This window comes from Equus przewalskii, chromosome 21, assembly GCF_037783145.1.
Source record: "Equus przewalskii isolate Varuska chromosome 21, EquPr2, whole genome shotgun sequence".
Classification (NCBI taxonomy): domain Eukaryota; kingdom Metazoa; phylum Chordata; class Mammalia; order Perissodactyla; family Equidae; genus Equus; species Equus przewalskii.
In genome coordinates, this window is record NC_091851.1 from 25,335,682 (window position 1) to 25,576,478 (window position 240,797).

The 240,797-nt window shown below is 41.2% G+C and overlaps 4 protein-coding genes and 1 long non-coding RNA gene across 74 annotated transcripts; 3 read left to right on the forward strand and 2 right to left on the reverse strand.

Annotated features, from left to right (window-relative positions):
- Positions 1-6,856: 6,856 nt before the first annotated feature.
- Positions 6,857-9,885, forward strand: MAP1LC3A (microtubule associated protein 1 light chain 3 alpha). Its single transcript, XM_070588161.1, has 5 exons — positions 6,857-8,554; positions 8,818-8,873; positions 8,964-9,070; positions 9,288-9,457; positions 9,719-9,885. Exons 1-4 carry the CDS (start codon positions 8,515-8,517, stop codon positions 9,448-9,450), a joined length of 366 nt encoding a protein of 121 aa, XP_070444262.1. The 5' UTR covers positions 6,857-8,514; the 3' UTR covers positions 9,451-9,457; positions 9,719-9,885.
- Positions 9,886-10,084: 199 nt separating this feature from the next.
- On the reverse strand, positions 10,085-124,895 carry PIGU (phosphatidylinositol glycan anchor biosynthesis class U). Of its 6 annotated transcripts, none has more exons than XM_070588121.1 (15): positions 124,583-124,870; positions 122,703-122,726; positions 104,855-104,919; positions 103,893-103,991; positions 89,474-89,538; positions 74,132-74,191; positions 73,194-73,256; positions 67,065-67,174; positions 64,749-64,849; positions 48,043-48,140; positions 33,855-34,009; positions 32,087-32,230; positions 29,218-29,342; positions 22,821-22,963; positions 10,085-10,520 (listed from the first exon to the last, which is right to left on the reverse strand). In XM_070588121.1, the coding sequence occupies exons 6-15, from the start codon at positions 74,132-74,134 to the stop codon at positions 10,407-10,409; spliced, it is 1,056 nt and encodes a 351-aa protein (XP_070444222.1). In that variant the 5' UTR covers positions 74,135-74,191; positions 89,474-89,538; positions 103,893-103,991; positions 104,855-104,919; positions 122,703-122,726; positions 124,583-124,870; the 3' UTR covers positions 10,085-10,406. The 6 variants fall into 6 exon arrangements, with proteins under 6 accessions (XP_070444222.1, XP_070444221.1, XP_070444223.1 ...); XM_070588120.1 differs by having other exon boundaries at positions 104,855-104,934; positions 124,583-124,868; XM_070588122.1 differs by lacking the exon at positions 122,703-122,726 and having other exon boundaries at positions 124,583-124,895.
- Positions 58,308-59,831, forward strand: LOC139078060 (uncharacterized). The gene is made up of 2 exons (XR_011530791.1): positions 58,308-58,584; positions 59,631-59,831. It is a non-coding gene; the product is annotated as an uncharacterized lncRNA (long non-coding RNA).
- Positions 99,127-128,120, forward strand: TP53INP2 (tumor protein p53 inducible nuclear protein 2). 33 transcript variants are annotated; one of them, XM_070588136.1, is made up of 9 exons: positions 99,149-99,289; positions 110,805-111,035; positions 115,583-115,670; positions 118,614-118,640; positions 119,319-119,525; positions 120,395-120,499; positions 123,372-123,546; positions 123,952-124,240; positions 124,735-128,120. In XM_070588136.1, exons 7-9 carry the CDS (start codon positions 123,423-123,425, stop codon positions 124,985-124,987), a joined length of 666 nt encoding a protein of 221 aa, XP_070444237.1. In that variant the 5' UTR covers positions 99,149-99,289; positions 110,805-111,035; positions 115,583-115,670; positions 118,614-118,640; positions 119,319-119,525; positions 120,395-120,499; positions 123,372-123,422; the 3' UTR covers positions 124,988-128,120. The 33 variants fall into 33 exon arrangements, with proteins under 33 accessions (XP_070444255.1, XP_070444237.1, XP_070444249.1 ...); XM_070588148.1 differs by lacking the exon at positions 118,614-118,640 and adding an exon at positions 121,460-121,544; XM_070588149.1 differs by lacking the exon at positions 118,614-118,640 and adding an exon at positions 121,463-121,544.
- Positions 128,121-129,262: 1,142 nt separating this feature from the next.
- On the reverse strand, positions 129,263-232,203 carry NCOA6 (nuclear receptor coactivator 6). Of its 33 annotated transcripts, none has more exons than XM_070588105.1 (18): positions 231,930-232,203; positions 214,981-215,054; positions 201,545-201,620; positions 195,041-195,146; positions 186,735-187,018; positions 183,371-183,526; positions 170,955-171,077; positions 163,720-163,848; positions 162,553-162,992; positions 162,120-162,252; positions 159,916-160,062; positions 156,279-157,395; positions 153,622-153,743; positions 147,818-150,805; positions 144,778-144,846; positions 141,746-141,782; positions 137,764-137,912; positions 129,263-129,834 (listed from the first exon to the last, which is right to left on the reverse strand). In XM_070588105.1, exons 5-18 carry the CDS (start codon positions 186,967-186,969, stop codon positions 129,791-129,793), a joined length of 5,889 nt encoding a protein of 1,962 aa, XP_070444206.1. In that variant the 5' UTR covers positions 186,970-187,018; positions 195,041-195,146; positions 201,545-201,620; positions 214,981-215,054; positions 231,930-232,203; the 3' UTR covers positions 129,263-129,790. The 33 variants fall into 33 exon arrangements, with proteins under 33 accessions (XP_070444206.1, XP_070444204.1, XP_070444179.1 ...); XM_070588103.1 differs by lacking the exon at positions 201,545-201,620 and adding an exon at positions 191,496-191,566 and having other exon boundaries at positions 231,930-232,067; XM_070588078.1 differs by adding an exon at positions 191,496-191,566 and having other exon boundaries at positions 162,120-162,992; positions 231,930-232,067.
- Between the last annotated feature and the right edge of the window lie 8,594 nt (positions 232,204-240,797).

The following is a 240,797-nucleotide window of genomic DNA, read 5'->3' on the forward strand; positions in this document are numbered from 1 at the left end:
AACAAACAGAGGCTCAGAGAAAGAACCTGCCATGGTCACACAGCAGTTGGTGGCTACCTAGGCCAGGGGTTGCTCCACCCTCATGTGACAGGCCACTCTCTGCCTTTTCTCAGGCCCACGAGTCCCAGTCAGAAGCCACAAACAGCAGGAATGCTGGGGTGGGGGTGGGGGGGCGGGTTGAGACGGGGGTGAGCTTGACCATGGGTGAGGCACTGCCCTGAGCTGACACTGTTTCCCCAACCACCCCAAACGGTCCTCTTGGATACCTTAGTGTCCAGCAGGAGTGCTTGGCCCAGACTCAGTCCCTGCACATGGTCCAGAGGGGAGACAGACCCTCAGATGGGCAGTGACCCAGAGAGATGACATCATGGGGGCCCAGAGGCAGGTCCTCATTAGATGAATATTTAACTGAGTACCTATCATGTGCTACACTGTAGATGCTGAGACACAGCAGGAACCAAACACATAGAAAATGCTGCCCTTAAGAGGCCTGCATGTTAGTGATAGCGAGAAATAAAATAAATGTTTAAAATTACTTGGCATATTAAATTTAAACCCACAATGAGATACCACTACACACCCACCAGAATAGGTAAAATTAAAACACCTGGCAATACCAAATGTTGGTAAGGATGCAGAGCAAGTGGAACTCCCATATACTGTTGATAGGAATCTAAAAATGGAACCACCACTTTGGAAAAACGTGGTAATTTCTTATAAAACTACACACACACCTACCCCATGACCCAGCAATTCCACTACTAGATATTTGTCCAAGTGAAACAAAATGAATATGTCTGTACAAAGACCTTTACAAGAATGTTCATAGCAGCTTTATTCACAATCCCCCAAAACTGGAAACAGTCCAGGTATCCATCAATAGACGAAGGATAATCAAACTGTGGTACATCCATCCAACAGAACCTACTCGGCAATGCAGAGAAATGGTCTACTGATAGCTGCCACAACACGGATGAACCTCAAAAACTGTGTTGAGGGAAAGAAGCCAGATGCAAAAGAATACGTACTGTATGATCCCATTTATAGGAAGTTCTGGACCAGGTCAGACTAATCTATGGTGACACACACAGAATCGTGGCTAACTCTGGAGGTGGGATGGAGATGCACTGGGAAGGGGCAGGAGGGAACTTTCAAAAGAGCTGAGAGTTATGTTCTGTATCTTGATAGGGGTTTAGGTTACACAGGTGTGTGTACTTATTGAAACTTATCAACTGCATACTTAAAATCTGTTTCATTATAGGTAACTTTTATCCCCTGAAAGACAAACAAACGAAAACAAATATTGATATAAATATTGTCAAGGGTTTAGGGATAAAGTGAACTTATGTCTGCAACTTACTAGGTTTCCCCCATTTTACTGATAGAATTGACATATAACATTATGTTAGCTTCAGGTGTACAACATAATGTTTCAATATTTGTACATATTGCAAAATGATCACAACACGTCTAGTTAACATCCATGACCATACATAGTTACAAATTTTTTTTTCTTGTTATGAGAACTTTTACAATCTACTCTTAGCAACTTTCAAATGTACACTATGGCATTATTAACCATAGTCACCATACTGCACATTATATCCCCATGACTTATTTTATAATTGGAAATTTGGCGTCCTTCATTTGGTCCACACACTACCCCCCAGCTCTAGCAACCACCAATCTGTTCTCTGTATCTCTGAGCTCAGTTTTGGGGGTTTTTTTAGATCCCATATGTAAATGGTCCATGGAGATCATGTTCCATCCCTGTTGTTTCAAATGGCAAGATTTCTTTCTTTTTTATGAACAAAGAATATTCATTCATGGAATAATATTCCATTGTTGAGATATATATATATATATAGATAGATAGATAGATAGATAGATAACACTTTCTTTATCTACTCATCTATCAACAGACACTTAGGTTGTTTCCATATCTTGGCTATTGTAAATAATGCTGCAATGAGCATGAGGGTGCATATATTTTTTTGAATTAGTGTTTTTATTTTCTTCAGATATATACCCAGAAGTGGAATTGCTGGATCATATGTTGGTTCTATTTTTAATTTTTTGAGGAACTCCATACTGTTTTCCATAGTGGCTGCATCAATTTACCTTCCCACCAACAGTGCACAAGGGTTTCCTTTTTCCACATCCTTGCCAACACTTTTTATTTCTTGTCTTTTCAACAAGAGCCATTCTAACAGGTGTGAGGTGATATTTCATTGTAGTTTTGATTTGCATTTCCCTGATGATTAGTGATGTTGAGCACCTTTTCATATACCTGTTGGCCATCTGTATGTTGTCTTTGGAAAAATGTCTATTTAGATCCTCTGCCCATTTTTTAATGAGATTGTTTAGTTTTTTGCTATTGAGTTGTATGGGCTCTTCATATATTTTGGAAATTAACCCCTTATCAGATATATGATTTGCAAATATTTTCTCCCATTCAGTAGGTTGCCTTTTCATTTTGTTAATGGTTTCCTTTGCTGTGCAGAAGCTTTTTAGTTTGATGTAGTCCCACTTGTGTATTTTTGCTTTCGTTGCCTTTGCTTTTGGTGTCAAATCCAAAAAATCATTGCCAAGACCGACTTCAATGTTTAAGGAGTTTCATGGTTTCAGGACTTATGTTCAAATCTTTAATCTATTTTGAGTTGATTTCTGTGTATGGTGTAACATAGTGGTCCGGTTTTATTCTTTTGCATGTGGCTGTCAGTTTTCCAAACACATTTACTGAAGAGATTCCTATCCCCATTATGTCTTCTTGGCTCCTTTGTTGTAAATTAGTTGACCATATACGTGTGGGTTTATTTCTGGGCTCTCTGTTCTGTTCCATTGATCTATGTGTCTGTTTATATGCCAATACCATACTGTTTTGATTACTATAGCTTTGTAACATAGTTTGAAATCAGGAAGTGTGATGACTCCAGCTTTGTTCTCCTTTCTCAAGATTGATTTGGATATTCACAGTCTTTTGTGGTTTCATACAAATTTTAGGATTGTTTGTTCTATTCTGTGAAAAATGCCATGGGAATTTTAACAAATTGCATTGAATCTGTAGATTGCTTTGGGTAGTATGGTCATTTTAACAATATTAATTCTTCCGATCCCTGAGCACAGAATAGCTTTCCATTTATTTGTGTCTTCTTCCATTTCTTTCATCAGTGTCTTATAGTTTTCAGTGTACAAGTCTTTCACCTCCTTTGTTAAATTTATTCATAAGTATTTTATTCTTATTGATGCAATTTTAAATGGAATTGTTTTCATAATTTCTCTTTCTGATAGTTATTATTGTTTAGAAATGCAACAGACTTTTGTATGTTGGCTTTGTATCCTGCAACTTTACTGAATTAGTTCTAAATTTTTTGGTGTAAGTCTTCAGGATTTTCTAAATATAATATCATGTCATCTGCAAACAGTGACAGTTTCACTTCTTCCTTTCCAATTTGAATGCCTTTTATTTCTTTCTCTTGTCTAATTGCTCTGGCTAGGACTGCCTATACTATGTTGAATAAAAGTGGCAAGAGTGGGCATCCTTGTCTTGTTCCTGATCCTAGAGGAAAAGCTTTCAGCTTTTCACCCTTGAGTATGATGCTAGCTGTGGGCTTGTCATATATGGCCTTTGTTATGTTGAGGTACGTTCCCTCTATACCCACTTTGTTGAGAGTTTTATCATAAATGGATGTTGGATTGCAACTTAGTCTGAAAAGCATCAAAAAGATAAAAATGATGGCTAGACAGATGGACAGATAGTGATCAAGCAAATGGAACAAGTGTTAAGTGTAGAATATAAACTGGTGGGTATATGGGTGGTCATTTCAAGCTTTCTGTATGCTTGAAAGTTTTCATAATAAAATGCTTAGAAAAATTATATAGCATATTAGAAGGTAATAACCGGTCTGGCAAAACATTAAGCAAGGCGTTGGGAGAGAGGATAGAGTGACTAGGGAGGGGGCTGCAATATTAAATAAGACCATACGGATGGCCTCCCTAAGGAGAACTTGGAAATGAGAGTGTGAGCCACGTAGAGATCTTGAGGAAGAATGTTCCAGACAAAGGAAACGGTAAGTACAGAAAGGCCCTGGGGCACAAGCATGTCTGGGATTCCCAGAATAGCAAGGAGACCAGTGTAGCTGAAGCTTAGGGGGCGAGGGTGAGTATAGATGAGGCCAGGGGAGCAGCTGGGAGCCAGACAGCCCAGGCCTCATGGGCCGCTGTTCAGTCTTTAACTTCTGCTTTGAATGAGTAGGGCGCAAGAATAGCATGACCCAACTCCTGTGTGCACAGGCTCGCGCGTCAGTTTAGTAGATCGAACTGAAGCAGGCAAGGCCAAAGCAAGATGATAGCAGTAGTCCAGCAAGAGATGGTGGTGGCTCTGGCCTGAGGGGCAGGGGTGGAAGTGGTAAGAAGTGGTCAGATTCTAGAGATATTTTGAATGTGGAACCAATAGGATTTGGTCATGGATTGGATGCGGGGGGTTGGGGGGGGGGAAGAAAGGAGTCAAAGATGATGGATGGGGGCAGGGAAGATTACAATTGCAGTACATTTTAGGGGAAGATCACGGGTTCATTTTAGGCAGGTCAAGTTTGAGATGTCTGCTGGACTTGAAGTTGAGACATGGAGTAGGCCAGGCCTTTGGAGTGACGGGGGAGAGGAGGAAGTAATGAGGAGATAAACCAGAGGACTAGAGGAGGAGTGTCAGCCCTGCTGACTGGTCAGGTAAAAGAAAGAGTGAGCACAGACTTTGGGATTGGGGGATGGGCCCCTCCCCCACTATAACCTCAGCACAGGGCTTAGTCTGACAAAAGAGAGGTGTAACCATTTCCCCAAGGCCAGGGCTGACCTGGTTCTTACAGCTGTTCTTAAAGGTTCTGATCACACTCAACCTCATGCCACTTTGTGAGATTTCTCCCTTTTGACACACACACAGCTCTAGATCAAGAGTCAGCAAACTAAGGCCCTCAGGCCAAATCTGTCTGTTTTGGCAAATAAAGTTTTACTAAGACTCAGCCATGTCCACTAGGGTTGTCTAAGGCTGCTTCCACCTAAGACAGAACTGAGTAATTGCCAGAGACCACATGGCCTGCAAAGTCGAAAACATTTACTATCTGGCCTTTTAAAGGGAAAGCTTGCCGACCCCTTCTCTCCCTCCTTCACTAGAACAGGTGCTGTTCTGTTATAGGAATACACAAAATATTTAATAAGACATTTAGGTGGGTCCCAATTTTTGGCTATTTTGAAAAGGCTCCAATAAACATATTTAACAGTGTTTCCTTGGGCTCATGTGCACACCCGCAAGTGAAATTCCTGGTTTGTAGGACACGGGCATCTTCAGTTTGGAGAGATTTTCCAAAATTGCTCTCCATTGTGGCTGAAATGATTTACACTCCCATTTGCACTATAAAGAGTTCCCCTTTTCCCATATTCCTCTAAAACTTGGTATCATGTACTATCAGACTATTAGTTAGCAATCTTTTATTGTTTGCAGATTTTTTTGGGTTTTCTGGCTGTGAAGGATAGTTTTGCTCCTTTCTTTTCCTTGTCTTGGTGCTCTGGCTGGAACCTCCAAACACTATTTCATTTTGTTTGATCACAAAATTCAAAATTTTGTTCCTGGCTTTAAAGGGAATCATGCTTAACATTTTACCCTATATTATATAAGTATGGTGTTTAACCATTAAGTATAATGTTTCCTGCGGGTTTGGGTTTTTTTATTTCGGGAGAACTCACCTAGAAAATCATCTGGCCTATTTGGTTTTTTGAGGTACATGGCTATTCAGTTTGTCTATTTTTTTTTAAATTAGTTTTGGCAAGTTGTCTTTTTCTAGAAAATTGTCCATTTCATCTAAGTTTTAAATTCAGTGGCATAAAGTTTATAATCTTATTTTTGTCATTTCTACATCTGTAATTATGTCTCTTTTGTACACTAACGTTTATTTTATTGGTCTTTTCAAAGATCCAACTTTGTTTTATGGTCCATACTAGTGTTTTTTTCTGTCATCAATATCTACTCTTCATTATTCTCTTCCTTCCGCTTTCTTTGGGTTTACAGTTATTTTAAAAATTCTTTTGACATTCAAATTTTCCATGTTTCTTCTTACTTAACTAAAAAGGCTGTAAATCTTTTTTTTTTTTAAGATTTTATTTTTCCTTTTTCTCCCCAAAGCCCTCTGGTACATAGTTGCATATATTTTTAGTTGTGGGTCCTTCTAGTTGTGGCATGTGGGGCGCAGCCTCAGCATGGCTGGATGAGCGGTGCCATGTCCACGCCCAGGATCCGAACTGGTAAAACACTGGGCCACTGAAGCGGAACAGTGAATTTAACCACTCGGCCACGGGACCAGCCCCAAGGCTATAAATCTTCTAAATGCTGCTTTAGTTGCCCCCCTCCCTGAGTTTTTATGTGTATTCTCATTTTCAGTTTGATCTAAATAGTCTTCATTTCCATATGATTTCATCTTTGAGTAAAATGTTTTTTACAAGTATGTTTAAATGTTCAAACATTTGGAGTTTACTTGGCTCTTGTCTGTGGTCAGAGAATATGGTCTGGATGAAATTGACTATTTGACATCTGTTGAGATTTGACTTGGGGTCTAGAAGGTCATTTTGTAAATGTTTCTTGTGTACCTGAAAGTAATGATATTAGGTTCAGGGTTCTATCAGGGTCCATTGATCAGGATTATTAACAGGATTAAAATCATCTATATCCTTTTTTGGGGGTGTTTGGTCTATAAGGTACTGAAAGAGGTCTTAAATCTCCCACTATGATGAAATATTTAGGCATTTCTCCTTGTACCCTTGTCACTTCTGCTTTATACATTTTCAGCCTTTTTTTTTTTTTTTTAGCCTCTAATATAGAAGTTATAGCTTCCTTTACCCCTAATAGTGTCTTCTGCCCTAAAGCCTATTTTGTCTGATTTTGCTATAGATATATCTTTTGGTTAGTTTTTCCCTAGTATATCTTTTTCTTTCTTTTTACTTTTGGTGCCCTTTGGTTTTAAAATGCCCTCTTGTAAACAGCATAGAGGTGCATTTTATTTTTCTTGGCCAATCTGATCATTTGTTTTAATAGGTGAACGTAAAGCACATTTTCTCCCTCTGGTTTTGTACCATTTATCTACTTCTTACTTTGCTTCCTTTTTCTCCTTTCCTGCCTTCTATTCTAATATCCTTTACTAACCTTTTCTCTTTCTTGCACTGGCAGTTATACTTTCTATTTGTAATCTTTTAATGATCCCTCTTAAGTCTTTGAAATACATACTTGACTTTACAAAGGCCAACAATTATCAATATCTTTATCCTCCCCTCAAGTAAACCAAGCTGCTTAGAACTGACTCCCCTCTCCAGTCTTACTGTTACTGTCTTCCAGGGGCCTGGTTTTGGACTCCACAAATCATCACTCTTCACGTTCCAATGAAGTGCCTGTTTAGATCTCCTTTTACGTTTATCAGTTTAGTTGCTCACCATTTTTCCATCTAATTTCTTCTTTTTGGAGTTCTGTAACTTTACTACAAAGTGCCTAGATACCGATTTTATTTTTATTTATCCTGCTCTGGATTTTATGAGAATCCTCGTCTTTAATCAATTTAGAAGCTCCTCAGGAACTGCCTCTCCCACAGTCTCTTCTCTCCTTCTGGAACTCTGATTGGCCCTGTGAGTTCTTTTCACTTTACCATTCCTGTCACTCCCTCTTTTATACGTTTCACCACCTTGTCACTCTGGTTAATTGCTTCTAATCTATCCTCCAGCTCAGTGATTTTCTCTTCTGCTGGGTCTAATCTGCTTCCTTGCCTTATCCTTTGAGACTTTAATTTCAATAGCTCTATTTTTCAATTCTAGAAATTCCCTTCTAAAACCTGTGTTCCTTTTTAGTGCCTTGCTCTTTCACGTTTTAATCCCCGCTACCCTACCTTCTTCCTTCTCTAACATAAGCTCCACGAAGGCGAGGAGGACTTTTGGTTCACTGCTGTCATCCCCAGTGCCTCCTACCGTCCCTGGAACAGACTCAGAGCGCGCGCTGTCAGATGAATTTAGTGACAGCGGGAACAGAAGGATGCTGAGCCGCAAGCTGGGTGGACTCTCCCCACCGCTGGAGCTGGGAGCCCGCTCGCCCAACGGCTCGCCGGCTTTCCAGCCTCCGCTCAGTCCCGGCCTGGGTAGAAGGGACGCGCAGGCCATGACGTCAAGGGACTGTGACGCCTGAAAGCCCCCGCCCCTCCGCGGCGCGGGGTCGGGAATCCAGGCTCTGCGCCCTGACATCACGGTCCGGGCGGGCGGGTTTTGCGTCGGCCCAATAGGAGCGGCGCGCCGGCCTCCCCTTTAAGGAATGTTGTGACCTGACGTCACCCGGGCTAGTTACCTCCCCGAGCCGCCGCCGCCGCCGGGCTCAGCGCGAGCCCAGAGCCCTTGAGTGCGAGGCGCGGAGCCCCCGGAGCCCCCGAACCGCAGCCACATCCCCGAGCCGCGCGCCCCGGAGCCCCGGCCTGCGCGCCCCGCCGGGCCGGCGCGATGCCCTCCGACCGGCCTTTCAAGCAACGGCGGAGCTTCGGTGAGGCCCGGAGGGCGATGTGCGAGCGCGGGGTGGGGGCGCTGGGGTGGTGGGGGAGGGCGACCGACCCGACTGCTGTAGGTGACGTCAGCCCCATGACGTCAGGCTCCGGCCGCCCCCTGGGCTGGGAGGCAGGGTCAGGCCTGGGCCCAGGCCTCCGCCTCCCAACCTGGTTCTGTGCCGGGGCTGGGGGGCCGACTGCCCGGGGGGCGGGGGCTGTGGGGAGGCGGGGCGGGGCCTCACCGCACGACCGCTGTCCGCAGCCGACCGCTGTAAGGAGGTGCAGCAGATCCGCGACCAGCACCCCAGCAAGATCCCGGTGAGTCCCACCGCCCCCTCCCATCCCTGCTCAGCCCCAGGCCCCGTGCCCCACCTCAGGCTGACGCGTCCCACCCCACCCTGCTCCCAGGTGATCATCGAGCGCTACAAGGGTGAGAAACAGCTGCCCGTTCTGGACAAGACCAAGTTCCTGGTCCCGGACCATGTCAACATGAGCGAGTTGGTCAAGATCATCCGGTGCGCGGGCAGCAGCTGTCAGAGGGGAACTTGGGTCCTGCTGGGGTCGGGCAGGGGGCTGGGTCCTTCTGAGAAGGTTGGGAAAGGTCAAGGTCAGGGCTGGGGTCAGCGTCAGGTAAGAGCCTCTAGAAGGGGCTGGGATGGCGAGGGGGGTCAGGGCTACACCGGCCTAGCAGCCAGGCCGCTCACAGTCGGCATGCCCTCCTGCCCACCTCAGGCGTCGCCTGCAGCTGAACCCCACGCAGGCCTTCTTCCTGCTGGTGAACCAGCACAGCATGGTGAGCGTGTCCACACCCATCGCCGACATCTATGAGCAGGAGAAGGATGATGACGGCTTCCTCTACATGGTCTACGCCTCCCAGGAAACCTTCGGCTTCTGAGCTCGCAGTAGGGGGGGTTGGCCTGGGAGTGGGGGGCCCTGTCAGGCTCTGCCCAGGTAGCACCTGGCTCCTGAAGCGAGCTGCCTCTGCCCCTGCTGGGCTGGGCAGGGATGCGCCTCCTAGCCAGGGGCACCAACCATGCCTACTCTGCCCCTGGGTGGATCCTGGGCTAGTCATGTTAGGATTGCTCCTCTGGGTGCTGGCTGGGATGGGGGAGGGTGGGGAGCAACCCCCAGCACCCCTGCTGTGTGGTTTGTCTTTTTTTTAGGCCCCTGCCTGTCTGCCCATCTGTCCCTCCCCAACCTGAGGCACTACCCCCTGCCTGGACCCGCCCACCCCTGAAGGACTGGCCCCTGGCTCACCCGTCTTGACATGGTGTATGGATCTGTGGTTATTGTCCCTCTGCAGAATAAAGATTGCTCAGGCCTGCCTGGCCCTTTGCCTCTGGTTGCGTGGGGACTGGGGAGGGCTGCTGATGGGGCTGTCCCACATCATTCTTAGCTCGCCAGTACACAGACTTGAGTTTTGTGGACTCAGGGCTCCTTCTGGAAACTGACACCAGTGTGTGGTGTACCACAGCCATATTAGGGGCCAAGTCTACCCTTCCAGAGTACAGTGTGGTCCCAGAGTAGACTTCTTCATAACAAAAAACATTTATTAAGTAGCCACAAGCTAACAAACCCTGCTCACCTGCTTCTTCCCCTTTCCTGCCTGGGAGGGGGCTCCTTGGTGTGCAGAGTCACAAAGAGGGGGTCCAAGTGGAAGTGCTCCTGGCTACTCCCCACAGGCCTTGATGCCAGCCTTGGCTCCCCTCTGGTGCCGGAGATTCATGACCCTGGACTTGAAGAAGCTCATCTGCCCGAGGACTCGCCTGATGGCAGCTCTGGCTGGAGGGCTTGGCCCAGCTTCGGGCCTTTCACCCCCTGAAGTCTGTGCAGCCCTGTGCCCAGCCAGGCCTACTTGAGCACAAGCATGGCCTCCGTGCCGTCCTTGGCTGTCAAGTAGAGACCATGTGTGAGGTAGTACTCCCGCCGCAGGAAGGCGTAGAAGTAATCGGAGATGAGCAGGATCTGGGCAGAGAGAGAGGGTATGAGAAGCTTTGAGGTACCTCTGCCTAAACCCTGGGTCCCTGAGGGGCAAGGCAGGTGTTGGGGAGAGCCTGCCCAGGGACCCGCACCTCAGAGCCACACTTGACCCTGCAAGGACTCACTAGCACTTGTACTGCCCTCCCTCCCCTACCATGGTCTACACCTCCAACCCAAGTCCTGCCCTCTGAACTCCAAACTGGTGCCCCTCCACCCCAACCAAGCCCCTTGTCAAACCTGCTTCTCCCACTGGAAACCTATGCCCCATTTTCTGTCCAGGTGTTCAGGCCACAGAATCAACTGACACTTCTTCCATACACAAAGCCACCACGTCCTGTCAGTTCTACCTCCTAAACTCTCAACTCCACTCATTTCTATCCATCCCCACAGCTACCACCATGGACAAAGCTACTGTCATCTGAACAACAGCAGTCTCTTCTCTGGGCTCCCTGCTCTCACCCCCCACCCCAGTGTTTTCCCTAGCAGCTGGAGAGCTTTTCAAACAAATCTGGTCCTGTTACTTCCCTGTTTAAAGTCCTCTAAAGGCTTCCTACGGCTCTTAGGGTGAAGATCCCTCCCTGAGACTCCCAGGCCTTGCACCTGGTCCCTGCCCATGGACGTGCACCACCCTCTCCCCTACTCCACCTCACTGGGCTCTAGCCACACTGGCCTTTTCCCTCCCGCTGCAGGATCTTTGCTGTTTCCTCTGCCTGGGATAGTCTCTCCCCTTTCATTTAGTCAACATTTGCTTGCCATTCAGGTCTCAGAAAGGATCATTTCCTGAGAGAAGCCCTCTCTTACCCCTCAGATTGGGTCTTGGCCCCATTAACCTCTATTTGGTAGCACAAACTCATCCAAATTGCAGTTTTACATTCATCTGTGTGACTGCCTGATGACTGTGGCTTCTCCCCTGGACTGGACAGGATCCCTGAGTGGTTCTGCCACCATGGTATCTATGCCCAGCTCAGTCTGTTTTTCCCATCTGGGCCACAGAATCCAAAGGACCCTAGCAGCCCAGCCCACCTTCCCTCTCACTGAGTTCCAGAGGGCAGCAGGGATTTGCCAAGGTCCCCCACATGATGGACCTGCAGTCTTACACTCCCATTCATCCCAAGCTCCCAAGACCTCCATCCAGTGCCTGGAGCAGGAAGGGTATGGCCCAGCCCCACTGAAGGATGAGGAGAGAGGGGCTCACCACTGCAGACACCACCAGCTCTCAGGCACTTAAAGGCCTCTCCGACTGTCATCACCAACACCTCTCGGCACAGATGGGGAGACAGAAGCCCAGAGCAGGGGGAGCACCTGGCTAGGGTCTTGGAGCAGACCAGAGGTTGAGCTGAGCCTGGGATCTCGACTCCCAGAACCCTGTCCTGGGCAGTCTCTCTCACACAGTCTTCCCTCTTTCAGAGGGAAGCCCCTAGCTGGTTTCAGGCTGGCTGAGACAACCTCTTCTGACCCTGAGGTTTTCCATTTGGGCTGGGAAGGAGAGCACAGAGTGGCCTGGAGGAGGAGCTCAGGACCAACACCAGTGATGGCCCCTTGACAAGGACACCACAAGAGTCCATCTGGAAGGCTTGATGATCCCCATCTTACAGATGAGGAAATTGAGGTTCAAGGAGTTCAGCACGTGGACTAAGGCTATATTGGGAGAACTGGACTAGTGGCCATGACCTTGCAAGGCCATGCACAGGGGGCCCAGTCTGCCAAAGGGCACAGAACTCGGCCACTGACAGTATCAGTAGAGCAGACCGAGACCAGGGAGCCCCTGAGGCATTGCCCCACAGCTGCCCGTGGGAGGCGGCTATCACAGCAAAGCCTGCAGCCCCTTTCTCACCCACGCCAAAGATGCCCAGTCTGGGGAGTGGGAGCCTGGAGCCATGGCTGAGCGGGTGGGGGCTCATCTCCGAGCCCGGTCAGATGAGGGGCAGGTGCAAAGTCACAATTCACAACAAAATAAAATGAGCCAACTCCCATGTAACACACAATCAGCTGGACAAGTAGTAGAAAGTCAAAATACTAGGTATTAGGTTGAACCATATGAAATTGCCATTTTTGTAGATCAAAAATGGTTGAGTATTGACAATTTCATATGGTTCAATCTAATATAAAATGGAAAAAAATACAAATAGTAGATTAGGCATGTTATTTAGAAGTACTAGAACAACAACTCTAAGACTTTAGGGAGATATTCTTTTTCTTTATAAGCCTTAACTTTGTAAATTATGTACATGTATTACATTGATTAAAAAATCCAATTAAAAACAATCAGCCAATAAATGATTGAATAAATAAATGGGGGAGAATTTCTTTTGGAATCCTTACAGAAGAATTCCAAATAATATATGTAGATAATCCCCTCCAGGAGGTGGAGCTTAATTCTTGCCTGCTCCCTACCTCCCGCCCACCCTGGGCTCGACTTAAGGGACTCACTTCCAAAGAACCAAGCAGAGAAAGAGAAAATCATAGCTCTACACTGGAGAAGCCCGGCAAACACTCTCTTAACCAGAGGATGAAGGGTAACATTAGCATGAACTCATGTGGCTAACTAGCATGTACTTCCTGAGCGTTCCAAAAACCCAAAACCCGGTCTCATGATGAGAAAAACATTAGACAAACCCAAAATGGGGACACTCTACAGGACACCTGGACAGGGCTCCTCCAGACTCTCCAGGCCATGAGAAATTAGAAAGACTGAGAAAGCAAGCAGAGGACACAGGGGAGACATGACAACTAAATGGAATGTGGTGCCCTGGACTGGATCCTGAAAGAGAAAGAAGACATTACAGGGAAAACTGGTGAAATCCACATCAAGTCTGGAGTTTATTTAATAGTAATGTGTCAGGGTCAGTTTCTTGGTTTTGACAAATGGTACCAAGGTAATATAAGATGTTAACAATGCAGGAAACTGGGTGTGGGGCATATGGGAACTCTGTACTATCTAAAATTATTCCAAAATTTAAAAGTTTTTAAAAAAGCAATGCACTCTTATTATATGCAACAACATGGATGAACCTCCAAAAGGTTTTGCTGAGTGAAAGGCGGCTTTGGGAAATGTACATGTAAGATTTGTGTTTTTCATTGCATGTAAATTTCACATAAGAAAAATATAAATAAGTATTGAGTTCTGGTTAATGATATACATGCTGAAATATTTAGCAGGAAATGTACTGATGTCTGCACTTCACTTTGAAATACATTAAAAAAATAAGATGGATTGAGGGATGGGTACTTTGTGATCACACAAGTACAGTAAAATGTTAACGGTAGAGTCTAGGTGGTAAGTATGTGGGTGTTCAATGTTAAATCTTTCAACTTTGCTGTCTGTGTGAAAATTTTCATAATAAAGTGTCAGGAGAGGGTGGCGTGGAGGGAAAGAGCCCTGTGTGCTGGCTTGGTCTGTTTGGAACCGAAGGTCACTAGTCCTCAGTGGTTGAACTGGTCCTGTCCCCAGGGAAACGGCATCTTGTGGATACCGGGCTGGCCCAGAGGCGTGGCTCTTTCAGAGGAAAGCCCCTAGCTGGTTCCAGGCTGGCTGAGACAAACTTTTCTGACCCTGAGGCTTTCCATTTGGGCTGAGGAGAGGGGATTTCCCAGAGGTCCTGGGATTTAACCAACACAGCAGCTGCAGACCCAGGGTCCTGTGCCCAGTCTGGGCAAGGGAAGTTGGACAAGGGGCAGTGGAAATAGCATAGGTGAGGTAGTGGCTGTGTGACCCTGTGTAAGTCACTTCCCCCTCCCTAAGCCACATTTTCCTTACCCATAAAATGAGTGGTAAACTCTAGTTTATTACTCACAATGGTGGCTCCCTTAGTCCCTGCTCTGTCCCTCTCTGCTTTCAGAGACCTGAAGAGCAGTGTGTTCTTTAAAGTTGCTCTCACTAACTGTGGCTGAGCCCCTCAGCCTCTCTCCTGTCATCGACCACCAAGTCCTGCCAATTCCCCTCCTCAGACGTCCCACTCAGAGGCCTCACTCATCCCTCCTGGCCCCCAGCAGTCAGTTATGTGACCTCTGAAGTGAAGTCATTTCCCGTTGGCCTACCAAATGGAGTGACATCTGCTCCAGCTCTGTGGCTCCAGACCCAGCACAGGGCTGGCGCTCTGAGTAGTTCGCCAGTCCCCACCCCCTTGGCACTGCCCCAGTGAGGGTTCAGTTGGACCACATTCCTCTCATTGGCAGCCAGAAGGCTCCAAGACTCCCCTTTTGGCCACAATGAAGATATAATGGAGCAGCTGATAAAAGGGTGGCCAGGGACAGAGAGGCATAGATCAGAAGTGGAATGAAACAGTCAGAATACGCTCCATTACAGGGTGGGATAGAAGAGACAGAGAAAACAACATCTGAGTATCTGCCCTGGGCCAGGCCCTTTAATGAAAAGCATATCATTGAGTCTTCACGACACCCTGGGGTAGGGTTTATAAGCCTCACTTAGAGATGAGCCAATGCAGAGGTTAAGAGTCCTGCCCAGGGTCACAAGAGAATAAGCGGAGCGTTGGGCTGCAGTGCCCATCCTGCCTGTCTGAGGCCCAAACCCCAGTCCTTCCTGTCACCCTACAACTCCTCTCAGTTAAAGATGCTGGGAGGTGGGGGTGCAAGGGGCTGCGTGCACACGTGCCGAGTTCTGCCACAGATCCATGCTAACGCTTTGTATACACTAACACTCCTGTCAAGGCTGTACTCCCCAGTTCACAGCTCTATCCCTTAGCCAAGATGAGAGAGAGTTTTGTGGGAAAAGGCAAAACAAGCATCTCAGATATCTGAGCCAGTGAAGGCCGTGAATTCAGTGCGTCTAGAAGCTGCGGGGCTCAGGACAGCAGACACAGCCAACACTGAGCTCTGGGCTGCAGATTTCTGGAGAAACAGATGCCGTCACCCCAGGCATGTCCTAGGTCCCCAGGTCTCTTGCTTGTGTTGGAGATGCTGACACTTGACAGCCAGCTCGCACTTGGGGGAACTCATGTGTAGTCACCATTGGCAAAGTACAGCGTCCTCTGCCCATGCTGCCTGGGGATCTAGGAAACTGGGAGCAAGAGGGACTGACAGCCGACTTGGGGAGCTGGACAGGGCTTTGGCGTGCCAAACTCACAGGCTGAATGGACACAGCACGGAGGAGACGGCTGAAGAACAGAGCTCCAGCCTCCAGCTCTAAAGAGGCAAAACAAGAGGCAAATCTCTGGAACTGCACCTCGGGGTCTGGACGGTCACAAGGCAAGATCAAAGCCAGCTATGACGGCAATTATCTATGTGGCTCTTTTCAATTCATAGACGTTTTCCTCACCCAACTCCATACCGAGTCCTTAGGATCACCCTGCTAAGGCTGAGGAAACCGAGGCTACCACCCCCTCTTGCCAGGTTTCAACAGCCTCCTCCCTGGCGCTCGAGATCCCAGCTCACAGCCCTCACCTCTTCCCTTCCTGGCAGAGGGAGGTTTCCAGAGCATGAATCTGATCACAGTTGTCCTCAGCTTAAAACCAAAAGCTCAGCCTGGTCCTCAGCATAACGAGGCCCATGCAGGCCATGTGGCTCTGACCATCACTGTCCTGAAATGGCCTCATTTCCTATCAGGTAGCATGTGCCAGTTCTACAGAATGACCTTCCACACTCGCTCACTCGCTTTCTCTCACCCCCAGGTCTCACTGAGAACCTGGTTAGATCCTACGTCCCTCTGGCTCCACTTACAGGCTGCCTCCCCCAGAGGCTTCTGCATTTACCCCATGCACAGCACCACCATGCTGCCTGGCCCTACCTGTTTCCTTCTCTCTTCCACAGAATGTGGGCTCCTTGGAAGCAGGGCTGTGTCTCATTGAGCCCTAGCAGAGTGCCTGGCACATAGCAGGCATCTAATTAATATTTGCAAATAAATAAATTAGGCTCAAGGAGTTATGTGACTTGCTTAAGGCCAGTGAGCCAGGACACATGGGACTGGGAGTCGCTGTGGAGTTCGGGTCTCCAAAGCCCAGGCCTTCCTGCTGGCCTTGTCCCCCTGTATTTAACCCGGCTTTTCTTGTCACTCTGGCTGTGGGGGGAGGAGAGGGGTGGAGAAGGGCCTATGAGAGACAAGCTTGGGATGCTGAGCACTGAGCTCAAGGTTTGAGGATAGGAGAGACAAAGGAGTGAACTAATAAGACCTTGACAAAATGCCACCGGTTAAGGAAAAGCAAAGGAAATATGTAAACCCAGTTGGACAAGGACAAGGGGTCCAACCTGGGTCACAGGCACCTCACTTCAGGAAAAACAAATCTTTCCACACACAGACCCACGACTTTGAAGCCAGGCCACAGACAACCCACGGAAATAAACCTGAAATGGGCCCCTATCTGTCCAGAAATGGGGGCTATAAACCTCTCCAGCACTGATGATCTGCCCAGCATGTCCCCAAATATTTCCTCACTAGTCCTATTCCCCAGAATGACACATCCGGCCAGTTGAGAGGCAATTTCAGGAGAGAAGACCGTGGTTTCATTAGTGCTGGAATGAAAAAGCAAGTCCTGAGCAGGACCCAACATGCCAGAGAGTTGGTGCCCAGAGCCCAGGGCTCCAGGCCTCCCTGGAGACAGAAAGCAGAATGGCCAAAGCAGGGCCAGCCCAGGATCTACAGTCTGCAGCATAAGGAGGGGAGTCAGGGCTGGCCTCCCACAGCGAAGAGGTAGCAGCTTGTGGAGTATTCCAGGCCCTGCTGGGGAGGGCAGACGGAGGGTCTCCAGGGAGTCCGTTTTGGACACAGACACAGAGGAGGAATGGGGCTCTCAGCACCAGCCACAGGGGTAGGAGGAGAAGGGGGCTCTGGCTCTGATCACATGGGAACCCAGCAGGACCTGCCACAGGCCCAGCTCTGACCAAAACAGACACTGGAACTGGGAGGTTAGGGTATACAAGGTTATGTGAAATCACTGCTCATAAAATGTGGTTTCTGATCCCAGCTCATTTCATTTATTCATCAATAGACAGTCGCTGAATATTCTTCTTGGTGCTGGGGACGGTCGTGAACAAAACAGACCTGGGGCTGCCCTAAGGGAACCCACAGTCTACTGCGAGGACGTGATAAACAAGGGCACGAACAAACAGACCACTGTACAGCTGTGTGACTTGCAAGCCTCAGCTTCCTCATTCTATCATGAGATGACAATAATAATGCCTCCATCAAAGGGCTGCCATGGGGATTAAGTGAATTCTTTATCATAATAAAAAAAATAGGCAAACATCTTAAAGGGCTGTCAGTAGCCCTTTCCATCAAGTGCGGTGAGCCCACACAGGTGGGACGCAATAAAGAGCTCGCTCTCTCACGTATGGACAAGGAAAGGTCACCAAGGTGTTTCATTAAAAGAAAAAAAGTCAGACTTTCATTGTGATGCCAACAATAAAACATACACACAAATAAAACTCTTTCTCCATGAGCATATGAGTAAATGTAAACGCGCAGGGAAAGGTCCAGAAGGCTGCACAAGCACATGATCCAGAAGATTAAAGGGATCATATGGGCCTGGTCCTTAGGAAGCTCTCTTTAAAAATGAGCCACTATTAATTATAATTTTAGGGAAATATTGCTGTATGTTCCCTGTTTTTAAGTTGAATGGGGGTGAGTAGGACATCTTACTATACTCTTTAAAAAAGCTAAATTTAAACCCAATCCTTTTTAATTATATGCAATCCTTGATGACCATTTTTCTTCTGCTGGTCACTGACTTGCAGAGGAAAAAAGGTTTAAAAAAAAAAGAGGAGTGGGATTGTTCTCTTTCCCTCGGTTTCCGGGACTGAATGTTTCCCTGGGAATTTGCTCTGGGTATTTGAACAGCGTGTTGCTCGTGCTTTTTCCCATGTCAACATCTGAATAACGGCAACAGGACCCACACATGACGTCCAACCCTCTCAACCCTCTGAGAGGTGGGGTTTTCATCCCCGTTTTCAAGAAAACTGCAACCCAGAGAAGTTCAATCACCTGCTGAAGGTCACACGGTGAGGAAGTGGAGGGGCCCTCAATAACCAATCTCAATCCTGCCTTCTCTCTCTCCAACGTGTGTGTGACACTCCCCCCCCCCCCCCCCATGCACCTATGGATGGTTTACTGTTGTCATTTCCTGGTTACTGACTCTGAGGCACAATTATAATTAGCAAATGATCCATGCCACATGTTGAAAAATACTTAATAGCCCCGGGGAAAGGATGAGGCCTAAGTCACTGGCTTACTTGCTGGTATAACTAATAATCTACCAATAATTTGTTCTATAATAAGGTATGGCACTGCCCAACTCAAACAGAGCAGGACTTAAAATCTACAGGTCAAGATGTTCTCTACATTCAGCTGATTTAGCAAGGATGGGCCCGGCTCTGGATACCTGCTGAAAAGCCATACTCATCTGGTGTCCAGGACAGCTCTGAGCTGTCTTGCCCAGGGATGGATGAATGAGGACCAAGTGGCTATAAAGCACCATCCCAGCTAGAAGAGCTGGCTGTGGGACTGAGAACACTTCCCAAATGCCACACATCTCAATGGCAGTGCGGACTATAGGTCAAAAAGAAGCAGGGGCTGGCTTGGGCTGTGGAGGACATGCGGGGTTTCACTGGCCACAGAGACCAGGTTCTAACAAAAGTTGGAGAAGGGTTGGGGACAGAACTGTCACTCACTGACCTTAGCCAGTAGGGGTGACTTGGCCCCCCATCCTGCCTACCTTCAAAACCATCTCCCTTCCCCTCTTACTCTCCAAGTCTGAAAGGCCCAGCTCCTACTCCTCATTCCCTAGGGCTTTTCCTGACCACTCACAAAAGGCAAGGTGACCTCATTCCCTCTAGATTCCTCCAGCGGTTACTCTCTGCACATCTGGCCGTTAGTCACATGATGTTCTCCCTGGCCATCTTTGGTCCATTCATTCATTCAACAAATATTTGCTAAACAACTGCTCTGTGCCAAGCACAGATCTGGTAGTTAGGGACCCTACAGCAGGTAGGACAGGCAGATCTCTGCCTTCATGAAGCACACAGGCTAGTGGGAGAAGTAAAGAGAGAAGTAAGTAAACAATCTAAAGTTACGAACTGGGTAAGTGCTATGAAGGAAACAAATAGAGGGCTAAGAAAGGGACAGTGAGGCAGGGGAATCTCATGGAAGACTTCTTTGAGGAGGTGACATTTAACTTCCTGAAATTCTAAATGTCTCATATTTGCACTCTGGCTCCCAACAGGTGTGAGGGCAGGGGCAGTATAACCCTCATGAGGGGGGACACTCTTCTGCTTCAGTCAATGCTCCAGCATAGTGATATGACTTGAGTGACTGCCTGGTGAGTAAATGCCCCCATCTGACACACCCCTTTAGTGATCTGGCAGTGACAGTCACAAAGCCCAAAGCCAGCAGTCCCAGGAAGCATTTGACCTGACAGAGTTGTCTCTGGCTCAGAGCCACAGAGTCCAGACCCGAGGAGGCCGATGACACAGGCGTGCTGGATGCCTGAACAAGCTGCCAGCTTATGGGCACTTGGACCACTGCTTGGAGGCCTGGAGGTTGGTATGACCTGTCGGAAGGGCAACTTGGCAATATCTGCCAAAATGTACAAGCAGAAAATCCCACCACCTGAAATGTATCCTAAGAAAATACTGGCATGTGTATACAAGAGCATATGGAGGGACACACAAGGCTCTTCCATTTATAACAGCAAAACAACCAGAAGCAACCTTAACGTCCATCAATAGGGGCTTGGCTAGTCAAATAAATTACAACACATCCTACGATGGGACATCAGAGCTATTAAACAAATGGTCTCAAGATGAGATCACTAAGTGAAAAACAGCAGAGTAGGATGTCTTCTTCTTCTTCTTTTTTTTTTTTGGTGAGGAAGATTGGCCCTGAGCTAACATCTGTTGCCAATCTTCCTCTTTTTGCTTGAGGAAGATTGTCATTGAGCTAGCATCAGTGCTAATCTTCCTCTATTTTTGTATGTGGGACACTGCCACAGCATGGCTTGATGAGTGGTATGTAGGTCCATGCTCAGGATCTGAACCTGCAAACCCTGGGCCGCCAAGCAGAGTGTGTGAACTTAACCACTAAGCCATCAGGCTGGCACTCGTTTTTTATAAAGGACTATTTTTGTTGTTGTTGTTGTTGAGGGAAGATTCGCCCTGAGCTAAGATCCATGCTGATTTTCCTCTATTTTTTAGTATACGGGCCGCCAGCACAGCATGGCCACTAACAGAAGGGTGTAGATCCACACCTGGGAACTGAACCCTGGCTGCTGAAGTGGAATGTGCCAAAGTTAACCACTAGGCCACGAGGGCTGGCCCTGTCATTTCTTTATATAAATAAAAAAGCTATTTATGAGTGCATATGTATTTAGAGCTGTCTGTAAATGCACAGAGGAAGTCTGCAAAGACACACACCAAACTGATCCCAACGACCACATCTGTACTAGGTGGGAAGGGATGGGGGCCTAAGTGGAGCTTTGATTTTCATTCCTTATGCTTCTATTTTGTTTGACTTCTTTTTCCTAGCAATAATGAATTCATGTGTTACTTGTATGACTAAAAATACATTTTAAAAAGAGATTCAGAAAAAAAGTAAAAGACAATGCCAACAGTTAGGCTACTTTTTCTCTATAGCTCAGCCACTAACACACTCCGTCTTCTCGGCCTTTGGTTCCCACTCCCAGCCCCATTCTCCTTTTCCAAACAATTCAGTTTCTCCTGCCTTAGATGGCACCTGACCATTTGCAAACATCTCCCATGCTGTTTACAGAGATCCTTTGCTCATAAAGGCAGCCATATAAAAAACCTGCTATCTGGCCAGTTCCATGAATGCTTCATAATCACTGCAATTGTACTCCTGACCCACACTTGACACTCATGGCCTGACAACAGGCTGTGGACTATTTCAGTGGGGCTCGCCAACCTCCTCAGAGGCCAAGGGCAAGCCCAATGCCTTCACATGCCAGTCACCACTTTCAAGGGAAAAGGGGATTTCAGCAATAGAGAACAATCTTTTGGACTCCTTCAAGATACTAAGTTGAATCCTGCAGGTTTCTGTTTGCATGGAACACAGGTAGGAGGTGCTGAGCATCCACCATCAATAACCCCTGTGTGGTCAGGGAATAGACCCTCTAGCTTGGTCCCACCCAGGTTACAGGGCCCTGCATCTCTCTTCCTGCTATTCACAAACCAAGATAAATAGCTGGACTGGACATTAATTGTCCAGAAATGTCCATGCAGGAAATACCAGACCCATCATTCATTGAAAAAGCCCTATCTCGCTGCTTCTTTCCCAGCAACTAACCCTGGAGGCAAGACTCTCCCTGGGGATTATGGCTGGCATCACTACTCTTTCCAGCTAGCCTTGCTTCCCATACAGTCCATTACGCACAGGAAATGCCAGGCTGTGCCAACAGCAATTGAAATGGTAAACAGGACAAGTGATTCTCATAAGACCTCGACAATGAGGACAGAGCTGACCTGAGAGAACGTAGCAGAGGGGACGAGGAAAGTCTGCTAGACCACCTGCAACAGAATCTCTGGGAGAGGAATCAGGGAATCTACTTTTTTTTTTTAAACAAAGTCATGTAATTTTAACAGTCACAACATTAACTACAGGATTTAAAACATATTAACAGGGAATCTGGATTTTTAACACCCTCCCCCTAGTGATTCTGATGCTGAGAACCAGTGCTCTATGGTACCAAGGGAGAGGTTCTCCCGGGGTCAGAGGAAGGTTGGAGCTCCTTGCAGGTACTTCTCATTCTGTGACCCCCTCCCCACATGCCAGCCTTCTCTCCACTACTCCCAGCTGTCTAATTTGCACTCCAGACTTACCCAAAGGCTAGACCAAACTATTTCTCATCTCCCTGCCTTTGCTCCTGCAGTGCAGTTGGCAGTGTCTCCTCCCCTTGCTGCCCTCCCCGCCGCCACAGGGTGCACTCACTCTAGGTGCCACACAGCCCAGACACTGTTCCAGAAAGAGGGTGGCCTCAGAAACTGAGCCTTCCCTGAATTTGGTTCTTGGTTTCTCCAATGACCTTGGGCAAGAGACAACCTCTGTGAACCTCGGTTCCCATTTGTAAAACATGGCTAACACTGTCTCACAAGCTTGCTGTGAGAATTCAGTGAGGTGATGGCTCAGTACGGTGCCCAATAAACTGTTAGCCAAATTCAGTTTTCCCCGCTGCTCTTACTTCTCTACCTGACTGAGAGCTACTTGAGTGGAGGAATTGTCCCTTTAGTCATGTTCGAACACCTATTTTGCAGAACCCAGGGCCTAAGTCGAAAGTCTGAGGCTACGAAAAGAATCCCTGTCTCCATGCTGTCCTTGACTCTTACCTGCCCAACGTTGAAGGTCAGTGTGATGGCATAAAAGAAATTGGAGTTGGCACTTCCTGCATAAATCCAGAGGTGCCACAGGACAGGGAAGAGCAGGGAGCAGACGATAATGATGCAGGCAAGGACAAAGATGTTTCGCAGAACTGCAAAAACAGATGGTCATAGTTAGCCCAATGCTGATTCTCTTTGAGACCCTTTCTTGCTGTGATGGCCCCACATGATGGAGAGGCCCAGGGAGAGCCTGGTGTAGCTCAAAGGCAGAGCCCCTACCCCCATACTCAGATGCACCAGGGTGTCAAGGGGAAAACCTGAGACCCTTGGCAATGGCTCCCCATGCCCAAAGCTAGTGGGAGGTCCTAGATTTGGACTCTGTATCTCCCACTGTGGCCTTGGCTGGCCAAAGATGGCAATGCTGTGAATGCCTCTGGGCACTGCAATGGGGGCATTTTAGCAAGACACTGCCCTCTACCCTCTAACCTCGGAGTGTCCAAGAGTAACTCCTCCCCTTTCCCCAAGCAGGGTGCTGCTTGGCCACCTCAGATCATGGATGGGAATGGCAGCATGAACTCACGCACATTAGGGCCCCCCAGTGAGTCTCTGCAGTGCCACAGCCCCAGGTCTGAGGAACAAGTTTTCCATTCTCCTTAATTCATGTCTGAGGTCCCCTGCCTTGCTCTTCAAATGTCCCTCACTCTTCCTTAGATGATTTAAAAATCTTTTTGACACCCTCCTTCTCTAATATCACTCCCCACTCACACAGGGAATGTGGAATCCCACCGGGGAGAAAGCTCTCCCTGAGGCCCCAGGGAGGACCTGCTACACAGCGTGGCCCACGGGCAGGCAGCCGGAGTGCAGCTGAGGGGAAGGCAGCACATGGTGGGGCACAGACGTGGCCTCAGAGAGACCCTGGTTAAAATCTCTACTGTGCCAGCAAGGTTCTCTGAGTCTCAGCTTCCCCATCTCTAAAATAGGGCTACAATGCCTATTTCATAGGAGTGTTACATGAATTAAACAAGATGTATGAAAAACCTCACACAGATGTATTACAGATGTGTGTTTTCAACTGCTGCTGTAACAAGTTACCACAAACTTAGTGGCTTAAACAATATAATTTATTATCTTACAGTTCTGGAGGTCAGAAGTCCAAAATGGGTCTCACATGCTAAAATCAAGGTATTTGCAGGGCTGCATCCCTCGGGAGGCCCTGCGGGAGAATCCGTTTGTTCACCTTTGCAGCATGTAGAGGCTGCCTGCATTCTTGACTCATGACCCCCTTCCATCTTCAACCAGCAATGTCAATTAGGTCCTTCTCACTCTGACCTCCTCTTTCACCTCCCTCTTCCACTTTCTTTTTTAAAGTAGACTCTAGTTTTTCGAGCAGTTTTAGGTTCACAGAAAAATTCAGCGGAAGGTACAGAGACTTCCCATAACCACCTGTCCCCACCTCTTCCACTTCTAAGGGCCTCTGCGATTACACTGGGCCCACTGGATAACCCAGGATAATCTCCCCACCTGAAGGTCATTTTGCCATGTAAGGTGATACTTCACAGGTTCTGGGCATTATGATGTGACCATCTTTGGGATGGCGAGGAGAGGCATTATTCCGCCTACCACATGGTGCTATTTTTTCCCCCTTTTAATTCAACAGCTTCTATCTGACAATAGGATTATCTGCTATTTTCATTTCTTTCTTTACACTTTATTGTATTTTTTTTAAGATTTAAAAAATTTTTCCTTTTTCTCCCCAAATCCCCCAGGTACATAGTTGTATATTTTTAGTTGTGGGTCCCTCTAGTTGTGGCATGTGGGATGCCCCCTCAGCATGGCTTGATGAGTGGTGCCATGTCCACGCCCAGGATCCAAACAGGTGAAACCCGGGGCCGCCGAAGCAGAGCGTGAAAACCACCACTTGGCCACAGGGCCAGCCCCTAAACTTTATTGTATTTTTAAATAAGCTAATAAATACTATTTAAAATACATTAATTAAAAGAATACCTTTTTAAGAAAAATTTAGCACTGGGTCTGGGTCCCAGCAGACACTTTATGAATAGAAGTTCCCTTCCTCCCTCTGATCCTGACCTTCAGGAAATCCCTTCTCCTATCAGAGTTTTGAGAGATTTAAGCGATGGGGAAACTCCCGGACCTTAAGGCCACTTGTCTCATTTGTACGACGACTTGGTTGAAATGCTATACAGGGGGCTCATGCATTGGAAGGAGGACTGCATCACACACACTATTCTCAATTCTGGTCGTAAAATAAAATCACTTGGGGAGCACCACCCAGACTAAGGAAATCGGAGTCTCTAGAGGTGGTGCCCAGGTGGCTACATGAGTTTCTAAAAGCTTCCCCAGTGATTCCAATAGGCAGCCAAGGGTACAACCCACTGGGTTACAGCTGTAGATCCTCGCCAAATAAGAGGCCAGACCAGTCTGCAACAGAGATTCCACTGGTCTTCAGAGTTCTTGTTAAAGCTGAATGTTTTCAACTTAAGATTCGTTCCTTTTTTTTTTAAAGATTGGCACCTGAGCTAACAACTGTTGCCAATCTTCTTCTTTTTTTTAATTCTTCTCCCCAGAGCCCCCCCAGTACACAGTTGTAGATTCTAGTTGTGAGTGCCTCTGGTTGTGCTGTGTGGCATGCTGCCTCAGCGTCACCCAATGAGCAGTCTGCACCCGGGATTTGAACCGGTGAAACCGTGGGCCACCGAAGCAGAGTACACGAACTTAACCACTCAACCACAGGGCCAGCCCCTAAGATTCATTCTCTATTGAGAAATGATAGGTGTCTTTTTGTTGCTGGTTGTTGTTAAAAAGTCCTTTCTTTTACAAAATGGGGACAAATGGCTGGTAGTTGATTGTTTCAATGTCTTCAGCAAAACAAAAAGTTTGGCAATTCTGCCACTAGAATTTTTTGAAATGCTAGTGGTCTAGGAAAGCCCACAATTTGGAAACACTGGGCTGGAGGGCTTGCAAGGTCCTCTTTTCCAATCTGAAATTTCCACGATTCTAGGTTTTCAAAGATGAGATTAAAACTCTGACTCAAGCCAGCCTGAGACCGATCTGGGAAGCCTTGTCCTTGCAAAAGGGATTTTGCACTGAGAATTATTATTATTAAATAATGTTACAACCTCAAGAAAAGAGAACAAATCTATTTCCCATTCCTCCACTCTAACATCACTATTTACATTTCTCAGTGGTTCTTTCTGATCCCCTGGAAATTATTTGCTGAAAAGAATATACACTATTCCTAAAATAAAACTCTTGCGCCTGACAGCCTAGGTTGGTCTTTGTTCCGTGCCTCTAGCCACTTTGGATTTCAGACCAGGTGATAAGAAGGTGAGCAAGTGCACAGAGACTGAGAGAGGCTCACAGCAGCTCCAGGGTGCAATCACGAAGAACGCAAAGATACATTCCCATGTGCCTGAGGAACGTCCCCAATGTCCAGTTGGCTTCTGGCCGGTGGTGACCTTTGCAGGACTTGAGAGCTGCTACTCACTCTTGCTGGCCGACAGGCCAGAGGATTAAAGCTATACGCCAGAACAGATGGAGCTAGGGAGCCGGGGCACAGGACAGCTTGTTCCAGGCACCAGGAGGTGTCAGAGATGTCAGAGATGACCAGGGCCTAATGAGACGAAAGGGTTCACCCTTCACCAGACTTGCTAGGCCAAATGGAATCAGATTCCCCACTATGTTCACTGGGTGGCTTACCCAATCTCTGGCTCCACTAACGACAAACTGAAACTTCAGGCAAGTCACCTTACCTCTCTGAGCCTCAGGCATTCAGAAATAAAATTCCAGTTGCAGAATTCAGTCTCATCGAGAGGGGCAGGGACACAGAGGGGATTTAGGGACTTCAAAGGTTGTGACAACGTTCCCTTTCTTAAACTAGGTGCTAGGTACATGGCAATTTATTGTATTATTATTCTTTAAAATGTATATATTTTTTTATCAATTTTTTAATCTTTATACAACAGTTAATAAAAGCAAAATAAAACACACAAAATCCAGCCCTTTGGTAACTGGCTCTTTCAGCTGGACCACTTCGGGTTGGCACCGGTTCTGCCAGCAGGCTGTTCCCTAACACCGCAATTGTGTGTCTGTATGACTCATCCTGGCCCCAAACACCACAGAGTCACGGCGTCTGGGGCCCTTACTCAGGGAAGGGCCCACGTGCCTCTTCCCATCCCCACTGAACAGGATAGGAAAACAAAAAGGTGAATGTGTGAGCAGGCATGTTATCACCAGTAACTAATGTTTAAACTGAATTCTTAACCCCATGAAAAGTCTGAATATATTCAACCCAGACTTAAATACTTCTAAAGAGTCTCTAGTCATAGGTCTACAGGACTAGGCTGAAGACGCTCCTGGCTGAATTAATGACTCACAGTTGTCATGTCCCAAATAAACACTCTGAGCATGAGTATTCCCTGCCACAGGAGCGGGGCATCACGGGGTGGCAGCCAATGCTCTGTGCAGGACCTTGAGACGAGCTGAGTTTGCCCAGCCAGCCGGCAACAGCACCTATTAAGTCATCCAGGTCTCTGGAAAGCCCAACCATACTTCTTGTGCCTCATCACCCCAGAGGGCATAAAATAGCTTAATAGCTTAAGTCTTGAAAAATATGTTTATTCTAATGACTCTGAACAACTCTGGCTACCAAGCCTGAAGCTTTCATCGTGACACCATGCAGGAGACCCCCTGCACAATTCTGACTGACAATAACTGCAGCGCTACTTACATTTATTCTCTCTCGCACTTAAAACACCCATGAAAGATATTCTCCCCATTTGAAAGATTAAAAAATAGGAGGCTCAGAAAGGTTAAATGATTTGCCTAAAAACCTGTGGCTAATAATGGGAAAGCCAGGGTTCAGACTCAGGTCAGTCTGGCTCCAGACTGTGTCCAGCAATATGGGATGAAGGATATTACCCGAGGGAGAGAGATGCCCTACGTGGGATAGACAGCTAAGAAAAAACAACTCTACCTTTCAGGAAAGATGGTCAATGTCCCCAAGACCCACCCTGCCACAAACTGGGGTATGTTCACATTTGGTGGCCTCGTGACTTGTCACTGCCACTCTGCCAAGGGGCCCCAAGCTGACTCTGAGCCTGCTGGACTGGGTGATTCTTGTCTGTGCAATGAGGATGTCACTTCCTCCTCCCAGTCAGGCTGGATTCATCACTGCCCTGCCAGGCCATCACCTGTAAGATTGGCCTGCCCACTCAGCTGTTTACCTTCACTCAGAGGCCCACTCCTACAGGTAGGTTTCTTTCTGGCAGCTGGTCAGTTTCACTTCCTGGTTGACACCCAGACAGCCCAAAACAACAACAAAGACTCATTCCTCTGAAGCCTGCCCTCCCTGAGTTCTTTCCTGACACCTTGCTGTGCACTCACTATAGGCGAGGAAAGTTCAACAGCTCCCTTCCCATTTTAGTGACAGAATCAAGTGGTGTTGGGCCACTGACATTGCCTCTTTATTAGGGAGGTTTAAAAAAACCCATCCACAAACATCTGCCGAGTTGTTCTGTGTGTCAGGTTTGATCCTGGTTGTTGGGGACACAAAGGCAAGTGAGTCATGAGCCTACCCTAAGGGAGCTCACAAACACTGCAAAGAACCCACAGAGAAGGCGAAGAGCCCAACCGAGGGAAACACTGGGGGCCTGGGAAGCACAGCTCGATCACCACCAGGCCGTCTTCTGAGGAGGGGATGGTTAGAGTGTGAAGGGTCTTCAGACAGGTCTGCAGGAGGTATAGTGTTGCCCCCCTGTCTTCTATGGACCTTTGGGTGCAGCACTGGGAACTGGGTTAAAGTCCAGGTCCAGCAGTGCACTGTCCAATACAGTAGCCTCTAGCCATGTGTGGCTTCCTAAATTTAAATTAATTTAAATCAAAAATTCAGCTTCTCAGTCACACTAATGGCTACTCTATTGGACTGTGCAGATATAGGACATTTCCATCATTACAGAGTCTTATCGGACAGCACTGGTAGAGGCTCACAGATCTGGATTCCAATACCAGCCCTTCCACCGACCAGTCAGGTGACCTTGAACACATGGCTCTACCTTTCTCTACCTCAGTTTTCTCATCTGTAAAATGGCATACTTTCCTCAAAGGCTGGTGTGAAGATACAATGAGCTAATGCATGTAGTGTTCTTAGAGCCACAGTGACCAGGTACGCAGTTAGTGCTCAATAAACGGTAGTTATTTTCATTATCATCACTAGCCCATAGCACCTAGGAGGCAGATATAATACCTCCTGTCACTGCCTCTCTCCTGGTGCTGCTAGCACCACAGGTGTCCAGCAAATGCCTATAAATTCCTTTTTCCCTAGCTGTTTCATCCAGGGGCCTGGCTGACACAAATCTGCCACCAGGGGGTTAGAGGCAAGAGTACTTACATCTGTAGAGATGGTTCCACACAGGGAAGAAGGCCATGTAGAGGGCCACATCCCCCACCGTCGGGTAGGACTTGAAGATAGAGATGATAGCAATCTGGATGAACATGAAGAAGATAGGGTGCTCCCTGTTGTAGGGCAGGGCAGACAGACAGACAGAGAAAGATCAGTCAGGAACCAGGCCCACCCCAGAGACTCCTGACCCCATCCCTCAAACCCAAAAATACTCTCCAGGGGACTTCAGGCTCTGCTGCCCATGAGACATGGGGCCAAGCCAAGTAGCAAAGCAGAAAACTATGGGGACCCAGCGATGCCCAGAGGTGGTAAGGAGGGCCCAGCAAACACAAGAGAAACAGCCCACAGAGACATTTCCCATCAACCCCCTCCTCTAGCTCCAGGCCTGCCCCCAGGAGCCACCGAGGAAGAAAACAAATGAAGTCAGCTTCTTTATGACTAGGCTTAAATGACTGCTTGTCAGAGTAATGAGGCAGCCTCCCTTGCCAGAGGCCCCTCTGACAACTGGACCCAGGACTTGAAGTGTCTCCTTGCTGATGTTTTTTTCTCTGACAATAGGGTCAGTGGGGTCTATGATGAGCTCCTTTCCAGAAAAACTGAGAGCTGCATGCAGCTTTTCAGCTCTTAAGGGCTGGAATTGGAATTCTTGTTACCTTAAACTAGTAACAGTGGCTACCATTTCCTGACCCTCACTCTGTCCTAGGTTCTGTGTTAGTCTCTCTTCTTGCATCATTGCATGAGATCCTCACTACACCCCAACTACCCCGCGAGGTAGGCAGTACTGTCATCTGCACTTTGCAGATGAGGCAATGAGGTTCAGAGAAGTGAGTTAGTAAGCAATGGAGTTGTTTGTCTCCAGAACTCCTAAGCACCGCCAATACTGTTCTGAGTGCCTAGCATGATCACAGCTCTGATCAGGGAGGCCGGACAGAGCTCAGTCTCCAGCGCTCCTCCGAGAGCGGACCAAGTGCTAAAGGGAAGCCAACAGGAAGAGGCCAGATCTACACCTTCCTCAGCTATACCTAAACAACATGCACGTGACCTACTTCTGCACAGTACCTGGATGCCCAACTCATGAAGGTTTTCTTCATAGGTTAACGGCATTGTCTTGCAGGTCAAAGGTCAGGGTGACTCAATGGGTATAAATCTGAGATGTGAGAAAAATAGGTACACACCCAAACACTCTAGCACTACTACACTGCAAACGCCTCAGAAATGCAGCATGGCAAAGGCACGCAGTCCTGTAGCCTCTAAGAAGGGTCCAGTTAACTAACTGAGCATCTTCCTAAAGACAATCTAAGTCATTTGCTTTGGGCTTTTCAGGTAGCTGGTAACAGCTGCAACACTTCTATGAAAAGGTCAGTGAAAACGAAGTGCCAATAAACATGGAGCCCAGAACCTCCTGCAACACTGCCTGGGGAGAGGTGGCCCAAAGGGCCGTGTTCCCACAAAGCTGGCACTGGAAGCAAACAGTGCAGGCACTGGAGAGTTAGAGGAACTTCATATCCAGGCACAGGAGGGAAGCAGAGGGGGAGGTCAGGTATCTTCATATCCTCTGTCCCCACAACTCTGAGGCCCTTGCCTGGGGTGGGAGGGGGTGTCACATGATGGTGGTGCTATTGTCTACACAGGAGCTATCTGTGGCCTTTCACATGCAGACACTGGAAACTGCTGGAAAGCTAGCTATACAGAGTGAGGAAAGATGCTGTGGGCTCCCTGCTTCTCTCAGCCCAGTGGCTAGGCCTGACCAGAACGAGGGCTGGGAATGTGGACCACAGACAGCCAGAGAGCTCAGCTGGGCAAGGCTGCCAAGGTTCTGGAGCCTGCCAGGCCAAGGAAAGATGATTTTCTGTCAGACGCCAGGCCAAGGCTGTGTCATCGGAAGAAAGCATCAGCTCCGAGCTTTTACAGAATGGGAACGAGGTGCACTGGTTCACTGGCCACAGAGAAAGGCAGAAAGGTTAGCGCAGAGAACTCGAGCTATTGAAATCTAAATCAAACTCTCTTCCAGCTTCCCTGGACCATCCAGGCATATCTGTACCTGTCAGGGCCTGTTTTCCCTTCTCAGAAGCAAGGATAATAGAACCATTTCCAGGGGCTACTACAAGTTATCTCTATCAGAAGCGTGGCATAGCGCAGAGGGCTAAGCATAGATTCTGGGGCCAGACAAACCTGGGTCTGAATCTCCACCTCCATTGCTTACTAGCTGTTTGACTTTGGGGAAATCATTCCACCTCTCTGAACATCAATTTCTTCAACTATAAAATGAGAGTGATGAGAGTAAAATAATGCCTACTGGAAGGGTTAGGTATGAATACATTTCAGGAAGCTTACAAAGTTGTCTGGGATGGAGCCAGGCTCAACACATGTTAGCTCTCTTATACTGCAGAAGAGAGCTCTACAGACAGCCCTTTTGAGGGAAATTGATCAGAAGATTAAACAGAGGGGCAGGTAGACAGCCTTCCAACTAACACATCCTGAGTCCCCTTGGGCAAACTGTCACTGGGCTGCTGACAGCGGACACCCAACAAGATCCACTTTTTCCAAAGACAGGCCCCAACTCCAACCGCTGCTCTTACCCAAAATAGTTTGAGTGGGCTCAGCAGCAGTGTGGGCACAAGTACCCCAAAGTGAGGCCAGGGGAAATATCAGCGTGCTCCAAAGCACCCTCCCTACAGCCTGCACTCATGTGTGACTCCGTTGCTGGCTATGGCCACTGGCACCTGAGGCAAGTGAGGGGCAGGGTTCCCTGGGCCAAGATGGCATAAACCTGACAGCAGATGCCCCCAGTTTGAAGGGCACCTGTAAAGCTACAAACGGCTCTGTGGACAAGGAAGCAGCAGGTCCAACCACTTACTTTAGCTTTATGGCTAAGGGGATGGTGTAGAAGAAGACGTTGATCTGAAACACACACACAAAGAAGAGGCTGAAGTGCTCAAACATCTCCGCAAAGAAGTACCAGAAAAGACCAATGTTTGGAGTGAGATCTGGAACAGAAAGTCTGGAATAAAGAAAACAAAAGGAGAGAAAAAAAGAGAGGGAAGTTATAAATCATCTGCTTTGATCTGATTTTCTCCCGAAGACTGTGGTCACTACGGGGCAGCCAAGGATGATCCCCCAGAGAGGCATGTGAGGGATGTGAGGGGCTCTCCAGTACCCTGGATACAGGTAACTAGCAAAAACAAGGGGAAGAGACACAGAGAATGGTAACCCATAATAAACATTAGCCGAGCCAAACTCTGACATGCCTCAAAGATCTGAAATGAGGCAGAGATTCACGCTAGAAATCAAAAGACCAGACCCTCTTTTACTGCCTAAGACATATACATTTAAAATTAGGAAATAGTACTGTAACAGGAAGAATGGGTTTAAATAAACAATATCTATTTGGGACTTTCCAAAGACTTGCCTCGAGGAACAAGCTCAAAGATTCTGCTCCTCCCCATTCTTGCTCCACATCCCCACAGCAAGAGCCAGAAGACTGAGCACCTGACACTGCAGTGAGACTTCTGGGGGCTTGAGGAACAAGCAGTAGGTTCTGGCTAGGATCTCAGACCTCATTTGAGAAAAAAGAGTTTAACTGGAAAACTTTTTGTCTAGCTGTATCAAATAAAGTTTGGCTACAATTCTGACATCTAAAAATTTACATTATTTTTTATTTAAAAAATATGGAGTTTAAACTGATGTCAATTCACAATTTAAAAAGGGAACAAACGGAGAAGGGAGAAACAGGCAATGGCTCATGGTCAGATTTCAGTGACCAATGCCTCCACCCAGGGCGAGTCTTTGCCTCCTGGTGTAACTACATTCCCTTTTCTGTGAAATGAAGTGAAGAACACAACCTATGGCCCAGCAGAAAACTAGGAAAAGCTTTTTACCAGACATTACGAACTCCTACCCAAGGCAGAGCATGAAGAGCTGAAAGTTACTTGGTCATTGTTATGCTCAGCCAAAATTTAACAGAAATTGGGGGTCCAGAATCAAAAAGGGGATCTGCCACTCCAGCTTCCTTCCCCACCCTGACAGGTCTGTCTATCACCCCACTGGGCTGTGAGTTCCCTGAGGCTTGCACAGTGACCATCCCCCTCAGCATACCACACAGAGAGCATCTAGAAATGTCTGCAGAATTCACACTGCAAACCCATTTCAATTTTCTCTAAAAGTTTGACACATGACAGGTGGCTTTATGTTAAAACTGTCAGAGACCCTCTTGCAGTAGAGGAATATATCCATTCCTGTTTGGGACTGAACCAAAACCTCTCAGGCAGCGGCTGGTAGGCACTTTGGATGTTCCTAGAGAGTGCTCTTTAATCTCACTAGTGCAAAGGTAGTCTCTAAACCAGTGGTTCTCAAAGTGTGTTCCCTGGACCAGCAGCATCAGCATCACCAGAAAACTTTTAGAAATGCAAATTCTTGGTCCGTACCCCACACTTTCTTAATCAAAAATTCAAGAGGTGGGGCCCAGCAATCTGGGTGTTAACAAGCCGTGCATGTGATTCTGATGCACACTAAAATTTGAGGACCACTGTGTCTAGATGCTTCCCTGTGGTCGCTGGCCCTGATTCCAGCTGGAGCTGTGAAAACAAAATTAGTTTCCAAAGTTTTCTAATGAGGTCATTACTTACATGAAGCCATATACTGCAGGGATGAAATCCCAGGAGCTAAGAAGGAAGAAGGAGAGGCAAACAATTACCACTAGGCTTCCCATGTACATCATGGCATACTCCCAAAAGAAGATCCAGAAGGCTTTGCTCTTCACTTTCACAGGTATGTACTGCCGCTAGGAGAGAAGGCAAAATGGTACATTTAGGGACGTCAAGATAGAGAGCAGTCATCAACTTAAACTTCAAGATCCCTCCTGCAAAACATAGGACGCAGAAAAGTTGAAAATCAAAGGACTGAAAAGATATGCTAGATAAACACTAACCAAAAGAAAACTAGTTTGGTTACACTGTTATCAGATAAAATAGAATTTAATGAAAAAAGTCTTGCAGAGATAAAGATGCTCCATAATGATAAAGAGTTCAATTCATCCAGAAGACATAACAGTTCTAAACTTGTATGTATCTAATAACACAGTCTCAAAATACATAAAACGAATATGAACAGAGCTACCAAGGAAAAAACAGACAAATCCATCATCTCTAGTAACTGACGGATCAAACAGGGAAAAATCAGCAACCAAGTAGGAAATACGAATAGCATACTTGATAAGTTTGATCTCATAAAATCTTATAAAACATAATATATGAAACAGTGCACCTAATAACTGGAGAATTCACATTCATTTTAAGTATTTTGGGGGCATTTATAAAAACTTACCACACATCTAAATCAGGTCATAAAGCAACATCAACAAACTTCAAGGAGTCTATATCATACAAACCCCATTCTCTGACCATAAGGCAATTTATCAAAATCACTAATAAAAAGATAACCTAAAAATACATTAAGAAAACTTTAAACCTTTTTCCAAATATGTCAGAAGCCTAATAAAAAATGATAATAGAAAATTTTGATGTTAGAAATTAATGGTTACAAAATACCTCATATCACTATTTGTGTAATGTAGATAAAAGAGTACTCTGAGGGAAAAATACAGCCTTATAAACTTATATTTGAAAAGAAGACTGAAAATAAATAAGCTAAACATCTGTTTTAAGATATTAGAACAACAGAATAAACCCCAAAAGAAGGAAGGAAATAATAAAAGAGGAGAATTTGTTGAAATGGAAAACAAAGTCACCATAACAGGAAGCAAAAAAGCCAAAAGCTGGCTCTTAGAAATGACTACAGAGATTGCTGAGTCTCTGAGAAGACTGGTCAAGAAAAAAGAGAAGGGGCCAGTCCCGTGGTGCAGTGGTTAAGGTCAGTGTGCTCTTCTTTGGTGGTCCGGTGTTCGTGGGTTCGGGTCCGGGGCACAGACCTACACCACTTGTCAGCCATACTGTGGCAGCCACCCACATGCAAAATAGAGGAAGACTGGCACAGATGTTAGCTCATGGCTAACCTTCCTCAAAGCCAAAAACAAGAGGAAGATTGGCAACAGACATTAGCTCAGGGTGACTCTTCCTCAGCAAAATAAGTAAGTAAGTAAATAAATAGAAAGAGAATAAATAATATTAAGAATATAAAAGGGGACATAACTAAGGAAGCATCAGGGTTAAGAAATACAATAAAAAACTTATGCCAATGTGTTTAAAAAACTGAGGTGAAATGGAAACATTCTATGAAAAATATAATTTAAATGATTCAATTAAAATGCCAGTGTCATAAAAAAAAACAGTAAAAGGTGGAGATCAAAGGAGATGACAATGAAATATAATACATGATCCTTGACTGGATCCTGAACCCCACCTCTCCCCTAAAATGCTATAAAGGTCATGTATATATTGGGGAATTTGCATTTGGAGTGTATACATTAGATAATATTAATCTATGAAAGTTAAACTTCTTGGGTGTGCATTAATAGTATTGTGGTTATGTGGAAAATGCTCTATTTCTTAAGAGTTACCTGCTGACTATTTATGGTTGATATGTCTTATTGTCTGTAACTTCCTTGCAAATGAGTCAGGAAAAAAAAGAAAAAAATCTATATATCTACATAGATATTGGGCCAGCCCTAGTGGCCTAGTGGTTAAGTTCGGCATGCTCTGCTTTGGCAGCCTGGGTGCAGACCTACACCACTCTGTTAGTGGCCATGCTGTGCTGGTGGCCCACATACTAAAAAGTAGAAGAACACTGGCATGGATTTTGGCTCAGGGCGAATCTTCCTTAGCAAAAAAAAAGGTATCATTATATTAGTTTCTAACTTGTCTGAAAGTATGAAATAAAAAGTTAGGGGGAAAAAACTAATTCAAGAAGAAATAGAAAATTTGAATGGTCCTGTAATCATTTAAGAAATCAAATTAGTAATGAAAACTTTTCCCATAAAGAAAAGAGCAGGCCCAGCCAGTTTTACAGGAAAGTTCTACCAACATTTAAGAAGCAGGTGAGTCTAATCTTACATTAACTCTTACACAGCAAATATTATAAGCTTGATACCAAAACCACTTACCAACACAAATACAAAAATGAAAAATGAAATATTATCTAATATAATTCAGCAACACAAGATCATGATAAAGTTGGGTTATGACCAGCTTGGGTTTATTCCAAAAATTCAAGGTTAGTTCAACATAAGAAAAGCTATTATATATGTATCATAAACAGCTTAAAGAAATCATTAGTTTCTAGATGTATGCAGCAACTAGTCATGATAAAAACAACAAACAATAAAAGAATTCAGTGAAGTAGCAGGATATAAAATTAATATACAAATAGTCTTCAGATGCACAAATAGGAAACAATTAGAGGACACAATGGTACAGAAAACCACACTGACAATAACACCAAGGAAAATAAAACTTAGAAGTAAATTTAACAGGAAATGTGTATAATCTATTAAAGGAAATTTTAAAACACTCCTGAAAGACACTAAAGTAGACTTGGACAAATGGATAGATATCCTCTGTTCTTGTTTAGGATGATTCAGCATTATACAGACGTCAGTTGCTAAATTAATTTATGAATTCAATGCAATAATGCAATCTAATTACAATGCAAGCTATTTTATGGAATTATACAAGATGACATTAAAGTTCATAAGGAAAAACAAAGCTGAAAGAATAGCTAGGAAAGCAGTGATAAGGAAAGATCATGAAGGGGAGACTGGCACTATCTGACGTTGAAATATACTATAAAACCCCTATAATTAGAACAATACAATACTGGCACATAAACAGACAAGTAGACTTCTGGAATAAAACAGAAAGTCCACCATTGGACCAGAATCCTTACGGAAATTTGGTGCATGACAAAGGTGGCACATCACTAGGCTAAAGAGGGCTTTTTAATAAATGGTGCCGGGCAGCTAGGTAACCATTTGGAAAAAGAAAAAATCAGATCTATGTCTCACACCATTCATAAGGAATTAAACCCCAAATGAATTAGAGATATAAATATTTTTTTAAATGAAACCATGAAGTACTAGAAAAAAAATAGTAAATTCCTCTTTAACTTTGAATGTAGGGAAAAGCTCAAAATCCAGAAGCATTAAAAGAAAAGACTGATTAAATTTGATTACATAAAAACAAAAAGTTTTGCATAACAAAAAACCTATAAATAAAACGAAAATATATGTCCACACAAAAACTTGTATGCAAATGTTCTCAGCAGCATTATTCATAATAACCAAAGAGCTGAAACAACCTAAATACCTATCAATTGGTGAAAGGATAAATGAAATATGGTATATCCATACAATGGAATATTATTTGGCAATAAAAAAGAATACAGTACTAACACATGCTACAACATGGATGAACCTTGAAAACATCATGCTAAGTGAAAGAAGCATGGGTATTATAACAATAAGCATACCTAACACCCTTGGTTTCTAAATAGCATTCTCCAATAAAAGGAACCAGGAGTCCTTGAAGAAGTATTTGATTCCCGGGATGGGGCATGGAAAATACAAGATGAGCCTGAAATATCTTGTGGTACCAGAAAGAAAGAAAAGGCTCAAAACAGATGGGGCTTGTCAAAAGAACACAGGAGCCAATCAGAAGGAGCTCCTAACGGTCAAAGCCATAAAAGTTTGAGTAATACGCTAATAATAACATGGGATTCTTTTTAGGTGAAATCCACATAACATATACTTAACTATTTTAAAGTGTGCAATTCAGTGAACCATTCTGGTCATGTATAACTCATAGGTTCTTTAACAGTTGTCTTGAAAGAAGTTTGAGGTAGATGACGGTTAGCGCCTCCAATACAATCTCGCCGCAAAGAAAGCAAGTTCCAGACCACATTCTGGCACACTTAGTGACGTTTATTAAACAAATATTCATCAGCAAGCAGCACAAAACAGTTCACACAAACTATTCTAGAGCTTGATTAAGTTCCAGCTCTCTCCTTTTAGCTGTTCCAGTCACTACTTGCAAGAAAGGTTCACTCAAGGGAGAAGTGACAATATCCGAAAGGCAATGTTCTCTTGCCCTTGGAGTCACGTCAGGCAACCAGAAATCCTCCTAACTGAAGGCTAGACCAAGGATCAGTTAGAAATTAAGCCTTAGGCACCATCTCCAAGGGAAAAAGTTACAGGCCTTCCTAGATTCTTATTTCCTCTTCATGAAGTATGGGAAGAGTCTCTAAACTATTTTAGTCAATTCCACTTCTTTTGGATACTTCAGTTTCACCAATGAGAGCCTACTTCTAATATTCATTTTGTCATAAGACGCTAATCTCACCAATAAAAATCCAATCTGCTTCTGACATTCACTATGCTAAACAGCAAAGGCATGGATCAAGCTATACAGAGCTGAAGCAGAGATGGTAGCCATCTATGGAGTATGGCCTTTCTGATATAAAGCTAGGTGACCACCATGGAGTGTGGCCACTTCATTACAGTACTCACTGCCCCTTGAGTTGAGGCTGAAACTAACTGACACATATATAATATCAGATAGTCTATGCAGAAGTATTTTAAAATAAATTATAGACATCATAACTCCCTGGTAAAGACTTTAAGGAGAATAGGTCAGTCAAGAGATTGAGATTAGAGATAACATTACTGCTAACAGATATGAGGGGAAAGGAACCTGATCAACCCTATGGCTCCTCTCTAAACTTGCACCCACATAGCTCTACTCTTACCTCTCTTTAAAACTGTGCTGTCCCCTAGCCACATGTGGCTATTTAAATTAATGGAAATTAATTAAAATACAAAATTCAGTTCCTCAGTCTCACTAGCACACTTCAAGTTCTCAATAGCCACATGTGGCTTGTGACTACTGTATTGATAATATACAGATATAGAACATTTCCATCAACACAAAAAGTTCTATTGACAATGCTGCTCTAAAAGAACAAAGTTTCAAGAGAATAGTACATTTCTGGGGATGGAAAATAATTCAACAAAGAGAAGGCACCCCACAGATAAATTCAAAGAGGAAGGCACTTAGGTTCTGAGTTCCCTTCTAGAGTTCTACCTGCCTTTGATCATGTTGATCTCTCCTTCCTGAAAAATACTGCCATCTAGCATGGAAGGAAGGGGGGGAGGGAGGGAGGGGAGGCAGGGAACCACAGCCTAGGGGAGGAGAAAGAAAAACCTTGAAAGTAACCAGTCTGTTTTGTTTTGTTTTCCCCTTCCTCCTGACTAATGATATTTAAAAAGAAACTCGGGGAGAAATGAAAAAGACAGGCATGAAGCACTGAATCAGGCCGACTGTTCAAAGCAGCTCTCTTAGGAGTGTCCTAAGCACACCAGGAGATGAGGCTTCACTCTTCCCAAATCACTTCAGCAGAGCCAGCCCGGTGGCCCACTGGTTAAGGTTCTGAGGGCTCCACTTCAGCAGCCCGCGTTTGCGGGTTCAGACAGATCCCGGGTGCAGACCTACTCCACTTGTCAGCCATGCTGTGGAGGCATCCCACATACAAAGTAGAGGAAGATTGGCAACGGACGTTAGTTCAGGGACAATCTTCCTCAAACACAGACACACACAAAATCCCATTAGCAGCCCCCAAGTTTTGGTTTGCTACCATGTTCTTGGAGCTTTATTGGACCAAAATAGTGTTTCTGTCAAAGTTTGAGTGGAAAATGACTTTTTCTTTTCCCTGGCAAATTTGTGGTTATAAAATGTGACTAAATTTTAGTATAATTTTTGTTTTTAAGAATTGGTCTTGGAGTCAGGTTTGCTTTTGGAAACAGAGCTCTGAAAATATAACGTGGAATATTTACTGAGTCTACCTATAAAAACCAGACTTGCACTGAATCTTTCAGGACTACTCCTGTTACATAAAGTGAGGCACGCTTGAAATTGTTAAAAAAAAAGAAACTCAAGCAATCCTTTGATGGCTTGTTTATTTACAAACCCTAGAGCCAAACTTAATCTAGAAGTCCATATTGCAAATTTCCCAGTGAACAGATAAGTATTCATTTTATCTACCTCTTTTACTCAATAGCAAATGCTGACTTAAAATTAAAAGTATGTAAGTAGAAGAGCTGGAAGAATGGTGCCTTAAACATTTTGATCAATTCTTTAAGCTTTTTTTTGTAAAATAAAATACAGAAAATGACATAAGACAAATATGTAGCTTAGTGAATGGTTATAAGGCAAATATCCTTATAATCACTACCTGGGACAAAAGAAAGGAATTTCCAGCAACTCCCCAAGTCTCTCTCTCTGCCCTATCCCAACCACAATCCCCTTTTCCCTCCAAAGTAACCATTTATCCTGGCTTTTATGGCAATCACTTCCTTGCATTTCTCCATGGTTTCCCACCTAAATGTGCAGCCCATTAGACCATAGTTTAAGTCTTGACAATTAAAAAAAAATTTGATTCAACTTTCTCCACCCTACCCTACTCCCACCCATCATGGCTTTTTTTCCCCTTACAATTAATCTGTTGAAGAACTCGACAGTATTTAACTTACAGAACCTCCCACAATCGGGTTTTGCTAATTATATCCTTTGTCTTCAATATTTCTTGCAAATTGGCAGTTGGATTCAGAGGCTGCAATTTTGGATTTGGTCCCTTTGGCAAAACTTTGGAGGCAGTGTGTTCTTTCATCAGGAGGCATGATTTTTGTTTGTTTTTGAAATTAGTTGCTATTAGTGCTCACTGCCTAGATCAACTGGGGTTGCAAAATGATGCTATCCTATCATTTTGTTTTCATTCGTAAACTGGAATAATTTTATAAAGAGATGCTTCCCCTCATCTACCATATGGTTATCTAGTGGTGCGGGAAAGGCAGGACAAATGCTTAATTTTTTCCTTTTATTTATCCAGTTTTCAAGATAACGAATTGGTTCCCTGTCAATTCTCGTAATTTGAACAATTACGTTTCTTTTTAAATATCATTATGAATGCTGAGACTTAAATATATTTATAGGTTTCAATCCACTGCAATTCTTACTCTAATGAAGCTCTAACTGTCCATCTTTGGTCAGTGGGAGCCTCTTCAAGTTGGATCCTGAGTCCTTTTGAGATGACCCTAGTAGCCTTTGATAACTTCCTTGTCATCTGGTGTCACAATGTTCCAGGATCATCCTATACATTTCCTGCCCTAAACCTAGCATCAGCCATTTCTCTAAGAAACCTCAGTTTCTTTCAATGGGTAAATGATATTTTAAGATCACAGCCTGGGCCCCAAGGATGCTCTCTGATACTGGGTTGGTCAAAGTTTCTAGATCTTTTAGTGGACATAAACAGAAACACACATACATACATATTCAAATACCTATAGGGGCCAGGCAGGTAACAAATGAGTAATGTGTGATAGAGATGAAGCACAGGGATTGTGGTAAACCGAAGAGGGTATGCCCTGTCTAAAGGAGCCAGATCTTCCAATTTTTCAAAAGAAGCCAGAAATATAAATTTTTAACATGAATTTTCAAACTGTTGACAACTAATTTAATAGAATTAAACACTAGGGTCAAATAAATCACATCTGTTGGCCAGATGTCGTCCATGGGCTATGTGTACTCTCAATTGGAAAAATTTAACCAGTAGTTTATAAACCTAAAGTCACATCATTGCTAATATACAAAAATATTTAGGGAAATAGAATTCTCAGACTGCTTCAGGAAAAGCCAAACTATAGTAAGGAAGGAGAGCAATGTATAATTATTTCCCTCCCCCCAACTCTCTAAAATACTAGGGAGAAAAGCATTTTCTATATAGAAACCATCTTCTTTCTAGGACAGGGTGTGAAAAGGAAAAAGTTATCAGAATAAACTCTTAAAGAAACTCTTTCAATAAAGGCTTAAAGAAAGAAACTCTCTCAATAAAGGGTTAAAGAAAGAAACTCTTAACAAAAGTTTTTATACCTAAGTTCTTGGAGTCTCAGGATGAGACCCATTGCAAATGCATATCATGCCCTTATCCTCATTTTTACCTGTTCTAAAATGAAAGGAAGCTAACAGCATTTCCGCCTCTGCCTTGGCCCCCTCCTGGAAACAGCAGAGACAACAGAATGCAGCTGGGGAAAGAAAAAGATGTGAAAATTCTAAATAAGGCCCCAAGGAAGGTGTGGGGAAGGCCCAGTTATCAAGAAAGACCGAGTTGGATTTGGCTCCTTTGGGGCAAGCTAGTATCATGTGACTTGCCCCAAGCTCCAGAAAGTATAGAAATTACAGGGTTAACCTTTTCAGTTCCAAGACAAGAGAAGGTCAGATTGGACCAAAACAAACACCAGAAGAGCACTAACAAGGTATTTTCCCCCGGTTTCTGTTACTGTCTTTCAAAGAAAATAAGGACCTCAAACCATCTAAAGGGCTCCAAGCCTTTAGGAATCCCAAGCAAAAGGAAGGAGGAAACTAGAAACTTCCCTGGCAGCACCACGAGCCTCCCTCCACCAGCCTCATAGCTTCAGCCTCAAGGTCCTGTGCACTTGGGGTATTCTTCACTGTAGCCTCATGGTCTTGTGCATGTTAGGGCTATTTTATTCTGCATGTTATCAGATCATAACATTTTAAGCTTCTTTCTAATTAAGAGTAAAGTTGGGGGAGGGGACCAGATGGGCTCAAACTACCGTTCTCATAAGTGACTCACCAGGGAGCCAGATGCAGCATGCCCTGCCTTTGATCCTGAAGCCTTCCTGTGTCTCATGTAGGAAAGAGAAAAACAGCTTTGCCTCTGGCACTGATCAGACAGTAGCTTGTCCACCACCTGCCTTTTATACCCTCTAGAAATTCCACCACAGGCAGGTTTGTAACGTCAGAGGAGGAAGTACGAACTAACTTTTAAGTTCCTCTGACTCTAGAAAATGAATTATTTTATTTTCCCCTCAAGACTCCACGTACCTCCAGACTTGTGACCATATCCTTTCTATGAATATTTGAATACTAACAACCACAGCTAGTATCTACTGAGCTCTTTTCATAGTCTGTTCTAAATACTTGACATATATTAACTCTTTGCAGTAGCTATTGTCTTATCCCCATTTTATTTATTTTTTTTTTGAGGAAGATTAGCCCTGAGCTAACATCTGCCAATCCTCCTCTTTTTCTGAGAAAGACTGGCCCTGAGCTAACATCTGTGCCTATCTTCCTCTACTTTTATATGTGGGACGCCTACCACAGCATGGCTTGCCACGTGGTGCCATGTCCGCACCCGGGATCCGAACCAGCGAATACCCTGGGCTGCCGAAGCAGAATATGTGCACTTAACCGCTAAACCACCAGGCCGTCCCCTCTTATCCCCATTTTAAAGATGAGGAAATTGAGGCATAGAGAAGTTAAGTAGTCATTTGCCCAGGGTCACAAAGCTAATAACTAGCCAAGCCAAGACAACTTCAGAGCCTATATTCTATTTCCTTTCTTTTTATTATAAAATTTTTCAAACACACAGAAAAGTTGAAAGAATAATACAATAATCAACCATAGATTTCTTGCCTAGAATAAATGTTAACACTTTCCCATATTTTTTATCTGTTTGTATAAATTTTCCTGTGTGCATAAACTTTCTACATATGATGACACTTCTCCCCAAAACACTTCCATGTGCAACAACTAAAAATAAAGACATTCTCCTATATACGATGATACTATTATCACATCCAAGAACTTAATTCTCTATCATCTTCTAATATGGAATCTATCTTCGAAACATTCTAAATCTCTCCTAAACATCCTTTATAGCTGTTTTTTCCAAACCAGAATCCAATCAAGCTTCACTCATTCCATTAGGTTATTATGTCTCTTTAGCTTAGAACAGTCCCTCCACTTTTTCTTTTTCATGACTTTTTAAAGAGAACCAGACCAGCTGTCATATAGACCGTCCTACCTCCTGGTTGTTTTATTGTTTCCTCATGGTGTCATTTATCTCGTTCCTTTGCTCCTGTACTTCCTAATAACTGGAAGTCAGACCCAAAGCTTAATTAAGGTCAACATTTTGGGTAAGATTACTCTGGAGTTGATGTGTACTTTGCACTGCGTCATCATCATGTCAGACTGCTCCACTGCAAGTTGTGCTGAGTTGGATTACTTGGTTAAGGTGGTGACTGCCAGAGCACTCCTTTGTAAAGACAGACTTTCCCGGGGCCGGCCTGGTGGTGCAGCAGTTAAGTTCGCAGGTTCTGCTTCTCGGCGGCCCGGGGTTTGCTGGTTGGGATCCCGGGTATGGACATGGCACCACTTGGCATGCCATGCTGTGGTAGCGTCCCACATATAAAAGTAGAGGAAGATGGGCACAGATGTTAGCTCAGGGCCAGGCTTACTCAGCAAAAAGAGGAGGACTGGCAGTAGGTAGCTCAGGGCTAATCTTCCTCAAAAAAAAAAAAGACAGACTTCCCTTTGCTATTAGCAAAGAATTTAGAGGTGGGAGGAGGGGTAATATTTTGGCACCATGCAAATGCAAATATCCTGTTCTTTCAAAACCTTTCACCTAATGATTTTAGCATCCATTCATGATCTTTGCTAGATATAATAATTTCACTGGTGATTTGCTATTCTGTCACTCCTTCTACATTTATAAGCTGGCATTTTTCTGTAAAAAAGAGCTTTCCTTCTTCACCTATGGAAGAAGTCTGGCTCCTTTTTAAAAGGCAGGGTGATAGCTTAGTTCTTTCCTTTTAATTATTGAGTTTTCAGAGTAAGAAATTGGTAACAAAGCCATCTAATGATAGCATATGTATTTTTTTTCTCTCCTCACCCCTTTTCTGAGCATCACTATGGACACATGGATTATTTATTCAGTGTTTTCTAATTACTTGTAGTCGTTATGCTTTTGATGCTCAGAATGTCCTCAATTTAGCCAACAGGGGCCCCTCTGGGCTGGTTCCATTGTTCTTTTGACATAGTACCATTAGTCTTCGAGGACTGCTTTGTTTCCATCTTAACAAGACATCCCGGTCAAGCCTGTGCTCTTCTGTACTGCACTATACAGCCTTTCCTAGAGGGAAGAATGTGCCCACGGAGGGCTCGAAAAAACTCTGAGGAAAATATAATGTCAAGAGCAGATGTATCACTTCCTTGTGGTTATCAAATCCATTTTGATTTAGGGGTTCAAAGGATTTTTAAGATTTTCAGGTCCAGCTACCTGTGCTGATGCTTACAGCTTTGCTAAGACTCCCCAACAAATGGCCATTCGGCCAGCAGGCTAAACAGTGTGAATCACAGGGAACTTACCTCACTCCCATGCTGTCACAGAACTGCCTTAGACTGAGCTGCTTGTATCTCCCACCACTAGTTCTCGCTTCTCTCCTTGGAGCCCACAGATCTCTGAGAAACTCAGCCCTAAAGGATAATTTCCTTTTCTGTTCCCTCTCTCATATTTACACAGGTGGGTTTATTTCCTGGATGGGACTAGACTGATTTTCCAAATGCCCTACCATGACTCACAAGACCCTACTGCCTTTCAGGCCACTTCATATACTTACATAAAAACACACAAATACAGTATGGGCTGGGATTTTAATTTCTTTTTTTTAAATTAAAAAAAAAATTTTTTTTTTATTTTTACCTTTTTGCTGAGGAAGATAAGCCCTGAACTAACATCTGCTGGCAATCGTCCTCTTTTTTTTTTTTCGCTCGAGGAAGATTAGCCCTGAGCTAACATCCATGTCCATCTTCCTCGACTTTATATGTGGGTCACCTGCCACAGTATGGCTGACGAGTGGTTTACGTCCGCACCTGGGATCTGAACCGGTGAACTCAGACTACTGAAGAAGAGCACGCCAAACTTAACCACTACTCCAGGGGGCCGGCCCTTGGGATTTTAATTTCTATATAAACAAGATCCTTAAGTTCATCTCGAACTCTTCCCAGTCCTGTTCCCCACATATAGATAACTGCCAAGCACAGCCTATTCTACCTCCTGGAATTCTGAATCTAGTCTCTCCTCTCTCCATTTCCCCTGACACTGGTTTGGGCTCCCACTCAACCCCTCTGACTCGATCTAATATGATGGTCTAACCTTTCCCCACCTTAGCTCCTCCTCACTCTGATCCACCCCACAGGCTGCCGCCAGAGCAGTCCTCCTGCTCAACAACCTTCAATTGCTTTACAGCTGCAGAGTCCAGCATGGTGCCAAGCACACTGGAGGTGCTCAGTAATTACTGGTAGAGGGAGGGACTGACTAAAACAACTGGCTAAGCTGCTTGATTTCATGACTCAGTTGTACTGCCCACTGTCATCAGGAGGAAATTTCTTGAGTTTTAAACAAAAGCTATTTTACAAAAAGCAGTATTTAGAAATGAGCTTCACAAAACATTTTTAAATTTGTGGTTACTTCATGTGTATCAATAAATATATTTTAATAGTATTTATTTGATAAATAACTGCACAAAACACTCTGGTTGCATACATTCTCCCTAGTGCTCAGACTTTCAAGGAATAAACTGTAAATATGAAGTAAGAAAGAAAAAACAAACAGCATATTGTTATGTGGAAAAATGCTTAGATTCATCAAGAATCTGGAAAGAAAATCAAAGCAAAATAACTTCACGGTATGATGATACATTTATTAAACAAGCAATCAGAAATCAAATTTGAAAAGCCAGTGTTGGCAGCCTGGGAGGAAGTTCACTTCGCTTTAGACACTGATGATGGCACTGCAAATTGGCTCAGGCTTCTGGTGAACAATCGGGTCTTGCATAACAACTATAAAACTTCTCACACCTTTGGGTTCAATGATTCACAAGGAGGAATATACCTTAAGGAAGTAACTCTTTAAAGAAAAACAAATTTCTACACTATTTATATTAGTGACAACTAGGGCATATCTCAAATACCCTAAATAGGAGAAAGACCAAGCTAACCATTTATTACTGTGTATATCAACACCAAGATATATTACAAAGTCACTGAAAATGACAAGCACGTGACCTATTTCAATAAATGGAGGTATACACTTGGTTTGAGCAACAGGGTCTATAATTAAGAACAAGAGCTCTGAAATCAGACATTTCTTGGTTTGAATCCTGGCACTGCCACCTGTACGCTGTCAAGAAATGTTTCTCTTCTAAGAATGGATTTACCACGTGGCAGTTTTTTGCTCTTGAAGAGATGTATGTATTTTTATTTGAGTAGAAAAGAGAGATGGTTAGAGACCAGGCTCTTGCATCAGACTGCCTGAGTTCAGATCTCAGCCCTGTCACTTGCTGGCCCTGTGACCTTCGGCAAGTGACTAAACCACTTAACATTCCAGCTGCAATTCATGTGTCTAAGATGGCTAATATTAGACTGATACATGGCTAATAATATGACCCACCCCATAAGGTTCTTATGAGGTTGAAATGAGGTGATGCCTGTAGAGTGCTTAGCATTGTGCCTGACATGTAGTAAGTTCTCAGTAAATGTCACCAATTTGTATCCTTCAATTAATATTTATTAATCACCCACTATGGTCCAAGCATTGTATCAGGTGCACCCAGGACATTTAATCCCTACAAGAATCTTACAAAGTGAATGTTATTATACAGAAAATTTAAAAAAATAGGCTCAGGGTTGGGGGAGGTGTCTATGTATATTAGGTGTGAAAAAGAGAATGCAAGATGGTTGGTAGTTCCCAACTACAAATATGTAAAATGAAATACACTTATACATTTGCAATGATATGCACAATTAGAACTTAACGATCATTAAGTCCATTTTGTTTAAAGTTAGTCAAGTTTCTTTGTTTGTGTTTTTAATTAGAAGCAAGCAAGTATGAGTTGGGGACCCAGTGCCATTGCTTTTATTAACCCGTGCCCTTCCTTCCCCCAAGCAGGGACCATGCCTGGTTTTAAATGTCACTTGAGTGCTGGCTTACCTGAGAGCAAGTGCTTACCTGGAGGAGATAGAGGAGTCCTGGGACAAACAAGGTGAGTGGGTACAGAGACTGGTATGTTGCTAAGGCAAGAAAAATAGCACTGAGGAAGGCACTACCTGTAAAAAGAAATAAATGTATGGAATAATCCAGCCTCATCAATCAGGATTAGACTCAGCAAGTCCCCAAAACAAGAAACTTTCCAGAACTGCTCAAACAATCACCTGCCAAATGTCTACCAGTACACAAGGTGCTAAGCAAATGCACACAGAGTGAGAGCTTCTTGGCTTGATTTCTAATGAAAGGAAAGCAAGGAAGTCAAAACCATTTACTTTTGGCAACCTGAGACACTCCAGGTATATTTCTTGAAAAACTTTCAGACATGGAAAGATTTTTCAAAACTTCAGCCCAAAGATGAATAAAGGGATCAAGTCTATTGGCATCCAGGCCTATTTAACTTATTAATTGATATAGCCTACAAGTTATTGCTTATGCTATTCAGAGCTGTGAAACTTATCCCTTTGCATGTTGCCACACTCCATCACTATTTTTATAACATTCCTTCCCTAGGTACTCTTTAGGTTATATATTTATTATTTTTTTCAAATTAAAGCATATTAATTTTTATTAATAATGCATGTCCCCATTCTTTATATAAAATTGACCACTACAGAATCATTAAACATGATGTTATAAAGAATTTGCAATGACGTTGAAAGATGCTTATAGCATCCTATTAAGTGAAGGTTATAAAAGACATATATACTATGATCCATTTAAAAATATATGCAAACACATTTCTTAAAAAAGACTAAAAGGTTAGGCCAGAAAATTCACAGTGGTTATCTCTGGGTGGTGAGATTATGGATGATTTTTCATTTTTGCTTCTCTGTATTTTCTAAACTTTCTATAGTGAACATGGTTTGTTTTCGTCATAAAAAAAAACCTGATTTATATTTTTTAAAAAATAGCCACTCCCCCAGAGCAATCAGGCAAGAAAAAGGAATAAAAGGAATCCAAATAGGGAGGGAAGAAGTGAAACTCTCGCTGTTTGCAGACGACATGATCTTATATATAGAAAACCCCAAAGAATCCATCGGAAAACTGTTAGAAGTAATCAACAACTACAGCAAAGTGGCAGGGTATAAAATCAACTTGCATAAATCAGTAGCATTTCTATACTCCAGTAATGAACCAACAGAAAAAGAACTCAAGAATACAATACCATTCACAATCACAACAAAAAGAATAAAATACCTTGGGGTAAATTTAACTAAGGAAGTGAAGGACCTATATAATGAAAATTACAAGGCCTTTCTGAGAGAATTGGATGATGACATAAGGAGATGGAAAGACATTCCATGTACATGGATTGGAAGAATAAACATAGTTAAAATGTCCATTCTACCTAAAGCAATCTACAGATTCAACGCCATCCCAATCAGAATCTCAATGACATTCTTTACAGAATTAGAACAAAGAATCCTAAAATTCATATGGGGCAACAAAAGACCCCGAATTGCTAAAGCAATCCTGAGAAAAAAGAACAAAACGGGAGGCATCACAATCCCTGACTTCAAAACATACTACAAAGCTACAGTAATCAAAACAGCATGGTACTGGTACAAAAACAGGTGCACAGATCAATGGAACAAAATTGAAAGCCCAGAAATAAAACCACACATCTATGGACAGCTTATCTTTGACAAAGGAGCTGAGGGCATACAATGGAGAAAAGAAAGTCTTTTCAACAAATGGTGCTGGGAAAACTGGAAAGCCACATGTAAAAGAATGAAAATTGACCATTCTTTTTCACCATTCACCAAAATAAACTCAAAATGGATTAAAGACCTAAAGGTGAGACCTGAAACCATAAGGCTTCTAGAAGAAAACGTAGGCAGTACACTCTTTGACATCAGTATTAAAAGGATCTTTTCGGACACCATGCCTTCTCAGAGAAGGGAAACAATAGAAAGAATAAACAAATGGGACTTCATCAGATTAAAGAGCTTTTTCAAGGCAAATGAAAACAGGATTGAAACAAAAAAACAACCCACTAACTGGGAAAAAATATTTGCAAGTCATATATCTGACAAAGGCTTAATATCCTTAATATATAAAGAACTCTCGCAACTCAATCACAAAACATCAAACAACCCAATCAAAAAATGGGCTGGAGACATGAACAGACATTTCTCCAAAGAAGATATACTGATGGCCAATAGGCACATGAAAAGATGCTCATCGTCGCTGATCATCAGGGAAATGCAAATCAAAACTACACTAAGATATCACCTTACACCCGTTAGAATGACAAAAATATCTAAAACTAATAGCAACAAATGTTGGAGAGGTTGCGGAGAAAAAGGAACCCTCATACACTGCTGGTGGGAATGCAAACTGGTGCAGCCACTATGGAAAACAGTATGGAGATTCCTCAAAAAACTAAAAATAGAACTACCATACGATCCAGCCATCCCACTACTGGGTATTTATCCAAAGAGCCTGAAGTCAGCAATCCCAAAAGTCCTGTGCACCCCAATGTTTATTGCAGCACTGTTTACAATAGCCAAGACGTGGAAGCAACCTAAGTGCCCATCAACAGATGAATGGATAAAGAAGATGTGGTACATATATACAATGGAATACTACTCAGCTGCAAAACAGAACAAAATCATTCCATTTGCAATAACATGGATGGACCTTGAGAGAATTATGTTAAGTGAAATAAGCCAGCAAGAGAAAGATAATCTGTGTATGACTCCACTCATATGAGGAATTTAAAACTATGGACCAAGAACAGTTTAGTGGATACCAGGCGAAAGGTGGGGTGGGGGGTGGGCACAAAGGGTGAAGTGGTGCACCTACAACATGACTGACAAACATTAATGTACAATTGAAATTTCACAAGATTGTAACCTATCAATAATTCAATAAAAAAAAAAACTGAAAAAAAAAAATAGCCACTCCCTTTCAAATGGCATAAGACAATGAAGTAACCTAAAAGCAAGTACCTTAAAAGCAAGGCTAGAGAACCCTAGTTTACAACAGAGGTTTCAAAGTGGCCCAGAATTAGGGTGCAATTGATGATCCAAGGCGGGTGTCTTACAACGGTAGTGTTTCATAAAATGGCAGTACCCATGGTCACTCTTATTAATGTGGGGTCAACTGTTTACCAAAAATAACAGACATCCTCTCAATAATGTTTCATAAAAGGAGGAACTAGTCACTCCACTCAGTCCAAGGAATTTTACCCTCTCCCAGCTCAGCTCCAGAGACAACAGAAGGAGATGTTCCATAGGATCACTTGCCCACCAAAATGGTCTATATACTTGAAACATCTAAGAGCCTTCTTAGAAGAAGGAGGGTCATGAATATGACTACTTCATAGGACATGGAGTGGAACGGAAAGAACTTTGAGTGTTCCATCCCTCAAACCAAGGAAACTCACCAGCTAGGAATAATTCATGGTTGAAAGAAAGTGGAAAGAAGGCAGAGAAAGGAGGAAGCTGGAAGTAAAAGACCAAGGACAGAATTCTATGGGGTGGGCTGTCTTGCCATGTTGATTACTACCAGGCATGATGTCCTATAGCCAGGGTACTTGTAAACATGACTGAGCAGGGACAGGGTCATGCCAAGCCAAGCTGATCCACCAGCAGAGGCCCCCACACACCTGCTGAGCTGCAGACACCTATAACCAGAACCAGGTCAACTCTGAGATAGGGAGATGGCAGTGGTGGGAAAGCAGCTGTTCTGGAGCCCAACAGCTAGGGTGGGCTCAGGAGTCCTTGACTTGGCCAAAAATCTGAATGACATTTTGTGGAAAACTGGCTAAGAGAGGTAAAAACTGCAAAGAATTTTTAAAGTTAACATGGCTTTCCACAGATACTGGGTGTGGGAGAGAAAGGAGGCCCATGTGTCTATTACCAGAGGAGGGAGGCTAATGTTCTGCCTCCATCCATTCTTAAAAATGTGGTGAAAACAAACACATGACTTTCACCTCTCTTCCCCAGGAGACACCAGGGAGTGAAATAAACATAGCCACCTTCTGCCCTAATTGCCTGAGATCAGCAATTACTCGTCAGGAGTAGCTGACTATTTATAAGGCCCAAGAGAGAAGAAAGGGCTCATTAGCCTAATAGAATGGACTTGTGAGTTTTAGAATACTTGTTCCCAAGATGAGGAAGAAGCAGTCTGCCTGCCTTGGATGGAATCATTAGGAAGGAAAAATTCCTTTCTGCTATTCTCTCTGTCAGTAAATGGCATTAATATGCCCCTGGACACCCCAGCTGTGCTTTCACCCTCTTCCTCCACACTCCTTACACCAGTCACATGCTCTGTTGATCCACCTCTGAAGCATTCGTCACTGCAGTTCTCACTCTCACCAAGAGTTTCAGCAGCCTCTTCCTTCTCCTCCTCAATGGTCTCCCCAAACCCCTCCCATCTAGTCCATTCTCCACAAAAGCACCAGAAGGATCCTTCTAAAACAGTTTAGATTGTGACAAGGTCCTCTTTAAAGACTTCTGATGGTTCTATTTCATCTATCAAATTAAGTCCAAACTCCAAAAGCAAACAAGACCCTTCACAATCTGGGTCTTTTTTCTCCAGCCTCACCTCTTACCACTCTGCTACACATACCCTGTCCCCCAGCTATATTGGATCATTCCCTCGTTTTTGAAAACATCATGCCCTTTCATTCTTCCATGTCTGTTCTCAGGCTATTCATCCTGTCTAAGCTGTCCTTCTCTGCCGGCTTTGTAGTAGAGACCCACCCTTCAGTGGCCAGGTCTCATGTCACTTCCTCCATGAGGCCTAAGCAGAGTTGATAACAATAGTGATTAGAGCTACATTTATCGATCACATACTAGGTACCAGGGACCTATCCTCTGTATCCTCTGCATCAAGAACAGTGCCTGACTCAAAAAAGGCCCCCATTAAATATCACAACAACCTCGTGAAAGCTCTATTCTTTACCCATTTTTATTCTATCCATTTTACAGATGAAGAAACCAAGGCACAGAAACAGAAAGGTTAAGTAATGTACCCAAACCCACTCTGCTGATTCCAGTGCCTATTCTCTTAACTCATTCAATACTGATACTGTCTTATAATAATTTGCTAATGTTTCTCTCTCTCCCCATTTGTCCATGAGTTTCTCAAGGGCAATAATCCTCTCTTAACTTTGAATCTCTACCACCTGGCATACGTGTGAATGAATGAATGAATATCATTCAGTGATACATATTAAATTCTTTAAAAAACGCAAGCATATTAAAGGAAACCAATGTTCTTTTTTTAATTGAGATATAATTGACATATAACATTATATTAGTTTAAGGTGCACAACATACTGATTTGATATTTGTATATACTGCTAAATGATCACCATAATAAGTCTAGTTGAAACCAATGTTACTGAGGAAGGAAAACTTATGAAGTATAAAACACAGGGTAATGAAACATGGGCAAAGCACAAAATAAATCTGACTCTTGAAAAAAACAGAACCTGCAGCATAGCAGCTGAGGACTTGTTATGGCAGGGGGCCGGGCACAGAGAATGCTCTCTGTGGAGTACACTATCCTCGGATGGCTGAGGCCTGCAGTCCGGGGGCAGAAACATAGTGCTCCAACAGTCAGGAGCCTGGTATGTGGGATGCTGGGGCAGGTGTGGATGGAGCACATGCACAGTCTGATCAAAAGTGAGGGGGAGTATGGAGGCACACAAGACACTCAGAGAGGGCTGAGATGTTTGGAAAAAAGCTAGAAGGGGCAAGAAGAATGGGTTAGGAAGGCAGAAGGAGGATGATATATGCTTGGGGCAGAGTCAGGGGAGATAAAGAAAAGTAAAAGGTGGCTTCAAATATTTTAGACAAACTGTTCAATAAGCAAACATTTCTGGAGTGCCCGCTCTATGCCAAGTCTGTGCTGGGTGCCAAGGAGACTGGTGACTCAGACAGTCTCTGTCCTCAGGGAGCTCCCGGTAAACAACGACAAAACACAGGAGGAAAGTACAAAGGAAGCATACCTGGCCCATTAGGGCAGGCTGACAGCTGAGTTATGAACAATGAGGAGGTAAGCCAGCAGTCCAAAGGAACAGCATGTACACAGGCAGGAAGGTGAGAGAGAGAATGGTGTGCTGGGGGTGGGGGGCTGGGAACTGTAATTAGCTCAACATGGCAAAAACAGGGTGAGAATTAGGAGGAATGACTAGAAGAGGGCACAGAAGGGGCTCTTGCGGATGTTGGTAACATTCTGTTTCGTTCTTTCTTTCTTTCTTTTTTGGTGAGGAAGATTCACTCTGAGCTAACATCTGTTGCCAATCTTCCTCTTTTTTTTTGCTTGAGTAAGATTAGCCCTAAGCTAACATCTGTGCCAATCTTCCTCTACTTTATATGTGGGTTGCTGCCACAGCATGGCTTGACAGTGGTGTAGGTCTCAGCCCAGGATCTGAACCCACAAACCTGGCCCACCAAAGCGGAGTGCAATGGACTTAACCTCTATGCCACAGGGCCAGCACCAGCATTGTGTTTCTTAATTTGTGTGCTGGTTACTCAAAACCAAACAAATGGTTTTGGTTACAAGACCAAAACAAATTAACATTTTGTGAAAATTCATTGGACTATCCACGAATGATTTGTGCATCTGTATATATGTTATACTTCAAATAAAAAGCAATCTACAGCTACACATAAAAGAATGAAACTACACTGCTATCTTACATCATACAAAAAATTAACTCAAAATAGTTTAAAGACTTAAATGTAAAACCTGAAACCATAAAACTTCTAAAAGAAAACATAGGCAGTACGATCTTTGACATTGATCCTAGCAATATCTTTTCGGATATGTCTCTTCAGGCGAGGAAACCAAAAGCAAAAATAAACAAATGGGACTACATCTAACTGAAAAGCTTCTGCACAACAAAGGAAATCGTAACAAAATGAAAAGACAACCTACCAAATGGGAGAAGATATTTGGAAATCATATATCTGATAAGGGGTTAACATCCAAAACAAAAAAAGAACTCATACAATTCAACGACAAAAAAACACAATTCAGTTAAAAGAAAGGCAGAGGATCTAAACAGACATTTTTCCAAAGAACACATAAAGATAGCCAACAGGCACACAAAAAGATGTTCAACACGACTAGTTATTGAGGAAACGCAAATCAAAACCACAATGAGATATCACCTCACACCTATTAGAATAACTATTATCAAAAAGAAAAGAAATAACAAGCGTAGAAAATGATGCGGAGAAAAGGGAATCCTCATACACCTTTGGTGGGAATGTAAATTGGTGTAGCCACTTTGGAAAACAGTATGGAGATTCCTCAAAAAATTAAGAATAGAACTACCATATGATCCAGTTATTCCACTTCTGGGTATTTACCCAAAGAATAGAAAACACTAATTCGAAAAGACATCTGCTCCCCTATTTCACTGCAGCATCATAAACAATAGCCAAGACATGGAAACAACCTAAGTGCCCCTTGACAGAAGAATGGATAAAGAAGATGTGGTGTATAGATATATACAATGGAATACTATTCGGCTATAAAAAAGATGAAATCTTGCCATTTGCAACAACGTAGCTGGACCTTGAGAGTACTACGCTAAGTGAAATAAGTCAGACAGAGGAAGATGAATACAGTATGACTTAACTCATATGTGGAATATAAAAAACAAAACAAAATAAAAACAAATGAACAAATTCATAGAAGCAGACAACAGACTGGTAGTTACCAGAGGGGTAGGGGGCTGGGAGTGGGCAAAATGGGTAAAGGGGGTCAACTGTATGGTGACGAATGGAAACTAGACTTTGGTGGTGAGCATGCTGTAGTATATACAGATGTCAAATTATAATATTGTACAACTGAAACTTACATAATGTTATAAACCAATGTTACCTCAAAAAAATTATAATCTAAAAAGTCTCTGCAAGCAGGTATGTAGGGGTCATATGATGGAGGGCTTAGCTTGCACAGTCATCCAAAAACATCTACCCACAGGCCTAGGTATGACATTTCAAATAATGCCTGAAATGGCAGCCTCATTTGGGCAAGAGGTAGAGCATACTCCTCATCTAACCAGGAGGAAGTATGCCAAGAGGACTCTGAGTTTTACCAAAAAAAGATGTAACCTACCTTTTATCTGCTAGTAGAGCCCAGATACTCACACGCTAAGTTTTCTGTACAAGCCCCAGTCTTCAGCCTTATCACGAGACCATTAAAGTAAATCAATCAAATGTATACATTCACTGGCTATAGTATCAGGGAATTTCATCATCTACCCAATCTAGCTTTGAATATGTTTTCCAACTGTCTATTTGTGTCAGGGTAGGGGCCAAAACAAGCCTAGGCAGGACCTGGGGTAACACTCTGCCTCCAGGGACTGCACCTTGAAGTGATCTGGGCCTGGGTGGGTGGCATAGCTACAGGATAGAGTAGGAATGCAGATGAGGTGGGGCCGTGAATGCTTGTTCAACATCTATATTTCAAGTGGAATGAGCAGAGGCTAGGTCATAGACAGTGACCTGTGCTGAGACAAGCAGTGGGACAGAGTGGAATGTGGTCAAAAGGACTCAGGTCCTAAAGGACACTCAGAAGAGAAAGTTGCGCTAGGGCCTGAGCAACAAGCAAGATTGCTGGGGAGGAGGAGATGATGCTGGGGCCTGGCCCAATGTACTACACTCCTTGCCAAGTGCTCTTTTAACAAGGCAGGCTCTCTCAGACTAGTCCATCCATATCAACGATAATGATGATAATTTACTGAGCACATTCTCTGTTCCAGCCAGGACTGCAAGCACTTTAGACATATTTAAGTCATTTAGTCCCTCCAATAACTCCATAAAGTGGGTACTATTACTATCCCCATTTTACAGATACGGAAACGGAAGGACAGAGAGTTTATTTGCATAGGGTCACAAAACCAGTGAATAACAGTAATAGGATGTGAACCCAGACAGTCTCATTCCAGACCCTGTACTCTTTTATCTGCATCACTACGCTACCTTCTTGATGTCAATCTTTGGCTGTGCCATAAAAATCACAATAAGCAGAGCGACTATTTGTTGAGCGGGTTCTGCTAAGGAAGCATACTAAGCATTTTATAGTTCTCATTTTCCTCCACTAATCCACGAGGTAGATATTATCTCTGTGATCAAACTGAAGCTCTTGAGGCTGTGTGATTTGCATGAGGCTACAGAACTGGTAACCTGAACTGGCAGGTTTTGAAGCTGGGTTGATCTAATGAAACCCCAGGCTGCTTGGTCCTAGTGTCCTTGGGTCCTTGTCCTCTACAACTCTCTTCAAGGGCAGGGCTTTACCCTAGAGGAACCCGATATGAAGTGATGGGCTCATCAGGCCTCAGGATCATCACTCTGACATTGCTCTTCTAGGACTGGGTGCCAAGAAGAAAACTTCTCATTCTAACCTTCTCCTAGTCGTCCCCAGACGGCTCAGGGAGACCCCATCAATCCTGAGGGATCTTTTAAAAAGGAGGATATTATTGAGAGTGACAAGCAGTACCACCATTTATTGAGCACTTAGTACATGACCCTACACCATGCTAAGTGTTTTACATGCACCATCTCATCCATTCTTTATATTCACCCTATGCAGCAGGGACTGTTTCAATCCTCATGTTACAGATAAGGAAACTGAGGCCCAGAACAGTTACGTGACTTGCTCAAGGTGATAGAGCCAGGAAATGGTGGAGCCGGGATTAGCTACCCGATCTGTCTGACATCAGAGCAGCCTGAGCTCTTAATCACTCTGGACTGCCTCTGATAGTACTGGGATCCTTCTTTTTCCATGGGAAGCAAGTCCTGTCACTCAGGCCTCTTTTGATGGAAGAAGAGGAGTTGGAAGGGTCCTTAGGTGGCAAAACTCAAAAATTCCTACTCTGGGACATCTCATTGTTGACAAACACCAACAGTGAACAAGCAGGAGTACCTATTAACATCTGTTTGTTTTCCTTTTTAAAGCCTAATGAAGACTACTTCACAGGGATGGAATATTTTAATTAGCTCACTGAAAGGCAGAGTACCCCTTGACCAAAGCACCAACCTTTGAAGTGAAACCCAAGCTACCCCACTAAACTAACATCAACCCTGCCCACAGACCTGTGTTTCCTGGCCAACACCCCAACAAGGACATTACAAAACAATGGCCTGGGCCTTGTCCTGGCATGCAGCTCTCAGTGTGTCCCAGGCAACCCTCGGCTGCCACAGAGGAAGCCAAGGGAGAGTAAGTAGAAGGAGTCAAGGGGACAAAGCAAACAAAGCCACTCCCTCCTGTGGGGCACCTGCTCCATGGAAGTCTGGGGAGAGAGTTGCCAGGTTTACTTCCGCTGTCCCTATCTTTTTATTAAGCAAGTTAATTTATTTTTAATTATGTGCTCATTGAAGAAAATTTGGGAAAAAAACAAATATGAAAAGGAAAGATGGGGCTGGCCCAGTGGCACAGCGGTTAAGTGCACACGTTCCACTTCAGTGGCCCGGGGTTCACAGGTTCGGATCCCGGATGAGGTCATGGCACCGCTTGGCAAGCCACGCTGTGGTATGTGTCCCACATATAAAGTAGAGGAAGATGGACACGGATGTTAGCTCAGGGCCAGTCTTCCTCAGCAAAAAGAGGAGGATTGGCAGCAGATGTTAGCTCAGGGCTAATCTTCCTCAAAAAGAAAAAAAAAATCGAAAAGGAAAGAAAAATCACTCATGAACTCACTCTACAGAAACAAGTATTACTCTTTTGGAATCTATTTTCTATCTAATTTTACTGTTTTAACATAGTTCAGACTACATTTTATTAAAATATACAATTTTGTATTCTGCTTTACAAATGTATTCTCACATAATTTACAATTATTTTTAAACATCATGTGCATGGGTAAACTGTATTTTATTTAACGACATGGGCAAACCATGTTTTACTTAGCCATTCCTCTCTCTATTTTGAAGTATTTTCCGATTTTTCTGGTCATTATAATAATCCTGCAATTAATGACTTTGCACCATAAAGTTTTGTCTGTATTTCTGCATTACTTTAGGATGAGTTCTCAAAAGTAGAATTAATCAAAAGTACAAACATTTTAAGACTACTGCCAAACTGCTTCCCAAGAGGACTGTACTCATTGATAAGTCGACTTGCCATGGGGGGAATACCTATTTGATAGAACCTTTGCCAGCACTGAGATTTATCTTCTAAAATCTTTGCCAATCTAACAGGGGGAAAAAAAAACCCATTTCTTTGTTATTTCAGTTTGCTTTTCTTTAATGATTATCTATGTAGTTGAATATTTTTTCATATATTTTAGTCATTTATATTCCTTCCTTTGTGAATTCTTCCAACTGTTTTCTTCTTTAAATAAAAAGTGAATTATTCCCTTATTAATTTTATTAAATATCTAATTATGTGGTACAAATGTCAAATGTAGAAATAGGACTTGCAGATTTCATAACTGAACTAACTTTACTGTATACACTATTAGTAGGGATTACTAATACACTCCAAGAGTTAGAGTAGTTCAGAGACCTAACTAAAACAGAATTCTTCAAATATTTTAATAGATTAGAAATGTAATTTGCGATGGTCTCTATTTACAGGTGTCAACAATGAAACATAACTTACATGTCCAGCAAAAGTGAAAGCCTGGGACCCCATGACAAATATACCTGAGGAATGGAAGTGGAGGTGGGGCAAGGTGATGAAAGACTTACTTCTCATTTTATATGTTTGAATTTCTTTCATTCTTACCAAGTACTTGAACTACTCCTAAAATTAAGAAAAATTAAATTTAGATTTAAAGAAACTGACAAATATGTGACCAATGTCATACATGATTCACATGAAATAAGTGATAAGAGTTCAACAAAATTGTGTGTATAACATTACAAAAATGTCTATGAATTTATTCGACAGAAATCTAGAATAATATAATAATAAAAACATTTGCCCTGTGGAACCAAAAACAACGTAGCTGCAAAAGAGATACACATAACTTCTTTACATGTTTTTCCCCTAAACAAAACCTCTCCATTGATTAAAGGGTTGTGCAAAAGATGTTTTTAAAATGGCACACTTCGTTTTTGTGTGAGATGCCTACTGCACACACCTTCAGAGGCCATGTCTTCAGTCTTTCTATCTTTGTGCCCAGCCGTTTTAAAGGTGACATTTCCAAAGGCCAATACTCATAGTTCCTCTGCCAGGCTGCAGCATATATTCCTTTATTTTAATAGACACCTTGATAAATCAGTCTACCTGAGCCTGCTACTCTGGAAATACAGACTGAGGCAGGGAGTATTCTCAGACGGCAAAGAGTCTTTACTATTTCAGAGTTGTTTCTGATGAAATGATCACAATCTTCAGAAAAAGACAATTCGGTTTATGCAATATCTAGTCATTTTAAGTAACCTGATAATAAGTTAAGCTAAAGGGTCTACAGAAAGACCACCCACAGCCACTCTAAGAGAAACAACGTCTAATGAAGACCTAAATCATTCCCATGTGCCACTCTAAACTGTAAGTAAAAGGTTCTATGTATAACTTTTGATTCTTTATTTCCCGAGTGTGCAAACTATTCAGCAACAATTTAGGGAAATAAGAACTTTCATACAACTTCTTACGGGAGTATAAATTGGTAAAACGCTTAAAGGCAATTTAGCAAAAAATTTCAGTAATCTTAAAGAAGGTGCACACCCAGTGTCACAATAATTCTATTTCTAGGACTTTACTGTAAGAAAATAACTGGGGGCCGGCCCCATGGCCAAGTGGTTAAGTTCACGCACTCCGCTGCAGTGGCCCAGGGTTTCGCTGGTTCGGATCCTGGGTGCGGACATGGCACCACTCATCAGGCCATGGTGAGGCGGTGTCCCACATGCCACAACTAGAAGGACCCACAACTAAAATATACAGCTATGTACTGGGGGGATTTGGGGAGAAAAAGCAGAAAAAATAAAATGAAGATTAGCAACCATTGTTAGCTCAGGTGCCAATCTTTAAAAACAAAAAAAAAAAGAAAAAAGAAAACTGAACATGGGTGCGAAAATTACTGTATATTACAAAATTAATTGTAGTATTATTTTAATAGCTTAAAACTGGAAAATTACCTAAATATTTAACAGTAGAAGTTGGTTAAAGAACTTCTCTACATTCATCCATACAACAGAATAGTATGCAACCATTTAAAATGATAGACTAGGGGCCGGCCTGGTGGCGTAGTGGTTGAGTTCACATGTTCCACTTCAGTGGCCTAGAGCTCACAGGTTCGGATCCCAGGCATGGACCCAGCACCGCTCATCAAGCAACACTGTGGCAGCATCCCACGTAACACAGAGGAAGATTGGTATAGATGTTAGCTCAGCAACAATCTTCCTCAAGCAAAAAGAGGAAGATTGGCAACAGATGTTAGTCCAGGGCCAATCTTCCTCACAAAAAAAAAAATAAATAAAATAAAATGACAAACTAGATGTTTACTGATATATGTGGTAGACTGTATTATTGGCCCCAATTCTCCACCCCTCCCTATGTCTACACCCTTTGCCATGTAACTTTGCAGTACCCTCCCATTGTGGACAGGATGGAAGTCTCCACCCCTGGCCTCAGCCATGTGTTATGTTTTGATCAGTGGGATTCTAGGACATGTGATGCAACCAGAAACTTCAAAAGCGCATGCCTGATTGGGCTTACTCAGAGTTGTACCTCTGCCATCGCTATGAGAAGAACATGGCTAAATTCGTCTCCTGGTCCAGGAGGATGACAGACTTGTGGAAAGGAGCCCACCCTAGATTAGCCAACTCCTGCCAGCCACTGTTGCATGAATGAGCCCCAATAAAACCAACAAGCTGCCTAGCCACCTAGATCAGCTGACTTACATAAGCCAAGTAAATGTTTATTGTTCTTTTAAGCCTCTAAGTTTTGGAGCGGTTTGTTAAATAACATTTTTGTGGCAATAGTTATTGATATAATATTTAAAAGCCTGAAAGAAAAATGGGGGGGGGGCGCAATCTGGAAATACATACCCCAAATGCTAATAAACTTCCAGTTAAAAATGGTAGATTAATCACATGTGTATCATCTCTTCCTCCAAAACCTCACTAAAATGACAATAAAGGAATAAAACTGGTCTTAAACCACAAAGAACAGGACAGGAGATTATAGCAAAATAAATTTTAACACAATAGTAGAAACATAAAGCAGATGGAAGAGGGGTAAATGACTTAGCAATATGGAAGAAATTACAGCTCAATGGCCTCCAGAAAGGAATACCAATAAAAATCAGGCCAACTCACCACAAAGAGCTTCTGAGAAATTTAGCACCTTGAAGGCATCAGGTACTGTGGAAGGTGGGGGTAAGGTACAGAGATGAAAAGCAAGCTACAAGTTTGTATTCAGACCAGTCAGAACCTCAGGTCTCATCTCAACCATGTGCAGCCAGGTGACTACCCCTGGATACCCCATCCTTACAACTTTCTACTCCATCCCCAGAGACTACAGTTTTGAAGAAAATTAAAGAGGCACAGGTCTAGGGGATACTAAGCCCAGTAATGGGCTGAAGAAAAGTGTGAGCTGAAAAGTAATGAGATTAAATAAATGTTAGTGCCTCACTCTTAAATAACAGACAGCCAAGGATCAGCACAAATAAGAGAAAAATCTTCCCATATAAAAGATAGAGCCCAAAACAAACAGGAAAAAAAAGCGGGGGGGAACCAGGAAGATAAAGAGACTATACTTAGAACAGATGGAAACTGAAAAAAAATACTCAGAGTAATAAGAAAGGACATTGTGGTAATAAAATAATAATAGGATGTATCAAAGAAACAACTGGAGACCCAGAAAGAACTTAAAAATATAATATAAAAGTAAAAAATTCAGGGGCCAGCCCAGTGGCACAGCAGTTAAGTGCACACGTTCCGCTGTGGTAGCCTGGGATTCACTGGTTCAGATCCCGGGTGCGGACATGGCACCACTCGGCAAGCCATGCTGTGGTATGCATCCCACATAAAAGGTGGAGGAAGATGGGCATGGATGTTAGCTCAGGACCAGGTTTCCTCGGCAGAAGGAGGAGAATTGGCAGCAGATGTTAGCTCAGGGCTAATCTTCCCCAAAAAAATAAAAATAAAGAAAACAAAAATAAAAAATTCAATGAAAGGGTTGGAAGATAAAAACAATGAAATATTCCAGAAAAAGTAAAAAAGATGGAAAAATAAATAGAAAATAAAATATGCAAATCAGATCAATCAAGAAAGTCCAATATCTAATGTATGTCCCAAACAAGAAGACAGAGAAAAGAGAATTTGAAAAATAGTACAGAAACACTTTCCAGAACTAAAGGACTCTAGTCTCTCTATTAAAAGTGCCTACCAAGTGTCCAGCATAATGAATGAAACAAAGACTCAGGTCAAGACACAGCATCACAAAATTTCAAAACACTGAGGATAAAAAAATCCTAAATCTTTCAGAGAGAAAAATTAGGTTACACATAATGGCATCAAACTGCTCAATAGCAACCAGGATGCTAGCAGACCATGAAGCACTGCCTTCAAAATTTTGAAGAAAATTTTGAAGAAAAAGTTTTTCCAGTCTAGAATTATATACCTTGCCCCAACTATTAATTTGGTGCTAAACGGGAACAAAGACTTTTTTCAGACCTGGAATGACTCATAATACATATCTCATACACATATCTAATGTATGTCCCAAACAAGAAGACAGAGAAAAGAGAATACACTCTTTCTTAGAAAACTACTAAAGTAAGTACTTTAGCAAAACAGAGGAAAGAAATGAATAAAGGAGAGAAGGAACCCAGGAAAGAAGGCATACAACACAGGAGAATTATAAACGGAAGTCCCAGCATGACAGCTTTGCACCAGGCCCAGACAACAACCAGCACAGACTGGGTCAGGAAGGAGGATGCGTGAGGGAGGTCTCCAGAAAAATAATGGAACTGATAGACTATTTGATGAATTTAAGCATTTGTTAAAAACTATTGTTAGGCAACTGACAGATCTACAGCAGAGCAACTGGGGGAAAAATACTGGTTGGTACAAAGCCTAAGAAAAAAACCAAACAAGCAAAATAAAAAAGACAATTATTAACCCTGGGAAAAATAAAAGGTTGTAGAAGAAAGAAAAAGTAATCATAGTTACTACTTTGCCCAGTAGTGAATAATACATACATAGTGTCATAAAATATAGGTACTGACTACTGATTTAATCAAAACCGTGACTTGACTTCTCTAGGAAACTTGGGTAAAGGGAAGTGAAGATATGGGTACAAAAGAGCTAAATCTTTATCTCCCGTAATGGAAATGCAATAGATAATGTTTAAAATTTATAATTCATGAAATAGCAATATGAAGTCTTATTTAGAAATATGGAAATAAATACTAGCAAAAGCCAGAAAGTAGTTCTTTTGGAGAAGTTGAACGAGGGCTGGGAAGACAGAGGCAGAAGGCTGCCATTCTCACTATAAGCCTTTGTTTGTTTGTTTGTTTGTTTGAACTATATTAATAGTGACTCTCTGAGTGGTAGAATTTCAGGATGTTTTAATTAATTTTTTTCTCTTGTCTTAGCTAAATTTCCTATAATAAACATATTACTACTGTAATTTTAAAAAATGTTTTTAAGTGTTACATTGGTTTTTTAAAAAATCTACAGCATAAAGTTTTACAAAACCCTACACAAATCAGGGACTGCGTTTTGTACCTTCCTTTGGGGCCTTACCTTTTATCGTAGTCAAAATGAAGAAAGCAATGAGGGTGTTGTTGATGGCACAGGTAGACTTGGCAACACAAGACAAGACCGTGTAGGGATTTAAGAGATAGCTGGGGAAAAACACACATATTTGTTATTAGTAATCCTGGTCAAAGGACCAGGGAGTCCAGGCCACCACAGTCAGGAAGTTCAAGAGATTTACTAGAAGCATACTCAAGGGAAGCCAACTTCTTAGAAATGAGTTCTCCTAAATAAAAGAGAATGGAGTTGGGTTGAGGCCAATGAGTAAAAGACACTGAACATTCACTGCCTACTCTGTGCTATGCATTTCATGAAAAACCGTCATATTTAATCATCACAGAGATCCTGTAAACTAGCAATAACATGATTCCTGTTCTGCAGATGAGGAAACTGCGACTCACTGGTTAAGGAATTTGCCAAGGTTTCACAAGTTAATAAATACATCCCAAATCAGGCTTTTCTGGCTTTAAAACCAATGTTCTTTCTACTACTAGAGACTTCAAAAATGATGAAAATTCTACCAATTCCCACAGAGTCATATATTTTAAGAATGGCTACAGTTGGCTCTGAAAACCAGGAAAGTGCTTTTTCCTCAATCAGGTTTCTAAACTCTGACAGAGGCTACTCCCATTCGAGAGGTCAGAGTAGCTTAGGTTTAGCCCTTTTGGTAGTCAAGCTGCATCTACCATGCCAGACCCCAAGGACAGAATAAGTACCTGCTGAATTCAGCAAGTTAGCTGCCATAGAACTTCACAGGACATCTTGAACTTCCACTGGGAATGAATGAAGCTGAAACACCTAGTCTTTTCCTCAAGTAGGAAGGAATTGACTGAGAAAATGAATTTGAAATGCTAAGTAGGAAAATCTTATATAGTCATAATGGATTATTATTTGTATTTATTTCTATCCTGCTTCCACAAAAGATGTGAGGCAGCTCAAATGAGAACAGATGAAAAATAACAGCAGAACAAAAAGAGAAATAAAGAATCTAGACCAGGGAAAACATAAATAAAAGGAAAAACTAAAGGCCACAGAAAGAAGACCAAATGGATCTTCCACAGCATTGTTATAATCAGCTTCAAATCTGGCTCTGAGTTTCCTGGCAGACAAAGTGAAAAGGGAAACCAGTTACATAATTCTGATTATCAGATAGGAAGAAATATACCAGTGTCTCAGGGAGAGATTATAATTATTATTCACAAAGAAAGACCTTAAATTCAATACCTCCCAGGGCTGTAAGATTAGCAGTTCTAAAGCCAAAGGCCCAGAAATTGTTGGTGTTTTCTTTTCAGCAATTACAGAAAGGCTTGTTACACAACCCTTTAAAGAAATGGCTGCTGCTATTACAAAACTACCCCCAAGAGACATATGAGTCCATAAGGGATTCATAATGTTGCTAACCCTCTGGTTCTATTATTTCCACCAATATTTCTGAAATACATAGATAGGAACTGATACCTCAAAATTGTTTGGTGAGAGGGGGAAAAAAGCTATTTGTAAATAGCAGGTGTTATTCAAGAAGCAGCTGCATAGCCACCTATCTGGAATACTGAATGGGAGATTCACACACAAAGCAGAGGGTTGAATAAACTGTCCTCATAAGCCTCCTTCTAATTCTGAAGTTCTAAAGTCATGTTTTTCCACAAGGAAACTTGTCTGTCCTGTTTACTGCATATCCCTAGAAATTAGTATATTATTAATATTTAATGACTATGAGTTGACCAAATAATTATTTACATTTACCTATCTGAGGAATACAAACAGGAATAACCTGAAAGAATTAAACTTACTGGCAGCACTGAGTATTCATAGGGAATTTTTTCATAGAGCCTCAACAAGTTTCAATCTCCCATACTGGTCACCTAGCTAGGATGGGTCTGTTTGGCACTTTACTTTAGTTTCTGAACCACAAAGGGGGACTAAATCATACAAAAAACATAGGAGCTGCTTGAAAGAACAGCCACATAAAGATCAGAATTTTATTCAATCCATATATCACAACTGAAGAACTTCTTTTTAGAAACGCTGGTTACAAGTAGGCTGGAGCCCAGATCAGCATCGAGGGAAAAAGCCTTTGTGAAGGGCTGATTGTGCATGTCCCTGTGTGGGGCTTTGTCCCAACAGAAACAGAATGGCTCTGTCTCTTTTGCTGGCCAGAACCCCAGTTGTGCAACAGAACTACAGCAAATACTTGATGACTAAGACTGCAAATCTCCAAAAATACAACAAACAACATGAGAAAGTCTCATCAGATTTTCCTCGCATTCGCTGGCACTGAGCCCTGTTTTGTCAGAGAATACTTACAACAGGGCCACTTTCAGAGGGATGTAACGCATTTCCATAGGGGTTCGGATGAGTTCGGCCACATCTGGGGCATACTGGTCTAGTTCTAGGAGGAGTTTCTGCTTTTTAAACTGGAAAAAAATGACAAAACACATGAAACAAATTACTTCCCATTGCTTTTAGAATGAAGACAAAGTCCTGCCAAGGCCCACGTGGCCAGACCTGGCCTGGCCCCACCTCTCCCAGCTCATCTCACACCCACTCTCCTCACTTCTCACTTTCTGGGTTCGAGCGCTACAAACATGCCGCGTCCCTCCTGCTCCCAGGACTTTGCGTCTAACCTGAAACAACCTCTTCTCTTTCCCTTGTTAACTCCCATATAGTCTTTAGATCTCAGTTACATCATCACTTCCCAGGAAGGCACACTCAGCCCCCACCCCTCCCCTGGGTAAAGTCTCCCCATAATATACATTCTTTCACAGCACTGTCCACAATTACAACTTTTTAACTTATTTATGTGACCAATACTTGTCTTCCTCACTAGACTATGACTTCCATGAGGACAGGGACCATGTTATTTGCTGATACCTGGCACAGTGAGCAAACAATAAATATTTGCTGGATAAGTGGCAAAGTTCTTAGCCATTTTGAAGAGTTATCATCAGGGGCCTAAGGACTCCAAAGTTCAATCAGCAAAGTGAAATATTTTCATGCAAAGTAGAATGATCCCCTGAATGTCATAGTACCCTGGGTTCTCTTCTGAGCTCTCGTTTCAAGCTTTTGACTTCCACAGAGGAAGTGGGCAATGGGCATGATAAGAAGGAAGGGGAGGGCTGGGTATGGCTGGACAGCTGGACAGTTAAGAGGGAGTGAGATGGGGTGGAAAGCTCTTGCCTTCCCCTGATTTGTCCTAACAAGTTCATGGGTGTGTTCCAGAATGAAAAAACGTTAGGCAATCCTATAAGCAAACATGGGTCAGAATATAGATGGGAAAAGCTTCTGAACCCAAAATGGGTAGCCCTGCTTATTTAATGATCAGAGAATCTTATTTAGACAGTATAAAATCAACACTGCGCCCTATTATAAAACAGAGTAATTCGGGGAAACCAAAGTAGCAAGTGCTTAACTATTTGTGTGTGATTAAAGATTTAATGATGAAAAAAGCAGATGACAACAGAACATATAGTGCATTGCACTATTTACATAAAGTTAAAAGCAAGCAAAATAATATTATATGTAATTTAGGGATATTTACAAATGTAGTAAAAGTTAAGGTCATGTGTGGGAATGATAAGCTGGTGAGAGGGGGAATAAGGAGATGAAACTGTCAGAGAGGCAACTATATGTGGAATGTTTTATTTTTTAAGCTGAAATAGGTTCACAGTATGTATTATTCTTTATATATTTTTGCATGTCTTAGGTATTGCAGAATTTTAAAAAAATTTAAATTAAAAAAAAAATTTTTAAAGAACCATCTTTCAGTTTCAAAGAAAATCAAGGAGTCATCACCAGAATACAGGTAACCCCAGATTTCTTGTATAGGTTTAGGTAGAGGCTTAATCAGAAAAGCTGAACAAACTTCAAAAACCTCCCTTTGAGCATCTCTGAGAGTCCAAGTGGTGGGAATTATCATCAGTGAGATTTATGCTGCCATTCACAGCTGGGATTGTTTAACTAAAAGGACAAAGTATAAACTAAGGTGCTTTTATCAGAGAGAAGGGGGCTAGCTCCGCAAACAAAGCACTTAGTGAGGACAGCTGCAGCAGCGGTAGAAGCATGGAGGCCCCACTAGCTAAGGGGTCTGGAGGGTGAGATCCACAAAGAAGGCTGCTAAAAGGAAACAGGGAGTTCATCCCCGAGCAGCCAGAGAGACAGGTGGGAATGCAGACTCAATCCCCAGGCTGGCAGCCAGCCAGCAGGACTACAGTAAGAGACGGAGGCAACTAAAGAGGGATGTGTAGACCCTGGGCAAAGGTGACACTGTGCCAGCAGTGAAAGAAAAGTACTTCCTCATAACCTCAATCTTCCAAAATACTTTAAATCAGAAAGATTTTATGAAAGGAGTGTCTCCAGGAGAGAAGGACAGTCAGGGCAACAATCTTGATTCTCTGCTACCTCTCTTTTTGTCTCCCCTAATCTCACCAGCACAGCTGCCATAATGCCCGGCCTCACAGGCTCAACACTGACTCAGCTCCCCTAAGCATAGGCAAAATCCCTTTAAAAATTCCCACTGCATCCAGTTAGAGACAGGAAAGTGGCTAAAAATCTGAGGAAAATTAAACACACGCAGGCACACATCAAGAAAATATTAGAAGTATAAAAATAAATGAGGTTAAGGAGTACAACTTAAAATCCAAAGACAAGTATTTCTAGATATATTCAGCAGCCTTGACAATGACGAGACTTAAAGCCATCACAGGAGAGCTTAAAAGTGACTTAAAGGGTAATTACTTGGATGTTACCTTTGTGATCGTTAATCAGCTTGTACACAGATGCTTATATGCTTTTCCATGTGTGCTATATTTCAGTAGAAATTTTTGAATTAAAAAAAGTCTCTGGAGTGGAGTTTTCCCTCCCTTTTATCCCCCCCCATGCAGCCCTTTCCTTATCCCTTGCAAGATTTGGTTTTTCAAGGACATAATTCTCCTACTTCAAATAAAGAGCTTTTTCTAATCACTGAAATTGTGTCTACACCCATTTGCATCCTCAAAACCTATGGTGCCAGGGTGAGGGTGGAGGGGGTGAACACTCCCCCACCTCCGCATCTCCAACTGTTAGCCTCAGCACTTGCCAAATTCAGGAGCCTATCCTCCAAATTCATAAACCTCTAATCACATTAAGGGGATACAGGTTTTTATCACTCCCAGTCAAACTACCTGCAGCTTTACAAGACGAATTCTGAATCCAAATAGGAAGCACAAACTCAGATAAGGACAGACTAGACTTGGTTGCTTTTGTCAAGTGAGGTACAGGTAAAATGTCCTGAGAATCAACAGGTCAAAATCAATCAGCATTCATATTCCACAGGCTAAGACCTGGAGAGGAGGTGGGGATGCAGTCTCCTCTCTGCACCATAGTTTTCCAGGATGTATTTGCGTGTAGACGCACTTTCACTACCAGGGATGAAAAGTCTCAAATGCCAGCAAGACTGACATGCTTCCAGACTATATGATATGGGCCCATTCTGACAAAGTGGGAAAGATTCTGAGGAAGATCTGCTGATATTCTGTTTAAATCAATAGTGGTGTATTAGCATCATCAAAATCTGCCATTTAGAAAGAGTTAGTTTTTGACACAGTGTAAATAAAACTCTTATTCTGACCAAGAAACCTTAGGTTCCAATAGGCTGAATTCTGAGGATGGAAAAACAAAACTATGCCAAATTTTAATTCAGTCTTAACAGAATTCAGTGATAACAGAATATTTTGGTATGCTAAAAAACAGAGTATTGACAACAGCTCATTTGGTTTTCTCTCGCTCTTTAAGTCACACAAAGAATAAAACAAAAATCTCTATGTTTCCATATAAACTCAGAAATAACTAAGAAATGAATTAAGATGATTGGTGCTGTAAATTAAAGGTATCTCTCCTATTGACACTGAAGCCTCACTTTGTTAGGAAACTAACTGAAACCTAGCTGCATTACGCCCTCATAAGCTTCCCCCACCATTAACAGTTGTTTTAACTGGAGTATATTTGTGATGTTTTTATGACAGTTGAACAGAAAAAAAAAATTGAGTACACACGAGGTTAGCATCTTTAATCAACTTTCATTAAAACACATTTCAGTTTTAAATCTTGGTCGAGAAGATCTGGCTGCTTGTGTTCTTAACAAAAGCTACCAATCCCCCTTAGATATTCACATATGCCATGTATATATACACACACATATATGTGCACCCCCACACACGCACACACACACATTAGTGGGTACAGACATGGATCTATTTTTTCCTCCAGTGTTTTATATTGAAAAATTTCAAACTACAGAGAAGTTAAAAGAACAATTCAATAAAACACCTAGATCCATCAATTGTTAACATTTTGCCACATTTTCTTTATCTCTACACACATACACAAACATGCACACTTTTCATTCTGAGCCATTTAAAAGTAAGCTGCAGATATCATAAAAATCACCCCAAAATATTTTAGCATACAACTTCAAAGAACAAAGATTGTGGTTTACATATACAATCTATCTTGGAGAAGAAAATAACCAATGCTAATTTATCTCTGAATTCCTTTGTTTATGAATCTCATGCCCAGTTATTTCATCTCTGGCCTTCTAGGGAATCCTGTTAAAGCATTTCACCTCAGCCCCTAAAATTCTCTTTTCTTTTCTCTTTCAGCTTTCTTGAAATATAATTGACATATAACATTGTGTAAGTTGAAAGTGTACAATGTGACGATTTGATATACATATATATTGCAAAATGGTTACCACAATAAGGTTAGTTAATGCATCCATCACCTTACGTAATTATCTTTTGTGCGTGTGTATGGTGAGAGCATTTACGATCTACTCTCTCAGCAACTTTCAAAGACACAATACAATATTATTAACTAGAGTCACTATGCTGTATATTAGATCGCTAGAACTTACTCATCTTAATAATTGGAAGTTTGTACCCTTGACCAACATCTCCCCATTTCCCCCACCCCCGGCCCCCGGCAATAATCAATCTACTCTGTGTTTCTATGAATTTGACTTTTTTAGAGTCCACATATAAGTTAGATCCTGCAGTATTTGTTTCTCTCTATCTGACTTATTTCACTACGCATAATGCCCTCAAGGTTCATCTTGTCACAAATGCTGCATTAGTTTAAGATGTATACTCCCTGGTCTTAGCAATACTAAATCTCTAAAATGTAGTTTTTAATCCTTTAGGGGATGAATCAAGGACTCTTTGAGCACTGATAACAACCATGGACTACTTGGAAAAAATGACATATGCACATACACATACAATTTTCTATACCATTTCAAGTTTTTATAGAACTGTTAAGGCTATAAATGGACCCCAAGCTAGTAACCCTCAGTCTAGATATTTTAAAAATCCTTTGGAGGTCTAAAATTCTAGAATTCACCTTTGTTTGAATTCAGTTTTATTTGTTACTGATGACCAGTGCCACAGAATGGCAGACTGCTATTTCTGGTTCTATTACTTGGTAACAGACGTGAAAATGAACTACAAACAGATAACATGAATAGGATGCAGCCTTCTCTCACCCCAGTCTAAATCCTCTCAGTGGCTCCCAGCCAGTCAAGTAGGACTGCAGCCAATTTTTTAAATAACATGGATAGTACACATGGTTAATCTATTAACTCTCTCAGAACCCAGGAAAATGAGAATGGCCCCACTATACAATTCCCTTTGGCTATTACGTATGGATTAAAACTAAAGTTTACATCAATACTTTCAACAGGCATTTAATACATGCCAAATTTTCCAGAGTGCTCTCTGCAGGGAAACAGAAACTACATTAGGAATCCAATTTTACTTCGGATAGGCATAACACAGTGAGTTAAAAGCTGTATTCTTTTCCCTTTGGAAAGAAAACTAGTGAAAGGAATGGAAGATTTTTAAGGGTGCTCATTAATATAGGTGTAGTTCAATGCCATTTGTTCTAGAAAGCCTGAACTTGCACAGTGAGTGGATATCAAGCTACATAGATTAAGCTGATCTTTTGCGTGTGTGTGTGTGAGGAAGATTGGCCCTGAGCTAACATCTGTTGCCAATCTTCCTCCTTTGTTTTTATTCCCCAAAGCCACAGTACATTGTTGTCTATCCTAGTTGCAAGTTATTCTGGTTCTTCTATGCGGGATGCTGCCATAGCATGGCCTGACAAATGGTGTGTAGGCCTGGGCCCAGGAACCCTGGGCAGCCAAAGCAGAGCACATGAACTTAACCACTTGGCCATGGGGCCAGCCCCTAAGCTGACCTTTCTGTATCTATTAGTAAAGCTGTCTTGCAGGTTTGGGTTTGGCCATTCCAGGGCTGGCTGAACAAGCCAGAAGTTTCACTCCCACTTCTTAGTATTTTAAAACAGTTGGATACTTAAGTCATGACCTTTGATTCTTTGTAACAACAGAGACCAGCAGGCTACCAAATTCCATCAGTTTTGTCCCACCCACTGGCTACTCACCACAACTTTATTGAAGTCCTGAATTGCAAAATACAGGGCAATGGCAGTGAGTGCATCAGTTATCTGTCAAGAGAAAGAGAAACAACAGGAAATGAAATGAACCTAATTAGTGTAGGAGTAATGGAATGCTGCCAGGGCCTGAAGTTTTTGGATGGTGACAGACTATCCAGTACTAAACTCTAACAGTCGGGCAGAACCTCAACCCTCACTTTGACTACCCAAAGATAAAGCCTTTTCAGGGAGGTCTGACTGGAAAACCCTGAGGATTAGGATTCATCTAGATTTACACCAGTTCGTCGTTCCACATCTGTTCTGTAAATTGCAGGTTACTTAAGTTTTCTGTAAAATGGGAATAATACTCACTGCTTTGGAGGCCTGACATATGTCAAGTGCCTCGCACACAGTAAATCCTCAATAAACAGCAGCCATTATAATTATTAAGGAAGGCCTCAGTGGACCTCCTACTTGACCTAGATTATGAACCCTAGATTATGCAAGTGTTTCAAATTACTACGTCCTCAAAACAGCCCTGTCATCTCAATTTTGAAGGTTCTTGCCCCTGAAAGTCTCATCAGGCCCAAGTCCTCTTCACAGAATCTCTTGGCAGAATGCTTAGAAAATTCAGGATGCCCTCTCCACTGGCACCACAATTAAAGTCACTCATAGAATCCTGGAGCTAGAAAATTCAACACTACACAGTCTATACATCAAAACTTAAAAGTATAAGGAACTGGAGCTGCTCAGATGTCAGAGACTACTCCTCACACTTCTATAATGCTATCACAGTTCCATGAATTCAAATTAAAGATAAGTTTTTGCTTTTATAGTCTGAGAAACTCCTGAGCGTCTAAAATAGATTTTATTCTTAAAAACAAAAAGATAAAAGACTGTAACATTAAGAATATATACATATTGATTTTATGTGGGAGGTTACTTACCATAAATACCAATTCCGCATAGTCAATCAGGAAATGAAAGAGGTATATTATTAATGGAGTCTGTGGGAAAAAAGGGAAACAAACAAATTAAGTTAAATCTTATCATTACCAGTTCCCAGATGAGGGATGGAGAGGAGGCTAGTCCGTTAGCAAAAGTCTCTTTCTTTCCTAGAATACCATTCTCTGCTAGTTGGACAGGGTGTGTAGGAGGGAGAATAATTTAGTATCGCTGGATCACTTTGTTTCACTGCACTATCTGCTGAATTAAGTAAACAGAATAAACAAAATCAGATATGCATTAAATATCTGTTGAAGAACCGTTAACGCACTCAAGGTCTGAGATGAATTTTAGTCCTATGACAGACATAATAGTCAAGGGGAACTCCATAGTGGACCAAGATTGCTGAACTCATAAAATAAACTGGGAAATGTTTCCCCTTCTTCTGTTTTCTGAGACATTTTATACGATGAATGTCATTTCTTCCTCAAAGAGTTGGGAAAATTCATTCACTGTGAAGCCCTCTCAGCCTGGGTTTTCTTTGAGAGAAGATTTTTTATTACAGATTCAATTTCTTTCACTATTCAGATTTGCTATTTTTTCTTTGCCAGTTTAGGTAAGTTGTGGTTTTCTAGAAATTTATTCATTTCCTATAAAGTTTCAAATTTTTTAGCACAAATTTGTTTATAATATTTTATTTTTTAGTGTCTGTAGGAACTATAGTGATGTTCCCTTTCATTCCCAATATTGGTAATTTGTACCTTCCCTTTTTTTATCTTGACAAATTTTGCCAGAGATTTCTTAATTTTATTACTCTTTCAAAGAACCAACTTTGAGCTTTGCTGATTATTATACTTTTGTTTTCTTTTTTTTTAAGATTTTACTTTTTTCCCTTTTTCTCCCCAAAGCCCCCCAGTACATAGTTGTATATTCTTCGTTGTGGGTCCTTCTAGTTGTGGCACGTGGGACGCTGCCTCAGCGTGGTTTGATGAGCAGTGCCATGTCCGTGCCCAGGATTCGAACCAAGGAAACACTGGGCCGCCTGCAGCGGAGCGCATGAACCCAACCACTCGGCCACGGGGCCAGCCCCTATACTTTTGTTTTCTATTTCATTAATTTCTGAACTTTACAATACAATATACAATTCTTCTTTCAACCTTTTCTGGGGATAATTGTTTTTTCTTTTTCTAATCATACCTAAATCAGTGATTTTCAGTCTTTCTTCTTTCCAAATATATTCACTTAAGACAATTATTTTTCCTCTGAGTATGGTTTTAGCTGCATCACACAAGTTTTGATATGTTGTTTCTTCAAAATCACTCAGTTCATTTATTTTATTTATTTATTTATTTATTCTGAGGAAGATTAGCCCTGAGCTAACTACTGCCAGTCCTCTTCTTTTTGCTGAGGAAGACTGGCCCTGAGCTAACATCTGTGCCCATCTTCCTCTACTTTCTATGTGGGACGCTACCACAGCATGGCGTGCCAAGCGGTGCCATGTCAGCACCCGCGATCCGAGCTGGTGAACCCCGGGCTGCTGGGAAGTGGAACATGTGAACTTAACCACTGCACCACCAGGCCGGCCCCCATCAGGTTCAAGATATTACATTTCCACTGAGATTTCTTCTTTAATTAAGACTACTTTAAAATGTAGTGTTTAATTTCCAATTATTTGTAAGTTTTCTTTTTATTTTTTCTATTTATTTGTAAATTTTTATTTATTTGTAAGTTTTATTTCTGTAATTTATTTCTAGCTTAACTCTACTGTGGTCATAGAAAATACTCGGTATGATTTCAATCATTTAAAATGTGGGGAGACATGGGGCCGGCCCTATGGCCAAGTGGTTAAGTTCACACACTCTGCTGTGGCGGCCCAGGGTTTCACTGGTTCGGATCCTGTGTGCAGACATGGCAGCACTCATCAGGCCACGCTGAGGCAGCATCCCACATGTCACAACTAGAAGGACCCACAACTAAAAATATACAACTATGTACTGGGGGCCTTTGGGGAGAAAAAGGAAAAATAAAATCTTTAAAAAAATAAAAAACAAAATAAAATGTGTTGAGACTTGCTTTATGGGCCATCATATGGTCAGTTTTGGTAAATGCTCCATGTACACTTAAAAAGAATGTGCATACTACAACAACATGGATGGACCTTGAGGGTATTATGTTGAGTGAAATAAGCCAGACAGAGAAAGACGACCTCTGTATGACTCCACTCATAGGTGGTAGTTAACATATAGACAAAGAGAACTGATCGGTGGTTACCAGGGGAAAGTGGGGGGGTGGGGGGAGGGCACAAAGGGTGAAGTGGTGCACCTACAACATGACTAATAAAAATGTACAACTGTAATTTCACAAGGTTGTTAACTATCATAATCTTAATTTAAAAAAAGAATGTGCATACTAACATTTACGGGTGTAACATTCTATATATGACATTTACATTAAGTATGTTAATGATTTATTCAAATCTATACCCTTATTGATTTTTTGGTCTGTTAGTTGTATCAGTGACTGAAAACGGTTTGTTAAAAACCTCCCTCTATGACTGTGGATTTGTCTCTTTTTCCTTTTAGTTATCTCATTTTGGCTTTATATATTTTAAAGCTATGTAGTTAGATGCATTTATATGTAGAATTACTATATCTTCACAGTTAATTGATGTATTATCATCATAAAATAATCCTCTTTACCTCAAGTAAAATTTGTTACCTTAAAGTCTTCTTTACCTATTGTTAGTATAGCTACACCAGCTTCTTTGGATTAATGTTTGCATGATATATCTTTTCCTATATTTTTTCTTTCTACTTTTTTTGTGTTCTTGTATGTAAGATGTGTTTCTTAAAAGCAACATATAATTATTTTTCTTTAACCCAATCTGACAATTGTTATCTTTTATTTGGATTTTTAGTCTATTTACAGTTAATATAATTACTGACACATTTGTGTTTAAGTTTATGATCTTACTATTTCACTTTACATTTGTCCATTTTCTCTATACTATATTCTCTCCCTTCTTGCTTGATTCTGCATTATTTTTTATTATTCCATTTTCCCCTCTATTAGCTTGTTGGTTATACATTTAGCTACTATTTTTTAGTAATTAACTTACAGATTATGACACACATCTTTGACTTCAGAGTATAATAAAAATGATTACTTTTACCACTTTCTAGACAACATAAGGACCTTTGAGCACTAACTCCATATAGCTACTCCCAGCCTTTTCTGTTATTGTTGTTATAGCTTTAATTATACATATATTTTAAATCCACAAGACATTATCATTATTGTTTTATATAGTCAATATTTATTTAGATTTACCCATTTATTTACCTTTTTCACTGTTATTTATTCCTTCCTATATTCCATGACATTGTGGAGGATCATAATCCTTCTGCCTTTTGTATTTTTTTAAATGCAAGTCTGCTGGCAGCAAATTCAATTTTTATTTGCCTGGAAATGTCTTTATTTTGGCTTCAATTCTGAGAGATATTTTCACTTAGTATAGAATTCTGTGTTGGCAGATGTTTTCTTTCTGGGTTCCGCCATTTTTGTTGAAAAGTTAGTTTCCATCTTACATTTCTTCAAAGATAATTACCCCCTTTTAGCTGTTTTTAATCTATCTTTGGTTTTGAGAAGTTTTCTTATGATGTACGTTTTTCTTTTTTCTTTTTTTTTAAAGCTTTTATTTATTTTTTGCTGAGGAAGATTCTCCTTGAGCTAACATCCATGCCAATCTTCCTCTATTTTTCAGTATGTGGGCCACCAGCACAGCATGTCCGCTAACAGAGCCATATAGGTCTACATCTGGGAAGTGAACCCAGGCCACTGAAGTGGAGCATGCTGAACTTAACCACTAGGCCACCAGGGGTGGCCTCTGTATGTTTTTCTTTGAATTTATCCTGCTTGGGTTTATAGAGTTTCTTGAATTGTAATATTTCATAAATTTTGAAAAAATTTTCAGCCACAAATCTCTTCAAATATTGTTTTTGCCTCATTATGTCTCTTCTCCCATTCTGGAACTCCATGTATATGTATGTTAAACCTTTTTATTGTATCTCATAGATCTCTTAATTTTTTCTATGTTTTCTATCCTTTTCTCTCCAAGCTGCAGTCTGGATATTTTCTACAGACCTATCTTCCAGATCACTAATCCTCTCTTTAGCATTGTGTAGTCTGCTGTTAAACCTGTCTATCTCATTCTTAATTTGTTATTATGTTTTCTAGTTCTAGAATTTATATTTGATTCATTTTTACATATTCCAGTTCCCTGGTGAAATTCTCTATATTGTCACCTATCTTTTTTAACATGTTAATCATTGTTCAGTTTTCTTTTTTTTTGTGCTGAGGAAGATTTGCTCTGAGCTAACATCTGTTGCCAATCTTCCTCTTTTTGTATGTGAGCTGCAGCAACAGGATGACCACTGACAGATGAGTGGCATAGGTCCTTGCTCAGGAATGAAACCCAGGCCACCGAAGTGGAGTGCACTGAACTTAACCACTAGGTCTCCAGGGCTGGTCCTATTCACAGTTTTGGGTTTTTTTTAAAAGATTTTATTTTTCCTTTTTCTCCCCAAAGCCCCCCGGTACATAGTTGTATATTTTCAGTTGTGGGTTTTTCTAGTTGCGGCATGTGGGATGCTGCCTCAGCATGGCCTGATGAGCAGTGCCATGTTCGCGCCCAGGATCTGAACCAGCAAAACCCTGGGTCACCAAACCAGAGAACGCAAACTTAAACACTCGGCCACAGGGCCGGCCCCTATTCACAGTTTGTTTGTTTGTTTTTAAAGATTTTATTTTTTTCCTTTTTCTCCCCAAAGCCCCCCGGTACATAATTGTATATTCTTCGTTGTGGGTCCTTCTAGTTGTGGCATGTGGGACGCTGCCTCAGCATGGTCTGATGAGCAGTGCCGTGTCCGTGCCCAGGATTCGAACCAACGAAACACTGGGCTGCCTGCAGCGGAGCGTGCAAACCCAACCACTCGGCCACGGGGCCAGCCCCCTATTCACAGTTTTTTAAAGTCCAAGTTTGATAACTCCAATGTCTGGATTACCTGTGAATCTGTTTTTATCGGCTTTTTTTTTTTTTCCTGAGGAAGATTTGCCCTGAGCTAACATCTGTTGCCAATCTTCTTCTTTTTGTATGTGAGCCACTGTAACAGCATTACCACTGACAGATGACTGGTATAGGTTCACACCTGGGAACCAAACCCAGGCAACTAAAGTGGAGCACGCTGAACTTAACCACTAGGCCACCAGGGCTGGCCCTTTAGTGCCTATTTTTATCTGTCTTTTATTATGAGTGGTAATTTTTTATTGAATAATGGACATCGTGTATGAAAAATAGTAGAGGTTCTGGATGAAGCTATTTTCTTCCAGAAAGGATTTCTTGAAGCTTCTGGTAAGCAATTAGAACAGAATTGTTTCACTTTAATCTATTAGGGGTTTAGCTAATTAGAAGCTGGATTCAGTCTTTGTTAAGATAGTCTATATGCAATCTACTTTTATTCCTGGAGAGCAGTCTTTCAGAAGACCCAACTAGAAGCCAAGTCCTTTACCAGAGCCCTGCCACCTCAGTTGTCCATGCACTCGAATTTGTATTTCCCCAGCACCATGACACTGCCAATAGCTCTGCTCAGCTCCTTAGCCTCTTACCAGCCAATTTCTGTTCTCTTTCTCTGCCTCTCAGCCTGTGCCACTTACACATTGGTAAATGCATCAAGCAGAAAGCAGCTGAGACTGTTAGCCTCTCTTTCTACACTTTCCTATCTGGGATCTCAGCCCCTCAAGTCCTGGCTATCTTGGTACTTTCCAGTGACATTTTTTGTATTCATCCTGCTTTGCTAGTTGTTCTAGGCAGGAGGGTTGGTCTGTTGTTACAAGCCAGTTCGCCAAGATAGCCAGAAGGAAAGTGCATGACTCGGTTTTAGTGAGCCCATGCTGGTGTCTCAAGAGCACCTCTTCCCAACTCCTAACCACATGCAAAAATGTGTCCTACAATATTGTAAAGGTCATTGACAAGCTTCTTAGTAAGAATAAGCTGGCATGGTAGAAAGAACAAGGTTTTGGGATCAGACTCAGGTTTAAAACTAGGTTCTACCTATGTATCTCTGGGCAAGTTGTTTTGCCCTCTAAACCTTAGTTTCCTCAACTATAAAATAAGAATAGTTACCTATTTCATAGGGTTCTTGGGAGGATTAAGTGATAATAAGCACAAAGTATTTAGCACAGTGCCTAGCACACAGTAAACCTCAATATATTAGCTACCTGAGACCAACTTTTTAACTCTTTTTATAAACAGGGGCATCAGCTTTGCCTTTCAAAGTTCTAAAAGGATTAAATTTGTACAACTATCTAGTAATAGATTCTTTTTTGCATTTATCTTTGTCAGTAAGAAGTAGTAACTTGATATTTATATTACCAATAGCCTGCTTTTTTCAAAGTGTTTTGATGCTTCAGATAGTTTAGAATGGCACTAAATAGGTCTCAGAAATGACAGAACAAACAGTTCTCAAAAAGCCTATCAGTGAATGGGCTGATTTCCATAATGAACTAACATGTACACAGTAGTTAATTGCATATCATGCTATTACAGAACGTTACACACTGAATATAATTTGTCTTTATGCTACGTCTCCATTTGGATGACCACGCCTAGTCAGGGTAGGGTATCTATGGATAAACTCACAATTTTACTACCAGTACTTGGGTAAACACGGAAACAGAAACATCTGTTGAAGGCAGTCATAAAATCTAACCTGTGGTTGCTAAATTCCTCTTTCCTCTCTTGTGCAGAATTTTCTTCTCCACTTTCTCTAAGAACTAGATAATAAAATCTGCTGACGATTAAGAAACAATGCAAAGTAATGATGAACTTTCTCTTCAAAAGAGTTCTTTCATTTGGCTTGACATCATCTTATTTCTTTATATTTTATTACTCAGAGAAACCATATTAAAATATAGGTAGCTCTTGATTTATGAACGCCTAGCTTACAAACAAATTAGCTCATATTCAGGAATGGGGAACAAGAGACTCTTGAGTTTGAAGTCCTTGTCACTGTTTTCAGGGGAAGCAAGTGTTCTTGCCTCTTAATCCAGAGTTCTTAAAGGTTAACAGTCCTAAAGGGGTTATCTTCTACAGGTATAGAAAGTTAACATGCTTTTGGTAGCTAGAAATTACTACCTCATGCCTTTATCCCCCTTTACACACACACACACGTGCACAAGATGAGGAGTGAGAATGTGTTCTAGGCTCCTTCATTGTATCCAGGATGCATTTTCCCAAAGAAACAACATTTTAAACAATGGTGAAGTGATTAGATATGGCTCTTCCATTTATTCATTCAATATATTCTTTCTGCAAGGACTATTTCACATCTTCCCCTCTCCTCAACTTCCAACTTTCCTCCCTGCTTCTCACTTTCAGCCAACAACCGCATTTCTTACCTCACTGAGAAAACAGAAGCAATGAGAATCACCTTTCCCAGTACCTAGCTGACCAACTTTCTCTTATTAACAACAGATGAGCTTCCTTTCTTCCTATCTAAAAGCCAAATCCTCCCCCATCCCACAACTAGAAGGATCTGCAACTAAGATATACAACTATGTACCAGGGCGGGGTTTGGGAAATAAAGCAGAAAAATAAATAAATAAAAATTAAAAAATGAAAAATAAATAAGATAAAATAAAAGACAAATCCTGGGGCCTGCCCAGTGGTGCAGAGGTTAAGTGCGCATGTTCTGCTTCGGCAGCCCAGGGTTCACCCATTTGGATCCCGGGTGGGGACATGGCACCGCTTGGCATGCCATGCTGCGGTAGGTGTCCCAAGTATAAAATAGAGGAAGATGGGCATGGATGTTAGCTCAGGGCCAGTCTTCCTCAGCAAAAAGAGGAGTTAGCTCAGGGCTGATCTTCCTCAAAAAAATAATAATAATAATAATAATAAATAAAGTCCTACATAATCTAGCCCCTACCTTCTTCTCACAGCTTATCTCTATTAGTCACCTCTTTGCTCATTCTGCCTTAGCAACACTGGCCATCTTTCTGCAACTCACAAATGCAAAGCTCATTCCCAAATCAGGGCTATCATATGGATTGCTAGCTTCATTTAGATCTCTTATTCAAATTTCACTTCCTCAGAGTGCCTTCCCTGAACACACGATCTAAAATAGCGACACACACAACTGTCACTCTTTATTCCTTTACCCAGTTTTATTTTTGTACATGTACTTACCACTTAACTAAAGTCTCATTTTTTTAAGCTTCAGCTTTACAGAGGTATAACTGGTATAAGATAAGCTGCACATTTTTGAAGTGTATAATTTGGTCAATTTTGACCTATTATACATCCATGAAACTATCACCACCATGAAGAAAGTGAACATACACACCATTCCCAAAAGTTTATCAATTTTACTGTTCACTCCAAAGAACCAACTTTGTTTCAGTGATTTTCACTATTGTTTTTCTGTTTTTCATTTGTTTCTGCTCAGATTTTTATTTCTTTTATTCTGCTTACTTTGAATTTATCTTTGTTTTCTAGTTTCTTAAGGCAGAAACCAAAGTCATCAATTTGAGACCTTTCTTCTTTTCTTATATAGGCATTCAACACCATAAAGGTCCCCTAAGTGCTGCTTTAGCGACATCCCACATATTTTGATAGGTTATGTTTTCATTTTCACTCAGTTCAAAATACTTTCTAATTTCCCTTCTGATTTCTTCTTTGATCCATGGGTTATTTAGGAATATGTTACTCAGTTTTCAAATATTTGGGGATTTTCCAGATATCTTTCTGGTATCTTTTTTTTTTTTTATTGAGTTGATAGGTTACAAACTTGTAAAATTTCAGTTGTACATTATTGACTGTCAGTTGTGTTGCAGGTGTACCACTCCACCCCCTGTGCCCACCCCCCACCCCACCTTTCCCCTGGTAGCCACCAATCTGTTCTCTCTATCTACATTTTAAATTCCTCATATGAGTGGAGTCATACAGAGATTGTCCTTCTCTAACTGGCTTATTTCACTTAACATAATTCCCTCAAAGTCCATCCATGTTATTGCAAATGGAATGATTTTGTTCTGTTTTACCTACGTCTTCTTTATCCATTCATCTGTTGATGGGCACTTAGGTTGCTTCCATGTCTCGGCTACTGTAAATAATGCTGCAATAAACATTGGGGTGCATAGAACTTTAGGAATTGCTGACTTCAAGCTCTTTGGATAGATACCCAGTAGTGGAATACCTGGGTCATATGGTAGTTCTATTTTTAATTTTCTGAGGAATCTCCATACTGTTTTCCATAGTGGCTGCACCAGTTTGCATTCCCACCAGCAGTGTATGAGTTCCTTTTTCTCCACAACCTCTCCAACATTTGTTGCTATTAGTTTTAGATATTTTTGTCATTCTAATGGGTGTAAGGTGATATCTTAGTGTAGTTTTGATTTGCATTTCCCTGATGATCAGCGATAATGAGCATCTTTTCATGTGCCTATTGGCCATCTGTATATCTTCTTTGGAGAAATGTCTGTTCACATGTCTCCAGACCATTTTTTGATCGGGTTGTTTGATTTTTTGTTGTTGAGTTGTGTGAGTTCTTTATACATTATGGATATTAAGCCTTTGTCAGATATATGACTTGCAAATATTTTTTCCCAGTTAGTGGGTTGTTTTTTTGTTTCAATCCTGTTTTCATTTGCCTTGAAGAAGCTCTTTAGTCTGATGAAGTCCCATTTGTTAATTCTTTCTATTGTTTTCCTTCTCTGAGAAGACATGGTGTCCGAAAAGATCCTTTTAATACTGATGTCAAAGAGTGTACTGCCTACGTTTTCTTCTAGAAGCCTTATGGTTTCAGGTCTCACCTTTAGGTCTTTGATTCATTTTGAATTTATTTTGGTGAATGGTGAGAAAGAATGGTCAATTTTCATTCTTTTACATGTGGCTTTCCAGTTTTCCCAGCACCATTTGTTGAAAAGACTTTCTTTTCTGCATTGTATGCCCTCAGCTCCTTTGTTGAAGATTAGCTGTCCACAGATGTGTGGTTTTATTTCTGGGCTTTCAATTCTGTTCCATTGATCTGTGCACCTGTTTTTGTACCAGTACCATGCTGTTTTGATTACTGTAGCTTTGTAGTATGTTTTGAAGTCAGGGATTGTGATGCCTCCAGCTGTGTTCTTTTTTCTCAGGATTGCTTTAGAAATTCAGGGTCTTGTGTTGCCCCATATGAATTTTAGGATTCTTTGTTCTGATTCTGTAAAGAATGTCATTGAGATTCTGATTGGGATAGCATTGAATCTGTAGATTGCTTTAGGTAGAATGGACATTTTAACTACGTTTATTCTTCCAATCCATGTACATGGAATGTCTTTCCATCTCCTTATGTCATCATCCAATTCTCTGAGAAAGGCCTTGTAATTTTCATTGTATAGGTCCTTCACCGCCTTAGTTAAATTTATCCCGAGGTATTTTATTCTTTTTGTTGTGATTGTGAATGGTATTGTGTTCTTGAGTTCTTTTTCTGTTAGCTCTTTATTAGAATATAGAAATGCTACTGATTTATGCAAATTGATTTTATACCCTGCAACTTTGCTGTAGTTGTTGATTACTTCTAAGAGTTTTCCAATGGATTCTTTGGGGTTTTCTATATATAAGATCATGTCGTCTGCAAACAGCAAGAGTTTCACTTCTTCCCTCCCTATTTGGATTCCTTTTATTCCTTTTGCTTGCCTGATTGCTCTAGTCAGGACCTCCAGTACTATGTTAAATAAGAGTGGTGGTAGAGGGCATCCTTTTCTCGTTCCTGTTTTCAAGGGGATGGCACTCAGTTTTTGCCCATTGAGTATGATGTTGGCTGTGGGTTTGTCATATATGGCCTTTATTATGTTGAGGTAGTCCCCTTCTATGCCCATTTTGTTCAGAGTTTTTATCATAAATGGCTGTTGGATCTTGTCAAATGCTTTCTCTGCATCTATTGAGATGATCATGTGGTTTTTATTCCTCAGTTTGTTGATGTGGTGTATCACGTTGATTGATTTGCGGATGTTGAACCATCCCTGTGTCCCTGGTATGAATCCCACTTGATCATGATGTATGATCCTTTTGATGAGTTGCTGAATTCTGGTTGCCAAAATTTTGTTGAGAATTTTTGCATCTATGTTCATCAGCGATATTGGCCTGCAGTTCTCTTTTTTCATGGTGTCCTTGTCAGGCTTTGGTATCAGCGTGATGTTGGCCTCCTAGAATGTGTTAGGAAGTGTTCCATCCTCCCTAACTTTTTGGAATAGCTTGAAAAGGATAGGTATTAAATCCTCTCTGAAAGTTTGGTAGAATTCCCCAGGAAAGCCATCTGGTCCTGGGGTTTTATTCTTTGGGATGTTTTTGATTGCTGTTTCAATCTCTTTCCTTGTGATTGGTCTGTTCAAATTGTCTGCTTCTTCTTGAGTGAGCTTTGGGAGATTGTAGGAGTCCCAGAATTTATCCATTTCCTCCAGGTTATCCATTTTGTTGGCATATAATTTTTCATAGTATTCTCTTATAATCCATTGTATTTCTGCAGTCTGTTGTTATTTCTTCTCTTTAATTTCTGATTTTGTTTATTTGAGCTTTCTCCCTTTTTTTCTTTGCAAGTCTGGCTAGGGGTTTGTCAATTTTATTTATCTTCTCAAAGAACCAGCTCTTTGTTTCATTGATCCTTTCTACCACCTTTTTCATTTCAAAAGCATTTATTTCTGCTCTGATTTTTATTATTTCTCTCCTTCTGCTGACTTTGGGCTTTGTTTGTTCTTCTTTCTCTAATTCAGTTAGGTGTAGTTTAAGATTGCTTATTTGGGATTTTTCTTGTTTGTTAAGATGTGTCTGTATTGCAATGAATTTTCCTTTTAATACAGCTTTTGCTGTATCCCATATGAGTTGGTATGGCATGTTATCATTTTCATTTGTCTCCAGGTATTTTTTTATTTCTTCTTTAATTTCTTCAATGATCCATTGCTTGTTCAGTAGCGTATTGTTTACTCTCCACATCCTTGTCCCTTTCTCAGCTTTTTTCTTGTAATTAATTTCTAGCCTTATAGCATTATGATCGGAGAAGATGCTTGTTATTATTTCAATTTTTTTAAATTTGTAGAGGTTTGCCTTGTTTCCCAACATATGGTCTATCCTTGAGAATGTTCCATGTGCACTTGAGAAGAATGTGTATTCTGCTGTTTTAGGATGAAGCATTCTATAAATGTCTATTAAGTCCACTTGTTTTAGTTTTTCATTTAGCTCCACTATTTCCTTGTTGATTTTCTGTCTGGATGATCGGTCCATTGATGTGAGTGGGGTGTTGAGGTCCCCTGCTATTATTGTGTTGTTTTTAACATCTTCCTTTAGGTCTGTTAATAGTTGCTTTAGGAACTTTGGTGCTCCTGTGTTGGGTGCATAGATATTTATAAGCATTATTTCTTCTTGAGGAAGTTTCCCTTTGATCATTATATATTGTCCCTCTGTGTCTCTCTTTACCTGCCTTATTTTGAAATCTGTTTTGTCTGAATAAGTATTGCAACAGCTGCTTTCTTTTGCTTGCTATTAGCTTGAAGTATTGTCTTCCACCCCTTCACTCTGAGCCTGTGTTTGTCCTTGGGGCTGAGGTGTGTTTCCTAGAGGCAACAAATTGTTGCATCTTGTTCTTTAATCCATTTTGCTACTCTGTGTCTTTTTATTGGAGAGTTCAATCCGTTTACATTGAGGGTGATTATTGTCTGGTAACAATTTTTTATTTAATTCCACTGTGGTCAGAGAATATATTTTGTATGACTTCAATCCTTTTAAATTTATTGAATCTTGTTTTATGGCCCAGAATACGGTCTATCTTGCAAATGTTCCATGTATATTTGAAAAGCTTATGTGTTTTGCTGTTGTTGGATGAATGTTCTATAAATGTCAATGAGATCAAGGTGGTTGATAGTGTTATTCAAGTCTTCTATATCCTTGTTATTTTCTGTCCACTTGTTCTATCAATCACTGAGAAAGGGATATTGAAATCTCTGATTCTAATTATGAATTTGCCTGTTTCTCCTTGCAGCTCTATTGGTCTTCATACATTTTGAAACTCTGTTGTTAGGTACATAAACATTTAGAATTATTTTGTTCTCTTGATGAACTGACAGCTTTATTATGATGAAATGACCTTCCTTATCCTTGGTGATATTCTTTGCTCTGAAACCTGTTTCTTTTTTACTAACTTACTGTCTGTTTCTCTGAGAAATATACGTACCATGGGGCCAGGGACTGTACCTTGTTCTGTATCCCTAGTGCCTTGCAGCATAGCTGGCATTTGGTACCTACTTAACAAATTTTTATTAAAAAAAAAGAGAGAAGAAAGGGAGGGACTGGAATACACAGGCAGATATAGAGCTAGGCACTAGGAATAAGTGATGAAAAGGTGCCAATACTTGTTCTGAGGAGCATATATCATAATGGATAAAACAAGTACAGAGGCAATTTCAAGAGTGTGATATGACCCATGAAAAGGATAAGCACAAGATGCTTTGAAGATACAGGAGGAACACCTAACCTAATCTAAGGTGATGAGGGATGGCTTCCTGGAAGAGGTAAAACTTAAGCTAATATCTGAACAGTAGAACCAACAACAAAAAGAGGGAAGAATGGAACTCCGTAAGGAGATGATAGGAGCAAACACACAAAGGTAATAGAAAATATGGTGCTGAAGCATAATGAAAGTATGTCAGAACTCTCTCATGGGGAAAACATACTGCCCAAGGTCCACAGCACACTAAGCCTTCATGGCTAATGGGCTACTCTTTGGTATGCCCACACAATCTGTTCTCAGTAATTGAATTGTGTGCTTATTAAGAGTCTCATAAATTACTCCCAACCTGTTTCTGCTGGTAGTTCTTGTTACTGTCCTTCAATTAGATAGTAATACAAAGATAATGAAATATCAATGCAAAAGACAGTTGTTATCACCATGAAAACTAAGTTGAAAGCTTTCAAAAAACTTTCAAAAAACTTTTTCAAAAAAGCTTTCAAAAAACTAGATAACCAAAAAAAGACTGTTCTCAAAGTAGGTATGAGGGAGACAACTGTAAAAATTAGGGACTAAATTATCAAATTAGAAGACTTCTACTTTTTTTCTTTTTTGAGAAGATTAGTCCTGAGCTAACTACTGCCAATCCTCCTCTTTTTGCTGAGGAAGACTGGCCCTGAGCTAACATCCATGCCCATCTTCCTCTACTTTATACGTGAGTTGCCTACCACAGCATGGCTTGCCCAGCAGTGCCATGTCCACACTCGGGATCTGAACCGGCGAACCCCAGGCCGCCGAAGCAGAACGTGCGAACTTAATCACTGTGCCACCGGGCCGGCCCCAGAAGACTTCTACTTTAAAATGAGATGGGCAATAAGAATTGGAAGGGGAGATGGGGCTGGCCCCGTGGCCGAGTGGTTAAGTTCGCGCGCTCCGCTGCAGGCGGCCCAGTGTTTCGTTGGTTCGAATCCTGGGCGCGGACATGGCACTGCTCATCAGACCACGCTGAGGCAGCGTCCCACATGCCACAACTAGAAGAATCCACAACGAAGAATACACAACTATGTACCGGGGGGCATTGGGGAGAAAAAGGAAAAAATAAAATCTTTAAAAAAAAAAAAAAAAAAAGAATTGGAAGGGGAGAATGGGAAGAAATGTGGTTGATGTGGTGAGCAGGGCCCACAGGGCTTTATACCTCCTAATCTAATGTGTTTGGATTTTATCCTGAGGTCAGTGGCAAGCATTCAAAGGGACTGAGCAGGACAGTGACAAAACCAGATTCACATTTCAGAAAGATGGCTCTGAGCAAAGTAAGGAGTAAAGGGGCAAGACAGAATGCAGAAAGAACTGGCAGGAAGCTGTTGCAGTAACCCAAGAAAGAGATGATGGTGACCTAAGAGTGATTTTATTATTCTTAAGAACTAATTTTATGAGTTAAAAAGGCTTTTGTGGGCTTTCTAAGAAACCAACATTGCCGCCACAGTTTTCATGGAAAACCATGTCCCAAAGAACCAATTACATGCCAATTAGCATTCATGGACTGGGAACTGTTTACAATTTATTTGCCATTAAAAATGGTAACTTTTACAGAAGTCTCATCTGCTTCCCCAAATTACAATCTTAATCTGGATCCTTTCCACTGCAATTGTGAAATTTCCTTCTTATGTGAAGGACATCTAAAAAAGGGCTGTTTCTAAATATGATTTTCAAAATTAGATCTTTTTAAATGTTCATACTAAACAAAGGTTAGGCTTTGGTATCTGTGACTATAAATTACTCTTAGTACCCAGAAAAGAAAACAAGAACACTTACTTCATGAAATACTGCTCCAGAATATGGCGACACTCCCAAGTCCAACAGTGAGAGGCCTTCAACCACTGAAAAGTAAGACATCCAAGTTCACTCTTACTTTAAAGACATATGCAGATGGCCATAAACCAAAGTGTTAGATACTGCCAGGACCAACAAAGGCCTTACAGTTTATCTAACCTCTCTACCTCATCCCCAGGAAGTGGCTTTAACTGTTGATTTGAACATTTCAGATAATGGGAAACTTTCTTCCATACACAGTATCCCTTTCCATTGTAAGGCAGCACTCATTATGAGTAGGATCATGGATTGGATCTTGGACCAGAAAAAAGACAGTGGAACAACTGGAAAAATCCTAATAAGGTCTGTAGTTAATAGTACTGTTATCAATGTTAATTTTCTGGTGTAAGTCATTGTACTATGGTTATATAGGATGTTATTAGAAGAAGGTGGGTGAAGGGTAAACAGGAACTCTATTTACTATGTTCGCAACTGTTTTGAAAATCTAAAATTATTTGAAAATTTAAAGTTAAAATAAAAAAGTATACTACAGAAATATATTTACTGAAGGAAAGATGTCCACGAAATACTCTTAAATGAAAAGCAGGTCATAATACAGCATGTAAAACATGATGGAATGCGGCTGGCCTGGGGTGCAGCGGTTAAGTTTGCACATTCTGCTTCAGCGGCCCGGGGTTCGCCAATTCGAATCCTGGGTGTGGACCTACGCACTGCTTGTTAAGCTATGCTGTGGCAGGCCTCCCACATAAAATAGAGGAAGATGGGCACAGATGCAAAAAGAGGTTTGGTGGCAGATGTTAGCTCAGGGCTAATCTTCCTCAAAAAGACCAGAAAAATCACTGAATTTTATTTTAAATATTTGTAAGCATTTATTCATTTAATTATTTGAGAGAGAACGAATATGTGTTAATGAGAAATGTCTCAAAATAGACATAAAACATAAACATTAAATAAAATAAATAAACATAAACAAAAAATGTCAACAGTGACCATCTCTGGGTGATAAGATTACAGAAGATGTTTAGTTTCTTTTATCTTTTCTTCGTTTTCTCAACCTTTAGCAGTGAGCATGTATTATTTTATAATTATTAAAAAGAAATAGGAAAATTAATTTTAAAAGAAAGTGAGTGACAAAGGACAAGAAAAAAGATAAAGCCACAAAAACCTAAAAAGTGTAAAAGCTTATAAATGCAAAAAATATCTCAGAAATATACAGAAGAAACTGTTCCCTCCAGCAAGAGAGCTAGGTGGTTATAGGAAAGTGGTGGAAAGTCACCTTTAAATTATATAGCCTTTTGCACCTTTGATTTTTGATGAGTGACTGAATTACCAACTCAAAAATTTTTTTAAAAAAAATCAAAGTTACAAAGCTTGCTCAAAATAAACTATATATTTGTAATGAGTGGGCCATAAATATGGCTTTAAACTTTATAGAGCTACCTTAGAAGTAAACCTAATCAGTTACACAATTCATGGTGGCTATAAAATAAAACATGGCCCATTGCTCCAGACAATTGTGCTGGTCCTTATACTAGAATCAGAAAGAAACTCCCCTCAAGGAGCCACATCAAGAAGCTGCAGTGTGACACAACCATTAAACTCTCCACTCTAAAAGTTCTACCAGAGACCCAAGGAGATGATTCATCAGGCCACTTCACAAAGCAGCTCTGAGTCTAAGCCAATGGCATCCTACCACAGAGCAGTAAAAGCAACTCTACAGAGGACCAGTAAGATGCTGTCCAGGAACATCACTCTCTACTGGTTTGATCCAGAGGGAGAGTCTTGATTTTAATAGCTAGAGGAACAGACTGCACACCTTTCAGGCAATTGTCTAAAATACAGTTTCTCTCAGATACGCTTTTGCTAGATATTGTACACCGTTGAATTCGTTAATGTGTTCTCTGGCAAGTGGCTGGAATGTGGTCTCACATTCCACATTACTTAATAGATAATTGATCCGGGGGAAGAGTCAACCTCATGTAAAAACATTTTTGCAAAACCCAAAAACCATCATTTACTACTACCATCTATAACATTAAAAAGTATAGGAGGAGCATAAGCTCACAATATTTTTACTTGAATACGTTTAGCTTTATGATAAACTTCTCACAATGTTCTTTTCTTGGTGCACATGATTGAAAACTCTGGCATGGTCTGCAGGGCCTTTGGGGACATCTGAGCTATAGAGTACCAAAATCTTCTAGACTATAATAGTGAAGCCACTCTATGTATAAAAGAATAATCAGGGCCCCCAAATTCTACTATATATAATAACGTTCTAATAATATTTTGCTGGAGACATTTTAATGTAGGTTTCACAAAATGCCTGTTTGGGGAAAAAAACAAACCAAAAAACCCCTCAATTTAAAAAAAACAAAGAATCCATAGCTTTAAGCCATTCTTTTTCCTAGAGTACCCCCACCCCAAAATAAAACCTGTGAAAACTACACCAGAGCAACTGAACAACATTTCTGCCTCACGAGACTATTATCCAATAATTAATGGGGTTTTAAAAAGTTTTTTGCTGAGGAAGACTGGCCTTAAGCTAACATCTTTGCCAATCTTTCCTCTTTTTGCTTGAGGAAGATTGTCCCTGAGCTAACACCTGTGCCAGTCTTTCTGTATTTTGTATGTGGGATGCTGCCACAGCATGCTTGATGAGCGGAGTATAGGACCATGCCCAGGATCTGAACCAACCAACCCCAGGCCGCCAAAGTGAAACACGTGAACTCAACCACTATGCCACTAGGCTGGCCCCAATTAATGGTTTAGAATAGTTGACCATAGGGGCCGGACCAGTAGCACAGTGGTTAAGTTCAAAGGTTCCACTTCGGTGGCCCAGGGTTCACCGGTTCGGATCCCAAGTGCGGACATGGCACCGCTTGGCAAGCCATGCTGTGGTAGGCATCCCACATACTAAAAAAAAAAAAAAAGTAGAGGAAAATGGGCACAGACGTTAGCTCAGAGCCAGTATTCCTCAGCAAAAAGGGGAGGATTGGCAGCAGATGTTAGCTCAGGGCTAATCTTCCTAAAAAAAAAAAAGAATACTTGACCATAAAAGCTAATTAATGATGACCAACAATTCTAAAACATGTTGTTTTTTTTTTATAAAGTCTCTCAACTCTTAACTGACAAATCCTACGGAGCAAGAATTCTTAGTTACCTTGATGTACCTTTCCTATGGATGATAACAAAAGCATATCATCTAGTATAAGACAAACAATGTCTTTCAGCTTCCGATATCAAGAAGGGCATGCATTAAACTTTTTCAAAAGAAGTAGTATTCTTATATTTCTAGCCCAGAGGTCCCAAGAAACAGTATCATCCCAGTAGCAATGAACACATCTAGCACCCAGATCCTGGTTTCTAAACAACATTCTCCAATAAAAGAAATCAGGGCTCCTGGAGAAGCGGCTGATTCCAGGGATGGCGCAAGGTAAATATAAGATACGCCTGGAGCATCTTGTGATTCCAGAAACTAATGAAGTGCTTAAAAAAAAAGAAGTTGGGAGGGAGGTATGTCAAAAGGACAAAGGAGTCAACCTGAAAGGGGTCCCAATGAAATAGTTTGAGTAATAAAATAAACACCCATGAGTCCATACTGATATAAATAAATGACTGAACAAATAAATAAATAAGAAAGGACAACTCTTGCTTATAGAAGAATTCCAATTAATAAATGAGAAGGAATGAAGAAAATAGAAAAGTCACCATTAAAACACCACAGTAATGACTGCAGCAAGCAAGATCAACCTATAAATGCAAAAAGCAGTAGGCAAAAACTTAAAGAGAAACAGGATATTTACAGACCCCAAAGTATATCCCTCAAATGTTTACTAATTAAAAAGGGAAAATAGTAATTTTACAGTGGAGAAACCAGGCAGATACTACCTTAACCAAGAGATTAAGATTAACATCACCGGGGGGCCGGCCCCGTGGCTGAGTGGTTAAGTTCGTGCGCCCTGCTTTGGTGGCCCAGGGTTTCACCAGTTTGAATCCTGGGCACAGACATGGCACTGCTCATCAAGCCGTGCTGAGGCAGCATCCATGTACCACAACTAGAAGGACCCACAACTAAATATACACAATTAGGCACCAGGGGGCTTTGGGGAGAAAAAGGAAAAATAAAATCTTTAAAAAAAAAAAAAAAGATTAACATCACCAGTAATAAGACTTTTCAATGGGCTGCACCCCCGGTCCAATGCATCGAGAGGGTCACATCACTTCAGTGGGATTCTTCCCCCAAATCCATTACCTCAATCTAACTATGAGAAAACATTAGACAAACCCAAACTGAGGGACATTCTACAAAATACCTGACCAGTACACTTCAAAAGTGTCAAGGTCATAAAAGACAAGGAAAAGCTAAGGAACCATCACAGATTGGAGAAGAATAAGGAAACACAACAACTAAATACAATATAGGATCCTGAATCAAATCCTGGAATAGAAATAAAACAGTGGAAAAAATGGGAAAATCTGAATAACAACTATAGTTTAGTTAATGGTATTTTATCAATGTTATTCTCTTAGTTTTGATCACTGTACCATGATTATGCAGGATGTTAACATTTGGGGAAGGTGGGTGAAGGGTTTACAGGATCTCTTTGTACTATCTTTGCAAATATTCTGTAAGTCTAAAATCATTTCAAATAAAAAGCTAAAAAAGAAAAGGAGGCCAGCCCTGTGGCCAAGTGGTTGAGTTCATGCACTCCGCTTTGGCAGCCCAGAGTTTCACCTGTTGGGTTCCTGGGCGTGGAACTAGCACCACTCATCAAGCCATGCTGAGGCGGTGTCCCACATGGCAGAACTAGAAGGACCTACAACTAGAATATACAACTATGTACCGGTGGGGATTTGGGGAGAAAAAGCAAAAAAAAGACAAAGAAGATTGGCAACAGTTGTTAGCTCAGGTGCCAATCTTTAAAAAAATAAATAAATAAAATAAAATCGTCAAAGCCATAGTGAATTGCCACATACCACACTATTCCAAGTGTTAGTCTTAAAATATGATCATAAAAAAATAAAAGCTAAAAAAAACAAACAAAAAAGTACTGGTATCCAGTCTCTGGATCCAGCTGCCAATTTGCAGGAAATACAGAGGACACAAGAACATTTTATACTGTCCGATGAATACACAATCATGAAAATCCAAACTATGGGAAACTCTACAGGTCAAACAGTCTGGGTTCACCAGATAAGTAAAACAGAAAAGGATGGGATAGACAGGGACCTTAAAGATTAAGGGAGACTTAAAAGACATATAAAAACTTTTTTTAGGGGCTGGCCTCGTGGCTGAGGTGGCAGCTCACATGCCACAACGAGAAGGACCCACGACTAAAAAATATATATAACTATGTACTGGGGAGATTTGGGGAGAAAACGCAGAAAAAAAAACCCAAAAACTTTTTTAAGGGCAGGACTAAGCTATAGTGTCTAGGGATGCTCATTTGGCTAATAAAACAAAAAAAAATGCAAAGATGTCATTATTACAAAAGTCAGGATAATGGTTCCTTATGAAGGGGGTAAGGGAACTATGATTGAGATGGGGCATATGGAAAAGTTTAACAATAAAAGGTTTTTGTTCTTTTATGTAGTGCTATCAGGAGTGTTCCTCCTGACCCTGACTCTCATAGCTGCACAGGAGGTGGGTTTCTAAAAAAGCCCAAACTAATAGCTTGGGATCTACCCTCAACTCAAGAAGCTAAGCCCATACTAACTTCTAATCTTTAGGTCAAAGGCTGAGGAAATGCCAAAGTATCACAGAAAGGTTCCAAAATGATTCCTGATGGATTTCTACACAAGATAGTATATAGTAAACTCTGGTGGAACAACCATGCCTAAAGATTGCTAGCTAGTCACATAAAACATTATCAACTATGTGTCTTTGGGCAGGTGACAACCTCTCTGTGCTTAAATTTTCTCATCTATAAAATCAAGTTAACAATAGTATTTATATCACAGGGCCATAGTAGAGATTAAATTAGTTTTTTAACATACCTAAAGTGCCTGGAACAGTGCCTGGCATGTAGAAAGCATTACAGCATTGTTAATTATTACTATTTTTACTGGACAGAAAAGCACATGCTTATATTTTGTCAAGTAGGAAATCTGTATACATTTTAATTAGACTATCAAACTGATGGGTCTGTAGAAATGAGTGACACAAAAAAGATCTCTTCCTATCATAATGGATATCTGTTATTTTCACCGCCCAACATCAATTTCCCCCTCTTCTGGTAAGAGCACTCTAGTTTTCCTATGGAATACCTCCCTCTTCCATGGTTTGGGAGGTTGCCCCCTCTCCAAAGAGGAAGATATAGATACATGACCCAGACTGACCACAGTTATTGATTTAAGAATTGGTGTATTACCCAAATAAGTTCAATGTGGCTCAATTCCAAGGCTTTTGTTGTGCTTATTAAGAAGAGTCACCCTCTTTCCACTGGACTTGACACCGTGAGCATTTAAAAGGTGGAGGCTATTAGTGGCTAATCTTGCCAATACCTGGGAAGAGCCTTCCTGAATGCAGTCAATGCTAAGATGGAAAAAGAATTAATCCTGAGGAAATCATTGAGTCTCTGGATCCAGCTAGGCCTGAAGTCAGGACCTACCCTTGGATAGTTCCATTATGTAGGCCAATAAGCTCACTTTTTATTATAATTTGGACAGTTTGAGTTGGATTCTGTCATCTTCACATAAAAAAATTGACAACCCATTTAAAACCCTTCGGATATTTGGAGACAAGAACCATCCCCTCCAAGTGTACAACTTCTCACTTATTCCCATGGAAAATCAGTCCATGATTACAGCCAATCAAAATCTATTTGGATCCAAGGCCCTTCATCCAAAGAACTGGTCACTCAAAAAACTCAAAATGTCATGTGAAACCAGAAGGACTCCTACTTCAATATTTTTAAATGTCTGCCTTTTAGAATTTAACACAATCATCTGCTTTTTAAAATATCCCATCTTAAAATATACCTTGAAGACAAGTGATACTTATAGACGTTGTACCCCTCTCTCCCAAATGGGACAAATAGTTATCCTGACTTAACCAGATCCAGGTGGGTGATTACCACATCGCTCTCTCTAGCTGAAACTGGCTCCCAAGCTCCAGGCCTAAACCTTTGAATATCATACTATCACCTTATACACACAGCAAACGCTCACTGCTGTCCTTTCTGACTCATCTATTTCAGCCAATATCACCACTGTTCTCCCTATTATTTAAACTCAAAATATTAAAATTAGTCATTTTAGCTTTGATTATTGTACTAAGAGCTTCAACATGGATTATCTTATTTAATGGGGTATATATTATAACTTCATATTTTACAGATAAGAAAACTGATGTTAGAGGTCACATAGATAGTGAGTGGCAGAGGCAGAGAAAGATTCAAGCCCATTTTGAGATCCCAGACCCTGTGCTCTTAATCACTGTCCCACATTGCCTTATCTTTGGATCCTTTACCCTGTCTATCCTATAAGTAACCAGATCTTAGGTTTTCTTTTTTTCAGTACTTATTCAACAGTAACTATACAACTACTCTATGCCAGGCACAAAGGATTCAGGAATGAATAAAATAGTCCTGGGCTTCATGGAGCTCACAGTACAGTGGAGAAACTGGATATGAACAAATATGATATAAAATAAGAAATGCTCTTAATAGAGGTATGTATAACGTGCTAAGACAACAGAAGAAGGAAGGCCTAATACTGTCTTGTGTTTTCTAGTATCCAGAAGAAAGCAGGAACCAAGTGGCTTCAACAAACAATTCAGTTTGTTCAACAAATAATTCTATGCAAATATTATACGCAAAGATATCAAGTCTAAGCTCTCACCATCACACATATGAATTACTACTACCTTTATTACCATTTGTTAACTGGGAAACTTGGCGAAATTACTTAACTCCTCTAAATTTCAGTTTCATCATCTGTAAAATGGGGAAAATAGCACCATCTAACACACAAAAAAACTGGAGGACAGGGGCCAGCCTAGTGGCGCAGCAGTTAAGTGCGCATGTTCTGCTTCGGTGGCCTGGGGTTTGCCGGTTTGGATCCCGGGTGCGGACATGGCATGGCTTGGCACGCCATGCTGTGGTAGGCATCCCACATATAAAGTAGGGGAAGATGGGCACGAATGTTAGCTCAGGGCCAGTCTTCCTCAGCAAAAGGAGGAGGATTGACAGCAGATGTTAGCTCAGGGCTAATCTTCCTCAAAAAAGAAAAAAGAAAAACTGGAGGATAAAATGAGATTTACCACAGTCTCTGATACATAGTAAGTATTTTTAGAAATTTTAGTGCTAATTACTCACAAAACACCCATTCATCATGCCATTCCCCATTGCAAAATGTCTACGGGATAATATCAAAACTCTAGCATTTAAAGTTCAAGGACACAAAGGGGACTTTTGGGGTGCTGGGAATGTTCTGTTTCTTGATCTGCATGCTGGCTCCATGGGTACACACAGTTTGTGAAAATTCACTGAGCTCTACACTTATTATACATGCATGGTATATTTATTGTACTTCAGTAAAAAAGCTTTTAAAAAAATCTTCAAACTTTGGCCCTAACCTAACCCCCCCCTCCATTACTCCCTACTTTGGACATTTCATACCCTTCAATATTTCTTGATCCTGTTTACCTTCTGCTACCTGGAACTCCTCTTTCTCTAATCTCGCTTTCCAAACTCTACATCCTTCAAGAGTTAGCTCAAATCCCTCATCCTTAGGAAACAGGAAAAGAAAAGGACACTTTCTTCAGGGTCAGAACTCCAAGGAACGAGATGTACACAGGAAGTACACTTTTCACACATGATTATAACTGTCTCTCTCTCCCACAAGCCTGTGGATCTTTCAGCCCAAACTCTTGTCTCATTGTAAGCGCTGGTATAAAACAATGTTTGAGGAAGGAGGTAAAGAAGAAGAAACAGCGGGAAAAGCTGCACTGCAAGTCCTAGACTGAGAACAGGCGTCTAAACACAGTCACACCCTCTCCTCGCTTAGTCCAGATTAGTCCCCTCACTCGAGCCCCCGACTCACACACCATCCTACACCCCAGAGAGCACCACTTGCGACCCCGGAGCAAATCCCAATCCCCTCCACAAATCCCACTCCACCCACAACGCCCTTTTCTTATCCCGACCCTTCCTCGGACCACGCCCCTCGGCTCAGGACCGGAGTGGGACACACCCCCTCAGATCCCCGCCCCTCGGGCGATGGGGCCCGCAGGGCCCAAATCGCTCGACACGGTCCCACGCCCCCTCCCCTCAGCAGCCCCGCCCTCAGGCCCCGCCCTCTCTGAGCACGCCAGAGCCGGTCAGTTCCCTCAGAATCTTGAGTTTGCGGCTACTACCCGCGCCTTCCATTCACGTAAGCCCAGAGAGCACGGGCGGAGCCTAGCCGCCTGCTTGAGCCAGTGACCTCACCTCTCTTCCAAGAGCTCAGTGGGGACACCACCTCCACGCGCTCGGAGATGAACTCGGCCAGACTGGAGCGGAACAAGGCCGCCCGCACGGTCACGGCCACCACCAGCACCAGGGCCAAGGGAGCCGCCATGATAGCTGGGGCGGGCGCGCAGGCCAGGAGGGAAAGGCGAAGCGGAAGAGCCTCGCGACCTGTGCGCCACCCTCTGTAGTTCCAAGCGCCGGCGCGCCTCGCTGCTGTCCCTGGAGCTGCCAGACTAAGGACTACCACTCCCAGTAAGCCTTGCGGCGAAACCAGGCGGAACGACGGAAAGCAAGGCGTCTCAAACTTGTTGCAAAAGGTTGGGTGACGCGTCCTAGATAGCAGGTGAGTTGTAAAAGCGCTCAGGGGCTGAAGTCTTGCTGACATTTGACAAGTGAAGGTAGTTATCTTCCTAGGATTGTGAGCGAGTTTTAAAAAGATGTTAATTTTACTCTTGTGTGTATGTTTTTAATGTTAAGGTATTTCCCTTTTATGTTTTTAAAGTGTTAAATATGTACTCGTTTAATTTGTTCTACAGTTGTTTATTGAACGCCAACTATATTCCAGGCAGTATACTGGGTTCTGAGGGTACATTTTGGAGTAGTAAACAGATTTATTAGCTCGGCGGCCTTGAACAGGTTGCTTAACCCTTCTGTGCCTCAGGTCCCTTATCTGAATATGTGCTTGCTGGTTGTTGGCTCGTACAGGCTCACTAGAAACGATAGAGGAATGCTTAGGAATTTTGCCAGTCGCTTTTAAACGCAGCCATTATCAAAAATTAAATTATTTAAACTTACAATTAAATACGTTATATTAAAAACAAAGTAATAAATACTCAAAGCTCATCATTTCCTAATTATTTTACTACACTTTTATCTGTGCTCTTGAGGTTATTTACCACTGCTATAAGACTATGGCAAAGACTGTATAATGGTGTGCTACTGCCCTTCACTTCTCAAATCGGCTTTCAGTGACGTCAGGTTGGTAGCTTGAAATCCCTCCCCATGGGAATGTTTACACCACAGAAATCAGCAAACACTACAAATCAGGGTTTTGGAGTTTGGAGAGCCCATTGATAAACATTAAGTAGCACGCCACTTCATTAGTTAGTGTATGAAAAGTGCTTATGGTGAGTGCTTAAATATTAGCTATAAAAATTAAATAAATATATAAGGAGATTTCAGATCTGTGAATAAAATGAAACAGGTTGCATGACCAGGAATAACTTGGGGGAAGAGCGGTAGTAACACTGGAGAGGGTGGTCAAGGAAGACTTCAGGAAGAGGTGACATTTGAGCTGAGATTAAAAGATGAGAAACTAACCACAGCTTCCAAGCAAAAGGAATAGACTCCGAGTCAGGAAATAGCAGGGTGTGTTTGAGAAAGGAAACAAATATGATCCAAGTGGAGAGAGTAGTAGAAGTTGTGGGTGGAGAGGCAGATAGTGGCTAATCAGGTAGGGACCTGTTCTCCATGGTTGGGGATTTGAGCTTTATTGAAAGTGCAATCCCTGTGCCACTGGAGCATTTTAAGCCAGAAAGTGATGTGGTCAGGTGTTCATTTTTAACAGATCACTATATCCCCAGGAACTATGCTGGGTGTTTGAGAATATTGGAGTGACAAAGTTGCACCCCCTGCCTTTATGGAACTTGGAGAATAGTTGAAGAGATGTGATAGTCTTAAGAATAACACAAATAAAACTAAAATCACAAATCATGGTGAGAGAAGGAAAAAGGGGAGCAGGATGGTAGGAGAATGTGAAAATCAGCTCTGGACCTGATAGCATTCTTGACCAGTGGGAGGGGCAGGTCTCCCTTGGGAGAGAGGATAATGAAGGAATAGAGAGAGGCGCTCTCATCCTTTGAGCTCTGCTCTGCCGAGCACTGTGCCATACTTTTTTTGTTTGTTTGTTTTGAGGAAGATTAGCTCTGAGCTAACATCTGCCGCCAATCCTCTTCTTTTTACTGAGGAAGCCTGGCCCTGAGCTAACGTCCGTGCCCATCTACCTGTACTTTATATGTGGGACGCCTACCACAGCATGGCTTGACGAGCGGTGCCATGTCCACACCCAGGATCCAAACTGGCAAACTCCTGGCCGCGGAAGCGGGACATGCGAACTTAATCGCTGCACCACTAGGCCGGCCTGGAACCTGTATTCTTAATCTCTCCAGTTTATTCTGTTGCTGGTGGTTTAGGAGCCATACTTTGAAAAACATTACCCTGAAGGCATAGGTATCCAGTAGTTTATGCAACAAAAAGACGAAAATAGTAATAATAGCTAGCAAGTATTGAGTGCTTACAATGTGTTAAGTATTATTTTAAGTGCTTTACATGTTTTAGTCTCTCTTAATATATATACTATTACAGGTACTATAATTTCCCCATCACCACATACACATAAAGAAACTGAGGCAGAAACAGATTTAGTAATTTGTCTAAAGTCCCACAGCTAGTAAATGACATAACCAGGATCTGAATGTTAGCTGCAGACATTATGGTTAAGCTGCTCTGCCTGAGAAAATGAGAGGAATTTGGGTTGGGTTGGATTGAGTTGGGTTGGGTTGTTTTGTTGTTGTAGCTAAGAAGGAAGGGTAGAGAACTAAAAGGAGGGAGATAATAAAGGAGCAAGCCAGGTGATTTCTCTCCTGAGAAGCCAGAGATTCCAGATGGTAAGTGGGTTGTCTAGGAGGAAGAAATTGAGGCTCTGAGATATTAAGTAACCGGCTTTAAGCCACAAACCTGGGTAGTTTTTCCTTTAGCATTTATTGAACACCTACCATTGCCACGTCCTGCACTAGGCTGTGGAGATACAGTCTATCCAGCACATTTGTTTTATTCCAAATAGCAAACTGATTCTGGCCATCTTTAACACAAAGGAAACTAACTAGGAGGCTATGAGGGAGCTTACAGCGCCAAAGAGAAGTCTGAGGAACCAGACTTGGAATAGTGATGACCCAGGTCGGCAACAACACAGGGCCTGGGTGGCAGGAACTACCTGTCAAGTCAACCAGGTACCACCGCTGGAATGAGTGAACTCCAGCCAGTTTTTAATGGCCTTGCCTCATGCCATTCAGTAGTCAAAGTTCTTGGAAAGAGCATGAGATTGGTTGAGATGAGGTCCCCTACCTGCCTCTTGGCTGTGTGTAGGGCAGCAAGAGAAGAGGATCTGTGAGTAGTCGGATGATGAATTTACTATGCTTGCCTTAGGGCAGAACACCCTGAAGGCCATTGAGTGAAGTCATTTGAGTGAAGGCAAAGGGTGATTGGATGCTGGATGGGGAAAAAGGGCAAATATCCACTAACAGTGATGAGAAAGATACAGTCCCTCCCATATTGGAGTTTATAGTCTAGCAGGAAGTTACACAAAATAGAAGTGAGCAGACAAATAAAATAGATGTTGTGATTAGCCCTATGAGGGCAACAGACCAGAAGCAATGATAATGAATAATGGAGGATCTACTATAGACTGGATTGGGTAATCAAGTAAAGTCTGTCTGAGGAGGTGATGTTTAAGCTGAGACCTAAAGGATGAGAAGGAGCCAATGATGTAAAGAATTGGCAATGGTGAATGGCGAGTATGGGGAGGGGGTAATTGAGGTTACCATGAACTTGCAGTGAGGGAGGCCAGTGTGGAATGAAGTGAGCAAGAGGTGAGACTTGCAGAAGTAGGCAAGGGTCAAGTGGCCTTTGTAGACCACGATGCAAAGTTGGATTTTTATTCTAAGAGCAATGGGAAGTCCACTAAAGGGTTTCGAGTAGAGTTAGAACATGATCACAATTTAGATTTAAAAAATTCCCCTCTGGCTCCTGGGTGAGTAATGGATTGGAGGAAGCGAGGGTGGCAGCAGGGAGACCAGTCAGCCAGGTGAGAGAAGATGGTGGCTTGGACCAGGGTGGTAGAGAGAAGTGGGTGGATTCAAGAGATATTTTGGAGGTAGCATTGATCAAATGCTTCCTGAATCCCCCTATATCTTGTCCCTGGTACTCAGACCCTGGCTCCTGTAAAGGTCTGATGGACAGTTCTCTGAGACTTTCACTAACAGACATTTGACAGACAGAAACTTAGAGCAACAATCTCAGGTTGACAAGTATACAAAATCTTTAAACACAGCTCAAGGCTTTTTTCCTTCCTGGCTTCCACCATTATGAATGACACAAGTAACCAGCCAGGCAAGGAAGTTCATGACATAGCAACTGTTTCTGCCTAAACAAATAGTCGTAGAGGTCCTTCCTTCACCCTGGGAAAGCAACAGTACCTAAGCCAGAAATTCTTGAAAAACTAACCAAAACGTATGAGAATACACCAGATAATTATCTTTGTCTACAGATTTGAACCCACTTTGGCAATGGCAAAACAACAGACTTTTAAAAAATTTACAATTCCTTGGATTATGCAAAGAGAAATCAACCCAAACATAGATTTGCAAGATTTGGCCTGGGTGAGAAGGAAAGAACTCAAGAAAATCAGCAAAAGAAACACGAGAACAGAGTGAAAAAAGTCAGGGTTGCTATAATAGCAAAAAGAAGGATTAAAGATACAGCTTTGGCTTGATCTGTACAGGTTTTTCACCAGAAGACAATAAACTTTTAAAATAAACAGTAACATCTCAACAAATGGGGGTGAGTGGAAGGCAGTGTCATGTAGGGAAAAATAATTAAAGGCATCCTTAAGATTGAAAAAGTAGGAAAGGGCTGATCTAGTTCACTGTACAGATTGGGAAACTATGGCCCAGAGAAGAGCAGTGCCTGGCCCAGGGTCACACAGCAAGTCAGTGGTGGCACTAGACCCAGAAACTAGGTTTGTCATCATCTGTCTCCTACACCAGCTATCTCTTGTTCTTGGGCTGGGTTTCCGGTGAGGCCCACTGGGAGACTCATACCAGCTCCTTCCTCGGCTCTAGGACCCAGATATTGTAAGGACCCAAAAGGAACCAGAGATCTGGCCTTACCTAATGCCTGAGGAAAGGTTTCCGGGACCCTGTGCCTCCAGCTCTCTCAATTTCCTTCCTGTCCCCTACCCACAAAGGCCCACCGTTGCATAAGCCATCCTGTTAGGAAAACAAGACCAAGATGTAAACCAGGCCTACAACCTGAAGGCTAAAGATTGGCTCCCCCTCCCCAGCCTCCTCTCTCTGAACCCTTCTCCCTCCTCCAGAGCCACACCCTCCACAACTATGCCTCCAGAACCCTCATGCCCTCCCCACAAATACACATAAACTTCCCTGCTCTGGAAAAGGAGACAAGTGTAGTGGGCTTTGTTTATTGCTTCCTGGCATTCATTCTCCCCTTCCTAGTAGGACCCTGAATTCTCAGCCATGTGTTTTGGGTGGAGTTTTTTGTTTTTTTTTTTAAGATTTTATTTTTTTCCTTTTTCTCCCCAAAGCCCCCCGGTACATAGTTGTATATTCTTCGTTGTGGGTCCTTCTAGTTGTGGCATGTGGGACGCTGCCTCAGCATGGTTTGATGAGCAGTGCCATGTCCGCGCCCAGGATTCAAATCAACGAAACACTGGGCCGCCTGCAGCGGAGCGCGCGAACTTAACCACTCGGCCACGGGACCAGCCCCTTGAGTGGAATTGACTTCAACCCCATTTCCAGGAATGGGCCCTAAATGGCTTAAATTAATCAATACATTCCAAATCCCTAGCCACGGTGATTGGTTCAGGGATGAGCAAACCAGGTCAATCAGAGCCAACAACACTCAATTCTAGAATTTTGGATTGAGCCATTTGGGGAAATGGGCCTTTCCTTTTCTTTCTACTAGGTTGGAGCTTGGAAGCACCCAGACCTAGGAGCAGCTGGTAGCTTATACGTACAAGACAAGATAAGGCAAGGCCAACGCCAAGGCCTAATTGATTCTATTGGTAAAGATACAATAAGCCACTTTTCAATTTAAGCAGTTTGTTACTTACATAGACAGCAAGAAGAACAAGCCAGCTCCCTGTGATCCTTGTTCCACACACCGAAAAGGATGGCACTGAAACAAAAGGGGCTGAATAATTGCAACACGAGTTGTGGGTACCCTGTTAAAGAGGAGCCAGTTCTAGACTGCAGTAAACAGGTTTTATGTTCTGTAGCTCCATCATGAGTAGGGTGGGGCAGAAAGTCTTTTAATCAGAAACTGGGAAGCAATAAAACTGTCTCATGACAGTCTCCCAGGGGAGATAGGAAGGCAAGTAGAAAATAGCCTCAATGCCTTACAAGCCTCCCATCTTCTCATGTTCTCGGATGATCACAAGGCATTCTGCCAAGGCTCAGATAAGCTTTTCAAACCTTTGCGTGTGTGGCCTGTATGAACGAATATATGCAGAGTCACCAGGGTGCCAAGGCAGAGCTGTTCCCCTACATTGTCATGTGGTCACAAAGAGACAGCCTGTCAAGAATTAAGCCAACTTCCAGGAAGTGTTTTGGGGAAATTAGAAAAGATTGGATCTTAGTTCCATTATTGAAGCCACTAGATCAAGCCTTGCCTGAAGGTAATTATTGCTAAACATTTCAATCAAATTCCTTTTCTAGTTTAATCCAGTTTGAGTTGGGTCTTAGTTACTTGCAACCAAAAGCTCTTAACCAATACAACAGGAGATGGAACTCAGCCTCCCAAAGGACTCTCATATACTTTCGTAGTTTCAATTATTGTTTATATATTGATGACTCTCAGATATTTATTTCCAGCCCAGATTTCTCTTGTTGAGATTCAGACATATGATCAAACTACCTCCTAGACGTCACCACCAGGGATATCCCAAAGTCACGTTAAACTCCAAATGTCTAAAACTCAGCTCATGATCTTCCTTCCAACAACTTACTCTTCCTCCTTAATTGCTTATCCCTGTGAATGGCACCACCAGTCTTTCAGTTGCTCAGCCAAAGACCTGGAAATCAGCCCTAACACCTCCCACTTACTCTTCCCTTGTATACAATCCACTTTCAAGCTTTGACCTAAATATCAGGCAAATCCACCTACTCCTCTGCATCTTCACTGCCACCACCCTGGTCTAAGCCACCAGCATTTCGCACCTACGTGTCTGCTATACTCTCCTGACTGGTCTCCTGCTGCCACCCTCCATTCTCCAACCCGTTCTCCATGTCTGACACCCATTGTTGAATGAATGAATGAATGAACAAATATCATTAACCTCTCACTAAAAACCCTTCATGGCTTTCCTTTGTACTTAGTTTAAGAACCAAAGTCCCTAAGATGGCTCAACAGGACCAGCATGATCTATCCCCTACCTTCCTCCCTTCCTTCATCCCCTACTTTTCTGCACTATTTGCACCTGAGGAAGTAAACTATCAATAGTCATTCGCTTGGTACATTCTACTTTGTACGCCCCACCTGCTACCTCCAACAGCACCTGTCCTCACTGGGCAAAGTCCTACTTCTCCTTCAAGGCCCATTCTTAAAATTCCTTTCTTTTCTTTTCTTTCCTTTCCTTTTTTTTTTTTTTTTTTTTGAGGAAGATTAGCCCTGAGCTAACTGCTGCCAGTCCCCCTCTTTGTGCCGAGGAAGACTGGCCCTGAGCTAACATCTGTGCCCATCTTCCTCTACTTTATATGTGGGATGCCCGCCACAGCATGGCTTGACAAGTGGTGCCATGTCCACACCCACCATCGGAACTGGCAAACCCCAGGCCGCTGAAGTGGAATGTGTGAACTGAACTGCTGTGCCACCGGGCTGGCCCCTAAAATTCCTTTCTTTATGAAGACTTTGATTCCATCAGGGAGTCTGTTCTTTCTCTATGCTCCCCAAACCCTCAGCAGCTGCCTCTAACCTGCACTTAGTAATCTCTATCTGATAATTCTGTTATCTGAAGTTCTTGGGAGTCTGATTCCTCTGTTTGTTGTGTCTACTGAAGCTTACTCATGGTGGATTGTTTCCTTGTGTACTTCATCAGTTGCTTCCTTGTGGATTATTAGCTAATGTTTGGAAGAGCCTTATATATTGGAATTCTGTGTAGCCTACAATGGGGGGATGGGGAGATCCAGAGAGGATTTGCATTTGCTTCTGCTAGGCATCTAAGAGATGGTTTTGGAATAGGTCTCCTTTTATGTTAATTTCTCCGCCCTGTGGGTTCCCAGCTGTGCAGCTGATATAAATACGAACCCAAGACTCGAGGGCAGGCATGTGGTTTCTAATTCTCAGGAGGTAGTTTCTTTTCTCCGCCCAGAGACCGGGTCAAGATGGACGCATATCCTTTTTGTCTCCTTTGCTAGTAGTCAGATGTTTGTTTTTCCCTAGTCTACTGTTTCATTGGGTGTAGCCCTTAAAGGGTCCTAGATTCATCAAGGGTCTCAGTTCCAACCCCTAACTTCATGTAAGCCCAAGCCTTTATCTCCCCAAATGTCTGTTAAAACCCAAAGTGTTGCAGGTTCGGTTGTACCTTTAAAAGGATGTTTGTTGTTTTTATTTCCAGCATTTTCATGTGTTACGTAGCAGGAAGTTCCAGATATTGTCAGAACAGGAAGTCCAACTCAATACTTAGTAGATAAAATTGTCGCTGTCTGTTTACTTGTCTATTTTCTTCAGGAGTATCAAGCTCTGGGAGGTCAGGGACTAGGTCTGACTCATCTCTGGGTCAAGACACCAGCCCAAGACCTGGCACACAGTAAATACTCAGTGCATTTCTTGATACCAGACCTTCACTCAAACACCTCTAGTGTTGGCAGACTCACTTTCTCCCAAAGTAGCCTTTCCTTTGGAGAGGGTTGTGTTACCTGGGTGACTGCCTGGCTCCTGGGGGACAGCCTGCCCCTCATTTGTGTTCATCCTTCCCAACACTCAACTTGTCTACTCAGATTCTGCAGAGCGGGGCTCAGGGCCTGGATGATCTCAGTAATAACTGGGACTTTGAGCTTTAATTCAGGAGAAAGTACATGGATCAATTCTAGGTGTAAACCTAAAGCTCTCATGCACCATTGGTAGAAGTTTGGATGGGCACAATATTTTGAGAGTGCAATTTGACACCATCTATTGAAATTTGAAATATGTATACTTGCAGTTCACTTCTCTGAATCTATTCTATTCATACAAGAATAGTTAGTGTAGCATTGTTTGTGGCACAAAAAATTGAAAACCACCCAAATGTCCATCAATAAGTGATCAACTAAATAAGCTATCTACAGTCATACAATGGGAAATTGTAAGACTTTTTTTTTTTTGGTGAGTAAGATTGGCCCTGAGCTAACATCTGTGCCAACCTTCCTCTGTTTTGTATGTGGGACACTGCCATAGCATGGCTTGATGAGCAATGTGTAGGTCCGTGCCTGGGAGCCGAACCTGCGAACCCCGGGCAGCTGAAGCTAAGTGGAGCGCAGGAACTTAACCGCTATGCCACTGAGCCAGCTCCAGTATTTTTTTTTTTTTTTAGGAAGATTAGCCCTGAGCTAACTGCTGCCAATCCTCCCCTTTTTGCTGAGGAAGACTGGCCCTGAGCTAACATCTGTGCCCATCTTCCTTTGCTTTATATGTGGGATGCGGGCCACAGCATGGCTTGACAAGTGTGCTATGTCTGCACCCAGGATCCAACCATTGAACCCCGGGCTGCCGAAGCGGAACATGCAAACTTAACTGCTGTGCCACTGGGCCGGCCCCTCCAGTTTTTTTTTTTGATGAGGTAGATCTACGTGTATTGGCGTAGGTAGAACTCCAAGTCATATTGTTCAGTGAAAAATGTGAGTCTGCAGGGTGGTGTATATGATATATGTATGTAGAACCAAACAAACCTACAAACAGTATAAATTGGTACATCCTGAAGGCTGTTTGGCAATATCTATCAACTTTAAAAATGCTATTTAAACTTTTAAAATAACCTCAACTGACTAATCTCCACTAATAGATATTCATCTCACAAATAAATTTGCGAAATTATAGATGAAAATATTAATTGCAGCATTGTTTGTAATAATAACATTTTGGACACAGCCTTTCTTTCCCTAGGGGGCTGGATAAATATCATGCATAAATGGGATAAATGCATAAATGGGATACTATGCAAATGTGAAAAAGAATGAGGCTGCTTTCCATACTGATAAGGGTGGTAAGATAAACTGTAGAGTGAAAAAAACAAGGTATAGAACAGTGTCTCTCTGTGAAACGTACATATATGTATATATACATTGGGTTTTAAAGGCTCAGAATATCTCTGGGAGGAATCACAGGAAACTGGAACTGAAGGTGGTCTCCAAGGAGACCAGGTGGCTGGGAACAGGGGAGTGAGGGCCACTTGATTTCCACTGTGGTCCCTATTGAACCTTTGGAATTTTGAACTATCTCCTTGTAATTAAGTAATAGAAATTTTAAAGTATAATTCTAAAACTAGAAGCAAAAAGCCCTATGAAACAAAACCCTTTCTATATGTATGTACATATGTTGTGTACAAAAAGGAAAGGAGGATACACTCCAAATTAGGGGCAGTTGTGGAAGATCCCTGGGATTGGACAAGGGGTGATCAAGGGTGACGTTGATTTCATTTTGATTGTTTGAATTTTATGTTTGTAATTTTTAAAAAATTAGGAATTTGGGGCTGGCCCGGTGACGCAGCAGCTAAGTTTGCATGTTCCAGTTCGTTGGCCTGGGGCTTGCCAGTTCAGATCCCGGGTACAGACCTATGTGCTGCTTGTCAAGCCATGCTGTGGCAGGAGTCCCATATATAAAGCAGAGGAAGATGGGCACAGATGTTAACTCAGGGCCAGTCTTCCTCAGCAAAAAGAGGAGGATTGGTGGCAGATGTTAGCTCAGGGCTAATCTTCCTCAAAAAAAAAAAAAAAATTAGGAAGGTTACTTGGATTTTATACAATATTTATGTAAACTGTTGCATCTTTTAAATTATGTTTTAATTTTTAAAAATAGACTTCAGGTGGCTAGAATACAACCACTCCAGGCAAAAGAGTGAGGCTGACCCTCTTCCTTCTGAGAGAAGGATTCATGTCATGCCCTTTGTTCCACCTGCCTTCCCCAAGGACACCCTGGCTCAGAAAGAGGCACCTAGGCTACTCGGGGCATCATTCCAAAGAGCCTCGCCTGTCACCTTTCACCCACTTAGCTCCCTGTCCCCAGTGTTCTGGGCTGAGAACCAGAGCCGATTGACCATGGGGTTGTGTTTCCACAGGGCCTATCAATGTGAGGTCGAGTAGGGCCAGCCCAGGAAAACTGGGTCATCTGCTCCGACCTCCACTTCTCTGTCCTTCCCCTTCAATGCCCCGCCACCCTTTCCCCACCTCCCAATCTGTGTTTCTCTCTCAGTCTATTCAGTGGAGAGAAGTCATCTGAAAAGCCCATTCGACTAGATGTATGGGGATTTAGTGTTCCCCGCTCTTGACTAGTTATATTTGAGGAGGCATCTAAAGGGGCAGTGCTTAACTCTGAGGAAGGACGCGATAATGGTGGAATTTCTAGCACCAGTGAGGATCCTGAGGCAAAAGGGCCTTGCTTTCCCTCATAAGTCATGTTGCTAGGCAATGCCATATAGCACTTAAGAGCTGGATGGGCTTTCAAGCCAGGCTGACAGGATTCATATCCCACTCTTTTACTTAGTAGCCGGCAAACCTTGGGCAGGTAACTCAAACTCTCTGAACCTCAGTTTCCAAACCTACAAGATGGGGATATTAAGAGAAGCTCACTTACAGGACCTTTGTGAAGCTGCAATGAGATATTACATGAAAACATAGAAACGTAGAAAGCAATCAATAAATGTTAGCCATGATTACTATTACTTGTACAAATACTTTTTTTTAAAGGAAAGAGCTAAAAAGCTTTGAAGGCCCCTGCAGAAGAAATATTAAATCTGGCAAGTCAATAAGTCACCTGGATATAGAGCAAAGAGGTATTAGTCACCAACTTTCTTTCTTTCTTTCTTTCACCAGCATTCTAATCCAACCCAAGTCAGGAACAGCTGTCATGACAGAAGAAGTTTTTGAGCAAAAGTCTAAGGAAAATGATGTTCTGACCAAAATCTTGACAACTTCATTTGAAAGATGGAAAACATCTGACCTGGGGTTATGAACTGCTGAGCTTGCCTTGCTCACATGAATTGGTCAATGTTGATTTTGTGTATGTAGGTCAGTGGTCACATTGTATTTTCTCAACTAAATTGAGTAAGTATATTTCAATGTTGCCTTTTTTTTCTTCTTAAGGCAACTTTGAGGTATAATGAGTTTTGACAAATATATTCACTCATGTAAACAATCACACAATCCAAATATAGAACATTTCTATCGCTCCAGAGAGTTCCCTCGTTCCCCTCTATAGTCAGTCCTTCCACTCATCCCCAGGCAGCTGTTGATCTGCTGTCAGTGTACATTACTTTTGCCTGTTCTAGAAGTTCACAAAAATGGCATCATATGGCATGTACTCTTTTGCGTCTGCTTGCTTCTGTTCAGCGTGGTATTTTGAGGTTCATCCATATTTGTTGCCGGTATTAGTAGTTTACTCCATTTTTATTGCTGAATAGTAGTCCATTCGATGAATATAACACAATTCTGTTAACTTTATATACTAGATTTTGAGAGAATAAAGGTTGACTGAGTTTAGACTCTAGAAGGAGAGGGGGAAGAGGTAGGAGCTGGAAATCAAAGCCTCAAGTTCGTGTTCTGTCCTTTCCCTCATGCATTCTGTTACCCTGGGCAAGTCCTTCCCACTCATCCGGGTTTCCGTCTCCTCAAATGTAAACTCAGGGCACTAGATGATCTCTAGATAACCATTCCTTGCAGTTCCATTACAGGGGGAAGGGTTTCTTTCTCTACAAAAGGCACATTTTTTAAGGCTCACAGGTAAGGTTCTGCCCCCAGGAGCTTAGAGTAGACCCAGTGAATTCCTCTGGCAGAAAGGGATGGCAAACTCCACAGAAACCAGATAAGCAAATTGAGAGTAAGCAGGGAGGCCCCTGGCAAGTCCGGGAATTGATCAATAAATATTTACACGCTATTCAGAGCTTCTATCCCTGGATTTTCTGCCAAAAGCTCTTGGTGGTAAACTCTTGGCTGGAATCAAGGGAGTCAGGCCAGGAGGATTTTTATGGAGTAGGAGGGATTCTGAGAAACTCAGAGAGCAGGCCATAGTGAAGGGCTGAGGCTGCCACTCGGCCTAGAGGGTAGGGTGGGTAGAACCAAGGGAAAGGGCAGCAGGAAGAGCTTGATCCAGGGAATGGATCAGAATCTTTCAGAGACACCATTGAGTCCAAACGCTCCCATAACCCAGATAAACCCCAGGGCCCCACATGGCTCAGGCTTAGCACCTTCAATGTCACATTCAAGAACTGTAGTATAAAGGGCAAATTGGAGGAGATCATATATACATATACATACTTGTATATGCAGAGAATATTTATGACAATTCACACAAGAAACTGGTAGCAGCATTTGCCCCTGGGGAGTGGAAATTGATTGGAGGGTACAGGGGATGGAAATGGGAAGGAAACCTATATCCTTTTGTTCTCTGGGATTTTGAATCATATGCATTTTAACCTATTCAAAAATGAATAAAAATGTACTAAATCCAAGAACAATAGTCCAACTCCAAAAACTAATTTAAAATGAATCTAATATTTGTAACTCTTGAAAAACATCAAAGGGTCTCTAATCCATGTCAACACTCTTTAGAATCTCCTTTGTTCTCACTAATCCTTTCACGCCCCACTGCTGCCTCTCAGTGTCCCTCACTCACCAAACTTGTCACTGTCCATCAAAAACTGTCCCTAGGGGCCAGCCTGGTGGCGCAGTAGTTAAGTGCACACGTTCCACTTCGGCAGCCTGGGGTTCGCCACTTCAGATCCTGGGTGGGGACATGGCACCATTTGGCAAGTCATGCTGTGGTAGGCGTCCCACATACAAAGTAGAGGAAGATGGGCACGGATGTTAGCTCAGGGCCAGTCTTCCTCAGGAAAAAGAGGAGGATTGGCAACGGATGTTAGCTCAGGCTAACCTTCTCAAAAAACAACAACAAAATACTGTCCCTCTAGGCCTTTTCCCCCAAGCCTAGCTTTTTTTCTTTCCTTCCCTCTTTCCTCTCACCTCTCCATCCTGTCTCTGTCACCCTGTTATCCAAGTTCTGTATCTCCAAAGCCTAGAAATCAGTCAGACAAGACAAAGTTCTCCTTAGAAAAGCTCTCCTTAGGGGCAGAAAAAAGGTGAGCAGGCAAAGGAGTCGCCATCATGCCCCCATTGTATAGACAGAGAAACAGAGGCCCATGGAGGGACATAGTCACATAGCAAGTCAGAAGCAGAGCCAAGGCAAGGGTGCAGGGCTCCTGATTTGAAATCATATTTCAGGCCTTTCAACCCCTTTGCCCCAAGCTTCTATTCATCCTTCCAAGCCTAGCTAAGGTGTCTTCTCTTCCAGGAAGCCTTCCTTGAATCTTTTTTTGTGGAGGGAGAGGTTACTTCTTCCCAAAGAGATCTTGGAGAGCTTCCTGGAGGAAGTGCTATCCCTCGACTTCAACTATATGACTTTGGCAAAAGAAAAAATGATATTTCCCAGTTATAACACTATTTACTATGCTTCACAGAACTATTTGCCCTAAGACAAAATGTACTACAGTATGTTAGTAACTCAAGCTGCCTCAATTTTCATGCAAGAAACTTTCTTTGACATGTGTGTAGTAGTTTTCCATTGCTGTGTAATAAACCTCCACAAACTTAGGTGCTCAAGATATACCATTTATTAGCTCACAGTTCTATAAATCAGAAGTCCAGGCACAGCTCCTCTGGGTTCTTTGCTCAGGGACCCACAAGGCTGAAATCAAGGTGTTGGCCAGCTGTGTCCTCATCTGGAGACTCAACCTGGGAAAGATTGGCTTCCAGGCTCCCTCAGGTTGTTGGCAGAATTCATTTTCTTGCGGCCATATTACTGAGATCCCCATTTTCTTGTTCTCTGTCGGTCAGGGAGCACTTTCAGCTGCTGCTGCTCCTGCTGCTTTTTTTTTTTGCTGAGGAAGATTTGCCCTGAGCTAACAACTGCTGCCAATCTTCCTCTTCTTTTGCTTGAGGAAGATTAGCCCTGAGCTAACATCTGTGCCAATCTTCCTCTATTTTGTATGTGGGTCACCACCACAGCATGGCTGACAAGTGGTGTAGGTCTGCACCCAGTATAGAAACCTGCGAACCTGGGCCACCAAAGCAGAGCATGCCGAACTTAACCACTGCGCCACAGGGCCGGCCCCACACACTTAGCTTCTAGAGGCCCTCCTTGGGTCCTTGCCATGTGGCCATCTGCACAACATGGCAGTTTGTCCCTTTAAGGCCAACATGGGAATGCCTGCTGCTCCAGAAAATGATTTAATGTTGGGTAAAAATGCTGTACATTTTTCACACATAGGCTTTATCATTTTTATGCTATTTATTATTGACATACAATATTTATTATGCACATACAATATTTCTATACAGTTGAATATATAGAAACGTGCACAGACACTTAATAGCACTGTGATCTTGAGCCTCAGCAACCTGAGCCTCAATTGCCTCATCTGTAAAATGGGGATAACAACAATGTCCATCTTGGAGAGTTACAGGCACATCATAAATGCTCAATAAATATAAGCTGCTGATTATATTAGTCCTGAAGACTAGAGAGGGTCTAGACACAGGGAGATTAAGTGAGTGAAGGATGGGGTTCCCTAGGAGGAAGAAAGTACAAGAGCAAAATCCTGGAAGCAGGAAAGCTGGTGGTGGTTTGGAGTGTGATCATTGGTAGAGGGTGTGTGTGTGTTGACAGAGAATGCCAAAAGCTTGGGTGGGGGCAGCTTCAAGCACAGCACTTACTGAATGCTTACTGTGTACCAGGTACATGAGAGGGGGCCTGGCCAGTAGTAGTATTTTCAGCCTGAAGGTGGTGGGGAGCCAAGGAAGAGCAGAGATCAGGAAAGGGCAGCGGTCTGAGCTTCAGGGAGTCCATTTGCGCTACAACAGTGGCTGGTCCAGCACGAGGGAAACTCACTGTCCACGCTCTCCTCTCCAGTCTCAAAGCTTGAGGGATGCAACCATTTTCCTTTAAAAGTTCGAAACGTGGGGATTCATGCAGGACACTCACAGCAGAGCAGCTCACTCGGGTACTTGTTCATACTCACAAACATACCCACATGTTTATCACATGGAGCCCCAAAGTCACCACCCCACCCTCACACCATGGGCAAATGGACTAAAACTAAGCTAGGCATTTGGCTTCCTGCACTCATCTCCTCTTCCTGAAATGAATCCTGTCCTGACCATCACCTCCTCATGGTCAGGGGCATTAAGCACAGTTCACCCAAACAAACTCGGATGCCTGGAGGTTGGGGCTGGAGGTACTATTTAGGAAGCACAGAACCAGCCATTTTGCAGATAGGGAAACTGAGGCTCAGACAAAGAAAGTGACTTGCCCAGGGCCAGGCAGTGAGGCCAGGATTGATAGAACCAGGATTGAAATCTGGATTTACTGACAGTCAGACAAGGGTCTCTTTCATGGTGTATACGCATGCCCCCCCACCCCCACCCCCACCGTTATCCTCAATTCAGGCATCTCTGGGTTGAACAACAAAGCTTTTTGAATAGGAATTCAGGAGCTATGGCCCCTTGTTAATGTATAAACCTATCTCTTGGGGGAATTTGGGGATCGTGTCTGCCCTAGTTGGCTTTACCAATGAAATTTCTTCCCCTCTCTGTCTCAGTTTCTTCATCAATAAAATGGGAAGAATAATATTACCTACTACATACATTATGGGATTGTTGTGAAGACTAAATGAGTTATCAACACAGGTAAGCACTTAGAATAGTACCTGGCATATAGAAATCTCAATAGTTTCTTCACTAAAATTATTTGTTTAACTCTAGATCTAGGGCTAGTGGGGGGTAGGAGGAGAGCTCTGCTTCCAGAGTGATCAGAACTTGCTGGTTTTGACTCAGATTCCAAGCTACCCACTGGGCTTCATCTCAGCCTTGCCCTCTAGCTTAGGGGCTAAAGGGGAGGGGGGGGTGGTGAGACAGTTCTCCAGCAGGTTCATACCTTCAAGTACACGGAAGGCCTGTGAGGGACACACCCAGGCTGACACATCTTTACCCTTTGAAGTGGGGGGCCCCAAGTCATCGGGGAGCCCCCAGGGTTTGGTGAGGCCAAGCCCAAGTCCCAGACAGGAATAGAAGGGTGACCTCTTGACCTCCAATCCTGGGAGCCATAAAATTGGGCAAGTGCTTACATCTGGGCAGGGATTGGATGGATTAACCCCATGGATGTGAGCTCATGAGCACATGGGTGTATATTTGTACATGGATGCCTTCATGTGTATGCATAGATGTCCATGCATATCCATGTGTGTACATAGGAGTGGCATCCTATGTCTGATTGGAAATGGGATTCTAGGATTACCCCCAGTATGGTGCCCACTGCCCCTTTTTACAGCCCCCAGGTCCAGGCCAAGGTCCCAGAATACTAAGCCCGCTCCCCAGGACCAGGGTCAGTAGATGGCTCTGCTACTCTATAATCCTAAGCACGTACCTTGACCTCCCTCTGCCTCAGTTTCTCTACCTATAAAGTGAGGAGTTTGGATGAATTGAGGTCTAGGTCTTCTCCAGCCCTGATAATAAATCTCTGCAGTGTAGAGGGATGGGTCCCCAGGGTTTCAGGAAGGGACTCCACTGGGCTCCAGCCCCCTACTTCCATAGGTACCTCTGACTCTACAGAGAAATGGAAGACTGGGATCTGACCTAGCAGTCTGTACATGGGGTTCAGCTAAGGCTGGGAGCAGAATCCAGGTCATTTAGGGTATCAGAGTTTATGTCAGGAGCCCCCATCCCTGGGCTCAGGGAACCAGAACTCTATGTCCAATAAAAAACCTCCTGTCCCAGGATAGAGGGTCCAGCTGTCAACTCTTGTACAAGCCAACCTTCTTGAGCTGTAACTGCTGATTTGATTAGAGTCTACTCGCTATCAGGCCCAGCAGGCTGGGTGGGGGAGTATATGGACAAAGATTCTGCCCTTGGGATGCCAACTACCCACTTGGGAAGACACATACACACCCACAATTGGTCATCTTCATTTACTGTTTATTGAATAAATAAATGACTGTCCATCAAGATAGCTCTGGACACATGGCTGGGGACAGGGAAGGCTACCTAGAAGAAGGGGTGAGTAGAATCTTGAAGACAGGAAAGATCTGAATTCACAAAGGCCTGAAGAGGGCTTTCCAGGCAGGGGAAAGAGCTTGAGCAAAAGTGTGGATGTGGGAGAGTGTTGAAGGGGCAAAGAGGAGTTTGACCTTAGCACAAGGTGCATGTGGGAGAAGAAGGGAAGATGAAACTGGAGAGAACTGGGGCTGCGTCATGGAAGGCCATGAATGCTGTGTGAGGAGTGTGGTACTTTGGGAGACACAGAAGGTTTTAAGCAGACAAGTGGTGTGACAGGAGAGGTGTATTAATGATTATACAGTTAAGTCAGCAAAGAGGTCAAGAGAGGGTAGCAGGAAGCAAATGTGATGGGCATAGGCTCAGGGTTGCATGAAATGAGGACACTTTAGGGACACCATTCCAAAACACTGCTCTCTCCTCCCCCGAGCAGCCTCTGGATATTATTTCCCGTCTCCTTCTCCTAGCTGCTAGGGCTGAGGAGTCCCTCTGGGGTTTCAGACTAGGCTGGGACAGGATTTTGTCACCAAAGCATGAAGCTCTGGCCTACCTCACTCCCTGTCTCCTGTTGGGCCAGATGGGCAGTTCTCAGACCCACCCTCACCAGTCCTGCTGTACTGAGACAGGACTCAGAACCTCTGAGATTCTGAGGATGTATATTTGTGGCCTCTCCCTGGGCATTTCCCAGGCCACTGGGGGAGCTGGGGGTTTAGAGCATGGGATTGGCAGAATCCTGACAGCAGAGTGTTTGAAAGAAGCTCTAGAAGGAAGCTTGGATATGTTAAGTTTGACAGAAAAGGAAATTGAGGCCCAGAGAGGTAAGACGACTTTCTTGAGGTCACATAGCAAGTTTGGGGCAGTCAGGACTGGGCCCAGGTCCCCCTGGGGGTGCTGAAGCACTCTGGGATTTAGGCAATCTGGTGCATGTAGAGTAGAGAGGGCTGGGGCCAGGAACTATGGGTTCAAATCCTGGCTCTGCCATTTACTATAGCTTTGTGACATTAGGAAGTCACTTAGGCTCTCTGAGTCTGTTTCCTTAACTGGAAAATGGAGATAATACTCACTTTTGGGGGTTGTTGTGAAGATCAAGACACATAAAACATGGGGCCGGCCTGTGGCTGAGTGGTTAAGTTGGTGCACACCACTTGGGCAGACTGGGGTTTCGCTGGTTTGGATCCTGGGCACCGGCACAGCACCGCTCATCAGGCCATGCTGAGGTGGCGTCCCACATAGCACAGCCAGAAGGACCTAGATCTAGAATATACAACTATGTACTGGGGGCTTTGGGAAGAAGAAGAAGAGAAAAAAAGGAAGATTGGCAACACATGTTAGCTCAGGTGCCAATCTTTAAAAAAAAAACCAACCACATATAAAGTGCTATAGCACAGTGTCTGGTACTGGGTAACTGTTCAATAAATGTCCGTTAGTGGTCTGGCTGCGGCAATAGTAGGTACTCAATAAATGTTGAATGCATTATTGAATATGAATCCACATACTAACAGTGAGATTTGTGATCCTCAGTTTCCCCGTGTGAAAATCGAGACTAATAACTGATCCCTGTCCTGTCACTTTTCTGTCCAGCCCCGGTAGCAACGTGGATCAAATAAGGTGTGTAAATATTCCAGTACAGAACGGTCTCTAGGTCAATGTTTATTCAGCCCAAAGCAATTCCTCTCCACGTCCTACTCTGCAAAATTTCCCGTCAGCCTAACCAACTCTACATATCCAGGTGCTCCCGCGGAACCAGGAAAAAGGGATGTCGCTCACCTCTCAAGTCTGCCTAGCTAAGGAAAAATAGGGTGGGAAAGCAGAGAACGTGTTGGGGGTGAGGAGGTGAGAGAGAAAAAGGAGGGAGAGCAGGGAGAAAGGAGGTGCGTGGACGTGGTGTGGAGTTGAGAAAAGGGTACAGACTGGGGTACTTGGATATAGGATGACGGTGAAAGGATATGGGGGGACAGTGGGAGAGGTGAGGGAGCTGGGATATGTGGAGGGAGTGCAGGAAGATGGGGATCCCGTGGGAAGGAGTGGGGACGCTCCTCACTGAGAGGTCTGGGGGTCGCCCTGGGGCAGGGGGTCCAAGCTCCCAGCAGTCGCCTCTCGCGGCGGTCCCCGGAGGCTCGGAGCCGGGCTCCGGGGCAGGAGCCACTAGCCGGCGAACCGTGGATGGGGCAGGGAGGGGGGATCCGCAGCCTGGGATTGGCCGCCGCTCCGCCGGCCGGTGACGCGGGGCGGGCGGGCCCCTTTGTGACGTCACAATCAGCTGTTTGAACGTTCCAATTTGTGCAGTGAGCCCAGCAGCAGCCGCTGCACAGACTCAAAGCCCGGCGGGCGAGCGCAGCAGCCCGGAGCGTCCGGCCCGCAGCCCCGCCGCCTCCCCGCCCAGCCCCCGCGATGCGCCCCGGCCTGTGATCAGCCGCCGATCCTGGGACGCTCCGCCGCACAACTACCTCAGCGCCACCCTTCCCGCCGCCCCGCCCTCGCCCTCGCCCCCAGGTGAGTCCGGAGCAGCTCCGGCCGGGGGGGTGCTCCCCGCGCCCCGGGACACGCCCCGCGCCCCCTGCTCCCGGGTCTTTGTCTGTTTTTGCCGGCGGCCGCCGAGGCTGCGTTCGGGTCTCCCGATTGGCTGCCGCACGCCGGTAGACCATGACGTCTCCCTATTTGCATATGACATTGAGACGTCACCAAGGCCGGCACCGCCTTCCTTCCCCCCTCCCCGCTCGGGTCGCTTGTCCTCCGGTGACCCGGTGGGCGCTGGGTCGGGGCTGGGCCCGTGGGTGAGGGACGCTGAAAGGCAGCGGGACTGGAGGGGCCTTGGCAGTTTCCTTGGCTACTTCAGCGGCTGGGGCAGGTCTCTGATCCCCTGGTTTCTCCTTGCGACTTGAGAGGGGTTCGGGCGGCGCTGCTGGGTCTAGGTTGAGGGGGTTGTCCCGAGTTCAGGGGCGGCTTGGAGCTTCAGCTCCGAGGTCTTTGGGGGAGCGCCAGATGGTGGTGGAATCCCCTTCCTCGGGCTCCCGGCTCTGCACCGCCGGGACTAACATAATAACATCCTCCTAATCCCTGACATGTGTGCAGCGCCTTAGCTAATATCACTCCCAGCCCCAAAAGGAGGAGTCTTAGACCTCATTTCATGGAAGGGGAAACTGAGGCCCAGAGAGAAGTGGCTTACTCGAGGTCATGCATCCAATTAGAGTTATAACTACTGAGTGAGTGACAGATGCATTAGCCACAGGCACATACCTACTAGGAGCTCAACACTAGTAACAAGTTACAAATCCTTGTCCACTGGGGACTCTACTTTGGGCTCAACATCATCCAAATTTGATAGGGCTGGTAGGTCTCCTCACTCCTGGATCTTTTTCCAGGTCTGGAGACTGGGTCCCCTTTTGTGGCCCTGATCCTAACTCTGTACCTTGGAGTCCCAGAGCCCAATAAAATTGCTGCCTCCCAGCTGTTTTGACCACAGGAAGGTGAGTCACTGGTTGCATCAGGGTGTCTCCAGGGCTGATGTAGGAGTGGGGTGGGAGGTACAAGTTCCCTTCTGTTTGGCTGTTCATCACCTCCCTGACCCCCAGGGTTGTCAGCTAGGAAGGACTGAACTGGCCTAGTGATGGTGTTTACAAGGCTTGTGCTGCCCCTCTCTCTGCTCACAGAGGGCCCAGAGAAGGAGTAGGAGAAAGAGAGCTTCTGACTTCCCCAGTGGATGGGCCCAGAGGCTAGACGAGGAGCCCCATCCCAGCCTGGGTTTTGCTCAAAGATGGGTTGAGGTAGTGGTGGCTTGGGGCTCAAGTGCTATTCAGGGCACGACTGCTGTAGTTATTAAAGGGAATGGTTCTCCCTGGAGCAGAGCTGGGAATGTGAGAACCAGGAAGCTGGCAGGGCTGGGAAAGAAAATCTGAGAGGCTCCCCCAGTGGTCATGAGTGGGCAGGCCCTGGCTGGCTGGTGCTGCTGTTACTCCTGGCTCTGTGGATGACTTGCTGTGTGACCTCAGGCAGGAAGCTTCCCCCCACTGAGCCTCCCTTACCTCAATCTGTAATTTGAGGAGGCCCGGAGAGGCTCTGGCACACAGTGGGTACTCTGGTAAGTGCATTATGAATCTTGGTGCCAGGAACCCCAGACCCTTTATAAAAGGGGTGGGCAGAGGGGCTCTGTGGGGGGGTCAGTAACTTGATCAAGGTCTGATTGCTGTCTGACCTCCTTATCTCCCCTGCATCATTATATTTTGGGGGATTGTTTGCTGAGGCTTTCCTGACTGTGTACACTCAGGACTGGATTCTCAGTGACCTGGGGCTAGGCCTGCTCTGCCACCATCTAGCTGTTTGTCTTTGGACAGACTTATATCCTCTGATCTGAAGTTGTAAAGTGGGCCGGGTGAATATCATGGTCCCTGAAAACAGCTCTTGACTTCCCTTTCATCTTCTCAATGAAGTAGTAGGTCCGTGGAAGGAGGCTGTGCCTCAACAAGTCCTCAAACTTCCCTTCCTTCAGGAGAGGCCAAGCTTGCTGGATTTTTGGTAACTGAGTCACTAACTCCTGTGGCTACAGATGGGTTGGGATGTGTGGCATGTGCTGGGCAGGCACTAGTTGGGGGTGGCCCAAACTTCCCTAATCCCTGTAGATCTGCCACCAGGGCCAGCACCGTGGGAGTGCTTCCTTCTGGAGTCCACTGTGGTTCTGCAAGTGTGGAAATACTCTCAGGGTATGGAGGTTAGGTGATTCTGTGTCAAGTGTGAAAACATTCCCAGGGAATGAGAGAGGTAGCAATGAGCATAGAAATACCTGAGGTGGGTTAGCATTAAGAGTAGAATGCCTCCAGGGAATGGAAGTGTGGACAAGCCCCCCAGGAGTTCTATAGGAAGGGTGGAAACATCCCTAGAGGAAGGTGACAAGGGGCTCAGTAGCAAAACTGTCAATCATCTTCAGGGGACAGATGTGGAGGGCCAAGCTTTAGGGACATCCAGGGGGTCTGGCCAGGAGCTCCTAGCCCAGGTCTAGTCCTGCGCTAGGCTGTGAGGTGGGGAGAGGGGCAGATCGAGAGCCACCTTCTTAGTGTCTCCATGGAGCAGGGGGTCTCCTTACTCATCTTCACCCAGGGAAGGGCTGATTGAGGGTTTAAGTCCTGGTCCAACCCTCAGTGCTCATCCTTAAGGGCTCCTAGGGTCTGATAGCTCCCTCCCTCCCTCATCACCTCCCACTGACCTGCTGTCTCCCTGGGGCCAGGCAACCTGATCCTCCTCCCAGCCAGGATGCTGCCCTTGAGCAGGAGTTTACGACTAGGGGGGCAGAGGGGGAGGGCCTGTGGGAATAGGATCTTTGAACTTTGTCTGTCAGACATGACTGAGGGCTTTGCGATCACATGGTGAGACGGTAGCAGTTCTGTGGGATTTCTGCTAGGCAGCACTTTTCAAACCACCCAGGCTCGAGTAGTGGTTCTAATCTCTGGGGTCAAGGACTGCTGTTTAGGAAATCATGATGAAAACCATGGTCCTTCTTTGCATAACAATACACAGGGACAATGGCCTCTCGCCACCAGGTTAAAAATGCCTAATCCAGACAGACATCCAGCTATGGATTATAGTGGTTATGGCTGCTGCCTCTAGAATCTGACTGCATGGGTTCAAATCCTACCTCTGTATCTTACTAGCTGTGAGACTTTGGGCAAGTTACCTTACCTCTCTGAGACTCAGTTTCTTTATCTGTAAAAGAGAGATAATAATTATACTCACTTCCTAGAGTTGTTGTGAGGATTACATGGGGTAATATAGGTAAAGCGATTAGTATAGTACCTGGCACATGAATGTTCGCTGTATTATGATAATGATGATAAATAATCACAATATTGGGCAATTTCTTTCTTGCTTGGATAACTCCTATTTACCCTTCAAGGTCCAGCTTGGATGCCCAATCCTCTGGAAACCTTCCCTGACAGAGTCTGGTCATATATATCACTCCTTCCATGTCCCTAGAGCATGGAATAATATTAATAACTAGTTGATTAGTTTACTGACTTCTTACTCTGAGTCCAGGTACTATTCTAAGCACTTTGTGTTTAGCTTATTTAATTCTTATAAGGACCCAGAGGAGGGTACCATTATCATTGCCATGTGACAGACGAGAAATCTAAAGCACAGATAAGTTAAATAACTTCCTAAGGCCACATAGAAAACAGAAAAGCCTGAGGGCAGGCTTAGCTACCAGAAAGTGCATAGGTGGCAAAGCGTCCCCACACGTCCCTGCTGTACTCTTGTCACTGCTCTGGGGGCTGGGGGTGGTATCCGGAAGTCAGGAGTGGGGGTAAACTTCAGTCAGTGGTGGCCCTGACTACTCTCTACACCTCCCAGGTTTCTGCACTGCCATAGGGCGCCCCCCTGAGGCCGCTTCACTTCCCCACCATGTTCCAGCGCCTCACTAGCCTTTTCTTCAGCAACCCCCAGCCCACTGAGGACCCTGACTGCCCCGGAGCCTTCGTCTCCGAGGAGGATGAAGTGGATGGCTGGCTCATCATTGACTTGCCGGGTGAGGCCTGAGTCAGGGACCAGGACTCTGACTCCTGGGTCTGTGAAGTAAGGGCAGGTGGCCGAGCAGCAAAGGGGAAGGGAGCTGCTTGGGGATTGGGGAGTTCCCTCAGGCCTACTGGGCAATCTGGGGCTGAGGCAGTGACACTGGAGGTGGGGTAACAGGGTCCCATCCCATGCAAGCCGGGGGATCTCTGGGCGGCACAGTGTTGGGACCCACACTTCACGTACCCTCGGGAAGCAGGTCGAGACTCCTGGCCTGTGGGTGCCCCTTGGGCGCAGCGGGCAGAGCAGCGGGTCTGACTAACGATACTCTTTCTCTCCCCGCCCCCCTGTGTCCGGTGTGTGTGTGTCCCTCCCCGCTGCACCCCCTCCTCCATATGGCTCCCCCTCCCGCACTCCATAGACAGCTACGCGGCTCCACCCAGCCCTGGGGCCGCCCCTGCCCCCGCAGGCCGCCCTCCGCCCGCGCCCTCCTTGATGGACGAGAGCTGGTTTGTTACCCCTCCCGCCTGTTTTACTGCAGAGGGTCCCGGACTTGGGCCCGCCCGCCTCCAGAGCAGCCCCCTGGAGGACCTCCTCATCGAGCACCCCAGCATGTCCGTTTACGTCACCGGCAGCACCATAGTGCTGGAGCCCGGGCCCCCTTCCCCGCACCCCGACGCTGCCCTGCCTGACGGTGATCTTAGCGATGGGTGAGCCGGCCGGGGGCGGAGCCTGGAGGCCTAGAGAGGCGTATCTCGGAGGCGCGGGTCCTGCCCCGCACTGAGGGGGCGGGACCCTCAGGGGCGTCTCTTAGTGGCAAAGGGCGGGCCTATGGCCAGGGACAGGGCTGGGAGCGGGGGACTGGGGCGGGGCTCTGAGCTACTGAGAGGCGTGGCTTCGTGGCTGGGGCGGGGTTTGGGGGAGAGGCAGTTGAGAGGCTTGGGATGGGTTTGGAGGCTGGAGGAAGGAAGCCAGAGCGTCGAGGGGGTCGGGTTTCTAGAGGCTTGTACAAAAGGCAAGAAGAGCGGAGGCTTCCCTGGGGTCTGGCTTACCTGTGGCCAGGGCTAGGAGGAAGGGCCGGCGCGCTATGAATAGAGACTGGCACTGCTCCAGGCGAGGGTGCGGGGACAGGGTGGGAGGCTCCAGTGCTCTTCTCCGCCCTCCGACTGTCTGGCTCTGACCGAGCCCTGCTTTGTCCCCGCAGGGAGTTGGCGCCTGCCCGCCGAGAGACCCGGGCCCTGCACCACGCCGCCGCCCCTCTGCCGGCGCGGGCTGCGCTGCTGGAGAAGGGGGGCCAGGCGCGGCGGCTGCAGCGGGCCCGGCAGCGGGCCGAGCGCCACGCGCTGAGCGCCAAGGTGGTGCAACGGCAGAACCGCGCCCGCGAGAGCCGCCCGCGCCGCCCCAAGCACCAGGGCAGCTTCGTCTACCAGCCGTGCCAGCGCCAGTTCAACTACTGAGCGTCCGCTGGCCGCACCACAGCCCCCTCGCCGACGCCTGACCCCTGTCGGGCCCCTCCGCCGCAGCCAGTGCGCTGCTCGAGGGGCGCCCGAGGCCCGCCTCAGGCTGGACATCACAACCTTCCTCTTTCTTAAGTGTGTGAGGTGGGGTGATAGCCCCCCTCTCCCTCAATGTCCCCACCTCTGATCCTCTAATCTGCCTCTGAATCCCCCCCTGTCTTTCACCCTTCCTCCTCTGGCCGCCATGCCCAGCATCTAATCCTCCATTTCCCCTACCCCGACACTCCATTCTTCCTTCTCTGGTCCGCGTCCCGCATCCCGCATCCCGCCCTCTGCCCTGACATTCCCCTTCATCCTTGCCCCCTAGTCCTCTACCTCTGGCCCACTCCTGATTCTCAGTCTTTCTTCCAGTCCCAGATCTGGCTCATTCCCTACCTTCAACTCCCACTTTACGAGCCACACCCTATCTCATGTTTGGCACTACACTCATTCCTTCTCCCTTATTATTCATTCCCAGTAATTCCCTCCCAAATGGGGGGGGGGGGGCGGGGGGCGGGGAGGAGAGACACTGAAACTAAAGGGTTCTGCCTTTAGTCTCCCCCTTCCCTCTCCCCTGGGGGCTGGGCTCCTTGGAGTTGCTTAGGCATGAAAAGGTGATGTACGTGGAAGAGGTCTGTGAGATGTGAGCTAGAGGGAGAAGGTGGAGGGAATCAAGGGAAAGAGACAGCCTACTGGAGAGGTAGACAGGACAGACAGGTTGAGAAGCTATAAGGAGCAGGGCACCATGGGAGCTGGCACTGTGCTTGCTCAGAGAGGCCAAACTCTGCTCTCAGGCTGAAGCCTAGAGTCTACCCCCACTTCCCTTTCCTATAATTCCACCTCCCAAATCTCTTCCTGAAATCCAACCCTCTGCAGGCCCTTGAGTCTGAAGGGCTTAGTTAGTATCTTGCTGCCCCATCCACAACATGTCATCCCAGGAGTAGAGGCTGGGCAAGGCCCTGCCATCCTGGCCATCTGTTCACATGCCCAAGGTGCTAGAACTAGCTTAGGAGAGATGCAGGTCAGAGGGCTTCTAGGCAGGGGAAGTGCACACCCCAGAGTAAGAATGCAGAGGAATGATGCTGTGGAGGTGAAGCCATCCCAAGACTGACAGCTCAGTCTTCATCTTGCTCTAGCCTTGTATTTCACACCCTGCCCAGGATGGCTAATAAACATTCTTGGGTAGGAGGCCAGGAGCCCCACTGTCCCAATCCCCAAATAGTCCTTATCCAGGTTCAGGGCCTTCAGGGGCCTCTGCTCATTTTCTCCCTCAGGGCTCTCTTCCTTTCTACGCTGTGGGAGAAATGGGTGCCCTATAGTTCCCCTCCCCTCCCCCTCCAGTAAGTACTTGGAGAAGGGAACCCGAATCCCTGGGTGAGACAGAGGGGTCGGGGCAGCCAGCTTTCCCCTTCTCATGGTGAGACTGAATTTTGGGCTCAGACACCAGCAACAGCCTCTTGGGATGCCCGGAGTTGCTTCCCTTTTCCTCTTTCTAACAGTCCTTTTCTAGTGTGTGCTCTTCTTCCCTGAAACTTTTAAGATTTCCTGTTACATACTAACATAAGTCTTCCCCCTCACCCCAATTCCAGGTTTCCAGCTGCCTTCCCTGACCCTAGAGCCCCAAGCCTCATGTGGGGTGTGTGGGCAAGGCAGGGGGTAGCCCCATGAATACTGGGATGGGGACAGAGGAAGCCCTGTTGGAGTCTCCTATGCAAGGGAGTAAGCCAAATTTACACTAAAAGCAGATCAAAGTCCCCACACCAGTCCACTAGGGTCCCAGTAGCTGACAACCTTGCTCCTCTCCCCAAGGTTCTCCTTCAGCTAGGACCTAGTCACTTTTATTCTTCCAGCCAACCCTTGGTCGTTTCACAGCCAGCTTAAGGTCTTCAGCACTTCCAAGAACTGAAACTCCCTCCAATTCTTCCTGCCTATTCCTTTACTGCCAGCTTGGGCCTAGGCTCAGTCCTGGGCAGTGCCCAGGATCCTTCTGGTGCAGGAAGAGTGAGACATAGTGCATTTGGCTCAAATTTCAAAGGGCCTCTCCCTTACCCATATTTCTGGAGTCTCCTGTAGTTCTAGAACCCTCCAATCTCATCACCAGGCTAGTTGCAAGGCTCATGTTTTTGTACTTTCCTATAGATTCTGTAGCATTGAGTGTGGCAGTATTTTAATTGTGTATAGATTTCTAAGAACCAACACTACTCAGTCTCCTGCTAGTCTGACTCCTGAAGCATCAGAACTTGTCATACTGTACTGACTGTGTATGTGCCTTTCACCTTGAGCATGCTTCAGGATATATTTTTTTAAACCACAGAACTTGAATACATGAGGGAACCAGAATTCACAAAGTCCTATGCAACCTTAGACAGGAGGGGGTTAGAGAGTCTGTCTTGACTGATGTTTTCAGAGACCCTGGAGAAGTCTGTTCCAGTTTGTGAGTATTAGTTAATGTCAATACTACCAGCACTTTGCCAAAACTGAGTATGTCAGAGGGACTCCTGTTTCTAGAAAGAGTCCCAATTACATCAAAGGGCAACTTAGAGTAATTCCCCAATCTGTCTGAGTGCTCTCTTCAAGCTGGGTGTCACTTTTCAGCCTTTGCCAGTCTGGCCCCAGCAGGGTAACACGTGTGTATGAATGCAGTTTGCTGATGTTCTGGAGTATGCCTGCTCCCCAGCCCCCACCTGGAACCCTGATGAATTTGTTCTGACCCATAATGTCTTAGGTGAAACGAGGACCCCACCAGAGCTCTTGGATGCCTCCTCAGATCCATGTGGCTTTATGTGAGGGAACTGAATGCAGACATACCTTAGCCCCTTATATTTTCCCTCTTGCCCTGCCACGTAGTTCCAAATGGAACCAACAAGTTGAGTGCATCCCTCTTGGGTGTTTTGTGTTGAGATTGGCTGAAATGAGGAGACTCTGGTTGACCGTGTTGTGACATGTCAACAGACTCAAGGACACAACCACCTCGACTTGGTCATGTGGCATGCCTGTGTATGTGTGTAACAGGATTCTGATTGTTAAACTGTAATGTTATCCTCTATGGGAGAAAAAAATTAATATAAAGAAAAATAAAAATCTATTTAAAGCACATTATGCTTTCTGTTTGAGTAGAGCTGAAGTAGAAGCATGCTGCAATGTCAAGCATAGTACTGGCATAGGGTAGTATTATTAGGCTGGCTTTGGTTCTGGTTGTGTGTGTCATACAGGGAAGGAAAAGGGTAGATAAGCTTGCTGGGAACAAAGGCAGACAATGTTCGGTCTGACTCATAAATAACTACTTTTAGAGGATCCTTATAAGACATATGTACACTAAGACAGTTGAAATAGAGATGAGAATAAGAGCATGACAGAATCACCGACTCATCCTTTTTGTCTCACGCATTGGGTTATGGCAAGGGCAGAGTCACTGCAGGGGAAGGGATGGAATATATATCTAGCTGTAGGAGACACTGCAGAAAGCTGACGCCCAGACAAAGACAGGGCCCCAAATGTTGGAGTCCCCTGAAGTTTCGGGAGGGGAGTAGGGGCAGAAGCAGCTGGTTTGGAGACTACAAATTTTTAGGTAAGAATTGAGCCAGGAAAGGGAAAAAACCTGGTCATGTTGATGAGAAGTCACCCTTAAGCCTGATGCAGATGAGAAACAGGGCAGCCAAAGAGTGGAATATAGTGGACATCTCTGAAGTACAGAACACAAAATGACCGCTTCTATTTGGGAACTACCCCCTCTAACCACAGAACTGGACTGAAGGTGGAAAGCTGACTTAAACTGGGCTAGATTCTTGATGCTGTTACAAAGAATCTTGCTGGTCAGTCTGGGCTTATCTCCTGAATGGAGGTGTAAACACAGTTGTTTTGGAGCAACCCATCACATGCATGGAGAAGCAGAAATATGAGGTGGAAAAAAAGTGCTATTTGGGTTGCTGATGGCTTCCAGTCCCAGAAAATCCTGGGTGGCCTTTGATCCTCTCTAAGTTGATTCTGTTATCTGCAGCAAAAGAAATTTGACTAATGTATACCAAAGTGCCCAGTAGACTGCTGAAAAGGGCTAGTTTCTTTAAAGCCAAGAATGAGTTGAGTGAACAAACGTGCATTTTTCTCAACTTGCCAGGTGCATCTCAGGTGCAATGAGGACAAGACGGGATTCTAATTCACAAAGAAGGCTGTTCCTATTCATTTATGGTCCAAAGAGCGAGCTTGCTCACCCAATGATCCCTTACCAATAACATAACGTTTATGTTCTAGGACAAAGACATTTATTTAACACATTCAGTATTTCACATTGTACAAACCCTTAGATTCTCTTTATTCACTGGTCCATTTCTACAACAAATACATCCAAAACACTATATAATAAAATTATTTACAACATTTCCAAATGAGAAGATTCCTTTTGCTCCCACTACTGCTATTCACACACAGTACTTCCACAGCACAATACATCATTAGAAGATCTAAAAATGCTCACCCTGTACTCTAGGCTGCTTAGGAAATGTGAAAACTAATAACATAATCGCATTAGCTCCTCTCAATACATGGTAACATTTTAGAAACCTTGAACTTCATCTTGCAACACCAAGGGGGTTCAACAACTCTGCTTTCCCCATTGCACTTTACGAAACAGGTTGCAGGGACTAGGAAAAGGGCCACATTGTTAAAATGACTAACTGTACAGAAATGGATTTTAAAAAGTCACAGCTCAAAATTGCTCTTTGTAAAATTCACACACATTTACAAGTATCAAGTCGCTGTCCAGCTTGTTTACTTGGACTTTCTTCGCTTGGATTGCACCGCACTGGTTATGTCTGTGGGGGAAAGGAAGGACATGTTCAGCTGAGGCAACTCCTTGCAGCAATGCCTTTTAGATAGTCCACAAGAACCACGGCTGACCTAAGGAGAGCCCTATTGAACTCTGCATCAGTCTCCAGGCCTCAGAAGGGGCACTCAGTATGGAGAGGTTATCAGGCTTCTGCGGGAAGAAGGTATGGCCCTGTACATGAGGGCCTACGATCGGGGAAATGTGATACAGGTGGTGAGAGGTGAAGTGCACATACCCGGCTGAAAAAGTGGGAGGGGAGAGCTTCTTTAGCTGGGCAGTTGACACCACAATCTCTATCACCAGTTCCTAGTACCCGATGAAATGATGGATAGACTGACAGTGCTTTTGGTGAGAAATCAAGAGTGATGGCTACCAGGAAGTGAATAAATTGTGCCAGAGTGCAAAAAACCAGCCTGTGGATCCTTTTTGAAGCCAGGCCATTGTGTTGCTGTAAGGAACTCTTTGCCATGCTACAAAGTCTCTAAATAACATGACTGCGACCCTTGGTCAAGTGTCTACTGTAGCTTAGCCCAGTATATCAAGGCTGTGGATACATGCAGGCATTGAAGCAATTCAGAGCAAGCTACAGCCAGCTCTGAGCCCAGGTGAGCCTGAGGGCTTCATGGAAGAGGTGGGAACTAAGTGTGTTTTAATTACTCTAATTCCTCTTGTATTTTCATTGTCTTAATCAACTTAATCTTATCCCGTATTTAAACCATGGTTCTCAAAAACTTTTCCACAGAAACATCTTCTGCAGCAGAGTACAAGGAATAGCTTGAAGCTCTCCAAATGTAAATATTTCCTTAAAATCTCATACTGATCTTAAAAATTCACCCTCATTCTTCCTGCTGCTCCACAGTAGATATTTTGGTTTTAATATGAAAACAGTGTTTTTTTTTTCTTCTTCTTCTCCTCAAAGCTCCCCAGTATATAGTTGTATATTCTAGTTGTGAGTGACTCTGGTTGTGCTATGTGGGATGGCACCTCAGCATGGCCTGATGAGCGGTGCCATGTCCGTGCCCAGGATTCAAACCAGTGAAACCCTGGGCCACCAAAGCGGAGAGCGTGCACGAACTTAACCACTCGGGCACAGGACCGGCCCCCACAGTGTTTTAAAATTACTTTCCATCATGGGGGCCAGCCCCGTGGCGCAGTGGTTAAGTTCGCACGTTCTGCTTCTCAGCGGCCCAGGGTTCGCCGGTTAGGATCCCGGGTGTGGACATGGCACAGCTTGGCAAGCCATGCTGTGGTAGGCGTCCCACATGTAAAGCAGAGGAAGATGGGCACCGATGTTAACTCAGGGCCAGTCTTCCTCAGCAAAAAGAGGAGGATTGGCAGTAGTTAGTTCAGGGCTAATCTTCCTCCAAAAAAAAAAAAAATTACGTCCCATTAGGAGAAAAAAATGTTTTCTAACACATTAATGTGTAAGATAAATCAGACCTATCCATTTCTGGAAACTAGGCTGAATTTTCTGATGATGCATTCTATGTTCAATGTTCTAAGCAATTTTTCTTCTCTCTTTTGTATCATAAGTATTTTGAGAGCCCAGACTCAAAATGTAGATGCAAAAAGAAAAATTTTACTGCTCTACTAGCTACAGGAATTACTAAGAAGTGAGGCCTTGATGACTTTTCAAGAAGTGACCTGTACAATGTTTCTGAGCTTCTACTAGTGGAAATTTCAATATGCTTATCTTCTTGTTGAGAGGACATACTGCTTGTGCCATGTGGTAGAATCAGTCTCTCTGATTTACTCATTAGTCTTCTGCTACTCAGAGGGTAGTTAATCTGACAGGATGTTGATAACGGTGTTCTTTATTTTAATTCCATATAAATAAACTAAGAGTCTTATACAGCCCACAACTCCCCATAATTAACTCTTTACGTCTAACTCTCAAGCTGCATATTCACTGTAGCAAATCTGTCATTTGCAGTAAAACTATATATAGAATTTTGACTGAGAGTTCATCCTTAGAAAAATAACTGTTAATAGGTCAACTTTGGGAACTTCTCCTTTGTTGTGATAGGAAGGATCAAGTGGGCTGAGAAACACATATATGGCTGCAAAAAGAGGTGGGGAGTCGGGGGAACAAGCAACCTCAGGCTCTTCCCCCCTCCTTCCTTGCTTGTTCCCATCTGTCACTGCTCCAAAGCACCCAATAATCTGGCAGGCTGCCTCTGCTTCTGCGGATGAATCAACGAGTGGGGCCATGAGTAAACAAGTGATTTATGCTAGACACTGCAAAAAAATAATCTTTTAGATACCAGTGGGAGGTAGGAGTGGTGGTGTAGGGTGTACTTTTATATTTCTATGAGGGAAAAAACCATATCAACCTGATTTTGAAATGTCTTGTCACTTTCCCTGGATAAATCTAGCCCATCTGGGTCACAGAGCAAAGTCACTTTTGATGTCTTTATAAATATGTCTGAAAAAATGAGTTTTTTGTTTTTATGGTTCAATTTTATACTTCCTCCAAAATGTTACCACTCCACTGAACACATTGAGAATCCAGAGACAAACTCTTTAAGGTAAGGAATTCTAGGGAAGTAATATAGTGGCTGATAGAACATTCAGGGTATACTTCAGGCCTGTTCCTAAAGGCTGCCTAGCTTATCTGACTATGCATAATCCCACTCCCAAGCCCCCATAATAACACCATACTGGGAAAAAAAAATCACATATTGTTGAAAAATTCTCAGTTTTTTATTTTATTTTATTTTGAGGAAGATTAGCCCTGAGCTAACTGCTGCCAATCCTCCTCTTTTTGCTGAGGAAGACTGGCCCTGAGCTAACATCCGTGCCCATCTTCCTCTACTTTATACGTGGGACGCCTGCCACAGCATGGTGTGCCAAGCGGTGCCATGTCCTCACCCGGGATCCGAACCGGCGAACCCCAGCCCGCCGAAGCAGAACGTGTGCACTTTACCACTGTGCCACCAGGCCGGCCCCAATTCTCAGTTTTTTAAACCATCAAGGATTTTACAAATTAATGTCTTCACGGATATACAAACAGTCCAAAGACTAATAGTGTAGTTACATCATTTATATTAATATTTTAGAACAAACTATATGGTAAAGAACTGGGTCAATAGTCTTTCAGGTGGTGGTCCACGTATGTCCTTGGGGAACATTTAAATTTATAATTTGATAAGGGCATTTTTTCAGCCTGGTTGCCTCAGGTTGACTTTAAGCAAATTTGGTCAAATCTATAGTATAAGGTTCTATTAAATCTTCTAGTATCTTCCTTTACCTTCCGAGGAATTTAAAAAATTGACCTTGACCTTGCTCACTTCATTGTGCTTTCTACTCTATTACTTCTAGCCAGAATTTCTATTTAATTGTAAAGAAGTCTGGAAATTTCCTTTCAAAATTTGCATGGTAGGCTTGTAAATAATGCTACAAGAGTGCAGTTTCAGACAGTTATTATTCAGGGTTCTCCCATAAGATGTATGTAATTGTGCTCATTTGCCTTTCCACAAGAATAAGACTTCTGTTTTAAGTATATCTGTATACTGTTTTTTTTTTAAAGATTTTATTTTTTTCCTTTTTCTCCCCAAAGCCCCTAGTACATAGTTGTATATTCTTCGTTGTGGGTCCTTCTAGTTGTGGCATGTGGGACACTGCCTCAGCATGGTTTGATGAGCGGTGCCATGTCCGCGCCCAGGATTCGAACCAACAAAACACTGGGCTGCCTGCAGTGGAGCGCGCGAACTTAACCACTCGGCCACGGGGCCAGCCCCTGTATACTCTTGTTTTTTGACTGTTGCTTCTCAAGGCACTGGCTGTGGGCAGGGTAGAGCTATCACCCCACTTTGCTGTCAGAGGCATCTTAGGGCACCCTAGGGACACCGACTGCTGCTGCTGATTACAGGTTGCTCTTAACTTCCCTTCTATTAGCATATCTTCCCTGGTTTCAAACTTACACATTGAACTTCATGTTTTAAACTACGGATCCTTTTTCCCAGTTGAAAATATAACGACTATTATAAATATGAGAGTGAATAAAGAATAACAAGAGAAACTAGAAAAATCATTTCTGTTTTAATAGGGAACTCATCCTGTCAGGAAGCAGAACTACTCATTTGCATATTTGTAAACAACACATCTGATCAAGTGCAATTTTAAGAAGATATTCACTGATTTGTGGGAGCCAATTTCTGTGTCTGTAATTAAAAGTGTGTGTGGGGGACCCAACCAACCCAAAACAAAACAACAGATTGCAGGGGCGGGCCTGGTGGTGCAGTGGTTAAGTGTGCATGCTCCACTTCGATGGCCCAGGGTTCGCCGGTTCAGATCCCGGGTGCGGACATGGCACCACTTGTCAGGCCATGCTGTGGTAGGCATCCCACATATAAAGTAGAGGAAGATGGGCATGGATGTTAGCTCAGGGCCAGTCTTCCTCAGCAAAAAGAGGAGGATTGGCAGCAGATGTTAGCTCAGGGCTAATCTTCCTCAAAAAAAAAAACCCAACAGATTGCAGTGACCCATCAACCATGTCGGCCTCTCTGGACTTGCCCAGAAATCATCTAGCCCACCTGCTCCAACTGGCAGTCTAGCAGGCCTTGGCCAGCATGACGTAAGCAAACTCTGTTCTCACAGCAGGAGCATGACTAATGTCACTGGTTCCCCAACAATACAAAAGTAGCAATACTTTTCATTATATACTCTTATTATACTTCTCAGCTTTCAAGATTCTCATGGAAAAAAAGAATGTTTTTGATTTTGTTTGTGCATATATGATCAAAATCTTATGAGTGCAAAACGGCAAAACCTTTTTCCTCCCTCAAAACTTTAAGAAGTACTGAAGCAGGAAGATGTTTCAGGTGCCCAGCTTGACATATGTCTCCAAGTTTGAGGTGCATAAATTTTAGAAACTAGGCTGATGTTTTGTAATCACTCCCTGGGTATGAGTTGAAATACAATCACTGAAGTTATTTTATGACTTTGGCTCACTTTTTGGATACAACATAGCAGGCCAAATAATATGCATATTTATTCTTTATTTTGGACCCAAGAGGTCTAACACTTAAAAACTAAAACAGCTATAGCACTCATTTCTGATTTAAAAGGTAACATACCCTAGGACAGTTAAGGACTGACAGCCTGAGGGCTTGAGGCTAATGTGGAGATCTATACATGACTGTGATTCCTGGGCTCTGGCCAGAGCTCTGCCATCCTCTAGGAAGACACTTACCCAGCACCCCTCCATGCAAGATCACAAAGCCTGGGAGTCATTATTTCCTCTCCTAAGTCAGTTGCTAAGACTGAAAGTGTAGATGGGGCAGGCCTTCCAACATGACCACCACCACCTGGGACAATGTCCAGTTTAAGTATACAGGTCTATTCCCCAGCCTCCTCCTAAAATAGGTTCCAGCTTTCCATCTTTTCTTGGCTGGCAGTTCACTACAGAGTGGCTCTAATTTGGGCATCTCTTCTAACTATCCCAGCTGTTCCTTAGATGAATTCTTTCTGGTGCACTGTAAATGACACCTTTAGTATCTTGAGGCTCTGGGCTCAGGCCAAGTTTCCAAAAATCTGGTGTGTCACATCTCTAAAGGCCAACGCTTTTTTACTGTTTGAAAGGTAAATAAACAGAAGCCTAGAAGACCTTGATCCTTTGGGAAAGTGAGGGGCTAAGAGAATACAGAGGATTGAGGGGAAGCAGAATTTCCCATAGAACTCCAGGAATCTTCCCTTTTGTTCTCCAGGTTTAGTACTCAATATATTGAAAGGTGTGCTCCTTCCAAACAAGTTTCTACCTAGGAGATGATTCCCAGAGACGAGGAAGAAGTTGTTGGTTTCATTTCTTTATCCAAGGAGGGGATACCTAAGAGGACCCTCCCTGTGGTGTACATGGTACGCCTGCAGAGGAAAGAAGGCCCCTCTCAACTTCTCCCCTCACTCTCTGGTGGGCTGAGGTAAGGTGACTTCTACACCTCTGCTTTACCAATGTATGATCTACGGACTGTGGCCTACTCCCAAGGGCTCTTGTGAGGCATCATGAAATTCCTGCCCAGAAACATGACCTGCCAACGACAGCTGAGTTCTCAGATCAGTGTCTGGTGTCTAGTGTTGGTGCACCCACAACCTGCCCTGGTCCTTCAGGCTGGTGTCCCAAGTGGTACTTGACTGTGTGTCTCAGCAGCCCTGCTGATATCAGGCACTTGGCCAGGATCCCAGCCCTTGCCCAATCTGAGCTATTCAAGCTCAGCACATTTTCTGAGAGGATGAAGTATCATACCCTTCTTCAGATCTGGGCCTTTGCATATGCTGTACCTTTTGCCTAGAAACTCCATTCAACCCTCATAGCGTGGATAACGCCTCCTCATTCTTTAGGTCTCAGCTTAAACATCATTTTGTCCAGAAAGCTTTGGCAGAGGAGCAAAGCATCCCAGCTATATGCTCCTACAGTACCATGTAATTTTGCTACCATAGCTTTAACATTTAACACTGTATTAGAGTCTGTTCTTCCGGCTAGCACGTAATTGAGGTGATGAAGACAGAGACTCTATCTATCTTTCCACTATTGTATCCCCAGAGCCTGGCATGTAGTAAGTACTTAATAAATAGTTGATAGATGGTTATTAATTTAATAATTATTGATTATATACCTCTTTGTATTGGGCATCATTCTAGGCATCAGAGATACAGTGGTGAGCAACACCAGACAGCTCCTGCTCTAATAGATGTCTATGTTAATTACCTATCACATACGTAGAGATAAAGCTACAAACGTGGTGTTATGAAGGAGAACACGATGCTATGATTTCTCATAGCAGTGACAACGAAGCTAAGTAGGGAGAGTAGAAAGTTAATGAAGTGCAGAGAGGAAGAAAGAGGGAAGAAAGCTTCCTGCAACAGGCATAACATATATAGGCTTGTGATAAGAGGGATGAGGATGGCATGTCTGAGTTGCTGAGGGAAGTCAGATGAGGCTTGGAGAGGGTGGCAGGGCCAGACCACATAAAATCCTGTGGTCCATGTTGATGCTTTTAGAGTTTAACCCTAATTACAATGGCAAATCATTGAGTTTTAAGCTAGGACAATAGTGAAGATGGGGAAAAACGCATGAATTTGGGCCATCTGAGATAAAATCAGCAGCTTTTTGTGATGGATTAGATGTGAGGGTAAGGGACAGAGGTGCCAAGGAGGACTTGCCCAATGGACAGATGGTGGTGCCATTCACTGAGATGGGGAACGATGGTGAGGACCACATACTGGGGGTGAAAAATCACAAGTCTAATTTCAGACATGTTGAGTTTGAGGTCCTCTTAAGGATGTACATGCAGTTGTCTAAGATCTCTAGAGGTCTGTACTAAAAATACAAATTCAGGAGTCATCTGTGAAAGGCTGTAATTAAATAATGGGGGCATGAATAAGATCAGTTAGGGAGAAAATATAAGTTGAAGAGAAAGGGCAACTCAGGATTGAAGTTTGAGGAAAGCCAACGTCTAATGGCTGGGTACAGAGACTGAGAAGGAACAGCCAGAAAATTATGGAGAGTTCTAGGTTACAGAAGCCAAGGGCAGGTTAATTCAAAAAGGAGATGGCAGTCAATAAAGAAGAGAAAACTGGTAGTGTAAGGTTCTTGAGAAGGTCACAGAAGGTGGGATCAAAGGCACAAGTGGGGGAACTGGCCTTAGACTTGAAGAGGGACAGCTGCTCTGTTATAGTGGGAGCAAAGGAGGACACTGGTAGATTTATGTCTTGGTAGTGAGAGTTGAGGGAGTTCTATTTTCTCTGTGAAGAGGTGAGAGTCTCTGCTGAGAGAGAGGCAAGAAAAGAGGGTCAGGGGGTTTAAAAAGAATAGAGAATGGGAAGAAGAGTTGACCACAGAAACACGTCTTCTCCTGCTGTGATAAGGATCCTATTCTTCTATTTGACCCACAAATAGCACCCACATCCCACTGCTAACCTTTAGTAGAGCTGGAGGCTGAAGCAGGCCGAGAGGATCGCTTACGATGTCCATTTTCCACACTTTCAGAAGCGGCAGTTGGCTCTTCAGTTCGGGAGTTTCTTCGGCTTGGGGTTTTTGACTTTTCAATTATCTCTTTGGGCTCACTGCTGACAGAGGGAAGCATAAAGTATCCAAGGAGGTGAGAGAACCAAGTCACAAAAAAAGGGCTTTTCAGATAGAGTTTCATTTATAAGGCAGCAGATTAAGAACTACATAGTTATTCTGGAGAGAAAATATTCCACCCTGGGACAATGAGCACAATTAACTGTCTACATAACTGACAATTTAAAAGTGAGTCTAGTTTGTTTCAATAGTAAAAATAAAATACTAAAGCATAACGCTGGTGAAATTGTGGAAAAACAGGTAGAAAACATTAAGAACTTGGACCAAAACTCCCAAACTTCCTCACCTGTCTTCCTAAGATAATAATATTCCCATTCAAAAATTAACAGTACCTAAAATCTAGGAAATTACTAACATATGCTGACATTTACTATGAGCCTGGTATAGTCAGATAATGGCATGATACAAGTCACATTATAGAACATACATGGGAATATATTCACAATACACTGCTGGGTATATTGATTGCCCCTACCTCGATCCCCTTTTTTTAGTATGTAAAGATTTAAACTGGTAACATCCAGTATTGTTGAGGGCATAGGGGCAAAAACTCCTGATGGAGTGTAAACTGTGTAATCCAATGGTTCTCAACAGGAGGCAGTTTTACCTTGTAGGGGACATTTAGCAATATCCAGAGACAGTTTTGATTGTCATGACTAGGGGTGAGGGATGCTACTTGCATCTTTTGGGTAGAGGTCAGGGAAGCTACTAAACATTCCATAATGCATAAGACAGCCTCCCCCACCCCCCAAAAAGAATTATTTGATCCAAACTATCAATAATGCTGAGGCTGTGAAACAGTGGTGTGATCCTCTGGCTCAGCAATTTCACTTCTAGGTGCCTAAGAAAACAAATCTTTTCACAGAGCTCTAATTACACACAAGGATGTCAAAGCATTTTATTTTTACTAATCAAGACAGACCTAAATGCTTAACGATAGTAGATAAGTTAACTAAATCGTGGCACATCCATATGCAGTGATGAAAAAAATCATGTTACATAAGGGTATTTAATGATAAAAACTGTTGATGAGACATTGTGGGAAAAAAGTTACCAACATTATGAATAGTATAATCCCATTTTCATTACAATATATGAGTGTATATGTAACCACAAATGAATGAATGAGTGTGAGATATATATGTATGTGTATAATGTACAGTGTTTACATATAGATATAACACTGTATCTAGTGTTCACATATAAAACATTCCATCTCTATCTGTACATATGCTCTGTGAAAAGGACCAGAAGAAGATCAACTAAAATATACACAGTGAATATTGTTGAGTCACAGGAATACTGGTTTACTGGTGAGTAATTTTCTTCTTTGTAATTCTCTGATCTGAATTTCAAGTTTTCTTTTTTTTAAAACTTAATTTTAGTGAGGTAAGATTGGTTTGTAACATTATATAAATTTCAGGTATACATCATTATAAACTTTTGTGTAGGCCACATCATGTTCACCACCCAAAGTCTAGTTGCCATCTGTCACTGTACACATGTGGCCTTTCACCCCTTTTGCCCTTCTCCTTCTCCCTCTGGTAACCACCAATTTATTCTCTGTCTATGTGTTTGTTTCTTGTTGCTGTTGTTTTATCTTCCACACGAGTGAAATCATATGGTATTTATCTACAGATGATATTTCTAGAGAGGTAACAATGTAGTAAAGACTAGACTAGCTATTGCTGGTTTTGAAGATGAAGTGGGCCATGAGCCAAAAAATGTTGGAAGCCTCTAAAAGCTGGAGAAGTCAAGTTTTCTTTAATAAATTTCTTACTACTTTCATGGTTCAAAAAATGCATGTTAAAATCATTAGGAAAAAAAGAAGCTGATTAAACTTGCTTGTAAGGCATGGAACTGAAACAAAAGTAATGCAACAAAACAAGAAAACAACTGGTCAAAGTGATGCCTCTTCTGGGAAGTCTTCCATGACCTCACTCCCTAAGTGGAGTTGTCTCTTCTGTCTTTTGGGTTCACAGTCTGTATCTGGCGTTCTAGAGCACCCATCAGACTGTACAGCATGTTTTATTTTAATATCTTGTGCTTCCACTAGATTGTGAGCTCTTTAAGGGCATGAACCATGGCCTGACTATCAACTATCCCTACTCCTCCACTGCTCACTCATGCCAGAGGAGCCTTTGCTACTGGCACTATGGCTGGGAATCTGGCCACACTGTTCATTACCCTAGCTTTATGTCTACCAAATACCCAATAAACCAAGGCAAGTCAAGGAGAGGTGAGACAGGAGCTGGGGTGGATTTACGAGTCAGGGGGATTTACACATCCTTTTAGAGGTGGTGAGGATGGCTTTCTGGCTAGGAGCCCAGAAAATGGTCAAAGCTTCTGAGGAAGTAAGATTCCTAATGAAGGTACCTCTTTCTCCTGGCAAAACAAAAGCCACAGCAATACTGTCCTGCTATTTATATGGTCAATGCTCAGGCAGGTCTGGAAACAAACACCCACAGGGTATTTTTGGTCTGATTATCTTCCTTCTCTAGCCACATAGTTGTATATGCTTGAGAAGTGCAAATGAATTCAAATATTAGCCCAATCCAAATAAAACTAGACAGGCAGAGTAGTGTAGTAGGAATAACAATGAATTTGGAGTCAGAAGAACAGGGGTCAAGTCTTAGCTATGCATTTACTGGCCATGATATTTAATTTTCTCTATGCTTTCTTATTTTATTTTTGCTGAGGAAGATTAGCCCTGACCTAACACCTGTGCCAACCTTCCTCTACTTTATATGTGGGTTGCAGCCACAGCATGGCTGACAAGTGGTGTAGGTCTGCGCCTGGGATCTGAACCTGTGAACCCAGGCTGCCAAAGTGGAACGTGCCATACTTAACTATTACGCCACAGGGCCAGCCCCTCCATGCTTCAGATTCTTGTTCTATAAATCCCCATCTTTTGTGCCACAATACGTTAAGTGTAAGGGCTCTGGAGTCAGAAGGTCTGGGTTTGAATCTCACCTTCACTATTTATTAAATCTGTGGTTTTAGGCAATTTAGTTAACCTCTGTGAGCTTTAGGTTCCTTATCTGTAAGACAGAATTTACTTTCCTAATAGATACTGTGAAAATTAAACGACATAATACATCTAGGGGACTTGGAGGCCAGCACATGGCATGCAATAGCATTCAAATAAACGTTGGCTATTATTACCACCTCACAGGGCTGAAAGAGGATTAAATGAGAAAATGACTGTGAAGGTATTTTACAAACTAAGTTGATGTACAAATATGATAAATTCTTTAAAATGTTATCTAGTGCATTCCTACACTAAAAAAGGAATGACTTTTGGAAAATAATACTACTCTTCTCCTTGGGGCAAATGAGGTTGAAGCCACAGTTCTATTTATATTTTGTTAGGTTATGTGGGGCAGCATAGTATAACAGAAAAGGTGTGGTTTTTGGCATGAGACCCTGCCTGTCTTTCTCTCTCACTTGCCTTGAGGATCAAACAGATACACTTCAGAAGGTATTGCAAGGACTACTATTAATGACAATAAGAGCAACAGCTCCTATATTGAACATTTACTATTTTCTCACTATACTGAGTGCTGAACATGTTATCTCATTGTTTTCAAAACCACCACAAAATGGTAGAAACTCAGCCACCAAGTTTTATTCAGAAATGTTACCTCTGAGGGCTTAGGACTCATGACAGCTCCCTGCTTCAGCAGGAAAAACAGACTGGTAGAAAGAGTGAAGGGAAAGGACAAGGTGAGGAGAGGTTTAAAGGCTGAGAAAGCTGACACTCTTCAAATAGGCTTATGCCGTATTCATGCTAATTCTGCAGAAATGATCATCTTACCTTTGTCCAGAGACTATGGCAGCATTTGCCTCGAGTTCTGTAAAAAATACAAAGGACAGAAATGAGATGTGGGAGCTTCTGGTGTACAGGTCCACAGGAAGAAGCTAGGTGTCTACACAAACTCTGAATGCCCTATTTAGGCTAACGTGTCTCCACACCCAGGAAGATCCTCACCCTACATGGTATAGAGACAGAGTTGGCACGGACACAACTCAGTTGTCTGGGGCATAAGACACTTACTCAGTCTATTTTTATTTCTACTCTGCACTGTGAAATAATCCTGTTTGGATCAACAGAACTAAATTCACACTGCCTGGTTCATATTTCACCCAGCTATAACTAGGTTATTAAAATAAACCTCTTCCTCTCATATAGAAGAGATTGTTTTCATTCTTAGAATATCTCCACCCTCTTGACATTATTTTTTTAAAGACAGTAATCTTCAAACATGTCTTAAACATATATTTAGGATGCATTCTCCTCCGAAGGACTTCCTCATTAAGTTTTAGAGGGCAGACTGCTTTGCTTTGAGATGTCGCCTACAGACCCTGTTATGTTCTCTCTTTTGCAACTTCCCAGCAATGCCGTCTAAGAAAGCAAAATCTCAGTAATTTGTCTAGCAGGGTTTTGCTTAAATGAGCATCCTATGGGTTTACTAGGCACTTCTTTCTCAGCAACAACAGAAAAAATCTTCTTCCTCCATTATATATCTTTAGGTAGTTCCATCTTTTCCAAAAGACCTTCCCTGATGCACCAGATAGCAGTGATCTCTCCTGCCTCTGGCCTACCACAGCCCTGTGCCTGTACCTGTCCCCACTTTTAGGGAATTCAACACCTTAGACTCAGTGTACATGTCTAACCTACCCTACTGATTACACGGTAACCTCCTTGAAGGCAGTGAAGTCAGAGTGTCTTGGTTAAAAGTTTGACCTCATTGTTAGTCAGGTGACCTTGGGGAAATTACTTGACCTATCTGTGCTCAAAGCTGCATCTAAAAAATGGGGATAACCACTTTACCCACTTCGAAGTTAAGAAGATTAAGTGAAATAACATAAAAAATTTAGCACAGGGGCCAGCCCCGTGGCTGAGTGGTTGGGTTCGCGCGTTCTGCTTCGGTGACCCAGGGTTTCACCAGTTTGAGTCCTGGGCGCGGACATGGCACTGCTCATCTAGCCATGCTGAGGCGGCATCCAACAGGCCACAACTAGAGGGACCCACAACTAAAAATACACAACTATGTGCTGGGAGCCTTTGGGGAGAAAAAGGAAAAATAAAATCTTAAAAAAAAAAAAAATTAGTACAGCACCTGGTGCTCAGTAGGAACTCAATGTTAGCTATTATTATGATTGCTATGATGTGCACATTGATGCAGCCTTCCTGTGAGGAGGCTGGACCACTCTGCCTTCAATGTAAGATGCCGGCAGAAAAGAATACTTGCTTCTCACTTGCTATTTAGCTTCCCACATCTAACTCATAAAACCTGGAAACCCCTTCGCAAGAAACAGATACCAGCTCACTGAGTCTCTGCTGCCTTGCTGGCTCTGCTGGAGCAAAGAAACTCAGGTAATATGTGCTCAAAAATGAAAAGGGCTCAAGTCAAAAGAGACTGATAACAAAAAAATCTTGATTAGTTTGCTCTTTTGAACAAAATTCAATGCTTTTGAAAATTTTAACACTATCACAGCCAATTCGTATAAAGGAATTTGGTGAGGGCAATTAGTGACGTAGGGGGTATTTTAAGGAGATTCACTTAAGCCAAACTTTTTAAAGGAACAGGACTCTTCGGCCAACTATGCTGAGAAGGAGGACATATGAGATGGTAAAGCCCATTTTCTGGAGAAAGGAGCTGGGGCAGGAAATGGAATTCCACTCCCCCTTCTAGTTGTTCCTTTTCTCACCAAAAATGAGTTTTACCATCTGATCCTTTCTCTGAATAATTTGCTCCATGCTCCCCTTCTCAGATACTAGCACGATGTCAGGCATCATGTGAGCAGTTGGTAGCAAAGGAAGAACCTGGGTAGCTGAAATGGTTTTTGCTTATCCATTTTTTCCAGAGGACTGTTTTTACCCAAAAAATGTGTCGTGGAAAGTACTATCCATCACACAGGACACAGCACCCTGAAGCAGGTTTTAAAATAATCACAAGTTATACCTTACTTTTATGGCTTAGACTCACAAAATTAAATACGGTTGTACTGTTGGTTTTTTTCTTACTAATTTTGTCAACTGTGTGAATTGTACTGTCAGTGAGATTCTAACTTCCTTGTGGAAAGCAGTCATGCCTTGCTTTTTTTTTGTACCCTTCAATGACCTACAATGACAAAGAGCCAGGCAAGACTAAACTGTAACATATCTATGATATTTATCTGCTTTAGCAGTTTAATTTATGAAGGCAGCGTGCTGTTATTTGCCATCAAGATCCTCATGTGCTCAGAGCTGATCCAGCATCCTACAGCAGTTACTTGTCAGATTACCATGGACTCCATCTTTCAGAAACACCATCCCTAGTGCTATTTACAATATCTTGGTCATGGGAAGAAACTGAATGCCATCCAGAGATGACTGAAATGACTCTAACTCCCTGGAGGGACAGCTGCCTCACTGTAGCAGAGGTTCTCAGAACAAGCCTCCACTCCTGTCATAATGCAATTATTATCTTGGTGCAGTAACGCTTGCCACTCCAGTGAGTTATCATATACTAGTCAGTCAGCTGCCAGCTATGGGTGCCAGGGTCATGGAACAGGGCAAACTCTGCAATGGAAACCATCCACGGCTGGGTGGTAGACAGACAATGGGCACCGAGATGCCCTTCTTGAGTTCCCTGGCTGACACTAGGAATGTGTAAGAAGCAAGCTAGTCAGGGGGAAAATAACCTCAAATAGTACTGCACAAGCTCTGCCACTCAACTGAAGTCTGCGCTGAAGCAAATAGGTAAGACGGTTTCAGCCACTTCCCGGCACACTGAGGACAGCAGTAGTTCCTTCACATTTAACCCATTCCACTCTGAGAAGTTTTTCTAAAGTGTGCCTTACCTGGTCTGGCAACAGACCCCTGCAGTGCTGTAGCTGGAGTTTCCTTTGGGACTAAACTCTGTGAAGGGGCTAAGACAAGAAAAAAAATACAGGCCTTTTACTTTCTTTTCTAAACAAAACAGAAAGCATTGACTGAATCAAGGGCTAAGTAACTGGTGAAATACACATACTCTTAGAGAGTAGTACTTAAATTTGGCTTTGAAAGTACATTTCAAAACTTTTGATTTAAAAATTATCTATTATAACACTTAGTGAGAAAGAATACCACTAGGGATACTTGTTTCTCCTTTTTGTGTGTACAAAAATCAAGGAAGGAGGTAGCCATGAGGACAACAGCACCTGTAATTTTTGCTTCTTGGGGTCAAGTGCTGTCCAGTACTCTAAAAAATCCCAAAGCATACCTTAGTAGGCAACCCAAACCACTTTCGGAGGAACAATTACACAGTTGACCTTAGCGTTTAAAAAACTATGTCTCATCCCTCCAAAGACTAGTCCTTGAGACCTAAAATGAAGCATAATTTATTTTGTACTTTTCTACAGCACCTGGCAAGAGTGATGGACATAAAGCAGGTATATAATTCACACTTAATGAATAAATAAATTCAATATGTTACTTAACAAACAGTTACCAAGGGGTAAGGCACTTACTAGGGACAAGGCACTGTGCCAAGCACCCTTAGAGATCAAATCACATCCTTCTTTCCCATCAGGAACTCAGTCTAGTATTAAAGATAAGATATGGTATAACACATATGGTACACTGGAGTGCACTGTGATGTTATATGAAGGAGATTCGTAAGGTATCAAGTGTTACAGGACTCCAAAACAAGGGAGAACAATTCTAGGTTAAGAAATCTGAAGGTACATTAAAGGGAGAAACATCAGAATTAGGCTTTGAAGGACAGAGAGAACTTAGGCTCTTGAAGAGGAATGGAATAGAATACACAATGTACTCCAGAATGGAAACTTATTGGATCACACAGTAAGGATTAAGGACACAGATATGCCACAATCACTCAAGGGTATGTCCTCCCATCTTGACACTTCAGTCTAACATGCTAAATCAACTGTGCAAAAGTAAGTTTTACCCTCTTGAGGAGATTATGAATTTTGTAGGTTTCTCTCCATGTGTAGTCAATAATCCATTTGTGTTAAGAATTTATTTTGGATGCATATCTGATAAAGCGTAAAATGATATTTAACTTCTACTTTTTTTAACTCCAGTACTGGTTTTTCACATTTTCAAGGTAAAAGTACAGCAGCCCTTGAAAAAGAATGGAATTATCTTAACTAAAACTGAGAATTTTTTCCAACTGTTGGTTCATCTCCCCAAGTCTCACATATTTCTCTAGGATTATATACATCCAGAAAAAAATATTTTTGAATTGCTTCATCATTTTTCTCTTGGTACCTGAGGGGAAGGTTCTCTGAAAGGAAGTAGAGTGGAAACATTTAATAGCAGAGAGTATTATTTTAGTCACATCAGGTTTCTTTTTAATTCTTAGGGCTCACCTACATCAACACAACTGGAACAACAAACCTAAAGCACCCAGCTCTGTGAAGCCTGTCTGCTGCAAGGGCAGTGAACTCCTTGAGGGCCTTTATCCCTTCCTGTATCTCTAGCATTCAAGTGAAGAGGCAGAGAGAAGGGAAATTAACCTTTCCAGAGTTCTGTGTGAGGCAGCGTGTGGCCACTTTACGGTAAGCTCGCTCACTGAATCTTCATATAAATTCTGGGAGATAGGAATTACAATCTCCATTTTACAGGTGAAGTACATGGCTTACGAGAGGTTAAAGACTTTATCCAACTGTGATTGATAACCAGTGGAGCTAGAATTTGAACTCTGATCTTACCCGGAAGCTTGTGTTCTTTCTGCCCCTCCTCCTGGGTGCTTACCACTCAGTGGTAGGCACTGGAAGCATTTTAGCTGCATAAACAAGATAGGCACTATTAACTGGCCTAGGATATAGCAAAGGTCCTTCCCAGCTTTGGCAGTGTGTGACTGATCCCATTCTAGGGAAACAGAACTTCTGTACCATTTAAGCCTCACAGAAGGAAGAACGTGAGTGTGAAGGCGTAAGGGAAGGAAGGGAGGAGTAAGGACACCTACGCTCCATCAGTAGCCCACCTTAACAGTACAAGGAAACAATCTGAACCACACATACATGAATGGAATGGTGTAATTCACAGAAAGACTGCATCAAAAAGAAACTGGTAATAACAAACTTTTACCATTTGTTGAACGATTACAACATTCTAGTCCTGTGCTAAGCATGTTATATGCATTATCTCATTGAATTCTTACAACCACTATTGAACTCATATTACAAAGGAGGAAACTGAAGTTTGGAGTAGCTAAGTAACTTGCCTAAGTCCATATAGCTGGTAAATGCTGGTGCTGTGATATCAACCCAAGTCTATCTGTCTCTCAACCACTTTGCTCCTCCAGTGTCTATTATCATGAAACCTGGTTTTCTGGAAAGCTCTCCTCTGGAGTAGCCAGTCAGTATGGAAGAGTCCCTGGGATAGAGTACAATGAGGAAGGGGCTATGAGAACCCTGCTCTGAACTGTTGAGAGCAAGTCTTTGTCATGGTGAGGAGAACCTGCAGAAGCTGCTGTTCACATTTAAGAGACAATGTCAAACTGTAGGTTCATAGTATAGACTTTGAACAAATACTGAACTTCTCTGAGCTTCAATCTTCTCACCCATAGAATGGGGTTAGGGCTACCTGATATGGTTGGTATGAAGATGATGTAAAATAACATATGTAAAAATGCTTACTTGTAAAATGAAAAACTTTATATAAATGAAAGGTGTATCACTTCAGGACCTGAGGGAGAACCATGTTAATGAATGTAAACTTAATATGAGATTTTAAAAGTATATTTCCCAGTGTACTTCCAATAAACAAAACTACTACTATTGCCATTTAGCCCATTCTTCTTCCTCCAAGTAGAAAAGGAGCCATGCTTTCTCTTGTGGGATAGGTCATCAAAAAACTGACATTAGGAGATGATGCCAGGCCCCGAGTACATACCTATGCTGGGCAGAAGCTCTGGATGGGATCCCACCTTCTCCTCCACTAGGCCACCCGCAAGTGGCTCAGATGCTATGCCAACATGATTGTTTTTTGTGGTCGGCGCCGCGGAGATGAGCTCAGAGGGTACCAGAGTGGTTACTATTGAGCGTACACTGGTGGGGAGAGTACCGCCAGGTAAGCTGGGTCCTGCTGAGGTGGAGCCCGGGCCCACAGGGCTAGAGGTCATTTTTAGCAGAGTGGGTGCTGGGGGTGTTGGGGTTTTACTGTCCAGCTCTGTGGATAATTGCTCTGTTCCCATGAGCCCTGGAGCTGTGGTCTCTAGCCCTTGGCCTTCAGTCTCTCCATCTGCACCATATTGCTCTTCCCCTTTCTCAAGAGAGCCTGTAACTTTCTTACACGCCTTGGTCAGCAAAATCTGGCCGATTTTGTCCACTTTTCCTTTGCCCTTACTAGATGAGACTGGGCTTCGCCGGTTGACAGAGGAGCCTGGACTATTAGTCAAAAGGGGAGAAACCATTGTGGTTGACTGTGAAGAGGGCAGAGTGCTCTGATCTGCTGAGGTGCTCACCTGAGGACTGACCTCATCTGGATTCAATTCTTTCACTTGCTGGACAGGGGGATGAGGAGGGACAACTGGAGAAGTTGTACAAGGAGGGGAAGGAAGCTGGACAGGGGTGGCTCGTGAATTAAGGACCAGGGGTCGACCTGTCTGTATGTTTGGAGCAGGACTACTGGAGGGGACATTAGGTGGTACAGGAGCAGAAGAAAACTTTATGTTCTGAGGTATGTGTAAAGGGCCAACAACTGCAACAGAGGGAGGCATCAAGCCAGAGCTGGTTGTCAGTGGGGCTGCAGGAATTGTGCTTGGCTGTGATCCTTTCATTACCTGAATTATTGAGGATGAATTGATAAAGACAGGTGTAATAAACTGAGGCCGGGCATTAGACTGAGCAGCTGACTGTCCCTCAGAAACCATAACCTTGCTACCCACATTGGGCATTGTGACGACTGTTGACATTAATGCAGACTGCAGGTGAGTTGGCAGAGCTGCTGATGTGTTAGCTGAAGTTGTGATGGGATTGGAAGTTACGAAAACAGTTATCTGATTTGGGGGCAAGGGAGTAGAAATGGAGGAAGAGCTGACAGGTCTTGGCATTACTGGAGGGATGCTTGGTGCAACATTAGAACTGACCTCACTCAATTCTGGATGCACAAGGGTTGAACACGGCTCATTACTGTGAGGTAAATTTAGGGAATTAGAGGGTTCTTTAGAAGAAGACGGATCCTGCAGTGTGGGAATGACAGATGCTTTTTTCAGGTCTTCCCCAGAAACTATTGGAGGTGTTACTTCCAAATCTGTAAGCCCAGGAGGTTTAATGGTCACATTAGGAGCTCCGGAGTTGTCAAGAAGTTGACTTAACGATGTTGGTGCTTCCCTCATAGCAGGAGACACCAAATTTTTGTTCTCTTCGACACCTGTAAGTTTGTTAGGATCCGAAGGTTGATCCTTTTTGGATTGATCTTCAGGGATAACCATTTTAACTTCTTGAGCAGGGACTGCTTTTAGCTCAATGTTTACCTGCTCCTTCCTACCCTGGGAATTCTGGCAATCGCTGTCCTGAGGCACATTCAAGCTCTCCTTGTTATCCTCAAGAACACCTCCCACTGCAGCCACAGGCATGGTAGGATTCTGAGGATTCAGCCCACAGTTGTTAGGGAAGCTCCCAGGTACAGGGGGATTGGCCAAGGGAGTAGGACTGACCAATACGTTTCTTGGCAACTCCACGTTCTGCAACAGGGCTGCATTTGTTTGAGAGGCCAGGGTAAGTTTAGGGGCTTTTGAATTTTGTCTCCCAGGACTTGGGGTAGTTTTCCTACTGGAACCAGGACTAGACCTGCGACTGTTGCTTGGACTTGCCCGTTTTGTTGCTCCAGTATTAGACTGCTTTCCGGAATTCACCACCACAGAATCTAATTTGTGAGTTTGTGGGGCAGCAAAATTGGAAGGATTATTCATGGTAAGATTTGAAGGTGCTTGCCCGATGGCCTTCAAGGTTGTTGGATTTAAGCCCTGTTGATCAAAGCCTCTGTTTAAATTTGGCCTAGGAGGTAAAGGAATATTAATCTGTGGGGGGAAGAGTCCTGCTATGGAGGCATTGAGTCTTTCTGGTGATAGACTGATTTCTGAAGGTTCTGTGCTGGGTGGGCGGTTGTTAGGTGTCTGAGGATAATAGGGCCTGGGGCTGGCTCTGTTTGGTGTTTTAGGCCTAGATGTTTGGGTTGGAGCAGCCACATTTGGAAAGTGGTGGCCATGAGAGCTGGGCAGAGAATTTACAGAGGGTTGCTGGGGAGTTGCACCTTGAGTTGCTGAAAGGGGTGATGGTCCAGGTTTTGGCCCTGTCATCATTAACTGATTCTGGGAAACCACTAAATGTGAAGGCATGTTATTTGGGCCTCCTGACACAGATGGTACTTCACTGCCACTCGCTTCAGGGAGTGAGGACATCTCTCCCAGTGGTGAGCTGGAAGGATTCTGGGGGTTCTCTTGGTATATCATTTTCCTTGAATTGCTTCCCAAAGGAGTATTCACAGGCATTGGCATTCTTTGTTTATCAGGTGACGGCGGCACAGAGGCAGGTGCTTGCAAACTGACCATGACAGGCACACTGCCACTCTGTTGCATGGGCATTCTTTGGGAATCTGGGTTCAGGGGGCCCCTTGGGGGATGAACATTTTGGGAGACTGGAAGCCTAACTGATTTGGGGTCCTGTTGCATCATAAGCATCATCATCATTTGTTGCTGCTGCTGCTGTTGTTGCTGCTGCTGAGACTGTGGTTGATTGGGAGGTGGTGGCTGCTGCTGCTGCGGTGGCAGTTGTGGTTGTGGTTGCTGCTGTGGTGGCTGTGGTGGGGGTGCCACATGCTGCATGAGCTGAGGAGGCATCTGCTGATGTGGCCTCTGTTCAACTGGTTGAGAAGGATAACCTAAAACGAGCCCCCAAAATCAGGGAAGTTAGATTTTCAGCAAAAAAGCTTTGCTACCTTTAGAGTATAGCCAAGCAATACTCATCTAGGTGGCACAGACTGTGCACAAACAGCTCAGGCATGCCTGCTCCCAGGGGGGAAGGGGCAGCCCCTCATTATTTGACATAAGCAGATGCTTAAGCAAAAACTGCTTGAGGAAGCAAAAAGCAAAGCATCAAGAACCTGGAGCTCCTCAGTCTTCAGGGTCTGAATGAGATATTACTGTACTAAGACTCTAACAGATAGACACTGTGCTATGTACTGAAAATGGCCAAGTTTATACCAGCCAAAGGTTCAGATGAAATGAGAAAAACTCCATCACCAGCAAGAAACTGACCACCCAGCACTGGGGTCTCATTCAGGCATAATAAATATTTCACTGTACTCGTGAATGAAGTAAAGCATTTAGGATTCACTTTTTCTGTTAGCAAAGATTAATTTTTTTAAGACTTGGTTTTGTTGAAAACACGAGCATTGAAGACAGGCTTTTTATTCTTTCAACAGAAGTAAAAAATAAATTCTAGGGTTTAATTCCTTAAGAAAGAGAGATTTAAAATTACTCCAATCCATTGGCTACACACACCATGCTGCATCCTTCAGGGGATGCAAGTGGATGCATCACCTGCATTCAGCTTGAGGCAATCCAATTGAATTAAACTGCCTCTCCAATGTAAACCAGTTTAATAAATAGTAGGAGCTAATGAGCTGATGTACACATTGTAAATAAAATGAAGTTTTTATGGCTACACTGAAGTTTTTATGGATATTAATTTCCATTTACTTTCTTACATGTAAAATTGTATTTGGATAAATATTTTCTATGAATCCACAGTTGGAGAATAAGTAAGCCAGAAGCAGAGCCCTCAGGAATAAAAAATAATTTCAGGAAAAGAACTCTGAGGGACAATATCTTACAGATTTGCAGAAGGCAACATCTCAAACGATTCTTTCTTTTGTGAAGATTTTACTTGGCATTTTAGAACTCAAACCTTATACAATCAGTGGAAAGGATGGAAAGATCATTAAATTAACCAAGAATAAAGGTGGTTCAGTAGGAAAAAGTGGGCATATAGCTGGGATACAATTTTATAAACTAGATTTATTCCATCGTTGCATGAAAAGTACATTAGAAAAGTTTTAAAGATAAAACATACCAAAGAGAGCAGAATAGACATTACAGCAACCTTTTGAAAGTAACAGTTAAAGGCATGGTTGCCATAAAGGTTCCAGAAGCTGGAGGTAGAGGTCCAAAGGGCACTAATGATAAGAAGACAGACTGGGGTTACCGTGACAGAATGGTGGTAAGGGAGAGCCAGGACACACACAGTGCCTATAACATTATGAAAAAACAAATTTATTAATCAAGGGATGCAAACTCATAAGCCTTCAGGGGCCAGGCTGGTAGCAAAGAAGAGAAGTGGGCTGGTATAAGACAGTAGTAGTCCTGTGGACATAGCCAAACTGTAGTGGATGCTCTGTCCAAAGGCATTTAAGTTCAGGTTTTTGTTTGGTTTAAGACACTGCATGACAATTCAAACACATTATAGGCCAAATTCAGCCTGTAGGATCCCAGTTTGCAAACTGCAGAAGGGAAGCAATAATTTGCAAGGGCCCCTGGGATTCATATAAGAAAAATTCAGATGTGTCGGAGTGAAGAAGGTACCTCCCAGTTCATAATGCCTTCCGGACATACCCGCCAGAGACTGGTGACCTCCCAGCCTCAATTGCGCTGCTGCCAACTCACTGATAGGAACTGTAGTGTGCCCGAACAATTTTTAAAATAACACAAAGTACTGACATCATGATGGGTTTACCGTTTTTTTTTTGATTCACTTTTAAAATACACAAATTAAGGGTGGATTAAAGTTTATCCCTAAAATAACATCACTCTCACTTACATGCCAAAAAGGAGGTGGAATAACTTGTGAGGAAGAAACAAAACATAATACTTTATACACACAGGGGAAAGTGGCCTAACTGTGACAGGCTTGTGTGTCTTGAACTGTGTCACAGGTGAATAAGGTTACAAATCTTGGCTCAGGCCAAGAGTAACCTGGTATAGAGACATTGTGGCACCTGGCCTTAGTTCTGTAATACCTAGGGTGGAATGAATGAATTTTAGGAGCTTTTTCCTTCCCAATATAATTTTTCAACACTTAGAGGATAATATTATTTTATAAGCAGAGAGGAGTACAACATAGGGAGCTTCAACAATATTGGTCCTATTTATTATTAAGCTGGGTGGTAGGTACATGAGTGTCTCTTTTATGATTCTTTATGTATTTTTTATGTTTAAAGACTCATAATAAAACTTTTTTTAAAAAATATTATTTATACCCTGTTTTCTGCTTTGAGAAAGCCCCAGTAGGAAAGGCTGCAGGTAAGGCAGGCAAGCAGGATTAGAGCGAAAGCATCTTTCCATTTAATCTTATTCCATTTTGATACCAACAAGAACCTTGACACTGATAAGAATAAAGAGGCATTTGACATTTCAGTCTGATTTTATGAGGACTTAAAGTAAGGAAGACTAATTTGAGCAGAATATATATATGTGTATATATATATACACACACACACACACACACATACATCCCTTCAGAAGTTATATTTGAAATTTTTAACAATATCAAGGCAAAGTTTCCAAATATTAGACACATTAAATTGCTAAAGTAGCCTCGTTAGGAAACAAAATAAAATACCACTGTATCCTTGAAGAGAAGCTTTATAATGCATATAAACAATGACAAGTGTATAATCTTTAGCTAACATTTTATCACCTGGTGGTCTGTTTGAAAATTCTGGCAGTTTAGGGCCTGAGCTGTCCAAGTTAATTCCTTGTTCTCCAGGCAATGGCTGCTGATCGGCCTCCTCCAGACCAGCTGGGCGAGTATCTGGGGTGCTAAAAAATAAATTACACATTTGAGAGCAAGTTGTATAGTTTACACACCAAAACTTAGCTTAACCCCTCCCCTATTTCTGAAGAACTAAAATCTACTTGCATTCTCATCTTACCATTACTTACATCTCTCTAGTTTGATAAAATATTCAATATTTGGCATAAAAATAATCTAGAAATTTCATTAAATGTTGAAATCCACTTAATCTAATAGCATGGCTATTTATTCAAAGTGTTTTTTACAAATTTCTGATACAATGATTTTCATGTAATCATCCATCCCTTAGATGTTTTAAGATCTGATCATAGTTTGGGCTATCAATATTATAAAGCACTGTTTCTGTGAAACCACACTATCTTTGGTGTAGCTATCAAATTCAACCAGGGAGTCTAGACTGTTTCTTTCTTGTGGATATTACAGTGATAGCTCCAACAATTCACAAAACTTTGCAAGAAGTTGTAGGTTGCCTGATGAAAATGGTATTCAGAGAACAAAGAAAGATGGAGAATACCAGAAAAACCTAATTAATTTTGTTGCAGAATAAGTATTTGCAGACAACCCCAAAGCTTTCATTTTTACCTGGGTGTATCTTAGAATTTTTAGTGGGGAAGAAAAAGGAAGAAAACATTATCTAACAGCCATATTCCGCCATATTCCCAAAGAACCAGAATGCTCACATCCCTCATTTTGTTTGTAATCTTACTCCTAGCTGCACCTTTCTTTCCTACCTTTAGTTTCCCTTTGCCCTAATCTTGGTCACCTACTTTTAGACAGTATTTTATCTCATCATTTTCTATGTAGTTTCATAAGCCTTACCTTAATCCATTTAAAAAGCCATACCACAGGGAAATTTAGAACCTGAAGCAGGTCCTTAGCACATCCAGATGCCTATATCGATTTGCTCCTTATATGACTTCCCTCTCACTTCAAATTATAGGCAAGGATTCTGTGGTTTTCTTTACTTTCAAGAACTATACTGCTAAAAAAATCTCAGATATCTGGTGCAGCCACCTCATGTTATGGATGAGAAAACAAAGACCCAGAGAGGTATAAGAGATATGCCACAGGTTCCACAGTGAACTAGTGGTAGAGCTAGGAGCAGGTGCTCTTCCTATCAAACCTACTCTCTCCCTTTCCTACAAGCCTTGATACTATATAAGGCCCTTTAAACAATCTGTAGCCTCAACAAGTAAGCAATCTCCCTCAGGGTTAGGGAAGACAGCAAAAATACATACTAACGGTAACTGAATAACCTTGCAATTATACTCCTAAACTACTGGGAGGAATGCATATCACCACGAAAAATGTTATTCCCACAGGTTGATGGCAAAGAATTTAACTTAGAAAGAGCTACTGCAAAAATCAGATAATTAAAGGGCTTATTCAGTCTAAATTCAGGACATTATAGGTGGTTAATATATAGTTATTGACTTTTAATGTATAAGATTCAAGAAGCAGTAACTGAGTATGATATAATATTAGAGTACAATCAAAGAAATGTTGTGGGAAGGCTGGGAGAAAGGTAGTTGGTTTTGTTTTGAACATTTATGCTTGCTTAACTAAAGCTCCCCTATTCTTTTCTATAGTTGTAGCAATTTATTTCAATTAACCCCTTTTACATTCATTAGTTACTATTCTCTGTTAATAAATGTCTCTGAATTCCAGTTTTATGATTAAAGGCAGAAAATCCAGTTCAATCAATACTCCTTCTGGAAATATTTTATCAAAGCCCAAAACATGACTTAAATTAACACTTAGCTTCAGGAAATGAAATATTTAATTGCCCTTCCTGCTGTGATCTTGCAAAAGAACTCACCTGGAGAGCCTTTACTGAAAGGGTAACTGATTTAAAAGATCCAATCATCTGAGCATGAGGTTTTAAGCTTCTAGGGATGATAAAGAGCCTTTAAAGGAAAGGCACCCGTACAAAAAACCATTTCTATTTGAGAGACAGCAGGGAGTCTCTATCAGCAGTTTTCATTTCCAAAACACATTTTGTCTTCTCTGGTTCCCCAATGGCCACTATAAGCCTGAAGTGCTTTGCGGAGTTGCACTGTGGTAGCACAGGCTACTATTCAGGCTCTCAGTGCCACAACCCCCGAGACTACAGACATAAGAGACATATATCAGTCAATTGCAATGTATAAACCTTGTTTGGATCCTTATTTGAACAAACTGTAAAAAAAGTTAATTTGAGATAATCAGGGAAATTTGAACACTGTCTGGAAATGTGAGAATATGAAGTAAGAATTTTTCTAGGTGTACTAATGGTATTGTGTGCTCTCAAAAAACCAAACTGTTCTTATCTTTCAGAAGTACATACTGAAATATTTAAAGTGAATTTGCTTTAAAATAATCAAGAGGATAACAGTGACAGCCTGGGTGAAGGCAAGATAGGCTATGAGTTGATAATTATTAAACCAGGTGGATAGCATTATACTATTGTAACTTTATATATGTTTAAAATTTTCCATCCAAAAATGTTGTCCACATAGAAATAAATGAATAACATTTGAGCCAAAACTATAACAACCTACTTTAGATCCTGCTGACTATTTTTCTTCTTCCGAGGGGGTTTCTTCTTCTTCGGTTTATTTGCGTTGGTATTATTTTGTTTATTGTTTACCCCAAAATGGCCTGCAGAGATGTCACTCTGCAATAAGTTGACCAACAATGGGCTTGTTAGCGTGACATCCTTATTGACCGGGAAGCCTGGATTCTGACCACAGGACATCTGATTTCCATTGGGTGCTCCACTGAAAGGTGCATTGAAAGGCATCCCATGGCCTGAGAAGTGGTTTCCCGAGGCACTGTTTCCCTGCATGGCCTGCACGTGGGGGGGGACGATGTTGGTTTGTTGCATGCTAACGTCTGGTATCATCTGAGACAAGCTGACATCATTATTTGCTGTAGTAGCAGGATCACCATGCTGCTGGGCCATGTGTGGACTGGGCCCTGGTGGCCGCAAGACCTGCCCCTGGATCCCCATAACCTGAGATGGACTGTTGTTCACAGGCCCTTGCTGGGGCAGCATCTGTCCTGACATCTGTCCCGTAAACTGCACCATGTTTCCTTGCATGTTTGGAGTTGGTCCCCTCATTATCTGTGCTGGTCCCGGCATGACATTGGATTGGTTCTGAGTGTTAAACTGTTGCTTATTCCCCTGCATCTGATTGGTCATGATCTGTTCTATCATTGGGTTCTGTTGGAGCAATACTTGGCCCTGAGGCCCCATCATCTGGTTATGTGGCGCCATCATTTGTGCGCCCTGCTGGGGAAGCATCTGCTTGGGTGGGGTCATCCTTTGGGGCGAGGGCCCAAGATTTTGGCTCTGAGGGTTCACCATCATCTGGCCCTGTGGCATAAGCTGGGCCCTTGAAAGGATCATAGGGTTCTGAGGGTTCAAGGTTCCTTGTTGCTGGACCATCTGCCCCTGGGAGGGCACGATCTGCTGGTGCATGCTCATCAGCTGAGATGGTGGGCCCTGCTGGGGCTGGCCTTGCATGTTGCCCAGGTTCACCTGAGGAACCCCAGAACTACCAGCCTGCTGGTTGTTCATGTTGCCATGAATTCCCATGAGGCTGGGCTGCATCATATTTGGTGGCCCATGGGACACCTGCATCTGGTTTTGAGGAGGACCAGCTCCTTGACCACCTTAAAAAAAAAAAAGGCACAGTTTCAGAAAGAAATACTATTATCTTATTGGTATTAAGATACTAAAATTACTTTAATTAGAAAAGCACCCACTACCCATATATCCACTGACCAACATAAACAAATGTACTGTGCTTGACATACTTTCTGTGGGTTTTTTAAAATATGGAGATGTGACTGTGAGAAAATTGTTTACATTCTTGATGACCATATATAATAGAGAATGAGAAACTGTTTCTTCATTCCTATTTGGTAACTTAAAGACAACATTTTGAAGATCAATAAAGTTTACCTTCTTTCAGATTAAATAAAGAGAAAGGCAGCATCTCATTGTTTAAAAACGACTTGTAGCTACCTTAAGATGAAGAAAATTAATGAAAAGGACGGTAGGCTAATGAAATAAGCTCTACTTTAGAGGAGGTGAAGGAAACAAAGAATGTGATGGATCTTCTTAGGAAAACCTCAACAAGCTGAGAAGACATTTAAAAATGCTTCTTGGAAAACTAATAATGACTCTCAAAGGTTATGTGTGTGCTATCTGGATGCTGCACTTTAAAGAAAAGAACACCTAATACTTCCTAAAGATAGGTCTCCTCTGCCCCAATGTGGTGAAAACCATATAATACTGATCTGGAAGCTGAGCCTCTGCTGGGAGTAAACTGATAAACAACCCAGAAGCTGCGGACAAAGGATAGTTAACAAGGGATGTTAAAACTGCAGTGAACCTCCCCTGTGGCAGTCCCTGGTGGACTACATGGGACATGTTCTATTCTTCCCAGTTATTTCTAATTTAGACAAAGGACACTGCCTGGCTTGCAGTGTTTACTTATGGCTGAGTCTTTGGGATTTTCCTAGAGCTACTTGCATTACCTCCCCCTTTTTACTGAATAACCATTCTAGCTTATTTTATCTCTGTTTTATTTTTCACTTTTAAATGGGAACTAGAAAGTGGCAACCACAATGAAGTTATAAGGCTAGTCTATGCCCTAGCCAGGGAGGCAAGGGACAAAATGTCCCTTGTTCACACTATCCGGAGTTTTTTTTAAACCAGCCTTATAAACCCTTAACTTGAACTCCATGACCACTATATACTAGACTCTATATACTCTAAATATACCACTGTATATTCATTCAATCAAAAATTTATTTATTGAGTACCTAATATGTATAAGGCACTTTTGGTGCTGCAGTATTAGCAATAAATAAGATAGATCAAACCCCTGACTCCGTGGAGTCTAGTTGGAAAGAGACAATAACAAACAGACAAGTATTTTTCAGAAGGAAGTTAAAGCTAACAAGAGAAATAAAGTAGGGTAAGAGAACAGAAAATGACAGACAAGAGTAGAGCTATCTTAGATGGGATAAATGGGGAAATCAAAATAATATGTGCATGTGGAAGGCACCATATAAAAATACAAACTAGCTGTGCTTTGGGGAGGAACTATGAATGGTTTTATCACTGTTTTAAAACTTCTTATAGAAAACATGAAGTCACATAACTCAGGAATGAAGTGTTGCATTAGCAGACAGGGAAAATCAAGCAGTTTGTCCTATCCTTCTCTCACCCTTCAGGGGGTCGTTTACATTTTTTTTTTATTATTAATTAGGATTTTTCTTGTTCCTTAGCGATTTACAATTAAAGTTGGAACCACATAACTAAATTAAGTCCAAGCAGGGATGGGAATTCAGAAAATATTTGCGCTACCTCAGTCCAAGATGCCTGAATGAGAAAGCGTAAGAGGATTAGTCACATGGTACCCAAGCAACCAGAAACATGAGGTTTGGGCTTATACAATATTGCTTTACAAATATTTTTCAGCCATCTGCTCTATCCTATTCCTCCTCCAAAATTTCTTCTTATATACAATACACTGTTGGCATTAAATCTGTACTGACTGAAGGCTGGTGTTCAAACACCACAATGTAAACCAGAATTCAGATACTCGGCATAAACAAAGCTAACATGTACTATATAGAGATTTAAAAAACTGTAGTTGTCCAAAATGCCATATGCCTCCATGCCTTTTTTCCTATAGTTCCCTTTGCCAGAAACACCTATTGCCCTTTTATGAACTCAGGGGTCAGAAAACTACGTCCCATGGGCCAAATCAAGCCCCTTGCCAGCTTGTAAATAAACAGTGTTTGGACTATTGCCATGCTCATTTGTTTACCTATTGTCTGTGGCTACTTTTGCACTATAACAGCAGAGTTAAATAGTGGCAACAGAGATCATATAACCTGCAAAGCCTAAAATATTTATTATCTGGTCCTTTACAGAAAAAAAATTGAGGACCCCTGCCCTAACTGAAGTTTCACCTCCTTTCTTTAGGTGTTTCCAGGTTCCTGAGACATTTTACTTACTTTTGAAATATCAGTTATTACTCTGAAAGAATACTTACGGGTTTGAAATTAAGCAGAGGGACCAGGACTTACATTTATCTGTATCTCTTTGTCGCCTATCACGGTTTCTACCACACAATGCTCAGTAAATGCTCGCTGAATAAATCACAGAAAACAAACCTGCATGCTGGACGTTTTGATTTGCTTGCAGCTGAGGGGCTCCTGAATTCCCAGGGGTGGTTGCTGTGGTCGAAGGCACCTGACCTTGCATAAAGTTCGGATTGGCCTGTCCTGCTGAGAAGCCAGGTGGGAGGCGTTTAGGCATTCCTTAATAGAAAACAATGAGTAAGGCAGTTACCTAGAAAATTTATACTCTTGCTTAGATGTGGAATGAATAAGGAAGGATGAGCTGCATGAAGTCTTCACTGGCTTAGCTCTCTCTGTCACACTGGTAGGATCTTTAATAATAAGGTTGGGAAAGATGGTTAAAAAAATCAACACAATCTCTTACATGAGCATTGTCAAAATGAAAAAGAAATACTAAAAAATTTACGCTTAGAACATGCCAAGGAAAAGATGGCAATCTGCTCCCTAAATGTGATCTGAGGCCACGTCACAGCAAGGTTTAGGGCTCACTTTTCTCTGTAATACAATGGACCCCCAAACTTTACATACTTTAACACAGGCACCAAAGGAATACACTAAATTCTCTCATATTCAAACAGATTGATAAGAAATACTACAAAACAAAGAGCTGGGTCCTGATATTAAGGATAGGTGATTTTTTTCCATTGAGGGAAATGGACAACCACCTCCAAAATTTACCCCCAATATTGTGCTTGTCTCTTTGGAAGAGACAGGAGATTAGAAACAATTCAGAAGAACTTCAAAGCGAAGATATATTAAATTTACCATTACAACTTCCCCTCATAAAGTTTGCTGCAATTCTGACAGCTATGGTACCAAAAACTGTGCTCTAATGGAATCTTACTGAAGTGTTACTTCCTTTTATAGGAAAGTTTATTTCAGAAAACAAATCTGTAAGAAGGAGAATCTCAGAACCCACTCATTGTTTATAATGTAGGCCTTGATGTGGCCAGATCACCTAGGCGAGCACATCATCTGCTCTATGAAAGCATCAAGACCTAAAGCTCACTTAAAAATTTTTTGTGTTAGTCCATTTATTTTTTTAAGGGCCAAATTTTCAATGTCCTGAAAAATGCTTTGTAGACAAATATGCATTTGTCTTTTCTTTAGCAGTGACACGTCCCCATTTGCAAGCTTCCATTGTAATCAAATCAGTAATCACATTTGCGGGGGGACTACCCAGCTTCCACTGATCCAGGACTAGATGCCTAGAACAGTGAAGTTTGGAGCTGAAGCATTCTTGCATTTTCTAAAAACTTCTTAGGATTCAAATATCAGAGCCTGCATGTCAGTAAAATTAATTACAAGAGAGTGAAAAGACTGATGAGCAACTTAATTTCACCAGAAACCATGGGAACATGCCTTTGCTATGTTGCACTAAAGATGCAAGGTTTTTTTCTGAGTAGGCAATGGGTGTCTTTTGGTGGGGGTTATGTTTATCAGATGACAGTATTACTGACACTCTCTATACCTTACTGAAAAGCTCCAAGCACATTCATGTGCACTAGATCAATGATTAATAAGAATAAATAATAAACATGGAGATGGATAAGTTTTACTGTAATCGTTTTACCTCTCACACATTAAGCTCCATTGCTTTTTCTTCATACAAGAGGCACCTTACAAAATAAATAAATAAATCTCCTTTAGGTATAACTGGTGGAATTCCCTCTCTAAGGAGCAGGCATTGACATTATAAAACTATAAAAGTCAATGATTTCTGAACTTATTCCCCTTTAATACTGTAATCAAATTTAACAAATACCATGCTTATTATTTTACTAACTAGGATTATCAAAATAGAAAACTACAAGGGCCTTTTGCCCAATAAGACCCTGCATTTATCTTTTCATTTTTGCTCTATTGCATAATCTTAAATTTTTTCAACAGCTGAGCAGTTAAGTTGTTAATAAAATGCATTTTTCTTCTGGACATTTTAATTACTAGTACAAGATCAAGCAAAAGTAATTTGAAAAACAAATGAACATCTCTATATTGAATTTTACCTGCACTTTTATCCAGAGGGCTAGCTTAAATGTAACCAGTAAGATGCTGCGTAATATATCAAGTTAATAATGGATCAAGTTAACTAAGTTATATCAAATGTCACCACTATATCCACAAAACCAAATAATCACATCCTTATTGCACTCCCTCCATTAACTCTAAAAATTGAAGTTCTACTAAGATCTATCTCCAGTAAATCTATCAACACAAACAGCTTCAGTGTTCCTCACCTCCTAGGCCTGGATGTAAACTCTGTGGCCCCTGGTTTGGTGGTTGCTGCTGCATCACCATGAAGTTAGGTGGCACGTTTCCCTGTTGAACCATAGGATTCCGACCCGGAGAGCTGACGGGCTGCTGAAATCCCTGGGGAAGTGGGTTATTTTGAGGTGGCCTTGGTCCCATCTGCTGCTGAGTTTGGTTAACCGTTGGGGAGGATGCAGGGGATCCCTGCTGGAAGGAGGAGGGTGAGGAGGCAGGAGACTTGTTGGTGAGGTGGGGCTGCTGCAGGGGGGTTGGGACCCTGGAGGGCCCTCCCTGCAAGCTCTTCATCTGAGGAGCTGTGAACTGGCCTGGGTTGCTCATTTGAGCAAAGTTTGTATGGGCTTGTGAGGCTTGCTGGCTGCCAAAGGGATATGGAGGGGGAGGGTGGGAAGGTGTCTGTACCGTGGCTAAGGATGGTCTTGCCTGGAGTTGCTGTTGCATTGGACCAGGCAAGGGAGCCTTCTTCCACCCTTGGTTTGCAGTCATTGTGCCCAGAGAACCCTGGGCTGGAGGAGGCTGAAGGGCTCCGGAAGGCAGCTGGTTCCAGCCTGGAGGAACAGGCACCTGAGTTGGGGCAGTAAACTGGGGTCGAATTCCCTGTGGCTGTTGCTGCTGATGTTGCTGTGGGGGTCTTGCCTGCAACTGTTGCTGCTGCTGCTGCTGCTGCTGCTGCTGCTGTTGTTGTTGTTGTTGCTGCTGCTGCTGCAGCTGGGGAAAATTAGCTGGGTTCATTTGTCTGTTCACAGGGACAGGCTGCATTGGGTGGTGTGGGGGAGCTAAAGATCCTGAGGGATGACTCTGCTGCTGTATATGGAGCCCAGAAAGGAGTGGATCCATTGCATCTGTTTAAAGACAGTCAACAAAGCAATAATTAACTTACTGCAACCTAGGTCCTAAAGCAGTAGTCTTGGCAATTCTGCAAATATAGAATAAAATCTGCTGGTACCATTCAAGGAAATGTTCATGAGTACCTTTTATAAGCAAAGCAACATACCAAGATGATAGAAAGATGGGTCTTGTCTAAAAAGAGCTTATGGTTCAAAAGTAGATACAAGAGATAAACACAAAATGTGGAGAGTGATATTTTCCAAAGCATATTCTGGGGAGCTATGTTTATTAGTGTTATTAAGAAAACAGAGTAAAACAAAACGTAGTCAATTAGGTTTAGGAAACCCTGGGCCTAACAACATTAGATAGGTTTCTTCACTGAAGGACTTTCAGTGCCTCCAATATGTTCATTTTGAATCTCCAGGAGATTCAAAAGATAAAGTATGATGTATATACCAAATTTACTTGACTACAGAATTTTCCATTGTAGGGTGTCTTGCAGGGCTAAGTAGGCCAAGGAACAGATTTTTAGGAACATTGGGATAAAACTGCTAAGAGAATAATGAGAAATTCTGAGAAGGAAACGATGACTTTTAACTTGAGTAAATTAGGGTAGATTTGTGAAGAAGGTTGCATTTAAGTTGGGCAGTTAGGAATTTGGCATCAGAGAGAGCTGAATTTTCTAATGATCTGTACAGGGAGTCCCAGCCTCTTCAATCCTCAAAGACTGGAGGTCATTACCTGACTGAGAAGCTGGGCGAGGAGTCCTGGGCTGCAGCTCTGAATTAGGGCCTGGTGCCATCATGGAAGATGACACGTTTCCACCCTGGGGTATCATAACAGTGGCAGGGCTGGTCATCCTTATTAATCCTACAGAAAAAAAAAAAATCCCTAGAATAGACTCCTGGAATTGGTACAATGTTTGTTTTTAATAAAATATTTCAAGAATATGAAAAGGCATAGAAAATTTCTGTACCCATCACTTTGTTTAAATCTAAAAGTTTTAGGGGTCATCCTGTGGCTGAGTGGTTAAGTTCACATGCTCCACTTCGGTGGCCCAGAGTTCCGCTGGTTTGGATCCTGGGTGCAGACATGGACCGCCCATCAAGCCATGTTGAGGTAGCGTCCCATATAGCACAACCAGAAGGGCCTACAACTAGAATATACAACTATGTACTCTGGGGCTTTGGGGAGAAGAAGAAGAAAAAAAAAGAAGATTGGCAACAGATGTTAGCTCAGATGCCAATCTTTAAAAAACAAAAAACTAAAAGTTTTGCCTAATCTCCATCAGATAACAAATGTAGACACACCAGAAGCCTGCTCCCCCTTCTCAATCTTATTTCATTCCCTTCCTTTTATCTTATAATTGAGGTTAACAGTTCCACACATACTTATTTATCTTTTCTACTTATGTAGGTAAACTGCATCACATTTTTCGTATGCATTTGATCTTGTACAAGTGGCACCATACTGTATTTTTCTTCAGTTTCGTTTTTCACTTAATATTATTTTTTGAGATTCATTCATCTTGACTGCTATAACAGTGCTCCATTTTTATGGAACCCACACATCCATTCTTCTGCTGATGAATATTAAGGGTGCCTGCCTCCAACTTTTCATCCTTAGAATTTTCCAATGTCATGTTTTTGTCATGTATTCTTGCGGACATGTTAGAGTGTCTTTAGACTATATGCTTAGAATTACTATGTTTCAAAGTACAAGCATCTTCAGTTTTACTAGATATTAGTAAACTGCTCTCAAAAGTGGTCATACCAACTTGCAGTCTGATAACTCTTCTTGCTCCAAATCTAATTTCTGATACTGTTAGATTTTTTAGGATTCAGCATCTATGTTAATAAGTGAAAATAGCCTATAATTATCCTTTTTTCCTGTTCCTTACAAATTAAAGATCAAGATTAAAATAACTTCAAAATGAGTTGGAAAGCATCTTTCCTCTTTTTCAATGCTCTGGAAGAATATGCGTATCTGTTCTTTAAACACTTAGTAAAACTCACCCGTAAAACCATCTGGGCCTATTGGCTATACTAACTGATTCATAGGGAGACAGATTTTTAATTATTTCAATTTCTTAAGTAGTTACAGATTTGTCAAGTTTCTGATGTCTTATTAAGTCAATTTTGGTTAAATTATATTTTCAAGAAAACTGTTACTTTGCCAATGCTTTAAAATTTATTAGCAGTTATTCATGGGATACTCTTTTTATCTATTCTTTTTTTAAATTGAGATATAATTCACATACTACAAAATACACCCTTTTAAAATGTACACTCTTTTTCATTCTTCACATTGTTTGTGACTCTCTTTTTTTACTGGTCTTACCAGCTTCATCAATTTTAGTTATCTTTTGAAAGAAACATCTTTTGGTTTTGCTGGTCTGTTCTGTTTTCTTTTTTCAATTTATACTTTACTTATCTCTACTCTTATTTCCTTCCTTCTAAATTACTACTCTCTTGTTCTTTTTCTCAATTCTGAAGTCAGACACTTAGCTTAGCTTGTTAATTTTCAGTTTATGTTCTGCTCTAATATAAGTATCTAAGGGCTTAAATTTTCTTCCAAGTGCTGTATTAACAACATCTCACAAATTTTGATATGTACTATTCTCATTATCCCATTCTAAATATTTTCTGGCACATTTGTATGGTGACAGATGGGAACTAGACTTTTGCTGGTGAACATGATGTACTCTATACAGAAGTTGAAATATAATGATGTATACCTGAAATTTATATGTTATAAACCAATGTTACCTCAATAAAAAACAAACATTTCCTAATGTCCATCATAACTACTTTTTAAAAAAAATCACTGGGTATTTAGAATATATTTTTAAATTTCTAAAAATATGGGATATTTTGGTTAGGTTTTGTTTTTTTTTTTGCCACTGATTTAATTACACTGTGGTCAGAGGCCATGATCTGTGTGATACTAATATTTGATATTTACTGAAACTTGCTTTGGGAATAACACATCGTCAATTTGTATAAATGTTCCATTCATGCTCAAAAAGATTAAGAATTCTTGAATTATTAGCGCATAATTTCTCTATATATCTATTATATCAAACTATTTTAATTATATTATTCAAGGTTTTTTTATCCTTACTAATTTTTTATAAGCTCAATCCATCAATTACTAACAGAGATATGTTAAAAATCTCCCCTAAGATTTGTATCTCCATGTAATTCTGTCCATTTTTGTCTCACATATTTTGAGGGTAGGTTATTAAGTATGTACATAAAAGTTTAGCTCTCTTCCTGGTGAATTTTTCCTTTTACTTCATAGAGTGGCCCTATGTAGCCCTCAGTAATGCTTTTTATCTTGAATTCTGTTCTAATAAAAATATTGTTATACCCCCTTTTCTCAGTTAATATTCACCTGGATTATCTATGAACTGAGTCCTTATATTTTATGTGTTTCCTGTAAGAGTACATAGCTAAATCAGAGATTCTTATTCAATCTGATTAATCACTTTTTTAATCAGTGTTCATAATCCATTTACCTTTATTGTTAATTACTGGCATATTTTTAATTTATCTTATTGTTTTGTAACACCGCTTTTTATTCTTCTTTTTCTATGCTTTTTCCTGTTTTTCTGTGCTGTTTTCCTATTTTTCCTGAATTTTATTAGATTGATTTTTTCATCATGCCCTTCCTTTCTACTCCTCCACTACTAATTCAGAAGTTATACATTCTATTTCTATTATTTTAGTGATATCTTTAAAATATCAACAGACATACATGACAAAGTCTAAAGAAAATATATAATCTTTATTATTATTAAATAAGTCAGTGCTGGTTTAGATTTACTCCATGTTTACCAATTATTTAGCTCACTATTCCTTCTTACATGTTACTTCTTCCATCTTAGGTTCAATTTTCTTCTTCCTGAAGTACATCCTTGAGCAGTTCACTTAGCAAGGGTCTGTTAATGGTAAATTCTCTAAGTCTCTTTAAAAAGGTCTTTATTTCATACCACTCTTTTTTGTATGTGTGAGGAAGATTGTCCCTGAGCTAATATCTGTGCCTCTCTTCCCCTATTTTGTATGTGGGATGCCACCACAGAATGGCTTGATGAGCAATGTGTAGGTTGGCACCTGGGATCCAAACCTGCAAACCCCAGGCTGCCGAAGTAGAGTGCACGAACTTAACCACTATGCCCCTGGGCTTGCCCTTCATACCACTCTTAATAGTATAGCTAGGTTGTCAATTATTTTCTCATCACTTTGAAAATATTATTCCAATGTTTCCTGGCTTCCAATGTTGCTCTTGAGAATCAGCTGTGGTCTGATAGTCTTTCCTACGTAAATAATTGGTTTTTTGTTTCGAGTTGCTTTTAACATTCCCTTTGTTTTCCATGTTCTATAGTTTTACAATTTTGTGTCTAGATGTGAATTAATTTTTATTTATAGTGCTTAGGATTACTGGGCTTCTGAATCTGAAGACTCATGTCTTTTATCAATTCTGAAAAAATTTCAGCCTTTTCTCTTAGACTATCATCTCTTCTCAATTTCTTGACCTTCTTTTTCTAGAACTCTTTTCAGACATATGTTAAACTTTCTTATTTTACCCTTCACATCTCTTGACCTCTTTCATATTTCCATTTCTTTACTTCTTCTCTGCTGCATTCTGGGTAATTTCTTCAAATTCACTTTCCAATTTGGCCGTCTAATTTGCTGAATGTTACTCACTTCAATAAATTTTTAATTTCTGTAAGTTCTGTTTTTATTCCCCCAAATTCTCTATGTTTTGATAGTGTCTTGTTCTCTTCTTATGATTTTCATAATTTTAAACACCCTGATATTTCTATTATCTAGAATTCTGAAGGGAGGGAGTCTAATTGTAAATTTCATAAATTTGGAGAATAAGCTCATTTATAGTAGGCTTTAACTATGAGAAGTCTGCAATGGCTTGGGTTGAGAATGTGCCACTCCAAAGTTTCAACAATTATTACCAGTCTAGAACCATTTAATGACTTAGCTTGGCTCTTCCTGGGTCACTTCAATAATATATTAAATGTCCACCATGCAAGAGGGTAGAAAAGACAATTCCACAACCACCACTTCCCCCACCTCTCAACTAGAGAGCTCAGGCCAAGAGAGACAAGTTTTCTGTCTCCTTGTGCCAGAGGGTGAAAATTTTCTAATCTATTCTCACTGAAAATTCTGGTTTTGTGAGTGATTCTGAATTATAACTTTCTTCTTTATATGGACCCAAGGCAAGGTTACATATTTTATCCTTTCCTGGTCATTAAAACTCAAATCCTTTGGCGCCTACAGAATCTCATTTATTTACTGCTATTTCAATTTTCATCTTTGACTTCTTTTTTGCCCTGGGGATTTTCCTTACTTTCTTACAAGCTCAGCTGTGCATTAAATGTTATATTTTATCCAGCATTTTTAAGTTTTTTGTAGATAGAGAGGGCAATAAGGTAAATGTTTATTTGCTGAAAATGGATGTGTTTCTCAGGAATCCCATACTATTTTTCAAATAGGGTAATTAGACAGTAGTCCTTAGGAGATAAGAAAAAACAGGTTTTACTCTCTAAAATGAGTTTTCTTTCTCCAGAAATGTTCAAGTACATGTTCACTACACTACTCAGTAGTGATAATATAAAATACATTCCAGCACTATGTGAGAATTGGACTAGATCCATGGGGGGCAATTTTGTCCTCCAGGGTACATCTGACAATGTCTGCAGACGTTTTTGTTTGGCACAAAGTGGGGGAAAGGGTGGTGGTGCTACTGGCATTTGTAGGTAGAGGCCAGGCATGCTGCTAAACATCCCACAATGCACAGGACGGCTCTCCAAAGCAAAAAATTATTGGCCTGAAACATCAACAGTGATGAAGTTGAGAAACTATGACTAAATGACTACTATAGTAAAGTACAGTCCCACTAATCTTGGGACTCTATAAGGCTACAAAAAAAAAAGACTATGGATTTGGTTTTAATTATAAAAGAGTTTTACTTGTAAGTCAACTTTCTGTTGCCAATGCTAAGAGAAGAAAGTAGTGCTAAGAATAATTGACAATCTAAGACATTCTACACACACAATTCCAAAGTCATTTATTATTGTTTTAGAGGATAGTTAAGGCCTCTTTCCCTAGAAAAATTTCTGTTTAGTTTAACCTACTATTAAATTTTGTTTGCATCCATCGTTGTAACCGACAACAGAGAAAATATTTCTAAAGTATGTTTGGCGGTAAAGAAAGATACCTGGGGGTTAAAATGTTACTGTGGCTATAGATCCATTATTTTTGAAACTATACACTGCATATATTTATCACAGTGTCCTTCATTAAATACCAGTCTAACCCAATTCCAACCTAAAACTTTCATGTTTCCTATGTTGATAATGAACTATATCACTAAAATTTACACTCACTTCCCAGAGACGCTTAGTGTATATGCCTGCTATTTGCCAGATGCTAGCCTAGGAGAGCTTGCAATTAGTGTGCTGATATCAGTTTAACAGAGTCCTAACATTTTAAGGCTGGAAGGGATCTATAGCATTGTTTCCAGGACATAACTAAATATGTTTACAGGCAACTAAGGCCAGTAAATATTAAGTCATTTGTCCAGGAGCTGAGACTAGAACCAGATTTCCTGACTCTCATCCTAGGTCTATTCATTCTTTCACTAACTATATGCAAGTGGGTTAGGCCCTTCCCACTCTCCTTCTGGCCCTGGTTCTTCAGTAGTGGCAACAGTGTCACCAATACTCTCTCATCAAGCTGCCTTTAACACCAAATGCTCAAACTTCTGTGAAACACTTTATCTGCTTACTCCCTACTATAGATACCAGGTTGGGTATTTTACATCTACTATGTGGTACTCCACAATAGCCCAACAGCACAGGTCCTGACATATAATAGGAACTCAGTAAATGTTTGCTTCAATGGCTCAGGGCTCATCCATTTTCAAGCATGAGCTCAAAATATTTTAGGCATTATTATTTTATTTTATCAGTGAAGAAACTTGCTCAGAGAGGCACAGTGACTAGCTTAAGGTAACCAGTAAATGGCAGTGCCAGGATGAAAACCTAGTTCCAATTCTATACAGCCAAGTCTTCAGCTACAGTTCAGAGCAATGGCTTTATAAATTGAGCTTCTCCATTCTGTTGCGTTTCTTCAACAGCTACTGTGGTGGGTGCGGAGGTGAATGATTGGGTATAGTTTCAGGTGCTAACTCTGCTTCAACCACAGCAGCTGTACCTCCCTGCTTTATTTGAATAAAAGGTCCTGCAGCAGAAAAAGTTTGAAAGCCACTAGTGTATTGAAAAGAGCATTGAGCTGGGGTTAGATCTGTGATATTAGCCTACTGTTACTTGCCTCTGGCAAACTGCCTCCTTTCTGTCAGCTCCACAGCTTCCTTAGCTTTAAATGACAGAGACAACTCAATTCTAATGTTCTATGCTTCAAAGAATATTGAATTCAATCGACAGAGAAGAAATGTCAGGATTACTAGAAAAATTAGCAAATAATTTATAACTCTCTCAAATTCTAAATACATAAAAACACATATTTCCCCCATACTTCTACAGATTCCACATAAGCACGCAAGAACTCTCAGCTCACAGATTCTCAGCCTTGGAGAAAGTGAAAGTTGGAAAGCTACATTCTCCATTATGCTATAAACACCTGAAGGGAGAAAATGTTTTATTCCTTTCTACTTCCAACCCTTAGCCTAGGTCCTGTCATACAACAAGAACTCAGCAAATGTTTGCTGCATGGCTCAGTGCTTTAAGCAGGAGCCCAAAAGACTGCAAAGACTATATGCTTCATCCTCTGTGATTCTAGCCTCCCAAGAGTGATTCACATTTTGCTTTCCTGAAACAGTAAACAGAGACGTGCCAGGAACCCCCAACTATCTTGCAGAACCCAAATGATCATACATTAGGAAATAAAGCCAAAGGAAAGTAGCAAAATGTTATGCAATTGAGTGTGAGATCTCACCTGGACCACCTGCCATGGGAAACCCTGGCTCCATTCTAACTGAATTTCCGGCTCCTATGGGTCCATTCATTCTTACATCTTGGCTTCGGTTCTGAGCCAAAGCCAGGTTGATAGCACCTTCCCCTGAAAATGACAGACAGGTAATAAAAAGGAAATCATCAGAATAAGATGCAAATTTTGTTTAAAAACAGGTACACAAAAGCTTTAGTTTTCAGTGTTTTTGAAGAATTACGGTATGTTTACCACCACAAAAAGGGCAGGTTCAATACTATATGGGTCTTTCTTCAAATTCATTTGAGTAGGTTTACTTCCATGAGGCACAAGAGAACGTAATTCTCACAATATAGCAGATAGGCAATCATTAATGATATGTCGCATCAGTAGAGAGCTAGAAACTCAATATTTACTTTCAACCAGCTCATCAAGCGTGTGTGTGTGGGGGCGGGGGATGTCTATGTGCGTGACAACAAAGAAAACTCTCAAAATCCTAGACTATCTTTTGGGAATTTACAGTCAGAAGGTAGAGATATAAGTAGGCTTAATGGAGAAAGAACATATGATGATATGGGGACATTGTAACACTTGTGAGCAAAACATAAATAGATATCTAGCAGAGAAATTCATGCAATGGAGAGTAGACAGGTTGCTACTAATCTACTGCTAAGACGTCTGATGAAAAGACCAACATTTGTATTGGGTTTTTAAAAGTTACAAAATTTTATCTCATTTGAACCTCTCAATAGCCTAGTAGGTAATGTCACTAGAAGTGTTCCACTTGAGTAGACCCTAAACTTAGAGGCAACTTAAATTTTACTTGGTCTAATGATAAAAGTTCTCTGAAACAAGTTTTGGGGTGCTCCCTGCACTTAATCCAAAATTTTGACTACTGTTACTCTGGAAGACAGCACCACCTTGTGGACAGATTTTTAGCCTGTGGCCTGAGGAGTTGAAAGGCTGCATTCATTGGAGTTCTTCCTTACTGTGGGGTCCTGCTTTACAGAGTCAGATGATAAAGCAGAAAGCTAATGAGGGCACAACAGTTACCTCTGTCTTGTCACTGCTCTAGGTCAGCTTTCTGTACTAAGTATTTTAAATAGGCAGGTAGTTTGTTATAGGGAACAAACATCCTGCCAGCGAGGAATCAATCACCAGGGGCCATAAGATGCTCTAAGTTGCCTATGGGAGTCAGGAGTAAAGAGAAAGAGAATACAGATCTTGAGGGTTTCCACTAAAAGGAAGGAACTATTAAGATATCAAACTTGCTAAGACATTCTAACCACAAAGAGTATTATATCAGATCATGTCACTTCTCTGCTTAAAACTGCTCCATTGTTTCCCAATGTTTTAGAAATAAAAGCCAAACTCCTTAAAAGAGTACACAAAGCCTCAAATTTGTCTATCTAGCCCAGGGCTGTTCAACAGAAATAATACAAGCCACACATGTAAATTTAAATTTTCTAGAAGCTGCAGTAAAAAGGTAAAAAGAAACAAGTGAAATTAATTGTAATACATTTTATTTAACCCAGTATAGCCAATATATTATTTCAACATATAATTAATATAAAAATTATTAATGAGATACTTTACATTCCTTTTGGGGACCGCTAAGTCTTCAAAATCCAGTATGTATACTTACAGTGCATGCCAGTTTGGACTAGCCACATTTCCAGCGCTCAACAGCCACATATGGCTGCTGGCTACCATCTTGTGACCCTTGCCTATCTCTCTAATCTCAACTCACACTATTTTCTCCTTCAAGAACAAAGATTCAGCCTCAGTGGAATTTTTTTAAGTTTTTTAGGCAGACAAAGCTGCTTCTTACCTCAAAGCCTTTGCATGTGTTATTCCCTCTGCCTAGAACAGTTCTCTTGCACTCTTCACATAAGCCAACTTCTCAATTTTCATGTACTCTTCTTTTTGGGGGAGGGGGGGCCAGTCATACTGTCTTACAACGTCATGTAAATTTCAGGTGTATCTAATTATATTTCAGTTTCCATATAGATTGCATCATGTTTACCACCAATAGTCCAGTTTTTATCCATCACCATACACATGTGCCCTTTACCTCTTTTGCCCTCCCCACATCCCCCCTCCTCTGGTAGCTACTAATCTATTCTCCTTATCTATCTTCCACGTATGAGTGAAATCATACAGTGTTTGTCTTTCTCTGACTTATTTTCCTCAGCATGATAACCTCAAGGTCCAATCATGTTGTCGCAAATGACGCAATTTTGTCTTTTTTTATGGCTGAGTAAAAGACTGCTGGATATATATACCACACCTTCTTTATCCATTCATCTGTTGATGGCCACTTGGGTTGCTTCCACTTCTTGGCTATTGTTAATACTCTGATGAACATAGGGGTGCATCTATCTTTTTGAATTGTTGATTTCATGTTCTTTGGATGAATACCCAGCAGTGGGATAGCTGGATCATACGGTATTTCTATTTTTAATTTTTTGAGAAATCTCCATACTGTTTTCCACAGTGGCTGCATCAGTTTGCATTCCCACCAGCAGTGTAGGAGGGTTCCCTATTCTCCACATCCTCTCCAACACTTGTTATTTCTTGTCTTGTTAATTATCCATTCTGATGGGTGTGAGGTGATATCTCATTGTAGTTTTGATTTGCATTTACCTAATAATTAGTGATGTTGAGCATCTTTTCCATGTGCTTCTAGGCCGTCTGTCTCTCTTCTCTGGAAAAATGTCTGTTCATATCCTCTGCCCATTTTTTGACTAGGTTATTCACTTCTTTGTTGTTGAGCTGTATGAGTTCTCTATATATTTTGGAAACTAACTGGTTGTCAGATATATGATTTGTAATCTTTTCTCCCAGTTGGTGCATTGTTTTTTTATTTTGTTGATGGTTTCCTTTGCTATGCAGAAGATTTTTAGTCTGATATAGTCCCATTTGTTTATTTTTTTCCTGAGGAAGGTTTGCTCCAAGCTAACGTCTGTGGCCAATCTTCCTCTTTTTGCTTGAGGAAGATCTGCCCTGAGCTAACATCTGTATCAATCTTCTCCTATTTTGTACGTGGGTCACCAGCACAGCATGGCCACCAATGAGTGGTACAGGTCCTTTCATGCCCGGGAACTGAACCTGGGTCACCAAAGTGGAGCGCACCAAACTTAACCACTAAGTGACAGAGTCGACCCTGTTTATTTTTTCTTTTGTTTCCCTTGCATGAGTAGACATGGTATTCGAAAAGATACTGCTAAGACCAATGTCAAAGAGTGTACTGTCTACATTTTGTTCTAAGAGTTTTATGGTTTCAGGTCTCACATTCAAGTCTTTAATTCATTTTTTTTTTAAAGATTTTATTTTTTTCCCTTTTCTCCCCAAAGCCCCCCAGTACATAGTTGTATATTCTTCGTTGTGGGTCCTTCTAGTTGTGGCATGTGGGACGCTGCCTCAGCGTGGTTTGATGAGCAGTGCCATGTCCGCGCCCAGGATTTGAACCAACGAAACACTGGGGCGCCTGCAGCAGGGCGCATGAACTTAACCACTTGGCCATGGGGCCGGCCCCTCAAGTCTTTAATTCATTTTGAGTTAATTTTTATGTATGGTGTAAGATAATGGTTTACTTTCATTCTTTTGCGTGTGGCTGTTCAGTTTTCCCAACACCATTTCTTGAAGAGACTTTTTTTTTTAAAGATTTTATTTTTCCTTTTTCTCCCCAAAGCCCCCCCAGTACATAGTTGTGTATTTTTAGTTGTAGGTCCTTCCAGCTGTGGCATGTGGGATGCTGCCTAAGCATGGCTTGATGAGTGGTGCCATGTCCGTGCCCAGGATGTGAACCAGTGAAACCTTAGGCCACCAAAGCAGAGTACGTGAACTTAACCAGTGGGCCACAGGGCCGGCTCCTTGAAGAGACTTTCTTTTCACCATTATATGTTCTTGGCTTCTTTGTCAATGATTAGCTGTCCATAGATGTGTGCTTTTATTTCTGGGCTTTCAATTCTGTTCCACTGATGTGTGTGTCTGTTTTTGTGCCAGTACTGTTAAATTAAAACATGCTATTTTAATTACTATAGCTTTGTAGTATATTTTGAAGTAAGGGAGGGTGATACCTTCAGCTTTGTTGTGTTTTCCCAGGATTGCTTTAGCTATTTGGGGTCTTTTATTGTTCCATATAAATTTTAGGATTCTTTGTTTTATTTCCGTGAAGAAATGTCATTCTGTTTGGGATTGCACTGAATCTGTAGGTTGCTTTAGGTAATGTGGACATTTTAACTATGTTTATTCTTCCAATCTATGAGCATGGAATATCTTTCCATTTGTTTGTGTCTTCTCTGATTTCTTTCAATAATGTCTTATAATTTTCATTGTACATGTATTTCACCTGCTTGGTTAAATTTATTTCTAGATATTTGATTCTTTTGTTGCGATTGTAAATGGGATTGTATTTTGACTTCTCTTTCTGCTAGTTCGTTGTTAGCGTTTAGAAATGTAACTGATTTTTGTATGTGGGTTTTGTACCCTGCAACTTTACTGTATTTGTTGATTATTTCTAATAGTTCTTTGGTGAATTCTTTAGGGTTTTCTATACGTGGAATCATGTCACCTGTAAATAGTGACTGTTTCCCTTCTGCCTTTCCAATTTGGATCCCTTTTATTTCTTGTTCTTGCCTAATTGCTCTGGCTAAAACTTTCAGCACTATGTTGAATAAGAGTGGCGAGAGTTGGCATCCTTGTCTTGTTCCTGTTCTCAAAGGGATGGCTTTCCATTTTTCACCATTTAGTAAGATGGCTGTGGGTTTGCCATATAAGGCCTTCATTATCTTGAGGTACTTTCCTTCTGTACCCATTTTATCGAGGATTTTTATCATAAATGGTTGTTGGAGCTTGTCAAATGCTTTCTCTGCATCCAAATGTTTTCCCTGCATCTATTGAGATTATCATGGGATTTTTATTCTTTATTTTGTTAATGTGGTGTATCACAGTGATTGATTTGCAGATGCTGAACCATCCCTGCATCCCTGTAATAAATCCCACTTCATTGTAGTGTATGATTCTTTTAATGTATTGTTGCATTTGATTCGCTAATATTTTGTTGTTGATTTTTGCATCTATCTTCATCAGTGATATTAGTCTTCAAGTTTCCTTTTTTGTGTTGTTCTTATCTGGTTTCGGTATCAGGGTAATGCTGGCCCCACAGAATGAATTCAGAAGCATCCCATGCTCTTCAATATCTCAGGATAGTTTGAGAAGGACACGTATTTAATCATCTTTGAATTATTTGGTAGAAGTCACCAGAGAAGCCTTCTGGTCCTGGACTTTTGTTTTTTTGGAGGTTTATGATTACTGTTTCAATCTCTACTTGTGATTGGTCTATTCAGATTCTCTATTTCTTCTTGATTCAGTTTTGGGAGGTTGTATGAGTCTAAGAATTTATGCATTTCTTCTAGGTTACCCAATTTGTTGGCATATAGCTTTTCATAGTATTCTCTTATAATCCTTTGCATTTCTGTGATATCTGTTGTAATTTCTCCTCTTTCATTTCTGATTTTGAGTCTTCTTTCTTTTTTTCTTAGTGAGTCTGCCTAAGGGTTTGTCAATTTTATTTATCTTCTCAAAAGTACCAGCTCTTAGTTTCATGGATCCTTTCTATTGTTTTTTTAGTCTCTATTTAATTTATTTCTATCCTGATTTTTTATTATTTCCCTCCTTCTGTTGACTTTTGGCTTTCTCTGTTTTTTTTTTCTAGTTCTGTTAGATGTAGTTTAAGATTATTTATTCAAGACTTTTCTTGTTTGTTGAGACAGGCCTGTACTGCTATAAATTTCCCTCTTAGTACTGCTTTTGCTGCATCCCATAACAGCTGGTATGTTGTGTTATCATTTTCATTTGTCTCCAGGCATTTTTTGATCTCTCCTTTGATTTCTTCGTTGATCCAATGGTTGTTCAGTGGCATGTTGTTTAGTCTCCACATATATGTGACTTTCCCAGCTTTTTTCTTGTAGTTGATTTCTAGTTTCATACCATTGTGACGGGAAAAGATGCTTGATATGATTTCAATCTTCTTAAATTGAGGCTTGCTTTGATTCCCAGCATGTGATCCATCTTCGAGAATTTTCCAATGTGCACTTGAGAAGAATGTATATTCTGTTGTTTTTGGATAGAATGTTCTACATTTATCTATTAAGTTTCATTTAAGTCCATTGTTTCCTTGTTGACTTTCTGTCTGGATGATCTATCTATTGACGTAAGTGGGGTGTTAAGGTCCCCTACTATTATTGTGTTGCTGTCAATTTCTCCCTTTAGGTCTTTTAATAGTTGCTTTATATACTTTGGTGCTTCTGTGTTAGGTGCATATATATTCATAAGTGTTATGTTTTCTTGTTGGAATGTCCCCCTTTTATCATTATATAACGCCCATCTTTGTCTCTTGTCATCTTTTTTATCTTCAAGTCTGTTTTGTCTGATATAAGTACAGCTACACCAGCTTTCTTTTGCTTGCCACTTGCCTGGAGTATTGTCTTCCATCCCTTCACTCTGAGCCCGAGATTGTCTTTAGAGCTGTGTTTCCTGGAGGCAGCATATTTTTGGGTCTTGTTTTTTAATCCAGCCAGCCACTCTGTCTCTTTTGATTGGTGAATTTAATCCACTTACATTTAAGTGATTATTGATATGTGAGGGCCTAATACTGCCATTTTATCTATTGTTTTCCAGTTGTTCTGTATTTCCATTGTTTCTTTTTCCTTGTATTTCTGCCTGCCATTTCAGTTTGGCAGTTTTCTGTGATGCTTTTCTCTATTTCCTCTTTATTTATGCTTTGTGACTCTGCTCTGATCTTTTGTTTTGTCGTTACTATGAGGTTTGAGCATAAGATCTCATAGGTGAGACAGACCTTTTTCTGATAGCCATTTCATCCATTTCTTCTTCCTCTTCTATATTTTTGTTGTCATAAATTCTTCTTTTTGTGTTGTGAACTAACTATATTGGTTATAGTTATTTTTGATGCTTTCTCTCTTTTATAATTAAGTTTTACTAACCTATTCTGATATATAGCTGCAATTTTCTGACTATGTCTATCTCCTTGCTCAAGGTTTTGTAAACCTCTGGTTTTTAGTTTCAGATGGGAGGGCTCCTTTCAACATTTCTTGTAAGGCAGGTCTAGTGATAATGAACTCCCTCAGCTTTTGTTTGTCTCAGAAAGTTTTTATTTCTCTGTCATAGTTTCACTGGATAGAGTATTCTTGGCTGCCAGCTTTTATTTTTCAGTATTTTGAATATATCATTCTACTCTCTCCTAGCCTGAAAGGTTTCTGCTGAGAAATCCACTGGAAGCCTGATGGGGATTCCTTTGTAGGTTATTTTCTTCTGTCTTGCTGCCCTTAATGTTTTCTTTGTCATTGACTTTTGACAGTTTTAACATTATACACCTTGGAGAAGGTGTTTTTGCATTGAGGTAATGAGTTCTATTAGCTTCATGTATTTGCATGTCCAGTTCAGGTTTGGGAAGTTCTCGGCTATCATTTCTTTGAACAAGCTCTCTGCTCCTTTCTCCCTCTCTTTTCCTTCTGGGATACCTATGATCCTTACATTACTTTTCCTAACTGAGTTGGGTATTTCTCAAAGAATTTCTCCATCTTTTAAAAATCTCAGTTCCCTCTCCTCCTTCACCTGACTCATTTCTAGGTTTCTATCCTCAAGCTAATTCTCTCCTCCATATGTCTGCTCTATTTTTTATGCTTTCTATATTATTTTTCATCTTATTTATTTTGTTCTTCATCTCTATAGTTTGTTTGGCTTTTTTCTAGATTTTCAGTCTCTCTGGCAAAGTAATCCTTCTGTTCATTAATTCTGTTCCTGAGCTCATTGAACTGTCTTTCTGTGTTTCCTGGTAACTCACTGAGTTTCTTTATGACAGCTATTTTGAATTCTCTGTCAGTCAGATTGTAGTCTTCTGTGACTTCAAGTTTGGTTTCTGGAGAGCTGTCCTCCTCCTGTTCTACCGTGTTGCTGTAGTTCTTCATGGTGTTTAATGAACTGACCATCTGCTGATGCATTTGCGATAGTAACCACCTTTTTTATTTGGATACAGCTTTGATCACTTTGGTTCTGCGCTGCTTCTGATTGTTTCTGAGAGCCTACACTTTCCTCTCTCCACTGCCTCTGCCAGGGGCATTGTCAGTGCCTTCCTTGTGCCACTTGTGCCTGTGAGGCTGCTGGTACCTTCATTTTAGTCTCAAGTGTCGCCACTGGGGTAACCAAGCTGTGAGCACTTCTACTGCTTCCAGGGTCACCTCGGTCTTGTGTTCTTCCAGTGGCTCTCCATAGGCTTGGATGCTGCTGCCCCATGCACCACCTGTGCTGTTCCTGGATTGTCTAGGGGTGCTAGTTGTACCAGTGCCAGGGGTATTGGGTTTACAGGTGTCTCTGTCACTGCCAGGGGCCTGGGGACCTGAAGAATTGTGCACAGCCCCTGCTGTTGGTGGAGCTTTGTGTTGGGGATGCTGCCACTGGGGGCTGGGGCACTGATTCTGCTGTAGTTTCTGGAGCCTCTGGTTGCAAGTTCCACCTGCCACTGCTTGGGGGGAGCAGGGGCTAAGCAGGAAGAGGTTTTTGTTGCTGCTTAATATGCAGCCTTTGGTCTCTAACGCTAGCCGATGTGTGCCCCACCCAAGCTGGGAAAAGCCAAGTTTTGTATACTATCCCCACCGTTGGAAGGACCTGGCCACTGCTGGGGGAGGTGGAGGAGGCATGCACGCTGAATCTGCTGGGAGCCGGGCAAGGAGCAATCCAATCTGCCCTCTGTCCCCACCGGGACTGCTCACAGGCGCGCAGGCTAAGTCCTCTAGGAGACTGGCAGGTAGTGAGCCAGCCCACCTTCTCTGTCCCTGCCAGGACTACTGGCAGGTCACTTTTCATGTACTCTTAAGTGTCACATGCCCAAAAGGCCTCCTCCAACCCTCTTATCCAAGGTTAGGTCACCCTTAACGGTAAATCTTGTTATTTTTTCAGAGCACATCCCATGTAATTACTTATTCATTCATTTGTTTTCTTGTCTACCTCCCCCATCACTATAAACGGGTAACCGTAAGTCTGCTCCAGTTCCTCTATATCTGTTGTCCCAGGATAGTTATTAATAGCACCCTTTTACTCCTAATTTAGATGATAAGTTACATGGCTATCTTGATTATATCCTTTATACATAGAACAGTGCCCGGTACTTGGTAGGTACTCATTAGCTGTTTATTGAATATATGATGAATAGTCATCTTATAACCTTACAAAGAATTATAGGCATTTTTCTATATTATAAATGCATTCCTGGAAAACCTAACATTCTGTAAAACCTTACACTGAAAATAAGAGGTTTCATAGGAAAAACAGTTTTGAGGCAAACTCAAAACCTATGCAGCTTTGTAACCAGAACTCTTAACAAAAACACTAATTGTGGAGGCAACACACCAAAAACACTAGAGTGGAAATGCCTGGTTAAAGGTGCTGAGATTGGAGCTCTGAGGCAGTGGGGCTGCCATGAAGGCAGGCACAGGAGGAAGTGAAACTTGTCATAAGCCAAGACCCATGCAAGTCTAAGGGTGCACTTCTGGGGAAGGTGCCAGAGTACTATAAGTCCTCATTCTTAACTTTCTTAAAATAAAGCTGAAAGGACTCCCACCTATGCAGCAGCTGATCTAAAGGCTTTTTTTTTTTTTTCTTGTGGTAATTATCCTTCTGTTCCCACTATTTCAGCTCCCCTTGCCTAGGAAAAATCACATATGAATAAACACTATTTCCACATCATACTGCTATTATTCCCCTATTTGCCAACTGCATATAAGCTAACTGGTGTTAAAGAAACCCACGTAGAGAACACTACTGACTCCAAAACTTGCCTATTAGGGGTTGGCAAACTATGGCCTGTGGGCCGAATCTAGCTTGCTGCCTGTTTATTTAAATAAAGTATTATTGGAACACAGGCATGTTCATTCATTTACATGTTGCCTGTGGCTATTTTTCTGCTACAATGGTAGAGTTGAGTTGTGACAGAGATCTTATGGCCCACAAAGCCAAAAAAATTTATTCTCTGGTCCTTTACAGGAAACGTTTGCAGATTCCTGCTTTAAATCACCATGAATTTACAGAGAGGTCACAAAATGTCCTCAAAAAATCTGTCTCCCCAACTCCCTGACTAAAACTCAAAAAAGGAAGGGTACAGAGAGTATTCTTCAATGGAGAATAGACTGCTGGGGGAACAGCCTGTCCCTGCACCCCTGCAGCAGACGCCATGACAGTGGCAACATCTCCTCTTATAATTTATGAAGGCATGAGCCTGTCACCCGTTTCACAAAAGCAACAGCTGCTGCCACCACTTGTACTTCTGCCTGAATTCCCAGGGAGTGTGGAGAGAGAAAAGCAGATCACCTGGGACATCTAAGTGTATCTTAAAAGTTAAAGAGCTCTTTTCTCTAATGTAGTAATTACTGCCACATGTGAATTTCATAATTTCTTGAAATATGTGTAATCCATTTTGCTGCCTTGCTGGTACTTATGTTTTAATTTATGGCTATAACAATAAAGGGGAGCCAGCATCTTACCCTTTTAAGAACTTGTAGGAAGTAGGTCTCATCAAGAGAAGAAATTGGTGTTTCCTTTCTCCAGTGGAAAACATCACCTCTTACGGTTCCAAAGCCCTTTTAACTCAGGTAAATAAGTAACAGAGACTATAAAACGTTTGGGGTTTTTAAGAAACCCCTTATGTGTTTCTCATAAGAGAACACCTGTTCTTATGTGCTTATAAAGTATAATTAACCTATAAAGTGTTATTATATACAATAGGTGACTTCCACTCTTCCCAAAAGTTCATCTTATATCATATAGATTGCTGTGAATTAATTTTACTTTTCTGAGTCCCTTGAGAAAATCCAACATTTTTCAAAATAAATTGGTTATTGTAAGCCATTATTCCCTCATTTGTCAAATGATGGAATTGACCCCATTTCTCAATCTACATATAACCCTCTCTAAATAATCTTTATTTGTCTGTTGGTATTGCTCCTTCTGGAGGAGAGCAACCTAAAATCCTAACTGCACAAAATGTGTCTCACCCCTATATACCAAATCTTGGCTCCTGAGGTTTTATGGAACATTCAGGTTGTAAGTAAGCAGAGAGTCAGGAGGCCTAGGCCCATCAGTGGAAGGGAAGGCTGGAATCGCTGGTTGCCACCTTGTATGCATCAACACAGGAAGGAAAGAGAGGGTTTTAGTTCACTGGGCACCCAGAGACAGAACCTCCTTTGTGCTCCCCCACACGTGGTACTTACATCTCTCACAGGTTTGTCGCCCTCACCATGCTCATGAGTTTCTTTTGAGTTCATAATGGCAAGGATCATATTGTATTTATCATTGTATTCTGAGTGCTGAAGCAAAGTGGTGCTATTATATATGTGCTTCCCTTACTCTCATTTAACATATGTTTACTAAAGAACATGTATAGGCAAGCAGAGATACAAGAATGTGCAAAACAAGACATGGTCCCTGCCCTACGAGAGCTTTCTTGCAGTCTATGGAACAAAACAATAATCAAATAATTGCTCTAATCAACGTGTTAGATAAATATCTGAGGGGAAAAAAACCAGACTTTTGTGAGAGCACAAAACAAAGGACTCTGACTTAGTCAAGGAGTTCAGAAAATACACCCTCAAGAAGATTTAAGCTGACTACTGAAGACTGAGTAGGTGTTAACTGATGGAAGGGGGAATGGCAGGGGACAATATTCCAACCACACCCATGCAAAGGACCTGTGCCAAGAGGAAGAAATGCATATTCAAAGAACCAAAAGAAAGCTGTAGAGGCTGGAACATTGACAGAAAGGAGGAGAGTTGTACAAGATAAGGCTGGATGAGAAAGGGAGAGGTCAGATCATGTGAGGCCGGAGGTCATGATAAGGAGTTTGGTCTTTATTCTGTGAACAATAGCAAGTCATAAACAGGGGTTTTAGGGGGTGTGTGTGTGTGTGTGTGTGTAGCATATTTTCATTTTGAAAAGATTACTCTGGCAAAATACTTGAAAAATGAATACTACTACAAAAGGATTGTTCAGGCCCTCCTAATCTGCTAGATGAATAAAGAAATAAATACTACAGCTTATTTGGTGGAAGGAAGCAATTGAAATTAGATACTTTTTAAAAGACAAATCAGTTCCTGGTCAGAGTGCCAGTAAAATCAAAGTGTGACAGACTGATAGCCAAAATCAGCCAAGGGAATGCAGTCCAAGGCTACAAATGCTGAAGCATCAGGACCCCATCAGAGCCTCAATCCCTCTTCACCCTAAGGTGCTGCAATGTGAAGCAGAGGCTATGAGTTACTAGGCATTCTGAAACATAAGAGGAGAAGAACAGACAAAGCAAGACAGAAAAGCATCCTACATTCTACTATTCTTATTATTTGGGTTCAGATGGGCACCTTCAATCTGAACGGAGAGAATCCCCAGATCCCGAAGCTGCTGGTTGTTGCTCTGAGCTAGGATCCGTAGCCGCTCCGCTGCTTCCCGGGGGATGTTGAATGTTACACGCACGCTGTTCCAGGGTTCCACCTTCTGTACCTTTAGCTTGCTGGATTCTTGGTCATGAAAGAAAGAGAATAATATTAGTAATCTCTTAGTTACCAGAAGACACAGAATGAATAACAACAACAAAAATTAAAAGAATAAGGCAGAGCACCAGCTTGGAGTAGCTGAGAGAACTCGCTTTGGCATTCATAGACCTCAAATCTAATCCCAACTTTACCACTTAGCATCTTGGTGACCATGAATAAGCTGTTTAACCTTTCTGAAACTTAACCTTTCTCTTCTCTAAAACCATGAAAAAACTACTTCATGAGACTGTGAGTGCTAAACGAGATAATATATGCCAAAAACCTAGCAGAGGACCTGATACACTGTAGACACTGGATAAATGGAAAGCAGTAAGATGGAGTAAGGAATGTAAGAGAGAGAGATAAGTTTAAATTAATAGAATAATGTATACTTCTGGACTCAGTTCAATGTATGTGAACTGAGAAGCTGAAAACACTTAAGTCTCACATTTTAAGTGAAATTCTATAAAAATTCAATTGTCAGATATGTCAATTGTAGGATATTAGGGAATCTGCAGCTACAATCCACCAAACTTACTTAAAGAAAGAGCACTAAAAAGGAAAATAAATTTACTTATAAAATGTTAAGCAGTTTTATCTCTTCAAATGAAATATTTGAAATTTTAATACTCATATTTAAATATTCACTACGCATCTCTGCGGAAGATATAAGTCAGGAAGCAAACATTTCCCATGTCCTATAAATGCTTCAATTGAAGGAGAGCTTAAGCCTGGATTCATGTCTGTGATTTTTAAATCCTTTCCTACTTTAAGCAAGAGTAGAATTTCCACTGAAGCACACCAAACTGAGGGGAAAAAGAACACAAATTTGACAAGTAAGCTTCAGTTAGGATATGAAAACATTACGTTTCAACAAGTCTGAAAAGTCAGTGCAAACTTCAGGATGTTTTTAAAAGAAGATACAAAAGTTAATTGAAGAGTTAGTGTTGTTTGTAATCATATTTTTCAGATAGAAAGCAAATCTCAGGTCCAGTTAGCTGATAAAAAAAACTTTTTTTCAACAACCCCAGACAAAATAATTTTCCCTTTTGTTACGAACTCAACTAGATTAAATCTTTTGTATCCTTTATTCAGTTATACATTCCAATATCAAGGAAATGGTCATATAAGCATATCTGTTCTCAAAATAAGAAATATCTATGGAGAGGGCAAAGTGCCTACTTATTGCCGAAAGCCCCTTCCAGTCCAAAAACATTATACATTGAAGATTAACCTATCCAGACATGGAGTTCACTTGCTCTAACGTGGAAGAAAGAGACCACTTACTAACAGTAGTGAGATAATATAATCAAAGAAATTTAGAAAGGACCAAGTTTATTTTACAGGTCAGGAACCTGAAGCCCAGAAAGCCTAAGTGCTTTGCCCAGAATCCTGTGGCTACCTAGCAACATCAGAGATAGCATTAAAGTCCAGCTCTGATTCTTAAGTCAGTTTCCTTTCCATGACACTTATGCCTCTAAAGAGCAAAAGGCAGGAAGCTTGGGATCCTGGTTCCACAGAGTATAGATGCTACAGGGCTTCTTCCCAATCTGAAGAGTACTGGAATCTTGTATATGGTCTAGACAAATATGAAATTTGCTTATGGCATATTACCTACTTGTGAAAAAAATCCTTGTCTATAACACAGCTATATATTATCAAAAGTTCTTTTAACTTCCATCATATTTGATAAGATTTGACTTAAAATACTTTTTGGACCAAGAATATAATCTGATAACACCATTAAGTCTAGGTTTAATAATTTATTTAAAAGCCATAAATAGACTGATTCAGCAATTTAAAAACAAGAAGAAATGTGACTAATTAAGAGTAGTGAACAATTTCAAGCCCAGCTAGGCCCTTACAATATGATACATTATGACTATGATTACCACAACAATGATGATGATAACCACAACTTTAACACATAAAATTATCTAATACTACGCTAAATAATCCCTAACCATAAAGAAGTCTTATACAATGCAGTAAAAAAGCCCTTGAAAACAATGACAGCTTTCCTCCTGACATTAAATCTCGAAGAAAAAACCCTCAAAACCTAAAAAAGCTAACTAGCACCTGATCAAATCAGGTTTTGTGATAAAAGGATAAAATCTAGGCCTTGTACTACGTCTGAAGGGATTAGATAATTGTGCTAACTAGAAAAGATGGAGAATATCTAAACAATGTTCAAAAACACAAATGCCCAAAAGTCCAAGACAGGCAATCTAAATGTGCGAAGAGGCCAGATGGGAAATGAGGTGAGGGTCTGCCTTCAGTGGCAGCTGCTACTCAGCACTATCTGGGACAGACGAAGAGCTCGATGTTATCAGATCTTTCCATTTTTAAAGACAAATCCAAAATCTGGAGTTTTTATGTAAAATATCTAAATTTTTAAAGCATTGGCAATGAAATTCAAACATTAAAAAAACCAAACAACTAAAGCAGACCAGACACATGGCTGCAAGCTGGATCCAGCAGGCTATCAGTTAATAATCTCTGACCTAAAATTTAAGAGAACTGGGGCCAGCCTGGTGGTGCAGCGGTTAAGTTCCCACCTTCCGCTTCGGCGGCCTGGGGTTCACCAGATCAGATCCCGGGTGTGGACATGGCATCACTTGGCACACCATGCTGTGGTAGGCGTCCCACATATAAAGTAAAGGAAGGTGGGCATGGATGTTAGCTCAGGGCCAGTCTTCCTCAGCAAAAAGAGGAGGACAGGCAGCAGTTAGCTCAGGGCTAATCTTCCTCAAAAAAAAAAAAAATTAAAATTTAAGAGAACAAATTTCAAGTCCACTTTAAGTAGAACCATGGAATAAAAGCGTTTCGTAAGCTGTAAGGGGCCTTAAAGATCCAGTCTAACCTCTTTATTTTACAGGTAAGGAAAACGAAGACCAGAGAGTTAAAAACAATAAATACATTTGGGTCTTGAGAATTACTCCTATCCACTAGAGCAGATTATTTAAAGATTACTGTGTCAAGCAATACTTTATGTTCAATTTCTCCAGGTACTTAAAAGAAACACAACAGCATTTCTATTTTAAAAAATCCTAAAATTCCAACTTTGCAATTAAAATCAGCCTTTTAACCCAGTATAGCAAAGTTTTACTTTGTAAAACTCAAGATAACCATAGAAGGGCAAACTCTTCAAAAAGAGTAACAAAAGAAGGAAAAAATAATTAAAGCAAATTACCCATGTGTAACAAATTGGGCACATTCTCCAATATTGTGTCCAATTTCCATTTGAAGTCTTTATCATCTATATTTCCTTTGAAGGCCACAAAGATTGTGGAATCCTCCAAAATACTATCGCTTTTTGTGTCATCATCTTCTAGTCCAGAATCAAAATCCATCTCTGAGTCTTCCACTGTTGATGAACATAAGGAAGTATAGATGTCTTCTAAGTTTGGAAGGTCATCCAAAACCATGGTGGATATTATTCCAGAAGCATATATTCCAAGTGGACAGTAAGAAAACCTTGAGAAGATACAAAAAGCATTATAATGCATAATTATACAATCAATAATGTATAATCCATAGTTCTGTGAACTGTAATTTATTTGTCAAGTAATAAGGAAATAGCCTAATAATTAAGAAATACAGAGAGAATAAACTATTTTAATTAAGATATTCTATAATAATTAGTTCTTAAAGATACTAGAAATTTTTTAAAAAGCACCAGTTTTAAATAAAATTCCTTTTATTATGGTATAATGCTTATATCTATTATGTTTTATGCTACCTTTTGTAAGCCTAGACTATGGGGAGGAGGGGAAGAGATCACAAGAAAATAAAACAAGTATTTTCTGAGAATTAATTTACATAAGGCTTTAGTTGACCCCACAGAACAAGGGGCTCTCCAAGACTCCCCTTACTTCTGTCCTGACAAAGCTTCACAGGAGCCAAGGTTTCTAAAGCCCTCCTCCTTCTCTAACCTGCAAAGCACAACTTGACCCAACTAAAAGCATTGTGGAGGACTATTGAAAATCCTCAAGTCTTTCATGAGGACCATTTTAAACAACTTTTAAAGGGTTATTAATAGTGGTATGGCTGAAAATAATCAGAAACAAAGCAAACATTTAAAACTACTTTTATGAAAGGGAAATAGGTGGTTAACACACGTTTGCAGAGGCAAAGAAATATATTTAGGACAGGACTAAATTACTTTTTAACTTTTAGATCTAGAGAAGTCACATTTTCTGCTACTTTCAGTTATTTTGCCTACCTAAGAGTGCACATGTCAAAGATCACACCATGTGGCCATTTCCTCCACTAGCTTTGGGACTGAAGATCAGATACTTAATCCAAAAGAGAATGAATGAACATTAATTTTTGGTATTTGTGTTAAGCAAGAATGGTGTGGAAACATAAGAACCTCACAAAAATTTTCTAATTTTAAAAAAGTCCCTACATAAAATATAATTACAATTATGTTGTTTTTTAAAAAATGGATAAGAAAAAAGGACTGTAAATAAATCCACTAAAATGCAAACAATGACTCTGCTAGGTTGGTAAAATTGCTGGTAAGTTTTCTTTTGCTATTTTCCAAGTATGCTATAAGTCATTAGGGAAATACAAAACTAAATATGCTGTAATATAGTTATATTACTTGCATAAATGGAAAAAAAATCAACTTTAAAAAATGGTTTAACTTTTCTTTTTTAAATAGTCACTAAACTTCAACACCAAAGCCTCTCCAAAAACAATCTAAGTAATCTTAGGGGGAAAAAATTCCTCGGTTATAAATAAATATGGAAAAAAGCTTTTATACTTGAGCAGATAACCTTTTTTTTTTTTTTAGAGATTTTATTTTTCCTTTTTCTCCTAAAGCCCCCTAATACACAGCTGTGTATTTTTAGTTGTGGGTCCCTCTAGTTGTGGCATGTGGGACGCCGCCTCAGCATGGCTTGATGAGCAGTGCCATGTCCACACCCAGGATCCAAACCGGCAAAACCCTGGGCCAGCAAAGCGGAGCGCGCAAACTTAACCACTTGGCCACGCGGCTGGCCCCATGAGCAGATAACCTCACAGTCTGGCAATGATAACCTTTTCTAGTACTGTGACTGCTACAAAAGAACAGTGTGATTTGGGTGGTTAAGAAACAACAGCATTCAGAAAATCCGTTATAAGTATCACTGCCTTTAGTCAATTGCCATCTGCATTTTACAGATTTTAAAGAACTTTAGACGTAAATAAACAAAACTAAAACATTTTTAGGACTTAAAATCTGCTTCCCAGCAGGAATAAGATTGCTGAAACTGCCTGAAAAACTATAGCTATTTAGCAGCTGTTCCAAAGTTGGAACAACTGCAAGAAGAGAATTTAAAATTTAAAATATGTTTTCCAAAAGAATCTTTAACTGGAAAGAAGGAAACCAACTAAAAAACCTGGACTTTGGTAGTCTTCTAAATAGGTCGTTGGTCATGCCATGAAGGCTGTGCATCCAGATTTGGAAAACCCTCTACTGACAGACACAACAAGTCAGCTAATTCAAACTCAGGTATTAGCAGCTTAACAGTACTATGGGTACTACATAGGTGCTTAAAAAACCAAGAAATTGAAAGTCAGTCTATGAGAAAAATTGCTGGCCTTCTCTTCAAAAAAGTTTTTAAAGAAACTTATAGACAACATATTCACCGAGATAATGTCCACTTAAAATCTAGTCTTTAATAAAGAATTTATTATCAAGATAACTGACTAATCCTTGAGTAAATGCAGTTCAGTGAACTACTCTTGGAGAGAGAAAACACATTACAGTTGACTAGGTCAAGAAAGTCATTTGCTGGGGCAGGCCTGGTGGCTGAGTGGTTAAGTTCCCATGCTCCACTTCGGCGACCCCGGGTTTCCACCGGTTCGGATCCTGAGCATGGACCTAGCACCGCTCATCAAGCCATGCTGAGGCAGTGTCCCACACAGCAGAACTAGAAGGACCTACAGCTAGAATATACAACTACGTACTGGGGTGCTTTGGGGAGAAGGAGGGAAAAAAAAAAAAGATTGGCAACAGATGTTAACTCAGGGCCAATCTTAAAAAGAAAAAAAAAACCCAAGAAAGTCATTTGCTCACTTATGGTCATCTATCATAAAAGAGCAGGTGCTGTCTCTCTGGGTTTGATAAGATTAACCACAGGTTATCTTGTAATGTTCCAGATTACATATGGATTTCACTTCTTATTGGGGATCTTTTGATTTATTCTACCTTTCCAATCTATTTCCAATGAAATAGATTTCCAAATGAAATCATTTCAGAGTAAATATTTCAGGGTAGCCAAAGAGCTCTAGTTGATGAAGGAAAGCTCTTTTTTATAGAACAATGCCAACTTAAATGTAAAAAGAAAGATATCATTAGAAAAATCACAATTTTGCAATCGCTAATAATTCAGGCAACCATCAGTAATAAGGATAAAACATTATGTGAAAAATTGACAGACAACTGGATATTCACATGATGTGAAAGTATCATCCCAGATATTTGTTGCTTAGCAAAGGGAAAACTAACTTCACAATGGAAGGATCTGACTATCACTACCTGAATTCAATGATCCAACCTTAGCATCATTAACAGAAAAACAACCAGAAATTAGGTACAATATTAACTCCACCTATGAAATATTCTTGTCAAAAATGCTGAACCTGAATCTAAGAAGTTTTTAACAGGAGACAGAGGAACAACTTAAACACCACCACGAAGAAATAACTGGACCAATCTAGAGGATTTCTACAGCCAATTGGCTTGGCCTCTTCAATAACTCTGGTCAGGGGGAAGAAAAAGGTGGGTAAAACTGTTCTCCATTAGAAGAAATTTAAGACACTTAAAAATCTAATGCAGTGTATGGTCCTTTATTGGGTCTTGGTTTGGAAAAAAGATGCAAAGCACATTTTTTAGGATAATTAGGGAATTATTGTTAATTTTCTTAGATGTGATAGTAATGGCGTTGTGGTTATACATGTCAATGTTCCCACTGTTTCTTAAGAGATGCATACTGAAGCATTTAGGGGTGAAATGTCATGATGTCTGTAATTGACTTAAAATAATTCAGGAAAAAAACAGATTAAGCAAATATGACAAAATGTTAATGATGGTTAAATATAAGTGATGGGTATATCGGTGTTCATTATACTTCTATTTGTACTATAATTTTACATTGTTTGAAATTGTTCATATTAAAAAGTTAACAGGATCAAGTGGGATTTATTCCAGGGAAGCAGGGATGGTTCAGCATCTGCAAATCAATCAATGTGATACACCACATTAACAAAATGAAGAATAAAAATCACATAATCATCTCAATAGATAGAGAGAAAGCATCTGACAAGATCCAACGTCCATTTATGATAAAACCCTCAATAAAATGTGTATAAAAGGAAAGTACCTCTATATAATAAAGGCCATATATGACAAACCCACAGCCAACATCCTCCTCAACAGTGAAAAAGTGAAAGCCATCCCTCTGAGAACAGGAAAAAGACAAGGTTGCCCAGTCTCACCATTCTTATTCAACATAGTACTGGAAGTTTTAGCCAGAGCAATTAGGCAAGAAAAAGAAATAAAAGGGATCCAAATTGGAAAGGCAGATGGAAAACAGTCACTATTTGTGGATGACATGATTCTATTCATAGAAAACCCTAAAGAATCCACCAAAAAACTATTAGAAATAATCAACAAATACAGAAAAGTTGCAGGGTACAAAACCAACATAAAAAAATCAGTTGTATTTCTATATACTAATAACAAATTAGCAGAAAAAGAAATCAAGAATACAATCCCATTTACAATCGCAACAAAAAGAATCAAATACCTAGGAATAAATTTAACCATGGAGATGAAAGACCTATACAGTGAAAACTGTAAGACATTATTGAAATAAATCAAAGAAGATATAAACAAATGGAAAGATACTCCATGCTCATGGATTAGAAGAACAAAAAATATAAGTTAAAATATTCACCTTACCTAAAGCAACCTACAGATTCAATCCCAATCAGAATCCCAATCCATTCTTCGTGGAAACAGAACAAAGAATCCTAAAATTTATATGGAACAACATAAGACCCTGAATAGCCAAAACAAACCTGATAAAAAAGAACAAAGTTGGAAGTGCCACACTCCTTGAATTCAAAATATACTACAAAGTTATAGTAATTAAAACAGCATGGTATTGGCACAAAAACAGACACACACATTAATGGAACAGAATTGAAAGCCCAGAAATAAAACCACACATCTATGGACAGCTAATGTTTGACAAAGGAGCCAAGAACATACAATGGAAAAAGGAAAGGCTCTTCAAGAAAAGGTGCTGGGAAAACTGGACAGGCACATGCAAAAGAACGAAAGTAAACCATAATCTTACACAATACAAAAAAATTAACTCAAAATGGATTAAAGAGTTGAATGTAAGACCTGAAACCATAAAACTCCTAGAAGAAAATGCAGGCACACACTCTCTGACGTGAGTCTTAGCAGTATCTTTTCAAATACCATGTCTACTCAGGCAAGGGAAACAAAAGAAAAAATAAACAAATGGGACCACATCAGACTGAAAAGCTTCTGCATAGCAAAGGAAACCATCAACAAAACGAAAAAACAACCCACCAACTGGGAGAAAATATTTGCAAATCATACATCCAGTCAGGGGTTAATCTCCAAAATATATAAAGAACTCATACAACTCAACAACAAAAAAAGAAAAACCCAATCAAAAAATGGGCAGTGGATATGAACAGATATTTTTCCAGAGAAGATATACAGATGGCCAACAGGAACATTAAGATGTTTTACATCACTAATTATTAGGGAAATGCAAATAAAAATTACAGAAAGATATCACCTCACATCCATCAGAATGGCTATAATTAACAAGACAAGAAATAATAAGTGTTGGAGAGGTTGTGGAGAAATGGGAACTCCCATATACTGCTGGTGGGAAAGCAAACTGCTGCTGCCACTATGGAAAACAGTAGGCAGATTTCTCAAAAAATTAAAAATAGAAATACCATATGATCCAGCTACCCCACCACTATTTGTCAAAGAACATAAAATCAACAATTCAAAAAAATTTATGCACACCTATGTTCTTCCCAGTGTTATTCATGATAACCAAAACATAGAAGCAACCCAAATACCCATCAACAGATGAATGGATAAAGAAGATGTGGTATATATACACAAAAGTCTATTACTCATCCATAAAAAAAGACAAAATTGTGCCATTTATGATAACATGGATGGACCTTGAGGGTATTATGCTAAGCAAAATAAGTCAGACAGAGAAAGACAAATACCATATGCTTTCACTCATATGTGGAAGATAAACACATACACAGATAAGGAGAACAAATTAGTGATTACCAGAGGAAAAGGGGATGAGGGGAAGATGAAAGGGTTAAAGGAGTATATATGTATGGTAATGGATTAAAAACTAGACTATCTGTGGTGAACATGATGTAGTCTATACAGAAACTGAAATATAGTTATGTACACCTGCAATTTATATAATGTTATAAGCTAATATGATCTCAATAAAAAAAAAAGTTAAAAAAAAAAAAAAGAAAGAAAAAGCAAGCATATCAGCAACATAGCATTGCTCCAAGGTAAAACTCCAGCAGACATCAGGAAGGCTTAGAAGCTTACTTATGAACATCTTTCAAATCACAGTAGGACTAAAAATACACAAACAGGGGACAGCCCCATAGCCTAGTGGTTAAGTTTGGCATACTCTGCTTCAGTGGCCCAGGTTCAGTTCCCGGGAGCGGACCTACATCATTCATCTGTGGCCATGCTACGGCAGTGACCCACATACAAAACACAGCAAGATTAGCAGAGATGTTAGCAAAGAGTGAATCTTCCTCAAGCAAAAAGAAAAAGAGGAAGATTGGCAACAGATGGTAGCTCAGGGTGAATCTTCCTCAGCAAAAATAAATAAACAAACATATAACCATACAATAAATATATTTAAATATATATTTATTTATAAATATATAAATTTGTATATCATATATATATTCAGCTACCTACACCAGTCCTTTCTCTTCAGATTTAAATATATAAATATATATGTAAGATATATAAATATATACAGATCCTTCTCGACTTATGATGGAGTTACACCCCAATAAACCCAGCCTAAGTTGAAAATATTGTAAGTTGAAAATGTATTTAATACACCTAACCTACTGAACATTGTAGCTTAGCCTAGCCTGACTTAAATGTGCTCAGAACACTTACATTAGCCTACAGTTGGGCAAAATCATTTAAAGCAAAGCCTAGAATAAAGTGTTGACTATCTCATGTAATTTACTGAATACTGGACTGAAAGTGAAAAACAGAATGGCTGTATGGGTACAGAATGGTTGTAAATATATCAGTTGTTTACCCTCATGATTGCGTGGCTGACTAGGAGCTACAGTCACTGCCACTGTCTAGTATCAGGAGAGAAGAGCATATTGCATATCACTAGCCTGGGAAAAGATCAAAACTCAAAGTATGGTTTCTTTGAATTTAATATAAATATATATTTATATATAATATATAAAAACTATAATACATTAAATTTATAATAAACTTATAAATATATAAATTATATTTATATAAATATTTAAATATATAAATCTGAAGAGAAAGGACTGGTGCAGGTAGCTGAATAATGGGTAGAAGACTGTCACAGGCTATTCAGATTATCTGTCTTGGCTGCCATTTAAGCAAAAGGCAAGACAGTGTTATCTACATCAGAAATCACAAACTCACATACCTACAGGGGTCAGGCAAGTAAAACAAATAAGAGAACAACACTGGATACTGAATGCATTTGCACATACGTAGGAACGGTCTGGGCAATGGGAAACTTGCATACCCTTCTACGCTGAGCAGCCACTACTTTGCTCCAGCTTACGACTTTGTTTTTGGAGGGATGGGATGAGTTGTGCAGGCCCAGGAATAAGAGATACTCTGAATTTTAAGAAAAGACTAAAATCCATATATTTAGTGAAATCTCCAGATTCTGAAATAGATTCACATTTTTGGAAAATACTCTATGGGCAAAATGAAACACACTGCAGTTGCATATGGCCCACACGGCATCAGTTTTCAATTTCTAATTAAGTCTGACAATCCGGGTAAGACTCACATGACTGATCAGTACAACACGAGGCCCAAGTCAACTATGCTAGGTTTGGTGTGTGCTGGAGGAGATAAAATATTTAAAATGCATTTAAATGTTATGATCTGCCTCTTCAGAGGTCTGTGGACTCCCTGAGAGAAAGAAAAAGGGACGAAGGTCTTAACTCAGAGGAAGAGAAGGCACTCAACTTAGTGAAGTTTCAGTTTCATTAAATATGCTGATGTCTCCCAGAACTGCCTGAAGGACTATCTTCTTCAACAAAATGCCAAATGATGAAGGCAACAGAATTTTTTATTTGCTGTATAACTTTGGTAGAGTCATTCCATTGCTTGGAATTAAGTTGAGCTGTATCCACTCTCTCACATAAGATTTCACTCACCAAAATGTCTTTCTTAATTTTTATCATTTATCCAGGTAATCTTCTAAGTCCAAACAAGCTGGCATTTTTAGGGCCTGTATTTCAAGGTAGCAGCCAGATAAAAATTCTAAAAAAAAAGGAAAAATAAAGTTACAATACTATACAGAAATTACAGAGGTGATCTATCCTTGCAACAGAAATCAATGCAAATATCACAAGTTATAAAATCAACTTAGACATCTGCAGACTTAAAAATCAGTTTTCATTATGTCTAGAAAGAATATCTTTTTTCTAAGATCTTAAACCACTTATCAACAAGCATTCAGAGAGTACAGAAGCAAAATTCAGGGACATATACCAGCTTCACTGAAGAATCATAAAACTGGGAGCTTAAGCCTTAGAGCCCTCCATATATATACCTTTATGTCAAATTAAAATGAATTAACATCATGCTGCCCTGTTGGCAGATACTTGGAACCAAAACCAAAATATTTTGTACACACACTAAATACAAGACCCCTTTCTTCTAAGAGATTTCAAAATTCATTGAAAATTCATTCATCAAGTATAGATTTAATTTACCTGTTTTATCTATAATATATAGACATTTTATTTTTCATCAAATTTTCAATTTAAGTTCTAAAGTATTCTTAAATGTACATATAGAAATTATAAATGAAAAGAGCCTAATTTTGGCATGCTTCAGAAAAAATTTCCTACTTAAAAGACATCGTAGACTGATATTATTAACTTGGCTATTATAGTTTCACATTATTGCCAAATATTGATTTTATAAATCTCAAAATTTTAGATGGATATATGTACTAGGTATTAATAAATAATTATTACGGAAAAAACTATCCCTTAATTTTTTTTAATTCAAGAAAACGCCAATTTTTTTAAGTCTCCATGAAATATTAATAAAAATTAACCTTTAAGAAAGGCCATAAAGACTATATCAATAAACCCAAAAAGTAACAATAGGATAGTCAAATACCCTGATGCCAACGCACTGAAATTATAAATCTAAGATAAAATCAGGAAACAAAGGCCTTTCTGCCTTACAACAACAACAAAACCCTTGCACTGGGGTTAAAAAAGAAATCGAAATTGCAAAATTTCTAGAAAATTATACCTAGGAAAATACTACATATTGGAACCTAAAGAATACAGCCAAACAGTAAAGAAGAAAATTCACAGCCATAAATACCTACCCCAGAAAAAAAAGAGAAAGAAATGAGTTAAACATCTGATTCAAAAAGTTAGGAAAAAATCCAATAAAGTGAACTGAAAGAAAGCAAAACTAAAGAATTAATACAGATAAAAGCAGAAATTAATCAGAAAACAGAAAAACAGCAGAATTAGTAAATCCAACAATTGGTACACTGGGGGAAAAATCAATAAAATAGTTAAACCACTACTTAATCTACTAAGTAAAAAGGAAGAAAGTCCAAATATATAAAATAAAAAGGAAGCCATAGAAACAAAGGAAATTAAAGGACCATAGAGACACATCTATGTAAATATGATGCCCCCAAAAGTACCACACACAGATTTAATGGAAACACTATTAATCTTTTAGAGAGCAAATAAGTCTAGTGATCTGAAACTGTTCTTTTTGAATGCAAAAGAAACAAAAAAACTTTCCACAAAAAGAAAGAGAACATCCCAATTCTCCTTATGAAGCACATATAACATGAATATCAAATGCTGATACAAACTGCAGGCAGAAAGCTACAGATCAATCTCTCCTATATTGCTCAATCTCTCTTACACTGATGCAAGATTCTAAATCAAACTTTAAATAGAATACAACAGTACATTAAAAGAATAATAATGCATCATGATCAAGTGGAATCTGTTCTAGGAATGCAAGGAAGGCTCAGTATCAGTAAAGTAAGGTATGAAGTCATCTGATCATCACCACAGATATTAAAAAGTCATTTGATAAAATGCAACAACCCTTCTTGTTTTTTTGTTTTTTGTGGGTTTTTTGGGTAAAGATTTTATTTTTCCTTTTTCTCCCAAAGCCCCCTGGTACATAGTTGTGTGTTTTTAGTTGTGGGTCCTTCTAGGTGTGGCATGTGGGACGCCGCCTCAGCATGGCTTGATGAACAGTGCCATGTCCATGCCCAGGATCCGAACCGGGGAAACCCTGGGCCGCCAAAGCGGAGCACGCAAACTTAACTACTCGGCCACGGGCTGGCCCCAACAACAACCCTTCTTGATTAAAAAAACAAAACAAAAAAAACCTCAAACAGGACTATACAACATTTCCTTAACATGACAAAACATATCTCTTCAGCCCAACAGTCAGCAGCTTGCTTAATGGGGCAAGACTAGAGGTATTTGTCACCTACAGTTGGGAAGAAGATAGATACCTATGATGTATCACTAAATATTACACTAGAGGTATAAAGTCAGTGAAATTAAACAAGAGTAACAAAGGTATAAAAATTGGAAAGAAGGATGTAAAACTACCACTATTTGCAGATGATATAATTGTGTTCTTGAAAATCTTAGAAAATCAACCAGGAAAACAGCAAAATTAAGAAAATTCAGGGGCCGGCTCCGTGGCGGAGTGGTTAAGTTCGCGCGCTCCGCTGCGGCGGCCCAGGGTTTGGATCCTGGGCGCGGACATGGCACCGCTCGTCAGGCCACGTTAAGACGGCGTCCCACATCCCATAACTAGAAGGACCTGCAACTAAGATATACAACTGTGTGCAGCGGGGATTTGGGGAGATAAAGCAGAAAAAAAAAAGATTGGCAACAGTTGTTAGCCCAGGTGCCAATCTTAAAAAAAAAAAAAGAAAATTCAGCAAAGTAGTATGGTACAAAATTAATATACAGAAAACAATAGCTTTTATTACATATGCAATCAATCAGCAGTAGGTGGAAAAAAGATCTCATTTACAATAGCAACAAAGAAGATTAAATATCGAGGAGCGAATTAAAAAGAAATGTAGAGCTATAAGAAGAAAATTTAAAAACACTAATGAAGTATACAAATACAAAAAAAAACCTGAACAAATAGAATGACACACCAAATTCTTGGAGAAAAAGATTCATAAATATCCATTCTCCCTCATTTATAACTTAACAATCTCAATAAAAATGCCAACTTCTTTTTTTAAATAGATAAGCTTACTCTAAAATTCATATGGAAACAAGTAAGAAGAGTCTGGAAAACTCTGAAAAATAAGAGTAGTGAAAGGGATGAGTCCTATGAGATGTCAAAACATAAAGTCTCAATAATTAAAGCTGTGTAGTACTGGCATATATGAGAAACCAATGGAACAGATCAGAAATTCCAAAAACTGATCGAAACGTATATGAAATTTTAGTGTCTCATTAAAGGTGGGGAAAAATGGATTTTTCACTAATTGGGACTTAGGTAGCCATCTAGGAAAAAAAATAAGATTAGAGCTATACCTCATATTGAGATAACTCCAAATGGACCCCAAACTTTAATGTAACAAATGAAACCCTACAAGTATTAAATGAAAGTACAGAAGAAATGTTCATAACCTTGGAGTGGAAAGATTTTTCTAACTATGATCCAAAATCTAAAGCCATAAAAGACAAGACTGATAAATTCAAATACATAAAAGTCAAAGAATTCTGCAAGGCAAAAAAAACACCATAAGTAAAAAAGGGAAAAAAAGACAAAGTAAGAAAAAATATTTGCAACTGTATCATGGATAAAAGAGCAAATCTCCAACATATAAACATATTATAGAAAAAAACATATTTATAGGTGTGTGTATGTATATGTCTGTATATATATAGATATATAAAATAAAACAATTTGGACAAATTATTATGTCCAAAAATGGATATAGGATATCATCAGAAAATTCACAGAAAAGGAACTACAAATGAACTTTAAATATATGAAAAGATGTTCAACCTACTATGTAAGAAGAAAAAAATTTTTTTCACTCATCAGATTAGCAAAAATCCAAAAATGTGATAACATATTGTCTTGGCAAAGTACGGGAAAAAAGGTATTCTCATTCATTGCTAGCAGTAGTGCAAACTGCTGTAACATCAGCAATTAAGTAAGATCTGTCAAAATTACAATTATATATACCATTCACCCAGCAATCTCACTTCTGCCTGGTGATCCTTACAGATACACCTGCCCCCATACAGCAGGACATATATACAAGGTTATTCACTAAAGTATTGTTTGTAATAGCAAGATAGGAAATTATCCAGATGTACATCAACAGAGATTGATTAAATTAAGTGTGTCCAATAAAAGTGAAATGCAGACAGAATAAGGATGCTTGCTATGTACTCATATGGAAAGATGTCCGAGATGTACTGTTGAGTGGAAAAAACAGGGAGTAAAACAAGGACCACAGTATGCTACTTTCTGTGGGAAAAGAGGAGAAAAAATATTTTATATATGCTAGTATTAAAGTAGTCTAGAAAGAAATACAAGAAACCATTAAAAATGGTTATCTTCAAGGTAAACTTTAAAAAAATCATGTTATACCAGAAGGCAAAGAAGTACTCAGACCAATGGGGAGCATGTCACAAGGACACAGAAGCCAGTCTGAATGGTTTCCTACCGGCAAATTTGAGTATCAAAAATAATAATGACTAAAGTTGATAATAATATGAATAAATAAGAATCCATGAATCCATAGTAATAGCTCAAAGAGAGAGAGAGAGTGTAAAAAAGGCTGTCATCTGCCACCACTTGAGATGACTACTACATCAACTCCTCACTCTAAAGATTGACAATTAAAGAGAAAGAATTAAGCAATTTACTTTGTCTTTTTAGAAGGGTTCATCCTCAGTAGAGAGGGAAAGCTCTCCTTTACAGAAGAATCCCAGTTAATAAATGTAGAAGAAAAGGAAGAATTTTTAAAAATCACCATTTTGCAACCTCCAATGAAATAAATGATTCTGGCAAAGATGATCAAAGGATGCTAAAAATCATTTGGTGAAAACTGCTGGGGCACAGAAGATTCCCACGGTGCCAAAGGATTATTCCACAGATTACTTCCTAATTGCAAAGAGAAAAACGAGTACATTTGCATTGGAGATATCTAACAGTCACCAGCTTAACCCAGTGATCAAACTCAGCAACAATTAGAATGAGATCTGTCATTTATGCCTCCTGATGTGATGTAACCTGAAGTCCAAGGCATCATCTATGCTGCGTTATTACCAAAAATGTCTAAACAAGTCTTTAAACCTAATTTCTCCCTTATAGGAAATTCAGGGGATAGAGCAACAAGAAAAATTACAACAGAAATTTTTACAAGAAAAAAATTAGAAGTAGTAGTAATTGATCACATGAAGAAATAATCATATCTAGAATGTGGGACTTGCTATCACAAAACTGATCTGACCTCTTCAAAACCCAAAATCTTGGGGGAAAGATTAGGGGTAGGATATAGTTCTAGATTAAAAAAGACTGAAGAGACATAACAACCAAATGCAATGCACGAACATTACTTAGACCTGTTTTGAATAAAACAGCTATAAAATAATTTTTAGATAGTTAGGAAAAACTGAATGTGAAGTGAGTAACAGAAGATACTAGGGCATTAAAAAATTTTTTCTTGTGGACCATCCCGGTGGTGTGGTGGTTAAGTTCGTGCACTCTGCTTCGGCAGCCCTGGTTTCACAGGTTTGGATCCTGGGTTTGGATCCTGGGTGCGGACCTAGCACCACTTGTCAAGCCACACTGTGGTGGCATTCCACATAAAATAGAGGAAGATGGGCACAGATGTTAGCTCAGGGCCAATCTTCCTCATACACACACAAAATTTTTCTTGGGTGTGGTAATGTTATTTGTGATTATGTAGAGAATGCCCTTATTCTTAGGAGACACATGCTGAAATAAAGTGTCATAATGTCTGCAACTTATTTTCAAAGTATTCAGCAAAGACAGACTGGTAGATAGATGATACAGTAAAATATCATTATATTATTTTCTCAACTTTTCTGTATATTTGAAATTTTTCAAATCAAAAAGTTGCGGGGGAGGGTAGTATAAATAAGACCCACGGGAGCTGAGGGTGGGATCAAGACTTCTCACTGTATATCTGTTTTATAATGTTTTGATTTTTGAACCATGTAAATGTACTATCTATTGAAAACAAAAGCCAGCTAACTACCACCCTCTTAAACCCTTAGCAGTAATTATAATATTTCTACCCTTAGCCCATCGCAGACATGCAACAACAAAAATATCCTCTGCTTTCTATCTCCTTGTCTTGAGGGGAGCTCCTCTGACCATATTTCCCCCATGAGTCGTCTGCCAGTAAGATAAGAACCTGGACCACATCATTACCAGGTACTGAGCCACTGCTACCGCCTCCAAAAATATTCCCTTAGGCTAGTCTCCCACACTTGTCCCCCAACCCTGTCACACCCCACCCTCCCTTACCTCCACACTCTGTTGTTCACACAAACACTGTTCCTCCCCATTCACTCCCCTCCCATCCCACAGTTGGCTCCTTCAACAATGCTCTTATCAGTATCATGGTCTCCCTTGCTCACCTATTCTTCAGGTACACAAAGTTCACCAGCTGCCTCTCCCTCACCCACTCTGGCTCACAAACTTGAAGTTTAAGAGCTAGAAAGGAATTTACAAATAATTAGTCTAACTCCTCCACTCTCAAAGAAACCTAGACAGTGGTATTGTGGCTTGACTGCAGTTACAGACTAAGATTGCGGCAGGATCAGGACTAAATCTTGACTAGCCTCAAGTTCAGTGCTCCTTCCACCATATACCAAACTTTCTTCTCACCAGGGTGACTCTGCCCAACTCATACACAGTGCACAATTAGTGGGAACATCAGAATCAAGCGATCCAGTCTATTTCAGGCCAATACTCACTAATTAGAACTGCCCTAACTACTCCAAAATGACTGAGGTCAGAATACCTGAGATCAAACGAGTATATGCTTTGAAAGAACAGTGGCTCTCAACTTTGGCTACACATTGTAATTATTTGGGAAACTTTTAAAAATAATAATGCCTGGGTCATACTAGGTCTGTCCTGTGGCCTGAGCCTTGAGTATTTAAACACTATCCAGGTGATTCTAATATGCAGCCAAAGTTTAGAACCACACTTTTCACACATTATTTAATTTGCCTTTAGATGAGGTAACCGAGTCCGGTAGGGAATGTGGCTTAAGAATTTGCCCCAAGAAAGCAATGAAGAAGAAACAAAAGCTTTTTCTTTTCTTTTGCTTATTATAAACTTTGGTTGTTTCTTTAAAATTTTTTGTTTTTAACATAAGTGATATAAGATTGTACTGTTGGTGAAAAAATCAAAGAAAACATACGGAATCTAAAAGTGAACTATACCACCCTGAGTTCCAGCTTGTTTTCTTCTATGTCTGTGACCTTGGAGTCTCTTAAACCCTTCTTAGCTTCCATGTTATCATGTAGAAAATGAGGGGCTAACATACTTTCCAGATGTAGGGACACTATGACTATTTTAAACCTTGGCTATTTGGCTTTGGTGTTATATTTCCCCGAGAAACTGGAAATCATTTGGTGCAAGATCTTTAACTCTTCCTTCTTCCACTAGTGGTTGTTCTCTACTCTTCTTTCATCTTCCTCCTTTCAAAAAGTTAACCCAAAGCTGGGAGTTAAAATGGAGGGGACCTGACAATGCCTGGTTCATTTCTATCATCACCTTCACCCTGATTTTTCATTGGTATGCTTTAGGAAACACTGAGAGTCAAAGTTATTAACAGCATTGGAAACTAGGACTGCTGCTCAAAGAACTCTTGGACTCATACATGACTTTTCTGTCAAAGAGCAGAAATGGGGCTTGAGATACAACCATACAGTGGGGCCAGCCCAGTGGCTCAGCAGTTAAGTGCGCACGTTGCGCTTCGGTGGCCCGGGGTTCGCCAGTTTGGATCCCAGGTGCGGACATGGCACTACTTGGCAAGCCATGCTGTGGTAGGTGTCCCACATATAAAGTAGAGGAAGATGGGCACGGATGTTAGCTCAGGGCCAGTCTTTCTCAGCAAAAAGAGGAGGATTGGCAGCAGATATTAGCTCAGGGCTAATCTTCCTCAAACAACAACAACAACAATACAGCCAGGCAGAACAGAAATCAGGCTGGCCTCAGATTTCTGCTTTGCGAGACCAGAAGACAATGGCAAAGTAATAAAGAATTAGGAGTGGAAAATAATGTGACCTAATAATTCTGCCTCCTCCCTGGCCAAGTTATCACTCAGTGTAAAATCAACATAAAGATATTTTCAGATGAAAGTATACCAATCAAGTACTTTTCAAAAAAATATTATCTGAATAATAATTAACCAAAACAAAAGACCTTGAGAATAGGAAGAAAGAGATGAAATCAGTTAAACATAGGGCTAAATTTAAATAATTGTTATAAATACGATTAGCACCAAATGCTACTTTTAAAAAGTAATTTGTGAAAAGGAAGATCTATAAGGTACAAAATAAAGATGAACTATTATTAGCCATCATCATCATCATGAGTACTATGAAGAATTTTGCTAATATGTTCTATCATTAATTTAATGAGTTAAACCCCCTATTAAGAGAGTTTTAGACTAGGTCAAGGAGCACTGTTCTATTCTAGATATCTCATATAATGGGAACCACACAATAGTGGTCTTTTGTGACCGCCTTCTTTCACTTAGCATAATTTTTTCAAGGTGTTGTAGCAAATAACAATATTTCATTTTTTAAATTACCAAATAATATCCCTTTGAATGGAAATATCACAATTTATTTACCTATTCATTCATCAGCTGAGAGATATTTGGGTTGTTTCCACTTTTCACTATTATGAAAAATGCTTCTATGAATATTTGTGTACAAGTTTTTGTGTGGACATATGTTTTCCTTTCTCCTGGGTGAATATATATATATATATATATATATATATATATATATATACACACACACTCGCCTGGGTAATATACATCTAGTATATACAATATAGCTGGGTAATATGTTATCTCTCTAGTTAACCTTCTGAGAAATTGCCAGACTATTTTCCAAAGCAGTCACCATTTTACATTCCCACAAGCAGTGTATAAGGGTTCCAATTTCTCTACATCCCCAGCCACACTTGTTATTATCTTTCTGATTATGGCCATGCTAGTGGGTGTGAAGTGGTATCTCATTGTGGTTTTGATTTGCATTTCCCGACAGCTAATGGTGTTGAGCATATTTTCATATGTTTATCGGCCAGTGGCATAATTTCTTTGGAGAAATATCTATTCAAATCCGTTGCCAATTTTTTTTTTAGATTTTATTTTTTTCCTTTTTCTCCCCAAAGCCCCCTGGTACATAGTTGTATATTCTTCGTTGTGGGTCCTTCTAGCTGTGGCATGTGGGATGCTGCCCCAGCGTGGTTTAGATGAGCAGTGCCATGTCCTCGCCCAGGATTTGAACCAACGAAAGGCTGGGCCACCTGCAGCAGAGTGCGCGAACTTAACTACTCGGCCACGGGGCCAGCCCCTCCTTTGCCAATTTTTTAATTGGGATATTTGTCTTTATCATTGAGTTGTAGGAGTTCTTGATATATTTTAGATACAAATCCCTTATCAGATATATGATTTGCAAATACTGTCTTTCATCTTGTGGGTTGTTGTGGGTGATTTTTCTTTTTATTTATTTCACATCTATGAATAAATGTTGTGCCCTATTTCTTGGGGGGTGATTTTGTTTCATAGTTTGGGACAAATTGGTTGAACATTTGGAAAAATTTTTATTAAATTTTCACTTCACAATTGTCTTAGTCTGTTTGAGCTGCTATAACAAAATACCACAGACCTGGTGGCTTGTAAACAACAAAAATTTATTTCTCACAGTTTTGGAGGCTGAGAAGTCCAAGATCACTGTGCCAGTATGGTCAGGTTCTGGTAAAGATGCTCTTCTAAGATGTAGACTGTTGACTTTTTGCTGTGTTCTCACATGGTGGAAGGGGCTAGGGAGCTCTTTGTGTTTTCTCTTCTAAGAGCACTAATCCCATTCATGAGGACTCCACTCGCAAGACCTAAGCACCTCCCAAAAGGCCCACCTCCTAATACCATCACATTGGACAATAGGATTTCAACATATGAATTTGGGGGGGGGGGCAAACTTTCAGACCATAGCAACAATGTGTACTCAAAAATTCTGGCTAATGAGTTAAACTTAAATAAAAAAATAAAATCATAATACTACAATCATATACTGGTTACATATTCAAACATATTGATCAGGACCAGCCCGGTGGCATAGTAGATAAGTTTGCAGGTTCTGCTTCAGCAGCCCAAGGTTCATGGGTTCAGATCTTGGGCGTGGACTTACACACTTCTCCTCAAGCCATGCTGTGGCAATGTCCCACACACAAAATAGAGGAAGATTGGCACAGATGTTTGCTCAGGGACAATCTTCCTCATCAAAAAACAAAAACAAACATACTTATCAGCTCATGAACTGAAAAGCTAAAGCAAAATATAGATTTCATTATATAATTACATTATTATTTTGCAGGTCAAAGTAGACAGGAGTAAAAGGCAAAATACATGTTCAGGATTATATTTGTAAATAACAAAAGGTTAACAAACTTAATATTTAAAGCACTGTTAAAAATTAAGGAAAACATCATCCCAACAGAAAAACTGACCCCCAAAATAGACAATTCATAAAATCAGAAATAAAGATCATCAATAAATAAATGAAACGTCTGTTACGTTTCATAAGTAATAAAGAAGAACAAAATGAAATATGCCTTTCTTCCAACATCAAGCTGGCAAAGATTCTTAAAACAAAATACTCAATTGTGGCAAAGGTATAATGAAATGGATTAACATTCACATTTTTCTTAAAACTGTTCATCTCCTTAACATCTTAACATCTAGGACTCTAATCTAATGAAATAATCAAAGATGTGGTTAGGGGGTGATGTCAGCATCATGGCAGAGTGAGGTCTCTCAGAAATCTTCCCCTCCAATATACAATGAAAAAACATCCATACTCCAACAGAGGACATCCAAACTCAACACAAAAAATGTTGGAGAGATCCATGCAGCCATACACCAGAGGGCAGAGAGGCTGGAGCCCCCCTCGGACGTGGAACAGGGTAAGAGAAATCTTTGCTCCCTCCCCTAAAGACTGTGATCTGGATGCGGGAGGCCTCCTAGAAGGACGGGACGTTTGTTTTCAGGGACATCAAGGACTCCCTAGGGCCCTTGCAGCCTAGAGGGAAGCCCTCTACCATGACAAAAGCTTTTGCAAGGGGTGACCTCATCAAACCAACATCCCAGGAGAGCAGAGGGAGAAAACTCCAAGAGCACGCAGGAGAAAGTGCCCCTCCACCCAGCCGCTCAGGCGGCTCTAACCCCTAGGATTTCACCTGAAAGCAGATGGCTCAGAATATGGGACTCTTGACCCCTACCCAGTGGCGATAGGTGGTAACTGCGACCTAATAATGCCAGGATGTGAAAAAACAGAGCCTCTGGCAATATCAAACACTCTATTAGATCTCCAGATCAGAGAGAAAATGACAAGTACCCAGAAATCAGTCCTGAGGATGCAGGAATATGTAATCTAAATGACAAAGCATTCAAAACAGCTATCATCAAAAAACTCAATGACATAAAAGAGAATGCAGAGAAACAATTCAATGAGTTCAGGAGTTACTTCACACAAGAGATTGAAACTATAAAGAAGAATCAATCAGAAATATTAGAGATGAAAGACACAATGGAAGAGATAAAACAAAATATGGATTCCCTGAACACTCGAGCAGACACCACAGAGGAGCGTATCAGCATAATCGAAGATAGACATGTTAAAATGATCCAGATAGAGGAGAGAGAACTAAAACTAAAACCAAATGAAGAAAGTCTCCAAGAAATAGCCAACTCAATTAGGAAATGCAACATAAGAACTATAGGTATTCAAGAAGGAGAAGAGAAGGAGAACGGAGTAGAAAGATTGTTCAAAGAAATAATAGCAGAGAATTTCCAAAACCTGGGGAAGGAAATACATGTGGAAGAGGCTGCCAGATCTCCTAAACATGTCAATGTAAAAAGACCTACTGCAAGGGATATAGTAGTGAAATTGGTAAAAGTGAATGACAAAGAAAGAATATTAAGGGCAGCAAGGCAGAAGAAAATAACGTACAAAGGAACCCCCATCAGGTTTTCAGTGCATTTCTCTGCAGAAACCTTACAGACTAGGAGAAACTGGAATGACACATTCAAATCATTGAAGGACAAAAACTTTCAGCCAAGAATACTCTATCCAGCGAAAATAGCCTTCAGATATGATGGAGAAATAAAAACTTTCCCAGACAAACATAAGCTAAGAGAGTTCGTAGCTGTGATACACAGCCCCCCCGCCCCCAGAAATCCTCAAGAAGGCATTCATACCTGAAAAAGAAAAAAAAAGGGAGAAAAGGGTTACAAAGCATGGAGTAAGGAGTTAAATAGGTAGACAGAATCAGAGCAGGATAGCAAATACTCAAGTATAGCATTAAAGACAAAGGGAAGGGAAACACCAAAAACAAAGATAATCTTGTCATTTTAACCACAAACTCATAACACAAGAATGGAATAAGATGTGAGAAAAATGACTGAGGAGGGGAAGAAGAAAGAGATTGAATCGGTTTAGTCTAAGGAAATAGGAGGCCATCAGAAAAGGGACTATCTTATCCATGAGATCTTGAATACAAACCTCAGGATAACCACTAAACAAAAAAGCAGAACAGAGACACAAATAATAAATAAGGAGAAAACAAAGAAACACAACATAAAACACTACATAACTCGACTGGTAGACCAAAATACACAAGACAAAAAACAAAGGAAATGCAGGAGAACAGGAAAATGAGTGATAAAATGACAGCATTAAACCCTCATATATCGATAATCACCATAAACGTAAATGGGTTGAATTCTCCAATCAAAAGACACAGAATGACAAGATGGATTAAAGAACAAGACCCAACAATACGCTGCCTCCAGGAAACACATCTCAGCTCCAGTGACAAACACCGGCTCAGAGTGAAGGGGTGACAGATGATACTCCAAACTAATGGCAAACAAAAGAAAGGTGTTGCAATACTTAGACAAAGTAGACTTCAGAATAAGACAAGCAAAGAGAGTGTGGCAGGCCCCATGGCCGAGTGGTTAAGTTCGAGTGCTCTGCTTTTGCAGCCCAGGGTTTCACCGGTTCAGATCCTGGGCACAGACATGGTAGCACTCCTCAAGCTATGCTGAGGTGGCATCCCACATACCACAACTAGAAGGACCCACAACTAAAAATATACAACTATGTACCAGGGGACTTTGGGGAGAAAAAGGAAAAATAAAATCTTTAAAAAGAAAAATCCTCAACAAAATATTGGCAACCCATATACAGCAATACATCAAAAAGATCATACATCATGATCAAGTGGGGTTTATTCCAAGGACACAGGGATGGTTTAACATCTGCAAATCAATCAATGTGATATACCACATTAACAAAATGAGGAATAAAACCCACATGATCATCTCAACAGATGCAGAGAAAGCATTTGAGAAGAACCAACAGCCATTTATGATAAAAACTCTTAACAAAATGGAGATAGAAGGAAATTACCTCAACATAATAAAGGCCATATATGACAAACCCATAGCTAACATCATACTCAATGAGGAAAAACTGAACGCCATCCCTCTGAGAACAGGAACAAGACAAGGATGCCCACTATCACTACTCTTACTCAACATAATTCTGGACGTTTTGGCCAGAGGAATTAGGCAAGAGAAAGGAATAAAAGGAATCCAAATAGGGAGTGAAGAAGTGAAACTCTCAATGTTTGCAGATGACATGATCTTATATATAGAAAACCCTAGAGAATCCATCAGAAAACTGTTGGAAATAATTAACAACTACAGTAAAGCTGTGGGGTACAAAATCAACTTACAAAATCAGTTGCATTTCTGTACTCTAATAACGAACTTACAGAAAGAGAACTCAAGAATACAATTCCATTTACAATTGCAAAAAATAGTCTAAGGTACCTAGGAATAAATTTAACTAAGGAGGCAAAGGACTTATACAATGAAAACGATAAGACATTATTTAAAAAAAGATAATGACATAAAGAGATGGAAAGAGATTCCATGCACATGGATTGGAAGAATAAACATAGTTAAAAATGTCCATACTACTCAAAGCAATCTATAGATTCAATGCAATCCCAATCAGAATTCCAATGACACTCTTCACAGAAATAGAGCAAAAAATCCTAAAATTCATTTGGGGGAACCAAAGACCCTGAATTGCTAAAGCAATACTGAGAAAAAAGAATAAAGCTGGAGGCATCACAATCCCTGACATCAAAATGCATTACACAGCCACAGTAATCAAAACAGCATGGTACTGGTACAAAAACAGGCACACAGATCAGTGGAACAGAACTGAAAGCCCAGAAATAAAACTGCACATATGTGGATAGCTAATCTTTGACAAAGGTGCCAAAAACATACAATGGAGAAAAGACAGTTTCTTCAATAAATGGTGTTGAGAAAACTAGACAGCCACATGCAAAAGAATGAAAGTAGACCATTATCTAATGCCATGCACAAAAATAAACTCAAAATGGATCAAAGACTTGAAGATAAGTGCTGAAACCATACAACTCCTGGAAGATAATATCAGTAGTACACTCTTTGACATCAAATTTAAGAGGATCTTTTCGAATACCATGTCTTCTCAGACAAGGGAAACAAAAAATAAACAAGTGAGAGTTCATCAGACTAATGAACTTCCACAGGGCAAAAGAAACTAGGATCAAAATTAAAAGACAACCACCAATTGGGAGAAAATTTTTGTAAATCATATACCCGATAAGGGATTAATCTCCATACTATATAAGGAACTCACACAACTGAACAACAAACAAATAAACAGCCCAATCAAAAAATGGGCAGAGGATACAAACAGACATTTTTCCAAAAAAGATATAGATGGCCAATAAACACATGAAAAGATGTTCAACATCACTAATCATCAGGGAAATGCAAATCAAAACTACTAAGATACCACCTTACACCTGTTAAAATGGCTATAACCACTAAGACTAAAAATAATAAATGTTAGGGTGTGGAGAGAAGGGAACCCTCATCCACTGCTGGTGGGAATGCAAACTGATGCAGCCACTCTGGAAAACAATATGGAGATTCCTCAAAAAACTAAAAATAGAACTACCATACGATCCAGCTATCCCAGTACTGGCTATCTACCCAAACAACTTGAAATCAACAATCCAAAGTAACACATGCACCCCTACATTCATCACAGCACTATTCACAACAGCCAAGACAAGGAAACTATCCAAGTGCCCATCGACTGATGATTAGATAAAGAAGATGTGGTATATATATACAATACAATGCTACTCAGCCAGAAAAAAAGATGAATTCATCCTACTTGCAATAACATGGAAAGACCTGGAGGGAATTATGCTTAGTGAAATAAGCCAGACTGAGAACGACAAACACCAGATGATTTCACTCATATGTGGAATATAAACAAGCACATAGACAAAGAAAACAGTTCAGTGGTTACCAGGGGAAGGGGGGAAGGGGGTGGACACAGGGGGTGAAGGGGAGCACCTACGTGGTGACAGACAAGAAATAATGTACAACTGAAATTTCACGATGTAAACTATTATGACCTCAAATTTAAAAAAAATACACACACACACAAAATACATGATTAAAAATTTATATACAAAGATGTTCATCAAAATATTATTAACAGTAAAAAATGGGAAGCTAGCTCATGGTTCAACAATAACAGAAGTGGGTAAACAATTTAAATGTACTTGAATATTGCTTCTGCATTAAAATTCATGTTTCCAAAAATATTTAACATCATTAGAAATGCTCATATTTTAAAAAGTATATAAAACTGTATTCATTATTTCAATTTTCTTATTGTGTGTGTATATTTATACATACATAGGGAAAAAGCCAAAGGAAACTCAAAAATAAGACAAACCACCCAACTAAAAATGGGCAATAGATTTTTTTGTGGGGCGCAAAAGACTTGAAAGACACTTTACAGTAAGCACATGAAAAGATGCTCAACATTATCAATCAGGAAAATGGAAATTAAAGCCACAAAGAAATAACACACCTACCATAATGGCTAAAATTAAAAAATATCAAATGTAGGCAAGGATGTAGAGCAACTGGAATTCTCATATTGGCGGGAATGTAAAAAGGTACAATTTGTCAGCTTCTTATAAAGTTAAGTATATACTTACCATAGGACCCAGAAATCTCACTCCTAGGTATTTACCCCAAATAAATGAAAACATGTCTACACAAAGACTTGCCTATGAAAGTTAACAGCAACTCTATTTATAATAGCCTCAAACTGAAAGTAATCTGGAAACAACCTAAATGTCCATCAATTAGTAAATGGATAAATTGTAGTATATCCCTACAATAGAATACTGCCCAACAATAAAAAGGATCAACTATTAAAAGTTCTTAACCAGTGGAAGGAGAAGATTTTGTCCCCAAGGGGACATCTGGTAATGTCTGGAGACATTTTTGATTCTTCCAACCGGGAAGGAGAGTGCCAATAACATCTAGTGGATAGAAGTCAGGGACGCTGCTAAATATCTTACAAAGCACAGGACAGTCTCCAAAACAAATTATCCAGCCCAAAATGTCCTCAGTGCCAAAGTTGAAAAACTCTGAATTACTATATATCCAACAACATGGATGAATCTCAAAAACTTCATGGTGATCAAAAGGATCCAGACATTTCTATGCCATTCTAGAACAGGCAAAACTAACCTCAGTAATAGAAACCAGATGTGTACTTGCCTGGAACTAGGGTGGGGATTAATTACAAAGGGGCCAATGTACCTTTGGAGTTAAAATGTTCTATATTTTGATTGTGGGGATATACACATCTGCCAGAATGAAAACTGTACACTTAAAATGAGTGCACTTTACTGTATGTAAATTATACAAACAAGACTGGTAAAAAATAAACTGTTGAAGCTGGGTGAAAGGTACACGGCGGTTCAGGATAGTATTCTACTTTTGTATCTGTCTCAATTTCCGTAACAAAATGTTTTTAAAAAATACATGTATAAACACAAAATGATTCAGGGAGAGGCCTTATTTGAATTTGTCAAAAAAAATACTCAAGATTAAAATCTCACTGTGGGAATGACCTTTACATCTCTGTTCTTGAAGGGGAGAGAGGGTGATGTGAAAGAGAGAGGGAAGAAAGAGATACAGTTTGATAGGGGGAAGGTAAAGAAAATTTCACAAGCTCCTTTCTCACCCCCTGTAATGTGCTACCTAGTCCCAGCCTGGCACTAAGCCATACCTTCTGTGATACATGGACTTCTAAGATGACCATCAATCATTCCAGCCTTCTGATATTCACGACCTTGTGTATTATCCTCCCTCCTGAGTGTGGGCTGGCCTAGTGACTTGCTTCTAACCAACAGAACATGGGAAGGGAATGGGATGTCACTTTCATGATTAGGTTATAAAAGATTGTGACTTCCATCTCCCTAGAAAACTCTCTCTATTGCCTTCTCAGCTTGCCATGTTGGAGAGGCCAGATGGCAAGGAACTGAGAGCAGCCTCCAGCAAACAGCAAGTGAAAAATCAAGGCCCTTAACACATCCCTTGAGGAAGTAAATTCTGCCAACAACCAAGTGAGCTTGGAAGCAGTTCCTTCTTCAGTCAAGCATTGAGATGAGATTTCAGCCTGTTTGACTGCTGCCGATAAGAGACCCTGAAACAGATGACCCACCTAAGCTGTGCCCAGATTCCTGACCCATGGAAACCGTGCCATAATAAACGCATATTGTTTTAAGTTGCTAAATTTCTGGTAATTTGTTATGCAACAATAGATAACTAACACACCCTCTTTGGAAATCCTGCTGAATATTCACCTCCTTTAAAACTGTCTCGCAGTTTCTTGAATAGTTAGATACACCATACAACCCAGCAATCCCACTGCGAGGGATTTACCAAAAAATAAATGAAAACATGTCTACACAAAGACTTGTACAAAAATGTTTATAGCAGCTTTATTCACAATCATCAAAACTGGAAACAACCCAAATGTCCATTACAGGTGAATGGATAGACAAATATGTTATATTCACATAACAAAACACTACTTGGCATTAAAAAGGAATGAACTACTGATACATGAAATAACATGGATAAATATCAAAATCATTGTGCTGAGTGAAAGAAGTTAGACACAAAAGAGGACATAATGTATGAACGTGTTCATATAAAATTGTAGAAAATGCAAAGCGTGGTGGTGCTGCGAGGGACAGACTGCAAAGGAGCATAAGGAAACTTTTTAGGGAGATGAAAATTTTCTGTATCTTGGTTGTGGAGGCTGTTTCATAATAAATACTATAAACCAATAAATAAATCTGTCAAAACTCATCGAAACATGTTTCACTTATAAATGGATACAGTTTATTGTATGTAAATTATACCTCATTAAACTGACCCAAAAATCACATTGTCAAGCCTTCTTTAATTACATCAAATGCAGCTGATTCCATTATTCTATCTCAGTCCTCAAACAGTATTCTGTAGACAAATTACCCAAACTGCAGAGAATCCAGGGCTTCTTAAATTCTACAGTAGCTAAAACTCACCCAACGCTGTTATGCACCAGGCACCGTTCTAAGCGCTTTGCGTTATTAACTCAGTTAGCCCCCAACAACCTCATGAAATAGATTCTATTACCCCCATTTTACAAATGAGGAAACTGAGGCACAGAGAAGTACTTGCTTCCGGTCACACAGCTAGTAAGTGACAAAGTCATGACTCAAGCCCAGGCAGTCAGATTCTAGGGGCTGGGCTCTTTACTACCACCCCACTGCTTATCTCAGACCACTGGTAAATGCATACTCTCAGCTTACTAGAGACTGACAGGCTCATTCACTCATTCAACAAATATTTAAGCTTGCAATATATGCCAGGTATTGTTCTAAACGCTAAAGAGAGAACGGTGAAGAAAATATAGACACGTACCTGTTTTTATGGAGCTTACATTCTAGTAAGAACTTAGGTTTAAAGTGCAAGATTCTTAAATCAAAATAGTCATCCCCTTATTTATATATTTATCCAAATATTTATGCAAAACAAAGTCAAAAGTTGCCCAGTGGCCAGATCTGCTTAAATCAGTTAGAGCAGTGGTTCCCAAACTAGTCTGCACTTTAGAATCACCTAGGGATCTTTTAAAAATTCTAAAGCCCAGACCATACCCCCAGACCAATTAAATCACAATCTAAGTAGGGGGAAGGGAGGGACACAAGGCATCAGTAGTTTGCCGGGTTCCATAGGTGATTCCAATGTGAAGAAGACAAGTTTGGGAAATCACTGAACTAGAGTTTTTATCTATCTGAATAATGATAAAGTTCATTCATGGTGACATAGAAATAAGTAGATGAATGAGAAAAAAACTATATACACTTGCCCTTTTCTGAATCAGAGACTTGCAAGGTAGCTTTGTTTTTTTCCCAATGTTCTGAATTCTGAGAACATCAGAAAGTGGGCCAAATAATTATTTTCCTTCTTGGATTTATCCATGCCTCCATTACTCTCCAGGATCATGGACAACTGAGATATTCACCTTTTCATCTTTTATTGGTACTTTCCATGTGACCAATAAAGAATTCTTCCATATTACATATATCCAATATAACTGATAAAGACATGACTCAACTGCTTTTCTATTGAGCAGATCTTATTTAATTCAGTCGCTTTGGGTCCAATCCACATGCCAAATGCAGTTTGCCAAAGTAAAATGTCCTATGGACAGTGAGATCAAAATGCCTTTTTTCTTAAAAAGTAAAGTCTATTTCTAATTCAATCCTTTGCTTAAGTTGAAACTAAGTCTTTTACAAATCAAATTTGCATTTGTATTCTACAGAATCAACAGACCTGTTTAAGAACTCTGACCACTCTCAGAAAAGAGTTAGAAGCTCAGTAGGACCCCTCTCCATTCCATCCAGCACCTAAGCAGAAAGGAAAAAGGGCAAAAAGGAAGAAGAGAAACATCAGAAGAAAAGACTAGATATATTACCTCAATAAACTTATTCGAAGTAAATTTTTGTGACTGGCCAAATTTGTCCTCTCTACCTTTCTTTCTGCTAATTTCACTCTAGAAAGAGTTGTAAAAGACATGAGATTATCTAGTCTTAAACCCAGTGGTTTTTTTTAACAAGGAAAGCTTATGATAATCACTAAGGAAGCTTTTTCAAAATACATTAGAAGTGGTTACACAGGGTGTTCATTTTATAACTCATTATCTTTATGACTTGTGCACTTTGCATAATGTGTGTTATACTCCAATTGACAAATATTAAAAAACAGATATATGTGTCCTAGGCAGAACCCCTGAAGGATTCTAATTAAGTAGGGAGCAGAAACAGAGTTCCACCGAGGTTACAAGATTTGCCCTAGGTCACACGTATAGTTAGCTATAGACTTAGTCCTTCCTGTCACTTTCGTACTCTTCCTGTAATAAAACTGTAAATATGCTAATATTATATTTTTTAACATTTACTCTCCTACTTATACTCTGAAAAAAATTTTATTACAAACGACAACTGCAAAAAACAAAAAAGCAAACAAATAAATGGAAAACACAGATGTCCTGGGTTCACAACTGTGCACCATTGCAGCTGCTGCATCATCCACATAAGAAAATTAAATAAAGCCTAATGTCCATGCAAAGATTCCCTAACTTTGGTATCCATTTTTTATAATGTTTTCAATACAGACAAATGTCAAATGACGAGCAGTAAAATCAACTGAGTACATCCTGAGAATAGACTAGCATTATTTGTGATAACAAAACACAGGGTGACAGAATGGAAAGAGAGCTAGGCTGAACATGGCAGGGTGAGTATACCCTCAGTTCTAGTCATGATCTTCCAATAAAGATGTTGTATGATTTGGGGCAGGACACAATCTCTCTGGCCTAAGATTCCTAAATTATAAAATAAGAGGATGAATCACTAAAAGCCAGAGCTAAATAAAATCTCAGGCACCTTCTCGGTTTAAGAAAACTCAAGGACTATTTATCAAGAAATTTAATTATTATTCTATATGCTTTCACTTTACCTCTATTGAAATGTTTTAAGCAGCTTTGTAAAACAAGAATCCTAGAATTCCTATGGTATCTGCCTCAAAAGCACAAGCTTATTTTTCAGCTTGTGCCACAGACAAATCTCCTAGATTTATTGTCTAGGTGCAAAACCTCTTCCTCCAAAGACAGCTAATAATAACATTCTCAATACTTTACCATCACCCTGAGAATCTTTTGCATCAGTTTTTTTTAAAATGGAAAATATGTGTATAGAAGTCCCTCATAATTTCTAATCTCCTGTAATTTGAATACTTTCAATGGATGCATTTGTTCAACCACTCTTTACCAACTGCCTACTTTGTACCAGGCACTCTGCTATGCACTTTCCTGCTCCTAAGGTTACTACATAAGAAACAAAAAATTTGTGGAATGGGTAATTTAAATAACATTTTCATGAATGCCTAAATCATACAGAACTTAAAAAATTAAGTTGGCGTTTTAACCATATAGCCTTAAATGTTTCAGGATAATTTACAAGGCATTTAAAAGTGAATAAACAGCTAAATATGAACTGTCAAAGACCACTGTCATGGCACGACTAACATAGGAATCAATTCCATCCTCCCTACACTCTCTCATGAGGTTCTTATAAAAGTATTACATGCTTCCTGTTCCCAAGTCCAGGGCTCCAAGGGAAAATTTATGCAAACCTGCAGGCAAATCACAGAAACTTAGTGCCCTGAAAGAATCAAGAGAATGCCTGTCAAGGAGCTTGGCATTTCAATACTGTAACAGCCCTGGTTTGCTCTTGGTAGGGATAACAGACAATTTAAGAGACTACAGAATATTAACATTAACTTTTAAATTTCAACCCTGACATTTTAGTATAAGAAACAAAAGATTAATTAATGAAATATGAAATTTGAGATGATTATTATTTTTTTTAAGGAAGATTAGCCCTGAGCTAAGTACTGCTGATCCTCCTCTTTTTGCTGAGGAAGACTGGCCCTGAGCTAACATCCATGCCCGTCTTCCTCTACTTTATATGTGGGACGCCTACCACAGCATGGCTTTTGCCAAGCAGTGCCATGTCTGCACCCAGGATCGAACTGGCAAACCCCGGGCCGCTGAGAAGCAGAATGTGCGAACTTAACCACTGGGCCACCGGGCCGGCCCATGAAATTTGAGATTCTTAAAACTACTCATTCTAACACAGATATATAGAGTTAATAATGTAATCTAGCACATTATAAACCAACAGAGTAAATCAGAAGCTCCACGAGATTTTTTCCATCTTGTTAGATACCACACGGTAGGTGGATAAAGTCAAATGTAGAGAAAAACTACTTTATACATCATGTTCTAATTATGAACACGACCATGTTCTTTCAATCATAATCAAGCTACAGTCAAAAAGCAATACAAAGTTTGGAGTACCAGTCTTTTAATCCATGCTCTAAATATACAAATGACATTGAGAAGTTGACCAAATCCTACAATCTAGGGATCAACAAAAAATCCCCTAAAAATAAGGATGAGAATCTGAGCAGAGTAAGAACTAAAGCCCCTGGAAATCATCTGGTCCAATACTCTCATGGAAAAGATAGAAAAATTAAGGCCCGAGCGAATAATTTGTTCAAAGCTTCTTAGTGTTAGGGAAGTCTTTCATTTCATATGTGACACTTCTTTGCAAATTAAATATTTCATTTTAAAAGCACTAGAAAAGTATGTTATATAATGATAATGAATGTTGTCTTGCAATAAGACAATGATGGAAGACAAATTTAAAGAACAATGGCTTTCTTCCTCTATTAAGCTTCCAACAAGAGTTAAATCGTGACATCTGGGCTGTAAGTTAGAGAAGTCCTTGGATCATCATTCTAAGAGTCTGCGAGTGTTTCTTCTTCTGCATGGTCTTAATATATTCATAATGACAGTGTTGGCAGGTTTTCTTTTTTTTTGCTTTATGCACTTATAATTGTCACTTTTTAAATCAAACACTGAAGTCCTAAGACCAGCTTTCAAGTCCTGTAGCCACCATTCACCATTACTGATGAACACGATGAATACATTTAGGAAACCTGCAGACAGAACTGTATTAGGTGAATACACTAATATTTTCAAACACAGGTATAGCATTCAAACTTACTTAAAACAACTAAAAATGCACTTTCTTCAAAGTTCAAAAGAGATTATTTAAAAATTAGAAAATCTAATACTATGCTTATCCCCAAACAATGAAGAGAGAATTTTTTGATCAGAAGAGGAAATTCAATGGCAAGATAAACAAGTTCACTTACATTAAAAAAATAAATACATAAGTCTCTGCCCAAATTGCAAAAAAAGAGAAAACAAAACTAAGGTTAAAATTAATAACAATAAAACAAAATAAAGAAATAAAACTTAGAAGAATTATTAACTTCAGTGGGGTGGTGATAAGCAAGAGATGAACCCAGAAGTCATAAAGAAAAAGATCAACAGACATGATTAGATGAAAATTAAAATAGTCTTGAGCCGGCCTGTGGCCTAGTGGTAAAGTTTGGTACACTCCGCTCCAGCGGCCTGGATTCAGTTCCTGAGCATGGACCTATGCCACTTGTCAAGCCATGCTGTGGCAACAACCCACATACAAAATAGAGGAAGACTGGCACACATGTTAGCTCAGGGTGAATCTTCCTCAGCAAAAAAATAATTGAAATAGTCTATATGTCAAAAGAAACCGCAAAGTCAAAAGCCAAACGATAGATTGGGAAAATACATTTGCACCATGAGACAAAAAAGCGGTTAATATCCCAAATACACAAAAGCACCTACAAATTGATTAAAAAGTAAAAAATTAACAACCCAAGAGAAAAATAAGTAAAGGATTAGAAAAGTCGATTTGCAGAATAGGGAATGCAAATATCCAATGAATGTATGCAACTTATTAATGGTCAAGGAAATGAAAATTAAAATAAGAAAACACTTTTCACCTAGCTGATTGGCAAAAACTAAAAAGATGCCTATTATCCAGTGCCAGTGGGAATAAGAACTGCAACAACCTTTATGGAAAACAACCTGGCAGTTCATAATACTGAAATAAGCTTATCTTTTAATCCATATTTGGGAATATATCCTACAGAAGTAAAAGCTCTATTTCTTAAAGGTATATGCACAAGGATGTTACTGTTTGTAACGGGGGAAAAAAAATCAGAAACAGCCTGAATGCCCAGTGAGAGAAACCTATGTAAATGGACTATTATGCAGCAAGAAAAAAACTGAATTAGATATCTGTTTAATGATATAGAAGAAAACATATGATACCCTATAAAGTAAAAAAACAGAAGTTGTAGAATAATGTGTATGGCATCATGAGAATCATAAAACACAGAAAATAAATCACTATGTACATCTGCGTTTCTAAGAGCATAGAGAAAAATATGGAAAAATCACACTAAGCTATTACATTTGGGTAGTTTGGAGGATAGGAACTGGAGAGGAGGAGATGGTTGGCTTTTCTGCATGCACCTCAAATGATGGTCAACTTATTTCCATTAGCCTGTACTGCTTTTGTGGTTTGAAAGGAAAATCTATCTGAGTATACTAGAACAGAAAAGAAATGGAATAAGAAAAAAATCTATACCAAGAATGACAGAAAAACTAAGTTATTTAAAATTAATAAAGAATTGGTGTATAAAAGACAGCCAGAAACATTCAGAGGACAAGGAATAAAAATAAATTCTGGGTGCTTTTTTTTTTGAGGAAGATTAGCCCTGAGCTAACATCTGCTGCCAATCCTCCTCTTTTTGCTGAGGAAGACTGGCCCTGAGCTAACGTCTGTGCCCATCTTCCTCTACTTTATATGTGGGACGCCTACCACAGCATGGTGTGCCAAGCGGTGCCATGTCCGCACCCAGGATCCAAACCGGAGAACTCCAGGCCGCCGAGAAGCAAAAGGTGCAAACTAAATCACTGCGTTACCAGGCCGGCCCCTGGGTGCTTTTTATGTGGGCATGTAAAACAACTTTTACGAATTCAATATTTACCTCTACTTCAAAAAGAAAAATAAAAGAAGTTTTTGATTCAACTGTTCTATGTTTTTTAGGCTTATCTGCTTAGAATGGTTTTTTAAAAAAGCAAATACAACTCATCATGAAATTCTGTCAAATTCCCCCATTATATATTCTCAATCTGTATCTTTTTTTGGTAAAATTATATTTGATTTTACCTATATTTTGAAACTTGAAATTTATCTTTTATAACAATGCAGCATTCTTTGTTACACATAAAATTTTTAAATGCATAGTACAAACTTAAAAGGAAAATACCAAATTTACACTGAACAAATTATCAAATGATATGCAAATTAGTTTAAACAAGATTGAAAAAAATGCTCACCACTGATAAGAATAAAAAACATATTTGCTAGTCACAAAGTAAAAAAAATGCAACTTCACTATGGAGAGATCTGGCAGTCATAATCTTAACCCTGTGATCGAAGTTATCACCAATATTGAGACAACCAGACATTTATGTACCTCGTGATATGAGGCAATGTGAAGAATAAGTACTTTTGCCCAAATGTTTAACTAGAATCTAATCAAGCCTTTACAATCTAATTCTTTAGAATCTAATCAAGTCTTTCAACCTTCCAGTTTAGGGACATACAAGGAATAAAACAATCAGATAAATCCAGAATCTGGGCTATTCAACAAGAAAACTACTCTAGGGGCCATTCCATGGCTGAGTGGTTAAAGTTCCACGAGCTCTGCTTTGGTGGCCTGGGTTTGCAGGTTTGAATCCCAGGTGGACCTAGTCCACTCATCAGCCATGCTGTGGAGGCATCCCACATACAAAAAATGGAGGAACAATGGCACAGATGTTAGCTCACGGCTAATCTTCCTCAAGCAAAAAAAAGAAGATTGGCAATGGATGTTAGCTCAGGGTGAATCTACCTCACCAAAAACCAACCAAACAAACAAACTGCTCTGGTTTAAACAAATCAATGCCATGGGAAAAAAAAGGTGAGGGAGTAGACATGAAAATTGTTCTAGGTTAAAAAGACCATAAAAATAATAACATGCAAATGCAACGCATGGTCCTTAATTTGATTCCACTTCAAACAAGTCAGCTATAAAAGTCATCTTGGAGACAACTGGAAAACTTAAATACACCACTTAATGTTAGATAATATCAAGCAATTATTGATAATTCTGTTAGATGTGATAATGGCATTATGATTATAAAGGAGAACCTCCTTATGTGTAAGAGATGCATGCTAAAGTATTTAAAGGCATAGTATCATGATGTCTTTATTTTGAAAAGGTTTAACATAATAAGTATATTACTAAGCAATGGCAACATGATGAATATAGATGGTGGGCATAAGGGTGTTCACTGTACTGTTTCTGGGGGCTTTTTTGGGATATGTTCAAAATTTTTCATAATAAAACATTAAAAATATCAAAAAAATCCATAAAACCGTGAGGTACCACTATTAAAATGGAAGAAAAAAATTATAAAATCCAACATTAACTACTGGCTAGTGGGAATATAAACTAGTAGTTGTTCTAAAAACACAACATGGCTAAAAAGTGATACCCTCAGACCTAACTGAATCATTTTAGGCAATATATTCTAAGAAACAGTTGGGGGAGAAATTTATAAAAAGATGTCATAGCGGTATAACTTAGAATTGCAAACCAAAAATAAAAACAAACTGGAAATCACCCAAATGCCAAATACTAGAGTATTTAAACTTTGGTCACTATGCATTCATTAAAAATGATAACTATACAGACAAGTGGAAAAGTGCGTCAATATATTGCCATTTGAAAAGGATACAAAAAATTGTATGAATTAAACTTGTAAAGATTATAAGCATATGATAATGACTAGGAAGTTAGGTGTTTATTTCTCTGTAATATTTAAATACAATTTAAAACATTTCATGAGGACATACGCTCTTAGAGAAAATATGAACAATGCAAATATAGAATGAGGAAGAAGTGCCTAGGCACAAATAAGGAAAAGCACCTGAGGACTACCGTTGACCACAATTTGAGTGAGTATTCACAATTTGCATATAGTCCTATTGTGGACAAAAGTCAACATAACCATCATTAAAAGGACACAGAAAAAGAACATGTCATTGGCTTAGACAGTGCATAATCTTCCTCAATTCTTTCCATTAGTCAGATGTTTCAAAAAGAAACTGAAATCAGAGTTCAGAGAAAAACCAAGGGGTAAAAAATAGGATGGAAAAGAGGTGATTCTGGAGAAAGATATGAAAGAAAATGAAGAATAATATGATTATTACTACTGAAATCCATGGAGAGGCTTTGGAATAGAGACCATGAAAAGTTGCTCGATCTCAACGCCACAGATGACTCACCAAGAAGCTAATAAAACCCACAAAGTTTGTTGTTGTGGAGTTTTGGTTTTTTTTATATAAGAAGGATTTCTTGACTGGTGAAAAGTTACTGGCATAGGCAAATGAGGGAAGCTGGGTGTGTTAAATCATCGACCAACTGTTTTCTTCAGGGTGTCTACTTATCCATGATCAACTAATCACAGAATCTCCCTAAAGCTTGAATTAGTTATCCACCATTTCGAAATTCTGCAGTGCCATCCTGTTTCCACACACTACCCACTCAGCAACACTTAAATGTCCTAGTTCTGGCACATAGGGCCCCAACAAACTACTCTGGCCGTTATCTCCCCACAACTCTTGTGCATGACAGCAAACCAGACTTCTCACTATTTCATTCCTTACGCTTTCCTTACGTCCATGATTCCCTTGGTTCTTCTCTCAACTTAATTCGTTGCAATCTTATCTTTCCTTTTATTTAGTAAATTCTAATTTAATACCTCTGTATCATTTCTGTATCATGCCACCTGTTATGGGTTGAACTGTGTCCCCCAAAAGTCTTAACCCCCAGTATCACAGAATGTGACCTGATTTGGAAATAGGGTCACTGCAGATGTAATTAGGTAAGATGAGGTCTTAACTCATCTTAAGTGGGGTAGACCCTGAATCCAACATGACTGGTGTCAGAAGAACAGGCAAATTTGTACACTGAGATACACAGGGAGACTGCTTTGCGACAACAGAGGCAGAGACTGGAGTGATGCAGCTGCAAACCAAGAAATGCCAAGAACTGGTGGAAGCTAGAAAGAGGCAAGGAAGGATTCTACCCAAAGTCTCAGAAAGAATACAGGCCTGCTGACACCTTGAATTCAGGTTCTAGACTCAAGAACTGTGAGAGAATAAATTTTGTTTTAAGTCACCCAGTTTGCAGTAGTTTGTTACAGAAGCTCTAGGAACGTAACACACCATATTTTCCATGAAGCCTTCCCTGATCCTCCAAGTGGAAGTGATCTCTCTTCTAAATTCCCATAGCACTATCTCATTTAAAAGACAGTTTTCCCTCTTTTTATTTATGTTCACATCACTTCCCCAGATGAATTCGTTTCCTGAAAGGCAGAAACTAATTACTCACCAACTGTACAGACCTCTCAACACTGGTAGGCAGTCAACATACACTGACTATAATAATCAAAGTTTTCTCCATACTTAATTATTCCAATCTGCATGCTTCTGAATGAGTCATCTCCACACCCACTGAAGAGTTACACACAACCTAAAAGAACTCAGTTGAAGGCTCATTTTCTTTAGGAAGCATTCCTAGATTCAAATTTACTTATACTAGTTACAGCAATATATTTCACAGTGATATATGCGTGTTTGTATATACACAAACAGTACTGCTGTTAACTAATATCCACAATGGGGAAGAATGTTTATTTAACAAATTCATTATTTAGGGTCTATTGGTCTGTCTCTTATTAAGTGTAGTCAGATCCTTGTTTACCTAAAACTCTTCCCACCTTTACTGGTATACAGCAGTTAACCACAGTGTCTTTGAATTTCTACAAGTGTTTGAATTTCTTAATTCTATATATTATAGAAGGGACACAGCCTTATTTCCACATAACATTTAAAATTATGGTAAGGGACTTAACCTAATGAACAATTTCCCTGAGTAAAATCCAAAACAGGAACCTGATTCACAAATTTGCAACTATTTCTTCCTGTGAAAGACTGCTGCTGTCTGGTCTTTAGAAAATGTACATAAATGGTACTACGGAACTAATATTAAACAGGTTCAATATCAGTAAAGGAGCTGATGAATGGGAACTTTTGTGGCCTCTGTGTGTGTTCTGGGGGGGAGTTTGCAGCTGGTTAATGCTAAATACAAACCTAAATACCTATTTAAAGTATGAACGCCCTCTGAATTTGGTGTTCATTAATATTATTAACTGAAATAGTTTTTTTCCAGCTTTATTGAGATATAATTGACATATAACATTGTGTAAGTTTAAGGTGTACAACAAGATGGATATGCAAATATATCGCAAAGTGATTACCACAATAAAGTTAGTTAACATATCCATCACCTCATACAATTACCATTTTTGTGTGTATGTGATGAGAACATTTAAGATTTACTCTCCCAGCAACTTTCAAGTATATAATACAGTATTGTTAACTAGTCACCATGCTGTACATTAGAACCTTAGAACTTATTCATCTTATAACTGGAAGTTTATACCCTCTGACCAACATCTCCCCATTTCGCCTACCTCCCAGATCCTGGCAACCACCAATCTATTCTCTCTTTCTATGAGTTTGGCTTTTTAACTAACATAGTTAATATTAACTGATCATTAATATTCTAACTGACATAGAATATACAACTCTTCAGAAGATAAAGAAGACGCGGTTCTGGTCTTTTGCTTTATAGGATTTATATATAAAATATAGCTTATTACCAAATTCTAGGGCTGCATTACTCCCTTCAACAAAGCCATAGTACTCCCTTTATGTACATATCTATATATACCCCTAATCATTTATTAATTAACTCAGCAAATGTTTACTGAGCTCCTAGGCAGCCACCTAAGTCCTTTCTAGAACAAGGTGAAGTAAAAAAAGATTAAAATTAAAAAACATAATAAATGTGCCAGACAACACAATAGGTAGACATTGAAGCCAAAGGGAAGAAGAAAGTGACAGACACAGGCCCAGCCCTGAAGGAGCACTCAATATAGTGAGGAAGGAGAGTAAACTAGCTCCATGTCTCTCCTTTCTTCCCATGTTGTTCTTACACTTCATGAGCAGGCTTACTTTCTTAATGTATAGCTCTCATTATGTCACCATAAGGCTAAAAACTTTTGATGACTCCTCATTACTTAGTCAATCAAGTCCAAACTTCCCAGCTTGGAAATAAAAAGAATTCAAAGTCTTCCATGATTCAGTTTTACAGTATGCAGAGACTAAGAACACAGGGTTTGGAATTAGACTGCCTGGACTCAAACTCTTTCTCCATTATCGTTAGCTCTATTCCTCAGTTTCTTTATCTATAAAAAGGGATAAAAAATAAAGAGGCAGCCCTGATGGCCTCGCAGTTAAAGTTTAGCATGCTCCACTTCAGTGGCCCGGGTTCGGTTCCCAGGTGTGGAATCATACCACTCGTCTGTCAGTAGCCATGCTGTGGCAGCAGCTCACATAGAAGAACTACAAGAATTTACAACTATACACAACTATGTACTGGGGCTTTTGAGGGAAGAAAAAGAAGAGAAAGGAAGAAGATTGGCAACAGATGTTAGCTTAGGGCAAATCTTTCCCTGCAAAAAAAAAAAAAGAGAGAAGGGATAGGGGCTGGGCCCATGGCCTAGGGGTTAAGTCTTTGGCATACTCCACTTCAGCAGCCCAGGTTCACTTTCCAGGCATGGACCTACACCATTCATTGGCAGCCATGTTGTGGCAGCGACCCACATACAAAATAGAGGAAGATTGGCACAGGTGTTAGCTCAGGGCAAATCTTCCTCAGCAATAAATAAATAAATAATCCTATTTTTAAAAAATAGTGCCTATCTCACAGGGTTGTTGTAAGGATTAAATGAAATACTACTTATAAAATACTTGGCACATTATCTGGCAAATAGTATGCAGGCAAAAAATGTGAGCTACTACAATAATTATTATTGCTGTTGTTGTTCAATCTCTATTTCTAGCCTTAATTCCAACAACCGCCTTGTAACAATCCTGTTCTCCAGCCAAAATGGACTCTACTATCTCCTAAACACCCACCTGTACAATCATGCTTTCACTCAGCTGGAAAATACTGCCTCATCTCTAAGTATTAAGATCCTAACTATTTTTGGCAGCCCCACTCAATGGTCACCTCTTTCAGGTACCATTCTCTGCTATCTCAGCTCCATCACACATTACATATACCTCACATGACACTTAAACCCTGGCTAGATTCATCTTTGTATCCTGTAGAGTTCTAGCCCAATGTACATAGTAGGTCCCAACAAATATATGACAAATGAATGAATTCCTATATTTCCTCTCTCTCAACTACTCTCTTGGAGAATAGCTCTAAATCACACGTAAAAAGACCTCTTCTGTAATATTTCATAAGGCTGGCCAACTAGTTTTTGTTTCTATCACCAATGTGGTAACTTCTAATGTCCCAGCACATAGTAGATGCCTAAATATTCAGTGATCTGAACTGAATTTCGTCTCATGTTTTAATTTCAATTATCATTTTATTCATTATAATCAACTATGACTCAGCCTTAGAAATAAATTTTAGTTTTTACCTGCTTATAAACTCATCTGTCAATTTCTGGCTATCTTGACCCTATCCCAATATGTCTACTTGACAGCCCAGGTTCAACTCCCTGGCGTGGACTGACACCACTCGTTGGCAGCCATGCTGTGGCAGTGACCCACACACAAAATAGAGGAAGACTGGCACAACATGTTAGCTCAGGGCAAATCTTCCTCAGCAATAAACTTAAAAAATAAATAAATAAAAAGAAAATCCTATTTTTTAAAAATGGTTTAAAAGAGAGATTGGTTTAGGAGAGATACTGGTTTAGGAGAGATAATATTTAAAACCTCAGTAAAGTAAGAACCAGAAAATCAAATGCCTATAGGGCAACAAAAGTAAATAAGCGAAGCAAGAGAGTAGTGAGAACCACACAGAGAACTAGGAAGCACACATCCCAGCTAAAAGCTATTGTACTGCTATGAGAGAATATGGGCTTGGTGTTGACAGATCTTCCAATATTTCACAGTAAGTGAGAAACTCAGAAATTTGTGTAAACTTTTAAGACATTAAAAATATTGTCTGAGCCAAACAAAACATGTCTGCAGGTCAAATCCAACTACAGGCTGCCAGTTTGCATCCTTTGCTACAGAAGTTCTCTGCAAAAGAAGTGATGGGGTGGAAGGAGTTCCACTGCAGCAGACAGTCTAAGGCAGCATCTAAAATCAAGCAGCAACTTGGAAGCATCTCCTGCAACACTTAGCCTAGCTCTCAATCAATCTGTTTTGACCTGAAAACCAAATTAACTCTACAGTTGTGTTGACCATACTGAGCCTCTACTTTGTGCCTCGTGCTGAGAATCAGAAATGAACAAGAGTGCTAAATAACAGCTGACATTATTGAGCATTTTCTAGGTGCCACGCTCTTTTACTCAAGTTAGATGAATTAACTCAATCCTCGCAACAACTCTATGAGATAGATATTATTATTTTTATTTTAAAGATGAGGAAACTGAGGCACAAAACGGTTATGGAACTTGTCCAAGGTCACACAATTAGCAAGGAGCAGACCTGGAATCGGCACCTTCGATAGACTCCACCAGAAAGAACTCACAACTTGAAAATAAATGCCATTCAATAAACGGTACTGGGATAGTTAATTATACATAGGAAAAAAATAAAATGGGACCTTACCTCTCACCAGACACAAGAGTCAATTCTAGATAGATTAGAGATCTAAACATCAAAGGCAAAGAAGTAGAGATTCAAGAAGATAATATAAAGAATAACTTCAAAATCCTGGGGGAGAAGCTTGATAAATTTCACTTTATTAAAATTCAAAACTTCTTTTCAACAAAAGACAAAGAAATTAAAAAGATTAGCAACAAACTGGGAAATATCTGTATATACGTATAACCAATAAAGGATTAATAATCTGAAAATAAAGAAATCTTTGGGAAAAAACAACCCAAAAGAAAAATGGCAAAACAAGCCCCAGCACGGTCTAAGCTGTGAAAACCTGGCCTTACCACAGGTGCCACACAGCAGACCCCAGAACAGTAGATCTTGGCATCACTGACCAACATAAAATATTCAGGGGTCTATGTCATGTTGCAGGTGCATACAGCATGCGGGACCCAGCCAGGACAGAGTCAAGATGATTATTCTCTATCATGTTGGAACTGGACGGTAAATCAGAAGCCAAACATCCAATATTCAGACACATAGATGATCAATTGGCAAATGTTTTTGGTAAAGGGCCAGATAGTAAATATTTCCAGTTTTATGAGCTACATATTCTCTGTCACAACTACTCAACTCTGCCATTAGTAGAAAGAAAAGAGCCAAAGACAAGATGTAAATGAATGAGTGTACCTGTGTTGCAATAAAACTTTATTTACATAAATAGGGGGTGGGCCAGATTTGACTCATGGCCATAGTATCCAAACGTTACATAGTTATGACTTTTCCTACACTCTAGGAATACTTTCCAGGTCTTTCCCTACCTTTTATGTCTGCTGATACTTACCTCTGATTTCCTTAAGCAAAAACTATACCACACTTGACAGTATTGCAATGGTTTCCAAAAGTCTATTACTCTACCAAAAAATATCTTCTCCTTTATTATCTGTGACAATTCTCACATTTTCCTTTCACTTTTGTTAAACTTCTTTGACAGCTACCATCCCAAACTAGAAATCTAAAAAATTCCCTCTCTCTCTCTCATCATTCACAATGTCAGTTATATTAATACCTGAAAAGCCTAACTGTTCAATAGTCACAGCCTCTGCCTTAGTTCAGGCCCTCATTAATTCGTCCCTACTCTCCAGTCCACCCTTCTTCCAAAGAACTTCAATTTATCTACTAAAAACTAAACCTCACCATACATCAACTCCTTGAAAACCTTGAATACCTCCCTATCAGTTAATGATTCAGTCAAAACTCCTTAGCAAGGTCTTTCACAACCAGGTTCCACACAACCTTCCCAATCTCATCTCTGATCACTCTTTTCACGCGCGCACGCACACACACACGCTCCAGTCACATTCAATTACATTCCCTGAAAATGCATGCCTTTACCTGGAAAGCTCTTCTCTCCAATCTACACCTAGCAAACTCCTCTGCCTTTCAGAATGCATCTCAAGTGTCACCCCTTCACAAAACCTTCCCATTCCTAGAGCAAAGACATGCCCACCTCTGTATCCTTAGAACCCTTGATAACTCTCCTTTGGCATTTTCCATCCTGAACTATCACTGTTTACATGTCCACGTCTCTTATGAGACTGAATATCCAAAGCGAAACCTGCCATAAAGACTTTGAACCCCCAGATCCTAGCATAATACTTGACATGCAGTAGATGTCTTAGCGCAGAGTAAATATCTGTTAAATGGAAGACACGCTTGGCGGTAGGAGTAGGATTTCTTAACCTGGGATTCAAAGACAGGAGTCCACAGAATTCGGGGTGGGGGAGAGGGGGTCCATAAACTTGGAAAAAAAATTACCTCTTTATTTTCACTAACCTCTAACTGAAAGTTACCATTTTCTTCAAATATGAATGTAGGCAACAAACCATTCTAGTATTAGCAGTATCTGTGACTCTGTCACAATAATCACAGATATCTTTATATTATACTACAGTTGATGCAGATTATCTTAAAATATTATTTATGCTCATCGCATCTTTAAAATTGTACTTATTAGACCCATCGCTAAATCTGATTTCTTATTGTGCTGATAAAGAAGTATGTCTATATTACTGTATTACAATTTGTATATTTTGGTAACTGTATTTCAATATAATTGGTTTTCTTTGTAATCCAGTGTATTTTGTTTCACACAATTAAAAATATTCTGAGAGGCCCATAAGCTTCTCTAGATGCTAAAGGGCCCCATGGCACAGACACGGTTAGGCCTTCCTGCATTAGAAAGATCCAGAACAAATGGATCATGTTGCTGTATATATGTATGGCATATACGTATTGAATATACTGTATACTGAACCTTATTGCTATGAAGTTCTCATAACCTTTTTGTTGAAAGTCCTTTTTGATTATATGGGAGTCCTGGAACTACTATATCATGACTAATTTGCAGTTTCCCTCAGAATTCTCCCATTAGCCCATATGAACTTTGAACTCTTCTCTATGATGATCAAACTTCAATTAAAGTTTGATCATGATAGAGATCTTGCGTCTCTATCATTGTACACTGTTATCTCTCTAGCTTTTTGTGTCCCTTTGCTGTATAGTAAACACCTAGAAGAGAAGGGGCATCTTTTAAAACTCTAGAAAGTGAGAAGTCACAAGGGTCCTGAAGATAATTTCTTTGCACAAATGGAGGTGAGCTAGAAATTATCAAATAGCTGGTTACCTATACTTTTTTGTTTCCCCCTTAGTCTTTGTACTGACAAACTTATTACAAAAACAAAATAATTAATAGTTCTTTGATATATGCTACCAAGCTTGACTTCTTAACACTTTTTTCCGGTTAGCAAATTGCTCTAGGGCAGTGTATGGAATGAGGAGGCAGCAGACCTGAGTTAGAATACCTGCTCTGCCACTAACTTGTAAGATCTTGAAAAGTCAACTTTTCCTTTCTAGGTCTCAACCAAAATCACTACACAATCTGAAATTGTTACATGATCTCTAAGACCCTTGTAGTTTTTATACATTTATTTCTCTTCATCATTCTTACTGGCTTCAACAACGCCTTTCTGATGACCTCCCCAGGTGACCCTGCTCTTAAAACAGTGGGCTGTCCCCTTCCTGGGAAGACACCTTGGGTCACCGCCCACAAACAGCCCAGTCCCTCCTTTTAAAGACACACAAACTCCCTAAGTTGATGGAGGCGCTCTCTCTTCTTGCCAATCAGTTCCACTCTCTGCACCCCTTTTGCTGACCAGCTCCTGCATCCAAACCTCAGTCCCCCTTTTCCCTCCTCCTCTTCAAAGCCTTCCTTTTTTCTGTTGCTGTCCCCAGTAGGGACTGGAGGATCCTGGGGGCACATATGTCCTCAGTCCCTTGGGAGTTATACGGACTTGCAATCTAGCCTGCGACTCCGACGACTGCCCCAATCTGATACCTGCGTCGGTACCTAAAGGGCCCCCATTTCTAATCAATACCCTCCCCCCAACCACCAAAGAGCTGTCCCAGCCCTGACAGCTTGAGCGTGGGTCCCACGCCCCTCCGGGTCCTACCTGCCTTGGGGTCCTGAACACCGCCCACTGCCTAACCCAGCTCCAGGTCCTGGTCCCCCAGCCCCATGGACCCAGATCACGGTTCCGTTTGGACCCAGTGTCCCTTCTCCGCGACCCCCGCCACGACCCCACGTCCGGCTCCCGCCAGTACCTAGGGCCTGGAGCACCACCCCATGCAGACCCCGGCCGGCCTTGCACTCCCTCAGCGCCCCAGACCCCGCGTCCCGCACCCTCCCCAACCCTGGCCGGGCCCCGGCTCCCTCCAGCGCCCCCGCCCGCAGGCCCCGGGCCCGCTCCCCAACATGGCGACGGGGACACGAGCGCGGCGGGCGGGGCGGCTCCGGGCCGGGCCCGCACTGGGGCCGTGCTCCACGGTCGGCCGGCGCCATTTTCCCGCGCCGGGCCCGGGCGGCACCTCCTTCCAGCGGAGCCAGCCAGGCTGAGACCGTGGACGGCCGGCGGGCCCACCCCTTACGGGCCCGCGTCGCCGTCACCTCACCTGAGCGCGGCCCCAGCCCTCCCGGGCGGGCCTCGGAGAGCCGGCCGGGGCCGTGCGTGCCCGCGGCCCTCCGTGTGTCTGTCCGTCCGTCCTCGCGTGCGCCCGTCTGTCCGGCCGTCGGCACCCGGCCGCCCGCAGCCCGACCCGGCAGGGCCTCGGGGAGCCGGCGGGGAGGGGGATGGGCCGGACCGGGCCGGGGAGGGAGGGGGAGGGAGGGAGAGAGGGAGGGAGCGCGGGAGGGGCGGGGCGGGGCGGATCCAGGGGGCGGGGCCCTGGGTCACGTGACCAAACGTCCCCGGGAGCGCGGGGCCGAGCGCGCGCCCGCTCACTTGGACGCAGAGCGGTTAGTACCGGCGTCCAGTGGATCTCTGTATGCTTCCTAGCACTGTGATATCGTCAGTCACTTCTATCCCCACTTCGGAAGCTCTTCACGGCTCTATAGGAGCCCTCTGGCTGAGTGTCCTTGGGCGAGTCAACTCTCCAAGCTTCAGTTTACCCGTCTGAAATATGGGAATAATAATAGTGCTTTGTGAAGAGGAAATGATGGCATGGAAAGCGCTTGACACAGAGCCTGACAAATAGTGTCTAATAACGTTAATGGTGATAAAGATAGCCTTTATTATTAAGTCCTTCTCTACTTTTCCCATTACCAGCACGCTAGGAAGTTCAGTAGGTGCTCAATAAATATAATTCTTGCGTGAACAAGGGAGTACGGCCCCTCCCCTCTCCCCAAATGTGGGGAAGCTTCCCCGGCACTCGACTTGATACCTGTCATACAGGCCAGGATTCAGATCTGGCTTTCACTCTTGATAGCTGTGTGATTTTCTTTTGCCTCTGAACCTCAACTTCCTCACCTGTAAAATGGGAGTTAATGGTCTGTTGGGAGCATCACAGAAGATAGAAGATGAGCAGGTGGATTGTAAACTGCCCAGCTCAGGCATACTGGTCTCATCTAAAAAAAGGAGTCTAGAGTCCTTTACTTCCATAAATATTGAGCACACACTGGGTGCTTGGACTTGTGCAGTAGCCATCCATGGCCGTTTCACATCCTTCCTGGTTCTCTCCGATCTATTCTTCACCCTGCTGTCAGAGTAATGATTCTGAGTCAGAAATCTGGTTATGTCCCTCTTCTATTTAAAACTATTTGATGGCTCCACATTGCTCTTAAGACAAAGGCCAAATAAATCTCTTACTGTTGCCCTTCCCACATCTCCAGACTTGTTTCAGGGCCCTTTTCGCCTCTCTCGGGGCTGTAACTACAGTCATCTTTTTCATATATTATACTTCCTCCCTTCTCAGGATGCTTGCACATGCTGATCCCTCTGCCTGAAATGCTCTCTTCCCTTAGAGATAACTCAACAGCCTCCAGATCCCAGCTCCAACATGAATACCCCAAGGACACCCTCTTCCACCTCTCCTCAGGCAGGCTCTCTTACTTGTTCTCAACAGGAGGCGTTAGGTTGTTTACTCCCTATCTTTGCCACTAGATTGTGGACTCCATAAGGAAGGAGAATTTATCCATCTTGTTCGCCGCTGTTTCCTCAGCACATAGCACAGTGCCTGGCACAGAGTAGGTGCCCAGTAAGTATTTGTTGTGTCTGTGAATCCTTGGCACTGTGCTGGGTGCTGGGTCCAAAAGGGCAGAGAAAAATTAAGAGAACCACAGGCGGCCACAAGGGGGCACCTCAGACCTTTGAGCCTATGAAATTGACACCAAAAGGATTTACTAGAGGGGAAGAAAAGGTTTTTTTTAAAGCTTTTTCTTTTAACTTTTAAAAAGTGAGGCATAATTTACATATTGAAAAATGCAAACATCTTAAGTGCATATCTAATAAATGTTTACCTATGTTCTTGTGTTACCACCTGCCAGATCAAGTTACAGAGCTATCAAACCAGAAAGTTTCTTTTTGTCTCCTGACGCATGTCCCCTCACAGTCAGTACTTGCTCTCCCAGAGGTAACCACTATTCTGACTTCTAGCACCATAGATCAACTTTGACAGTTCTTGAACTTCATGTAAATATATAAGCATATATTCTTGTATTAGCCTGAAAATCTGATATACCCAAAGAATGACTCATAGGATAATGATCCAATTAATGAATTATTTGATTAATTAATTAATCTGAAAGACTGAATGAGAAACTCTGTTTATTTCATCCTGCAGAGACAAGGGTCCTGCCAGCCATCCCAGAGGCTGAGATGACATATCCACACACCTCCAAGGCTCACAAAAATTTCTAGAGATGAGAAAGCTCTGAAAGATTCTAGAAACTCAACAACAACAAAAATCCAATTTAAAAATGGAGAAAAGACTTGAATAGACATTTCTCCAGAGAAGACATACAGATGATCAATAAGCACATGAAAAGACATTCAACATCACTAGTCATTAGGGCAATGCAAATCAAAACCACAATGAGAGCATTTCATATCCATTAGGATAGCTATTATATTTTAAAAAACACACACACATAAAATCACCAGTGTTGGTGTGAGGATATGGAGTAATTGGAACCTTTATGCATTGCTGGTGGGAATATAAATGGTGCACCAGCTGTGGAAAACAGTTTAGTGCCTCCTCAAAAGGTTAAACATAGAATTACCATCTGATCCAGCAGTTCCACTTCTGGATATTTACCCCAAAAAAGTAGAAGCAGGGACTCGAAGTGTTATTTGTATGCCCATGTTCCTAGCAGCATTATTCACCATAGCCAAAACATGGAAGCAACCCAAGTGTATATAGACAGATGCATGGATAAACAAAATGTAGTGTATATATACAACGGAATATTATTCAACCTTAGAAAGGAAGGACACCCTGACACAGGCTACAACATGGACGAAGCTTGAAGACTCTATGCTAAGTAAAATAAGCCAGTCACAAAAGGACAAATATGATATGATTCCTCTTATATGAGTTTCCTAGAGTAGTCCAATTCACAGAGACAGAAAGTAGAATAGTGATTGCCAAGGGCTAGAGGGAGGGAGGAATGGAAAGCTACTGTTTGATGGGTACAGAGTTTCAGCTGGAGACGATGAAAAAGTTTTGGAGATAGATAGTAGTGATGGTTGTATAACAATGTGAATATACTTAATGCCACAGAGCTGTACACTTAAAAAGGGCTAAAATGGCAAACTTCATGTTATGCATATTTTACCACTGTCAACCTACAAAAACAGAAACCAATTTAAGAGACAAAGCATTTATTTGGGATCAAAGAATTGCAATTCGGGGAGCACAGATTCAGATAGAAACCCAAATAGCATCCCAGTGACAGGAGAGGGGCTTAGGGTTTTTATGGGAAAAGAGAGGATGAGGTGAGTTGTCTTAAAGAAAGGTTCATTGGTGCTAGATGAGGTGAGACTAGGTTTGTACTTCATAGATTGGCCTGAGGGTCAATCATCAAGCAAAAGTCTACACCGGTACTTCATTATTTGGTTAGTGATCTGGTTATTAGCAAAGTCCAGTTCCATCAGTCCTTATAGACAGGATATTCTTGTCCTTACTGACTTCTTGGAATGTTGGCAGTTTGGTCCAGTTTGGAAGATAAAACAAGACATGCAAGGCAATTCCTCTGACATGGCTCCTCTGGCTCTATTTTAATACCACTCCACTCATGTCATCTTGCACACCACAATTTAAAAAAAAAAATGCCAGAACCTGAGCCACCATCCTCATTTTTTCACCTTATTATCCATGTCCTTACCCAAAAGGTCACAGATTTTCCTGGGATTAGCAAGGATGCAGGGAGCTTGGAGACAGGGGCCCGCTTGGACACGTACACATCTTGTGGGTGAAAATAGCAGGAGCACAGGCAACACAAATATTTGTTGCCCACAGGAAGGCAGCAAAGGAACAGAAACAGGACAAGAACTGGCACTAAGTCCAGCATAGCGATTATGAGGTTGGGGTCTGAAGCCAAGATACTCAAGTTCAGATTCTACATCTGCCATTTATTAGCTATGTGACCTTGGGGAAAATCCACTTCGTTCTTACACAGATGAGGAAACTGAGACCAAAAGGAGAAAAATGACTTGTCCGGCAGGGTCCAAAGTACTTTCTCCTTTGTTTGTTTTTAAATCCTTACATGGTTTTCATTTTGTTTCGTGTCCCTAATATACTGTAAGCTCCCCAAAGAAGGTATTTTTGTAATATTATCACTTGTAATACAACCTAACTTTTCAGTGCTTCAGTTGCCTCATCCGTAAGGTGCTGATGATAATAAGGGCACCTTCCAGAGGAGGATTAGTTAAATGAATTAGTAGGGAATTAAGTGAATTGGTAGATATAAAATGTTTAGAAGAGTACCTAGCACTTATGAAGACTCAATAAGCAGCAGGTTAACACAGGCCTGTGAAGAGGTTCTCAGGCTGTTTCACAGAATATTTTGAGCAAGAAAAACAGTCCTAAGACATTCATGATTGTTATGGATCCAGAATTTGGTTAAAAAAAAAAAAGAAGAAGAAAATCAGTTGTTCTTTGATATGAACAATAATATTAGCATTTACTGAACTTCTGCTTTCATGTTTGTCCAAATGGGCTTAAGCTTTGCAGTGATAAGACTGATTGTGAATACTTGAACCATGTCTTTAAGAACAGCATCAGACAGGAAAAAAGAAAGTAAGAACAAAACCATCTAGAGAGCATCAACATTCTACTGTCTGTGGGGTTCATCACAATAGTGCCAAACAAGGTTACCACATTTAGTTGGCAAGTTGTGTCTTGCAGGAGGACATCACCTCTAGGTGGGCACTGTTCACTGGTAGACGATGCAATTTATAACTTCGTTGTGACAATTTACCACTAGATGGCAGTAAAGTGCCTCATTATTACAAAATCAGGTCACAATTTTCAGACAATAGGAAATAAAGTGCCTTGAAGAGGGGACACTTCTGCTTTGTATAAAGGCTTAATATGGACAAGCAATGGCTTGCTTTTAGGAAAAAAGATTGAAAAATAGAAATAGAGTGATAACTACACAACTGAAAAAAATTGAAGAGTATCAAGGAATGACCAAAAAGAAAAAAAAAGGAGAAATATTCTTAGGACTTAAAAATGTGCGTTCAAAAATATTCTGAAATTTTAAAATTTTTTATTGGAGTATAACATAAACACATAAAATTACACAAATCATAAGGGTAAATAAAGCCTGATGAATTTTCACAAAGTGAACATCTAACCAACACAAATTAAGAAATGGAACATTACCAGCTCCACAAAAGCCTCTTTATGCTCCCTTTCCAGTCATTACCAAGACTCCTGAGAGTAAACAGTATCCTGACTTCTAACTCCGTAGATTAGGCTCCCCAGGTATTAACTTTATGTGAATGGAATCATACAGAATGTATTCTTTTGAGTCTGGCTTCTTTTGCTCAATTTTATGTTCTGGAGATTCATTTATATTGTTGCATGTAGTTGTAGCTTGTTCCTTTTCATTGCTGTGTAGCATTTCATTATTTGAATATATCACAATTTATCCATTTTACTGCTGAGGCGCATTTAGGTTTCCACTTTAGGTCTAGTTTTAACAGTACTACTGTGAACATTCTTGTACAGATCTTTGGATGAACATTACAATGCTGGGTCATAGGGTTTGCATATCAGAGTATGTCAGCTCTAGTTGATATTGCCAAATCCCATGTCTTTTTTTTTTGGACAGCCTTATTGAGATATAATTCACATACCATACAATTCACTCAAAGTATGTAATTCAATGGTTTTTGATATAGTCACAGATAGGTGCAACCATCACCACAGTCAATTTTTTAGAATATTTCCGTCACCTCAAAGAGAAACTGCACTCTTTAAATATTGCCCTCCTCCCAACCCCTCATTCTCTCATCCCTAAATAACTACTAATTTGCTTTCTGTCTCTATAGATTTGCCTATTCTGGATATTTCATATACATGGAATCACACAATACATGACCTTTTGTGTCTAGCTTCTTTCACTTCACGTACTGTCTTCAAGGTTCATCTGTGTTGTAGCATGTGTAAGTATTTTGTTCCTTTTAATGGCTGAATAACATTCCATTTTACAAATATACCATATTTTGTTTATCCACTCATCCATTGATGGACCTTTGGGTTGTTTTCACCTTTTGGTTTTTTTGTGGTTGTTGTTGTTTTGTTTTTTTAAAGATTTAATTTTTTCCTTTTTCTCCCCAAAGCCCCCCCGGTACACATAGTTGTATATTCTTTGTTGTGAGTCTTTCTAGTTGTGGCATGTGGGACGCTGCCTCAGCGTGGTTTGATGAGCAGCGCCATGTCTGCACCCAGGATTCGAACCAACGAAACACTGGGCCGCCTGCAGCAGAGCGCGTGAACTTAACCACTCAGCCATGGGGCCAGCCCCTCACCTTTTGGTTTTTGTGAACAGTGCTGCTATGATCATTTATGTTCGAGTTTTTGTTTGAACACCTGTTTTCAGCCCTTTGGGGTATCTATCTGGAAGTGGAATTGCTGGGTCATATGCTAATTCTATGTTTATCTTATTAAAGAAATGATAAAAATGATTAAAAATGTAATGATTTAATGATAAAAATCACTTAAAATGATTTTTAAAATTATTATTATAGGGGCTGGCCCATCAGTGCAGCAGTTAAGTGCACATGTTCTGCTTCGGTGGCCCAGGGTTTGCTGGTTCGGATCCTGATTGCGGATATGGCACCACTTGGCAAGCCACGCTGTGGTAGGTGTCCCACATATAAAGTGGAGGAAGATGGGCAAGGATGTTAGCTCAGGGCAAGTCTTCCTCAGCAAAAAGAGGAGGATTGGTGGCAGATGTTAGCTCAGAGCTAATCTTCCTCAAAAAAAAAAAAATTATTATTATAGCCAACCTAGTGGGTGTGAAGTGGTATCTCGTGTTTTTGATCTACATTTCCCTAGTGACTTATGATATTGAACTTATGATATCAGAGACTTATTGGCAATTTGTATACCTTCTTTGGAGAAACGTCTATATAAGTCCTTTGCCCATAATTTAATTGTGCTGTTGAACTGTAAGTGTTCTCTATATTTTCTGGGTACTAGACCCTTGCCAGATTTGTGATTACAAATATTTTTCTCGTTTTTGGGGTTGTCTTTTCACTCTCTTGATAGTGTCCTTTGATGCACAAAAGTTTTCAATTTTGATGCAGTCCATTTCATCTAGTTTTTCTTTTGTTGCTGGTGCTTCCTTTGGTGTCATATCTAAGAAACCATTGCCAAATCCAAAGTCATGAGAATTTACTCCTATGTTTCTTTCTAAGAGTTTTATAGTTTTACTCTTACATTTAGGTCTTTGATCCATTGTGAGTTACTTTTTGTACATGGTGTGGGTAACAGTCAAACTTCATTCTTTTGTATGTGGATGTACAGTTGTACCAGCACCATTTGTTGAAGAGACTACTTTTTTCTCTCAGTGATCTTGGCACCCTTGTCAAAAATCAATTGATCATAGATATATGGGTTTATTTCTGGATTCTCAATTCTGTTCCATTGATATGTTTATCCTTATGCCAATATTATACTATAATCAAAAATATCCAATTTAAGAAGCAAGTAGTTACAGCTTTGAGTTATTTGAGGCCTGAGGGAATATCATGAAAACTAAATTTCCAAGCTTCTTATTTCTTCATTTCATAGTCAGCAAAAGTTAGGTTCTCAATGCAAGGTGAATTTTGTTTTCTATGGTAGATCCAGGTAGTACAATCTAAATAAAGTAAAAGTGATTACGAATTTAAAGTCCAGGAGAGCAAGGACCTTGTCTGTCTTGTTCATCAGTGTCCCCATTGCTTCGGTCAGTGCATGGCATGGAGTAGACACTTAAGAAAATATTTGTGGAATAAAATATGGTATTTCACGTGCTGAGCAATGAAACAGATTTTCCTAGATATCAGAATTTTGTTTTAATATATAAGAATTGTTCCAGTGAAGAAATCTTTATTCAAAGCTGTCATTATTTGTATATTTAAGAAAGGAAATGATCCCAAGGAGCCATGTGATGCCCCCAAAGCATGCTGAATGGAAGGTCCTGTAACTCCACAGAGTCTAGGAGAGTTGGTACGACCACAGACGTGGCTCAAGCACCTAAAGCTGTCAGAGCAAGGATATTCAAAGTTGCATTGGAAACCACCCAAATATCCACTAATAGGAAACTGGTTAAATCCTTCAATGAACTATGATACATCATTATAAATAATTAGGTAGATCCATATATATTGATATTGACATGAAAAAATGCCCACATTATATTGGTAGTAAAGTAATGCTATAAGTAAAAAAAAAAAGGGAGGGTGTTATAGACAGTGTGAATAATATAATCCCATTTTTATTTTTGAATAGAATGTTATAGCTACATAAAAAAGGAGTTAGAGGAGTATATACTACATTATTGATAGTGAGATTTTTGGAAAGTTGAGATTTTGAGGTCATGGATCATCTACATTATATATTTATGTAATGTTTGATATTTAAATAACTGTTACATCTGTAACCACATAAAATAATAAAGTTTGTTTGTTTTTGAGGAAGATTAGCCCTGAGCTGACTGCTGCCAATCCTCCTCTTTTTGCCAAGGAAGACTGGCCCTGAGCCAACATCCATGCCCATCCTCCTCTACTTTATACGTGGGATGCCTACCGCTGCATGGCTTTTGCCAAGCGGTGCCATGTCCGCACCTGGGATCCGAACCGGTGAACCCTGGGCTGCCAAAAAGCAGAACGTGCGAACCCAACCGCTGCACCACCAGGCCAGCCCTAAAGTTTGTTTTTTTTTTTTAAAGAAGAGAGGGACATGATCTTTGGAGTCAAACAGACTACTTTTGAATTATGGATCTGCCAACTATTAACTGGGTGTCCTTAATCAAGTTAGTTCACGTATCTG

Bases quoted from the DNA above. Each gene is read 5' to 3' on its own strand.
- MAP1LC3A (XM_070588161.1), top strand. From the start codon at position 8,515: ATGCCCTCCGACCGGCCTTTCAAGCAACGGCGGAGCTTCG. The intron at 8,874-8,963 runs GTGAGTCCCACC...CCCTGCTCCCAG, and splicing joins AGCACCCCAGCAAGATCCCG to GTGATCATCGAGCGCTACAA. The intron at 9,071-9,287 runs GTGCGCGGGCAG...TGCCCACCTCAG, and splicing joins GAGTTGGTCAAGATCATCCG to GCGTCGCCTGCAGCTGAACC.
- PIGU (XM_008524500.2), bottom strand. From the start codon at position 99,055: ATGGCGGCTCCCTTGGCCCTGGTGCTGGTGGTGGCCGTGACCGTGCGG. The intron at 89,539-98,925 runs GTGAGGTCACTG...CTTACTTTTCAG, and splicing joins ACTGAGCTCTTGGAAGAGAG to TGGTTGAAGGCCTCTCACTG. The intron at 67,175-73,193 runs GTGAGTAGCCAG...ATTTTTTTCCAG, and splicing joins AGGACTTCAATAAAGTTGTG to TTTAAAAAGCAGAAACTCCT.
- TP53INP2 (XM_070588154.1), top strand. From the start codon at position 123,423: ATGTTCCAGCGCCTCACTAGCCTTTTCTTCAGCAACCCCCAGCCCACT. The intron at 123,547-123,951 runs GTGAGGCCTGAG...CGCACTCCATAG, and splicing joins GCTCATCATTGACTTGCCGG to ACAGCTACGCGGCTCCACCC. The intron at 124,241-124,734 runs GTGAGCCGGCCG...TTGTCCCCGCAG, and splicing joins GACGGTGATCTTAGCGATGG to GGAGTTGGCGCCTGCCCGCC.
- NCOA6 (XM_070588075.1), bottom strand. From the start codon at position 195,067: ATGATAAAAATTAAGAAAGACATTTTG. The intron at 191,567-195,040 runs GTGAGTGAAATC...TATAAATTTTAG, and splicing joins AAATTAAGAAAGACATTTTG to GATTCTTTGTTCTGTTTCCA. The intron at 187,019-191,495 runs GTAAGGTGAATA...TATCTTCTCAAG, and splicing joins GAATCTGTAGGTTGCTTTAG to GTTTTCTTACTGTCCACTTG.